The 260,188-nt window shown below is 47.1% G+C and overlaps 8 protein-coding genes and 1 long non-coding RNA gene across 12 annotated transcripts; 4 read left to right on the top strand and 5 right to left on the bottom strand.

Moving 5' to 3' along the window:
- Window positions 1–6,375: 6,375 nt before the first annotated feature.
- On the bottom strand, window positions 6,376–8,989 carry MAPK1IP1L (mitogen-activated protein kinase 1 interacting protein 1 like). Of its 2 annotated transcripts, XR_015914309.1 has the most exons (4): window positions 8,929–8,989; window positions 7,720–8,433; window positions 7,103–7,240; window positions 6,376–6,802 (listed from the first exon to the last, which is right to left on the bottom strand). XR_015914309.1 is itself a non-coding variant. In XM_088539053.1 (3 exons), exons 1-3 carry the CDS (start codon window positions 8,950–8,952, stop codon window positions 7,229–7,231), a joined length of 750 nt encoding a protein of 249 aa, XP_088395179.1. In that variant the 5' UTR covers window positions 8,953–8,989; the 3' UTR covers window positions 6,532–7,228. The 2 variants fall into 2 exon arrangements, 1 of the variants encoding a protein (XP_088395179.1); XM_088539053.1 differs by having other exon boundaries at window positions 6,532–7,240.
- Window positions 8,990–29,234: 20,245 nt separating this feature from the next.
- SOCS4 (suppressor of cytokine signaling 4) lies at window positions 29,235–31,087 on the bottom strand. The gene has a single exon (XM_010225754.2). It carries the CDS (start codon window positions 30,994–30,996, stop codon window positions 29,686–29,688), a length of 1,311 nt encoding a protein of 436 aa, XP_010224056.2. The 5' UTR covers window positions 30,997–31,087; the 3' UTR covers window positions 29,235–29,685.
- Window positions 31,088–37,699: 6,612 nt separating this feature from the next.
- WDHD1 (WD repeat and HMG-box DNA binding protein 1) lies at window positions 37,700–64,601 on the top strand. The gene is made up of 25 exons (XM_088539034.1): window positions 37,700–37,770; window positions 38,781–38,892; window positions 40,652–40,803; window positions 43,028–43,139; window positions 43,657–43,707; window positions 44,894–44,989; window positions 46,551–46,643; window positions 47,557–47,663; window positions 48,745–48,880; window positions 49,088–49,286; window positions 49,476–49,666; window positions 50,156–50,340; window positions 51,488–51,729; window positions 52,218–52,355; window positions 53,084–53,240; window positions 55,017–55,131; window positions 56,471–56,602; window positions 57,554–57,777; window positions 59,515–59,645; window positions 61,073–61,129; window positions 61,604–61,647; window positions 61,796–61,954; window positions 62,180–62,313; window positions 63,451–63,586; window positions 64,190–64,601. The coding sequence occupies exons 1-25, from the start codon at window positions 37,709–37,711 to the stop codon at window positions 64,385–64,387; spliced, it is 3,363 nt and encodes a 1,120-aa protein (XP_088395160.1). The 5' UTR covers window positions 37,700–37,708; the 3' UTR covers window positions 64,388–64,601.
- Window positions 64,602–67,131: 2,530 nt separating this feature from the next.
- GCH1 (GTP cyclohydrolase 1) lies at window positions 67,132–85,696 on the top strand. Its single transcript, XM_088538611.1, has 6 exons — window positions 67,132–67,441; window positions 78,689–78,798; window positions 81,056–81,111; window positions 83,927–83,958; window positions 85,133–85,217; window positions 85,415–85,696. Exons 1-6 carry the CDS (start codon window positions 67,132–67,134, stop codon window positions 85,539–85,541), a joined length of 720 nt encoding a protein of 239 aa, XP_088394737.1. The 3' UTR covers window positions 85,542–85,696.
- Window positions 85,697–93,937: 8,241 nt separating this feature from the next.
- Window positions 93,938–179,762, bottom strand: SAMD4A (sterile alpha motif domain containing 4A). Of its 3 annotated transcripts, XM_088539020.1 has the most exons (12): window positions 179,429–179,762; window positions 130,102–130,620; window positions 113,037–113,300; window positions 108,348–108,457; window positions 107,311–107,397; window positions 103,004–103,298; window positions 101,597–101,682; window positions 99,697–99,815; window positions 98,012–98,213; window positions 97,566–97,692; window positions 95,025–95,108; window positions 93,938–94,082 (listed from the first exon to the last, which is right to left on the bottom strand). In XM_088539020.1, exons 1-12 carry the CDS (start codon window positions 179,622–179,624, stop codon window positions 94,054–94,056), a joined length of 2,118 nt encoding a protein of 705 aa, XP_088395146.1. In that variant the 5' UTR covers window positions 179,625–179,762; the 3' UTR covers window positions 93,938–94,053. The 3 variants fall into 3 exon arrangements, with proteins under 3 accessions (XP_088395146.1, XP_088395151.1, XP_088395139.1); XM_088539025.1 differs by lacking the exon at window positions 113,037–113,300; XM_088539013.1 differs by lacking the exon at window positions 93,938–94,082 and having other exon boundaries at window positions 94,927–95,108.
- A 73-nt stretch (window positions 179,763–179,835) lies between these two features.
- LOC148595902 (uncharacterized) lies at window positions 179,836–181,029 on the bottom strand. Its single transcript, XR_015914254.1, has 2 exons — window positions 180,971–181,029; window positions 179,836–180,164 (listed from the first exon to the last, which is right to left on the bottom strand). It is a non-coding gene; the product is annotated as an uncharacterized LOC148595902 (long non-coding RNA).
- Window positions 181,030–186,164: 5,135 nt separating this feature from the next.
- CGRRF1 (cell growth regulator with ring finger domain 1) lies at window positions 186,165–197,907 on the bottom strand. Its single transcript, XM_010219480.2, has 6 exons — window positions 197,773–197,907; window positions 193,970–194,109; window positions 192,235–192,412; window positions 191,891–192,038; window positions 188,707–188,814; window positions 186,165–187,336 (listed from the first exon to the last, which is right to left on the bottom strand). Exons 1-6 carry the CDS (start codon window positions 197,874–197,876, stop codon window positions 186,986–186,988), a joined length of 1,029 nt encoding a protein of 342 aa, XP_010217782.2. The 5' UTR covers window positions 197,877–197,907; the 3' UTR covers window positions 186,165–186,985.
- A 1,001-nt stretch (window positions 197,908–198,908) lies between these two features.
- On the top strand, window positions 198,909–207,118 carry GMFB (glia maturation factor beta). The gene is made up of 7 exons (XM_088538983.1): window positions 198,909–198,936; window positions 200,306–200,402; window positions 201,018–201,067; window positions 202,009–202,060; window positions 203,091–203,171; window positions 204,711–204,784; window positions 207,029–207,118. The coding sequence occupies exons 1-7, from the start codon at window positions 198,934–198,936 to the stop codon at window positions 207,098–207,100; spliced, it is 429 nt and encodes a 142-aa protein (XP_088395109.1). The 5' UTR covers window positions 198,909–198,933; the 3' UTR covers window positions 207,101–207,118.
- Window positions 207,119–215,265: 8,147 nt separating this feature from the next.
- Window positions 215,266–222,340, top strand: CNIH1 (cornichon family member 1). The gene is made up of 5 exons (XM_088538930.1): window positions 215,266–215,386; window positions 215,781–215,849; window positions 219,018–219,130; window positions 220,448–220,591; window positions 221,482–222,340. The coding sequence occupies exons 1-5, from the start codon at window positions 215,306–215,308 to the stop codon at window positions 221,507–221,509; spliced, it is 435 nt and encodes a 144-aa protein (XP_088395056.1). The 5' UTR covers window positions 215,266–215,305; the 3' UTR covers window positions 221,510–222,340.
- Window positions 222,341–260,188: the final 37,848 nt, after the last annotated feature.

Here is a 260,188-nt window from a genome sequence, read left to right as displayed (position 1 = left end):
GGGCCGCGTTGGGGCCGCCGGCACCGACCAACCCGCCCGCAGGGGCGGCCGCCCCGGCGGGAACGTCCCGGCCGCCCCGCGCGCCCCGCTCACCCCGCGCTCCGCTCCGCTCCGGGGCCGGGGCCGCTGCGGGGCCGGGGCGGCTCCTGTCCCCGCCCGGCCCGGCCCGGCCCGGCCCGGCCCGGCCCGGCCCGGCCCGGCCCCCGGCGCCGCCCCCAGAGGAGCCTCCGCGGCCTCCCCGGGCGCGTCCTGGGCCCCGGTTACAACCCGCTTCGTTTGCCCATTTTCCCTCCCCTCGTTGATATTGATCCCCACTTATAAAAGCGACTCGAGGTGCCAGAGCGCGCGGGGGAGCAGGAGTTTTCCAGCCTCTCCGCTCGCTCCCGCTCCCCGCGGCCACGCGCGGGGTCCCCGGGTCAGCGACGGCCCCTGCGAGCGGTGGTGCCTCCGGGTGCCTTTAGCTCTGGTAAAACAGGGCAAGTCTTAATGCTGAAGCTGGAGCCTGCTGCGGGGCGCTCTTGATGGCAATAAAGCCCAGGGCTTGATTTATTTTATTTTGTTTTGTTTTGTTTTGTTTTATTCAGCTAAACTAGCTGGCTTAGCTGATATGGAAGATGATATCTCAGGAGGAAAAATAAAAAGCAAAAAGAGTGAAAAAGAGCAAAGAGGGGTGAAAACCGGTTGGCGGAGCCTGGCTGCGAAGGGCAGCGAATGAGGCCCTGGCCCAGCAGCTCCCTGAGACGCGGCAGGTCGGAGTTACCGGCCCTTCGGGGGGCCCTGGCACCCTCGGAGTCCCCGCTGGGGCTGCGTCACCCACTGGCCTCGCAGCCGGGGCGGCCACCGACTCCATTAGGGAAGGAAAGGAAAGGAAGGAAAGGAAGGAAAGTTGCCCTTCCAGTTCCCCAGGAGCGAGGGACGCTCAGGGCAAACTGTGTGAAGCGGCGGGGGAGGCAGCGCCGCCGGGGCCTTGGTTCGGGGCCTGGCTCGTGCGGGGTTGGCGGCTGCCACCGCTCGCAGCCTCCGCTCGCAGCAACGTCCCCGTCCGCCGAAGGGCCCCGCGGGCTGGGGAGGGGACGGTGCCGCGGCCACCCCCGTCCTCGGGTTTCCGTGGGAGCCGCTGCAGCCGGCGGCAGCGCTGGGGAGGGCGAGGAGGCCCCGAGGCGGTGCCTGTTGCGCAGCCGTCGGTCGCTGAACTGCAGCAATTAAGGGAAAAAGTCTCCTGACACAACCCTGACACAAGCAGGAGAGGACCCGAGTGATTAATTCTGCCCTTAATTAGTCACTGGGTGGGTGACACCCATCTGTGGTTCCCCTTACAGCTACTGCTTCCCCGGGGCTGCGGGATGCGGCGCCGTGCGGGACTGTCCCCCTTGGGCACTGCCCACGGCTCCCGCTGCCACTCCAGGAGAAAATCCATAAAAACCGGGAACGGATTTTGGGAAGAGCATCGCGGAGGCGGCTGCTGAACCCGCTGCGCGATCGCGGCTGCGCTCCTGCGGCGCCAGGTCTCTCCCGTGACGCACTCGGCTTTCCAAGGGCTAAAACGCGGAGAGGTTGGAAGGCCAAACACGAATGCAGGAAGCGGCGGCCGCTAAGGCTCAGGATGTCTCTGATTTAGAAGCTTTCGAGATAATCAGCTCTGAGAGCCTCCCCTCGCGGCCAGCCGGGGAACTTGTGTCGCACCTCGCAAGAATGAGCACTGGGGAGGTCAGTGCATTAAACAAAAAAATGGATATTCTAAACACAGGCTATTCTGCCACCTTCTCTGCGCTGGGAGGTATAGTCATACGGCTGGAGAAAATTCAGAGAAATTACCTATCGGAAAGCACATGGCTCAAAACTGCACCTGGACACACTGAATTTCTATTGCCCGAAGGGTTACATAAATCTTTGCAGGTTACACAAATCAGGGCCGTTCTTGGCAAAAGACACAGAAGCACAGAACGGCTGAGGTTGGAAGGGACCTCTAGGGATCATCCAGTCCAGCCCCTGCTCCAGCAGGGACACCCAGAGCAGGGGCACAGGGCGGCATCCAGGCGGGTTGGAAGATCTCCAGAGAAGGAGCCTCCACAGCCTCTCTGGGCAGCCTGTGCCAGGGCTCTGGCACCCTCACAGCAAAGAAGCTCTTCCTCACATGGAGGTGGGACCTCCTGGGTTTCAACTAGTGCCCGTTACCCCTGTCGCTGCCCACCCCCGAGAAGAGCCTGGCCCCATCCTCCTGCATTCCCCCGCTCAGGTATTTGTACATGTTGATCAGATCCCTCTCAGCCTTCCCTTCTCCAGGCTGAACAGGCCTGGCTCGCTCAGTCTTTCCTCATGCCATGGATGCTCCAGTCCCTTAGTCATCCTGGTCGCTCTGGACACAGCAATGGGGTGTTTCTTTCAGGATCTGCAGCCGCTCAGCAAAGCGGAGGCTCCTGCGGGTGCTCCTGCACCTCCATGTGCCACAATCGTGCCCACATCAGGCCATCAGGTTCACCAGCCAGGCTCCTCTGGGGAGCGTTTCTAGATGAGCTTCTCCCCCGATCAGGACAACCCAAGAGCTCCCGATCAAGCTCACGGTCCCATCTGCGTTTCCTGCTCTCCTCCCTCAGCCGGGCCCTGTGTCAGGCTACACTGAACTGTATCAGAGGACAGATCCGGCTGGAAAATAGCCAGGGAAGAGAGAGGGGGAGACCCTGAGCCAGCACTACCAATACAAGGAAAAGCCAGGGGCCGAGAGCGCAGCTTGACGCAGAGCCTAAGGATTAGGTGTTATTTGTGAAGCAAAACAAGAAACTCCCCTCATCCCTTCTAGAGGAAGATGCACTTGCAAGGGCAGGCAGGATTCTTCAAGGACAGCAGAATTCCTGCCTGACATTCAATCCAGGAGCATGTTAGAAAAGCGATGGAAACTCAGGTATTTCTCTTTTGCTTCTCCCAGGGCTCCTTTTACTAAAATGTAAACTTTTAAAAGGCAATACCACACAAGTGGCTGTGTTTTTATCACTACAGGCTGCCCTTTTTCACTTAACCTGGATATACTTTATGAGCCTTTTACACCCCATGGCCTCAGTACAGGCTTTAATAGGGTTTTGCTCTAACAGGCTGCAGCCAACGAAGGAGAAAAATCATAACCTGCTGTTGGCCAAACACGGAGGCTACTGAGGGGCAAGGGGGTGGCTTAAGCATTTTTAGATAAAATCAACTCAAGTTCAACTGAATTACAGTGGAAGAGGAAGAGTTATAGATGATTCCTCCTCTGCTACAGCTACCTTGGAAGAGTATTTTGGAAAAGTGGGTTCAAAACAGGCGGTTAAATGTCTCCTTTCGCATCCAGCCCTTACTCTTCAGCCCAAGAGCTTCAACAACACAAACTCATGACTTGTCCAGGCCCCAGAGCACCGGATACTCAGGGCGCTTGGCCTGGTGGCACCTGCAGCAGGGCCCTCCCAGCCCTGAGCCCCTGCATCCTGCTCCAGGTGTTGCAGCGCTAAGCATCAACCACCCTCATTTCTCATCTCCACGTTTAGCCTTGCAGGATGTGCTAACTGATCACAAGTGTGTGTTAAAAGTTGAAATTAGCACATCTTAATTCGCTGGATCACACTCGGCATGCTAAACAAGCGCTTGCCTGGGTAAAAAATATCTGTTTGACATCTAGAGATAACACGACCTGTGTCTACGGGCTGGCACCGTGCGTTTCATTTCGGAAAGCTGCGGTTATGAAGAGTTTTGTCCTCACTTGCCTGTGCAGAGGCTGTGCACAACCCTCCTACTAACCACCATCCACACCGAGCGCTGCTCGGGCAGTAAATGCAGACTTCAAACTGTGCTTGGGGGACATGCTCTAAAAACGTTTGTTTCTAAGTCTTCAAGTTGACCAGGTACCTTTTCTGCTTCCCAATACAGTCACTGCTGCAATTCCTACTTTCCCCCGAGCGGGAGGCTTGAACAGCGCCAGCCAGACAGTGTGGGCCCTTCTGCAAGAACCAGGAACACATGAATTTACAGGGGCTGCAGATAGAGCTTAGTGGTGCTCAAACTTCACAATTCAGGCCTGGTTTCAGCATCAAGCCTTGGTTCTCACAAACTATAATCCACCAAGCTTTTAACTGGAATAACCACATGAAAACACTGATTCGCAGGTCAGGCTAGCACGGGAGTTGCCTAGAGGCCAGGAGAAGGGGGGAACAAAACAAAACCAAACCCACCCCGCGTCCCATCTCCAAATCAGCCCCGCTCCTCCTTGACACACACGGGCAGACGTGATTTCCCTTGGCAAGGCCGGTGCGAGGCCGCTGTGCCGCCGGGCAGCACCGGTGCCGCATCCGCACGGAATCCGCCTGATGCAGAGGCTGCAGGAGTCACAAAAGGAAGAGGAGAAACACTCAGAGCAGTCAAATAATTCTGGTTTTATATTCAGGCTTTGCAAATCAAGGATGTCCCACTTTCACTATTCATTCAAGGCAAAAGGCTACACAGGCATGGCAAAAGCAGTAATTGAAAAACAGTAAACACAAGTCTTGAAAATACGTTTAATGTCTAGTCTTATACAAAAGTGACAGCATTTTCAAAAAAATATCAAATCCTGTATTTATAGCTTCTCACTATCATACAGCAATATTTGTTTCATCTAAAGAAAATACAGCAGCAGGTGATAATCTATACTTTAAAGATGTGATTGCTTATATTTCATATTGTAAACAAATGCAGTATGTCAATCTCAAAGCACAAGTCAAAACAAACTTCTCAGCAGTTTAACTCAAATGATGCATAGAAATGTACAAATTCCATTGCAAAAAGCGTCAGGCCAGAAGTTGCTCACACTCGACATAACATGTGATAAAGTTACTACACGGTATATAGTGACAACTGGAGTTTTTACACAATAGATTAACAGGAATACCCTTTTCACTGCTATGCAAAGAACTTGGCTCACAAAAACAAAGGGGTTATGAAACAGTTCTCATGACCTCAAGAAATACGAATATACATTGAAAAAACATCCCATATATATTGAATTTTAGCCTAACCGTTCCAGTAATAAATCCCGCCTATTTCAGGAAGAACCTAGAAGTCTAGTTACTTTTACAAACCCCTTTCCAAAATTCATTATTTGCTATGTCCACCCTACCCTTTTCTACCTCTTCCTATTCCCTGCAAAAACAATGACCAGTGCAATTTCGGCCTGGAGTGCTGCGACTACATGATCCCTTCGTTTGGAATAAAAGTTTTTCCATTACACTGATTTATCAACTAAGGCTGCAGGTATCCAAAAAAAAAAAAAAAAAAAAAAAAAAAAAAAAAAAAAAAAGCACTTGAGCAGATGTGGCCAGTGTCTATCACGTTGGTTTTTATCAGCCTTGCCAAGATCTAAGCCAAGCCTGTTCTTTGGGAGGAGGGGCCCTTGGTTGAGGTTCATGAAGATTCCTACATGTTTTCCATGTTCTGATTTCTAGGGGCACAAACACCAGGATTTAAGCTGAGGTGTTGCATTTTCTTTGTTCATCTCGGCTCTTGTCTTCCTAACACACACAAAAAGTACCTTTGCCATCAGTTTTCATGGCAACAGATTAAAACAGCCACAGCTAGGCTGAACTTTCTGCTGAAATATATATATATATTGCAGGACTTTGCCATGAAGGCCAAGAGAAGCATCGCCAGCAGGTCACCCCACTTGTTAAACAAGTCCCTAATATGCACGCAGGAAGCCGTGATAAGATGTGGGAAGAGAATTAACTTGCTTTTCACAGTTCCATGATACGAGATTCCCTAGCGAGCTACCACGTTAAGCAAAGTTGCTTTCTGATTCTACCCACAGAGGCCAAGTTGGGCTCTCCTCAGCTGAGGAGGAAATAAACTCTCCATGGTCGAAGGACAGGCTGTGAAGTACCACAGAGAACTCCAGAACTCCTCCCTGATACCCGGGTTTACGTGCTGGTGACGCAAAGCCAGCACTGCAGCAAGCCCCTGACGTGCTCTTTGCACAGATATGGCCAGAATATGCAAACGTAGCGCAGTGCCCGGGAGAAGAGGGCAGCTCCACGGCAGAGCTCGGGCCGACACGCTCGGGACCCCGCTCAGTTCAACTCGCTCAAGTTGCCCCACGCGCGACACGGAGCCGAGGACGAGGACGTCTCCTGCCACCGCGTCCGGCGGAGCCCCGGGCAGACTCGCTCCTTCCAGCCGCGGACGGAACGACGACGCAAAGGATCTTTGCAGCCCAGAGAACTAAATGCAAGTACCAATAGCTGCGGGGAAGGGAACTGACAGACTTATTTTCTTTTTTTTTTTTCTAAAAAAAAGATCTTTTTAAGCTCAAGTTCAGTTTCCAGGAACTCTGCAAGTTTGCCGAGTTTACCCAACCCAGCAGGAAAGTCCAATTTTCACTGACTAGAATCCAGGTTAGAAATAGGGAAGTACCTTCCTTAAGTGAGAATCGGTTTTTCTTTACACAGACCAAGCCAAACTTCCAACCACCACGGAATGAGAACTCGCAAAATGATGCCCTCATTTGCATGCATAAAACTCACGTTTGTTGATTCAAAGTTAACTGCACATCCAGGTATTTTATCTGCACATAAATGCCTGTTTGGGAATGCGAGCAGTGTGCAGACAAGTCAGACCAAGCATTTCACTGCGCATCTTCTCTGCTGTAGTCCCAGACTGAGCAATTGTTTTGAGTATATACAAAATGCTGAGAAAACCTTCAAGTTCACGTGTTCCGTCTCTTTAGTTTGAATTACTGTAGCATGTTCAAAAAATTACATTTCTTGACAAGAATCTTGAAATACACTTTTTATTGACATTTTCGAATAACCTGAAAATAGACAAAATATGACTATCCATCCATCCAGTGACCAGCACAAGTCTGGCAACAAAACTTAAAGCATTCATGGCAGTTTAAGAATTAACAACTTGTATGTCCTTGGGCCTGATTTTTTTTTTCTTTCTTAAACAATCCTTACTTGGCAATTCCCATTTTTTCAAAGGGGAATACTTGCCAATGTAAGAATCGCAGGTTTTAGTTGTATTTCTGCTCTTCATAATTCACTTTACTAAACAAACAATTATGCCAGCATATGAGCAAGTTAAAGTTATGCAAATTGCTCCTTCATACCTTAAATGCACATACAAGAGGCAAGTGTTCTTCATAGCCCCAAACATTACTGAAACAAAAATTGTAAAAATCTCTAAGTAGTGGATGAAGGTGGAAAGCTACAGTACTTTGTTGCCCAGAATGTATTCAACGGTAAGGCTGCAAGAGACAATAATTCACAGTCACTATTGCGTTTACACAAAGCAGTTAATTCACAGTTACAAGTATTCTTAATACAGCTAATTCATCCTTTCAATGCGTCATTCCCTTCCTATGCCCTGGAAGGGAACTCTACACTGCAGAGACGAGAATACTTGCTATTTTCTATTTCAGAAATTACTAGAAGCTCTTTTCACACAAACACACACTCACACATCCTTTTTTTGCAGTTCAGAGATGCCTTTCAAGCTAGTGGGAGGCTGCTACAGTGTGATGCTTGGACACACTAAAATTTGATATAACTTGATCATTCTGGCATATTTACGCATTTGGGTGGAAAATTTCCTACCCTACCACTGACTACACAAATAATAGATGTGCTGGAAGTCCTTACCTGCTTTAATAGGTCTTACACTACTGAACTCCCACACTTAAATGTCTAACATTTGAGGAAAACTCGAGGCAAATTAAATACTCACATGGGGACCACCAGGCATTGATGGAGCACCAGCAGGACCAGATGGCACTTGAAAAGGATTAGGGGGCGTAGGATATAGTCCTGGAGCTGGATAGGATCCTGTGGGCGGAGGAAACGGACCTGGTGGCGAAGGTCCCCATGATCCAGGCGGGACGGTACCCCATGGCACTGTCGGCGCAGCCCCTGGAGTCTGGGTAGGAGTGGAATATGGCCCTGGGGGTGGATATGGCATGCTGGGCGCAGGATACTGCCCTCCCATTGTTGGTCCCCATGCTCCAGAGGGCATGGATCCCCACGGCCCGACGGGAGCCGGAGGTGCAGCTGGCTCTGTTGGAGCACCGTAAGGTCGTGGAAGCTCTGGAAAGGGCATATTTGGCGGAGGATATTGCCCTGGTGGGACAGGGCCTGGCACAGCTGGGGGTGGATATGGACCACCAGGAGGAGGGCAGGAGGGTCCAGTAGGAGGAGGAGGAAATGGAGCAGGCGGTCCGGGGGGCATTGAAGGATACATTCCCGTTGGCGGCGGTCCGAAGGGCACGCTGGAAGCAGAGGTGCTTGGGGGCAGTCCGGAGGGCCCAGGAGGAGGAGCGCTCGGGTTATTCCAGGGATTTGAAGCTGGCCAGCCCTGGGGCGGCTGGCTAGGCTGCTGGCCAGGCTTCGTGCTGCTCACTTTGGAGGTTTTAGCAGGTGACTGATCGGGTAAAGCATCTGCCAGCTGGAAAACAGAGCAGCAGGGAAAGGTGAGCGGCCCCGGGGCTTGCCGGCTGCACATCCACCCACTGCATTTGTTACCGCTACCAAAAGGGGAGGAAAAACAACTCCTTGTTAAGGCACAGCAAGATGATCACGTTTGCTTTCGTGCAGCTTCTGCCATCGGAATAGAAGAGATTCTGACATGCTGCAGATAGCAAGCCAAAGATAAAAGGTGACCTACCACACAGCTGTGAAAATGTGTGTGCAGATCCAAAGAAAATATTTCTATATTAAAATATGACTCCTGTGCTCTGTTGACGTTGAAGTAGAAAAGAAGCCTCAGGGCTCGCAGCAGCTTCATAAATGCAGCCCATAGACTCTCACATCTACCCAAAAGTGGAACTCCAAAAGGGAACAGCTGGTCAACTTTAAACCCCATTCCTTGAAAAGGAGTGTCAACTTTTAGAACACAGTAACACAACCAGCTGATCTTCAGGAAAGCAAAATTACTACTTACCGAGAAATCATCAGCTCCAGACATTTTGCTGAAAAATAAGGTAAAATAAAGTGAAATTCACTGAAAAAAATATTTCGAGCAAGAACTCTGAAACAAATTCTATACTTGTTTCACCCAAGCCATAACAAATGCCTAGATGGCTGCACCTGCCAGCAGTTATCGTTTTAATGATTTGGGCCCATGCAGATGTGAGCTACCTGAATACCTTCCTTTTGATACAGGTCTTATCAAAAGACAAGACTTCAGCCTCTACCTGTCTCACCTTTTACACAGACTATAAACGGGTCACAAAGCAAAGACAAAAAAGAACAAAATAAACATACTTCAAATCCTCATACCAAGGAGGCAGCCTGCCCTGATGCCTCTGAAGTACCCAAGTTCTTCCCTAAACTGATACTGGGGAAAGTTAAGGCAAACTTCTTGCAGGCCAAGCTGCTGCACCTAAGAGAAAACATGTTCAAACCCTCATGCAGAGCTTCTTTCATAAGCAAAAGAGCCACAGTTTGGCAAAGCTTCATTCTCCAAGACACTGGAGAATGAAGTCAGGGGAGAGGATTAGTATGAACATAAGTTTAAAGATGCAGAAGATTCCTTTTAAAATTAACAGCGACTAATTGGGAGTAACAAGAACATGGCACCTAACATGCACTTGCCCCAATATTCAAGCCACTCAAAGCTCAGAGATTCCTAAGCTGCAGGCAGTTTCTCTGTATTTAATAACTCTCAATCGATTTCTTTCCCACAAACAGATCCCATTTTCCTCTTACACCCACATCCTTCAGTGAGGAACTCCACACTGCTGTTAATTGTTACACCAAAGCACCAGCTCTGGTTTTGCTCTGAGATCTTACTAGTTTCCTTTGGTGCTCCTTTATTCTTGCGCGTGAGGAAAACAGCCTATTCTTCTCCATCTGCCCATGCCACTGATTCAGCAGATATTTAACACATATCATTTCAGCTGCATCTTCTCCAGGCTGAGATCCCACTCACTTCACTGGCCACATCACTGACCATCCTCATGCTTCTCTTTGAGGCTCTTCCAACCCTACTAAATCTCTCAAGATGAACAGACAAGAGCTACACAGAAAATTCAGAAAGTGGGAGAACCACTGATTTATACCGTTCACAATTATGTTCTGGTTCGTCCTCTCTTCCCTTTCTAATATTACTTAACATTTGATCTGCTTTTTGATCACTACTGAACTGACTCTTGCGGAATTATTTCCTTCCTTAGTTTAAGGGTCAACCTATCCTTTCATATATGAAATTGTACATTTATCTATTCTGAGTTATACTGCATTTATCTACATTGAATTATGTCTTCTGTTTTATTACCTGTCTGTACTTTTCCTGAGTGGCTTCCTATCAGCAAGACATTGCACATCTACACTACCCAGTTATTTATGACCACCCTGAATAGCCCCAATCCCTGGGGAAATCCACTGAATTTCCCAATAGGTACTTAAAACTTGGATAAACCTTTCAAGAAACACGAATCTACTCCCAAAGGTCCAACAAAATCACTACCATGGCAGAGCTCAAGGCACGAAACCTCTGTTTTGTTAAGGCTCCCAAGTCAGCTGGTAACAGCAGCAGTTGCTTCTAATCAGCGCAGACCCCCGAGTCCTTGCACTACAGCAGATCAAGAGCCAGTTGTTTCAAGTTGAGAAAGCAATCAAACTAGAGAAAAAAAAAAGAAAAAAAAAAAGCCTGTTTTCTGCCCCTAGCACCAAGAGCTCTGCTGTTTGGGAGACATCTACCAGGCAGGAAATAGCCCAGTTTCCCCTCAGCAGATAACTACTTCTCTTAATGCAGATCATTAGTTTCTGAAATGAGCCATGCCCCACAGTGATCAGCAGCTGAGCCCCTGCTTTCTGGTGGCCTTGCAGCAGCAGAAAAGCTGTTTAAAATATACCACAAAATAGAGGAAGCATTAGTAGAGAGAGACAATTATAAAAATCTTTTTACATAAACATGCATGCAGATCTAGTCACAGGCAAAAAAAAATAAAGGTTAGCAAAATGCAATACCAAAATGGGCAAAGAGAGGCATCCTTTCTTTATGCAGTTGGAGATGAGAGAAGACCAACTGAAATAAAAAAACAAAAACCAAACAGATCTATAGGAGACAAAAACAAAAGCCCATAAAAGATGTTAACACATATGCAGCAAAGGAGAGAGAGAAGAAAGAGACAAACCTAAAAAGGAGCTGAAAATAAAACCCAATGATCTGTCACAGAAGCGAGAGGAGTAAATTCAGGTGAAAGGGATGGATAATACAGTTTAAACAGGCCTGCTTACAATGTATCAGCAAATATTCCTGAAATTTGTCAACAGATACATTCAAAATACTTCCTTGCCATGTAAATTATGGAAACAATTCTGTTGCATGACAATATTGGAGGAAAATGTGTAACTAAGCGTAGCCTGTAACAAGAATTCTTTTTCTTTTTTTTTTTTTTAATTTGGCAAGCAGTCTAGAGCAACATTTGGCATAACTGAGTGAATGCCAAACATGTCAAGGATCCTCTTGCAGACAGAATGGCCGTCTTTAGGGACATTTTTTAACATACATTTAACATTTATGTGCTGCCATTTTCATTTAATAAGAAAATTTAACGTACTGTTAGGCGCATTAAGGCACCAGAAGAACTAATTTGTGCTTAAATCTAAAGGCATATGCCACACGAGTTGCTAAGCACTGGTACAAAGAATTTCAACCAAAACCCTACAAAAATATCACACAGGAATCTTGACCAGGCATCTACATGCTCACAGAGACTCAGCGGGGATACTGTCAGATAAAAGACCTCCAAATAACTCTACTCTAAAGCTACCAGTCATGCAGGAACTCAAAGAAAAAAATATATAAATAAAAATCACAGAACAACTCAGCCATTTTTTAAGAAAAGGCAGACTTAATATAAATGGATTATTTCCTCTAAGTTTCCCTATACACTTTTCCTGAAGCTCACAAAAGCAGTGATACATGGTTGTGCTTTTCTCTGCACATAACTCATCTTTGCCCCCTTATATTGCTACATCCAAATTCTATTCCAAATTTTTCTTTCTTTGGGAATGGCAGTGGTAAAGAGAGGTGAGTGGTAAAAGGTTCAGGAGCTTTAACAACTCATCAGAGAACTGAAAGACTACAGAATGGGGCAGCATGAAAACTGAAGTCCCACTTCCATCCCCTTTGCTGCAAGATAAGATTTCCTTTGTGTTCTGAAGGCCACAGCCCCTGGAAACATCCTCTTTTCCTCCACTTTCCAGGAGCACGGAGCCTGCCAGCTCCAGGGTCAGCCACTTCTCAGTCACCTTTGAGAACACATGTGGCCAAAAAACGTCCATCTGAAGAGAGAAAGGTCAGTGCTTTCGAGAAATAGCATCTAAGAGCAAAATCTTCCTCCTCTGTTATCTTGAAGAGTGGTGAGAGGGCTAATACAGACTTCTCTTGCCCCTACCTAGAGCCACTGTAGAGCACAAACTTTGGACAAGGGCCCATCGACTCCTAGATACCTGGGAATTACTCCCGAGAATTAATTAATAACAGGCAGCTAAGATAAATAAGCCTGTTGGGATCTGCACTGCAGCAAGGCTGAAGCCCTACTCTACCGAACTGATAATCCCAGTTCCACCAGCAGCACCCACGACCAACTGGAACACACGGCCAATTCCAGAGACATCCATGAAAGGCCCATTTCTTCCAGGGTGGTGCAGCTGGCAAAATCCTTCAGTTGCCAGAACAAAACAGTTCAATGTCCTTTAAGGTATAAACCCTTCCCTGATCAGGTACACCCCAGCAAGAAATGATAGGTGTGGTAACATTTTTTCCATGCACATGCCCTCCTGCCATCAAGCTTTAGCAAGTACAGTTAGAATGAACTATATAGAAGATTTTTTTTATTATTTTTTCCTAAAGATACCCAAAACTAAGTATCTTTCTGAATTGCATGACATTTCTTTTTGAACACCTGATGTGCCAAATTTAGTTCCTGTCTACAAGATCATCTTTGAAATACAGAAAAATGCTTTCTAAATGCAGCCGCTCCACGGATATCAGCTGCATTCCCACTGGGTGGCTCCTCCTCTATCACAGGAAAAGGTTTTGTCACTGTAACATGACTAATTCCCTACCAGCACAACCTCAGCTACAACAAGATTCCTGCCCACATAAATATAGCTACCAACACAGCTATACAGATAACATGGAAAAGAGACCAAACCTTCGACAGCTTCTAAGTGTTTTCCAAAGTATGCAAATTTCTGCAGCTTGCATCTTCAGTCATTAAACACCAACATGTTTTAGCTGTCCCTCCCTATCCTCAACACCTTCTTGGGAGCCAGGTTCATGCATTTCTGCACTACAATAATTTTGTCTGTTATAGGCACAACTGATAGAAACAAAAAGCTGCCATTAGATCGTTAGCAGCTATTTAGATGTGAGGATCTTTTTGCCCCTTCCCTGAAAAGAAGGCAGGAGTAGGATTTAGTTTTCACATTATTTTCAAGACATCCTTAATTTAGAATGGCAGCAATGACATGTGTCAGTTTATTTGCTACAGATTATCAACTACAACAAGAATTAACTCTGCAAATCTTAACAGCACCAAAACTGCAGTCCAGATTCCAGCCCCAGCAGTGACAAACAAGAACAGGGACCTTTCTGCCCCTCTGCAGAGCCTCCCCACCAGGAGAGCTGCTCTCCAGGATCCCAGCCACGTCTATGGAGCGCGCCTGTACCTTTTCCATCGGGATTTGGCACTTTGTCTGAATTAACTTGATGCTCTCCAGGACTGGCCCGATGTTTACCACACATCTTGGCAGCACCTGCAGTTCTTGGGATTGGAGCTTTCTAGGCATTCTTTTTTTAAAGCTGCACCGAGCTCTGCTCTTCCGTTCTGACAATGCTAAACAGAATCAAATACTTTTTTTCCCACGGGACCCCCGGGAACAAGTAGCTCTCGGAGATGACATCTGGCAGGTAAAGCCCAGCCCTGGGGCCGGTTCATCGGCGCAGCACAGCGCTCCTTGCTCAGCAGGTGACCCACCCGAACAGCCTAAAACCACCGCGTTCCCCATAACACCAACGTGCCAGCAGCGACGGCAACGGGCCTGCCTCAGCCCTTCCTCAGCCAGGAGTGCTTCCTGAGTCGAGCAGCCCCCTGCGCCGCACACAGGCTGCGGGGGCCGCTACAGACCGGCCGCAAACGGGAACCAGCGCCGCGGGCGGCGCGGCCGCCACCGCCGTTACACGGAGGCACCGGGAGCCATTGCGGGGCCCGGCGGCCGCGGCAGCACCCCCCGCGCACGGGAATGGAGCCCCCGTCCCCCCCAGGGGCCCGCGCGGGGCCGCGGCCGCCACTACCTGCGCGGCGGAGCGAGGAGCGCGGCGGCGACGCAGGCCCGGAGCGCCGGCCCGGAAGCGGAAGTGCGTCACGCACCACACCGCCCAAACCACGTGCTGCCTGCCCGTCCCCTGCCGGAAGAGCACGTATGGCTTTAGCCCCGCCCCCCTCAGAGGCAGCCCTGCCCGCCCACCCGGCGGGGGTCACGTGATGAAGTACCGCTTTCCTCCCCCCCCCCCCCCGGCTACCAGCCGCGGTCACGTGGTGCCTTCCCGCGGCGACCCCTAGCGGGCGGGGCGCGTCAGCGCCGAGGGGAGCCCCGCCCCCACGGGAGCCCCGCCCCAACGGTCACCACGGCAACGGCCACCACCCCAACCGGAGCCCCGCCCCAACGGTCACCACGGCAACGACAGCCGCCCCAACGGGAGCTCCGCCCCAATGCTAACCCCGCCCCAATGCTAACCCCGCCCCAATGCTAACCCCGCCCCAATGCTAACCCCGCCCCAACAGCCACCGCCCCAAACGGAGCCCCGCCCCAACGGCCACCGCCCCAAACGGAGCCCCGCCCCAACGGCCACCACCCCAACAGGGGGGGCCAGGCCCAACGGGAGCACCGCCCCAACGGGAGCCCCGCCCCAACGGTCACCACGGCAACGACCGCCGCCCCAACAGGAGCCCCACCCCAACAGGAGCCCCGCCCTAACGGGAGCCCCGCCCAACGGCCACCGCCCGCTGAAGGGTGCTTTGTGCCCCCCAAACTTGGCAGAATTTCTGCTTTTTTTCCAATAAAAGATGCTGCCTCCCCCCTCTCCCTTCCCCTTTCCTCTCTCGCGGCCTCAGGCAGTGGTGCTAATTACGGCTCACTATACACCGTCATTTTCCAGCCCTGTCCCTCCACACTGCGATCCGGACGGGGAGAAACTGCGTGCAGGGGGCGGCTCTGGGTGTTACAGGTGCTGCAACAGGCAGGAAAACATGAGTATTTCTGCGGGTGCGGAATATCTGCATCAATCAGAGTGACTAAACACCTTGCTGCAGAGCCCGTCCTGCGATGGTGTGAAAACCCGGTTAGCTCCCTGCCTCCGGATACAAATAAATCCCCTGGAAAAGTCAGGCTGACTTCACAGCTCCTCGACGATCACCTTTTCATGCACCCGGTGCGTACGGCGGTCACCGAGGAGCCTTGCAGAAACATCGCTGCTGGCTTGGCCTCGTTTGGGCCGAAAGAGCAGATTTAGCAAATTTGGCACCGGCCTGCAGCTCTGGAGCAAGCCCGTGTGCAAGCAACCCGGCTCCTGGTTGGTAAGAGGCGTTATTTCCCATGGTCTTATTTAAATTATTCAGAAAGGCGGCTACATGTCATAATAAACAAGGCAGTTGTTTATCGCAAGTCCACACTGCAGGACATTGCAAGAATATGCGACTTTGTTTTTTCTTTAGAGTCATATAAATATTTGGGTTGGAAAGGACCTCTGGTCCAATCTCCTGCTCGGAACAGGGCTCGGTTTGAACCTCGTCCGGTTGAATTTTGAGTGTCTCCAAAGATGGAGATCGCTCAGTGTCTCTGGATGAGCCGCCCCGCACCTCAGTGCTGCCGCTGTGAAGCGTTTTATTCCCTGTATCCAGCCAGGCTTCCCTGCTGCAACCTGTGACTGCCTTTTGCTGTGTCCCTGGGAATCCAGGAGCATAGCTGCAATCTTCCCTGTTGGATTTCCACTTGCACATCATTGTATTTCAGTTCCTGGCTTCCCAACAAGTCAGATTTAGTGCTTTTCAGGGATAACAACAGAGATGAGGATAACATAGGAGTCAGGAAACTTTATCACACCCCAAGGGCTGGGCACACCAGGGAGCAACAACAACGTGGGGTTTGTACCTCCTGTTTTTACGTAGTTAAAAGGCGGTAAATCATAGCAGAGCCATCCCTTTTATAATTAACCATTCCAAAATAAAAATAAAATTAACAAGAATAGTTCTTTTTTTGAAACAAGGTTCAAGTTATGGAATGCAAAATCAGTTTTAGCTGAGGAGATGCCAGGCTTTGATGGTGGGCTAGACCAGTACGATACAAGATATTAAATTGCAGTTACAATGTTGTTTCTTACAGGGTTATGTCGCTCGGCTTTTATATTCATGCTTCACTGTGTGCTGTGAACATCATGCGCTCCGAAGAATGAGCTGAGCCACCCCAAAGCCAGATTTAAAGGATAGCAGATGGTAAGTTCAATGCATGTGGTAAGCTTTTATGGGCTTTTCCCCTATGGCCAATCACCGACTGATAATTTATTTCCAAACCCTCATAAAATAAATCACTTTGAAAATGACGCTGTCTCTAGTTAATAAGTGCTCTTTGTCAAGGCAGAGGCTTGTTGCCATGAAGATAAAATCATAAAACTGGTTCAAAGTGCATTGGGATGGCAAATGTGCCCTGCTGAGAAGATGAGATAACCTAGGTTTAGCTGGAGAGGAAGTGCTGCTATCTGCTCGTTGTGCAACTACGAGCAGGAGAACTGTCATTAAAGACATTTTGACAGTCACTTAGGTATCAACACAGAGGATTTTCTGTAACAAAGAGTGATTTTTTGGGGTACATTTTCTTTCCACAGTGGTGGGTACGCAGAGCCTTGATTAGGTGCCAAGCTACTCCATGAGTTTGCTCCTAATTGTGCTTCCTCCCGCTTTCTCCCAAAGTCCCAGAGAGAGACCCGCAGTTCCCCTGCCGTCCATAGGGATCCAAACCTTTATCAGTGCTTCCAGTCTTGTCCCTTCCTCTGCCTGCCCAGGCAATCCAGACTTTGGCTCCGGGTCTGGTGTGGCAACCGGAACAGCCTCTCAGCGAGTTCTGTGACATTTGCTGTTTGGCTTAAAGCCACAGCTCCTACAGCCAGAGGATAATGAGGAATTATGGCCCTTAATTCCCTAAGGAACCATGCTTTCAAGTGCTCACTGCTGTGGAAACAAGCTCGAAATTTCCTTTTTAGAAATAAAAATGCTCAAAAAAATGAAAGGAAAGCACGAGCTTCCCTCCTATTTTTTTTTTCTTCCAATCTTGCAATTATAAATGAAGCTCTTTTGGGGAAGGAGGAGGGAGAGGTAAGGAGTAACTGATTCTTAAAAGCTTGGCTCTAACACTAAGTATAGTGTCAACTTTTCCCTGGTTCTCTAGTGGATATAGATACACATGCTCATGCATATACATACACAAACACACATTTCTGGTGGAAGAGCCTAGAAGAGTCAGAGCAGGACACATCTGAGGCCCAGCTAGTTAGGGAGAACAGAAATGTTCTTTCCCCCATAGTCTCCCGATCTCTAGCAAGTGGCTGGGGTTTTCCTGGGCGCAACATGACATCTGTATCAGTGTCTTCAACAGCTAGAAACCGCTACAAGGCAAAGCCCGTCCTCTTTGAAGGTACCATATGTGCTACAGGATGTTTGCTGGTTATTTCAATGGTCACACACTCAGCTCAGTGCAGGAAGAATGTGCATGGGTTGTTAAATCTCCTTCAGTCACTTTTTTCATCGTTTCCCCATGGCTCCATTTGTGGCCATAGTTATATGTCTCATTTTATCTTCTTGTGCAATGTAGTTGTGATCTACTCGTTCATCCATAACACTGGAGTACAAAGAGCTTCTGCACTCCCACACTTCTCTGCCAGGCAAGATATATTTCCTCTGCAAACCCTCTGAGGGCCGTTGAGATCTCCGCTTTGCACAGCCATTGATGTATGCATTTTTACATGTGAAATTAATTGCTCGATACCAAGTTGCTCCTGTCTCTGCTTTAGATGTATATGGATGGTGCAGCCATACTGCTGAGGTCAATGATCCACTGATGGCTGCCAGAGAACACATTTGCAGTCAAATGGCTTGTAGTAATCCAAGGAACGATGAAAACGAGGGTCATTTGGGCTCGAGAAGGACCTGTAAGTTACTGCTATGACAAAGGTGCTGCTGAAAGGCGTGTAATGAATCGTTAAAATGAACATTCAGTATAAGGCTGTGTGGGAAGGGTTCCATCTCCCTCCAAAACCAACCACCTGACCCAGCGTCCTCCAAACCACGTTGGTGTTCGTCTCCATTTCAGCAGTTTTAGAAATCTCTCAGGGCTGGGTGCTCTCCCCAGCGTTCCTGCACTGAACCACGATGGACATTTATCCGCCGTGGCTCAGCCGAGGGCGCGTAGCCCCTTATCTCTCTCCGTTAGTCCTGCTCATGACAGCAGGGAAACGCTAGGCCCTCACCAGGGAAGCGGTCCCTACACCCTCACTGCATGGCTACCAAAAGGGCTATCCTGGTAAAAGACGTTTTGCCCTGATTTGGTGTTTCAGCTTTCTCGAACAGTAACCCACGAGTTAATTTTGGAAACATGTCCCTGATGCCAATGGACTAGAGAGAAATGAGTAAGAGAATCACCAGGAAAAATGCACTGGATGGACTTAGGCTGAAAAAAAAAGGTGTAGAAAAAGGACTAATGATTTGAATCCTACCTTTCCCTTCCTGCTTTAAGGCAGGAACTTGATGGTTACAATTGAATTGTCAGCTTTGAACTACCTAAAACACATCAAAACAGCACAAATCTCATTTCTGCAAATGCAATAAGGCAAAATCTTGTCACGTCGGCTTATATTCACGTAGTGTTTTGAGAAAAATCTATGGGAATAGCACCCATGCCATTCCTCCTCCTCTCCAGCTTCCAGCCCCTGACTCAGCAAATAGTTGCAGTGCCTTGTTGAATTGGTGTCTTTTAGTTGCTAATGCCATGAGAATAAAGCAGTTTTCATGACCACTATTAAGAATCCACTTCCTTCTTTGGGTCTTATTTTTCCATCAGCCTGCTGGAAGAGTACAGCCGGAAAAGAGATTAGCCTGGGAAAGAATTCTTAACTAACAAACCTACCGCAAATACACTTCTTCAGTGATATTTTAGGTCAAATGCATTTGCCAAAGCATTAAGCCCCAAAGTATGAATGATTCCTCTAAATAAGGTAGACTTAAATATTCGTAATGTTGACTCAAGCTCCTTTAAAGTGGTACAATTAACTGAAGTCAGGACCACTTCCAGTAAGGGTCGTTAAAAAGAGAAACACAAACACTGGAATGTTTTCATCTTTTTTTTTTTCTATTCTTTTTATCTAGTAATGATAATAAATTCCTTAGTAATGATAATAAATTCAGAAAATTCCATGGAAATCTCTCTTCTTTGGATCCTTGAGGCAATTAGTATAATGTTTAGTTCTTCTATTTTATAAAAAAATAGGAAGAAATGATGCTGATTAGTAGCTTTTGAATATAGAAAATCTCCCTGGGGAAAATTACAGGCATTTCCATGATAAATTGGAAGTGAGATAACAGAAGGTTTGGAGTAAGACTGATCCAAAGCTTCCTCATTGATTTCAGGGTTTTTTATGCTAGGTTTGAGATGAGAAGTGTCAGCCTCGTTGAGTCTGGGTGACGGGTTTGTCTTATAAATTATGCTGTCTAATTCTCACTGAAGCAGGAGCTCTGGGCAAAGTGGGATAACAAAAAATTGTTAATCCAGCACTGTATTTTCTTCTTGAAAAATCAGAGATCTGAACCACTAAATACACTCCTCACCTTAACGGATGAGCAGCCTGTACCACTTAATTCATTGCTGCATTAATCTTCACCCTTGTATCGATCTGCTTCTCCAAAGATGTAGAAATTCTGTGCAAGTTGCTCGGTGGGCGTTCAGCAAAGCCGGGTTTTCGCGGCCTCCCTAGTGGTCCAGGGGCGGATTTGGAAGCCCAGAGAAAGCGAGAGGCTCCCCTGGAGCTGCGACGCTCAGGGCAGACTTGAACGCAGAGCCCTGGGCCCGCACTGCTGTCCTGGCCGCGGTGATGGGGCCGCGGGCTGCGGCCGCGAGCGTTGCACACACTGAGTGTCTCACACCCCCTGCCTGCGCCAGCAGCTATTCCTCCCTCTACGTGTTTGTAGTATGGCTTGAAAAGGCAGATGTAGAATCCCCAGGGTGAGCTTTTTTCCCTGCCAAGGGGCGCATGCATCCTGATTAATTAGCAGAAATATTCCTAAAATACCGTCATTTTAGAAATAAAAGGAAGTGACTATTGTGATGAAGTGTGTTGCAAAACAGCCTGGGCTCCGCTTGAGCAATATCCCAGGAACCCAAGGACATAACCACCGTGTTACTTGGTGCTCCCCAGGGCCGTGCAGCAGAATGGGCACCAGAAATTGCCTCCAGCAAACTGGGCTCGTGGGCAGCTGCCTCCTCTCCCAGCCCCGCTGCCTTTGCTCGGCTTGGCAGCTCCGTCTCCTCCTTTGGGAAATTCCTGTCCTTTGACACCACATCCCAACATCGCCGCCCCAGACCTGGGCCATGGAAGTCCTGCACATTCCCCTTCCCCCTCTCGCTACATTAACACATTCTTTCCCGTTTTACACTTAAGACTTGAAGTTCTTCAGGACAAGGAGCATCTCCTTGTTTTAGTTCTGCGCGTCCCAAGCAACGAGGCAGCGGTGTCTGTTGCAATACAAATAAGGAATGTGAATAACAGCTCCTCGGTAATATCTCAGCCCAGAGCCGTGGAGTCTGGGCCGGTTGCTGACCTGAGAAAACCAGTCTCATTCGGGAACATGCCACACTCCCTTCCTCAGCTCTACTTCAGCTAAACACATTCTGAAAAAAAAAACCAACAAAATGTGCTGCCAAAATAGCAGAAAGAACCAACTCCCTAAACAGAAGGCCTTCCCCCAGCTCCGCTATTGGAAGCTCAGGTTTAATGAAAGGAGGTAGGAAAACAAGCCCAATGCTATTTAAACATATGAATAGCTCTGGATCACACAAATCATTTCAAAGAACAAGGAGGTAGTCGGGATTCCAGGGTCAGGCTCCAAAACCATTATGCCAAAGCGCAGTAAAATGAATGGGCTCTTTCCTTCCCAGCCAGAAAAGCAGTCGTGCCTGACACTGCTGGAAATTAGCCTTCTTTTAGACAAAATATGTTTTACATGCCTGCTAAAACGTATTTTCTTCAAATATTAATACTAAATGACAATGCACAAATTAAGTTTTTATTTGTAATGATCTCATCTTTCTTATTCACTGACTTGCAAGGTCAACACTTGCAGTAGATCTCTACTATGAGAAACTGAGAAATGCCGTCACGTTTGGACTGTCAAAATATCTGCATACAACCATGTAGCATGTAATTCAAAAAAAAAAAAAAAGAAAAAGCTGTATGAAGTTATCAGTATTAATAATATCCATTTTGATTTAGCAAACCGGTGCAGTGCGCACTGCTGAACAGGGCTGGCTGCTGGCTGAGCTTGCTCTTTCTGGAGCATTTGCTAGTGTGACCATACTGGTGTTCTGCTTTTTTGGATCAGAGAGGGTTACGTGAATTTATCTGGAATAATTTATACCCTGGCATGGCCAAACAGCAGTAAATGGGGCTCCAAAAATGTGCTTTCTAGAAGAGTATTCGGTTACAGAGTGTAGGAGTCAAAGAAATGCAGACCAGCGCTTGTGGGAGGAAGGACAGTGCGTTAAAGAGCGGGGCAGAACTGTTGGCTTGCAAACAGGGCCCCAGGTTCCCGGGTCTCCCTGCCTTCCTCTTGCTCCCCTTTAGGTCATCTCCATCCTTCTCTTTCCCTTCCCTGCGAAGACTTCGGGCTGCCTGGAATCAAAATAAAGCAGCACATGAGACCTCGCTAGGGATTATCCGCTTCCTGCTTTTGCTCTTAACTGAGGAATGATACCAAAGAATTAAACGCACCCCCCGTGGCTCGTGTAAAAGAAAGGATCCTTGTATTCCTTGGCTGGTCCTTTGTCCAGCCCCAAATCTGCCACCCGCTCGGATAATTTGTATCCTGCTCTTATATGTGCTGGTAGAAGATCCTGTCGGGAGGGAATACCCAGCAGAAGGGAAGCATTGCTCACGCATCAGAGGGATTTTTTGGTCTTGTTTGGAAGAAAGGACTAAGGAAGAGGCATTTGCTTGAAAGGAAATGGCTTTTTGGCTCGTGTTAATCAATGCATGTGTTCTTAGTAAATCCACAGAAGACTAGAGACACTTGTGCCGAGTCCCGGAGCAGCAGGGAAGCTGCCTTAGAAAGTGCTTGTGACAATCCCTCACCTAACAACGTAAACTCACCCTCTCCCACTCGGTGCCACCACTGCAAGGCCCTCGCCCACTAAAACACTCCCGTTTCCCCTTCACATTAGCCCTCTCTTTGGACTCAGGACCAAGATTACCTACATACAAGATACCGAAGCAGCAGCATCACACCAAGATATAGTTCGTCTCTCTGAGTATAAAAAGGAAGGAGCATAAAAACGACTGAAGAACGTCCCGCTCATCAGCCCTATGTTACCACGGTGGTGGCTGGAGCTCTGGCAGCCTCTAGTCTAACGCTGGCATTTTTGATGTAAAGACACGGAAAAGCAAAGCGCGCCCCTTGGCCTTCGCTTGCCAGCTTGGAAGTTTGCTGAGAGGTGAGGAATTTCTGGGAAGGCTGCACTTACAAGGCGATATTCCTTGCCAAGAACACGAGGGTGGAGATTTCCTGTCCTTTCTGGCGGGTGGTCACGCTCAGCCACACAGAGGAAGGTCCCTGTTGTGCCCTGCAACCGGATTCCTGCCCCTGCCCGGCTGCCCAAACCCCAGATCCTGCCTTGCTGCTGCAATTGCCTCTGTGGTTGTGCTTTGGGTTCCTGCACAGACACCTTTCCCTGCGGGCCGAAGCACCCAGCGCTGCTTGAAGTATCAGCTGCCTCTGGAATCAACGCTATATTCCCGAAAATATAAATAAATCAAGTTTTGGGGGGCTGATCATGTAAAGGTGCTAAAGTAATCAGAAAAAGTATATCCACAAACCTGAAAGTATCTAGATCTGCAATAGTGGAGGAAACCATTATATCGAATTTAGCGGAGCTATTCCCTCCTCTCCCTGCAGAGACATATTTTCCAGGGACTTCTTCTCCCCTAGGTTAGGGGCACGGAGTTCTGGATGGCTCTGAGCGCACTCTATAGTAGCACACCCACTGCTCACATTGATTTTTTTCCAGCTAAATTTGCTTGATCATTTTTTTTCAGGCTTTGGATATCAATTAAAGGAACACTACTCTTTTGTCTTGTGTGTTGCTCCCCTACAAAATAATGAACTGTTTAATACACTAGAGGCAATTTCAAATTATCGAGTTTAATGAGGAAGGTTGTCATGGAAGATTTATTGCCCTTTCTGATCTGCTAATGTATTTTCTCAACCATCCCAGCAGAACCAATCACTATTTTTATTATACACTCTATTTTCAGGGGTTCATTAGTTGTAGACTAAAAATACCACTGAAGGTCTCAGCCCAGGAGCTAATCCAATTTTTTTAATTGGAATCAAAATTTGATAACACAACTTTCTATTCATAACAGCATCAAGTGTCAAGGCCCTTACTGGGTGTTTTGTCCAAATTGTAACCTCACGTGACTACACATAATGACATGACCTAGAAACACAATCACATAGCTGCTACAAAGGACAAAATCCAGCCTCTTCCTTAGAAAATATCCCAGATTAGTGCAGGCAAGGGATTGCGGTGCATTCCATCCGACCCGCATGAAGAAAAGACCTGGCGATGAACCTTAGCTTTTCTTCACTAGAGACTGAAAATAAGACTTTAGTGACGAAGAATTCCAGTGCCCAAAAGGAATCAAAAAGAGAGAAAGGAAGGAAAACAAGATGGAACAGGTCCTGGATGGCCGTAGGGCCTCCTACCTCTAGGCGGGATTCAAACCTTTCTCCGTTTGCTGCTTTCCAGCAGCGCTTCCCGCTGGTGCGTTACAGCGGGAGGTTCGAGCCTGGAGTTCTTGCTGCAGCATCGTCTTGGCATAAACTAATGACACGAAGCTCACGAGGGAGACAAGCAGCCAGACATTTGCTGGTTTTAAAGGGATCCTCTTTGCAGGAGGCAGCAGTGCTGGGGGGAAAGCCACGATGCTGCTGCCAGTCTTGCTAGACGGCCCCTGTAGCCTCCGCGGAGAGGGATTCTTGCTCAGAAAGGCAATTCCCGGCACTTACATTTTAATATTTTAATTATACCACCAATATGTAATGACAACAACGCAACACAACGCTACGCTTCGATCCAGATGTCCCTCTGATTAGTGCCAAACACAGATCGCCCAGGAGATCCTCCCCAGCAGGAAAAATAATGTGAAAATCCACGCAAGGAAATTCCGGGGATCGCGGCACGAGGGTTGCCATAATGAGCAGCCTGTGGGGAGGTTGGCTCGAGGACGCGCTTCGGTCAGATCACGTCCCACATCCGCGTTCCCAGGGGGTTATTAAAACAGCTATAGGCAGTGGGGAAGTTAGTGCAACTTGCTTCATCCCCACACTATAGATTTTATATGTATAAATTATATATTTACGTCCAAAACTCTATTATTCATAAAGCTGAGTAAACAAGCATTGATTTTTACACTGTAGCATGGATGAGTATTTCTAATGATCCAGGGGCTCTTACGGCCTCGCTAGCTCTGACCTCATCCGCGCTTCCGGAGCGCAGGATTTCACATGGGCCATGGAGCTGCGGAACCAGGCGGCTGCCCCCGTTTCCAAGGGAAATCAATGAACGCTCCTTTCTGAATGGGCAGCTTTTCCACCGCTCCGCGTCACGCGCGTCCCGTCCTACCGCCGCAAATCCGGGTTTACGGATACGCGATACCATCGCAGGGCCCATAACAAACCATCCGGGAAAGCCCCTACCATTAATATGTGAGCTTATGTCAAAACTACTCTCTGCTAAACTCGATATTGCTGTGCACACATTTAGGGGTGGGAAAAACTCCCTTTTTTACTGGCATTTTCTAGTCCGACGTATTGGGGAGGTTAACAAAAATCGCCTACTTCATAGCTAACTTTGCTATATTGAAGCAATGTACAAGTTCCTTATTGGATTTTTATGACAGATAAAATTGACAGAGAAAATCACTAGGATATACTTAAAAATGGGAAGGAAATGTACATTTACAATAAAAAGGTCTCTGAAGGTCTTGTGTTTCATAGGAAGGAAGTTGTCTTTATATTGCATGAACTATAAAAAATGATTAAAACTGAAGAGAGACAGGAAGCTGATAATTTGATTTATCATCTTAATGGCTATGATTCATGAATAAATAATATAATGGTTTATGTCTTTCTTGTAAAAGAAGTAGAGAAGGGCAATTTGTCTAATAAATGACTTCAAAAATTACAGCTGAGTCTTGTTTGCCACATTTGTTCTATTTAAAAAGAATGAGTGAGTATCTTATTTCTTATTACTTACTAGGACATTTGTTGTATTATTTATAAGAGTCAAAAACCTTAACTAAAAGCCACTCATCTCTGACCACAGTCTCCCATTAGCTTTAAATTCAGGAAAGAGAATGGGATTGATCACTAGATCAATAAATCTAACCTTAGAGCTGACTAAAAGCTTCCTCTAACCTCCTTCCTACAGCATCCTTTTTCAAAATTAAAGTATCCCCCTTTTTAATTATTTAAGAGCATGTCAATTTTGCAGTAAGGCCCCGTATGACTGCATCATAGAGGGAATTCTCTTTTATACTGGAATCACAGCAACGTGAGGAAGGCCTTTAAGTCATCATTCTGATTTTTTCTCAAGTTAGATGTTACTAAAGATACACGAAGCCTGTTCAAAATGTGCCCTGGATTTCATTAAGATGACTGCTGAGCATAGGAAGATCAAGAAGAAATATGTACTCCCAGGTACTGGCCACTCTAACCACCCCAAATCCATCACGGATTCTGCGGGAGCTGCTCTGCACGGATGGCGTCAAGGCTGCGACTCGCCGTATTACAGAGCTGTGCAAAGGCTCTACAGGCTAAAGCGAACTGCCCAGAGCACAATTCGCGTAACGACAGCTTGAATTGCTTCCAAACTACCTGGTAGGAATAGGACGGGCTCCAGCTGCAGCCTAGGAGCCTGAGGAGAGCCGGGAGGAGAGTGGCAATGCAGACGCTGGGGCTGCTTTGTGCGGGCGCCGCACGGGCTCTGCTCCCAAAACCTCCGGCCCCGTCGCAGGCGGATTCCGACCCCTGCCCTTCCCGCTGCGCTACCCGGGGCAGCCGAGCTGCTCTCTCCTCCAGCCGGGACACGCAGACCCTTTCCCATTATCCTGAGAAAACCAAGGCAGGAGCAGGTCAAGCGGCCCGACCAGGGGGAACATCTGGATACGTCTCGGGAGAACTTGGATTAGAAGTTTGCAGCCTGTTTCCAAGGCTAATTTTCTACGAGGCTTCAGCACTTAATTTCAGGACACACTTCAGACAGCTAACGCAAGGTGTAACACTGCATTCATTGAACAGGACTGCAAAGACTGCCGATAACACGGAGAGGAAAACTCTCCATTCCTGGAATACGGAAAAGTTAGGCTGCAAGGTTATTTCAAAAAATAATACAAAAAATATAGAGTTCATGTATCAACTTAAAAATATGCTTTTAAGCAAATAAAGCATTTGAGTTCTTATGTTTCATGAGAAAGAGTTATACACAAAATGCACATATACAGAGTTCAGAGTGTCAGAAGGCACAAAAGAATTTAAAAAAGAAAAATCACACAAGTAGGAACTGGACAAATGAACCAGGCAAAAACAGGGTGAACTTTCACAAAATCCTGTTCATCAACTTTTTCCTATGATTCTATGATTTTTCTGTGATTTCTATGATTTCTCTGAACAAATGCCATTAATTGTCCCCCAGTCAAAAGGCACTATTTTTAGATGTGTAACACCTTCCTCCCCCAACTGCTATATTATGAAGGTCTCCTAAAATTGGAGTGCTCGGGCTTTTTTTTTGGTAAGTGCTGCACCCACAGATGTCAAAACAATGTAGGCTGCATTGAGAAAGACACTGAAATCACAGCACATTGGGGAACAGCCCCCAAAAAACGTTCTTCAATGGCCTTTCCTTCTCAAGGGATGAGATGTTTGCTGGGCTTGAAGTCATTGGGCTTTCCCTCTAAGTTCCTAAATAGATAAAACTTTTTCTTGGCTGAAATCTAGCTTTTGTGGTCTTGGCCTAGCTAAAAGTTTAAGAAAGTTTTAATCAAGGAGACTGCAAATGTCTCAAAAAATCATCTAAAAAGTCAGATTACCATTTTTTTTTTGGTATTGTGACAGTAAAAGCCACAGGGTCCCATTCTACCATGACAGACCCAGCAGAAAACACACGAAGATCATACCTGCTATTCGTCACCTGCATGTTTGGAAAACTGCAGTAGGAGCTAGAGGATTTCCTAATAGCAAGTTGTTCTTGACAAAATGCAATTTATGCAAAAAGTCAAGTTGGTTGAATGGAAGCACCAGAAGGAAGATATCAAAAAAAAAAAAAAAAAAAAAATCTTGTATGTAAAATGAGTCATACAATTATCCTCTGCACGTGGGGGAAGCAGGATCTCAGCTGGTCTAAACTGTTATAAGCGTATCAATAAAGCTGTGCTGATTTACAGCAGCTGAGAGTTTGTCCTGTAGTGTATTCACCCACATGCGATGTGACAGATTGATGTGCCAGCATTTTCTCCCTGGAGACTTTGCTTCTAACCTATTTAAAACAGGGGGAAAAACTGGCTGGTCTCTAAGCAGATGTCCCTGAAAATCTGTTTATATCGCAGTGCCACGATGGTGGACAGAGGTGGGACGGGACATCCCCAGGGAGCTGCGCAGCAAAAGCCGCTCTGCAACTCCCCAAACCCAACCTGCCGCATGGATTTGCTGTCCATGAACCCAGCGGATCCCTAGAAATGGAGATTAAAATACTCAAGAATTGCTTTAGCTCTCGCAGCACTCGGCCTTCACTCCGGGAGCAGGGATGTGTCGTGCTGGACTCCCTGGCTCCCGCACACGGAACTGCTGGATTTGATGGGATCTACTGCATGCGTAAAGCTAAGCGCATCCATAACTCTGCAGGGCCAGCAGGCTCCATTTCAAAGGAATTTCAAAAGGATACCACATCCCACTGGGATGAGAGGAGAAGGAACAAGATGGTTATTGCAATTACAACCCCTTCATTGTGTATAATCCTGAGGGACAAGTTCTGGAAGAGGAGACAAGTGAAGACACCCGGGTGAAGGCAATGGAACCGCAGGTCACTGCTGCGTCCTGCAGAGCTGTTCTCATGGAGCCGGTCTGGAAAGCACCACAGCTTCTTGCCTCATCCTAGGTGCATTCCCAGGGGGATTTTACCAATAATTCAGCAGATCTGACCCCCCATGTAACATACGTAATGCATTTTCCATGCATGGTTTTCTGCACATGGAATTTGAAAGCAGGCAACTCGAACACATGCTACCCAATGCAAGCCAAATCTGCAGACTTTTCTTCTTTGAACTGTAATTGTTAAGAAAAAATACTTACAAAGTAAGAAAATCATCCATCATTGCTCCAGAATCAACAGTGCAAGATCAAATGGTTTAATAAATACAAATGGTACTAGATTTTTAAGGAAATACCTTCTTTCTCACCTCCCTATTCCATCCTTTACTCTTTCAGATGCAGCCCTTACAATGAAAACCAAGTATTTCATGTAATGAAATAGTAACAAGCATAGAAAGGACATCCTGAAGTACCAAGGCCAAGACCCATCCATCACAAGCAACTATGCCACATTATCCCTTCCACACACTGATCAAATTCCAGTTTACAAGTAGTTCATTTTTTATTGCTGATACACAAAAAGCTGTTCCAGAACTTCACTGCTCTGGTGATCATGAGTTTCCCTCCTGCCAGCCAAAAAACACGACCAGTTTATGTAATGCTTGTTCTTGTGCTAAACGTGGTCCTTAACTTGAACTGCTCTTCCCCTCCCTGGTGTTTAGTCTCTCGATGTATTTATAGAAAGATCCTATCCTCTTTCAAGCTTCATTTTCCTAGGAAAAGTAAAATTAGAAATAGACTGATGAATTTACTGTGTTTTAGACACACATACACACACACAGAGGCTTGAGTGCTCATTTTAAAAGAAATGCAGAAAATACAGATGAGTCAGTCTTTAGTTGAGTGCATTATTTCAAACATGTAAGCAACATATGCAAATTACAATATAAAAGACAGATCGAGTTCAAAACTGATTTTTAAGGTTTTCAGATCTAAAGACTATCCATCTATAGAAATACAGAAAGCCTACCTGAAATTCCATAAAACTCTAGATTGGGATCAGTACCAAAAGCCCACAAAGATCATTTCTTAAAAAGAGAGGTGGGAAGACTCAAAGTACATTTGGATAAAAATGCCTTAGGCAGAGGCTAGTTTGAGTTATAAATAATCTGCAAGAGAAGAAAATCAAACTGCCATTAAAAAAAACCTAAAAGGAAGGCGAGACTGGACACGCTATTCCTCTGCTTAGAGACAATTTCATTCTTTCATAAAAATATTTTCTAGCTTTGCTGCTCTGGTACATCGATTCGGAGTACTCTGACTTTCGATTTATAATGATATTCCTTCAGATAGAGCTTCACTGAGGGAGGAATAGGAAGTGCATCGATACCATCGTAAGTTGTGCAGTTGCAAATAACTGTTCTACATATATGTTGGAGGGAGAAAGGAAAAGTCCTGTTCAAGGGGGTGGATAAAAGCGGTTCGAAGAACATACAGGAGCTGGGATCTTTATAGTGCTCTAAGAGTCCCGTGATGTCGGGGGAGTGGAAGACACAGGGGTCGTGGGCATCGAAGCTGAAGTTGTGGTTCCACTGCTCTATCCGCGCGTGCAGAGAACGGCTGTAGCGCCTGAAGCTCACAGAAAATAAATAGTCTTCTTGGGCAGAATCTCGTAGTAAGAACGTTCCCTCTGGCTTGCCCTCCAGCAGGGCCTCGGCTGCGTATTTATCCATGACTCCCCAGTAGCAGGGGTTGTTATTGATCTGAAGGAGGTCCGGGACCAGGCAGTGGACGTAATCGATCTGCGTGTGGTATTTAGGAGGCGTCTCCATCCGCAGCAGCTCATCATCTGTCTCCCATTTGGGCTTGTTTCTTTTCCTAGAACTCGTGCACAGGGTTACGACGTCCTCGTCGGAGTCCATATCGCTCTCGTCCTTCCCGCTCCGTCCTGCTTTGCCTGGGACCAGCTCGGCCCTGGAATCGGCCCTGGAAGAACTGCTGTCCGTCAGGTCACAGGACGAGGAAGGAGAGTCCGTTCCCGCTCCCGCAATCTCATCGTCCCTCAGCTGATCCTCCTTCTCCTCACTCTGGGACAAATCTGCAATTATCCACTCCTCTGCTTTCTGACTTATAGGGGCCGTATGTCTTTTAATCAGGTGCCACCGAAAGGCTAGCTCCGAGCGCGGCGGGAAGGGACACTTATCTAGCATTAACTCACTGATATGGATTTTCCTTTTCGACGGGAGCCCGGAGCCGTGCCGGCTGCTACAGTTCTTTATGGGAAAGCACTGGCCCACGGCATCTTGCAACTTCTGTTTGAGAGAGCGGCCTAAAAACCTGTGTCCACAGGAGCGATCGAGATCCAGCTCGATGGAGGAGCAGCTGAACTTCCTCTCCTGGCTTCTCAAAGCGGCCCCTGGCCTTCCTGCAGCGCTTGCTGCCTCGGCGTCGGGGCAGTGCTCACTCTTCTTTGACCAGGAGAGCTTCTTTCCACTCCAGACATAACCATCCTTCCTGTCTGCGCTTCTGCTCCGGCTGCTTTTGGGCCTCACGTCTGCATTTTTAATATGACTGTCCTTGTTTTCTGCCATTGTAATAGTTTGGCTTCACAGGTTTCCAAAAAGTGCTCTGTGTTTTTCTCGTAGGGTTTCCTATAGCAAGAAGCTTCTTTGAGACTCTGTCCAGAAGTCCCTAAATAAAAAGAAAACACGACCAAGTGAACAGCTTTGCACACCCACAACATGAGACCCATGCAGGTGCATACAGGATAATGATATATATACATAATGACAACGATTGATTGCTGCTAACCACATAAAAATAAAAAGATGGAGGCAAATTCTTTAGGGGCACAATTCACAGATACTGGCCTGATCCCGACCAAGGCTCTCTGGACCCTTCCTTATGAGAGTACCCTGCAGAAGGGATTCTGAGCACACAGCAGGGCAGAGAGAGGCTGGCAATCACCTTCAGCAAGGGGCCACTGTAAAACGAGGCACTTTGCATAGTGGGTGATGCTGCTTCGGTTCCTTAGTGAGCAAATTCTGCATCTATTTCAAATAACCCTTCAAGAAGGAACAAGCCAGAAGAGAAACAAGTAGGTCAGAGTACAAAGAGCTACTGTACCTGCATGATATGCCTGTTTGTTGCTAATCCACAAAGGGGGATGCCAGAGAGCTTATTCTTAACTGACACTTTTGGGTCGCTTTCTGGTTATATATATGTGTGTGTGTGTGCATATATATATATATATATGTGTGTGTGTGTGTGTATATAAATTATCAGTCACAGACTCCGACAATTTTTGAAAGCTGTTTTCATTTGCTTTTTAAAATGAAGCTAGAAAATACTGAGCCCCTAAGGGATTGAAATAGCTAGGGCTTTACATACTGAAAAGGATTAAAACAAATCCAGATCTCTTACTAAAAGCAATTTAAAAAGGCCATGAAAGATGGAACTGCTTATTACTCATTAGAGAAGAAAGTTTACATTATTAAAATCAGCGCTGCTCTGAGACCTACGGGCACTTATTTCCTTTGCTTTTGTTTCCAGAAGGGCATTGAATTCTCCAGCAGATGAAACCTTTCCTTTTGAATGCTGACTTTCTAAAAAGAAAAAAGAAAAAAAAATCCTCTTTGAGCACTCAGATGAAAGCACAGCAGACATTTTTCAAGGCACCTAGCAAGATGCTCCGTATGCTGCACTGCCCCGAGGCAAAGCAGAAGGCAGAAAGACTTTCCATCATCAGGGGTTTCTGCAGCAAAATGAGATACGGTTCCTCTCTCCGCTTTTATTTTAATTATTGAGATGGGAAATAGTAAGCAGGGGAAGAAAACGGCATCCACTTCCTCTCTCCATTCAATCCATTGTCATCGTTGGGATTAGCCGCCATCCCCGAGGCGCTGGGGGAAAGGAGGAGCGGGAGCCAAGCGGCTCCCGGCGCCCCGGGCTCCCCACGTGCAACTTGCGCTCACGCAGTTTGGACGTTAAATTCATCATGTGGAACCCATGAACCTGGGAGCTGCCGACGGAGGGAAGAGCAAGGGAAAGGGAGGAGATACGGGAACGCGGAATGAGGGAAGAGAGAGGCAAAATATTACAAATATGCGGGGAAAAAAAACGCACTGGGAGAACCTAGCTGAACAATACCTTGCTGGTCCCAAGTGGAAGCAAAGAGTGGAACCATATTTCAGCAACTATAGATTATCTAATATAAATAACATTTTTCTCCTCTCTCAAGGTTTGGCACATCAATTCTGAGTGAAAACATTGTAGGAAACAATATAGACTGGAGAAGGACAATATAGAAAACTTTATTTAGACCAAGATTCATTGACTGCTCTTGTAAGTCATATTTTTCGTTCAGGAACAACTATAGTGGAGCACCAAATTACTTCACGGTGATTAAAAAGAGAGAAAAAGCAATCTCATTTACCCTGGGTATCTTTATCTGGAGTAACTGCTGAAGAAAAAAAGCTATTCTAGATTCATCCTGTGGTAAATGACATTAACTATATATATGGGAGTTCTAATTGGAAAGAGAGATATCATTTAGGTTGCAAGTCAAGTACTTAAAAATTAGGATATGACAGTTTGTAATTGCTTTTGAAACCTTCAATTATCTCACTCTGCACATCCAGCCCATATAAGGAATAGGAATATGCAGAACACGGGCTGGTAATTAAAAACTGTAAAACGTACAAAACCCCGAAGTGCTGAAAACAGTTTTGTTCCTAAGTCTGCTCTCTCCTACTTCAGGCAGCTCGGCCTTGCAACTAAAACAATTCCAACCCTGGGTGTCGTTCCCAGGTTTTGCTGCTGCATTCCATGGCGAAGCCATGCTCGGCCGCGTCCCTTTTCCGCACATGACGCGGGGGGACACGCACCATTAGGCAGCGCCACAGCAGGCCGTGTCCCCGGGGTTTGCTGGAACGGAGGCACCAAAGCTGCTGGGTCAGAGGAGTAATTGTTAATCAGATTTAGCATCTGCGAAAAGAGTGCAGAATAAATGAAGCCTATTAGAGCCAGCGCTGAGGGCGAGTTTGCAAAGAGAGGATGGGGGGCAAAGGCTCGGTTTCCAATCCTGCTACGGACCTTGTTTGCAATCCAAGGCAAGCTGCGTTTGGGAATGCAGCTTCCCTGCATTTGGGCACTCGGAAAGAAACAGGGACCAAAAATCCTTTGGGTTTTGGAAAGAAAAGACACTAAGGACATGGAAGCATTCAGAAAATACAGTGCCATATGACCGCTTTCAGGCCATCTAAACCATGTGCTCCTTAACTGAAAACTTTTAAAGAAAATATGGCACATTGTGCGCCCATTAATGACAACTGAAAGAGCAGGGGAGGACTAGAAAGAAAGGGAAATAAAGGAACGTTGCCGCTGCAGGGCAATGGTAAATGCAGAAGCCATTTGCTGTACAACTTATGCACGTCAGCTCCAGGAACTCTCCTTTTGCAAAAAGCAAAGGGAAAGGCCTCTGGTAGAAAAGGACACAGATTAAGCCTGGAGTCCTCTGCCTACAAAAGCTTTCTTGTAAGCATGGATACTTTGGGCATTTCTGAAGCAGATTTGACAATTACGCTCAAAACTCTTCTGCCTAAACAAAGAGAAGACAAATGTGCAGGAATAAAGCGAGTTCACTTCAGGCCAGGGGATCCGGCTGCAGTTCCAGGTTATCTACCCCAACACAGCCACATCCCCGAGGACAAGCCAAGCGCTGGGTCCCTCGCCGCTGCTGTTGTTTTTAGGGAGCTCCGCGCTCCCTGAGCAGGGATGGCCTCACAGGGATGGATGGGTCTCCTGCAGGGCTCCGAGCGGCACGAGATGTTTTCCCTGTCAAACCTGCTGCCTTGAGGCTCAGGTATGTGCAAGACCTGGCGGCTGCTCCGAGGTGTTAGCAGTGTTAGCTCCTCACCAGGGGCTGGCTGCAAGGAGCAGCCAGAAGGCACTTCCAGCCGCATCCCAGGTCTATCTGAATCACAAAGCATCCAGCAGCTCCAACAGCAGCAAATCTGAATCTCAAGCCCGGTACCTCCAATTCCTTTCCATTAAGCTCCTTCAGCTTCTGTACAATGAAAAGAAAGGGAAAACCACAGGGACACTGAAGTGCTGTTGGAAGGGAGCGCAAGAGGTCTGCTTGGAGCAGGACTAGCCCAGGGGAGCCGCGGCTTTGCCTAGAAAAGCCTTGAAAAGTCCTGGAAACCTCCAAGAATTACACCTCTGGCTAAACACGGGAGGCATACAAAGACCACTGAGTTAATTGGGGAATTGTATCAGAACTTAATATTCTTTCTAGAAACTGATAGCACATGGAGAGAGAACAGCAAGGGGCAATGAACTGCAGAGCTTCCTCTCTGAATAGTCTGCATTTTTCCACTCACTTTTCATTAGGGTATTTAGTTATTTGTCTTTCATCTTACACAAAATAGTCATTAAAAAAAATCTCACCGATCACATGCTGTTTTCATTAATTTCACCCAATTACATTTTGGCCACAAGACCACATTTTAAAGCCTGACCTTCCATTGGAGTTGAGCTATTATTGACTTATTTTGGAAAAAAGCCCAGCCTATTAAGGGTAACATTAAACCTTCCTTCCTTTTATCTCAACATATTTTTCTCAGTTTTGACTATGTTTATTTTGATTTATGACACCGAGTCCAAGAAAACGCCTAAGCTCGACTCCCGAGGTCCCTGCAGCACCTTAAGGAAATAATCACACACAAAATGAGACAAGTACTGCTTGCAGACAGAAATAACAACTCACGGCGCTTCCCACCGGCACGGCGGGAGGAGAGGGCGCGCGGCCATGCCCGGCACGGGGGCCCAGTTATCCACATCCAGGATGCGGGAATGACGGGGAAGCAGGTTCAAGGTACCTCTGGCTTGAAGGAAACTCCGTTTAAACGCTATAGGAGCTCTCAGCATAGCGCTCAGCAGACGGCAGCAGCCTCCGGAGGAGCGGGGACGTGGAGGATTTACAGCCGGTGACCGGGATGTGACGCTCCACCCCGAAACCTAATAGGTGAGTGGGATGGACAAGGGCTCCCGCCCTGCGCTGCCCTCTCCGTAAGCTACACCTATTAATAAAGGAAACCACCACATCCCGCGGAAGCTCTTGTGCACGGCTGGACAAATTAAATCTTGCAGGAGACAAAGATGGAGCATGTCCTCACCCTAGTCCCATGGGACTGCCCCGAGCTCCCGCCAGCTTTCCTAGGAATCACTGCCAGGAGTTATTCCAGCAGGTGGATTCACGGTAACACCTCCGGGCTCCGAATCCGCTCGTATCACAGCACGGATCTTATTACAGCTTTCGCATTGCAAAGTAATTCAGGAATGGGTTGCGCCAGAGAACCTGCATGTTAAAAGAAGGAATTTGCAAGGAATACCAGCTTGCCTCGGAGCTCGGAGCTGGCAGTAAGGCAGGGAGCACTCCGGTGCCCTCACCGGGATTCGCAATTTACTGAGACGTGTCAGGATGCATCCCTGGAAAACGTCCCTCATGTCCCTCACGCAGCTTCCATGGGATTTAGTAATGAAACCGCTCACGTTAAGAAAAAAGAAGGGAAGGAGGGAGGTAAGAAGGTGCCTACTCCGTGATCCCGTCACTTACTCATGGAAGGACGGGCAGTGACTCCTATCAAGGACCCGACTGCGTTTCCAACACAAACAAATCACCCTGCTCAGCCCAGCCGCTGATAACTCCCCCGCAGACCAGAGTGAAAATCAAAGCGATTTTCCTGGAAGCAGATCTTCTTGGAAGCAGGAACAAATGGGGACGGGTCATCAGAGTGCCATAAAGAAGGCGCAGAACTCCCCTTTTTCCCCTCTTATTTCAGACACGCCAAGCTCAAACCCTATTTGTCCTCCAAGAAGCCCTGCATGATGCTTTCCTCCTACTTCTCAGCATGTTAAAAAAAATAAAATAAAATAAACATCATTTGATGGTAACAAGGATCCAGATTCACCAAGGACCTGTCCCTGACTCGGAGTTTTTCTGCAATTCTCATACCCTATAGGGACCAACACTAAAATATAGCCCTCTTTCTATGTTGATGCATGTATGTGGAGATACATATTTATACAAAACATAAAGTACATACACAGACACATACAAACGCAGAACACATAATTTAGACCTACACAGTTTGCATACTGCATACCGCACTTTATATTCTGAGGGCTACACATGCAAGCAATGCATGCACACTTTTTCACCGGGGAAAGAAAAAAGAAAGAAAAAAAAGTGACGATTCATTCATGCAATCGGGCCAGAAAAGAGCATCGCGATTTAAACCGGCACCGAAGGCGGCGCGGGGGGCGCCGGGGGCCGCGTCCCTCCGCGCCCGGCCCGGCCGCTCCGCGGCTCCCCGCGGCCCTTACCTGGCTCCCGGCGCTGGAGGAGGCGGAGGCGGCGCGGGGGCCGCAAGGGCAGCGCCGGGGCCGCCGTCTCCTACTGCCGCTGCCGCCGCCGAGCCGCCGCCATCCTGCCTCTGCCGGCCGCGGCCGGCCCCGCCGCACCGCGCCGCCCCTTCCCTCCTCCCCGCCGCCCCCGGCCCGGCCCCCAGGGCGGGCCGAGGAGGGGAAGGCGACAGCGCCGAGCGCGGGAAGGCTCGAAACGGGCGGCGGGGCCGGTGCGAGCGGCGCGCGGCGGGGATAGGGGTGCGAAATGGCGCTGCCGCGGCGGGCAGGGGGGCGCAAAATGGCGCGGGGGGACGGGGAGCGGGTGAAATGGCGCGGGGCTGCTGCGGTCTCCTCAGCTGCCGCCGCCTCGGGCGGCTCGGCCTAGCGGGGCTGAGGCCTGCAGCGGGCTCCCGGGTGCCCCCAGGCCCCTGCTTTGGGTTTATTTCCCTCGGTTTCGGGCAGCCCCCTGCGGTCGGGGGGCGCTAGGGGCTCGTGTGGGTGCTCTAGTCTGCTGGGGAAGGGGCTTGGGTCTGCGGGTTCCCTGACTGCACTGACCCTTCCTGGTCTCTCTGAGGGTTTTTTTTTCCCCCTTTATGTGTTTATTCATTTATTTATATACTTAAATAATCACATTCCTTTATTTATTTTAACTGTTTGTTTCTGCCTTCCTCTGGTAAAAAATCACATTATTTATTTTTAATTGTTTGTTTCTGCTTTCCTCTGGCAAGTAGGTGAGGTCTTTCTGGGGCTTTCTCTTTTATTTGTTTATTTATTTATTTATTTTCTCCTTATTTATTTTTTTTCTCCTTTTATTTTTTTCCTCCTTATTTATTTATTTATTTTATCTCCTTATTTATTTTTTTCTCCTTCCCAGGTAACTTGGTGACGGGGAAGATGCCGATGCGCTATGGGCACACGGAGGGTCACACTGACGTCTGCTTTGACGACTCGGGGAGGTAAGTGCCTGAGTAGTGTCTGTTTTCAGTCATGCAATTCCTGACAGAAATGCCATTCATGGGGCAGAAATGGCCTTAAATAAATGAAAATAAATATGGTCAGAGGTGAAATGAAACAGGATCTTTCTGTGAGGGGTAGTGGTGGTGGGCAGCTGTAATAGGATGCAGTTTAAGAAAAGACTTGAATGGAGAAGGTAAGTCTGGGCTTTTTTTTCTTTCCATTAACAGCAGGGTCAGAAGGAGGGTCGGATATGAGTGTCTTCAGTGTTACTGTCAATGAACAGCCCTCAACGGGCTGAGGCTGCAGAGCAGCATTCAGCATCACCTCTGACTTTGTAATGCCTCAGAACTTCATTATAATTCTTTGTGGGACTGTAAACTGGTAAACTTGCATTAGTTTAAACTAGTAAAATGCTGAAAAGTAAGACATTCAAAACCATGGGGGGAAAAAACCCTATTTACTTTGTGGTTTCAGGTTATAGTTTATAGCATTAGAATTGTGAAACTTGCCACCAGTGGACTGGACAGATGAATTTGGATGGAGATCTGGAATACGTTAGTCTTTTTAAACTTTGATTTCACCAAGAACAGAGCATTTAATTGCTTTTTAGGTCTTTGAAAATTTACCTTAAGGCTAATTACAAAGTTGAGAGCAAAGTAAGAGGCTTAAAGCATATTCAACCAATGTTAATTAAGTCCTTTGAAAATTTCCTTCTAGAGCCTGGAGGAGAGAGAAGAAAGAAAAATAATGGTCATCTTAGATCAGTGTCAGTTACTGTATTAGGCTACTTTTTCTTTTATATTACTTTTTGAAATATTTTTTCCCCATATTTTACAGTATTTTTTATTGTTGGCACGATAAATGTAGTTATTCAGCAAATTATATAGCACGTATTGTGTTATAGTTTTAAAAAGAATAAGATTTTTAGTAACATTTTCATTTGGAAACTGGAAATCTGTGGTTGTGCTTTCCATAGCTGTATGCTAACAAATTCTGTATCTTTGAACAGCTGCATCGTAACCTGTGGCAGTGATGGAGACGTCAGGATTTGGGAAAACCTGGATGATGATGATCCAAAGTCCATTAATGTGGGAGAAAAGGCCTATTCGTGTGCTCTAAAGGTAACATAGTTAACAGAATTCCTGTAAACTGTGTCCTGATGATGTTGATACATACCATCATTGTGCAAATACTTTTCAAATTTATTTTGAAACTTAGAGTGCTGGTCGTGTGAATAAACATATATTGGGGTTATTTACAGAATAATATTGTGCATAGCACATCTTAGCGTCTGGTATTCCTTTGATATGTAGCTCTTTGTCTTCATCTTAATATATGAAAAAATCTTGCATGCTGCTTAAAGCAACAGGTATTTAAATTTGAGCACACGAATGCTTTCTGTCTTTGTCTCAGTGAAACTGTTAAAACAGTATTGAAACCAAATAACTCTAAAATACTGAACTATTTGATTGAATGAATATGCTAATATACATTTTAAATACTTTATATAGCAATAAAGCGCTTAATTTAAAAAAATCTGAAATCAAAGGTAAGAGACAATTTATTTTACCCATCCAAGACTGTACAGAAATTATTCCTTAAACCAAGCTTGTTTCTGACTTTGATCTCCTTTTTGAGAAACAAATTCAGCAGATTAAGCTAATTATCCAGTGAACTTTATAGGCTCCTGTGTTTTCTCACAGTGTGAGTTGCAAAAAGTTTCCCAGGGTGAGATGTGATCAAATATTAAGAAAAAAGAAGTTTTTCTTAGGGTAGCTCAGCCATTTAGTGGTGAGGGGATTAATATTTTTATTTGCAGCCTGTGACTGTAGCTCATTCCTACTATTTTGCTTCCCCTGGCCCAGAGGCTCTGAATTGTTGACTTGGAGAGGAAGGTTATGTGGAAATACACGAGCCAAGAGGTGGTTTTATGCTGCTTTCTATTCATTAAAAGTTACATTCACAAAGTCTGTGTCTAATAGTGTTTTGTAATACTTAAGCCAACCAGTTGATATTTAGTGTCAAAATTAGTGTTCAGCCCAAAAATGCTTATGACTTCTCTCCAACAGCATTACAAGACAATATATTTTTTGTTAAATAGTAAGTTGTCATTATTTTAAGGATGCTTCTGTAGCCTGACTGACTTGTTTTGGCATTAGAAATAAAACAGGACCTTTCCCTTTAATGTTAAGGCTGCTCCTTTTTATTACTTAAAGAATTGATTATTTGGGAATAACAAGACCAATGAGAGTTACGTATATGAACTTGTATAATAGAATATACTCTGAACTGGGAAATTTGGTCCAAGGGTGCCCTCTCCTGATGATGCAGCATATTAATCTAAATAACATGTGAAATTTTTCCCTTTTTGAGAGCTCACTTGCCTTTGCGAAGGGATTGAATGTTTCTATTAAGACAAAAATCCCAATTAGATCAATCTCTTTGGAAATTCATTAGTGACTTTTCTGAGTATTTGCCATTTTAGTAAAGATGCAAGTTCGGAAGGTCTTGATATGGTAAATAGAGATATGGTTAACTTTAGGACTCCTATGTCTGTTGAAACTGGAGTTGCTTATAGTAATAAGTCTATCAACGTGTTTAGTTTTGCAGGACTGAAACTGAGATTATCTATTAGTTTTTAACACTTTATTTTAAAAGATAAATTGTTAAAAGCTTTTGTGCTTGTCTGTTTTTCCTTTTTTGGGGTGGTGTGGTGAATATATTTTAAAGAATATCGCTCAGCTACTTTTATTATTAGATTTCTTCTGGTGTTACTAAAGTGCATCTGCTCAAATATTGGGAATGTAGAAGTATTTGGGGGGTTCTTTAGACATAAACGTGTTTTAACTAACCAATGGTGTGATGGGTTTTGTTTTTTAGAATGGAAGACTGATCACAGCAGTATCTAACAACACTGTTCAGATTCATACTTTTCCTGAGGGAACTCCAGATGGCATCCTGACTCGTTTCACCATGAATGCCAACCACGTCGTCTTTAATAGCGACGGTACCAAAATTGCTGCTGGTTCTAGGTAAGCTGTCCACAATGAGAAAAAGCTTTGGCAGCCTTCAGACTCGAGCAAATTCCTTAACTGCTGATTTTTTTTTTTCAGGGATGTCATTAATCCATATACTGATCAGGGTTTTAAAGTATTGCAAAATGCTTTCACAGAATCACAGAATGTCTGAGGTTGGAAGGGACCTCTAGAGACAGCTAGTCCAACCCCCCTGCTCAAGCAGGGACCCCCAGGGCATGTGGCACAGGGTCGTTCCTTACCTGGAGAGGAGGAAAGGAATGAAAAGGATCGTTAGGAAGCAATTCTCAGAGAGAGATGAGCCACAAAATAATTAAAAATAGATATCTGGCGTTGTGAAATAATGTATTTTTGTTAGACTTTTCAGTGCTCGTTCCTATAGTGCCTAAGTGTTCACCCATATGGATCTTGTGGCAGCAGCAAGGGTTTTGTTACTGTGTGCTAATGTCCCAGCTGTTCCAGATCATGGTGCTGCAGATGCATCTATGCATGCAAAAGTTGGATGGCTTCTGATTTGTGTGAGAGCTCTGAGTCATTTTCTGGCATAAGCATCTCTGTTGTTCTGCCACATGATAACAGATGACACTTGCGAGAGTCCCCTGAGGGGGATAAACGCATAGTTTAGCTGATTTCTTAGGGCAGCATGTTTGCTTTTGCATAAGATACACTAGTCATTTAACAGACATGGTGAAGTGGCAGGCAGACAATGTTCTTGCTTGTTTATTTAAGGCTCAGGTGAATCTTGGTGGGATTTAGTAAATTCTTTGGGCATTGTAGCTGTCTTGAACTATGTGCCTGCCTCTCTACTTTTGCCCTCTGCCCCACAGCAGAGATGGTTTCTGGCTTCTCTAAGTGTGAACTGAAGGAGAAAGCAGTTTGGATGAATATAATGGGCTGCTGACTCTGGCAGCTGTGGAGCAGAAACACCAGCTCCACCAAAACGAGGAGGCTGGAGGCAATAACCATCCTAATCTCCAAATCTGTCAGGGTTGGTGAGTTTGGGCCTTTGCCAGTGCTTGTTTCTGAGGGAACAGCTCTGCCCCAGGATCTGGCTTTGATTAGAAAGATCAAGCAGACTGATCTAAAACTGTGTACAAAAATCCAGTACTTCTATACAGCCTGGCCAGGGCTGCCACGTAAGGGAAAAATAACTCGTGGGACTGAAGCAACCTCTCAATGAAGTCTACTATAATGTACTGAGGAGGAAGGGACAGCCCTGAAATGAAGGAATGCAGCTAATAAGGGTTGCTTCTAATTGTCACAAATAACTCGATCTTTTCATGAAGACTGTAAATTTCATATACAGGAGGCTTACCATCCAATCAGCCACTAAAATTCACAGGAACTCTTTGAAAAATAGTTGTGGCTTCTTAAATAGAAAAAAAGTGCTATTGCTGTTTTTTTGTTTTTTGCTTTGAAGTTGCTTTGCATTGTAGAAGGCAGCTAAATAATTTTAGTTGTCTCGCAATATAACTTGCACCCTTGTTTTTGACTGGTTTTGGTTAGCATTAGATATTTGGCAAAATTGTGTTTGTCATTCTGAACACAGTTCCTTATAGATGTAGGGGCTAAAGTCAGATTTCTTTCTGAAGGCAAATAAGTATGAGAGAGTGATACTGAAAGATTGTCCTATGAGCTCTTTGACTAAAAGTTAGCATTGTTATTTTGAGTTAAAATGAGGCAATGTCTGTTTTTTTTGGGGGGGTGATGGGTTAAAGTTTAAAAAAACAATTAGTTATGATGTCTGACACACTGAATGGTCTTAAAAGTTGCTTAAAAACTTTACAGAATAAGTTTTTTTTTTTTTCCCAACCAAATATATAATTATGGTAGTGAATATTGGTATAGCTTAGAAGATAAATGTCAGAGAGCTGACTTAAAGAGGATCTAAACACAGGTTTTCTTTAGATCATCTAGAATATAATATAAAACTGATATATACTGTCTGTGTGTACATAATATCCACCTAAAAGAACTGCCATATTTATGAACTTTGCTTTGAAGAAACAAATAGATTATCTTCTGATAAGATAATTGGCCTTGTTTCTATCATAGGGAGCTTCAATATTATAATTTCACTAAGATCCTTGCAGTGCTGGGAGCCATAGCTTCCCTAAAACTTATGTAGTGCCCAATTGCACTTTTATTGCTGTAAACAAACAGTCTGTTTCTGCTAATACAAAAATTAATTCCTTTATGTCTGTACTGTTGTGATCTGCAGTGATTTCATGGTCAAAATTGTAGAGGTGACTGATAGCAGCAAGCAGAAAACATTTCGAGGACACGATGCTCCTGTTTTAAGCCTTGCTTTTGATCCCAAGGATGATTTCCTGGTAAAAGCACTTGTTTACTGTCTTTTATTTCCTTTTCTCTTAAATTGTGTTTCTGAGGGAAAAAAATAGCGACCAAGTACATAAGGTGATTTAATTTCAGCTTGGAATGTATGACAATTTGTTGCCTCCTGGGAGAACTTGGTCTCTGTCTTACACTCAATTATGCTCTCTCTTCAATTACTCTCTATTGTGGCGGGGGGAAGTTTATTCACTGAAATAATTTAACAATAATGTTGAGCATTTTTGGTGAATGAGCATCCCACTTAAATATGAAAATTTGTTACAGTAGAGTGGAATCAAATGGAACTATCAAAAGCTTTTACTTTGATACTTTGGAACTAATTATGTTTGATAGTGTTAGAAAATTCTAAGCATAAATCTGACTTATACTGGGAAACTTTCTTTCTAAAACTACTTGTATATGTCTAGCAATGGTTATAGGAATCTCTTATTTTTTGTAGCATTAATTTCACAGCATTTTTAATTGTCCCTTTGTTTACAACAATCTCTTGCATAGGCATCGGCAAGCTGTGACGGGTCTGTCAGAGTATGGAAAATCGCAGATCAGGTAAAGGGGACCACCTTTCAGGGTTAATGTTCCCTAAGAAATAGGGGATTTCTCCAAGAGCAAGAACAGTCTACAGCTGGATTGGAATAACCGCATTGGAATAAATGCCCTTTTTTTTGGTCATCAGTAGTGGCTGCTTTTTTATATATATATATAAATTATATATATATACGCACACATATTTATGTCTAAAATTCCTGTACAGGTAAGAGTAGTTATGTACTGAAACATCTGATGAGAAAAGAAAACTTTGTTTTTAGCTTGTTCTGGGACAAATTCCAAAACTTAAGATTGAACAGTTGCTTTGATAGCTGTGGACTGTTTGTGGAATCCTTAATATCTTTGGTTCATCTTTCTTCATGGCCCAGCATTGTCTGCCTTGTCCTCAGCATATTTGAAAGTAATGCTTTTGTGTGAAGATAGCAATTAACACTAACTTCCTTATTGTAGAATTTCAACGAGTTGCTTTCAGGGTAAAGGAAGTATTTTCATCTTAACATAGAGGTATCTATATATATTTTAGTTTAATTTTACCAAACTTCATGTGAAATGCTGGAGGAGGCTGACAATTAGTGAGGATGAAAAAATGGTGCAGAGCATCATCTTTTTCAGTGGTCTAGTTGCTCTTGATCACATAAGTAAGATTACCTCAATTGGGAAAAGATTTTTTTCCCACAATCAGATTAAGGCCCCTAAAGACTTCAAACCTCTGCAGTTTCCCTGTCCAGTGACATGCACGTATCTATTTTTATCAAAGACTCAGAATCCTGGTTGGTGCATTCCAACTTTTGATTTATAGAGGTGAGGCTTAAACTCACTATAGTGTTTCACCCTGCTAAGGTTGGACTGGGTTTTACAAGTGCAATTTGGCTGGAATTTTTCTCTTTTTAATCTAAAGATATATGAACTCATTTGCCTTGTACTTGATTGGAAGCACTTGCTCCATGATCTTCTTTCTGTTTCAAATAGTTGTATTGTAATTAAAGTCTTTTTCTTGTCTAAGCTGACTCTTATTTGTTCTTGGAGGTATGTACCATCTTATTTGGATGAGATATATTATTTCAGTTCCAAAACTGATAGTGTTTTTTCCTCTCAGATTTTCCCCACACTTTTCCCTTAAAGATTTTTACAATATAGAAGATTTTCACAAAGCTAGAAAACTCATTTTTGAATGTTTTGTTTTCAGGCTTGTGTGACAAGCTGGCAGCTGCTGCAGAAATGTAACGATGTGATAAATGCTAGATCAATATGTAGGCTTGGCTGGCAACCTGGAAGTGGGAAAGTAAGTGACATATTGTTTTATTAATCCTCCATTTCTCTTTGGAAGTACAACATAGAATTTAATCCAGGCAAGTGCCAAAGAATAAGAAAAATATTTGGGGTAAAATTCCTATTGACGCAAAATAAAAACCTGGAAATTGTTACTAGTTTCTAGGTGCCAACTGATGTTGGCAGTGGGCCAGCTGTCAGCACAGTACAGTGTTAAACAGTCTTGTGTTGCTGAATAGGAAGGAACATTGTGCATGGGGGAAATAACCTAATTGCTCACAACAGAGCACCAAAGCAATAGAGTCTTTCTGTAATTTAAATAAAATTTGTTCCATTAGTGATCTCGCTTGGTAAATGTCTTCTATATAGTAGGTTGCTCCATTCCTTTTCATCTGAAGCATAAATTTGATTCTGCTGATTAAAGGTGTTGTTGATAGTAGTACATGCTATACATCTACTGCATTGTATATGTACTGAGGCTATAGGACTATATGTAATACATCATTAAACAAAATGGGTTGGGAGGCTGAAATTTGTATAATGACACAGAAGGCTGGCTCTGTTTCTGCAACCTAGGGTGCCCCTGTGGTATCTGGTAATAAAAAGCAGGAGAGAGCAGATGTTTCAGAAAAGGTTTGAAATTAAGATATGCCTTGAAGTTAAGGGCAGGGAATCGAGCAAACTTGGCCATTTGGAAAAATTACTTTGTGGCTTCTGTTCTTGTCTGTGACCTGGGAGAGTGCTTTGGCAAAATCTATTCATCCTGCATTGGTGTTCCACTATATTAAATCTAAAGACTATTTTTCCAGTGTTACCTCCCAAAGCTTACCTGAATAACTCCTCCTCCTGATTTAGCCTTTGCAAGGTCTCTTTGCCCACGTTCACTCTTCCAAATACCTGGTATTAGGCACAGCTTTTCTGTGGAAGAGAGACCATCACCTTCAGTACAAACTAGTTCATACGCATATTGCATTAGAACAGATACTCTTTTGATATTTTTTTAGGCTAGCTGTTTATACTAATATATTTCAAAATATAAGCAGTATAAATATAAAGCACAATGTCAAAAGTCCTTAAAAAAGACAAAATAATGAATTGTAAGAATTAAACAGTAACTTTTATAGTTTGGTAAAAGATAAAATGGTCAACTTCAGGAATCGCCTATTCAAATAAGGGTTATAAGGAAAAAACCTGATCAAGAGATTTGGGGAAGGAGAGGAGAACATAAGCCTTATTCTCAGAACTTTGAAAACTATTTATGCATGTTTGATAGCTGTTTCATAAATAAGAATTTCTAACCTTATGTTGCAGCTGTCAATATCTTCGGTTCTCTGCCAGAAAGAAATGGAGATTAAAATAAGAACAGCCATGCTTCAGTATGTTGCATATGGAAAGACATAGAGTCTCTTAATTCAAGATGACTTTCTCAGTTGGTATTGCTAGGATGTTAAGAGATCTGTTAAGTACTGAGAAAGAACAAAGGAGCTGTTTTATGAAATAGATTTGCTATTTCTTTGAATGTTTTGACTGAAAAATAACTTCTCAATTGTCTGATTTTTGTTCCCTTTGAACAGTTCTTGGCAGTTCCTGTAGATAAAGCTGTTAAGCTATACAGAAGAGAAACCTGGGATAACAAACTGGATCTATCGGATACTTTCATCACACAGGTCAGTCCATAAACAAGGTATCTCCTAAATTTTGTGTAATTTAACCCTTACTCTGCTAGAAATACATATTTTGAAACAGGGTTTGTGGGTGCATGGGAGGGTCTATTCTTTACCCTTGGTCATGACTGCTCAGATTATTTTTGTTTTTCATTTCTGATCCAATGCTTTCTGTTGTGAACTATGGTAGTTTATAAAGGCAAGAGATATTAGATGAGGGCTGGGCATTTCCTTGCATGATAGTGGCTCTTCATCTTCCTTTACGTTAACAAGCCAGTTCTGTAAAGTTTACCACTGAGTGCAGCTGAATATCTGTTTTCACAATTTGTTCTACATATGTAGCATATTAGGGAAAATATTGGGAGTATTTTTTCCTTGCACAGTGGAGATATCATTTGTCTACTATTTTATTAAACTGAAATTTAGCTATTTTGTAATGCATGAACTGCGTCATCTTCCTGCTTTCAATGTGATATACTTGGAAACCTCTGGGGAAAGAGGACTACTTCCTTAGTGATGTTGTTAGGTATCTGTTTATAGACACTGTTAATGCTTCTCATGGAGTTCACAACTGTGCTGTAACTGGGATGCTATAAAGATACAGAGCACTTCCCTTGATTTACTTTGCAAATCTGTATTAATTATGTTAAAAAGCAACAATGTTTAGCGCAGAGTTTACAGAATGTACTTCACTTCTGTTCATGCATATAGAATCAGTTTTTTTTTTTTTGACCTCATTGTAACTTTTAGTAGCAGAAAATTGGATATTCTAAAGAAAGTGTGCTGTTTTTAGAGTCATCCTTCTAGAAGGCTGGTTAAAGCTCTAGTATATTTTTATATATTTTTTTTTTCTACAACGTACCTATTTTACGTACTGACTATGCTTTATCATTCTCTAATTTTCCTTTCTCACTAGCCCTTGAATGTTGTGGTCTGGTCTCCTTGTGGGCAATACCTGGCAGCTGGAAGTGTGGATGGGAGTATAGTGGTATGGAAGGTAGCAACCCAGGAGTGCATAGAGAGGTATCCAGTGTTTTTCCATGAATTCTTAAATACTTTTTTTTTCCCCTCTAAAAGTAGAATTTTGTTATATATTTAAGACTTATTTGTGTAAATATTAGAACTCTGCCTCCTGAAAAGCCTTTGTAAGATCTACAGGGTTAAAAAAAAATACTCTATGAGTTTTTACCCTGTAAATTTCATGGGGTAAATCTAGAAGTTTGCTCCAATATTCACAGAAATGTGATCGTATTCACATGACACATTGCTCTCCTTTCTGTGTAGCCTGAAGGATCTGGAAAAAAAGAGCAAGAAAAAGACATGAATGTGGCCCTTTGTTCAAATTCCATAGCCTAGTTTCGTGTGTGGAATGACTTGTTGTTTTTTTTAGAAATGACTTATTATTTTTAAGTTGAGTTATCTTTACTTCTACATTTAGTGGTTCTAGCTGATTAAAGGGTAATATTGATGAAAATAATGTTTACCCTAGATTCAAAAAGCAAGATCACTGGAAGGATAATAGTTTTCTAAAGGGTGGAAAAATAGATACAAATTTCATTTTCTCTTGCTTATTTAAAAGTACCCTTTTTCATATTAAAAAAAAAATGAAGAAATGAGTAAGGGAAGGAGGGATTTATCTGTCTGTGTATCTTGTGTTTATAATCTTGTAATTATTATTACTGTAAAGCATATGTCAAGAATTAAAGATCCAGGTGCAAATGATTCATGATAGGGCTGTTTTGTGAGAATAAAATAAAACGGGAAAAGACAGAGGGCTAAGTTGTCAATTTGATACAAGAGAAACTGCTGAATGTGCTTTTTATAACTGATCAGTTCTGGAATACATATCTGTTGAGAATTACTTTATTTTCTATGTGTGGCAGCAAGCTATTTTATGAATATGATTTTGACTTTAAAGGTTAAATTACTGATTTCATAGAAAGGAAGACTTTCTTTTTAAATAGTATATTTTTCTGCTGATGACAGTCTTTTAATTATTTTGGTTTTTCATTTTCTGTTTCTAGTGTTTACTTTTTACACTAGCGCTGAGGCAGATTCCTGCCCTGAGAAGCTTACCAAAACATTATTTTTATTTTCTTTTTAGGATGAAACATGAGAAAAAATACACAATTTGTGGGCTGGCATGGCACCCGAAATGTGGGCAGATTGCTTATACAGATACTGAAGGAAATCTGGGGTTGCTGGAAAATGTTGGTGATGGAAAGAAACCAAATGCTAAGGTGATCAGCACATATACCAAATATTTCATAAATTAGCAAGGTTATTTAGGGTATCAAACTATACTGCACATGGTTTTGTGTTTTGAAAGTTCCCTGTTGTGTGCGTTGTTTTTTTGTTGTTTTTTTTTCAGCTGTTAATGATAAAGTCAGTCCTCCAACTCAAAATGTGCAAAAGAAGGTTCATGATAATTCTTAACTTGGTTTTAGGTCACTGGTGCAGTGACGAAAGACTATGATGATCTATTTGATGGAGAGGATGATGACTACTTAAATGGAGATATGATTGAACCACAGTCTTCCCCAAAGGCTGTAGCTAATGAAGATGATGGTGGTGATGATGATGATCTTGCGCCTACTTCAGGCCGTCCAAGACGGACAATAATTGATGACGATGATAATTCGCTAGGTATGAATTGAATTAATTTTCTATAATTTTCTTCAGTGCTTTACTGGGACCATCTCACAAGTGCATCCCCTACTCCAACATATTCTGCTGTATTATTCCAAGCAAATCTTCATTATTTTACAAATTTTCCCCTATTTTCTGCCATGTTAATTCTTAGAAAATATAAACTTTGTTTGTTTTAACTTTTAGATATTGGGTTGATAAAAGCTAGTTCTAGTCTCCTTGAAAAGGAGAATGAAGATGAGGACCAGGCTGCTGGCTTTCCAGATTTACCAACATTGTCTACTCAACGGCCTTTATATGATGGGCCAATGCCAACGCCCAGGCAAAAGCCTTTCCAGTCTGGCTCTACCCCTGTACATCTCATGCATCGCTTCATGGTAAATCTCACTGCTGGATGGTTACCTTAATCTATTTGGATGCCTTCATTAATGTTGTCCTGCTCTTGCTGCATCTTCATCTCATCTTTCCCAAGATTTTAGATTTTTAGTACTTCACAGTTGCAAGCTAAATGGTGAAAAATAACCCTCTATTAATACAAAGGCTGCATAATGGTATACCTTTTTATTTAGCTTGCTTTTGAAGTAGAAATAAATATTTGGCTTTAAGACAAAAGCAAACTATACAGCTTATACCCACGCTGTTGAATTGCAACTAAAATCTACTTGAAAATCCTTTTTAAATAGAATTTGTGGTTTTGTGCTTTAAAGACTTATGTTAGTTGCCTGTTTTTCTAAATGCAAGTTCTTCTGCCTCATTTTCTGAAGCAGAGGATGCTTAAGCAATGAGTACGAAACGGAGCTTCTGCTAATTTGGCTGTTTATAGTAGGTTATTCTGGAAATTTAATATCCTTGACTCTTTTTGAAAGGTATGGAATTCTGTTGGTATCATACGCTGTTACAATGATGAGCAAGACAATGCTATAGATATAGAATTCCATGATACCTCCATACATCACGCGACTCACCTGCCAAATTCTCTGAATCACACGATGGCTGACCTTTCTACTGAAGCTATTTTATTAGCCTGCGAGAGTACAGAGGAACTGGCAAGGTAAGTCATGGTCTTCCTCTGTGGAAGCCACAGTATAAAATTGCACTTAGCATGTTCCTGATATTTCTGCTTTTAGTGCTTTTTGAGTTTTTGACTTTTTTGATTTTATTTTTATTTATGGGACTCCTTTCAGGGGGGATTTTTCACATCAACCTGACTGTAGACTTTGGGAATATTGAAAAAATGTATTTATGTATTTTTACTTCCTGAAGACTCTTTTATTATTTATTTTTAATACAAACACACACACAAACTTCTTGCATTTTTAGCTCAAAGGCAACTGTAAACATGAGTAGCTTTACAATCTGCTCAAGTCAAAATCATAATGGCTCTATAGTTCCTTTTCATGTTGTTGTTAAGGAGATATTTTTGGAGATATCTAGCTAATTCCTGAATAAACAATGAATAATGTAAGTTTCTAAAAATCATGGTAGAAAGTTTTAAACAGCTGGGCACTGAGGCCCTTTTATTAAAGAACAGTCGCAACAATGTTTTATTGCCATCTTCTGTGGAACTATCTCGAAGAAAGATATTTCTTCGATATCTGCTTATTTTTGCACATAAAGCATTATGTTAAGCTGAGAAGACCTTTTAAAGTGTTTTTTGTATCTATCCATTATCTGATTTTAAAAACTTTTTAAAACTTATTTTTTAATGAAGGTGAGCATGCAGGTAAACTATCAAGAGCTGTGTGTGATTTGGTTACACATAATTCTCAGTTATTAAGCTTGCAGGACTGATTTTTTGACTTCAGCTTTTTTTCCTTTCCTGAAAGATAGTCTAATGTGATAAACTTGCAAAGAGGACTGATATGCAGGAGTCCTGATCACCTTCAGTTCTTGTTAATGTTAATTAAGCAGGACACTTCTCCATTCCCATCTAAAAATCTCCCTGCAGGCCTCTAAGCTGTCTCTGCTTTGTGATTTAGAGGCTCTGGGTCCGCAGTGCTGGAGGTTGACCTGGTTCATCAGCTCCTGAATAGTAACAGCCTTGCAAACAACTGCTGCTGATCTGCAGGATAGCGTAGTTCTGTTGTATGACACTCACTAACATATTGGTGGGATTTAAGTGCACGGTGTTTTTTTGAGTGCTATATATATACTTTTTATTGAGGTGCTCATCTCTTGTTGTTCTTTCTCTCATTTAGCAAGCTCCACTGCATTCATTTCAGCTCATGGGATGCGAACAAGGAGTGGACAGTGGATATGCCAGAGGATGAAGACATTGAGGCCATCTGTCTGGGCCATGGCTGGGCTGCTTGTGCCACTAGTGCCCTGCTAGTTCGTGTCTTCACTGTTGGAGGGGTTCAGAAAGAGATCTTCAGTCTTCCAGGAGCAGTGGTGTCTATGGCAGGACATGGAGAGCAATTGATGATTATTTATCACAGAGGTAGCTTTCTCCTTTCTGTCTGTTTTCAGATGGGGCTGTATTTTCAATCCTCCCCTGTTAGTAGCTCCAAATACTGCCTAGCTGGTACCTAATGGGCAGAAGGATTTTGGTTGGTTGATTTTTTTTTCTCCCTTCCTAATGATGCTTTTACTGTATCAAACTAAGTCTTTGGAATCTGACAGCCAAATCTATATTTCATATTTGAGTGCTTAGATCAACCTATGCGAAAAGAGAGAGTTTTGTATCAGTGAGACAAATAGATTAAACCTGTATTTCCATAATGTCACAATACATATTACAAAGGAATTTTGGAAGTAGTTATTATATGTACTTTGTGTATCCAAAATGACAAATGGTCACTTTTTTAATACTATTCATGAATAGCAATGCATTACAATTAGTTTTTGGTTTAAACCTTGCTTACATTGGGCTGAGAGGCAAGATAAATCTTTTGTTCTCAACACAGTCATTGAAAAACATCTTCCTAGGTACTGGGTTTGATGGGGACCAATGTCTTGGAGTGCAGCTGCTGGAATTAGGAAAAAAGAAAAAACAGGTTTTGCATGGAGACCCTCTTTCTCTTGCAAAGAAATCCTACTTGACGTGGATTGGATTCTCAGCAGAAGGTATGATATGTCTGCATGCGTGACGTTGAGAAATCTTGACAATATTGGGGGAATTCTGGAGGAGAGTTTGGATAACTGATGGCCTTTTAGTTAAGGTGATCCTGGGACTTGAATTTAAATAAAAATAAAATATTTGTTAATGTTAAACAAAATTCTAGTTCCCCCCCCCCAAATATATTTATTAAAGTGTTTAATATATTTTTTCAATATGAAAAGAATAACATTCTAGTGTATCAGGACTTCTTTTCCCAATTGATTGTCCTTCTTAGTACAAAGAAATAAATTGCATTAATGTACTATAATAGATACATTCAATATAGCTATGTCAGCAAAAGCCTGTGAAGAGTAATTGGTAGCTTGGGAAGAGATTTTTATGATGGTTAGAAGAAGTCATGGTAAAATAGCTAATTTTATTTTTTATTTTTATTTTTAAAAAAAGAAAAGAAATCTACCCCCATAGTAGGAATGTGAGTTCTAAATAAAATGCTTCCAAGCTTTGAATTTTGAACGTGAATCCCTTAGCAAGCTGCAGTGTTGGCTGTCAGAAGGTGGCGCAGCTTTCCAAGGAAACAAGTGTTCCCAGCTGGGTGGTGCAGTTTGGGGTTAGGGCACTACCTTTGAGCAAGGTTAAGTGTTATTTCCCAGTGGCATAAACCTGTTCAAACTTATCCACACTGTAGTTATGGATAGAGCTGCCTATCCGAATACTTTTCCCTTTTAACCAACAGGTACCCCCTGTTACGTGGATTCTGAGGGGATCGTGCGGATGTTGAACCGCGGATTTGGGAATACCTGGATTCCAGTGTGCAACATGAGGGAGCATTGCAAAGGAAAATCTGATCATTACTGGGTAGTTGGCATCCATGAAAATCCCCAGCAGCTCAGGTCAGACATTTCATGGAGGAAATGCTTTGTCTTACACTTAATTTACAGAACACTTTGCTGAAATAGAAACTGAAAACGATGTAACTAAAACAGCTCCCTGTTTTGGTTTTATGCACAGTAAATAATTTAGTCCATAACTGTAATTCTCTGTAATTCTACAGTTGCTTTTCTTAACTGAATTGGGTTTGAGTGAACTCACTGAAGTTTTATAGTGTGTAACTAATGGAGATTAGGTTTTTGCCTTGGCTGACTGGCCTGCACACTCTAAGATCACCCATCTCTGATGCAGCCACATTCATCAAAGTGCACATTGCTGCAGAAGGCTATCAAAGCTTATTGTTGCTGTTAGGATTCTGCTTTTGCAATTGATGTATTTAATTTTTTATTCTTAGCTATGCTTTCCCTCTTGCTCCCTTGAGAAGAATCCACTCCTTTAAGTGTTGCTATTAGGCACAAAGAAGTCAGAACTGGCTGTTATCGTATCCGTATTTAAACTGGCCATGAAGAGCAGTATGTTCAAATAAATATTTAGCTGAGGAGGAGCCCTTAGTTTGTAAGACACGATAGTGATATGTTATAAAAAAAAAAAAAAAATCTTGGACCTTTACTTCCTAAGCATGGTTTGCAGTCCTCTTTGTTCAATGATCTATATTTCCGTACGAGCTTACACATTTTTATTGAAATACATCTTTCATTTTGCTAGTGATGCACAATTGTAGAGACTGGTGAGAGACTGCATTTTATTTAAACGCATGTGACGCTCTTCATAATCCTCCGTGTTTTTTTGTAATAGGAGGAATAAGGTGTCTATCACTGGAAAATGTCAATTCACTGTCTGTTTCTTCCTCCAGATCATTAAGTAACATTGGCCTCTAGGCAATTCATTAAAAATGTGCAGGACACATCAGCCTGGTGGGTTGGTCAGCTGCGCATCGGTCATCAGGAGTGTTATTTTTTTACTTCTCCAAGAAAGGCTGCTATTCTCTGAATTGCAAAGAACATCTTATTGAAAGCCACTAGCATATTAAAGATAAGAAAGGGGGAGGGTTTTTGTAGAAATACCATATGCTCTAATCAACACAGATAGGCAGAACACTAATGCTTCCTGTTCTTTTTATTTAGTGCTTAAACTCTGGCTTAAAGCTATAAGCAGACATTTTTGTCAATGCAGCAGTGCTGCTGCTAGAGAGACTATTCTTCCTCAATTGATGTTTTGCTCAAGTGATTGCTGCCAGGTTGGACTGGTTTGAATACAGTGGGGCAAAAAAGTTTAGTATAGGCTTATTTGTGACACCCCCCTGCCTTTTTCTTTCCCTATGTGCTGAAGCACAGCACTGTTCTCATAAAGTCCAAAACCCCCATCAGAATAAAGACGTGTCTGTTTTTTTTTTTTTTTCTTTTTCTTTTTCCAGTAGCCTTCATTTTTCAGTAGTTTTGGATTTTAATAAATTACATTACCACATTGTAATTATGTTGAGGTCATATATTATATGCCTTAGGATTCTGTGTCTGTCATGTGTCGTATTTACAGTTTTTGGTGTGAACAAATGCAGTGTGTGCTTTGCTGTTTTTAAAATCTCCTATTGGTTGTACTGTAAAAATAACCCCCTACGATCTTACACATTGCTCTATTTAAATCAGTATTTTAATTACTACTTTTTAAAGAGCAAATCCCCTTAAAGTATCTTGCTGCTTAGGAGATGTGATCCAGATGTGGAACAACTGGTGACTCTGAGGTGATGAGGATTGTACGTTGTTTTTGTTCCCCTTGTGCAGGTGTATTCCTTGTAAAGGAGCTCGATTCCCACCTACGCTCCCGCGTCCTGCTGTAGCAATATTATCTTTCAAACTTCCTTACTGTCAAGTTACGACAGAAAAAGGACAGATGGAGGTATGGAATGCTATTGAGTCTACAGTTGGTAGTCTTAGATACCTCCATAGTACAGATTATACAAGATTCCTAGAGGGATTTAATAATCTCTATTATGAAGAGGGCAATACAAACTCTCATTAAGACACTTGGCTGAGGAGGTTATTTGGGTTCAGTGGTTTGTATAGATTTCTTTGGTTTTGTTCACAATTCTTTCAAGAATGCAAAATAAAGCTGGCAATGTTGACAAAAGTGGCAGTGAATGTAATTAATACACTGGCCTTGGATGCGCCAAAATTTAGAATCCAGCTTGAGACTCTCTTAAAAGTGGTTGATTTCTAACATTTTCTAATATTTTAGGTTTAGTAATATCTGGAAGATGCTCTCAATCCTTATTCTCCAATGCACATAATCATTCTGAAAATGTAGGCCTTCAGCTTCCTTATCCTCTTGAGACAGAGGCTGGCTGAAGTATTACATGTATATAGAAGAAATCTAGGAAAAAACTGTAATTTACTGCTTTAGATATCTTGTGGAAGTCAGTCTTAACCTTGGAGACATTTTAATGCCACTTGAAATTCCTTCTCCTTGATATAAATACAAAGAAAAAGAGATAAATATGTAGAGAATAAGTGTGTGAGGGTTTTTCATCTCTTTTTTTAAATTTGGTTTCATTCAGTTCAAGTGCTCTCTGTTTCAGGCTCTTTTCTCACTGTCCTTGTTAAGTAATAGAAGGGAAACTTGAGGAAATGTTTATTTAGCTTGATATGTACTTCTGTACAGACACTGCTCATAAAGAAACAGATGGTGTATAATAGATCTAATGAAAACATACTGCTTTTGAGTAAGTTGATGTGTATTTTGCACAGATCTAGCCTGGGCTAGTGCCACACCAGTATTTCCCTAAACCATCTCAGTTCTATTTTCTGTTTCTGTCTCACAAGTGATGGTCATTACTGCTCACAGATACTGAAATACCCTAGAATAGATGTAGTTTGCTCTGGCACAGCAATAATAAGATCAAATAATCAAGTTATTGTAGAATTGTCCATGCTGGTAGTAAGTTGGTGAGCATATAAGTCTGAAGCCCTGCTGAACGCATATGATATATGGAATAAATGGAATTTGACACAAGGGAGACTCTTTGGGTCAGTTTGTGTATGGACGTTGTTAGTGTAATGCATTTTTGGTAGGCATTGACATTAAGGGCAATTGTTTACTGCCCAGTCCTGTTACAAAACAAAAAGAATGTTTAAGAATAGATTGTTTAAAAAATTCTTGGCAACTTGTTAGGCACTGAGCTGTGGATTCTTTTTTTTTTTCCCCTCTGACCTCTGGCCTGGTTATCTCCCTTGTTCAGGAACAATACTGGCGTTCTGTTGTATTTCAAAACCATATGGATTACTTATCAAAAAATGGCTATGAACTTAATGAAATGGCTAAAAATCAGTCAGCAAAAGAACAACAAGAACTTCTAATGAAACTCTTTGCCGTAAGTACAAATGAATAAATAATGGAAAGAATCCCTTAGACTTTATTTTGTGCAGATGGCATTTGATGCCAGTTCTAATGTGATTTCTCTTGTTAGCAGCTAGTGCGTCAAGTGCAGGGAGAGGTGACTGCAGTTAATGTTGTTAGTGCTTCTCAGGATGAGGGTGGGAAGAGGAAGGCTCCCCAACTTGCCTTTTTGCCATACAGTTCATGATGGTTGTTGTCTTTTAGTCATTCGGTCTGTCAAGACCATAATATTCTGCTCCAGGAGCCTGGGTGAGCTGGGTGCAAAAGTACAAATTTGCAGGATTAGTAAATTGTGTTTATAGGGCACTTACTGGAGGCAAGACAGTTATCACCAGAGCAGGCTGCAGTCTATACTGCATTATAAAGTTCCACAGGAACTTAAGGAAAAAATTTTTAACAATGAGGGTGCCAGAGCTCTGGAACAGGCTGCCCAGAGAGGTTGTGGAGTCTCCTTCTCTGGAGATCTTCCAAACCCGCTTGGACGCAGTCCTGTGCCACGTGCTCTAGGTGACCCTGCATGTGCAGGGGGTTGGACTAGATGACCTCCAGAGGTCCCTACCAACCTTCAGCATTCTATGATTCTATGATTTAACCTAATTTGGGGAATTATCGTGAGACTGATGGGCTTTGTACCTGTTAGACTTTCTCATGGAGGCTTTAATTATTGCTGAAAAGAACTGGATGTCAACACATGTTCCCTCTTGAAGATCTGTCAGACTCTTCTTATTAGTTAAATTGGGCAAGTGCTCTGTACTTAGATCAAGAATGACCTGGCACTCTGTGAATGGATGTCTAAAGCTGTGCTGCTTGTGCCATGGGGATTTGTTCCTCTTTCTAGTCACTGGTTGTGCTGTTCTGGGTTATTCTAAGAGATGTAACTGTGAAGCGTGTGACTCTTGAAGCTTATTTTTTTTTCTTCTTTCAGCTCGCTTGTAAACTGGAGCGTGAATTTCGCTGCGTGGAACTTGCTGACCTCATGACACACAACGTTGTGAACCTGGCTATCAAGTATGCCTCTCGCTCCCGGAGGCTGAATCTAGCCCAGCGCCTTAGCGAGATGGCTGTGGAGAAAGCAAGTGAACTAGCCACAGCGGAGCAGGAGGAGGAGGAGGAGGAGGAAGAGGATTTCCGAAGGCATTCAAGTGCTGGGTAATGCCAGTTGCTGTATTGTTAAAAAAAACTTGGGAATATTTTTTACAGATTTGTTAACATTTTGGTCCAGTTGATGTGTTTTTGCTGTTCTGAAACATGACATAAAATGAATTTTGTTGCCAACGGGCAGTTTGTGCAGCTCCATTTGTAAATGGTATGTATATATAGAGAATAGTATGCCTTTGTGCATGTCTTGTTGAGCATCTTGAGTGGGTAGCACCAGGGTACCAAAACAAACTGGAATATTCACCCTCCTTGCTTGCAGTAGGTCTGTCCAACAGCTTCAGGAGCAGAGAGGACTTGATACCAAGTTGTTCTGCTTTTCTCCAGCTTACTTAGTTCCAGCCTATTTTCTCTCCCCCTCAGTCTTTTTATCTCATGTCATCCCATAATTGTTGTAAAACCCATCTCCTGTTCTCCATCCCTTCCCTTTTCTAGTATCCCATCTCAGTTTATCCTGTTTAGAGATATTCCTTCTCTTCCAGCTCTCTAGAACTCCAGAACTATAACAGTTTTCCATACATCCTTAATCCTATGTCTCTGCCATCTGCCTGTCTTCTCCTCCCTGCATCTGCTTTGTCTGTTTTGCTCATAAAGCAAGAGGAGGCCAGAGGTGGTTGGTGTGTTTTTAGCTGTAGGTCATAGAGAAGAGCTGTGTTCTTGCTTGGCCTCTGCATATTACACCTATAAGGAGAATAGCTACAAGCAACTGGTCTGATGATCTATGGAAAAAGCGTCATGATTTTGTATGAGAAGCATTATTTTCCTATAGCAATTTAATGTATACGATTTGAAATCTACTTTAAAAAGAGGAAGCAATAAGTTAAGGGGCTTATCTGTGTCTGCTGCTTTATTCTTGGTGAAATGACACATTAAAATTCCTTTCTAAATGGTCTGCCCTATTAATTTGGGTCATAAATGGACACTGTAATCCCACATCTGTGACTAGCCACTCAAAGTGCATGACAAACATTGTGTTGTTCTTATAGCCAGATTAATCTAATACTAATGTTCTAGTAGAAGGAAATGAAGCCTTTGTTTGCACATACACCCTTGAGTAATCATCAAAGATTAGGAGGAAAGAACAAGAAATATATGTACTGTTATTGGGAAATGAGGAAAATAATGACGAGACGCTCAAACTTGCTGCCTAAACTTCAAACTGAAAATATGCATCTGAATTACCACTTGTGTATTTATTTGTGCATGCAGATATAACCTGGTTCTATTCATAGTGTTGGAAATAAGAATGCTTAAATTTAAAATTATTGAAGATATTTGCACATGTCTGCTTGAGAAAGTCTTCTGACAATGATGGCAATTCTGTTCATACTGAAAGGGCTAGCAAAAACATGCTATTTCTGTTTCAGCCTTTGCTCTGGCATGCAGAAATGTTTAAAGCCAATGGCTATACTTGTAAATGAGTATAAATTCAAAGGAATTTCATAGCCATGTGTGGTCTTCCTTAAAACTACATGAGTATCACTTCATGGCTGCACTTGGTGTGCAGTTTTAGGGTGAACTGAAGTGGTTAATGAACCTAAACTCCTTCAGCAGTCAGCACTGCTCCATCAACAACGTAATGCAAATAAATGCCAAATGCTGCTATTCTTACTTCCTAAATTAGAAAAGGAAGCTAGACTTCTGGTGTTCAGTTAACGAAGCATCCCTTTTCCCTTTGAATGGGATGAAGTTCAAAGCACTGCTGTCTCCTGATCAATTACTTCCATTTAGTTACAGCACTTCTACCACAGAGTGGAGTCGGCTGCCTGTCAGAAATGTTCAGCAGGACCAAGAAATGGAAGATGAGGAGGAAGCTGATGCATGTGAGGAAGCAGAAGCAACACCAGAGGCACATAAACAGAGTAAGAAGAAAATGTGTATGTTCTCCACATAGGCTGGAGATTATCTAGAAGTGTCTGTCACAGACTTAAACTCTTGAATTTGGGTAACTTTGCAGCCTATGCAAACAGGGTTGATGTGATTTTTTTTTTTCTCCTTTTAGTTTAATTTTACAAAAAAAAAAAAAGACATAAAATTAAGTAAAACTAAGGCACATCACTTGTCAGGGGCCTACAAATGAAGCACAGGAAGTTTGTTTTAGAAGTGATTCTTGTGGGTAGAAAATAATTCCGTTTGTTTCCCGGAGTTTTGAGTCTGGCTTGCAGCTGTAACAGAGACTAGTATTTTTTGCTACTTAGAAAATGTCTGGTAGTTTGTGACCTGACTTGTTCACATGTTGATATAGAAAAAAAAACATGCAATGACAGCAACCAGCTGACCCCAGTAACTCCTGCCTGCGAGCTTCCCGCTACCTGCAAATCCCTCTGGGAAAGATGTGGTAACTGCACCCCAGGGAATGGATCCAGATTCCAGCCTGTGCTTCGGTTGCTGCAGAATAACAAGTTTTGTGTCTGTCATCTTCAGCAGCAGTTTTTGTGCAGTTTACTTAATAATTATTTAGGGACTGTTGGGGAGTTTTTTGCTATCTAATACGGTTTCTAATGGAGAAATTCACCTTGTGAAAATTACTCTTGGTTTCAGCTCAAATCCTGCAGGAGTTGAATTGCCAGGGAGTTTCCTGAGCACATCCCATGTCAGCAACCAGGCTCTTACCTCTTGGAGGAGAGTTGTTGGGCAGTCTGTACTGTTGCAATGTTTCCATCAGGATGCTGAAGCATTCCTTGCCTCCTTTTAAACTCCTTTGCTTCCTATCTTTATGTGTGTTTGTATGTACTGAGAAATATTCGTGTTTGCACTTTAAGTGGTGCTTTGGCAGAGAAAAGCAAAATGTGTTCAGTTATTATTCTTGGCAGACTGGGCTTGTGAAGGAGGTTCTTTTTAATCTCCTAATGAAAAAAAGCAAAGGTAGGTAACTTTATGTATAAAACAAAAATGGTGGTTTATATATTGCCATACTTATTTTTACATTGCCTTATTTATATTTCATAGAGTTTATTTCTTTTATAGTTAGACATTTGTCTAGACAAATTTTGTTAGACGTTTACTTAAGTCTTGCTTCTCACTTTCATATATAACTCTCTTATATAAAAGTTTATCCATTTAAAAATCAAATTTGGTAAGTAAGTATACAACTCCTAAAGTTAAGTCCAAGTAAAGATAACAAGCAATTTTGTCAAACTATGTACAATTTTAAAAGGAAAAATCATATGTGAAGGTGTGGTTTTGCTATGATTTGCTTATGTGTTTGGGTTCTTTGTCTTGCTTTTAGCAAGTTAATGCTATTACATTTTATTGCACTTAAATACGTACCACTTTCTTTGTTTTGAAGGGCCAAATCCTTTCTCCAAAGGTGTTGCCTCAAAAGAGGTGATTACTCCTAAGTCTGGTGAGTAAATCTCCATTTATTACAGGGGGAGAAGAGAGGTGGAAAAAGGAAGAAAAACTTTTGTGGTGCCTCAAAATCCTCACAGTCTGCTCCTGTTTATACTTTTATTGCCCCTAAAACTTAGCACATGATAGTGCTGTCAAGAGGTATCTTCTAATTGTTATTCTCCCAGTTTTGCCTTTTTAAGAGGTTTGCTACCCTTGATGTCTCCATTTGTTTAGGCAAAATTTCTCCCAAAACTAGGGAGAATTTCTTTTTGTGTGGAGAAGCTGATGTCTCTGATAGAGCTTAAAATGGCCAATAGGTCAGAGACTTAATCACACACAATGACTATGTAAGAATTGTTTTTTGGAATTGAGGCTAAAATTGTTTCATTTGCTCATGCAAAACATACACACTGTTTCTTTTTTTTATATATAAAAATATATATTCATGCATTTATGTATGTACTCTTTTCTGTTTTTTGTTAAATAGCTGTAATTTCATCAAGCAGCCAAGGACGAGTGAATCCCTTTAAGGTAGGAATTTTGCAGCTGGTTTGATTGCGGTGTTCCAAAAATCACAGCGCATCAGTATATCTAAAGTTATAATTTAACTATGACAGAAATCTATGTGGGGGAAGGGAATGTGACTGAAAAGAAAAACTATAATGGTTTGTTTTGTTAGGTGTCATCTAACAAAAAGGACCCAGTGGTTCCCTTGGCTAATGTTCTAGACTCCATGAGCAAATACTCAAAGAAAACTCCTTCGTCCAGCAGTCGGGTTGTGAACAAGGAGAAGTCTCAGGTTATAAAACCTCTGATTCCCAAACCAAAGTCCAAGCAGGTAATGTCTCCAGTCTTTTTTTTATGTTGTTTCAGTGAGCAAAGAGCAGTAAATTGAATTTTACCAGCTTTTATCAAGTATAAAATCCTGCTGATTGAGTAAAGCATCTTAAGATGACAAAGTTCATTCAAGCATACTGCAGAAATTTATAGACCTGCGTAAAAAAAAATTACATTTTGCACTGAATTATTCTTACTAGTGTTTTAATCTCAATTATTTCTATAGGTTTCAGCAGCCTCCTTTTTTCAGCCTCGTACACCAAATTCTAATGAAAAAATAGTGGAAGAAAGAGAAGAAAAAGCAGAAAATGAGTGTCCTGTTGACAAAGTTGCTGTGCAAGAGAACACTGAAAACAAAAGGTGAATGGAGAGTTGCTGCTCAATGCCATATTTCGATTCTGATGGGATAGTCGGTCTGAAAACATGTGCCTTCAGAAACAAAGGGATTTTACTGGTCAGAGTAGCATAACATCAAGATAATAAGTGGTAGTTAGCAAGTTGTCATGCTTGTGAATTCATTTCAGAGGTTTAGCCAGCTGCTATTTATATTATACATATTATCAAATAATTTGTCATAAAAGAGGCCAGTGAGATTTCTAAATACCCACATTCTCATCTTTATGAAGGGGGGGAAAGGAAAAACTGTCTGTTAAATCTTGTCCAGTAAAACTGGTGGTGTTATTCGAAGTAGAGTGTCAGTGAATAATAAGTGAACAATGCAAAATGTAATTTTAAGCTCTGACCATTTCTTTTTGCTTTGGTAGTGCTCATGCATCTTACAGTGACCTTTGAGAAGCGAAAGCATGCCCCTATGCCAGTTCCATTTATATGAAACATTTAAGACTTAGATATATCTATCAGTCTCTCAGGAGATATGAAAGCTAGGTGGTTTAAATGAAAAGTTTAAGTTCTGCTATAAGGCTTTTAGTGCTTAAACAGCACAAACAACAACAAATCACCACACACAGCCAAACAAAATACTCATATCGCTTAAGTAGCATGTCTTTTCCAGACACTCTATAATGTATTGTTCCTCTGGAGCACATACATTTCCTAATAATCCCATCTATTCTAATAATGAGGAGGGTTAAGGTAATTATTATTCATTTGGATTAGCATTCTTTTCATTAACCTTCATAGGTGAGGTTCCAAAATGAGTGTCAAGAAAAATGATGGAGGGGAAAAATATATATTTAAGCAATCTGTCTTTAGGTTCCCATCAACCTGATGAGACCAACTATACTTTGTCATTCCAGTTCTGAAATTCCACTGAAATTTCCACCTGTATCCCAGTTTTAACAGCAGTATTTCACTTTAGTCTTTCCTTGTCAGCATGTTCTTTACGCATACTGCGATAGGAGAAAGGGAACCGTCTAGTATGTCTCTTCTTTAAAGGCAAAAATCCAGTCAAGTGTTTAAAAATGTTATTGGGAGGGAAGCAGTATGATTTTCCTGTAACATTCAAGAACTCACAGTTCTCTTTTTTGCTTGTTTTAGACCAAGAACAGGATTCCAGTTATGGCTAGAAGAGAACAGAGCAAACATTTTAACAGATAATCCTGATCTGAATGAAGCAGAAGTAATAAAAGAAGGCATGAATCGGTTTAGAATGCTGTCGGCAGAAGAACGAATGGTAAGACAGCACTCGCTGTTCTGTTTTTTCAGAATTCTTTTTCCCCCCCAAGTTCAGTGATTACTTCCAGCTAGGAGTTTTCTTTAAATGCCACTGTTCTTGGTCTCCAGGTACTTATGTTTTGATTTGAGCTATAATCCAGGTCATATTCTATGAAAATATAAAGTATATTGATTTCTGAATAATAATTAAGACTTGAAAGTAGCTTTTGCAAACTGGGACATCAGAGAAAAACATCAATAACAACTTGAATGAAAAACGAGAGAGGAGGGTAGGCGTTATTGGATAAAAAATGTATAGTCAAGATTCATTCACTGGGGCTTATTTTTTTAACACCTTTTAGGTTTCTTTATTAAGAAGACAATTAAAGCTTTGAATTTCATATGTAGGAAGCATAATTTTGAAGAACGCATTTGCAACACAAGGAAGTTAAGAAGTTGCCCCTAACTTAATCGGCAATCTCTATCAGTTCTTAACAGGCATAATTTTAGAATAATATACTTTTATAATCAGAGAAGGAAGATATATAAAGTAAAGCGGCAAGTTTTGTGGCCTGTTTCATAGGGGATGTGTGGTTTTTTTAATGATGGGCTTTCTTTAAAGGTATGGACTGAGAAAGCAAAAGGAGGCACAGCTAATGATTTACCCGAAGCTAAAAAGCGAAAGCGTCCTGCAGCTGGTGAAGATGAGGAGAAAAAGCAGGAGGAAAAATCAGAGGACTCAAATTCATCCAAAAAAATAAAACCTTTAGATCAATCTACAAATGTCAGACTGTCAGCTTTTGCATTCAAGCAAAGTTGAACAATGTGATAGCTTCTCAGCATGTTTTCTCAAAACGTGAGGTTGCTCTATATTGACAAATTTTCTACTGTGCTCAAAGAGCATTAGCAAAAAGAGTGCCTTGCCCTGTTCTTTTCGAAATATTTTTATTGTCAGCTCTTTCAGGAAATGTTGAATCCACACCCAAGATCACTGCAAGTTCGTTTATTAACTAGGATACAGCTTGATAGCAAAATGGAAACTAGGGGACTAGCTCTCTAGAAGCCCTGTTGCACAGGGACCGTGTCCCTTGGTGCTTGAGAGATTTGGTGCTAAACACAGATGAATCATTCTGGGGTGGATAAACCGAGTACAAAAACCCTCCTCGAGTAAGAGAGCCAAAGGAATGGCTTCCTTATGGAGACCAGCATCCATCGGCCTGGCACGGGCAGTGAGCAACCTGCCCAGGGCAGAAGCTGAACTGGGAATGTCAGTGTACAAAAAATGAGCTGTTCCACATTGTGGAAATGTATTTTCACAGTGAGTGCTTCAGCAGTGTCCCGGATCTGGTCCAGAAAGTGCCCAGAACTTGAAAATATGTGTATTTTATGTAATATTTGTTTTTAAAATAAAACTTCCAAGTTTTAGGTGGTAGTTTCCTTTTTTTTTTTTTTTTTAATACATCCTTTTCCTCTTTTTATTCATTCTTCATTTCTCTTCGTATCATGGCTGAAAAGGCAAAAATGACTTTCCCTTAGAATATGCTTAAGCATGGAAATGTGTAGACTGAAACTTCAATGACATTTTCATAAAAGCCGGGTACATTTTAGAATACAGGTATGTGTTTTGCTGTGCTTTTTAGTAGTAGTTATAGCTCACTTTTGGAAAACACAATTTTTGCCCTTTGTAGAAAAGGGAGTTTGAGATGCCAGCTAGGGATGGTAGATACAAAAGGATCTGAAGCCTCATCCCTCTGAGTGCATTTGTCATCAAGTTCTTCCCTCTATATTGTCATACATGTTATTTGTTTAAAGCTGATGATAGACTAGAAGTGATAATTAACGTAAGCTTGTACTTAGCAAGGGAGATTGTATTGACAGCACAACAGAGGGAGGAGAACAGCAGCATATTCTAGTGTCTATAGATGGAAATAAATGATTGTATCAGCTGCTGTCTGGAATTTCTTTTAGGCAATAAAGTCCACTCTCGCATTTGGATGTTTTAGAGAGGAAAAAAAAAAAAAAAAGTTGGCATTGATGAGAAAAACACTCTGATAAAATCATTGAGGCTTGAGGAATTGTATAGTGTTTTCTTCCTCCTCAGTCAGGGTGTGCTGACCTTGAGCATCATCAATATGGTGCTGGGAAAGGGATGGATTTTCTTCAATCCGTATATATAATTGTTATTCAACTTGATACACCTTATGCAGGGCAAATATAAGAAGAAAATAAGATCCTTTCAGGGCTAAACAAGCTGTTTGAATGATTCCTCAGGACTCCCATATAAAGGCTGCAGCAAAAAAAACACTTAATGTCCTGAGCTGAAGGGATAACTTGAAATCAATGGTGCTCCTGCAGGACCCCAAGGAAAGGAATAGAAAAATTAAGGAAGTCTGGAGCTGAATGGAAAATATATTCTGCTTGTCCCAAATTGAGGTGAAAAAAATCCATTGAAATCTCTTTTTGGAAAGTAAGATACTCAGATGGGACGGCCTTGGGCTGACGTGGGTATGTAGCTGCAACAAGCTGTCCCTTTGGCCCTCGTAGGAGGGAGGAAATGTCCAAAGTCACCGTCCCCAGGAGCCCTCTGGCTGGTTTTCAGCTGGTTGGCTGAGATAACCGTGACCCAACGTGGCTCCCAACGCCTGTGGGGAGGCTCCTGAGCTTGGCCGCTGGCTTCAGGGACAGTGACGCGAGTCCCCAGCCCGTGTTTGCTCTTCTCCTGACTCTGTTTTTCCCTGCGTAATCCTCTGCTGTGGGTTTCATCAGACCCAACAGCCGCAGCCCCCAGGGCACAGCCAGGATCCTGCTGGCATCTCCGGGGCTGGTGTCTGTGTTGAACCGTGGTGACGGGGACAGCCAGGTCCCGGGAGCAGCGGGATGGCTGCGTCAGGGCCAAGCTGCCCCTTCCAGCCCCGTTACCCATCCCTAAAATACCCGGCGGGTATTTTAGGTATTTTTGGAGCCTGCAATCAGCTCGGCCTGTTCTTCCGGGCAATTGAATTAAATTGCTGCTGATTCATCGGGCTGCTAAGGGGTGGATAAATTCCAGGCTGTGTTTGCAGGGCCCTGGGTGGGGGGATGTGGCACCCATCACCCAGCTGGTGACAAAGCCCTAACCTAGCGACAGGAGCACCAGCAAACCTTGTCGCCATCCATCGGAGCCACGCGGGCTATGGCAGCACCCAGAGCCGGATTAGCAACGGGAATGCTGCTGAGAGGTGACACTCGCCTGCTTCGCGCCTCCAAGAAATGTCCCCAAGCGGGTTTTATGGTGCAGCTGGAATGACAGCCACCACAGGGAAGGCTGCTGCATCCCCGCGGGCACTGTAAGGAGGGCGCGATGCAGAACGAGCCGGGACGCGACCCCCGCGGCGCCGCCGCGCTGAGACCGGCCGGCTCGTGACACCCGCGGCGCCCCCGCCGGGCGCGGGCGGCGCGTGACGTAGCGGCGGCGCCGGCCAATGGCAGCGGCGCGGGCGCTATAAAGCGGGCGGCTGAGGGGCCGCGCGGGCTGAGGCGACGCGCGGCGGCTCCGAGGGGACCGCGCGGGCTCCGCCGGGCCCCATGGAGGCGGCGCGGAGCTGTAACGGGTACGCGCGGGAGGAGCGGCCGCCGCCGCCCTCCTCCTCCTCGAGCTGCGCGGAGAAGCCGCGTGTCGCCGCGGGCGGCGGCGGCGGCGTGGGCGGCTGGCGGGGCGAGCGGCCCCGCAGCGAGGAGGACAACGAGCTGAGCCTGCCCGGCCTGGCGGCCGCCTACACCACCATCCTGCGCGCGCTCGGCGAGGACCCGCAGCGCCAGGGGCTGCTCAAGACGCCCTGGCGGGCGGCCACCGCCATGCAGTTCTTCACCAAGGGCTACCAGGAGACCATCGCGGGTAGGGGCCGCGTCCTCGGGCGAGGGGAGCCCGCGCCTCGCTTGCCCGGCCCCCGGGGGTGGGGGGAGGCTCCTGCCCGCTTGCCGGGCTCCCCGTGCCCGGCCTGGGGGAGCAGCCCGGATTATGCGCATAAAACGTACACATTTTTAACTTCTTCCTGCTAAAGTTCACGTTTTCTTTTAAGCCTGCGGGTGTATAAAGGGAGCCCTTCTGTTTCCTTTCTCCTGGTGCAAACTTTCAAGCTGTGGAGTCGGGACTTTGGCCAAAAGAGATGTTGTGAAGTGGAAAGGGATGCCTATTTTATTTCTTTTTTATTTTTATTTATCTTAGCACTTATAGATTCTCTGTACATTCTCAGAAGGGGCCCTGATGTGTTAACGGATTTTATCGTGTGAGGAGTTTTCCATGGTGGGATTGAGAGGTGAAGTGAGGTGAGGAGGTTGGGGCGATCCCTGTCCCAGCTCGGATCTGAGGGCGGCTGTGAAGCGATTCCTGGGTTCCCATCGTTGCCCCCTTGAAGGTTTTCACAGACTGGGGTCCCTGTCTTGTCCCTGAGGCTATTTGGGGAAGAAGCCCATGGGTTTGGGGCTCCTCATCACCAGAAGCTCAGAATTTACCTCTTGGCCTCAGTGCTCACTGAAGGTTTGCTTTCACATGGAGTGAAACTTTTCCTCTTCCCAGCCTTTCCGCGAAGAACCGCACTCCTTACAAGTAATACGGGCTTGGGATGCTGGGGAATTCCCCGTGCCGCTCCCTGGCAGGAGGAAAGGCCAGTTCCTGTCAGAGGATGCAGATACCAACGCCGGCAGCGCGGAGCCTTCCCGAGGCGCGTCAGGAGGCAGCGTGTGCTCCGGGCGGGCGCTGCTGTACGGAGCCGCCCCGGCGCCGCGGGGCTTCTTGGAAAACCCAAACTGGGCCCAGGGCTGGAAAACACCCCCAGGTCCAGCTTCCTGCTACCCACCAGTGTCTTTCAGAAATGCAGCGTGCTCCGACTTCTAAGCTCTCCTGTTTGTTTTTCTCACTTTTCAAAGCTGTTGCCCCTTCCGAAAACTCTAACTTATCACCAGTTTATGCTTGTGCCAGTGTTGATGCTTTGCTTTTCTTTGCTTATGATAGTATTTCTCCTCTGACCCTTGCTTTGCCTTGCTGACCAAATCAGGTTTTCAGGTTCTCGAATGTAGGCTCTGGGCTGCACTGATCAGCCTTTTTCTCCTCAGAACTCCCTGTTTTAGTCCTGCTCTGTATTATTTGGGAAGAGGTTTCATCAGAAAGATCCCTCATCTACTGAGAATCCCCTGTTATATTTGGGGTTGCGCTTGTCTCTTCATTGCCGTGTAACACGGGAGGTTTCACAGTCATCCTGCCAGTGGAAGGGTGTTTTTAGCATTAGTCTCTGAGCCTGAATTTTCATGTTGAACTTGGGTGAGGTAAGCCTTTGGTTGCCTTGCTGCCAGTCTTCTGTGTGGGGCCAGTTAAGCCAGACTGATTCTCTTTAGCTTTTCAATAGTTTCCTTCTGCTCTCGTGGGGCTTCACAGGGATGCTGATTTCCAGGAGCAGAGCAGTTCTGAACAGCCCCTTTCCCCTCAGTATATGCGGTGGGGAGAGCTGTTTTATATCCAGGAGCAGCTGTCCTCAGTGCCAGGGGCAGTGCTCTTGCACTGCTTTCTTGCAAAGGTAATATGAAGCAGGGATATTAATACCTGTTTCTGTGTCAGATAGGGAATCTTTTGAATATATATAGTTATATATATATTTACTTTCCAGCTGCTGCTTTCTCAATGCAGTGCTGTGCTTCCAGTTTGTCCATTTTTACCATTCTTATAGCTGTAACGGAAGACAGATCCTTAGCATCTAGCAAAATGACTTGTGGTTGAGGAGCTGCCTGTGAGAGCCCATGTGGAAGGAGCTTATACTTGGGAGATCCTTAAATGCTTTGTGAATCCTATGGAGCCTTTGGGAGCAATGCTGGCTGTGGAAATGCAGCTCTGGCAGCTTGTCAGTGCTGCTGCATCTTGCTGTCCTAACTTGGTTGTGTTGGTACAACCAGCTGTGAACTACACCAGGAGCTGGCTTGTGAAAGAAGACACCCCCCAATATCTCTATATACGCTCTGGTTTTTATTTCCACCTCACTCAGTTCCTTAATCTGGAACTACCTGCGTTTGCAAGGGTTAATGCTGAGGTTTGTGGCAGGTGAGCTATGAGTTGAAGTCAAACCCCTCGCTAGGCAGAAGGTAACAGTATGTGAAATGAGAATTCCCAAAACTTCTGTAATTCCCAAGAGGCCCATCAAGTGCAAGCTCTGTCATGACTGTATAAACACGAGGCCAGAGTCAGGATGTTGCAACAGGTGCCCGATTTTGGGTGGCCCTAGCTGAGCTCACACCCCGTACTGCTGTGTGACGATGCTGTTGCCTGATGGCACAGCTAGAGAAGAGCGAGGAAGTCAAACCGGGGGGAGTAAATGTTAATTGTAGCTGCAGGCTTTATGATCAGCCTCCTGCGTCTGGGTGGGGTATCTGTTTTGTGTAAACAAAGGAAAATAATGCTTATTTCTGATAGCATTTTAATTTAAAGCTTTGTAGAAGCTATACTCCAACCTTCAGCAGATTTAATTATTTGGGAATTATTGAAAATGTGCTGTAGGTCTGCAGCATTTAAAATACTTGATTCAAACTTCGCTCTGAGAACATAAAGATTTTGTTTTTGGTTACAAAACTATCTGCCTTGAGTGCTGCCCACTGCTCTTGGAGGTTAGTTGAGTGGGGTTTTAACTCTTGCTTATGCCCGAGTGTCCTTGGGTGCAGCCAGGTTGCTGGAAGCCTTGGGGCATGGGGAGGGATGGTGGCCTGGCCTGCCCTGCAGTGATCTGCCTTCCGTGGTGGTGGAAAGAAGAACGCGAAGTCAAAGCGAGTGAAGTCCCGTTTAACCCTGTAGCACCTGCTGAAGCTGCTGGTCTAACAGAGTTTGCATCACGTCAGCAGATGAGTACTTTTTTCCCAAGTTTTACTTGATAATATACCCTAAGAATATATATTTTTCTTATTCTGGTGGGTGAGAGTGTATCCAAGAATACTAATATATCTGGGGCATGCTTCAATATGCTGAGTAACTGATCTTCCAAGGTGTCTGTATTTTGCTTTCATGACACCTGATCATATGTGTATTTTTCCATAGTTTCTATATCTAACTTGGTGTGATCTGGGGATGATCATACCTAAATTATTTATTTATTTATTTTCGTCTCTCCATTCAAATTTCCTTGAGTAGCAAAGAAGATTCTGCTGTTTCCAGTCTCCACTGTGTGCATTCTGCAGCTTGTTTCTGGCAGTACAGACCAAGTGTTCCTGCTTTTTCTCCTCTCTGCTAGCTGGATTCTACATCTCCTCAGGATAGTGTATTTCAGTGAGGTCAGGAGTTTGCTTACTAGATGTCTAAATCTTGTAATTCTCTTCCTAGACATATGCATGCAGACTAATGGCCATTACAATGGAAATCTCAGCTTCATGTCTTGGCAAGGGTGGTAGAGTAGACAGGATAGCAGAAGTCTGGCTTTTCAGCTTTGTGCTTCTGTCTTTTCTTGTTTGTTTTCTTTTCCCTCCTTGGGTGAGGGTTTGATTAATCAGCTTCATTTTCCTGGGTGAAAATTGCATGCAACAGGATACTAATATGTGCTTTTAGTATAAATAAAGGCAACCCTCACTTCTAGTAGTTGGTTGCCTTTAATTCTGTGCAGTCTATTCAGGAATTGATTGCTACACAAAGACTAAACCTCGAGAGATCTAGCCTTCCTTTAATAAAGGCTTAATGTCACTCTCAAAGGTGGTGCCTGAGACTGTATAAACACTGCCAAGGACAAGTGTGTGCAGTAAATGAGTAAATACATGGAAATACAAGGTTGCAGGCAGTGCTAAATTGGAACTAAAGCTGAAGTCAAGCTTTGAAGTCAATCTTGGTAAACAGAACTAAATGGGGAGTTCCAGAAGAGGCGAATGTCAATGATGCTTCCAGAGACACGAGTAAAGGAGCTGGCTTTGGTTGTGCAACACTGTAGGAAACATCAGAGATGGGGCTCAGTAAATGCCCTGCAACAGCAGTAGGAAGCTAACTTATTTTGACCATACATAAACACTTTAAGCAAAACAGCATGTTCATTAAATGGTGTAGTTGTTGGTAATGAATAAAAATGGCAAGGCTTCTCTGGTCAGTGTTATGCTGGCAGATTCAGCTGTCCTTTCAGCGTGTTTAACAGGAAAATGAAAATCAGAAATACTGAAGAGAACTTTGCTTTCTCAACCTTTGCTTTGAAGAGCTGCGTGTACATTTAATTGCCCTTGGAGTCAGCTACTAACTGACTTAATTGTGTGGATTTTATTTTAAAGCAAGTAATACCTAGTTCTGTCTAATACTAATAGACTAACAGCTGAATACTCTGCATTTTGTGTTTCCCCTTGTTATCTATCTACTTTCCTGTGGAGAAGAGTGAATAAGTACAGGCTTAATACTTTTGTTTTCATCTTTGTCTCTGTGGATTTGGTATTTTGACAGATGACAGCACTGGAGTAAGCTCATATGTTTTCAAAGTCCACGCAGGTTGCTCTGGAGGAGAGCAGTGTAAAAATAGGCAGTGCCTTAAACAAGCAAGGCTGTTTGCTCAGCAACACTGGCCTTTGCTAAGAGCTGGTGACTTGCTTCCTCCTTCCCTCTTACTGGAAATGAGATGCTGCTTGTTCTCTTGGTGCTCAAACACAGGACAATCTAAAATACTGTTACTTTAAATTATGGCATTATTGGTGGTACAGCCATGCCTCCTTTCTCCTATACCGAAAGGTAGGAGAGACAAAATTCCTCAGAGTAAGGTTCTCTCTTCTTTTTTTTTTTTCTTTTTTTTTTTCCCCCCCGTCAATGTTGCATGGGTAAAGCTTACTATGCTAAAGCAGGTATTTAATTGATTTCTACTGGAAACTAGGACTATAGGACCTCCCAGTGTTTCCCCCTCATTAATACTTAAAGTAATACTAGATTAACTAAGCTTGCTTGGTGTTTTGTCAAGAATCTATTAAATCTTTTAACCTCTATTTGCCCTAGGACCTTTCCTACCAAAGATTCTCTAGCTTTTCATGTGGCTCTTTCCAAAGCATTGTTTCAGCTTTTACTTTTCCTTTCAATTTTGGTGTGATGTGTGTGGATAGGGACTTTGGCACCTTCTATGATGTGAGGCATTATGAAGCATTTATTAAAAACTTGATACATTTTAATGAGTGTGCTCATAACCCTGCTTTCCCTCATATTAATAAATATGTCAGCTTAGGACCATTGTCAAACCTAGTCTTTGTTCTGTCTGAGAATATGTAATAACTGATCATTTATACAATAACTATTCTAGACAATACTCTGTAATACCTGATTTCTTAACTTAAATCTCTCACTGTTGCATGGAAAATGTTTTCTAGGAAGGTAGATGAATTCATATTGAGTTTGCTCAGAATTAGTTGAATAACAATATTGCTTCTCCACCATCTCTGTTTTCTACAAAATATGCCTTTAATGACACATCTGGTTCAGCTGTTTCTAGTAACTGAAGAGTTCAGCTTTGCTTTGAGTGCAAGTGCCCATGTCTGAAGTCGAGCTTCATTTGCAGTCCTCTGGCATGGCAGTGATGACTAATATTCCACAAAGTGGTAAATTCTTCTTATTCTGAGGCTTATTTTTCTTCCTGTTAGGAAGGTACATCGCACCAAGGAAGTTACATGGTACTAAAGCCTATTTAATCCTCCGCAGCTTTTGAGCTCTGCAGCCTTTTTAAACAGCGATGTTACACATTGGGCTGCTTCTTTTTCTGGAGCCCTTCAAGACTGCTTGAAGCAAATAGCAATTTTGCTGTGAAGTTGGCATAACCAGAGTATTCCTGCTCCTAGATACCTGAAGACATGAACTTTCTGCAGCAGTCTGCACATCTGAGTGCTGTTGTAGTGTATGTCTCTACTTGGTTTATGGAATTTATTATGCATACAAAGTGTCTTTTAATTCTGAAAGGCTGCAATATTTTTTGTGTGTGTGTTGCTTGTCTGGAATACTTTGTTTAAATATAACTGTTCTGCAGTCTGACTGGTAAATAAATCTCAATTTTGACACTACACCTGGCTATTACCCAGCAACACCTGAAAGTTTTATGGCAATTTCCTTCAACATCATTTAACTGGATGCTGTAGTCCATTGGTTTTCCCAGCATACAGTTAGCTTCAAGAAGATCCATGCTTCCTGCTTATGTTGTGTTCAGATTTTTCTTAAGGTTAAAAGGATTTAAAAAAAAAAAAAAAAAAAAACTTGGGCAAGGCAGTCAAAGGTACCTGCCAACATCTATCATCTCATTCTACTATAATGAACAGTTAGCTTTTGGTCTCTGACTTTATCATATTGCTGTTCAGGAGCATCTTCCAAATCATTGCCTGTGCCTTTCTTACATGCAAGGTCCTGATTTCTGTGCAAGTCAGTTTTTTGCTCCTGGCAGAGCAGAACCCACCCTTGGTCTGTGCTGAAGTCTGCTCAGACTGATGAGACTTGGCATCGTGCACCCTCCTGGTGCCCCTCGTAGCAGGTCTGACACACAGGGCCTGGACCTCTTCGAGAGGGTCTCTGCTTACTGCAATCTGGGGGGCTCGTGATAGCCAGAATGTGGTGATAGGTGGTACCGGTCTGATCCCCAGGGCAATGGGGCATCAGCCCTTCTGGTGCTCGGGGCCCTTTGACTCCTGCTCTGTTCTGCAACAAGTGAACTACTGAAATTTGAAGAGGTCTGAGCCACAGCTCCACTGCCACTTCACTTAGTGAGAAGCAGTGCAGGTTAAGTGACCGTCAAGCAGTGGGGCTCAAACTCAAAGCTTTAGCAAAGCAACTCAAGCCAGGGAGAGAACAATCTACAAACACTCTGTTCTGCTGTTTTACAGGCGTAGTCAAAAGCTTCTGCAGGCCTGTGGAGCTGCTGCAGTGCTGCCCTGCACTGTGATCCTTCCTTCCCTCTACCTCAGGAGCCAGCTGCGGGGTGGGCAGTTCATCTGCTTCGCTTGCCAGAGGTGCTTTTGCTTTCCTGTGTCACATTAAAGCCATGCAAATAGTTTCTATAGCAACAGGTCTTCTTGCTTAGCTCTGACGCAAAATCCCGAAAGGTCTTTCTTGTTCTGTGTCTTCATCCATTTTGGATTTATTTTCTTTTATCAACTTTGTCTTTCAAGTTAAATAAGAGAAAAAAAATGAGGAGTTACCTTACAAGAGAGGCCACTTTAGTTTTTAATAACCCTCTGAAGTTTCTACAGCAGGACCTGAACTCTGAGGCAAAGGAAAGATCAGCTGGAGTAATCAAGAGATTTCCCCCTGTACCTCTAGTGTTTGTTCTTGTTGCCTTACTCTAAGCCATGTATTTTTATTGAAATCTTAGCTTTTTATTGACATGATGTGTTCAGGCTCGTTTAAGCAGTAAATTCCCTTAGGTTTTCTGAGGTGGTGGAGAGCACACACAGTACTTGCAGCCTCCTTTGGCTTGTAGCTAGGACTTGGTGGCAGCACTTGAACACAGTTGCAGTTACAACTAGTAAAATCTTGGAGTGAGGGCAGATTTCACTCTGGGAGGCCGGGGGACCAGCTAAGAACATGTCTATCTTGCTCACAAAACAGATGCGACTCATCCTCTTAACTGACATGGAGGATTACATAGATGATACTCTGAGGGAATAAAAGGGTCACTTCACTGGAGAGGAAGATGTTTGTGTTGCTTAAGTAGCCTGTTGAGGAGAAGCACGTCTGACCTGTAGGTGTCTTGCTTTGTTAGGAAGCCAAATCAGGAGAATTTACTTCTGGCCCTTCCTTCCTCTGAAAGTCCTGCGGGCTTCTTCATTTTTGCTGTGAAGAATCTGTTGTCCCAGGAGGAAAGAAGAGAAAAGGTGCAGTCAGATTAGGCAGGTAAGTATTTTAGAGCTGACAGGTACAACAAAGTATAAAACTGTCATCTTGCACTGTGTGAACTGGGAAAGGCCTGGGGAGGAAGGCAGCATTTATATCCCATCCTTGGGGGCAGAAAAACTACTCTGGAGTTGAGGCAGACATTTTGGGGCCTTCAAATGTAGAAATTCAGAGGACATTCATCAAGCTAGTGAAGATGCAGCCTAGTGTATGGAACATAAGAACAAGGTAAGAGATGAATCTCTTACTAATCTGGGGCCCTGTTTCCCTTTCTGTCCTTTCATCTCTCTCAATCTCTCTGGAACATGTGCTACAGATTGTTGGGATTCTGTTAGTAGTTGATGCTATTGGCAAATTGAATGACTACAAAAATAAAAGGCAGGCAAAATTATATAAAACACTATTGCCTCTCTGCACGAGGGGCTTTGGCAAATAAAGTCTGTCCAGGGTGGTTCCTGAAGTGGAATGTAGCACAGCATCTATCACAGCTAGTTTTGCTCAGTGCTCTGTCGTTGTCAACAAGAAGACTCAGATTTCAAGGGGAGGGAGGTGCATGGACATGCACAGACTTTGGACTGTGCTTGTTTTCAGGGGAACAGACTTGTACGGCGTGTGCAGGAAGGGCCCCAGTGGGATCTGGAGGACTCTAGGACTCTATTCCAGCACACGGCGCTCAGGCGGGGAATCCTGCATCCCACCCCATCTTCTATTTTGCCTTTGCTCCCCTGTATCATCTGGCAGTTGAGAAGGGATTATTGGATGGGTTAATGGTGAGCTTGTTTCTTGATGGATCTTGGTGCTTCTTTCTCAAGGAAGAACTATTGCTAACTATAAAATCTAAAAATCAAATGGAAATCGTTGCAGGCACAACTGCAGAAGTTATGTAGCTGGTCAGGTGCCATCTGTGGCTGCAGTTTACTGCTGATATTTGACAAATCCAACATCTATATAAATGAAAAGGGCAAAGCACCCTGCAGCTCCCTGACTGTGTTATTGACATATATTCCATGATTATGTTATTGACATATATTCCTTGTTTACCTTCCTCCAAAACTCCCCGTGCGTTACACAAACTGCTGTGGCTTTGGGTTGTAGCCTAAGGAGGAGGTTATGCAAGGATAGGATGACCTTTGTGTTCCTGTGCAGTTACTTTACCCATGGGAAGGATGTGTTTTGTCCCGCAAGTGGCCTGTGTGACACTTCGTAGGTCACTTGACCTTCCTTTCTTTCCCAGCCTTAAAATAGGGCTAAAAGCTCTCTCCATAATACAACACAGTCCTTCAGCGCAGCAACAGATTCCTCGGGTAAAATCTGTAGAAATCCATCCTCTATATTTAAAAACTGTATGTTTGACAACTTTGGAGTTGCAGATCCTTCTGTTGAGCTGGACGGGGCCTCACGCTGTCTTGCACATTACTGTGACTTGTAAAGAGAGCGGGGCCCTCCCCGACTGTTCCGAACCGTCTGCTCTGCGCGCGTGCTGACGTAAATCCATATCTACCATCAGGCTCTGATGCGCTCCCAGCCATGCTGCTCTGAGCCAGGCTGGGGGTCTAATAACATCAGCAGTCACTCCGGAGATGCTTCTTGCATCTGCTTGGCTTTTGTGCTCATAACGCCGTGCATAGGAGCAGGTTTCATAAAACCACTGTTTGCCTTTCTGCTGTGGAAATGGCAGGTTTGCAGAGCGCCCTGTCAGGGAGGGATGAACTAGGTTGCTGCTCTCACTCCTTTTCTCTGTTTTAGGTTTCTGCTCTGCTTCAGATTGTGGCTATTCCTGGCTGAACGTGTTGTCGTGCAAGTTCACGGTGCTTCCCATATACACACAGAAAAATATTTCCCCTCTCCTTCAGTGCTCAGTGTAAACTACACTCTAATGTTTGATGAATGGCAACAAATCTTGTTCCTACATAAAGTTGTTCCCTGGCATCTTTCATGCCCTCTATTCCCTACCCTCTGACCAGATCGAAAGCCTTCTGGGGTTCAGCCTTGCTGTTTTCTAGGTTGTCAGCACTTCTCAGGAAGGAACGTGAGTCGCAGGCAGAACATCGCGCACGCAGTTTCCAGGGTTACCTGTGTAGCGCTGATAGCCAGCAGGAAATTAAAATGCTCCACGATGATAATACGTTATCGGCAACAGATGGTAGCCATTAGGTGTACGTGCATGTCAGGGGAGGGTGTAAAGGCAAACAGAGCAGATGCAGCTATAGATGTCTGTAATCATCACTGGAGGTGTCAAGCTCCGCTTTGGATGAAGCCGGGCAGTCCCTGAGCCCCTGGTTGCACCTTCTGGCCATGCTGTGAGTGACACTGACAGCTCCTGGGAGCAATTCCAGGTAGTCAGTGTGGTCTCAGGTTATCTGTTTGCAGAGTTTTTCTCCTGAACAGCTCTTCTATGCACTAGTGCTGATTCTCTCCTAAGAAGCCTCTGTCTCTTACCTGGGGGCTCTTGCTCTACTTTATAACCTCTCCAAACATGGTCCAGCTCCCTGCAGCCTTTGTGGAGACAGTGCTGATCTGCTGTGGCCTGTGTCCTGGATGTGTCAGGGGAATGTTACATCTGGGAAATTTGAGGGTTTTGTTTGCTGACCTTTTAGACTAGCAAAGCCCTGAGCACTTTTATTGCCAGAAGATCTGTTTCTTCCTTCCTCTACCTCTGTTTCTTTTTGTTTTTTTTTCATAGTCTTTGGTAACTCCAAAACATAGAGCTATGCTGGAGTATGCATCCACATCCTGCTTGCGGTGCAGGACACTGCACAGTTCTCCCTGATGTGCCTCTTCTAGACATTTGTCTGAGTGCAGAGGCACTGGCTGGTGTGTGTTAGGATGAAACAGGGTGCAAAGTGTCCTCGAAGAGAGTGACACGGGTGTTCAGACCTGGAGAAATGAGTGTGATGGCTCAGCTTTTCTCTAAACTCTTGCTTGGCTTTGCTTGTGAGATGTGGAGGCACGTGGAAGGCTACTTCTAGATGTGCTCTCCTCTTCAGCCCTGGATTTATAAAGTGTAGTTTCAATTAACCTTGAAATGCCTGAAGTTGCATGAAGGCTAGGCTTTTTCAAACCTAGCACAAGCTGAAACTTTTAATAAAGCCCCATAAACTTTCTTTCAGCATAGCACACGGGGGTCTGACATAGCATTGTGCCAGTTCTGTGATCTCAAGCAAACCAAGTGCCCTAAAATCTGTCGTTTTGAGATAAGTCAGCACAAATGTGTAGCTTTCTTGGTTATTGGCTGGCAGAACTTTCCGTGCTTGTACGTGTAACATTTTTAATACAAGTGTTTGCTTTCAGATGTTCTGAATGACGCCATCTTTGATGAAGATCATGATGAGATGGTAATTGTGAAGGACATAGACATGTTCTCGTTGTGTGAGCATCACCTCGTTCCATTTGTTGGAAAGGTAACTCTTCCTCCCCAAATAAATACTGGCATACAGGATAGAAGACCTGAAGTACATGCAAAAGACTTTGTAGCTGCTTTTTTAACTTTTTTTTTTTTAACAATAATTATTTACCACTTAGACTATGATTTGAGCAGTTAATATTTAGAATAGAAGCTTAGAATACACAATTTAGAATACTGATGAGGAGGATCTTCCCAAAGTGAGTTGTATTTCTGTTTAAGCCCATAAAACATAACGCTCAACCCTTTCTAGTCTAAATAATCTAATGTTTTCTGACATTTCGTATCAAAGCTCTTCATTGTGAAGCAGCAGCAAGCCTTGGGGCAGGCATCTCGATATTAAACCTGCTCACCCTGCATGCTGGCTCTGCTCTGTCATGGATTACGCTGCTGGCTCGGAGCTATCTAGTGCATATTTGTCTCAGGAACCCCTGCAAATGGCACAAACTTCTGATTAGCAGCACTGTCTTAAATAAGCAAGCACAGTCAGAAAGGCTGTACTCAGAAATGACTAGCAGGAGGCCGCTGCAGCTGGGATTCCCTTGAATGGGGGGCTTGTGTAACAGATGATGTTGAAGTTGGAGTGTCAACAACCTTAAAAAATCTTCTCGAGTTAGGCACTGTAAACGTGGTGAGGTGTTTGGAGTTGGAAATCACATCTGCAGATCTCAGCCTCTTCACTCCCACCTTAACACAGAACGATGGAGCTTATTTTAATCCATCTGTTTTACCATGAAGTACTTGGGCTGGCGAGTGCAAGTGCTCATCTTCTGTAAAGCTTGATCAGTGCCATGTATGGTCCAAGTATACCATCTCCCCAAAACAAAGCGTGTGAAGACAAACCACTTAATTTACCTAGCGGAGTCACCTCTGTTTTGTCTCCTTTCTTTCCTTGCTGCTAGTATTTTATAGTAGAAAACAAAGTAACTTCTTTTTCTCTGCAAGCTTTCCATTTCGTCTGTTTTTCTTGGTTACATGTACTGTGTATATTCTATTCTATTCTATTACATCTAGCTGTTTAGCCTGGGTGGTTTGAGAAATGTCCTCGCAAACACTGAGTCAGTCCTGCTAATATAACGATCTGCTAAATGACTTGGTGTGTCTCTAAATATTCTCAGACTAACCCTTCTCCTGTTGGGTACATCAAACAGCCTGCAAATGCTGGTCAGTGGGTCCTGTATTTGCAGCTCTATCTTAAAAATAGACATTCACAAGGATACTTGGATGGGGAACAGGATTCAACGCTGATTTCTGAGTTATGTCTTTTACTTGATCTGAAATGTTTCATGTCTTTCAGGTGTCAGTGGGTTGATTACCCAACAGAAGTGATAGGAATGAGCAAGTTAGCCAGGTAATTAGGTGCACTGTGGTACCTCTATTGCAGGTACAGCAAAGCAGGATGCTGAGATGGGGCCTCTAGGCAAAGCCCTAAGAGAGAATCCATCTATGATACTCCCCTACTGTATCTTGGCTAATTTTTCAAGTCTCTGGTACAGTGATATAAATGCTGGTTTACAGACTGCTTCAACTGTAAACCGTGTGAATTCAGTACCCTGTGTTGCTTTTTAAAACAAGCAAATAAATGCCTTTTCCCCCTTCCTCCTCATCCAAACATTTGTTTATGTAAAAACTTATTTCAGAATAGTGCAGTATTAATGTTCAGTAAATTTGCATTCAACTGCTGGAAGCTGACTTAATCATACAGTAATCTTTGGCACTACCAGTAACATATCAGTTGGCCTTAAAAAAGTCAGCAAGCGCAGCCTGATTTTGGTGGTAAAGCACTTGCCATCAGAACTTTCTCTGGGCACAGAAAGCATAATCTCTCTCTCCTTCTTCCTAAGCCTATTTTAGGCTTTGAAAGAAAAGCATGTTTATTTTAGATGAGCGGTGCTGTGCTGAGTAATAAGGACTGCTTTTTGTACCCAAATGTAGTACTTCATGGCATTCCTGAGACTTGGAACATAAGCCTTGGCTCTTGAAAAGCTGTGGTATTTCTCCCACTCAGAAAACTCACGTATTCTTCACCAGGACAGTGACCTCACCAGGCATTTACAGTCTTTGGTAGCTCCGTAATCTTCCAGGCTTGCATGGTGGCATGTCCTTCCTACATGCTGGAACTGTATGAATCCCACTTCTGGATTGTTCCAGAATTAGTTCTGGGGTGGATGCAGATCTCATTCTCTCTGCATGAGTTTCACACGCATTTGGAAGTGAGCGTTTTGATTCTGTTAATGGTTTTCTCCTCTGTCTAGGTACATATTGGCTACCTTCCTAACAAACAAGTACTCGGGCTCAGCAAGCTTGCTAGGTAAGTGTTAATGTAGTGAAAGTGATGCTAATTTGTGAAAAGGATTCCAAGCTGTTCACACTGTGCTAATCTCTGTAATCCGGTATCCCTCTAAAGCTCAGCACACTTTGCGTCCTCAGTTTGGATTTAGACCAATCCTCAGCATTTATGTTTTTTCTTTGTGGGGAAGACAGATAAGTCTTGGAGCTCTGTGTTAATTCGCATCACAGTCAACTGTAGCAGAGCTGTTAACAATGTTGGACAATTTTTTTTCATGTTTTCATGTGTCTGCAGGGAACACAGGAACAAGAACAAGCAGGGAAACTTGTTCTTTCTAAAAAACAGCCAAAACCAGTGGAAATTTCTAGTTGTTTACTTCTGGCATGTGTATTGATCCATAAGAACTGATCTGCAGAACTTCTGAACTGTAAATGAATCCACTGTCTCTGGATTTTAACCAAACCTAGACCTTTCATATCTATTAGCTAACTCTTCAGATATAATTGACAATTTTCTTTTATTTGAGACCTGCTGAGAGAACTTGAGGGTAGATTTATAGATAAGACTGAGCCTAAGTAATTATGATATACTTGAGAAACATGGTTGTCATGTAAAATACCTTTTTCCTCTGGCAAGTGCCCCTGCATCAGTTGCTGCACTGAATCTGTTATAAAGTGACACTTTCTGGTTGTAGTGGGGAAGGGAATGGTAGATCCCATAAATAAGCAGATTATGGGGTAGCAGAGTGGAGGGTTCTCTTCTGCCAAACAAATCTGAGACAACTCAGCTGCTCAGAAAGACCACATAGGACTTGCTTATTCTTCCCTTGATGCATCTGCTAATCTTCTTGTAGTACCAGTAACACTAATGAGAATTAGCCTTGTAAATCTGCATGCCTGCTGGAGTTTCTTAGTGGGAAAGAAATGTGTAGGGTATGATGCTAAAGTGCTTCAAATTAATTCTGCTCTGTTCTGTGCTCCGTTTGCACAATGATGAATTAGGTTTTGAAGCAGAAAGTCCCTTGGAGGTCAAGCTGCTGCTAATGTAACCTCACTGTCCTGGAAACCATCTCCAGGAGTGGTTATAGCAGTGGGCTCTGGTCTAGTAGTGGACACTGATTAAAGTGGGCTCTGATTAAAAGGTTGAAACAAGCAGTTCAACACTGGACTTTCATATTTGTTTACCATGACTAGACCTACAATCCTCTGGAAGAGGTAATGCCTTTAGTTTTCTTTCTGAAGAGCATGAATTCAGAATTAAAGATGGCATTTGAAATAAGCATCAGTCGGTTTGTGTTTGCTCTGATCTTCAATTCTCTCTGAATTGCAGAGGTTGAAGGGGTTCAAAATTGTCTTGAGTGATCCTTACTGCAGGTGGCAACATCCCTCAGTACAGAGACACGCTTGGAAACGTGCAAGGCTTCCACCACTGTGCTTTAAAGGTTAAATCTTGCCTCTTTTTCAGGTTAGGGTGAAACTCCCTTACAATACTATAACAAAAAGATTAGATTCCTGTATAACAAAATGTTTGCAGTCCTCATTGCTTTTGAGTGCTCCCCACGAGAAGAGATTGTGAACCAAATCATTCTTCCCTCCCTTGTTGTGTATAATGCAGCCATGTTCAGATAGAGCTTTGTGAGGCTGTTGGTACTGTGGGAATAATCTTTCATAATAGGATTAGCTTAATGTGGGGAGTTCTGTAGCTGTGGATGACCTGCATTCAGTAAACAAACATCTTTCTTTGGATTTTAAGCTCAGGCTGGAAATGCTAATGCAAATAGGCCTCTCTGCATATGAGAAGCCCTGCCAGCATCAACTTTTTCCTATGCATATATTTAATCTAAATATTATCTTGCTTTGTTCAGAATAGCTGTAACACAACATTTCAGGAAGGGGGTTTCTGCATACAATTTTCTCCCCAAAACAGCAGGCAAATCTTAATGTCACAACCTCTTTTTGTGACCAATGCCTCTGGCTGCCAGCACATATCTGTTTCTTATCCACTCCGGCCAGATGGGCACTGAAGTTGTCTTTCTACAGCAACTTCTTTACCTGGCCACTTGACATGTAATTAAGCGTTTGAGATTTGCAGGAATAACCACTCTGTAACTCAGTGGGTCCTCAGAGTTTTTGCTTAAGAATGTTGTTTGTAGGACTGTGGTGATGAATTATCGTGATATCGTTTGCATTGCCCCACAAATGGGTTAAATTTGAATTCACATTAGAGAGCAGCACTGAGGTGATCCCTGCAGCTGAATGTGAATGATGGTGTGATACACTGGGGAGAGTGTCTGTTTTAAATAATAATAGTAAAAAAAGATATTTCTCATTGTTCTCAGCTAAGTTTGTGGTTAAATGCAAGAATTCAAAACATCTCTTGCTCAGCATCTCTCTGGAAATGCAAATATCTGAACTGTCCTTAAAACAGTGCTCAGGTTACACCGAGGCAGGAGGTTGTAGGCTGTCTTAAATTCCAGGCTTCGCTTTCAGGAAGTCTTTGGGCATGGATCCCCTTGTAAACGTGTGCTCCAGATGGGTGTAGCTACAAGCGCTTCAAAAATAACAGCCGCACAAGAGCAGCCCTGAGGAGCAGTGACAGGGTCGGTCCTGGTGGGATGCGGTGCGCGGGGACGGCCTCACGCCGAGCAGCAGGATGGTGTCACCTGGGTTTCCAGGAAGGGAACAGCAGCAGAACCATGTCCCTTGCCTTTTCCAGAAGGGAATCGGCGGTCGTGCTTGGGAGTGCAGAGCTAGCTGTGAAGATCAGACAGTGCCACGACAGGAATAACTCTCATGAATTGTCTGTTTCCTCTTTTTTTCTCTCTCTCTCTCTTTAGGATCGTGGAAATATACAGTAGAAGACTACAAGGTAAATGGCTGATTTCCTTCCTAGCATGTGCAGTCCTTTGCTAGCCAGCTCAGGGTAATTACATATGTGTAGATGCAGTCCTCCTATACACAAGAGTGTTGAGAAAAACAGTGTTCCTGACACAGGCCTTTCGTATCTGAGGCAGTGTGGAAGGGCTGGTTATTTTGTCTCCCTGCTCGTTGCCATTTCCCCTTTTCCCCTCTGGATAGACCCCTTGTGATGTACCTTTTTTTTTTTTTTTTTCTGAATTTTGACATTAGAAAACCACTCTTCAAGGAAGAGCAACTGTTTTTGGAGCTGAGAACAGCTCCAGGGTGGGATTTGGGTCAGGCTTGGCCTGGTTTCATTGTCCTGTACTTCTGTTTGGCCTGTTCGTGGCGACAGAAGTCTGAGGTGTCAGACTGGTAAATAGAGGGTGCTAGAGCTGTAGGAAATGAAGGTTTGCAGGAGCACAGACTTCCTAATTTGCTTGGTTTTGTCTATTTGTTGTTTCCTTCAAATGAGAAAAAAGTGTGCAAGGAGTGAATAAGGTAGCTCTAAATTCAGTGAAAAACCATGTGAAAAAGAAAGAAAATACAAAAGTAAGAAAATCTAACAGCATAATCACAGAACCACAGAATGGCTGAGGTTGGCAGGGACCTCTAGGGCTCATCCAGTCCAGCCCCTGCTCCAGCAGGGACACCCAGAGCAGGGGCACAGGGCGGCATCCAGGCGGGTTGGAAGATCTGCAGAGAAGGAGCCTCCACAGCCTCTCTGGGCAGCCTGTGCCAGGGCTCTGGCACCCTCACAGCAAAGAAGCTCTTCCTCACATGGAGATGGAACTGCCTGGGTTTTAATTTATATAAACTAAATGATATAATGGGAGATACAAGACCTGTTTTACCAAATCAGGGTACTGTACATTCCTGCAAACATGTGAAATGCAAAATGATTCCCCAAATCACCAAGAATAAAAGGCCTGTTCCAGCAAACCAAAATACAGGATGGGATCTGGTTCTGCCGCTCCTCACACAACTGATGCCAGCAGAGCAGACGTAGCAGAGGTGGGATCAGGTCCCCTTGGAAGGGAGAAAGCAGCATCCTGATGTTGCTCTCCTGTGTGTCACGTGCAGATGCTGCTGGTGCCTTAATGCTAGGGAGGTGCGAGCTGCTTGTGACCTTGTTGTCCTTTCAGTCCAGGAGCGCCTCACCAAGCAGATCGCCATCGCCATCACGGAGGCCTTGCAGCCCGCGGGGGTCGGCGTGGTCATCGAAGCCACGTAAGTGACACGGGCAGCAGTGCTCTTAGTGCCCAGCACCGTGTCCCTTCTGAACGTGCAGCTTCCCTGGCTTCCTTGGGATTCAGCTGGGCCCTGCAAGAAGCACGTGCTGCTCTTTTTCTCGCAGGGTTCGTGCGTGTCTTTATGTTGTAAATCAGCCTGCCTGGTTTATTGACGCTCGCTCTCATTTCTTCTAGGCATATGTGCATGGTAATGCGTGGGGTGCAGAAAATGAACAGTAAAACAGTAACCAGCACAATGTTGGGGGTATTCCGGGAAGATCCAAAGACCCGTGAAGAATTCCTGACTCTCATCAGGAGCTGAAACTGTGCCATTCTCCAAATGGAGGCCGTTCTGTCCGGTGTCACTGTCCGTTCTTCTCTGTTTTTACATCTCACTTTTAAACTAAATCGTCGTGAATTGTTGTCATAGTCTCTGTGCAGTGAAAGACTTCTGATGGCAAATGAGAAATGTAACGATGAGGTAGGTGTGTGTTGTCCACGTCACAGAATTACACAGCTGTGAACAGGGCTTTGCAAAGGCTTTGACATCGGGAGCACAAAATATGCTGCCATTGGGAGCAAAATGGTGTTCGGGAGCAAATTGGGTATTTATGGAATAGTTGTGTCCAGTAGGATAAATGCAGTGCAGCATAGGAAGCAATGAAAGGCTGCGGATCCTGCAGATAACTGCAGCACTGCCTGCAAAGCCCCGTCCTGTATTATCCCTGACTATATTTTATTATAAATCCTTTGGTGGCTGTTTCAGTGTTTGGATACGTATGCTATACCTCCTTGAGATGTTACCTCTGGTGGTGTTTTATATTCTTGCTAGTATTAATCCCTCCCCTCCCTTTTTTTCTTTTTTTTTCTTTGAGAATTAAAAATGCATTTTTCCTAGCCTGTTAACATTCAGGGAATTAATTGCTAAATAATTTGGGGCACAGCCTTATCTCAATGTAAAGGGTTTTAGGTTTTATGCACCTTCTTCTCTGTGCCTCAGACCATTTTAGCTATCAGTTTCTGACTATTTTTTTAAGCAAACTTTAACAGTTAAAAAAAAAAAAGAAAACCTCAGAGTCTATGTCTGCAAAGAAATTAAGCTAAAGAGGTTTAATGTTTTTTTTTAATGATTTTTATATGTCATTCTCCTCAGATTTCCATGGGTTTTTTAGACTGAGTAGCTAAAACTAGTCTACTATTTTGAAAACAAGGATTTCTCTTCAAACATTTCAAGATTTGCATCTCTTAAACATTGGATCAAAGGTGGGCGCTGAAATCTTGAACACGAAATGTTGTCAGGTCATTCCAGGGCAAGGTAATCTGAGATGACAACAACTTATTTCATAAGAACAATTGAGGAAAATATTTCCAGGGCCATCAAAATGAATTAGGCCACATTTTTGTGTGTATGTGGCAACCTCTGTATGTGGCAGTGTTGGTACAGAAAGCTTCAGTCCACTGGACTTGGCTCAACTTCTTATAATTTATTACGATTTTAATGAGTGTTTTGTAACTCTTAATTGGGAAAATATGATCCACAAATGAAAACCACCCTTCTCAAACTTAGTACTAAGTACTCAAACTAACTTAAAAAATGAAATGTCATCCAGCGTGTCAGATGGCCGCAGAGCCTGTTCCTGTGCACGTATCTGCACTGATGGATTTGCTGACTATGAATCCAAGATGTTTTTCTATTCTAACCTAAAAGGCAACTCCTAATCTTACACATTCAGGCTTCTTTTTTCTTTTTTTTTCCTTCTTTTTGCTGGAAACAAAGCAAGCATTATGCCAAGCTAAATTTTAATCAAGCCTAAAGAGCTTTAAACAGTACAAATTTCAAGAAAGGCTTAAAAAAACCCCATCTCTATTTATTCTTGTATCTACCCACTCTTCTTTTTGCCAATAACCTCATGTATTTCATGATACCAACCTTACTTTGAAGACCATCACAGTATTATTAGGAAAAAAAAAAATCCTTTGCAATATCCTGTATCCTTGATTCTGTATTTGCAAGGTGCTGTAAAACCATTTCTCTGCTGGCACAACCAAGCTGCAGTGTTGCACGTTTATAAAATACACCAACTCTCTGGATTTTGTTTTCTTTAAGCAATTGAAGGCAGATATTGCCCGTTTTGTGTTCCGTATCTGTTTCAAATGTCCAGCTAAAAAGCCTTAAAATCACCCTTGTCTGAAGTTCAGAGTAAAACTTTCTCTCTTTTTAGCTCAAGAGTTGGAAGGAGAACTTGAGGACCAAAGAGGCACCCACTGATGTTTGTTTGTCTGCTGCTTTAGTCATTTGAAACTGTTAATTCTCCATAAAATGCTGTCTTGCTCCGGAGGTAACGAAAAGGTTGCATTTTAACCACTTATCTTCATTCAGGATAAAGTTCACATTGCACCACCACCAGTTTTTATTTCTGTGACCTGTACTCCTTAAAACATACCTCTCTCTACTTGTGGCCTTGGATTTTGTTCACATTTTTTGCTGTTGCTGTTTGGTGCATATTTTTTTTTTGGAACTTCAGTATTGATCAAAGCCATGAGCTTTGTCTGCAGCCGGTGTGTGTGTGTGTGTAGCACCTGCAGCTGCCCCGTGGCGCGTGGAGTCGCTGTCTGTGACACATTAAAGGCAGTGTTACCCCTCGGAGTGGCAGCGTCCTTGTCGGCTCGCGTGGCCCTGTTGTGGCCAATGCCCCTGTGCTCAGGGTTGTCCCTGGGCCAGGGGCTGCTTGGCCCTGTGCTGAGGCGTCCTCTCGGGCTCCTGGTGTCAGCGTTGTCCCCAGGTGGGTCTCCATTTATCGCAAAAAAACCCCAAAGTGTCCTCCATCCAGCAGGATTTTTTATTGCCGGAGGAGCCTTCAGAAAACGTATCTGGACACAAGGAAGATGGAAGCAGTGGCTGGTTCGGAGCATCTGTGAATCTCCCTCTTCTCAGCTGCCAGCATCAAGGGAGAGGGATTTGGGAGTCCTGGTTGACAACAAGGTACCCGTGAGGCAGCAACGTGCCCTCGTGGCCAAGGAGGCCAATGGGCTCCTGGCTGCATCAGGAGCGTTGCCAGCAGGGCCAGGGAGGGGATCCTGCCCCTCTGCTCAGCTCTGGGGAGGCACCTGGAGCACTGGGGGCAGTTCTGGGTCCCCAGGACAAGAGGGAGCTGCTAGAGAGGGGCCAGCGCAGGACCACAAAGATGATGAAGGGACTGGAGCATCTATCGTATGCGGAAGGACTGAGTGAGCAGGGCCTGTTCAGCCTGGAGAGGAGAAGATTGAGAGGAACAGTGACAGGACAAGGGGTAACGGGGGCAAGTTGAAACCCAGGAGGTTCCATCTCCATGTGAGGAAGAGCTTCTTTGCTGTGAGGGTGCCAGAGCCCTGGCACAGGCTGCCCAGAGAGGCTGTGGAGGCTCCTTCTCTGGAGATCTTCCAACCCGCCTGGATGCCGCCCTGTGCCCCTGCTCTGGGTGTCCCTGCTGGAGCAGGGGCTGGACTGGGTGATCCCTAGAGGTCCCTGCCAACCTCAGCCATCCTGTGGTTCTGTGATGAAGGCTGGTGGTCCCCTTGTGCACAGGGAGCCTTCCTGGCTCCCGTCACGCTTTGTGCTGCAGGGGAGATGCTGCTCCCGCTGCTGCCAGGTCCCTCTGTCAAGCAGGACAGAGGTGCGAGGCGGGAGGCGCCGCTGCTCCCGTGGGATGCAGGTAGCTGGGGTGGGAAAAGGCACCCGGAGCCGGTCGGGAAGGCAGGCGAGGCCGGGGCAGCCGCTGCCCTGCGTTTTTGTGCGTGACCTCTGGTAGTCAGACACGGAGCGAGGAACAAAAGCTCCCTCCAGCCCTGCATGTTCTTCCCAGCCCTGTTTGGAAAGAATCTCGTGGGAACCCCCGGAAGGATTTTTTTTCCCTTGTCATGAAGCTGCTTCTGTTTCTCATGGTTGTATATTAAAGTGGTGACCGGGGTGGGAAACGGCCTCTCTGTCTAAACAGGCATTTCTGCAAGAAACTGGCTATTCCCGGCGGTTTTTCTAGGTGTGGGATTTTAGAGGAGCCTCCCTGGATCTGTGATCACGTGGAGATCTCTGCAAACACTGTGGAAAAATCCTCAGCTCTCCCGCCTGTCATGGAGCTGGAGAGCGTTTGCAGCTTAAAAAGCGGAGGGCAGAGCCGAGACCCCAGCCCTGTGTGAGAACCAAAGCGGGTCATGGACCCGGCGAGTCCGGGTCTCTGAAGCGTCACCCGGATGCGGCCTCTGCTGTGGTGGCCCCTGGGCCTCGTACAGGTGATTCCTGGCGCAGCCTCTGCTGCTTCCGTCACATTTTGGCTCTGGGTTGTGGCAGGGGAGCCGGTCCCTGTGCTCCGGCACGGCCGCCTCGTGCCCCTGCTCCTCCTGGCAGGATGAGCGTCATGGCCCTGCTCGTGTCATGGCCCGGGGGTCCCTCCGGGATAAATTCCCTTCCGCAGCCTCCTTTCCCCAGGGAAAGCCACCCGAAAGGAGCGGGATGCAGAGGGAGCAGGTGTTGGAGACAGGGAATTGCTCCGCGCGCGGGTGCCTGTCCCACTGCTCCCGTTCGGAGAGGCTGGTCCCTGCGTGCGCCCATGGAGCTGCAGGCTCCGTCCTGCGCGTCCCAGCCCGGACCCGGGGCCTCCCCCTCGCACCCCGTCCCCAGCAGGGAAACACCACGGCCCGGCACATCCCAGATCCGCAGCAGAGCCAGCGTGGAGGGTCCTGTGGAAACACAGAGGCTTTTGGGGACCAAATTCCTGGTTTCTTTGCCTTTTAACTCAAATCCCGGTAGGTGCCAAGCAGGGTAGGCCTAGCGCATCCATCCCTGCGTCACCCACTCCTGCGCACGCTGCGAGTGGCCGTGGTCACCTCTGGTTCGCGAGGAACCGCTGGATCACCGGGACCCGCGAGGACGTAAAGGGGAGGGACTGCACAGGCTGGTTTCTTCCTGGGGATCATTAGGAAACGTTCCCAGCGCGGCGGGACGAAGGCCTCGACGCTGCTCCCGGCTCCGCCGCCGGCCGGGGCCGCGCGGTCTGTGGCTCCCTCTGCCGTGCCCGGCCCGGCTCTCGCTCCATAGCCGGGAGCTCCTGGGATCAGCAGGGGATCCGCTCTCCCTCCCAACACGTGTGCGTGTCTGCACACACACGCACACACACACATATTACATATATATATACACATTTATCTATGTAAAAGCAAAGGCAGCAAACGGTGGGAAATCCCTCAGCACAGGCTGGGCGGCCGCCTGAGCTCCCTGGCTCATCCCGAGGGCAGGGACTTTCACCTCTCACCCATCTCTTTATTTAACCCTTTCCCCTTAGCCCGTCTAGCTCCCATTTTCCACTCTGGGATATTCCCTACCCCCCCCCCCTTCCAAGGATCCGCTCCAAAGCCAGTGGGAAAAGCCAGGGCAAGGCGGCCGGTGGCCTTGGTGGATGAGGAGCAGCTCGGGGACACGTGAGCAAAGGGCACGGACAGAAGCCCAAGGCCCGAAAGTAGGGAGAAAAGTAGGGAAAAGCCTGGCACGGAGCCGGCTTGGGCTGGAAATCTGCCTTTTTACCCCAGGTTCAGCCCTTCTTCCCCCATTAAAACCCAAGCAGGGGAGCTCGGCGGGCCGGGTCGGGCCCCGGTTTGGAGCGCTCCGGCCCCGGGCTCCGCTGAAGGGAGCCCCCCTCTCCTGCAATCCCTGCTGCTCCCTCTGCCCCCTATTCTTTATTTGTCCATTTACCTCTTTTTAAGTGACCGGCTGCCAGAGAGAGGGAAAGAAAAAGGCAACACACCCCAGTGTTACAAAACCTTGTATTAATCATCTCCCTTCACTTTCAATATAACGTTGATATGAAATATAGCCATGACTCGTAGTTACATGGGAGGAAATGAGTAATAAATACAGTGTAGCAAGTTTAAATCACGAGGGTGTTTCACTGGTAACAACATTTGAAAACTGTACACTTGCAAAGACCGGCATCTCCAAACATTAGTGTGTCTTTATATCGGGGAAGCTTTTACATGTAACAAACATGCTATTTCCATATATGACAAATTTAAAAAATAGGCATTGCTCGGCAACATTAACTAGGCAAAAATATTTCTTTGTGCACTAACTTTGTACAGAGGAAAATAAAAGGAAGAAAAAAACCCAAAAAAACAGGACTAGAGGCATGCATGTACAATAAAAGTCTGCCCGGAAACGGCATGCAACAGAAGAGAATTCAAAGCTCTTTAAAGTAAGCTTACAATATGCATAAATACATCAGGGTTATATATTAATAAGGGAGGAAGTATTCTGTTTAACATTATTAACATTCCTGTTTGTTTTTTTTGTGTGTGTGTGTGTTTTTTATTTTTTTCTTATTTTTTTTTCGTCCTATTCCTCCCAGAGGAATACACATTCACCTTTAAGTAAAGATAAAGGAATACAAAAAATAAAACTCACTTTGCAAACTCTGATGACTTGTATAAAATCAACTTTAGTGTTCTCCTAGCTGTGTGCAAATTAGACTTCTGCAGGATCGACTTTTCCTCAGGCACATTCAGGAAGCCTCAACCCGGGCCGGGAATCGCTCCCGCCGCCGCCCCGGCCGCGCGGCGCCGCTCGGGGACGGACATCACAGTTTTGGCTCTTCCTTGGGGCCGGGTGCGCGCGCGGGCCCCGCCGCGACGCCTCAAAGGAAACGCGGGGGCTTCCTCAGCGTCGCGAGCGCCGCGCGGGACGGGCCGAGCGCGGGGGAGTCGGGCCAAGCCGGGCCGGGACGCGCTGGGTTGAGTCAACTGAGCTGGGCTGAGCTGGGACAAACGGGGCTGAGCTGGGCTGGACCGAGCCGAGCCGGGTGGAGCTGAGCCGAGCTGAACTCGGCCACGCCAGGCCCAGCTGAACCAAGTCAGGCTGAGCTGGTTGAGCCGGGTTGAGCCAAGCTGAGCTGGGGTGAGCTGAGCTGAGCCGAACCAGGACACATTGAGTCGAGTCAACTGAGCCAAGCTGGGCTGAGCTGAGCTGAGCTGAACCAGGACACGTTGAGTCGAGTCAACTGAGCCAAGCTGGGCTGAGCTGAGCTGAGCTGAGCTGAGCTGAACCAGGACATGTTGAGTCGAGTCAACTGAGCCAAGCTGAGCTGGGCTGAGCTGAGCCGAACCAGGACGTGTTGAGTGGAGTCAACTGACCCAAGCTGAGCTGGGCTGGGCTGAGCCAGGACATGTTGAGTTGAGTCAACTGAGCCAAGCTGAGCCAGGTCAAGCCAAGCTGAGCCAGGTCAAGCCAGGCTGGGCTGAGCTGAGCCGAATCAGGATGCATTGAGTCAACCAGGCCAAGCTGAGCCGGGCTGGGCTGGGCTCGCCACGCCAAGACACACAGAGTCAAGCCCAGCTAGGCTGAGCTGAGACAAACAGAGCCGAGCTGGGCCGAGCTGAGCCGGGCTAAGTGAGGCCAAACCGAGCGGCGAGGCCACCGTGAGCCGCCCCCACTCGGCACCGGGACTGGCCACAGCCAAGATCCAACGCGGCCGGCGCGGGCGCAGCCAAGGACACTTGTGTAGCCGCCGCCGCCGGGGCCGGGTAACAACAGCACCAGTGAAACCTCCCGCGCGAGGGCAGCGAGCGACGTCCCTGGAGGAGCTCGCGGCGCCGCCGGGCGCGAGGGCGGGAGCAGAACAGAACAGAAAGGGCCGGGCAGGGCAGGGAGCGACGCGGCCGTGCCGGGACGTCACCCCCGGCGGCACCGGCGCTGCCCAACTTCAGGGAAATGGGTAAATACAAAAATGAAAGGCACTGCCGCTTTATTACTAAATACTCGACTTTACAGCCTCATTCATGCAACTGCTTTTTTCCTTTTATATATATATATATAAATATTTTTTGTTCTATTTTAGGGTTCAATTTTTTTTCCTTTTTTTCCTTTTTCTTTCCGTTTTGGCGGAGCTCTGCGACCTGCCCGCAGCACAGGCCGGGGCAGAGCCAGGGGCCTTCCCGAATGTGACCGCAGCCTCTTCCTCCCTTCAGAACAAGGAACAGCAAACGCAACCAAGCCGTGATGAACCGAGACGCCGTCGATGGGAAAGAAGCTTCGAGGAAAGAAAAGAACTCAAAAAAGAGAAGAAAGAAGCGTTTGGGTGGTGAAGAACGGACACCAGCACGGAGCCCAGCCGCAGCAACCGAGTGTGTCCCGCATCCCAGACTGCGGCGCTAGCGCTCGGACGACCCGTTTCTCTGTCCAGCAAAGGAATAAGTGGGACCTGCCGCTCCGCGTCCCGCCGCAGCTCCCGTCGCGCTCCCGCCTCGCTCCCCGCATCCCCTCCGGCTCCTCCCGCCGCCGCCCGAGGGAGCCGCGGGCCCCGCAGCCCCCGCGGCCGCGCTCGGCGCTCCGGCACCTCCTCCGCGACCCGGCACCTGCTCCGACCTGCTCTCCGGCACCGCCACGTCCAACCCGCCCTCGCTGCCCCACCAAGGGCTTTCGCTTGGCTTTTTCTGGCCCTTTCTTGACACCGCTACGAGCGCCGCGAAATACGGAGATTTTTTTAGGCACACCGAAAAGGCGTTTTCCTCTGTTTCTGGCAAACGCCGAGGCCGGACCCGGCGCCCCGCGGTCACAAACAGCGTTTGCCCGCAGCGCATCCGCCAGCGCTTCCGCTGCCCTCCCCGCGCTTTTTGTTTTTGTATTTTTTTTTTTTTTTTGCCCCCCTCCCACCCCGCGCCCCAGCCAGCATGGATGTGAGAAATGACAACACAAACTCCAAGTCTAATGATATGTTCACAAGGACAAACGAACGGACACGTTGCCAGCGCGCGGCCGCCCCGGCGGAGCCCGCGCCGCAGTCGCTCCCCGGCCGCGCTGCTGCCGTCGCCTCCTAGATCGTGGACGTTCGGTCGACGCCATCTGCAAAGGGGAGGGTGGTGGGGAGGGAACGCACAGTTAGGAGGCGCCGGGAGCGGCGCAGGCGCCCGGCCCCGAGCTCCGGAACCCCCGTTCCGGGAACGTGGGGGATCCGCGGGGCCACGCGGGAGCCGCATCCCGAGCTCGGAGCCCTGCAGACTGGGGACGTTTCCCTCCTCCGGGCTCCTGCAGCGGTGGGAAACCCTCCTCCTGCTCTGGACGGAGGCAGAACCGAGCGCGGCGGCTCCAGGGGGGTCCCTCCCTGCCCGGCCCCAGGCTGGTGCAGGCAGCTCCCTGCCCTCCCGGCACCGGGACGTCTTCCCGGAGCGGCTCCCAACACCATTTCGGCTCCCAACACCATTTCGGCATCGCCGGAGCCGCCCGAAGGCGCCGGGAGCAGAGGCCGAAGGCGGCGCTGCCCTCACGGCCCTGCCCCGCGCGCCCCTCGCCTCGGCCTCCCGAGACTGAAAACAGACAGGGCGGTTACGCTCGGTTGTGGGTTGCTGTTTTGCAGGTTTATTTCTCGTCTCTCTGGAGCTATTTTGAGCATGACCGGTTTGGAGAGGCTCTTGGGGGCCATGGCCCCGGGGATGACGTGGACCTCGCCGAGCGCCCCGGTGCCGCCGGGAGCAGCGTCCCCGGGAGCAGCGTCCCCGCGCCGGCTGTGCCCGGCGCCGCTCCCGGCTCCCTCGCCGGGTTATCCCGGGGCGCCGCACGCAGAAGGGTCAATACATGACGTGGAGCCCCCGGGGGCGGCCGGGGTGACTATGAGGAGACTCGTGGGCTGCCCCGAGCAGGGAGCCGCTGCCGAAGCAGCGGGGCCGGTGCCGGCGCGGGGGCCGTGGGCTCAGAGCCACAGGCCGTCCCAGGGCTTGGGGGCCGCGGAGCAGGGGGGCTCGGCCGCGCGGACGTGCTGGAAGAGCCCGAGGAGGAGGGAGTGCTCACCGCTGAGCGCGTGCTCCGTCATGCTCAGGCACAGGGACTCCAGCCTGTTGTTGATGTCGGGCTCCGTCACCGGCACCGGGAACTCTGCAGGGGAGAGACGCGTGGGTCAGCGGCGCCGCCTGCTCGGCCCTTCCCGCTCCCCGGAGACTCGGCCCTTTGGCACGGCCCAAAGGGCAGGGGCAGCCTCACGTGTGAAGCCAAAACGGGCTGGACGGCCCAGGCCGGCCCCACGGCCCTGCTGAGCCCACCCCGTGCCCTGGTGGGCGCCTCGGGCAGGAGAGGGTTGGGAAAACCCCGCGGGGCTCCTGCTGGAGCAGCTCCCAGCGACACGGGGCGGACGGGGGCAGCGCGGACGGAGCGGCAGGTTCTGACACCGCGTCCCGGGGAAGGGCTGACCCCGGCAGCGCGCGCGGGCGGCAGCGCAGGGCAGGCAGAGTCCCCTCTGCGGAGCCCGGCGGCCGGGTGACCGGGAGGAGGGTCACGGTCCCTGCCCAGAGACGCTCCCTTTCCCTGCAGGAAGATGCTCCCTTTCCCTGCTTGGAGATGTTCCCGATGTTCCCTGCTCGGAGATGCTCCTTTTCCCTGCTGGGAGATGCTCCCTTTCCCTGCTTGAAGATGCTCCTTTTCCCTGCAGGAAGATGCTCCTTTTCTCTGCTCAGAGATGCTCCCTTTCCCTGCTCGGAGATGCTCCCTTTCCCTGCTGGGAGATGCTCCCTTTCCCGGCTCGGAGATGTTCCCGATGTTCCCTGCTAGGAGATGCTCCTTTTCCCTGCAGGAAGATGCTCTCTTTCCCTGCTGGGAGACGCTCCCTTTCCCTGCTCGGAGACGTTCCCGATGTTCCCTGCTCCGCATGTTTCCCTGCCGGAGCCGCCGTTCCTGCAGGCGGCTGCAGTGCGGGCGCCGCCGCCGCGCTGCGCCGTGCGAGGGCAGCACAGACCGCGCTCGGCCGCTGCGGCGCAACCCGGCCCCGCCGCCTCTTCCCAACGCTGCCTCTTCCCAACGCTGCCTCTTCCCAAGGCACAAGGGAGGTTGCAGGGGGAGGCAGCCCCTTCCCGCAGCCCCTCCGTGCTCCGGGACGCGGCTGCAGGAAGGGCCCCCACGCGCTCTGCTCCGCTCCTCCCGCTCTCCCAATCGGCATTTGAATGTGGGCTCAATCCGTGCGGAACCAAAAAGCCCCCCAGCATTTCCTTAAATACCTCCGGCGTGGTAACCGATCCGCATCCCTGCTCCAGGTGATATTTCAGCCCCTGGGACAACCCGTTTTGGTCCTGGTTTTAAATAGCCCACACGTGTGGAGCCAAAGCGCACACGTCCCCGGGCAGGCAGGAAGCTGCTGCTGCGCGCGGTGCCATGAACGGATTCTCCCTCGCTCCCTGCGCTGGATTTTGGATTTCGGCAGAGCCATTAAGGCTTCCTCTTTGGGGATTAGGCAGGGTTTAGGGTTTCCTCTTTAGGCTTTAGGCAGGGATTGCTTGCAGAAGTGCCAAAGAGCACGAAAGCTCCCCCGGGGATTTCATACTTTGGGGTCCACGTCTTGCTCCACCCTCAAGGGAGACCACCCTGAGATAGGAAGGTCAAGGTGCCACGTCCCCGAGGAGCTTTTGGGGACAAGGCCAAGGCCCCAAGGCTCCCAGACTGTAGTTAATACTTGCACTAGTGATTTAGTGGATGGGCATCTAAAATATACCCTAAAGAGAGCAGGACGGGGGAAAGGAGCTCCTGCAGCAACTGCAGAATCGTGTCCCTGCGATGCTGTTTAGCCAACAAAAGTTGACTTTTCTTGGCTTTCAGTCAATAAAAGGTATTTGCCACCTAAATTTGCCAGGTAAAACGCTGCAGACAGGACACACAGAGCAAAGGGAACGGCCAAGCTGAAGCCCTGGTGGTGGCTTACGAATGAGATGTTGTTTATTGGCTCCCTGTCCTCCAGTGCAAGGTGTTGCAATAAGCACCAGGTAAGAAGAGCCACGTGCAAGAGGCTAATGAAGAGCTGTGCAGAGCAAACAAGCACAAACACCCCCGAGGGGAGCAAGGTCACTCTGCAGGGTCCAGGCGCAGCCAGAAACTCCCCCAGATCACGGGATGCTCCAATGCCCGGGAGCGTTTTGGAGGTGTTTGGCCCAGCAGCAGGAAGCACCAAAACGGCAGGATTTGCCTCCGAACGCGCTGCAAACAGAATTTCCCTCCAGCCTATGAAGTCACTTCCTCCCCACCGGCTCTTCCAGCCCATGCACAAACAAAAAAGGTGATCGAAGAGCTGCAGCGCTCCCCGGGTAACATAAAGCCTCCCAGAAGGAAGCTATGTAAGGCACTAGCACAGTCGGGATGTTATATATAGGGTCAAAATCCTTCCAGCGATGTCTCCAGCTGAATCAACCCAGTAATCTGACTAGCGTCAAAAAATATCCCGCCTGGATTGCGACAGCCCGAGCGCGCGGGGCCTGGCCGGGCGCCAGCGCAGCCCGCGGGCGCCGCCAGCGCCGCCGATCGCAGAGCGGGGCCCGCGCGAGGAGCCCAAGGCCGGGGCGGGCGCCCTCCTACCTGGCTGCTGGAACATGAGCATGGTCTGCGGGGAGGTGTGCACGGGCAGCGAGCGCGTCCTCTGCACCGAGCTGTGGCTCCGGCTGGGCATGCTGTTGCTGCCGCCGGGGTTGGCGAACCAGAGGTTCTGCAAAGGGAAGGAGCACGCGGCGCTGGGACGAGCGGCGGCCGCGCCGGGCCCTCGCCTCGCCCCCCTCGTCCCAAGCCCTCCGGCACCGCGCGCCCTCCTTCCTCCCCGCTCCCTTTTCCGTACCCCTCTGCAGCGCAAACAGGAAATGCCTGCAAACTGCTCTCACTGCTTTGGCTTAGCAAAATAAATAAGCGAGCGGCTCCAGGCGAGCTCGGCCCGCCGGGGAAAGCGGAGCAAACGGCTCCGAGCCGATGGCAGCGACGGGGGGCGATTCCCTCCCTCCCCGCCGTCCCCGTCCCCGCGGCCGCGCACTGACCTGTCTGCCCTGCTTGAGGATGGCGGGGCCGGCGGCGGCGCCGCGCTGCGCCGGGCCCAGCAGCCCGCCGGGCCCCAGCAGCCCCAGGCGGGCGGTGGGGAGGTTGCGCGAGGGGATCTGGAATTGCCGGGGGTTCCGCCTGCCCATTCCCGCGCCCGCAGAGCCAGCTGTCGGCAGGGAGTTCGACTGGCCGAAGCCTCGGCTGCGGAGAGGGGAGAGACACGGGCTGGGGGCGGATGGAAAAAGCTCCGGTCGTGACAGCGGCCACCTCGCGAGCAGGGCCGGAGTTTTCCCCCCACGCAGCCCCCAGCCATGGGAAGGGGCTGGCAGGACCCCGGCTCGACGCTGGTTTTACCCCTGCCCTCCTGCCCCACTGAGGACGGTCCTTCATACACCACGAAAGGGCAGGCAGAGGTCTGGGCATCCCTCTTCTTCCCATCTATGAGTTATAGCATCGCCTTAAAGCATCTCTCTCCCCTTCTAAAAGAGTCGTTTGCACCCAATTTCTACGCACATAGCCCTCTCCTGTATACCTCAGCTTCTGTTAGATCTGGTTCAAGTGAGTTATTTAGCAAGTCCAAAATCAGCAATTTTTGGCATAAGGGGCTGAGTGAAAGGCACCTGTGTGCACGTGCACAGAATGGCCACATAAACCTCTCTTTCTTACAAAATGAGCCAAAAAAGAAAAGGAAAACCCAAGCAGGAGCTGAACGAGACAGGGTTCTGCTGGGGTGAGCTGTGGCCTTTACCTCTTCCCTCTCCCTCTGCGTTCCCGCTGTGTAAGAGGCTGTTGCATTTGCAAGCGAGCGGAGGAAGGGCCCAGAGCTGCCCATGTGCTCTCCTCCGCCCGCAGCTTCCCAGGAAGCGGAAGCTCCGGCTCCGGTTTCCTTGGGGAAACACGGAGCAGCCCCGTGTGCCCCGGCGCTGCCTTCGGACGCTGCTCCCGCTCGCAGCCCCGCGGCAGGAGCTGGGCCTGGGGGCAGCTGCTCAACCCACTGCCCGGCCACGGGGATCACTCCTGCCGAAAGCAGCTATGGAAAAACAAGCGCATCCCCTGGGTGCTCCACCTCGAATCCGGAGCCGGCACCGGCTTCGGAGCAACCCAAGCGAATGGCTCCGTGGGAAACCCTTTGCTCTCGACTCTCTCCCTTCGGAGAACTCGGTCCGGATCTTCATCTCCAAACTAATTAAATTTCGCTGGGGAAAATTCCAGCTCTGCACTCGTGGTTTTTACATTCCTTTTGAATTTAATTCCTTGCTTTCCCAATACTCCCAGACATTTCCAGAGTACTTTTTGAGGAAAAAAAATGGAAGAGAAAAAAAGAACCTGCACCAGATTGCAACGAAATATACTAACTGCAATGAAAAAAACAGCCCAAGTTACTGTTCAAGCTGATTATGGAATATCTGCTCTGGAAATAACCCGAACTTTTCCCAGGATCATTTGAAATTTGGCATTATCTTGGAGGCGAGTAAACGGGGTGTTCGTATGAACCCCCACCAAGGGTTTCTGACTGTGGTCCCCAAGTCTCTGCACTTTGTGTAGGCTTCAACCCTGGGCTCTGCCGCCGTCGTTCCGGTGACACTCGGCACAGTGACAACCTGAGCGGGAGCCGAGCACGGGGACAGCTCCCATGTCACCGGGCACCGCGGGTGACAAACGCACCCCTCCGCGCGGCACCTACCTCCTCTGCTGCCGATAGCCTGACAGCTCCAGGAGGGATTTCCGAGGGAAAGACCGGAAGAGTTTTTGCACCTGCTGTTTCCATGACAACAGCCTTTTCTTCTGTATCTCTGTAAACGCCTGCGGAAAAGAGAGAAAACCAGAAAATGTGAATATTTTCTCAGGCCAGCAGGTACGGACGCGCACAGGGGCCTGCGTGCAACCGGCCAGCAGGGCACCTGTGCGCAGAGCAGGGGGATTTTTAACCCCTCGTGTTTTTTAAAGATTTCTGGGTGGTGCTGAGGGCTCCCAGGCAGCGGCGCTGAGCCCGGCACAGCCTCGCTCCAAGGTGCCTCCGGAAAAACCTGCCTCTGCCCTGCGCTGCCGATGGGCTTCTCGCCTGCAGGCAGCTCTGGAAAATATCGCCAGGGTTGGAAAACGTCGTGATTCGGGATGCAGAGCAGCCTCTTTGTCCCATGCCACCGGCACCCGGGGCCGGGAGAGCTCGGCTCTATTCCTGGCTCTGACACGCGGCGCCGGAGGTGGCGGCAGGGGAGCGGGGAAGGTCACTCGGCGCAGGGGACACGTGTCCCGCGTGGCGCGGGATCCGCTGGGGCCATCCAGGCCACCACCACGTGCCCACAGCCGCTAACTTGAGACACCCGGCTCCCCGCTGGAGGACAGAACTAGAGGAAATGGCCACAAACTGAAGCACCAAAAGTTCCACAGGAACTTAAGGAAAAATTTCTTAATAGTGAGGGTGCCAGAGCACTGGAACAGGCTGCCCAGAGAGGTTGTGGAGTCTCCTTCTCTGGAGATCTTCCAAACCCGCTTGGACGCAGTCCTGTGCCACGTGCTCTAGGTGACCCTGTGTGTGCAGGGGGTTGGACTAGGTGACCTCTAGAGGTCCCTTCCAACCTTGAGCACTCTGTGATTCTATGATGACATTTCAGGGGACGATTGTCCCCTGCTCCCTTCGGCCCCCCGAGGGACCGAGCTCTCCTTGTGTTGATTACGAAGGAACCGATGCAGACGGCAACGTGCTGGGGTGAAAACCCAGTGTCCAACTGCTTCACTTTAATCCCAGCCGACCTGCAAGCATGTGCCTGACCCCGCATCGACGTGCTGAGCTCTGCACACCCTGCAAAGAGCAACTGGCTTCACCTGCAGGCCAAGGGTGCTGGGATCTGCCTCCCTCCTCTGCCTCTGGCATCCCACACAGTTCGGATGCCACCAAATTGCTCCAGGTCCTCTCGAGAGGAGATTTTTTTCATGCTTTAACAGCATGGTTTTTTTAATAAACAAATAACTGTGGGCATTTAAAGGCTGCAGCCCCGGTGAGCCGTTCTGCGAGCCTCCCCTGGCCCCGGACACACGGCCGGGCCGCGTGAAGCAGCTCACGGTGCAACCGCTGCGGGACACGGCGGACGGCGCCGGCCCTCGCGGGCAGAGGGGACCTGCCCCACGGCCCGGGGCTCCGTCACCTCCCCGGCAACTCGCTGAGTGCAGTTATCGGAAACAGATGTGCCAAAAAGAAAAAAAAAGAGGCGAGTTGCAAAATCACAGAACACGTGCTGCGAAACGGAGCCTAGGAATGCCGGGCGATCGTTTGGTCTGTCTGATAGAAACCGCATGCACATTCGTCCCGGGATTTTCTTTCATCCAGCTGCTCATCAGCCTGTCACGAGCAAGATGCATTTCCCCGCTCCACGTCGTTGCAATTAAGCAAGCACAGGGGGAGCGGCGTTTCTGTGCACCAGATTGGATTCACAGCCCGCTCCGGCCCTGTTCTGTGAGAATTACTATTAATACCCCCCCAAATATTTGTGTTAGAAACACAAATGTTTACATAAACAGACACTTTGGAAACAGTCTCTAAGTGACGAGAGAACAACAGTTTTACAAGATCTGTCACGACTCACCTCATGAATTAGACACTTGTCTATGAGCTGTAAGTAGGAACTTATATTCTCTTCATCAGGTCTGGAAACTAAAAGTTGTGTGCAGACTGGAAAGAAAGGAAAAGAAGAGGAGAAAAAATAAACAGGAATGTGGATACTGAGCTGGGATCAGGGCTTTGGGGTTTTTGAAGAATGTTTCGGACATCCTATTTCACTTATCTGAGAGATGTTCTCATCAATGGGTCATTTGTCTAGGAAAAACACCCTGCCCCAATTCCTGCCGTGCCTTTCTATTTTTAGGGACAGCTTTTCTTCTCTGTTACGCTGGTGTAAATCCAGAGTAACACCATTTAAGTCATCAAAATTAGACACGAGCAAATGAGGAGCGCAGGTCCTGGCCCCCCTTTCCCTTTTCCCGTCGAAACGTGCAAATGGCGCTGTCAGCAGAAGACCGGCCTCTAAGATCTACGGCTCCCGTGGCCAAAATTTGCCCCCGCCGAAAATGGATTCCCGCAGCTATCGATGACAGCAGGGCTTTAGCCTCTTTTTGAACCGATGCCATAAAAGCAAGTGCAAATGGATTCGCAGGGGACGGCCGCGAGTCCCTCCTGTTCCCGCAGCGCTGCCGGGAGCTGCAGGAAGTTCCTCTCCCCGCGGGGCAGCGTCGCCTTTCCCGGGTGAGCTGAGCGGACACGGCTCCCCGGCACGGAAATGTTACTCTGAATCTGTATATAGGAAACATCTTTTTTCATACAGTTTTATATGGAAAAATGACTCTTTATATATGGTTTGCGGCAGGGTCTGAAATGGGGGCAGGACTGACATTTTTTTCACGGCAAACTGACAGGTCTCCATCCAGTCTGCGGATTACAAGCCTCCCCTCCTCTCTTCACCAAGGAGATCTCCCTCCATGCAGGAAGCATCTATCCCTCAGATCCCACCTAGCAGTTAGGACTAGCTTTAGTCCCTGACACTAAAGCTAGTGCTTAAACTAGCCCAAAATTGCCAGCACTGCCCTGTACATGGCATGTGAAGACAGCCCGTACCTCCTGTTTACCTCCTGGAGGGACACACGACAGTGTGACAGTGGCTTCAGCCCAATGCAAAGCATTGCAACAGCTCCCTACGACAGGCCAGGGACAGCAGCAGGACATTCTGGATGTCCCGTGTCTAAAATGGGACTTAAAGAGACCTTGGACCTATCTCTTTTGACTGTCATCCAAAGCAAGTCGAGCTCTGTTAGAGGTCTGCAGCCCCTCACTGCTGCAAGGCAAAGCAGAGCCACTAAAACGCAGAGCAGCCTCTGAGCAGCATTTAACACCCTGCTCCATCCCTGCCTCCGGGGTTATTCACTTGGAACCCTTGGAACCCAACGCGCCCTGCTCCGGAGCGCTCGTCCCTCGCGCGGACGCCAGCCCCGGCGCTCACCTTTCCCCATGACTCTGGTGAACTGCCCGGGCAGGTCTCCCTCGGGCAACGGGGCCCCTCCGGACTCGCCCTCGCACCCCGGCAAGTGGTGCTGCTGCAGCCCCCCCGCAGCAGAGTCCTTGCACTCGGGGCCTTGGCTGTCCGAGCCCAGGAGGGAAGGGGGGTGACGCGCGTCCGCGTCCCGGCCGTGCTCGTCCGCGCTGGCGCTCTGGGAGCTGTAGGCTTTGATGGGCGTGAGGATCATTTGGTGGAGCTCCTGCAGCGGGACGCGCAAGTTGCCACCTTCCAGGATGTCCTGCGGATTCAATCGAGAGAAGAGAGTTTGCAGTGAAACCTCTGCAGCTGCGAACCGGGCCGGCACCCTCAGCCCTTGGGAATCCTCGATCTCCAGCGAGGCCTCGCTCCTGCCCCAGGCCTCTGCTGTTGTCCGTATGCAATAACCCTGTTTAACTCACCGAGCCTTTTGCTTAGACCACGGGGTGAAAGCTGCAGCCTCAGGGGTGAAGCCCCTGCAGCCACCACACGTGACTGTCAGTGGATGTGTTCAGACTCCAGTTCCTGCAGATGCAGTGGATCCAGTAGCAATGGATCCAGTGAGATTTCAAAGCCCTAACCAGCCATCTCTTGCTCCTTCCACTGCGATGCCCCACCAGTTCATGACATTTGAGCCCTTTCTAACCTGAGCTACTCTTTCTAACATAGATTTCCAGCATTGTCTTCAAGCTTGACCCTGCAAAACTGCTTTGCCCCAAAGTGCCTCCAAAAATCTGTGTGCTGGGATCACCACTGCAGAGCCCCAGGACATGCTAGTACAAGGCAAGGTCTTCAAAGGAGACACAAGAGTGTGGACAGCATTCACCAACGCTGAAAAATAAAGGTTTGTCTGTAGCAGGCTTTGCAAATTCATTCTGTCAAAGTGCAAACAGTAGTAGATGGAAACAGGTGACACTGATACCAGCAGCTCCTTCAAATGTTGGGATCCCAGAGAAGGCTGGCTGAAGCCAGAAAAGGTCCCATGTTTTTGGCCATTTGGACAATATCTGAGAAGAAAAGGGGGGTCAGGAAGACTCTGCATCCCTGAGAGGATGACCAAGAAAGAGCAGATGAAATTGTGCATAGAAAGGTGAAGGTCTGAGCAGGAAAATGGTCTGAAGAGGTGACTGCAAACCATCTGGGTTGAAGGCTGCAGGCAGAGGTAGGAGAAGTCCCTGGCACTGGGACTCCTGCTTTGAACTAACTTCTGCTTTGAACTAACCCCCATGGCTAGGACCTGAGAGTCTCTGGAAGATTTGCCCTGGTTTTCTTTCAGTTTTGAACAACAGAATTAGATTTGTGTCTCTGCTGAGCACGGAACGTGCCTGGAGGGCCTGTCCTAAACACACATCAGTGGTGTGAGCACAGGAGGAACAGATAAAAGACCTCAATATTCGTCACTGGGTGAACCCTCGGGTCCTTGGCTCCATGTCATGATTTTTCAGCACCTGATGCAGCTTTCAGGCATTGCTGGAAATGTTGGAGGGAGCAGCAGAGTAATCCAGGCTATAAAAGATAGAGGGGCCATGGGAGGCTTGTTTGGCTGGAGGGAGGCTGGTTATGGGGAAGGATGAGGAATCTCCATCACTGTCCAGTACCTTTACGTGGAGCTGATCCTGTCTCCGAGGACAAGGGTGGGTGGCCCTCCTCGGGTCCATCTCCTGCTCTGCTATTTGAGCAGACAGCAACCATTTCTTTCTGTGCTTAGGAACCAGCCTGGCCCTCCTGCCTCAGGGAAAGCTGATAAGACTCACATCAAGATTTTACTGCAGCGTGGTGAAGAGCTGCTCCGCAGGCTGCACGGTCTGGCTCAAACTGCTCGTGAGGCACCACTTGGTCAGAGGCAGCTTTTTGGGGATGAGCTCAGAGGGCACCGAAGGAAGAGACCCAAAGTGGACACAGGGGCTGTGCACAGGGCAGCGAAATCGTGGCTCACCCTAATTCCTTCTGCACCCCCAGCTCGCTCTCAGATGTCTTAAATCCTCTTGTGACACGGCGTCAGTCGCCGGGGACTATCACACTTTGGGGATAAATCCTGCTTTGCTAACTGGTGGGAAGGGTGGGGCAGCTCTTTCCAAGAAAGAAGGAATCTTTAGCTGCTAGGCTTTGCCCAAAAAAATCAAGTCACACATATGCTCTTGTTTAGCTTCAAAAAAAGGGGGGGGGGCGTGAGAGGGGAGAAATTGGATGAAAAACTTGGGAAAACAGAGGCGTAACCTCCCAAGAAAAGCAGCCCACAGGCAGCTCTGAGCCCCATGGTCTTCTCATTACATGTCCACAGCTCCATACCCAAACCTGCCCCACCGAGCTGCTGGGAGTCAAAAGCAGATCCTGTCACTTATCTCCTCTTATTTTACTGTGCACGTGGCTCATTGAGTCAGCTGGATTTGGCTTACATGCCTGCGCTGAGACAGTCAATCAATACCATATTTCAAAATCTACGCAGAGAAGCCGGAGAGGCTGTGAAACTGCCTGGAAAACACATCAGCGGAGAATGCTCAATCCAGTGGGCTGTCTCTTGCATTTAATAGTTATTATTAATATACAGAGGTAAATATGGCTTTATTAGCTCCTGCCATACCCTGAGTACAATCCCATATTATAAATAAATAGCGAAGCAGTGAGCTAACGAAAACACCAATAAATAGCATCACACCACATAAGTATTTAAAAGCCCCTAGTGGGAGGCTGTGCAAGTTGCTGTTTGAAGAAAGTTCAATTAAATATAATATAATATTGCAATAACAAATAGCGAGAGGTTGGGTGAGCCGCTCCCAGCAGGTTTGTGCTGCTGGTGCTTCAATGACAGCCACTTTGGCAGAGTTTAAGCTCTTTTTGCTTTTTTTTTTTATGGGACAAGAAGGTTCTATTTGTTGTCTTTGGGAAGACAGGCTGCCCATGGAGCTCTCCCAGGGTTGAAGCGCTGTGATGGAACAGCACCTAGATGCCCCCTACAACAGGCTGTGCAAATGAAGCTCTGCACCGGGGTGAAAATTTGCATCCCGAGGAGTTCAAGTGCTGTCTCGCTCGCCTCCAGGAGGTCCTGACACTGTCACGGTTTGGAGCTCATTTTGCTGCCAATCAGTTTTAGCAGAGGAACCTCTGAGGTTCATAAATAAACATAAATAGCTCAGAGAGGGTGTAGGGCAAGCGGCATCTTTGCTCTGTGATACCCTCCAAATAGGATCAAGTCTTACGAGCAGCAGGGATGGGTTTTATGAGCCCGTCTGGCTCAGAAGGACGGACAGGATTTCCCTTGCAAGGGTAGGCACACCACCCATGCCTGGGAATTAACCAGCTGCTGCCCAAGGGCTGGCCTGTGGCAACTGTGCAGGGACCTGGCTCTTGGCCAGGGGATACTTTGGCTCAGGGCATGTGCAGGGAGGATGGATGTCACCTTAGATAAGGTGACTTACCCAAACCATCTCGCCTGGCACACGCTGCAGGCGTGGGCTCCGTCACAGGCAGCTGCCGCGGTGATCCCACCGACGGCCCTTCGATCCCCACGATTAACACGACGTCAGCCCTGCAAACACTCACCTGGGCACTCCTGCCCTACCTGTGCCAGCCCAGAGGGGCCACAGCGGCTCCCACACCATGGCTGAGAGGCTGGGGGACAGCACTGCCACCAGCCTGGCTCACAGCCAGAACTTCAGGTGTTTTCTATGGAAAACGGGAAGTGAAAACAGCCCAGCACCAGCGCCCAGGCAGGAAACACTGTGCAGTTGTTGGGTTATGCTCTGCTTTGGGGCTTTCTTTTTTATTTGCAGACTTCTTTGACTTTAAGGAATCGGTATTTGCAAACAATATTGAGCCTGGATCCAAAATAAAGCCACCTTTTCCTTTCAAATGCAGCTCTAGCAAATGCCCAACCCAAGTGCCGGGTGGTTCACTCCCTGCACTGGCCTTTCCTGGAGCTGGGAGCACTCTGGAGGCCCTGCTGCCCATTTCCTCCCAAAAAAAACACGTGAAAAGGCAGAAAAAGCAGGATGCAGGCTGGAAATCTCAGCTGCTGGGCTGCAGCAGGACTTGTATGTGGTGCTGCTCTGCAGCACTTTGGACTAGACTCACTCATTAGGGCTCACAGCCCCAAATAAAAACTGTGTCTGGCACAGAGCTGTTTCCAGACCCCACTCAGATGTGGCCGACCCAACAGATTCCCATGCAGAAAGTACCCAGGAAAACGTGTAATAAGAGTGTTCTACCTCGAGATTAATTCTTGGCTATTGTTGCAATTGAAAAAGGAGAAATGTAGAAGTGTTGTAAGAACTTACCCTTTCTAAAGATTTGAGAAGGTTTTGTCTCTCTTTTAGCTTTTGGATACTGATGACTATTTTGTGTCTTGCGCCTTTGGTAACATTCTGCAAAAACAGCATATAACCTGGCATTAACATTTCCACAGGACACTGGGATGAATCAAAACCCTTTCTCTCCTCAATGAAAAGAGCTGCTGTAAATTAATCAAACTCTCAATGCAGGGATTAGCGGAGGACATAGAAAATCACTTAGAAACATTGCTGAGATACAGATTTGCTGCCAATCTGTCCCTCCCCTGGAGCATCTATCTTTATAAGCACTCAAAAGGGGAAAGTGCCTTCCCAGCTACTTCGGGGAATGGTTTTAAAATCTGGTGGGGGATTTTAAATCTGAGAAGAACTGTGCCAGCACCTGTGTTTTAGGGGCATGTTTCAAACAACGCTTTTCAGCGTGGCTCTGCCCCAGTACAAACCCATCGGACCCAACACACAGGCCTGGGGTTAATTCCCTGGAGATGGGGAAACTAAGACCTCTTAGGAGAGACCCTTCAGCTTTTAAGGCAGATTTAGCAACTTGGTCTCTTTCTGGCTAGATGCCGGTGCCTGGGGAAGCCTCTGAACTCCACGAGAGACTTGAATAAATGAAAAGCTCTGTGATAACTGGGAAACGGTGTGAGCAGCGAGAGGAATCCTGCAGGCAGGTGGCCTGCAAGCCTCCCCTCCTGCAGCAAGGCTGCTCCAGCCACTTACACAGCTCAGGATTTGGGGAACTACCAGCAGATACAAATACAGACTTTGAAAAAGCTGGGAATTTCCTTCAATAAGAAGCCAGGGACAAGGTCTCTTTCAGGTACAACGCGTTTTTTCCACTCTCCCTAGACTCAGTTTTCCTCTTCCTGTTTGTTTTTCAACCCTCTGCAAGCGAAACCACGTGAAGCCAGAAGGGGAGGTTTTCAGCGCGTCCACCAACTGAACAAACAGCGAGTTCTTAGGAGGGACAAGGGCAGCCGAGGAGGAAACGGGGCTAAGGGCTTTCCGAGCGGCTCCAGACGTACTTGTGCCTCGAGCTGGCATTCGGTGAGTGCCATCATCTCCTCGTACGTCATCTGAGAGAAGAGCGCCGCGTACTTGTGCAGACGGAGACTCTTCAGCCAGGCTGGAACATCTGCAGCACAAAGGCAGAGAGACAAGAACGCCCTTTTATTTTATGACACTGTTTAACGACACCCGATAAGATCAACAACAGCACGAGGGGTTTATCAGGCAGCGGCCTCCTCGTCCCGCTGCTGCTCCCGGCACCCGCTAGACTTTAAGGGACCGCTCGGAGGACGTGAGCTCATCTGTGGATCAGTCCATTGGTTTTTGAAGTCTCTTTATTCAAGCACTATTAGTTAAATCAGTGCTACGCCCAAGATAAATGGTAGAGAAAAATTGTAGGGATTTGTTCCAGGGATTGTTGCAGCCTGGATAGAGTGGTGGATATAGGCTCGCTGGTATATACTGAGCCTGGTTTAGAGAAGGCCACAACAAAACTACTTCAGAGTCGTTCTGGGCTTAGAATAGAGCTTAGTCGTTCTGGGCTTAGAATAAAGAAAATGTCCTTGCTAGGAGAAAATGAAGACGACTAAGAGCAAGGATTATATATGTGCACCCTGCACTAGCTGCAACAGGACAGTGCGTGATCCACCACGATTGCTAAGATTTATGTTAGAGCGGCTCAACAGCAGCTTGAAAACTGGGTTGGTCCCCCAGTTTTGGGGACACCAGCTTGTGGACGGCCCTGGTTGGAGATGCCCCACGGAGAAGGAGCCTTATGTCTGCAAACTGCCACGGCCCCGGCGAGCTTTTAACTGCCCTCATCTCTAGGAGGTGGAAATTGCAGAAACTGGTGACTGGGATGAGCTTAACGTGAAAAAAAGGCTGTTTTGCAGACAACACATACTGCTTTTAGACACGACGGAAGGTGATATGGACTCAAAATTTAAACACCTGCTTGAAGGGAAATAAAGTGATTCTCATTTTACTTTAGATGTGGAAAAAATGGCATAAAAGATGGTTCTACAACCCAGGACCACCGAACGCACTGAGGCAACTTCCTTCCCTGTTGCTGTCTGCAATGCTGGAGGGATGCTCCTTATATACCTGTTTTCTCCAGACATCAGTGTGGTTTCACCACATCCTTCCTCTGCAACAAGAAAAACTTCACATGAGGGGGAGTGCAGGGGAAGGAAAAACGGTGCTGAAAATTATCTACCCTTTCAGCTACATCTCAGAGCAGTTTGTGCCAACAGGTGTTGTGCCTCTTTGTACATCCTTATGTGCAACCGACAGTAACCAAAATCCTCCTGTTTCCAGCGCAGGTAGAGAGTTGAATCTCAACCGCATTTTGACAAAAACCTGTCATTTCAGTGATGCCACCCGAGGAGCAGTGCCTGATCTGGCGTCCCCCAGGAACATCTGGTTTTGGTGCTTCTATCTGTTGAAAGGAGCATCTGCAGAGACACTTTCCACACAGAGCTGGGACCTCACGCATGCAATAAGCCCTGCAGAAAAGCCAAATGCCTGGGCCCAAGCCCCCAATTTTTGGGGAGCCCTATGAGACAGCTAGGGCAGAGGGAGGCACCTTGATGCACAGCCACCCCAGGGCTCTTTTCCTCTTCCGCAAGGAACAGGGAGGCGCGAGGCCTTTTTAAGGTGATTTCACAGTCCTTGGAAAGCCAACCTGCCGGACGCAGTCATTACTTCCTAATGATCCCTGCAGAGCAACCAGCTACTCTGTTCACATATGGAGCTCCTCGTTAATCACCCGTTCCCGGGACCTAATTGCCAAACCATGGCATAACTGTCAGCAGCACCGCGTCCAACGCGAGGACTCCCGCGCTGCTCGTGCGCCTCTCAAACACACTCCGTGCCCGAGCTTTGCCAGCGTGCAGATATTTGCTGGCACGGGAAGGAACGGCTCCTCCTGCAGCCACCCCGGACGCGGGATGTCCCCGGGAGCGCCCGGACGGCGCGGCGCATCCCAGCCCGCTCCCAACGCGCTGCCAAGAAACAGATTCCAGAAACAGGGATCGAAAAGAAATCTACTCTCTAAACTCACTCGTCTCCAACAGCCCTTTGGAGCAGGGACTTGCTCTAGTGCTGTCGTGTGCTGCATCACAACAAGCCCATCCCGAAACACCGGGACGGGCAACAACGTGATGGATTTGTCACAGGCTGCCTCCTGCCATGGCCACAGTTCGGAGCTGCAGAGCTTTGATGCTCCGGGACACACAAAAGCTCCCGGGAAGCGACACGAGGGGAGATAAACGGCAAAACGGGCAGAATTTGTTCGGTAATGCTCCGTACGAGACTACGGTGGGTCCGGTTTTAGCCACTGTTTTCATGGATAGCCTGGAGGATGGGAAAGAGAGCAAGCTTATTTAAAGTGCAGATGACAGCAAGCGGCTGTGCCTGCAGGCACTTTGGAAGACATGCCCGGAATTCAGAAGGATCTTGGCAAATGGAGAGAAGAGTCTTGATAAAATTAGAGGCACTCCAATGAAAATGCACCAAGTTGCGCATTTCTGGAGGAACCTGCCCAAACGAAGCGCAGGGAATAGGCAGTGCTTCCTGCAGGAGAGATCCGGGGACACAGCGGATCGCGCAGAACTAGTGCCATGGGGTCACCTGCAAACCATGAGCAACGTATTGATGTGCTACGAGCAGAGCCTCTCTGTATGGCACGGGAAGCCGGTCTTCCCGGATCAGCTCCGGTGAAGTTGGACTCCTGAATCCACCTTTGGAAAACCCGCCTTCAGAAAGGCACGGACCTTCAGGCTAAAGCCCGGAACAGAAGAGCAAGGGCAAAGCCAAAGTCTAGAAAATATGATCTGTGAAGAAAGAACGGATGAACTGGACTGGTTCAGGGTGAAGAAGATGCAGCCGTGGGGAGAGGCCACAACAGCCTTCAGACATGAGGCTGTAGATGGGAACGGTCACTTCTGCCTGTTCCCTGGGACACTGGTAAAAGCAGCAACACGGGAAGTTCAGGTGAGGTGCTGGTAAACCTTACCAGGGAGCAGGGCAGCGAGGCACGGAGCAAGGAGCCCACGAAGGGCAGCAATCGCCCTGCAGGGAGGTGAGAAGAGGGGGCCGGGCGCAGGCAGGGGCCGAACCTGCCTCGGGCAGGGCCAGGGGGTCTCTCAAGGCCCCTTCCAGCCCCCGGGGCTCCGAGGTGCCGCACGGAGGCAGAAGGGGCTTTGCAGGAGAGCCCACAGCAGGAGCTGGGCTCGGGCAGGCAGTTAATTCCTGCCCGTGGGCACCAGCCCTGCGGCCGTCGGGACAGTCGGGGACAGTTGTTCCCGTTTCCAGGAGCAGGGGAGCAGCCTGCTCGTGATTCCTGTTGGAGCAGGATTCCCTCAGCACAGGCAGTTTGCGGTACTCAAAAATAAGCTGGGAAATAGAGGCAGTGGCATCTAGCAAGAGCCTCCCCTGCGATGCACCAGCACTCTGGGCGAACGGCCCGAGCCCCAGAAATTATCCGGGGAAAACTATCCACAGAGTTACCATCCGTATCCCAGAGCTGCAGCTTTTAATCCCGGGGAGCCGAGGCCCTGCAGCCTCTTCCCCAGCTCCCTCAGCAGAAACCCGGCGCGATGCTACGCAAGGCAGACCCCTCTGTGCCACCTGCCCATGGAAAGGGTCTCAGGGGCTTGCAGGGTCAAGCCCTGGATGCAGAAAGTCAGGCTTCCCCTTCACCCTCCTCCACAATTTCACCGACTCCTTCCCAAGTTCGTGCCCTGACAAGGCCTAGCCCGGAGGATGCGGGCGGGATGCACGAGCCTTGCAGCAGCTTCTTCCCATTGGGGCTGAGGACGGTGGGATGTGGGTCCTGCGGGATGCGGGTCCACCAGAAGGTCCCTAGCTCTGGAGATCTCTACACAGCCTCAACCCTGCGGAGCAGAGAACGCCGTCGCACGCCCACATTCCCATCGGGAAGCTGCAGCAGGAACCCCAAAACGCAGCATCTTGGAAGACACAAACACGCTGCCTGTCACGTCCCTGCACGCTGGAGACCAAACACCCCGAGGACCGTTCGTTAGCGAAGGCGCTGCAGGAGGGAGTGCTCATTAAGTGTTTAATTTCTGCCTTACGTACCAACAGGACAAGGTCTCTTATTGCTAGAAGTCTCTGCGAAATGCAGGCACCATGGAAAAAAAAACAACTGAAGAACGCAGGATAAATTCAGTCTCTTAAGCCAAAAACTTCTCCAAGCGCTTGGTGGGTTTCTTGTCACAGCAGACACCGCAGTGATAGATTACACAGGGCTCACTAAACTTGCACTAAGCTATTTTCATCATAATAGAAAAAAGAAAAAAAGAAAAAAGAGAGCTCAGCTAGAGGCACACACCGTGGAGGAAATCTGGCAGTTTGCAGCATATCGGGAAAAAACAGACTGCGCAACGGGAACCGCTCGGGTTCAGGAGCGCGTGCTCAGCCTGGCACACGTGCCAAAACGGGCAGGTTCACGCAGCCCTGGAGTGGTCGTGGCACTAAACGTGCTGTATGTGTACCTAGAGCTCAGGGTTCTCGAAGAGAAAACAAAATAATCGCAAAAAATCAAAGCAAAAAATCGCACGCGAGGGAAAGGGCTCTCCGCTGCCCTCTCTGTGCCCGGCCCAGCACGGGGACGAGGAGCTGGGCCGAGGCCTCCCCCGATGGCCGGGGTTGGGGTACAGGGGAGGTGTCTCGTTGTCACTCACCTTTCATCCCACTCCCTTCCTCCTGGAATGTGTTACGAGCGGAAGGCTGATCTTCTAAATGTTCACTCCCACCACTTCCCGAAGAGGCTACACTGCTTTGTGGAGACAGGGGGGCATGATCGGAAGGGATGCACTGGGGTCCTCTAGCTCGTAAGTCCTCATGAGACATCCATCCATGTCCTAGAGGCTGGTTTGGCACATTCATGGGTGGGGTAAGGGACACAGAGCGTTTCAAAGGGCTGTGGTGTGTCTGGCCTGAGAGAACTGAAAAAAAATAAAATCAAACAGGTTATTCCCCCCTCGCGTGCCGGGATGTAGCAGAGCCGCCCGAAAGCCGTGTTTGCGGTTCCTCGGGGCGCCTCGGAGCGCCGGGCCGGCCGGGACCACCCGAGCCCTACGCTGACCTCCTCCTTTGGCCTGCTAGGGGCAGCGGGGCAGGAGCACCTCCACGGGAAGGAAGTGCCCGGATTCGGTTCCTAGCAGGAGCTGGGCGGCTGTTGAGGCTCTCCCGCTTCCGTGCCGGCCCCGCCGGAGCTGCGGGATTCCTGCTGTTTGCACCTGCCCTCAGGTCCTCGCGTGTCTCACCCAAAGCACACGCTGCCACTAGCGCAGCAACCTGCCCCACTCGAGTCACCTAGACCTGCATCCCGTCCCTGAGAGTATCCACAGCCTAACGCTCCCAGGAAAGACATGGGAATTCCCAAAGGGATACAGCTCCAGCACACAGCCCACGGGAAGCTTCTCTCTCCCCGCGTGGGCCAGGACGTGGCTCGTGCCCTCGAGCACAAGCAGTTACCCCCTGCCTAACCTAACCACGGAGGTACCTGCTCTCCAGATTAACGTCTAACCTTTTCCAGCTCCTGCTAAACTCTTGGATTCAACCAGCCTATCGCTGGCCATAAGAGCACCGGGTTGACACGGTGACACGGCCACGTTCCACTTGTTTTTAACAAGTAACACCAGCAAAGCTGGACAGGCTCCGGCAAGAACTCCTGTGATCTGGAGTTAATTCTTGAGAGCTACCTTTACACGAAGGGGCATTTACTTGCCTTTCAGTGGCAAAGAGGAGAATTTCTTATGTTTGCAGAGTATTAAAAAAAAAGAAAATCTTATTCTTTTGACAGTTTTGATAGGAATGCTTAATCTTGATTGTATCTTTAAATACAGATCCCATGGAGTGGCCTGAGCTTCATTTCTCAGCCTGCTCCTTTTTTCAGCCTTCTTCTAATATCTTATCTCATTAATTTTAGGTATTTCCTCAAAGATTCAGATATCTTTGGTTTGTTTGTCAATAGGGAGAAATATATGGCATATGGAGGAGAAGACAGATACTGAAGAACTGTCTTTTCTGCCTGTAAAAATACAGCAAAAAGTCGGTCTCTTGGCTTAACCAAACTCAATTTCTGTTGGTCATAGAAGTCATTAAACTGCCATATGACAGTTAAACATAAAGACATTTAACATACTATAACCCATTTAATATACTATAACCTAAGGCTTTCAGGTATAAAATACTTATTTCCACGTTTTATTGCAGAGCACCAAAGGAAAATAGTTGGACTTAATCCCAGGGACTGTTCTCCTATGACCGCGTCCCCAAAACGCCTCCGGAGGCGCCTGGGTAGAGACTTGTGGCACCGTGACAGGTAACCAAATCTGCCCAAAAGCTCAGGGAAATCCATCATTCCTGTTGATTTTCCTCCCAAAGCACAAATGGGAAGTTCCTTAAATGCTGCTTTCTAGTATTGCCCATGGCCAAGCACTTCAAGGCCCTGACAACTGGAGGGCTCAGGGAGGCCAAGGGCAGGGCTTGTGCTAAAAAATTCCCCCCTTTCCCACTAAGCAGCAGTAGAAACATCCTCCAGAAGTCTCTTGACAGAAGAGGATGTCAGTGAGAACAGGAATTGTTTTCAGAGCAGCGCTAAATTTCCTAAAGTCGTGGCGTTTCCTGACAGGAAAATAGATGTATTTACGGAGGTCTTCTCGGAGAAGCTATGTGGGCTCTGACAGCGCGGCGGGAAGGGAAACTCCGCCGCGCTTGGCTTCGGAACGGCGCTCCAGGAGGAGCGCTGCAGCCTGGCTCCGGAGGCGCCGCGTCCTCGGCACCGCAACACCCTGCGGCTCTTCCTGCAGCCACCGCTGCCGGCTTCCCAGGTCACCGCCCCGCACAAAGAAGTGGGTGACATTAAAAAAAAAAGGGGGGAACTGCAGGTCAAGAGGTGCCGGTGAGCCATGGAGGTGTCCATCAGTTGACTGGCTGGTTCCAAGTGGCGAACGTGGAGCGTCACGGCCGCGCCGGAGCCGGGATCCCCAGCGTCCGAAGGGGAGAGGCCTCCCGGTACTTGTCCTCCTGGAAAAGCTCCGGATGGAAACAAGCCTCCTGCCGTAGGAAATACGTGTGTCCTTCGCGTGACTCGCGGGACGTCATTAACCACGTCCGTCAGCGTGAGGAAAGGCAGATCCCCAGGGACGGCCGCGCTTGGGATAGCTCCTCCGAAAGGGATGAACCCAAGAAGTCGCTTGGTGCTGTTAACAGCCGAGACGGAGATTTTATCATCGTGCCTCCCAGCCGTGCTGGGATAACCTGGAACTTGCTGCAAAGGCTTGAAATAAATCCCTGCCTCCTCTGAACCAGAGCAGGACGCCGGCGTCGCTGCTCCGACCCGAGGCGGGCGGCTCCGAGCGCGTTGAATGCTCCTGGCGGGGAAGCGGGCGAGCGCCGCGCTGGGAAACGCTGGAAGAGGATCCCGATGGGACCCGGGCTCCCTCCCGGCCCGCTCCAAAGCTCTCCAGCTCCAGCGCGGGGCTCAAAAGCTCTCAGCGCTGCCCTGGCTTCGCTCTATGTGACCATAAAGGGCACAGGGAAACGAGAGCTTCTTGAAACCCCTCTCATCACTTCCCACGAGCTCTTGGGCCACCAGTGCTGTGGCTCCGGGATGGGATCTGTCCCTCTCAGGGACCCTTTCCTCTTTATAACCATGCAGCATGACATTAAGAAAGACATTGCTGGGTCGGGATCCTCTGCGGAAGGAGAGGATGCAGATCATGACCCTGAAAGGGCCAGTGCCGCTTGGTCCCGTCCCTCCTCGACACCCTTGGAGCCTGCGGAGAAACAGGAGCTCCCCTAGGGAAATGAACAGGCTGCACGTGCTGAGCTCTGGAAGAAAAAGGAGCACGAGTTTACAACGTTAAGCTCCCATCTTGCCTCTTTGTGTTTTTTTTTTTAAGCAAATATTCGGCTTTAATGTGAAAAGGAAGTCAATATAGTTTTCTATGGGAAGATAAAACTTCCATAATGCAGTCAGGGAACTTCTGCCCCGCCGGCGCTCGGAGCAGGGATGACAAAGGGAGGAAACGGCCTCCGAAGGGAGCCGGTGATCCCAGCCGAGCCGGGACACGGCGGGAACGCTGGAACTCCCAAGCGTGTGCGAGTGCCGGGCGGCAAGAGCTTCCCCGCTGCTGCAACGTGCACTGCAAAACTCAAAGGGCCGACAAGGACACGCAAGCAGATTTAGACCGACAGTGGAAAATTAGCTTTCCGGATCATTTTCCGTTTTTCTGCGCTTTCTCACCCACTAGCCTATTTAATTTACCTACTGCATCACTCACGTTGGTTTTGTAATTCTGCCTTTTGCGCATCAACGAGCTCGCTGGGAGCTTTTAGGTAAGTAGAACCTGGAGCACTGGGAAACGCAGTTTTGCCTCCTGTTTTCAATCAAGCTAAGGCTTCCTATTTCCAAAGAAAGAAAAAATTTAAAGAAATAGCAGCGAGGACCCAACCGCTTCCACGTGCTGCTGTTTGGGGCGCGGGACGACTCCGCGCAGGATGCGGACTCGGAACACACTGCCGCAAAGCCCAAGCAAAGCACAGCTCCTTGCGGGGCCGGGATGACGGGATGCAGGGAAAAGGGACATCAGTCCCCGACCCGCGGGCCACAGCGGCGGCCGAGGGAGCAGTTCCCAGCACAGCTCCGTCCCCAGCGGAGCCGATGTCACATGGGACCTGCCTGGATGAACCCAGCTTTATCGCACACCCAACGCCGTCTGCATGGGGAGACGCTGCAATCGAGGTGCCCCTTGGGACATCGAGCTGCTGGCACCACCGTTTTGGGTCCTCAGCAGCTCCCTGGAGCTCCGAGGGTGTTCAAACCAGCTCAGCACCCTCCTGCCGTGCGTGGGCCAGCCGGGGGACTGCCCAGCACAATATTCTCCCACCTGGAGGAAGCAGAAGCGCTGCGAGGCGCCCGTCGAACCCTTCCGGAGCGCACGTGGAGTTTCTCTTTCTTTTCTTGGCCACCAACCTCGCTACAGGCTCCAAGAGAGTCCAATCACACCCCATTCCTGTCCCGCTCTGCAAATCTGCGGCTCAGCTCTACCAAGCCGTGAGAAAAGACATGCGAAGCAGCGGTTTGATCCCAAGGATCCGCTCTGCGGAGCGCGGATCCTGCGCTCGCTCCGCGAGGCTGCACGGCCGGATGCGGTGCGGGAACCCCGAGCATCCCGCCGGGAACCCCAGCGGGATGTTCCTGCTCCTCAACCAGGAGGCATCGCCCGCTCCGGGAAGACGATCCCGGCAGGCCATGCCTTTCCCATCCATGGCCTCTCCGACTTCTTTTGCCGGGTCTCTACAAAAGCAGTGCCAGGGAATCGCGCTGCCCGCCTGGCTCTTGGCCTCCTTCCCAAAGCGTGGCCAAGCGGGACGGAACATTTTTCGGCACAATGTCCCCTAACCCTGGGAGTCTTTTCTCAGTGTTTTTCTCCCCCCCCCCCCGATTTTGAGGCTGTGACTTCAGCTGCGTTTGTGCGGTGCCGGATGAGCCGTGTCCCAGGCTCTGAATCACAGGCGAACACGAGCCGCAGCGGGGGGAAAAAACCCAACAGTCCTAAATAAAAGCGACCACCGGGAAGCTGTGCGTGTTAGCAGGGAAAAAAGAGCCATGAGCCGAGCGCTGCCCTGACCGGAGACCTCGGGAAGGAGCACGGACTGCAGCAAGAGCCTCTCCAACAAACTGGGAATAAAACCGGCATTTTAACACGCGGTTCCCATTCAAGGCAAGGACCGGACGGGGCAACAATAACCCACTTGTTCCTGCTGCTGCTGCTCTCTGTGAGCGGGGGACGCTGCAGGGCCGCCCAGAGCCCCGCGCTGCCTCTGGCCGCGGCTCAGGACCCCGGGACGACAACGGTTTCTATCTACCCCTTCGTGTGGCAGCAGGGCCGGAGCCCCAGGGCGCTGCTGGGGGCATCTAAGGCCACGTAAACACGGCTGGTTCGTGGCTTTAGTCACCCAGAGGGACTGAGGACTTCCCGTTCCTGGAAGGAGGCCCAGCGAGCTCCAGGGAAGAGCAGAAAGCCAGGAACTTCTCCGGAGCTTCGCGCTGGGGTTCTCCTCAGCCCACGGGGTTGCCTGGCCCTGGCGGGACCGTGCTGGATGGGCTGGAAGTTCAGACAGGGATTGAACAGGAAAGACGAATGCAAGCGGCTCCCGTGGCTGCTGGAGATGGGGAGCAGCACCCAGGATGGAGGGGAAGGAGCGTTGTGGGGAGGCTCTACCCTGACCTGCACTGGCCCTGCTCGCCGGGGAGCGCAGCGCCCTCATCTCCGGGCCAGTAAATGTGGTTTCTCTCATACATTTATGCACAAACCACAGAAGAACAGCTCTCGGCCCTGGGGAATCCCAGTCCGTTAATAACGAGGCTGCAGCACCAGGCCAAGCCTCACTAGTTACCCCAGAGTTTCCCCAGTTTTTGCTTTCGGTTCCAGGGGGAAAATCCTCCCTTGCTCGTGCCGGAGCCACGATGCGACGACACTGCCTCTTTGCAGGGTCCCTCTGCCAAGAGGAGAGGCCCAGGACCCCGCAGGGGTGCACGTTGTCTGCAAACCCTCAGCCAACGGGGCCCGGCCGGACCGCAGCTCGGACATCCCGTCCCAACGACTCCACCGGCCCCTTCCTTTCCTGGACTCTGCTCAATTCCTCTCCTCTGTCTTTTTCTTCAAAGGAGGCTCTTTAGAGAGTTAAAATCTCCCCAGCTCCAGAAGAGGAGAGAAGCCTGTTGGGTCCCCAGCACCAGAAGATGCAAGGGGGATGCAGCCCTTACTGAGCAGCACCCCGCAGCATCTCGTGACTCCATCTGCCACCCAAAACACTGACACAAACAGCGGTGGAAAACAGGGCGGCCAGGGCTCCTACCCGTCCCCGTTATTGCCCCAAACCACCTCAGCACAGCCCATTCCCTCCTCTACCAAGTGAAACCCTGCCCTCAGCATCCTCGAAACAGTCCCTCCCTTGTGCTTGAGCAAAAACCCAGCGCTCTGCACTCATAAAAGTCTGGATTGCTCAGCAAAGGCAGGGCCTGGAGCCGCACGAGCACGGCCAGCGCAGAGCCGCTCGCCCTTCGCAGAACCGCGGAACGAACGGGAGCAACAAACCGGGAGAGAGGGGGAAAAAACGGTTCAGCTTCAAGGCTGCCAAAAATGAGCCATTGATCACAGTGCATTTGATCCATTTGCATTCAGAGAGCTCTGCTTTGGAGCCGAGTTGGAAACAGAGTCTTAATATAGCTGGAGAGAAAATATCCTGCTTGCACTCTCCTAACTGCACTTTGATAGGAAGCAGCAGCAGAGCAGATGGTGCCTATATATAATCACTAGACCTATTATCCCAGCCTCTTTTAGTAATTTGAAGGATGTGATAACCACAAGGAGAACGGCAAACATTCCCCCTCCTCCCATCCCTTCCCCCTGCGAAGAAAAATATCCTCCAAAAGAGCAGGAAGCTATAATTATGGTAACGATTAAAAGCATTTTCAATGAAGTAAATAACTATTTTGCGCACTGCTCCTTTAAACCAGAAGTCAAAAGTTAATTAAATATCAGCATGTTACTGAGCCAGGGTAACGCAGCAAGTCCTGGTGCAATGCTGCAGTCGGGAGAGAGGCTGGATTCACTTTGGGAAGAATCTGAAGCAGAGCAATCCTGCCCTTCTCCAGCTTCGGAAAAGCAGCTCGTGGGTTGAACGCCGCTGCGCTCGGCAAGTCGTCTGCAGCTCTTACGTGGTGGCGGTGGCAGCCAGCGCGCGTCGTGTCCTATTTCTCCACCAGATCTAGCAGGTTCACAGCACTCAAAATGTGCGTGACGGAGAGGTGGCTCTCTCGGGGGTTCCTCAGCACACCGAGACGCTCAGGAGGAGACACGAGGAAACCCGGTCTCGTGGCGTCGGGAGGAAAGGCTGGGAGAACGCGGTGCCCGGAGGCTGCAAGGAGCGGAAAGGGTCTGGGGAGCGTTCGTGCCTTTGCCAGCGCGTGCCCCATCTCACTCGATGCTGCTGAGCACCCACAAGTGTCTCGGTGGAAGCAGCAAGGAGCCAAGTCAGGGCAAGGCACGGGCTGGTAGGGGACATTCCTTGGGACATTACTCGGGACGTGCTTCACGGACACACGGCACGAGACGCGTCCCAAGCTGTCCCCAAGCAGGGCCCACACGTCCCGCTCCTGCTCGGAGCCGCTCGCCAGCCGACGGCTCCCGCGGCTGCAGCGCGGAACACGGACGGGGACGCGGGAGCGTCGCCGGGCCAGGAGCAAAGCAAAGCTTCCCCTGGGGAGAGGAACAGGCTCACGTGCAATGAGGATGCGCAGATCACCGGCACCCGCGCGGCCGCGTGACAGGGACCGGAGCGGCTGCTAAAACACCCCGGGCTGGGATCCATCCATCAGGCCTGCGCGGCGGCTCCAATCCTCCCTCCTCGGCAGCCAGGAGGGGAGCTGTGCCGGAGGGGAGCTCTCCTGAGCCCTGCACGGAGCAGGCTCCCGGGCGGCGGAGCGGTGCCCGAGGAGCGAGCCGGGAGGCCTCGCGCGCGCCGAGCCGTGGCCTGCAGCGAGGCAACGAAACACCCGGGAGAGAGGCAAGGTCGGTGGATTACGGGGATGCCCGAGCCCACTCCATGGCCAGGACCCCACCAGGCCCTTGCTCAACGCCCTGCCTAGAGCAGGATCTTCACACAGCCAAAAAGCAGCTGGTGGAGGCTGCGCATCTGCCCCTGTCTTCTGCTGCGTAAAAGCCGAGCGGGGCAACGTGATGGGGACCTCACCCCCGTTTCCTTGCGCTTGGAAACCCGAACTAACAAAGCTCCGCTTTGCTGCCTGCATCACTCAAACCCAACTGCTGCAGGCCAGAAAATGGGTCGTCCCTCTCCAGGGATGCGCAGCTGGGGATCCCCTGCAAGAAGAGGCCACCAAATGCCATCTGTGCAGACACCGGAGGCCTCAGCCAAGCAGGACTGGGAGAGCCACTCTCCCAAACGCTGGCCTGGATGCTGTGCCTGAAGCAAAACACTCTGCGCAGGTCAACGGGTTGGTTATGCTGTGTCATGGTTTTGTGGATCTCAGACATTGATTCCTAAAGCAAGGGGAGGGTTTGTGGCCACCTGGACACTGGTGGAGCAAGCCACAAAGTCTGGAGGAGAGACGAGCTGGTAACGCAGCAGGACCCACCGCGTTACCCACTTCAACGTTCGCTGTGAATAGTCAGCCTGACCTTTAGACTGCCCAAACATAGCTAGAAATAGAAGGAGAGACAGTCGGAGCAGTTTGATTCCATAGTGGAAAAGTGGATCTGGAGTTTAGACATGGGAATCCTTTTTTCCCCTCAGTGTAGAGGGTCGTCTTCAAGGGGGGCAGCCCAGGTTCCTGCATCCTCACATGTGACCTTGCAAACACGTCCACCCCGGCAGCCTCCTTCTCTTCCCCTCAGACGAATCCCTTCCATTTGACAAACACATTTTCCTAGCCCAGGGCTGGCTGCTGTGCTCCAGGGTCCCCTGGAGCCCAGGGCACAGTCCCGTGTGCGTTCACCTCCTCGCCTGCTCAAGCGACAGGGCGCAGAGCCCTTCACGGATTGTGGAGAACAACTTTAGTCACAATTATCTTCTTGTATGAATTTTCCCCTGTTTTTAAATCCAGAATTTGCAAGAAATTGTATTTGAGGATGCCTAGAAAACTCCTAGAAGTGTTATCCAGCGGTACAGGTAACACTAGAGGGCATGAGCAAGACAACAGATGTCCCAGTCTACTACAGTTGAAAGCCTCACATACAATATAGGCAGAAAACCCTCCAATTTTACTCCTCCAGTAGAAGAAAAACAAACAGACGAACAAAGGTCTTGCAGCCTCCACCTTCCCCTGGATTCCCAGTCTCCCACGGGGTAACTAATAGGGAATACTGTGAGTTCAAGGGCGCTGTCCCATGAAAGCAACTCCTGAAAATGCCAACTTGGCCAACGCCGGGCTCGTTGCTACATGCACCACCCGAGTCCTCCTCTTTATTTCTACACCAGCCACACCTGGTAGGGGAGTAGCCACGTGCTAAGCCAACTCACGGCCAACTGAGAAGAAGGGGAATTTTCTAAAGAAAATTCCTGACTACAAAGCTAAACCCCCAGTAGTAAGAACAGTACATTTGTTTTGCTTTACTCTCAAGACTTTTGCACACACACATTTTTTAGAGCAAAACAGCTTGCTGTTTAACTGCTAACTCTGCATGGGAAGAAGAATGTCCCCCTGTAGAAGCTAAATGTACGCTGAGAACACACAGTCACCTTCACGTGGCAGCAAATCCGCCCAGAGGAGGTGGTTGTACTTCAAGCTGTCCACAACCCAGCTGCTCCCTCGGGCTAACACATGCAATTCCCACCCAGACACTAGGATCAGCCGGGTCCCGGCTACAATAACAGGTCACTCTACAGCAGCAGACAACAGTGGATTGCACGGCGGTGCAGGACACGCTCTGCCCACGGCAAGTGCTTTCTAGGTGCTGCTTTTGCCCCTGGGCTCTCAGCGGGGCTCTGCCCCAGATCTGCAGTCTCGCGCGTCAGCAGCCTCAGCGAGAAGCGGGGCACACGCAGGCGCCGTCCCGCAGCGGCGTCACCCGGCCCAGGCTGACGCACGGGTGCTGGCTCCGGAGCTGGCTGCGCAGCAGCACCTGGGGTGGGTTCTCTTCTGCGTACGAGGACATGGCAGGAGCCCCTCTAGAGGAGGGTGGCACAGGGCTGGCTCCGGAAGAGGGGACACAGGGTGGCCCTTCTCTCTGCAGGGTGCCCTCCTGCTACCTGCATCCCTGAAGTTCCCTGAGGCTCCAGGGAGTCTGGGGACCAGCGCTTCTTCCTGCCCACACTGGAGCATCGCTCTGAAAGGGGAACGTTTCTCAAGAGCTGGCAGGTGCAGCGGAGAGCCAGGAATCCTGGCATGAATCTGGGAAGTGCGCTGATTTAACCATCTCTTCAGACTCGGGACAAGATAAAGGGTTTTTCTTTTGCTGGACAAGTAGGTTAAAGAGGTATTTCTCCTACCTCGCACTGCTCTCTCTGCTCTTGGACAAACCACTGCAACCCTGCTAGCAAAGACCTCCCTGGGAAGCGTGTTGGAGGGGTCGGAGCGCATCACGGCTCTCCTTCGTGCACAAAAGCAGCTCGTCTGGTCCAAGGATCACCCTGCTCACAGGTCAGGGACCTGGGCAGCACAGCGACACTAAAACACCAAAGAGCTTGTACCAGCTCCCTGCATAAACACTGTCCCCGTGTCCAGGAGCTCTGCTTTAGGGGATGTTCAATCCTGAGGTCTGCCCTGTTCTCCTACCATGTGGAAGAACCTCCTGCTCTCTTTGGAAGCACAGGCAGGAGAAAGACCCTTGGTCAACACACAAGACTCCTGGAAGGCATCTACTGTGAGCAGCACCTACCTTCTCTGTGGCCATCCCACGGCACAGACCCTGGTGTGCTACTGCTCTGTGCTGGCCCAAACACTGGCTGGGCTGTGCTACCATCCCACGAGCAAGGTCACAACTGCAGAATCTCATCCTTGTTGAAGCACTGTCTGCATTTGACACTGAGACACCTTCTGCTCAGGTATTTGCACAAGAAGGTCTTCGTTTATCTGTGAGAAACACCTGCAACATTTGGCTCTTAAATTAAGATGTTTTGGGCAACTTACTGCTGCTCCTGCAGTAGAATCAGGATATTTTCGCCCTTTTGCAGGAGGACTGACAGCTCGTGTCCCCAGGAACCTGAACTCCCAGGGGAGTTTAAATGCGTTGGCTCTACCCCAAAGATGACGCCAAGGAAAGTCTCACCACGAGCTGCTGAAAGAAGTAACGCTGTGATTGCCACGCTACATTTTGGGAGTAGGTGACCCAAAGACCCGTCCAGCAGACACATGGCAGGGCTAGGAACTGAAGCCTGACCTCTGCAGCTGCAGCTGATATTGCCCAAAGGAGCACCTAGCACTCCTTCCATGCACCATCCTTTTTTTCTTGCTCTCTGTCCTCATGGTTCGGTTTCAATCAGTGCATTGATGGTGACAAGTACACCCCAGTTTCTCAATATTTAACCAGAGACCCTCCTTTTTCTCCACACTCACTCCCTTCCAAGCAGGCAGGGAACAGAGGGTTAAGTGAGGCTGTGCTTTCCCTTGCCAAATGAGCCCCCCTGTGCAATCAGATCATACTCAGGTGGAACCAATTACACAGGGGAAAGAAAGGAGTCAGAGCTCAAGCACAAGAAACTGCTGGGCTGTAACTTTCATTTCTTACCCCTTTGTCACGGAGCCTCCGAGCAGAGCCAAGGGCTGTGCTGCTCTTATTAAAATTAAACAGAAGTTTGGATGACGGCTCCTCTCTTTGCCAGCTGCAGAGCAGAGTATTTAAGGATTAATAATGTTAAGGGGAGAGGTGTTTGCGCAGGTAGACAGGCAGAATGAGGTGCTCTGAGCATTTTGTCTCTGCAAAAGCTCCCCTGCTAAGCCTCGTGCCCTGGAAAAGCACTTCTTCAGTCCTGCTGCCCCTGTGCGACGGAGAAAAAGGGCTGAATTTATTTTTCTGTTGTTTCACTTTGGATATTTAAAGGCCCATCTACCCTGCAAATGTGTTTTGCAACGCAGGCATTTTGTAATTGCCGTCTGAGTCAGCTGCAGAGCTGAGGGCTCTGCTTGATCCCTTCCCACTCGGCCTGGGGTAGTTTTGGCCTCCTGCCCGCCTGTGTTCACGAGCCCGCAAGGAGGCCACCTTCATTCCCAGCATACTCCAAGTCTGCTTTAAAGCTGTAGCTCGAGCTGCACGGGACAGGCTATGAGCATGCAGGGAGGCAGTTGTCTGAAACAGTGGGTGGGTGGCAATATGTTGATTTTCATCACTCTCCATGGATCTACACCCTTGAGGTTGCTCCAGCTCCAAACCAGTCACTTATGACACTGGGTCACTCTCAGATCATGGGTGCAAACCCAGAGCGACGTCCTTGCAGCACTTGCCCTGGAAATGCTGGAGAGCAGAGATCTCTCCTTGCCCTCTTGTAGTAGTTCCTCAAATCTTTGCTAACGTCAGCCAGCACCATTGGAGAGAAGTAGAAATTAAGGATAAAGCTGCGTGACGTTTCCAAGCCCTCCGTAAACCCAACCAGCCTGCAGACAAAGCCAGGTCTGTTCTCGCAGCATTGCTCTGGGTCTAGGTCGAGTCAAAGAGAAGCAGAGGAGAAAAGCACGGAGCAAATTCTCATGTGAACCTCAACCATCCATATTTAAACCCTAAACCATAACAGTGTTGCATCTAATTATGCCACAACGCAAGATGAAAGCACTTGGGGCGAGATCACCACGTTATTCCTCTGGGAGAGGCTCTGCCCCGTTTCAGCAGCAGGGACAAGCAGGGTCTTTGTGGAGCTGGGCCTGGGAAGTCTGGAAGATGCTGCTGGATTAACCCCTACTGGTGTAAACCCCCCCAAGTAACGGGAGAAATCAAAACCAGCAATAATAAAACTCAAACTGTTTCAGTTTGAGGGATTTGCCTGGAAGTTAAAGCTTAATGGACATATTGATTGGCTGGAGGGGTTGGGACACAGGCTGACCGGCCACGTTTATCCTTTAGCATCTGTTTGTGGACTCCCCATGTTCGCGTCCGAGCAAACACCGCGTTACGAAGCTTGTGAGCTGCCGTATGAGGAGCGGTGAGGCTGAGGTGTGCTGCCATCAAAATACGTGAGCAGGAGCGTTACAACCCAAAGGAGGCTTCAAAAGCAACAACTCCCCGTGCTGCAAGGCTCAGCCTCCAGCAGGACCGTGATGCTGGGGAAGGCTGTCCCGGAGAGGTGGCTGCTGCTTAAACCTCTCGCAGATCCCTGTGCAAAATGCTCGGCTAGTGGGACACATGCTCCTATCCATGCATGGGAATAAACGTGGGCTGGAACTAACCTGATGCTTTATCGGCGTCCTGCTGAACCACAGGGCTGCTCATGCAAACGACAGCTGGACACCTAAGACTAGATTTGGCTGAAGATGCATTCAGAAGCTTCTACAAACCTCCTCAGTTATAGAAATATGTGTTTACCTCAGTGCTAAGCTCAGGAAAAAGGATCCCTGCATAAGGGCGCTATAAATCTTGATGCTGAATCAGGCTGTGACACGAAGAACAGTCACGGGGACGTGCCAGGAAGCGCCACGACAGGGCTCTTTGGGCAGGGGTCATGCGAGGCAAGGCCAGCGCGAGGCACACGGGGACAGGGCCGAGGGGGAGGCTCGGAGCAGGAACGGGACCATCCTGCGAAGGATCCCCCGGCACCGCGCGGTACCCGAGCCAGGAGGACGCGGAGGAGGGAGCTGGGCTCACACGGCCACCGGCGCCGGGCTTGAGGCTGGTGTGTGGTTGACAACAAGGTACCCGTGAGGCAGCAACGTGCCCTCATGGCCAAGGAGGCCGATGGGCTCCTGCCTGCACCAGGAGGAGCGTTGCCAGCAGGACCGGGGGGGGATCCTGCCCCTCTGCTCAGCTCTGGGGAGGCACCTGGAGCATTGGGGGCAGTTCTGGGCTCCCCAGGACAAGAGGGACCTGGAGCTTCGAGAGAGGGGCCAACGAAGGGTCATGAAGATGATGAAGGGACTGGAGCATCTATCCTATGAGGAAGGACTGAGCGAGCGGGGCCTGTTCAGCCTGGAGAAGAGAAGATTGAGAGGGATCTGATCAACATGTGCAAGTACCTGAGGGGAGAGTGTAGGGAGGATGGGGCCAAACTCTTCTTGGTGGTGGCCAGCGACAAGACAAGGGGTAACGGGGACAAATTGAAACCCAGGAGGTTCCATCTCCATGTGAGGAAGAGCTTCTTTGCTGTGAGGGTGCCAGAGCCCTGGCACAGGCTGCCTAGAGAGGCTGTGGAGGCTCCTTCTCTGGAGATCTTCCAACCCGCCTGGTTGCCACCCTGTGCCCCGTGCCCTGGGTGTCCCTGCTGGAGCAGGGGCTGGACTGGATGATCCCTAGAGGTCCCTGCCAACCTCAACCATCCTGTGCTTCTGCGTGTCCAGCTGGGCCAGAGGAAGGTCCTGATCCCAGGACTTCCTCTACCTCCTCTGCTCAGGTCCCACTGAGAAAGGTGCCACCTTGAGGGGCTTCTGCAACCCCACGACATCTGCCATGTTCCGAGGTGCTGTTTTTGCTCTGGGAGAACTGAGGATAAAGCCCTCAGCACCGTAGCACCTTGGGAGCAGTTCAGGCTTTTCTCAGGTTTCTGTGCCTTTCGCTCACACGTGGGGCCCATGGGGCGAGCGGCTGCTCTCCGCTCCCCTGAACAGACAAGTCTGTGTGTAAAAAGGCTCCAAGAAGCCAACACACAAGGGGATTTTGGAAAAATGCCCTTGAAAATGTAACGCTTCTTGCAGAACTTCAGCCACCACCAGTGACTAACGTGCTACAGAATGCCAGAGCCGTTTAACCAGGAGCTATTTTTGCAAGCCTGCTCTGGCATTACCAAAGCCGATCTGGAGCATCCCAATCTTCACGTGTCCTGGGTCTCCTCAGCGAGTGTCCCTGGAACCGCCTTTCAGGGAGGTGATATCGGGGCCTCCAGCCTCTCAGCTCCTCACCTGAAGCTCTGAAAGTCTCTTCATCCACAGGTTCAACTTATTCCCGCTGTCGGACCTCTCCACATTTAGTTCAGAACATGAGGAACCAAATCCCTTCTGAATCCCCCCCATTGGGATCTCTCCCCAGTGTGAGAAACCTCCGAACCCCCGGGCACCAAAACAGCAAGGAGGGCCAAGGAACCCCCGGGCATCAAAACAACAAGGAGGGCCAAGGAGAACCTCATGGGAGAGAGGCAGCAGAGTGGGGACGCGTTGCCTCCTCGGGAATCCTTTCCCACGCGGAAGCGCTCGGAGCCCCGCGGCCGCGGAGCCCGGCAGGGCTCGGAGGCGGCTGCCAAGGGTTGCGTCAGGGCCGTCCCCGGCGCCATCTGACTCGCGTCCAAAGCTGCACGCGCGGGCCGCGCCGTCGGAGGCACCGCGAGTGGGCGCGGGGGAGCAGCCCACGGCGCCGTCTCCGCCGCGGGACGGGGTGCCCGGCGCTTCCTCCCTCTGCTCCGCGCGCTCCGGGCGCCCGCGGCCGCCGCCGACACCTCCGGGCAGGAGCAGCAGGGCCTGCAAGGGCGCCCGCCGGGGACGAGCTGTGCGAGCGCTACGGCTATAAAGCAAGAGCAGCCTCTCCTGTCACTGTCCCTTTGGAATGCCACCTGAGCGGGGCACTGATGACAGGAGGGGAAGAAAGCCAGAAGCCGTCAGTGACCGTTTGGAAGCTTTCAGCTCTTTAACCGTGGCTTTCCACGCGCTGGCAGGAAAACCCAGGGCCCCGGCCTCCCAGACGCCGTCTCCGCATGCTTCCTAGTGAGGGAGATGCCAGGAGGCTGGGAGAATCCCCCCAGCTGAAGGGGAAGGAGGAGAGCAAGGCTTGCAGGCGGCATGGGAGCAGCAGCACGAGGTGAGCACAGGGCTGCAGAGATGGGGAAGGCTGGGGACAGGGAGCCAAAACTCAGAACAGCTCTGGGCAGGAACATGCATCTATTGCTATTAATCACCTGCCAGGACAACCCCAACAGCACGGGCAAAACTACAGCACAGTAACCGAGACAGGGCACAGGTGAGTCCTGCAACCAGCGTCAGGTAGAGGGCTGGGAAGGAGGGGACTGTCAGCGCGAGGAACAAGACGGTCACGAGGACGAACCGTGAACCAAGCACAGAAAGGGCAGTGTGAGAGGGCAGGAAGAGTGAGAAGACCGTACCAAAATAGGGAGAAAACATGAGTTTCAGAAGAACTTGCTGGCTTCCTTCACAGAGCCCTGCATGCCCTGTCTGGAATGATCCGCCGCCGTGTAACACGAGCTGCGGAAGGTCTCGGAGCACAGACTGCGTTTCATTAGGAGCAAAGACAACAGCAATCACGACAGCCCTCGGCTCCGAGTGAGCGCACAGAAAAGGTTCCAAGACACTTGCAGAAAACGCCGTGCTTGTTCTCCCCCGGAGACGGCGAGCAGGCGTAAACGGCGGCTTTAAAAGAGTGAGAGCGGCACTAAACATCCACGCAAAACTGGAGCTCAATCTCCAGCCACGCTGCCTTGCAGCACCTCCAGCTGCCCGGTGCTTGGGCTCCGGTTTGCAACATGTGTCATTCCCATCAAAGCTTGGGAAGGGCCTCTGCGGGGGAAAAGCTCCACCAGGTGAAATGAAAAACACTGAGGGCTGCCTGTCTACAACCCACTGGTTGCAACTAGCCTGGCCTCCCTGTGCCCCACAAATACAGGGGGACGTTTTCAGACGTGCCCTCAAGATGATGGGTCCCTGGCTCTAGAAATGACACCTGCACTTTGGCGACCAGGCTGCAACAAGGCTCTGCCTCGAGGCCCTCAGTCACGTTTGGCAATGAAACCTCAGCTCCTGCATCACTTTAGGAACTTTTGAATAGTGACCTCCAAATCTAGATTTAGTTATATGAAAAGGGGCTGCCTTAGACATTGCGCATTTTTGTTCTTACAGCTTCTTGGCTGTTTTACTCTCTTCTCCAGCTGCTAGATTTTTGAAATCCTACAGGAATAGGGGGAAAAATAGGCAGGAAATAAAAAGCAGGTAGGAAAGGAGGAGTTTTCTTTGGCCCAACTGAAACCAGCTCCTCTACTAAGTACCGCAAAGAAGTATTTTCTAGCAGGGGGGTCTATGCTGTGGAAAACGGCCCTGCGCGGCCCTCCCCGGCGTTTCACGCTGGTACTTACTCGTGCTTGTGCTAGTTCCAATCGTATTGATAGTTGTGGGGACAGAGGAGGAGGAGTAGAGGGGCAGATGGCCGTTCTCACACGCCAGGTTTTTGTCCTGCCAGCTGGAAGCGCTGACACTTATGCCCGAGTCTCGAGAGTTTTGCCATCCGTTGAGTTTGTCATCGGAGTTCTGTCTTTGGTGATAGTAGTGCGTCTGCCCGTAATCCACAGAGTCGGAGCGGCCTCTGTTTTGGCTGCCAAAGCTCCCCGACGTGCGATCCTCTAGGTGGTTGAGCCACATGGCGAGCGCGCTCCGGTCTTCCAGCGAGGTGGCCGGGTGGATCAGCGCGTAGGACAGCAGCTGCCGGCTCTCCTCGATGTGCTGGTTGTGTTCAATCGAGTGCGCCAGGATTTTAGGCAAGAGTTTCATGTATTCGACTTTCGCCTCGATGTTGCCTGGTTTCAGTAAGGGCAGGTGGGTTAGCAGGAGGGAAATCACTTTATCCTTGGATTCTTGTTGCCATTGGTTAATGATTCCTGTTGGAGGGAAGGGGGGGGAAAAAAAAGGAAAAAGAAAAGGAATTGAGAAATCAGCAAACAGATGTAATGAATAAATAAATAGACATTGGCAAGGTCAATACAACGTGACAAAGGGATTCCTGCATGTGTGATGCCACGCATGATGTCTCCCAGGCACCACGAAACACTGGGATCGCCACTGCCTCAAAACTGAGGTCATAGCAACGGGTGCCAAATTTGACACCAAAAGTTACTCGACATTCCTGAGAATCCCTCAAAGGGTCGGATTATACCCACCTCGGCAGCCGTGTGGCTCCATGGCTGCTAACAGGAGCTTGTGCTGATGGTAACCGCGGTCGTGGCCAGGCCCACGTTTTCAGCAGCATTGCAGGTTATAGAGAACACTCAAAACCTTTCCCTCAATAACCTTAACCCTCCAAAAGGGCTGCTGAGTGAACAGAAAGGTCGGGAATCAAGCGAAACAGCAAAGCCAGAACCACAGGGGGACAGAGAAGGCCTCCCGCCAAGGCACCAGGACAGGGCATTGTCCATTCCTCAGCCTGGCGGGATACGCTGCTCCAAAGGCATCCGGGAGAGGCTCAGCTGAAGCAATTCCTGAGCGATTATTCCTGTGTTACCTGGAGGCAGGCAGGAGAGGCTTGCAAAGGAAAAGCGCATGCCGCAGCCGGCTTTGCAAACAGGCGGAGGGAGAAGCCGGGGAATTACGAACCGGTCGCTTAACTCGAACTCCTGGAAAACTGATGGAACAAGTCATGAAGCAACCTATTTGTAAGCACTTAGACGATAACAAGATGATAAGGGAGTCCCGTCGCAGATTTGTCAGGAACAATCTAATTTCCCTCGATGACAGCGGAACCGGCCTGGCGAAGGGCTGCGGCGGCAGCAGCGAGTGCCGTGTATCTTGATATGCATTAGGGCTATCCCGCCTGGCTTCCTTGCAAGGCAACGAGGGAAACACGTTCAGACTCAGCTCCTGTTGTGTGGGTGCACATTACAGCTCAGCGGCGGGCGTAGGAAAGAGGAGCTACTTACACAAGGTCGTGGTCAGGAGCTGAGCAAGGAGCCCTGCTCTTTGCATCGGTATTTCGTTAGTCACAAATGTGCAACGTGCAGATATTGCACCAGGAAACACTGAAAACGCTCCAGAAACCTGCAGTGGAAGTCAAACAACCTCGGGTCCGGAAGCAAAGCCAGAAGAATCCCCAGCTGCACTGAGTACGGATGCAAACTTGTCCGTGCAGGTGGGAGTGAAACGTTCTGCAGGACGGGATGGGGCCCGAGCGGCCACGCAGCTCCGGGAAGAGCCCGGGGTGGTGGAGCGGCACGGAGCGAGCGCCGCTCAAAACGCTGCAGAGCGTCCGGAGCGGCGCACGGAGGATGCGTCGGGCAGTGTCGGACAACACGGGCGCCAACCACACAACCTCGCTGGTTTATACCACAGAACCTGGGGCCAGGCTGTGGCTCCATCAAGGCTGGCACCTACCTCCAGTCTCCCTCTCCACTGCAGACTCTGCCTCTTTGCTGCATCCTCGTCCCAACCTGCGCGGAAGCTGCTCCAAACCCGTGTCTGTCCTTGCATCACCGCGGCTTTGTGAAAGAGGGCGGCCGATGCCACCCACAGCCGATGAAGGCCACGAGGACACGTAAGAAGGTCCATCACGTTCCTTCTTTGGAAGAGACAAGCTGCAGGGCATTAGATAACCTCACCCCGCTTAATATCTAATTCCTCCGTGACCCAGAAAGAGGGCACGGTGCCGCGTTCTGCCCTCGCGACATCGCGGCGGGGCCGAGCTCCGCATGCCGCTCCGTACGCCGCTCCGTGCGCGGCGACGCCGGCACCGGCATGCGGAACCGTTCCTGCCACTCCAGCTTCCCTCTTCCTGGCGTGAACCGTGCGAATCCGAAACCACTAGGTGGCTTCCCGGAAACTCCGACGGCTCCCGCTGGAACTTTCTGCAGCAGGATTTGCTTCGCTGGAGACGCAGCGCTGTCCCAAAGTGCCCCGGTGCCTCCATAGCCGACCATCAGCGTGTCCTCCCGCCCTCACTCTGGGGAACCGCGGGATTCGCTAGGATTTCTCTGAAACACAACTGCGATTTTCAGGAGCCTGGATGGGTTCCCGTGTGTAGACAACGAGCCCCAGGAGCCTGAGTAGGACCTAACGTTAACGCGCTCAGACAGCCTCCCAAATCCAGCTCTCCTTGTGAGGGTCCCGGGCTGACACGTGAGGTTGTTTAGGTGCTAGAAAATGAGATTTGGAAAAGCAACACCGGACTGCAATGAATCTGTAAAACAATGCAGAGGTGTGGAGGAAATTAAGCCACAGCACGGGGTATTGTGGATGGAAGAGCTCCCAAAACACGTCGGAGAAGCTGTCACTTTGCAGAGAGTGATTACACACCACATTTGATTTGATTCTAGGCCTAGGCAAAGCCCGGGGTTAGCGCCCATGCCTTGCTTTGCTGAAGCTCCCAAAAAGTCACAGTCCTGGTCCTGCTTGAAGCTCCACTGCACGGCCCCAGCATCCACGACGCTGGCCATGCCCAACAGGGACCCACCGAGTGCGGCATGGTCCTCGTTCCAAGGCTGGATAGATCCCACGTGGGGAGAGCAGCCCAAGGGCTGCCTTGTTCCTACCCCTTCTCCGTCGGAGATGTGTCCCAGAGGGTAAAAGGAGAGGCCAAGAGCAGCACATCCCACGTCAGCCCTCCCTGGAAGCAGCGATTCCTGGCTTGAGCCAGAGGGGATGCTTTTCCCCATGCTAAGTGCTCACTGGATTTCTCTTTCACAAAGTGGTTTTACCCACGCCTGGAACCGTGCAAACTGCTAACACCCTCCACGTCCCGCGGGGCCGCAGTCCGGATGCATCGGGCAGAGCGGCCACGGGCAGCCACTGCAGGAGTGCCCAAAACCCAGGGCAGAGGGGGCCACGCTGGGGCCAGGTGGGAAACTGGGAAGCGGCAGCCAGCAAAGCCTGGTTTTACATTTGATTTTTGCAAATAGACCTGCGGCTCCCACCTCCGAGTCACTGGCCCGGCGCACGCACACGGATTGGACACACTGGATGAAACGTCTCGGAGGAGCCATGGAAATACATGATATCTCTCAAGTGCTTAAAAAGGAAAAAAGGAAAAGCCCCAACTGAGATAAAGCCTTTCATTTTGAATGCAGAACCGAGCGCTCTGCGGCAGAAATTAGGTTATCCTCCTATTGCCATAAATGACTTATCAGATTGCATGAGCCCAGCAGACAAACGTGTCAGCTGGGGCTTTGACGAGGAGGTCGAGATGAACAACGTGCAATTTATGAACTAGACAACAGCTTAGAATGGGCAACAAGGACACGACTGGAGCCTGCAAGCCTTTAAAAGCTGCCCAAGGACTTTCAGAGTGACCAAGAGGTTGTTTGAATACCAGGCTCCGTATTATCGCTCCACAATGGTACGTCAAGTGCATTTTTTCCAGTTGTCAGTATATTATTCTTAAATCACTGTTTTATTATACCCTTGCTTGCAGTTTAGCAACATTTACCATAAAAAGTTCTCAGAAGCACATTGAGATAAAAGGTTCCAGCAAGGAACGGCTCGGACGGTCCGTGTCGGCGGGGCGCGGGCTGGGATCCGCTCACGGACAAAAACCGGAGTTGGGACCAAAAATTACCTCCAATCGCTGGGGTCAGGCACGACTGGGTTGGGGCAGCCAGTTTTTCAAAAGAGGCATAAAAATTAGCACTCGGAGTCCTCCTGCTTCATAAAGATCTACCAACACAGTATTATCTGCAGGTGGTCCTTGATGGAGCGAAGTCACTGAGATCTGCAGTCCCTGGAGCTGTCATCAGAGCCACCCCCTCGTGTCTAAACCCAGGCACAGATCCTCAGTTTGGGAGTAAATGGGATCAGGAAATCTAACCTTGTAGATTAACAGAGCCCAGAAAGTCACTTCCCAGAGAAGTGCCCTGGCTGCACAGGATGACCCAAGGAGACAAAGACTCCCCTTGTGCTACTGCCCATTGGATCTGATGCCTCCTGAACACTTTGGGTCTCTTTTATTTCCACTTTGAGTGCGCCTGGCTTCAGCTCTGGGATAAATCCTCTGCATTGAGGATGCCTCTAAATGAAAGAGCTACTTGATGCTCTGCATTTGTTGGGATCCTCGGGTGCGTTAAGAAGAGCGTCTCCAGCAGGTTGAGGGAGGGGCCCTGGTGAGGCTGCATCTGGAGTATTGTGTCCAGTTCTGGGCTCCACAGGACAAGAGGGATGTGGAGCTGCTGGAGAGAGTCCAGCGCAGGGCCACAAGGATGATCAGGGGCCTGGAACATCTGCCCTATGAGGAGAGGCTGAGGGAGCTGGGCCTGTTCAGCTGGAGAAGAGAAGGCTGAGAGGGGATCTAATCAGTGTCTATAAATACCTCAAGGGAGGGAGTGCAGAGGACGGGGATGGTCTCTTTTCAGTGGTGGCCACTGATAGGACTAGAGGAAATGGCCGGAAACTGAAACATCAAAAATTCCATAGGAACTTAAGGAAAAATTTCTTCCCAGTGAGGGTGCCAGAGCCCTGGAACAGGCTGCCCAGAGAGGTTGTGGAGTCTCCTTCTCTGGAGATCTTCAAACCCGCTTGGACGCAGTCCTGTGCCACGTGCTCTAGGTGACCCTGCGTGTGCAGGGGGTTGGACTAGATGATCTCTAGAGGTCCCTTCCAACCTTAGCATTCTATGATTCTATGATTTTCTCTGGAAGGTGCTCAGGACTCTGCACGCCGGGCTCCTTCCAGCCTGGTTTCCACCCGCTCAGCGCCGGCTCCCGAAGGCTCACGGCTCCGCGCTCACTAACGCCCACCCAATTCATATTGCGCTTTCCTGGCTCTTTGACTTCCAGCAGCTGCATTAACCAGGTATTATTGACTTAGTAACACGTCTCAGCAGCACAGAGACACCCTGCCCCATCCCACAGAGAGGTTTCTGGGGCAAAACTGATGTAGAATAGTAAAAATTGAACAGATTTCAATCAGGATCTGAGCACTTTTCTGCAACAGGCTGCTTCTTCCAGGTCCATTCCCGAGGCAGCATGGAAAAGTTTCAGGCCCAGGTTGCCTCTTTAAACAACAGCTGATTTCTTGTGCTCCGCTTCGGATGCGAGGCTGGACAGCAGTGCCATTCAGGGATGATCTTACCAGAAGTTAACAATTTAGCTCCTTAAGCCTCAAAAAAAACCCTCGGTTGGATCATTTCACCCCGCCACCCCATGCAGCCTGACGAGCCCTTGGCTGCTTCAGCAGACGCAAGAGCAGGGACGAGAGCAGAGCTCGGGGTCTTCATGTGGGTCCTGAGAGCTCCGACCACTCTGGTTAGAAGCAGCAGGAGCCGTGAGCTCCCGTAAGAAAGTGTTGCTGAGGACATGCAGACACATAAGGGCAGAAGAACCCACCTGTAGCGTACACTGCAGAGCAAATGGAAGGGGAAAAAAAAAAAAGGTCACGATTTTTTACACTATTTCCCACTACAACTCAGCCGCTTGCCAGGGCTCCGGCTGTTGGGAAGCCATTTGTACAAACCAGGAGCTCTGTATTTTTAGTGCTGGAGACTAGCATGACCCAACCATTACGTGTCCTTCTGGAGACAGCGGCAGGAGCAGCAGGATTTTTCTTTTTCTAAACTGGCTACGGCCACTCCGATGTTCAGCCCAAAGCAGGCTTCCAGGAAATTCAGGAGAGGGAGTCTTTTTCCATGACATATTTAATACCAAGCTGAAATACTGAATTTTCATACCATGCATCTGGCAGGGAGCTTCATGGGTTTGTTTTCTGGGCTGTATCTGCTGCATGCTTTTGCTGCAGAGCTCAATACCGAGCATTAAGATAAAACATCCTCACAGCCCAGCTTCTAATTTAGTGGAGGGTTTTGCAACGCCTCTCATCGACTCCAAGCAAAGAGGATGCCCTGGGTAACTCCATGGAAAGCCCCATGGTGCACGCACAGCAATGCTCACGCTCCGAAATGCAAAGAGGCTTGGGAATACCGTGGGGAAGATGGATTTGCTTCCCCGATTTCACACGCCGCCGTCCGGCAGACTCGCTCCGGTTCAGCAGCGGCTACAAGGGAAGCGGTGCCAACAGACATGAAGCAGCACTGAAAAACTAGCGGAGAAAATCCCACAGAGAAAATCCCACGGCTTCCCTCCCAGTGCTCCGGGCTGTGGATAAGCACCAAGGTAATCCGGGATGCTCTGGAGAGCACCGTGACGTCCAACGGCAGGGGGAAGGCATGGAAACGCTCTCCAAAAAAAGCTGGAGGAGGCAGGAGCAGGCGGGAAGGGAGCGGGACCATCCCCGCACTGCTCGGAGGAGGTCGGGGACAGCGGCCAGGACCAGGACACCGGCACAGCCAAGAGCAGCAGGGCAGAGCGCGACGTGCCGGGCATCCAGCAGCTCCCGGGACGCAGCGAGAGCCAGGAAGAGCCGACCCGCGGGACAGACCCCCCACGGGATCCCGCGTCCGGGGATCCCGCGTCCGGGGATCCCGCGCAGGGTCAGCCGAGCTCAACCAGCGGAGGGAGCTTGGACACCAGCAAGGAAATGCATCTGCAAGGACTCAACGCGTAATTAAACCGGGCATTTCGGATCGCTTCCGTACGCCCCGGCACTGCCTGGAGCTTGGGATCAGCAAAAACGGTGGCTGTTTGGCTCCTGGAGGCACCACGGCGCAGGTGGGCAGCAAGTTTGCTGCCTGCTTTCTCCTACGTGAAGGCTACGCTGTTTGCAGGCCTCTGCGCTCCCTCGGAACCAGATTTGCAGCGGAATTTCCTAGGACACAGGAATGCAAACAAATAAAAATAAAACACGGGATTTCTGCATCTCGGAGCTGCAAAGCCACCCGGCTCCTCTGTGCTGTCGCTGCAGGCACAAACGCAGGCACATGGCAAATACTCCTCTGACTTCTTCATTTCAATTGCAAAAAGCCTTTTAGCAAAAGCTCCACCAAAATGCAGATAAATTTCTTCAAAGGCTTTAGAAAAGAAAAAAACAACCCCTGAGCGTCATAGCTGCGTTGCCTAACATGGGTAAAGGATTTGGGAGGGGAAGAAATAATACTAAAAATAAGTTATGAAGGGTATGCAAGGTATTGATATACAGCACATGGTTTAAACTGTTAATCATTGAACGGATTCCAGTGTAAAAATAAAGAGCCCGAAGCTGCACAGGATGGAGGAGCTGCTCTATTTATAAACCCGTGCGCAAAGGGCAGGCGAGGGCCGGGGGCGAGGACGCGGCGAGCGCGGGGGCCGCACAGCCTCTCTTCCGAGGGAAAATCAACAGATTATTATTATTATTAATTAAAAAAAGCGTCGTCAACAAAATGAACGCGCGTTGTACAAGGGCCGGGGTGCTCCGCCCGCGTGCCCAGCGTTTGCAGCTCCTGCGTGTGACAGTTCTCCCGATTTAGCCAGTAACTGACTCCCTGTGACCTGCAATAACACCGCTCCCAAATTAGAGCCCTCAATTTGCCTTGGCCGCGGGCCTTCCCTCAGAGCAACATAAAGCATCCTTTTTTCCCCGCCCTTAACATTCGTAATCCCGTCCCTTTGCACTGCCAACTCAAACCCTGGCTCCGAGCACATTTAGCCCTTTCCTATATTTTTTTTTCTTTTTTTTTCCTTTTGCCGGGGGTAGCGGGGAGAGGAGGGAGAGGGCGCCGGGACCGCGGGGTGGCGAAAGAGCCGGGTGGAAAAACACCAAGAGACGAAAACAAAAACAAAATCGGACCAAAATTCCAGGTTGGTGACATTCAGCTGGAAAAGCTCAGTGACTCACATGCAAATAAAATCTGCCGAAATTCACTGCTGCATGACGCAGGCCGCTGGCTCCGACATGAAAAGGCCGGGATGAAATCATCCGCAATGAGAGCGGAGCTTGGAAGGCTGCGACAGCGGCCGCCTCGGCGGCTCCCCCGACTCACGGGAAGCACAAAAGGAGGAGGTTTGGCGGAGCGGGAACGTGCCCGTTTTCCCCTCCTTCCCGCCGGCACCTCCCGCCGTCGGGCATCCCCGGCTCGGCGCGGGCTGCCAGCTTCTCGCGGCCTTGCCTGGGAGCCCAATTAAAAATACCTATAATTAAGAGGTGGATACGGAGGACGGCAGCAGCTGGTCGCTGTAATAAGTGATGTTCCCAAGTCCGGCCCAAGGGATCCCGGGCCCGCCGCAGCTGGAGGCGGATGCAGGAGCAGCGTGTCCGCGGGTCCATAAAAGGGAAGGCGAAGGAGCCGCACGCCCGCGTTCCCTCCGCAGGAATCCGCAGTTTCCCCAGGAGGAACCGGAGCTCGTGGAGGTCTGCAGGGCTGGGCACGGCCGCAGGAGCCATGGGAGCAGGTCGGGGCCAGCTGGTCACCCACGCGGCGCGGCGACGCTGCCCTCGCTTCCCCACCAGATGCCAACTCCTTTCATCCCTCATCTCAAGTAATTTTAGGTCCGCGAACAGGACCATCTGCCTCGGAGATGCTCATTTATTTTTGTCCTAAGCCTTTCCTTTCACCGCTCCCTCCCTAAAGGAAGTCCAAATCGGGCGCTGCTGGAATGGGCGCTTCTTGCCCGGTCTCTAATCACCCCGTGTTAACGAGCTGCCCAGGGTGGGCCAGCACTGCAGCCTGTCATTATCTCCGAGGGTTTTGCAAACACTTCTGCTGTTCCTCCCCACTGCAGAGCCGTAATTCCCGAATTCTCCTGCTTGGTGGGCTTGGTCCAGCACCCTGGCCCTTGGCGCTCAGCAAAACCCAGCGCAGCCCCAGCACGGATGACACGGAACGGTCCCTATCTTGGGATCTACAGGCTGCTACTATCGCTTCCCGGTGTACAGTATGCACAGAAATATTAAAAGAATAATAATGCTGGAAGCACACTAGCTCATAATGCAGTTTCCATGTATTAAGAGGGAGAGCAAAGCCAGGAGAGGAGCTTTACGGAAAGTTTTACTTTGATATGTATGAACGTGCTAAAAGTGGAACCCGGCATCATCACCAGTCCCTGCTCCCTGCAAGATGCGGCACGAGAACATCGCGAACCTCCCGCCGCCCGCGCTCGCCTCCGGCCCACCAGCCCCAGCTAACATCTGCAGAGAGGACCAGGAGCTGGAAGGAAAAAAAACAGGTTTTATGGAAGCCTGGTTTATGGAACAGCAGCCTAATGCCGCCGGCACTGACGTTCCCAAACTCCACGGCTTGAATCTGGTGGGGACGCATCCCAAGCTGATGATGGCCAAGGGCTAGTCCAAGCCATGCCGACCCCACGGACACGCTCCGCATCCCCTCGGCCTCCAGCCCGGGGTCTCTCCGTGCAAGGGGCGGAATCGCAGCGCACACGGCTCCGTTCATGGCTCCGTTCACCATCTCCCCGTCTTCATTAAGGGTTTCACAAGCGCCTGGAGCTGGGTGGGAAGGGAGCTCCCGCCAGCAGGAGCTGGCAAACGTCTGGCAAACGGACCTCTCGCACAAAACCAGGTTGTAAAAAGATTGCCCAGCTCAAAGATCTTTTCCAAGATGGAAAAGGTTGCGGTTCAGGCTGAGCTTTGGCCTGATTCCCCATTTTTACAAGTCCACGGGCCGGGCCTGGAGGGCTGCAGGCCCTTGCGGGCTGGAAAGCAGCTGGAAGTGCTGGAAAGCGGCACCGCACATGAGCAACACGTGAGCCTGGGGAGCAGCCCCTGAGCACCTCTAGTGCTGCCAAACGCCCCGCAGCACCTCCAGAGACCTGCATTCCTTGGGGAAAACACACTCGGGCCCTCAAACCACCTCTGCGCACGGCTTGAGCTGCAAACTCAGCCTTGGCTACAAACTCAGCCTTGGCTACCGGCCAACGATGCCAACTTTGGGCCTGGGGCAAGGCTGCCCCATAGGAGCGGCTGGGCGAGGGACCGGACGTGGCAGATGGTCTGATCAGACCCTAGGGGACGAGATTCCGTCCCCGAATAAAACTTTGCTTTGGCTCTAAAGCGACGACGATGACGAGCAGAGAGCAGGGGGACCGAGAGCCATCTCCGCACCTCCTGCCGAGGAGCAGGGCCCAGCAGAGCCTGTCAAACCGAAGTAAGAGGCGGCCGGGCAGAACCGCAGCTCCAAACGCACCTCACCGGGGAACCTGCAGCACACACGAGGGTTGGGAAACACAGAAACCGCTGGGCTGCCTTCACCTCCCGCCCGTTCCACAGGCCGGGGCTCACGCACCCGAGCACGTCGCGGGCCCCGGCCTCCAAACAGAGAGGCACTTTGTTCCTGTGGAAGAAAACCGCTTTTCAGGCAATTTTGTATTTCTGTTGCACGAGAACACGAGGCTCTCGCTCGGTTTGGAGGAGGGAGAAGCCCCACGTGGTGGGTTCGAGCCGCCAGCGACACGGTGATTTTACCAAGTCTGACCGCTGGCTGCAGGACAGGGCAAAAGAGGAGTGAAAGTGAAGGAAGAGAATCCTGAGACACCTGGTAAAACAGCGCAAGGCTCCATCTGGACGACGTCCTCTGATCAGCAGCAGAACGGCCACTTCTGACTACGCTTTTGAGCCCCAGACGTGGAAAAACCAACTGCTTTCCCAGCCATGGAGGAGGAAGATCTCTACATTTAGCGCCTGAGACTTGAAAAGCTTTTGCCAGTTAGGAAGAATTTTTCTACAAAATGAAACCCAGGTATTTTTGCAAAGGGAGAGGGAGGAAAATATTTTCCTGTTCAGGAGAACAGCCTCCCATGTTTCCCGTTATTCTCCTCTGAACCACAGCAATACGATGCAACACCTACATGGAAAGACTCGATCGATGATGCTGCGTAAAAGAGAAAAAGACCAGAAGTGACAAGACGTGGGAAGAGCCCTGGCCCTTCCCTGCTCCTCCTGGCTATTGACTAGAGCCTCCAGAGGGATTTTGAAGAAGACTAGAAAACAGTTTTGGGGGAGAGAGAACAGATGCAACCAATTTCCAGCTTGATAAAGTAACCAAGAGGAGGTTTGGGCCTTATAATGGCCACTACTGCCTCCAGGAGGAAGTTATCTAAGGCTGAAGGCTGATGGGCACAAAGCCTGGGAAGAAGCTGTTGCTGCTCCTTTGGGATGTGGCCGCCTCTGAGCTTCAGGTGGGTCCCTGGCATCCCAAGCAGGCATCAGGTATCGAGTGCAAGGCGGGCATTGATTTTCTCCAGAAATCCCTGAGGATTCCTATTGCCTGCATCAGTTCCTAACTTCAGAGCTGCCACTGATGGAGAAGGCTTTTTGTCTGCTTCACTTGGGAGAGGGGACAGCTCCCAGCACGGCTCTGTGCCACGCGGTGCTGAAGCAGGTTTGCTCCGCAGGCTCCGTGGACACGTCCGCACACAGGGGAGCTCAGCTGGGGACACCCGGGTGCCAGGCGAGCGGAGCTCCCGGCACGCACAGCTGGGAAGTTGTGGAGGAGCCGGCAGAAACGGCGTGGACGCAACAGCCGGGCTGGCCTGCTCTTCTCCTGGAGGTTGGAGTGGCAGAACCACAGAACGGCTGAGGCTGGAAGGGACCTCTAGGGATCATCCAGTCCAGCCCCTGCTCCAGCAGGGACACCCAGAGCACGGGGCACAGGGCGGCATCCAGGTGGGTTGGAAGATCTCCAGAGAAGGAGCCTCCACAGCCTCTCTGGGCAGCCTGTGCCAGGGCTCTGGCACCCTCACAGCAAAGAAGCTCTTCCTCATGTGGAGATGGAACCTCCTGGGTTTCAGTTTGTGCCCGTTACCCCTTGTCCCATCACTGGCCACCACCGAGAAGAGTTTGGCCCCATCCTCCTGCATTCCCCCCTCAGGTACTTGCACATGTTGATCAGACCCCCCTCAGCCTTCTCTTCCCCAGGCTGAACAGGCCCCGCTCGCTCAGTCCTTCCTCAGAGGACAGACCTGCACGGACTGAGCTCGCGGCTCCGTCGGCGCTCGCTGCTCTGCTCCTGATCCACAGCCGGCGGGGCTGGCGTTCGCTGCGTGTCCTTCATCCTCACCCAGCCCTTCCTCCCCGTCAAGGAGCCAGTGCTTTGACATGAGATTCAAGCTTCCTACGCATTCGAGAGACGGCACAGGAGACGCGGCAGGACAAGCCATCCACAGCACACGAGCACCAAACCGGAGCTCATCAACCCCCGCCGCCCTCCTCAGCATCAGGGATTGGGATTTCCCACTGCTCTGTAGCTTCTGGAATAGTTTTCCCTGCACCAAATGAAGGCAGAATGCGCTGGAAAGGCCACCCCGCTGCCCCCTCTGCCCTGACTCTCTCCATTCATCTCTCATTCCGTGATGGCCCAGAAGGTGGAGGATCATCTCTCTGTGACCCAGATCTGCCCTTGGGCCCGTGATATCCCAGCGAGCCCGCGCACTGCCGGTGTTTTTCCAGGGCTCTCCATTGCAAAAGCAGCGGTTCTGGAAGGCCGTGCGGACTCGAGCGGCGGCGCGAGGCTCCCGCTGGGTTAACGCGGGGCGGCCAAGAGCTGCTCTTGCATCAACTTCCCATTCCAGCCGGTGACCTAAACCCGGCAGCCGCGCGCCAGAGAGCAGGAATTGTAAATGTGGCAAGGGGATGTGGGAGGTTTGGTTTCCGAGAGAGGAAAATAATGTTCAAATGCTAAAAAAAACCTCTGAGAAGACTTCAGCAATGAGAGAGCTTCTACCATTTTCTTCCGTTCGAGACATTTTCAGAGTAAAACCATGAAAACTGTCGAGAGCCGATAACGCTCACAGAGCTGCCCCGTCTCGCCCAAAGCTTCTGTTCACACAAGAAGTTCCCCTTTTCCCTCCTCCTGCGAGGAAAAGTCGGTTTCTCCAGCCTGGCTAAACAACCCGCAGGATTTCACCGCCCTGAAATGCAACTTGCAGCTCTCTGCGCTTCAGGGATTACTGGGTTACAACTACGTGGCCTGACCATACAAAAACAGTTTCCTGGATACTGGCACCAAGGCCTCCACATTCTATTGTGGTCTGCACTGTATGGGCGGCTGGTTTTAATATTTTCGGATGCTAAAAGCAAGGCGAACTTGCTGCAAGCCCCAGCAGTTTTCTTTAACCCTTTTTTTGAAGGTGCACGTTCCCTTCTGCTGCAGAAGGGACGCGAGCAAAGGGCACCACGGGCTATGGCAAAGGGAATGTCACCCGTTCCAGGGACTGTCTGAAGATACTGTTGCTTCTACTCCCTATTCCTGTAAGACCAAGCAAAGGTACTTTTCATTTGGTAAACGTCTATTATGAATATAGTTTATAGCCTATTATTAAAGGGGATTAATGAACCTTGCTTCTAAAGAAAAGCCATCTCTACTAATACTTCCTCTACAATACTGCTTATTCAGACTTTGTACATCATTCATCCGCACCATTACGGGATTCCTGGCATAGCTTTTCCTCAGCAGCACCCTCAGCAAACAGAGGGCTGCTCCGGGCTGGGAAGAGGGGCCCTGGACCCACCTTGCTCTCCTGCACAGCACAGTTTTTAACTCCTCTGGGATTCTCCATGGGGGAAACCTCTGCACCATTTCTCCCCAGAAGTCTCCCAGCCTCTCAGGCTGGGGGTCGCATTCCAGCCCCCATCCTGACAGATTCTGAGGCCAAAGCCCACCACAACGCGGAGCAGGGAGCCCCCGGTGCTACCTGTTCCTGACGGACACTGACGAGCTGGCGTGGGGACGGGATCTCCTTGGTAGGCCACTGTCATCTGGAATGTCCCAGAGACACAACGTGTCCTGGCCTTGCTGTCCAGCACCGGCTCTGCTCAGTCTCCCCAGCTCCTGCCGTGCCAGGCACTTGAATGCTGCTGTTCTCCCAAGCTCGTGCGAAGAGGGGGCTATAAACGGTAATTACCCGTCGATCCCTTAATTCCTGTTACGAGGATACGCAACACACAGCGCAGCAAAGACCTCTGCAGCAGCCTGACAGCCCCGTGCAGCCGTGGCCCCGGGACACTGCACAGCAAGGCCCACGGCCCTTATCAGGAGGAGGCCAGAGGGACTGCCAGGCCATTCCGCAGGCCGTGTCACCGCTGTCACCCCTGTGACGAGCTCGCGGGACAGCCCCGCGCTGCTCTGAAGCAGTGACTGGCAATGCGCAACAGGAGGAAACTCAGCACGACCGGGATAAGCCCAGCCAAGAAGCTGGTTTAATACACAGGCAAATCTGTATTATTTAAGCTTAGGCCAAATCTGTATTCCTAGGACTTCCCCAGGCCTCACCCTGCCCTATCACACTGGACAGAAGGACAAGGCTGGTCCCAAGGCAATGCACTTCAGGAGGAAGGAGACCCAGCAGGGAAGCACAGGCCGTACCGGCCGGGTTCGTCTGCCTACGCTCCGGGTTTTGCTGTTATTCTGCAAAAAAAGACAGTCTTGAGAAGGGATGTTGTGGCTTTGCAGGTACCTGAACAGCTCTTTGCAACCCTGAGGAACTGGAAAGGACGACATGTATCAGTTGGCATCTAAGGTAGCATCCACTGAAAGGCAAAATCCATCATCTGTCCCCTCCTTGCAGACACACCATGTCCATGAACACAGAGGTACCCAGGCTGGCTCTGCAAGGCCAGGCTTTGTCCATGCTGCTCCAAAGCTAGCAAAATTCAAACACTGTTACCACATTAACCAAGTTTTTCAGCATTGGGGTATCCCACATGACCGTTACTGATGATTTTCCACCTCTTTGAATCCCAAGTCCTAAAGGCCTTCCAGGAGAAGGAATCTCACTTGAAATTGTGCAGAGCTGCTTCTGATTTTGTTTTAGTTGCCTAACTGAAGCCCAGTAGCCCACAGAAGCTGGGTTGAAAACCTCTACCCTGGTTATCATTTAAATAATCACAAGGCCCTTTAGAAGTTTCCTGACTCATTTGCAACAAAAGCATCCTCACCAAGGCCTTAACACCCTATGCACAGAACAGGAACCATTCCCTGCTCCAAATTCCTCCAATTTCTTGTTTTCTGCAGGCAGGAACAGTGAGCAGGAGCTCAGCTGAGGATGCCCTCTGGGCACATGGGCAAGGAGAACATCATCATCTTTGCCCAGCAGGGCTACTGCAGCAGCCTGTGCCAGCCAGGAGGTCAACCAGAGCTTCGGGAACCTCCTCTGTGGTGACATCTCCAAGGGGACATCACCTACTTTGTAATGTGACTCCATGATCTTCAAATTCCCAAGCGATGAGGCGCAAGCGCCCGTCTTTTTGGGGTGGGATTCAGTGTGTCCAACCAGAGTATGGCACCCGTTTCTGGGGACTTCACAGGACACAAGCGCGGAGAGTGCAGGAGAGCAACAAGAACTAGAAAAGACTAGAAAAGACCTGTAAGGAAAGGTTGAAGGAACTGAATTTATTTAGACAAAGAAATGCCCGAAAAAGGACAGAGCAATTCTGCACTTGTTCTCCATGCCTCCGAGGAGGGGACTAAACAGCATCAGTGCAATGTGCTGCAAAGAGCATTGGTTGCTGCTTTAGTGAAAATTTGTCCGCAGTAAGAACCAAAAAGCCCTGGAACAAGGAGCTTGGAGAATACAGGCGGACTGTAAGAGCACAGAAATGTGTCCAGTATGGTCTGGACACGCTTAACACTCCCAGAGCAGAAAGTCAAATTACCACTCGAGGCTCTTTCCAGCAGTCTATAAGGGAGTCTATATATATAAAGTTACTTAAGGTAATATGTAGGATAAAAATCATGCATTCAGAGCATTGAAAATTAGCCAGTTTTCTGAAGGGCAGCTACTTGTCCTTCTTGATGATTCTGCACCCATGAACTGAATTCTACCACTCCTCTCCAAAAAAACCCAAGGGTTTATATATGTTCATGCACCTTTTGCAAAGGTGAAATTAAATTCCCTTCCCCGATTCGGAGCGCGACCGTCAGCACTGATGGTGCAACAGGAACCTGCTAGGACAGTTTTGCACCTCGGGCAGTTGCTTAGAATCAACAAGTCGCCCTTGGAGGTTCAGCGAAAGCCCCAGACAAAAGTGTTTTTAAAGATCCTTTGTCTGGAATGTGATGTAAAAAGAAAGAAATAAAACAGAAAGGGCTTTTCCGAGCTTCCCGAGACAGGCGGGTTTAAGCAGGATGTGTAGGGCTGGTAGGAGAGGGAAGTCTTGTTGATCAAATACAGTAGGTGATACGACTGAACATCTGAAAGGCTGGAAAAATAGCTTTAGAAAGCATTAGCTCCCACACTTTCATGTAATCAGATACAATGCTAGCCAACAAAATTCGGGTTTTAATGGCCAATCCAAGTTTTACTTGGCTGGCAGACAAGATTTGCTTTCTGTTTTTTAACTCCAGCATAAGTCGCTCTTGAGAAACAGATTTTGCCTGCATCATATTTTAAACAAGTCAATAAAAATGTAATTTAGAGGAGTTAGTATTAAAAGGTTGCGGTGAGGTTTTTCCATTTCTTATTCCTGAGCAAATGTTACCTCCCATCTATCTGTCTGGCACGCACCAAGGCTGTCTAGAGCTGCTCTTCTGGAGTATGTGTTATCCCCTAGTGATTTATGAATGATTTTCCATTACCCCAAGTGGATGTATTCTGTTTTACAGCTATCTTCCTGACATATTCTTTGCATTGTGTTGCTCTTTCCCTTAAAATCTTCATGTCTGGATAGGTAAGATAGAACTTGCAGGTAAGAATCCATAGGGAGAGAGGAATATACTGATATTCAGAGAGTAAGAAATTGGTTCCCCCGTAGTTCACATCTTTCTAATGAAGACACCTGCTTTCAGGACACGAGGCTGAAAGTGCTACCAAAACCTTGGCAATTTTATTTTTGTCTGAGAAACAGAGTCCTCAGGCAGGCAATTATCTAAAAATAGCCAGAATAAGTGGGGAAGACAACCATGATTAAGAGGTTAAACAAAAAAGCTTGAGATGTGCAGCAGCCTCAGAATTCCTTTATATAAATTTGGACAACTTTCCCATGGCAAGATAATGCTAAACATCTAAAAGGTAGCACTGGTTTAATTTAACATAAAAACAAACCAAATATAACAGGATGGATTGTTAGAAATGGGATTTTTTCTTTCTCAATGGGTCTTAAAAAATATGAGAGAAGTTCCTAGGATCTTTTTAATTTTTTTTTATAAACAGCAACCTGTGCAGGCAAAGGATCCCTAAGCATGGCGATCTGAAAGGGAAGACAGACTGCATCCCTGGGACGGAACGGAATGGGATGGGATGGGAAGGAGGAGCAGCAGCAGCTCAGATGCAGCCAGCACATGACTGCAGATCTAAAAATACAGAGCGGGTATCGCAGCCGGCCAGGAATAGCCCGGGGGCACGAGTCCACCGCGGGTGACGCCAGCAACACCGTGAGGGTTTCTTTGTTCTGTCTTCTCACACCTACCCAAGGCTGCAACTTGGAAAAACCAACCTTGGAAGACGAATGAGTGTAGAAGTTTGGCTCCAGCTCCATGCAGAGGTGAGAGGAAACATCCGGCCTCTGCACCGGGGCCACGCTGGGCAGAGGAGGATTAAGCAGCGTCAGCAGCATCAGGTGAACTTGCTGCTTCCCGGGACGGCGCCGATCCGTGGGATCCAGGAGTAGCTCAGGACACAGCTCTCGTGCACCGTGGCTTGGGCCTGTCCTGGCAGGTTTTGCAAGCAAGGTCAGAGCAGTGTCCGCAGCTGCAGGGCCAGAGCCGCCGCGTGGATCCCTGCGGAGGGACGGGCTCCTCCACAGAAACGGGAGCGTCTTCCCCAGTTGGGAGACTCAGAAACCCAATTTAAAGCAAAGAAATATTAATTCGTCATTCACAGCACTGGAGGAAAAAGGAAACACGGTCCCGTCCCGCTCATGATTGAACGCAATCTGAGGAATGATCCTGCCAGGCACTGCCAAGACCCAAGTGTCACCGGGAAGAACTTAGGAGGGACCAAAGCCACGGCGCTGCCGGGTTGTGTCTCCTCCGTGAAAAGGCATCAGGATTTTCAGGACATTCTGATACAAGACTGCAGCCTAGGCAATAAACATGTGGGGGCTGGGGAAAGACGCCTCCCACGCAGGCAAATAAACAAAAAAAAAGGTGTTAGACTATTCACAGATTAAAAGCCAGTAGCTGCGATTGCCAGGAAAGCCCATATTGTGGCTGCAGGAAAGCCCATATTGTGGTTGTTTACTCTGATTTGTTGAAATAACAAAGCAAAGGGAACGTCAGCCCCAGGAGCCCTGGCCTGTAACACCTACCGAGGCCGAGGCCGTCCCGCACTCATCAGGAAGCCCAACAGGGCCTCGATTTAAACGCTCTGCGGGGGGACAGAATGGATCAGATCCCTCCTAAGCCCTTCCAAAGCTTAACTACACTAAGGGCTAAAAATCCAACCCCCTGTCTCTAACCTGATCTTATCTCGTATCTACTCCCAACCCTTCTTTTGTGTTTCTTTGTACCAGTACAAAACCAGCCATCAGCAGCCCCCAGACTGCTCCTGTAGGCGCTTAGACACAGCAGGGGCAACTAGAGTCCTCCCCGGCAACCTAAATCGATTCGAGCTTCTTTAATCATTCCCTCTAACGCAGATTTCCATAGATATTCCTTCCAGGTGCACCGCACGCTGACATGGGATTAACACAGCGTTGCTTGTGGGGATTTATTTAGTTCCCTGTGGATGTCGTTACCTTTTGTTCAGTGCTTGTCCCTGGCCAAACAAACCTCCTGACCTCCTGTGTTGATGACGACGGGGTCCAACAGCTTCTCCAAAAGCCGCCTGGGTTAATGTGCAGGAGGGACCAGTCAGCTTTTCTTTGGGCTTCATTACCATTTAAATGAGGACGGGTCCCTCCGGCACAGCGCTGGGGACTCCCTAGGTCTAAGGACAAGAGATGTGGAGATGTGTAACAGCCATACTCGTCGTATTGATAACAACCATTCCGGTTGTATTGGGAACAGCCGTAACCGTCATATTGATAACATCCATAACCCTCGTATTGATAACAACCATACCTGTTGTATTGATAACAACCATACCTGTTGTATTGGTAACAACCGTATAGGTTATATCGATTACAGCCATTCCAGTTGTATTGATATCAGTCGTACCTGTCGTATTGATACCAACCATTCTGGTTGTATTGGTAACAACCATACCTGTCGTATTGATAACAACCATTCCGGTTGTATTGGTAACAACCATACAGGTTATATCGATTACAACCATTCCGGTTGCATTGATAACAGCCGTACCCGTCGTATTGATAACAAATCTCCCCGTCGTTATCGATCGCCACCGGAGCAGACTCGTCTCGGGAGACACCGGGTGAGCTCAGGAATCAGCATCTCTGTTTGCCTGCCCTTTCCTAGCCCGAACGCAGCAAGGGAGAGAGGCCAGACCTCCCGGCCCCCTCCACAGCCTCGCAGCACGTTCCCTCGTGCTTCTTCCTCCTCGCCAACGCGTCCCACGCGTCCCCTCGGCACCACGCTCTGCTCTGCATCCCTATCTCCCCTCCGTCACACTTTGCCTGCAGGAAGGACTGAGCTTTCCCCCTCTACGTGGGAGATGGGAGCACAGGGAGCTCCAGGAGGGATCAAGGGGCTGGTTTGTGGCACGTGTAGCACGCAGAGGATTAGGGGGAAGGATGGAGCAGCAGCTACGGACGAGGTGCTGCAAACCCTGCCTAGGAACCTGCGGCATGTCCACACTTCCCACCGGAGAGCCGAGCGCGGCAGCGGAGTGAGGAGGCGCACGTGAAACTGGCTGGTTCCTTCCCCTTCCCTGCTTCTTCTTTAAGGGATATAAAGTGCCTGAAAATAGAACATTTGGGGATGACAAAAAAAAAAAAAACTAGGTCAATCAGATAATAGGCGTGATTTAAGAGAAAAATCACAGCATTTGTAATGGGCTAAAAATGGCATCGATGCGTTGCCGAGAAGGAATATAATTAAGAGTATTTTTAAAGCAGCGTTTCCCCACCCCACTCATCGCAATCACAGCTCACACTACCAGTATTGCTTCCACCTCATAGTGCTGGAATGTGCTGGCACGCCGCAAGCTGGCCCGAAGAATGCGGAGTTTCCGTAGGACTCGCGAAGATCCCAAATGACAGCGGTTACTTGCATTCCTGCACTTTGAGATCACTGCTCTCCGTTTATAAGAGCGCAGCAGCGGAAATGGGCCGGGGGAATCTGACATTTTAGCTCTTTCGGCGTTTAACTAGAGAGCAGATAGCACTAAAAACGCAGGTGAATCCAAAGGATGAGACGAGAAAATATAGTAAATAATATTAATAATAATAATAGTAACACAGAGAATGGGGCATCTCTCATTCGAGGCTCTCCAAAAGCTTCCCCCACATGGCCTGGGAGGACCGGCGACTATTACTTATATAATAAACGCACCTTTCAACAGCGTTCATTGAAGAACAAGCTGCTTGGAATAAAGCTCTGCCCTAATTAGGTGCACATGGCCCCGTTCGCACGCGCAAGGGACATGACTCAGGAATTACCGAGTGGAATACGCCGGCCCCGCGTTATGCAAGAGGTCACGGCAGCCAAGCGCCGCGGCTCCTCGCGGACCAGGAGCAAACGGCCGCGTGGGGAGGGCCCTGCCGGGCTTTTCTGGGGCTCTATCAAGATCCAGCCACACATTGGTGTGAACCGGAGCCGTTCGGTGCCACTTGGCATCAGTCGGAGCTGAAGGGTGCTTGAGCTTGAGCACATCCCTACGTAGCCCCACTGGATGTCGGGATAATTCACATTAAACCTTTACCTCAGGCCTGAAGCTGCCGTGGGGCTCCAGGGGCACCTCGGGGGATGTTTCCACCCGTTTTTCTCACAGCTCGGCCAGAGAGGAGCCAAACAGCCCTCAGCTGGAGAACCGGGCTCCGAGAGTTCATTTCTCCAGCTGCTGCCCCTGGCTCTGCTCATCCTTTCGGGCACCTTTTGGGAGGGTTGAAGTGACCTTCCTCGCCCGTGTCTGCACCGGCTGGGATGAGCGGGGAGCGCCGCGCGGGAGCACATGCAAATCCGGGGGATTGGAGAGGGAACGTGTGGACGGGAGAGGCAGGGAGAACAGCTCGTAGGAAGCCCGAATTCCCCAGCTTGAGCAATTCCACCTCTCCCCGCACATCCCAGCCAGGATCAGGGGGCACGTGGAGCTCTGCAGCCCCCTTGGGAAGCCCTGGCCGGCGCTTCCCCTCGCTCTGTGCAAACCCTCCCTCTCGTGGGCACGGGGAGGGAAAAGCAAACGTGAGACTGCGAATGAACGTGAAAAGAATTAAACCTTACGGGCAACTATACATTTTATATGGAAAAACGAATGGTGACGCGGGATATACGCCGGGAAAGCTCCAAGTCTCCGAGCTTTCATTAGGAGCAAGGACAGCCCTGTGAGTGTGCCCCGTGGCTACGCAGACGTGCGGCGCGGAGGAACTCGGCAGGTTTGCCAACCCCTGCTCAAACAAACCACACAGGATTTAAAAAAAATATAAGAAAAAAATCAGTTTTTCTTCTCAAATTGCATGTTTGGGAAGACAGATGCTCAAGGTGGTACTGTATCCTGTGCCACACACTTTGGAGGATTTTATTTTATGTGGACTTTGTGATGGGTAGGAGAAAAGGGCCCTCTCCCCTAACCCAAAAAAGAAGAAAAAAGGGCAGGATTCCTCATGGCTCTGAGGAGTCTTTATGTTGTTCTGACAATGAAAAAGGACATGGGAAAAGCATCTAAAAGTAATCTGGTCATACTCCAAGGGTCCTTCACCCAGGCAAAATACAGCAATTTGGCTTAAATATAAAGGAAAAACCCTTATAACAAAAGCAACAAACAAATACACTTTGTTGCAATAGGATGCAGGGCACTTCAAACGGTTCTTGCTGGAAAATTCGTATCAGAGGTAACAAATTTGATTTGAACATTTCCATTCGGCCTCACGTACGGTGGCTGTAGCTGCACAGTGTTTCCAGCGCTTTGGAAAAATAGTTTCAGAGGCGGCAGAACCTATCTTGGCACCTAAAACAAGTTTCCATTAGTTACATGCTGAGGGATGATTTCACTTCAGAGCTGAAATGTGGAAACCAGCAAAATGAGTAAGATGCAGCTAAACATTCACTTGTGTTTTTCCTTTAGCCAGCAGTGAAAAACAGCCTTCTAACAGCTCTCGGGGTGGGGGGAAAACCTTATGCAGTGCAAACGGGGAGACACAGCTAAGGATTTTTGTGCTGTTGCCAGGGATCTTGGCGAGGCTCAGAGATGGTAGAAAGGCAGTGGGGAAGGGCCCTGCAGCGGTCAAGATGGCCCCTTCGTGACTCTGCATCTCCGCAAGGCTTGGAGACTTGCCCCTTTTGGATGCTCCTTCTCCGACAGTGTGACAGGGACCTTAGGGTCAACGAGCATCAAGGCACATCCTTAATAACAGGATCTCCAGCGACATCTCCAAGCTGTTCCCTTCTGCAGAGACGGGCAACAGGGCCAAAGCTGCAGACGTCCCCGGGGGCGTGGGACGCAGGGCGAGCAGCACCTCTCCAAAGATGCAACAGCAGCAGCCGTGGGTGCACCTGAGCGCTGCCCGAGATGCTGGTGCTGCTCCTCAAACCGCGTGTTCTGAGTCAGACCCATCTGTCTAGACGGAGGACATTCCTCACTGCAGCAGCCAGGGAAGCGGTTGGTACGAACCGCGTCCTCGCTCGTCAAGGGCAGGAGCCTTGGCAGGCTCCTCGCAGGAGGACACAGGAGCCACGTTCTTCCCAGAAAAGTCAACAGCTCGAGAAGCAAACCGAAGGGAAAGGGCAGGGAGGAAAGGCACAGGGAGGCTCGGTGGAGCTGGCTCGCGCAGACCAAGCTGCAGGTAAAGCATCGGCCTGGCCCTTTCCTCGGCTCCACCTTCCCCAAACAAGAGGTTTTCACGCACATTTTCCCTGGGTTTGCTAAGGGTGGGACAGGGAAACAGCTCGGGGATCATCTGCAGAAACGTGGTGCCTCATGAGACACCTTGGACATGAGTGTTAAGGGCAAGTCTAGGCTTCCAAGAAGCTGAGGAGACCCTTGCTGGATGCAAGTCAAGCTCCCACAGGCTCAGGATGGATTCTCTACAGTAACGAAGCCACTAACGAGGCCAGAGATGTTGTGCAGCTCATTGCACACGCTCTGGGGAAAAACAGGCAATTGCACCAGCAGGGTACCTGGTGCTTCAGAGGAAAACATGCAAGACCTTCCCCAGCAGCTTGGGGCCAGGCCTCTTCTCCCCAGGCAGGAGGAGGAAACAGACGCAAGTGAAGTTGCAAAGCAGAGCAAATGCAGTGCAAATATCTTTGCAGTGCAAATATCTTTGCACTTAAGGAAAAGAGGTCAACTAAGGCACTCGGATGGAGACCTAAATCAAATGCATCTCCTACTTTACAGCTATGCTGCAACTACAACTACTCACCGCTTCCTAAATCTCTTAGCATTTGAGTCCTGTTGACTTGCAACTGGTTTGAAAAAAATTAATTAGTATTTTCCTTACAGAGGAAAATAAAGGAAAAGACAGAGGTAGGACTCCAAGGGTTCGAGACAATCCAATTTCAGGCACCTAATTAAATTTCAATTAATTTTCAATTACGTTATTTTAAACTTATTTTGTATTTATGCCTCTTTGTTAGTTGCCTAAAGAAATGATTCTGTCCCTTCGATTACTTTTCAATTAAATACCATCTTGACACCAAAATTAGCACTTTTATCTGCTAGCTCTGGGGCTATTGAAAATCCATATGCATTTAAGTTAGGACTCGCAGAACTTAACATCCTCCCTGCCTCTTCAAGGAGGGGAATGATGAATCACTGCCTTCACTACATGCTTGTTGTGTTAAACTTCACTTACATGGAGACAGCAGAAGGACAAGGCAACTCTTCAGCACTGTAAAACAGACATGGGAAAAGCAAGTGCATCCAAAACTATTTCATTTGCACTTTAGAGAAATTGGGAGCTTGTTGGTTATTTCTTTTTTTCCCCCAGTGTTGCTTCAGCTCTATTTACTGCCTTTGCTTTGGCTAGACCAGTCAGACAACAAAACTGGTCAAATAAACAGAAAGGCAGAAAAAAAGAGCTAAATCCTGCAGATTTAGCACCTGAAAAACCTCTTTACACTTACTTAGCTGGTGACTCCTCACACCCAAGGGTCTGATTCTCTTTAAAATTCCCTGTAGCAAGCGAGCAGTGCTTGAATATTTCACATGATGCACCCCAATTCACCACGATTTGCCTTTATCTTAACAGACTGCATCATTTGAAGGTTAATTTTCAGCTGCTCTTTTCAAGAAGAAAAAAAGGATTCAGGAAAGAACTGAATTGTTTTTCCAAAGCAAGACTTTCTGTGGGGTCTGCCTCACGAGCAATCTCTTTGCATCCTGCATTTTGCATTACACAAAGGTAAGTGCAAGCCAAATACAGACCTGCTGCAGGGAAGAAGGGCTGACAGCCCAGTAACATCTGTAGGTTTTCGGCAGTCAGGAATGAATGATAATGGATACGACTAGAAGAAAAAGCTTCCAAAAATCTGGAGTCACCAGGGCCATCCCTGGAAGGATTCACGGGCTCTTCCGGATCCACTCACACACAGAAAGAATCCCACAGAACCTGTGTGTGCCTTAGGCCACCTTGTCTTTGCAAAACCAAAGGTCTGTTTCGAAACTAGCAAAACATCTTTCTGCAGAAAGGCCAGTTACAGACAGCAGCAGAGCAGCATTGCGCAGAAGGAGAATTACTCCCTGGGTGAACTAGGGCTTGCAGGGTTCCGGGTGGTAAATTAAAGCAAAGGACATGATGAGGGAGAGAGCTGCTCACTGTGCACCAGAAGCTTCAAAAGCCTCTGCAGCAGACAGATTCCTTGCATTTGGCTATGCAGAATCTTTATTTTTCCCCTTTTCTTTGCTGAGGGCATCATCGGCATATCGTGCATTTCTTCATTGCTTCTTTCAGAAATCAAGAGAGCTACAGAGCTCCTGTTTAAGCCGCAGAGCTGCTTTATCATCATCATGGATGGTCGTGGCCCGGTCACTCCTCGGAGGTCCCTGCTGCTCCCTTAGGGTGTTACAGTCACTGCTGTGCTCACTGCTCGCGCACATCCTTACGTTATCTTGCACTATCCTCAACACGACCCGTTTGAATCCTGATGCTCCAGCATATTTCTACCTTTTACCCTCCTTCCAGGCTATTTTTCCCCCTGCCAAGATATGTGGTAAAATGTAACACAAAGCCTGCAGCTTTGGGGGAAGGGTTGGGCTAGCAGCACTTATTATGCTTGGAAGTAGAGAGAGACCCAGAGACGTGGTTAACGCCTTGGATGTCTCGAGGTTCTAGCAGCGTCCTGTCATTTCCAAGCAAGTTTGAAACAGAAAATGCTGCTTGAAACATTGAATAAGCATATATATAATGAATATAGCACACATGCTACTATTTAAACTCTCAAGTAGAAAACCTGGGAGTTGAATAGCACCAAACCTTTACTTGGAGGGTCACACCTTCAAAACGAGTCTCCAGTGTCAAACGTTTTATCAACCCAAGCGTTTCCTGGCCTTGGGATTTGCCACTGAATTCGGATGCACCCTGGACCAAAGGAAGAGCAAGTCCAGGTGACATTCAGGGTCTGTGTTGTCCTAAGTGGGCGAAGGGCAACACACTTGCCCACCAACCATTACCAAAAACAGTCCTGCAGAGGTAGGTGCCTCCTCCTCCCGTGCCAGGAGCTGGGGCTTGATGTTCTGCCCATTGCAGTAAGGACAGGCTCAGAGTTTACTGTGTTCTGAGATGCACTAACTTGTGCCGAGGCTCCCACGGAGCTCAGCCCGGCTCGGCTCGAGCACCGGCTCTGCAGTTTGGTCCAGGTCAGGCCCGAGGGGATGGATGTTGGGGGTCTGCTGGTCCCCAGCCCTCCAAGGTGCTGCAGATGCACAGGGTGGTGGGTGCACCGGCCTCACATACATCGTTAGCCTCGTCCCAGCTCCTCCCTGCCTCCCTTGGGCCGAGGCCGGAGCAGAGGGATGCTCCGAGCAGCAGGGCTGGAAAGGGCCACGGCGCCAACACGAGCTATGCTGGAAAGCCAAAGCGAGAGAGAGCAGTCGCGGCACAGAGCGCCAAACACTGACTTACCCCAGAACAAGAAGTAAATCCTTAAGTCTGTTTTCCACTATAACAACAACAAAAAGGAGAGCAAGAGTCCCCAAAGAAGCCCAAATCGCTTCCTACTGCTCTGTTTACAGAGGTGGTTCCCAAACTTGCAGCTCGGCCCAGCTGGGCTGGATGGCACTTGAGGAAGCCTCCTGAAATGCTGATTTTTGGAAAACTGGACCACAGAGCAGGTGACTAAGCCCAAATTTTCACAGTCATGCTGCAACCTTGGGCGCTGGTCTCGTCCGCTAGAACTAAAGGAAAGTCTTGGGTTTGGGTCCACAGCTCAGTAAAAAGGATGTTTGTTCAGCAGCTCCAACAGGACACGAATCCAGACTTTGCTGAGTCTGCCCAAGCCCTTCTTTCCAACTTTGCAAAATAAATAAATAAGGACTTGTCTGGCTAAAAGGACAGCCCAACAGTCTGTGCTATGGCCGTGCATGTTGGTTGGCTGATGTCCCAGCCGGAGCAGGAGGGTAGGCTGCAAAAGCGCCCATGAAGCCAGTTTACATTTTGCAGAAGGTAACAGCATTTTGGGGACATTTCTCACAGAAAGGGGCTAGCTCGGCCCGGGAGACCACACGCTGCTCCGACAGGAACGCGGCTCCACCTTCTCACGGGGTGGGAAATCTCCTACCCGTCCGCAGATGTTCCTGCAGACACCTCTGCTAATTGAATTGACACATCCCTGTCCACTTTAACACAGGGCTGCAACCGCACCGACACTGCTGTTACTCTGAATTACCCCAGAAAGGTCTCCAAAGGGGTTTAAAGGACAGTTAGATTGCTGAGCCATCATCGGAGACACCTTCCAGGAAGAAAAGGAAGGAAAGAAAGAAAATAAAAAGGAAAAAGGAAAAGGTTTTCAGGTTTCTCCCACCCTGCACAGCTGTTGCTGCAGGACCTGCAAGACGCCCTGGCACAGTTTGGCTGCAGGCGGAACATGAGCCCACGTGCCCGTCGTAGGGATGCTCCCATTCCCATGGCTTCCAGAGGCGCTTCCATGGCCCGCTGGAAGAGGGCTCTGATCGCCAAAACCGCTCGCTTCAACCTATGGAGCCGCTATTCCCACCGTCTCTGCCTCCATCGGAGCTCACGCGGGCGGCACCAAGGACGACGGAGGGCCCTGGCGCCCCGCGGGAAGCAGGTGCCTCCGGAGCTCTCCGCGCGGCACTTGGAGGTGCTAAATCCCAGCAGGACAAAGGGCAGCGATGGGAATAGGCAAAGCGCTCGGCAGCGGGGCCGGGCTCCGGAGCGCGAGGGCTCCATATAAGGCCCTGCTCCGGAAGGGCGCGCGGGAAGGAGGCCGGAGCTGACACTGTTGCTAAAAGCAGCGCCGGGCCGGGCCGCGGCCCAGCGGGAGGGCTCCGCGAAGGCCACGGCAAAGCGCCGGGCTGCAGCGCTCCGCAGCTGCGGACAACGCGCCGGGCCCAGAAGGAAAAGGGGAAGGGGGGAAAAGGGGCGAAATGCAGGAGAGCAGGACTGGGAAGGAGGGAATCCAGTTAGGAGAGACGCAGGGCTGCTTTCCAGCGCTCCAGCGCTCGCGTTTTCTGGCCTTATTTATGAAACACAAATAACGCGGCCTCCTCCGTAAGCAGTGAGATCCGGTGGAATTACACGTCTGAGCGCTCCGTAAATAGCTGGGATATGCAGCTGAGAGCGGCCAGCACCAACAAGGGGCCTTTATCCCCCGCGCGGCTCTCCTGGGCACCGCGGGACGCGGCTGCGCGCTCCCACCCGCTGCAACGGGATCGCCCTTCGCTGCCCTTTCCGGGAGGAGGATGGCGAGCGAGGAAGGCTCCGGGGGAAGGAGCTGCCTCCCCTGCAGTGTTAAAGCCTGGGATAAGCGGTGCCTTCCTGACAGGGGGCACGTCCGAGCGGCGGGCAAAGGTTGGCAGAAAATGCCAAAAGGAAACCCGGCTCAGACAAAAGCCAGGAGCTACGGGAACGGTGGAGCACGCCGGGCTGGCCACGCTCCCCTGCTGGCTCCAGGATCTGAGCAACTCCAAGTATTTTCCAGAGCCAAAATGTTTACTTTTGAAGATCTTATGGCAAGTAGAGCCCTGCGCCAGCGGGGTGAAACTCCCACCTCCCATCTCAGCTGCACTAAGAGGTCTGAACCATGAATTAACTGAGCTTCCCGGCACCCTAGCTTTGCTCGGAGGGAGAGGCGAGAGCCCAGGAGCGAAGAGGGGCTGAAGACGGAGCAGCCGCCGCGGCAGGAGGCACCAGCCACGGCCCCGGCCCCCCGCACGAGCCCTGGACCTGCCCGGAGTCCTCAGCCGGACCAAAGATTCCACGGGGAACCCAGATTTCACATGAGAACAGGCTCCGATTTCACTGGAGATCAGGGCAGGGTCACTGCACAGCGCCGGGAATGACCATCACTATTCATGCCTTGTTCCAATCCTGACATTTTAGGAGGTTCAAAGGATAACAAGAAGCAGCTACGCAGAGCACTACAGAGAATACTGATCCCAGCAGGGAAGGTCTCACTTGCCTTTTGCACAAACCTTTACGTATTTTTAATTTACGCCCCCCTTCCCTGTGAAAAGCTGCAATTCCACTAGGGAACACCTAAAAGGTCAAGCAGACTGATAGATGTTGATACTCCGGGGGAAACGGATGCCTCCAGAGGCAGGAGGTGTGCGGCCTGTTAATGCTGACAGGGCTGTGGCCAGCATTTCATGTCGGGAAATGTTTTCTGTGCTACAGGATGATGCTTTGCAGAGCAGGACGCCGGCACGCAGCCGCGGAGCCGACCTCTAAACTCGGCAAAGGGCCGCTCTGCACTCACAGAGGTCTCTTCCAGCACCAAAAGCCCCTTTCCAACACCAAATTCTCCCGGGACAGAGCGATACCTGTCGGCTGGGCTGGGTGGCAGGAGCCAAGGCGCCGCAGGGGACACGGGAGGCGCCGGTGGCACCTGTCCCTGCGCCGCCCCGCGCCTCCTCCCGGCACGGGCGCTCCCAATAGCAGCCTGCGGATCCGTCTCCTAAATTTAAAGCAGCGGCTTTGAAACGGCAGCCAAACCTCAGAGCTATTTGCGCGCTAGGGGAGGGAGGGAGGCAGGGAAGACATCCCCACGCTTCCCTTCTGCTTCTCCTATGATCTTCATGGGGGAAAATGGAAAGTTGGGGAATGTGGGGCTATGGGCAGCTGGGCCATGAACGGCCCCGCTTTGGAAAAACAGAGTGAACTAGGGAAAACAGGGGCTGTGGGAGAAAGCCAGGCTTCCTCCTGCAGCGCTCGGAGCGATCCCTCCGGATCCAGATCAGAGCCTCCTGAATGGGCCTGCAGAGACCAGCTCTGCTGCCTTGCGGAACCCGTCCCGATCCAAACGTTCCCATTTACCTGCCGGAAGAAGCAGGGCCGTTGAAGGGCCTGGATTACTGAGTAAGGCTTTATTCACTGCAAGTCACTCGCAATCCTCTTTCTGTGCATCAGGGGACACGAATGCTCCAGACGCTCCTCTTGCATCAGGGGACACGAATGCTCCAGACGCTCCTCTTGCTCCCAGCCAGTTTCCACGGACAAGCCGTTTCCTAGCAAGCATGAATCCCCATCCATGCACCTCCCCGGGCTAGCCCTGGCATCGGGTATTATCTGCACTGGCTGCAAGAGGGTTCCCTAACCCACGTTTCCTCTGGAGAGTCTCCAGCGAGACAAGGACGAGCTGGAGGGGACCCCTTCCCTCAGGCCTGCGCACAGGCTTGGCCATCAGCACCCCACTGCCTCCGCTCAGGTCACAAGTCTCAATATTTCTCTCAATTCCCCAGAGATGCTCCTGAGCTCTTATTTCAGGCAGAAAAAGCTTCCATCATCGTAGCCACAAGATCCAAGCGCTCCTCCCTTCACGAGGTTGAAAACTTGACTTCTGAAATTCTTTCTAGATGGCTGCATTACCTCATTAAAAGCTTTTTTTTTTTTTTTAAGTTAGACCTTAAAACAAAAAAGACTAATATTTAGCGCCAAGGTCTCGGCTTGCTGAAGCCTCGTGGATGTTAACAGGGCTCGGGACGGAGCTGCCACAGGGAGCCCGTGGCCAGTGGGACGATGCCGGACACGGAGTCCGAGCCGCTCCATTACCCCAAAAGCAGAGCAAGGGCAGCAGCAGAAAGCTCCAAATCCAGCGAAACCCCCCCAAACGCAAGGCCAAATCTCAAAAGAGCGAAGGCAGCGGCCGAGCAGCTCCCACCTGGAAAAGCCACTGGAGGCGCTCCCAAGTTTTAAGAGCTTTTCCGCCTGTTTAAAAAAAGAAACTCTCAGCCCTGAAAAGCCCTTCGCAAATATAGCAAAACATGTCAACAATTTCTGTGCTATAACCCAGGCACGTGTGTTCTCCTCACTAAAAGGAGGTTCATTTTTAGAAGCCTCCTGTGGCAAAGCTGGGGGTGGCCCTTTTGTTATCCTTTCGCGTGCTAAGTACTCATGAGCATCCTGGAAACTGAAAAAAAGGCCATTTTTAGATTTAAATGTGCAAAGAATAGCAGGAGCCTGCATCACCATGCGTCTCAGCTAGATAATTCTCCCCAAACCGTAGGCTAAGATTGTTTTAACAAAGATGCTGCAACGATAAAGGGAAGTTTTATGCTCCAGCATCGGTTAGTTGGGAAAGATTAGAAGTGTGATTATTATGTAAAGGATTTAAAAGGCTAGGATTTCTCCTTAACACGAAAGCAGTGAACTCACGGCTTTTTTATATTGAATTACTCATTCAAACTTATGAGAATCAGAGGTACAAAGCTTGCCATGTTCTGCATCTTCAAGAACTAGGAGATCACATGCACAAGGGCTGAAGCACCAGATCCAAGACTGGAAATATATTTTGTGGGCTTTGCACTTAAATACTGCTCCTGTAAAGACCTACTTTGAGCACCCAAGCCGTCCTTCCCAACTCAAGGTCAAAGATCTACTGGCTGGTTACGACGGCACAGCCACAACAGCAGGGAGATGGACCACACATTTAAAAAAATGGGGAAAAATGAAAATAACGTGCATTTTTTGCAAGCAGGATGGCTTCAGGCTTGGCCAGGAGGCCTCCTGTGATCCTGCCCTTTCAGAAGACAGGGCAAAATACAAAGTAGTTGAAGAAGTAGCCAGGTCAAGATACAGAGTGGATTTCAAACTTCAACGCAACTCACGTAGGAGGTACCTGTACACACGAGCAGAGCCTCAAAGGCCAGCAAAGCTTAGCAGAGACCCCATATGCACCAAGGATTTGCACAAAACATCCTAGCCCACATTAAAGCGTTACTACGTTTTTGGTTTTCCAAGCGGAGGCTGTGAACTTGAGGAAAAAGTCCTGGGTTTATGTCAAAATTAGTGCTGATTATCAGCCACGGGGAAGGTGGAGACGTCCATCAGCACAGACTGCTCGATGCCGGCACGTCCCGACCAGGGGAGCTCACCCCTACATTAGGGGATTCTCAGGTCTTGGAGGCAGAGAGCATTAGGGAAACCACAGGAGTTGTTCCTAAATCGCTTCTAATCGAATATTTTCCCTTCCCTTTTCCTCTCTGCAAAAGTCAAGGTCTGGTGGACACTACGTGACAAGTCAAAAAAAAAGGGGGGGAACCAGGGAATTAATACAAACTTTCTCCGGAGTTAATATTCCACCAGCTGTAGTATCCCAGTGAAATACTACTACCTGGAGGATTAAAATATAAATAGGCTGAAAGGCCTCTGTAATTTCTACAATGTATTCCCCAGAAAGCGGGGGACTGAGGAATGTATGAGCACATCCCCGCAGAGCAAGGAATGGACTTTGGGGCCGAACAGCTGCACGCACTATAAAGCATTCCCCCCTTATCTACAGGATCAACGCTTGCTAGAATTTGTTAAATGTAAAGATAGGAAAGGGCTAACAACGTGCTTGACATTTACCATCCAACACCAAAAAAAAAATACACCTACTAAAACAAACCAAATTAAGCCAAGATGTATTTTTAGGGGCAGAAAGCGCTTGAAGCAAAACACAAGGTAGGCGCTTAAATATCCGAAATAAGCCACATTGCACGTAGCCAAAGTATTTCCAAGTGGTTTCTAAAGAGCATTCTGGTCGCGAACAGGCAGCCTGCAAGCAAATGGTGCAGATTAAGCACTAAGCAACATTTCAAAAACAGCTGTAAACACTAATGCCATGTGAAGTTGCTAAGTTAGACAGACAACTGACCTGGCTATCAAGGTTACCCTTGGGAGGGCCAAAGCACAACCGGCCCCTTCCACGTGCCCCAAGCTGCAGTCGCGAGACAGCACAGGGAGTTACCGATTGAGTGAATCGAGCAGTTTGTGCTCAAGTTGTGCCTCACCACTCGAAAAGCTGGGGTTGCAGGATCAGATACACCCAGGTCCAAAGCCGCGTTGTTATCTGCTTTAAACACAGGGTTACTTCAACACACGATGAATCCCAAAGCCCTCCGGACCTCACGAACGCATCGCAGCTCGGAAATAGGCCCAATTGCCCAAGATGCAAGCGCACGGCAGGAAAAGCAGTTGGTGGTACGAGGGAAGGAAAAAAAACCCCACACGATACACTTCCTTGTCAGGATTTATTTTTAAATGATGGTTGCTCAAGTCTGCTCGGGGAATTGGTATGGCAGGAGTAGCTCCAATGCAGGGGGATGAGCAGTGACTCAGCAGGTAAAAGCTGTCAAAAATACGTCCAAAATTGGAAGGACAAAAATCAGAAGGGGAAAAAGGCCAAAAAGCTATAAATACCTCAAATGAGGCTGCTTTATACGCTGGTTGGATGTCTGTCACTGCAGGAGATGCTCCGAGAGCGAGCAGGGAATCCCATCCCGCTGCCGGCACTTCCGAACACGCGCGGGAGGTCCCTCCGCGCCGGGATCTCCAGGTGACGACACAGCAGCCGTCCCCGCTCCCTGCCTTGGGAATCCAGGTCCACAGGCAGGAACCACGAGCGGCAACGGGAGCTTTGCCTCCGTTTTGAGGCAGGGGAACGGCCGCTCGCAGCAGGTGCCACCGCAGAACCCGCTCCCAAAACCTTCCTGCGAGTCCCCACGCGCCTCTGCTCTACCCCGGCCCGGGGGAACCGCGTGGGGGCTGCACGTGAACACTGGGTTGCAAGAGGGACCTTTCAAGACCCTTTTCTTTCAAAGGCATATTCACAAAAAAAAAAAAATATATATATATATATATATATTTTGTTTTCCCCTGCAATTATATTTTTATAAAAGCTCAAAAGCCAGCCAACACGAAGGCTGGATAAATATTCCTCCTTCCCCCAAAAGAAATTACAAAAATGCCTTTGAATTTGTTTTGGCAAGAAACAGTGTTTTTTTTATGAAAGAACTTCATTGAAAAGTCACGATTTGGAACATATTCAGCTTTTCTGCCTTTTTTTTTTTTAATTACCACCTTAGCAGTATTTTGACATAGTTTACAGTTTGCTAAGACTGCTTTGTGTGTTACAAATACCAAACACACCTTTTGGAAGCACCTTATTATTCTATTACCGCTAACTGTTGCGTTTGCGCTGCCGAGTCTTGTTTCGGCAATTTAAAAGCAATAAATTAATTCCATTTGGAGAAGGGCTGCCATTTATAAAAGAGCAATTAAGAACAGATTTAATCTGGGATATTGCAGCGTTCTTCAGCTTATTGGGTTACTCAGCAGGCTGACACCGGCGCTGCTCCGAAGCGCATCCAGCCCGGGCGCTCGCTCACCCTCGCGCTGGTGACGATGGGGACCAACGGTTGACACGTGGCTTCCGTCTCTCCCGGGAGCTGCAACGCACGGTGGTTATTGCGGAAAAGGGCGCGAGCAGCGGGTGCCCGCGGGGATCTCCATCCCGACTGGAACAGGCTGCCCAGAGAGGTTGTGGAGTCTCCTTCTCTGGAGATCTTCAAACCCGCTTGGACGCAGTCCTGTGCCACGTGCTCTAGGTGACCCTGCGTGTGCAGCGGGTTGGACTAGATGATCTCTAGAGGTCCCTTCCAACCCTAAGCATTCTGTGATTCTGTGACAAATCCGCTGCTAGAGCCAACACGGGAGGAGGTGCCCGAGTCACTGGGCATGGACACGGGGTGATGGCCATGCCTGTGAGTTAGGGCACGTGGGTGTTTTACGCGAGTGGAGGTGAAACCTGCCCGAAGTTTTATCCGTCTGCCCCGCAGCAGGTAGGGGATGGATGGGAAGCGCCTCCCGCTTGGCTGCGGCTCCGGAGGCGGCAAGGGCGATGCCCAGGCCGCGGGCCAGCTGGCACCGAGAGGGACGAGCGCGCCGGAGCCTCCCCGGCACCTCTGCCCGAGCAGTCACGAGGGGAAGGTCCACGGTAAACACCGGCCTTGACGTTTTCCCTGCATGGCCAACGCTGCGGCCGCTCCTGCCGCGGTTCCTGGCGAGGCGCGCTCAGAGCCACGGCGACCGAGGAGCAGAACGTTACGGAACCGCCCTCACGGGGCAAAGAAAGGCACCATGAACGAGTGAGAAGGCACAGAGCTCCCTCGGCCCGTCCCTTCCCAAGGCTCCTGCTTTCTGCTCCTGCTTTTTTAGGATGATCAGGGGCCTGGAACATCTGCCCTGTGAGGAGAGGCTGAGGGAGCTGGGCCTGTTCAGCTGGAGAAGAGAAGGCTGAGAGGGGACCTGAGCAGTGTCTAGAAGTACCTCAAGGGAGGCAGTGAGGAGGATGGGGCCGGCCTCTTTTCACTGGTGGCCACTGACAGAACTAGAGGAAACGGCCACAAACTGAAGCACTAAAAGTTCCACAGGAACTTAAGGAAAAATTTCTTCCCAGTGAGGGTGCCAGAGCCCTGGAACAGGCTGCCCAGAGAGGTTGTGGAGTCTCCTTCTCTGGAGATCTTCAAACCCGCTTGGACGCAGTCCTGTGCCACGTGCTCTAGGTGACCCTGCGTGTGCAGGGGGTTGGAGTAGGTGATCTCTAGAGGTCCCTTCCAACCTTGAGCATTCTGTGGTTCTATTCTATGATTCTGCCCCTGTGCCACAGCCATGAGGGACCACGGTGCACGGGAAGGAACGTGGCAGCAGCCCAGGCTCCGAGGACAGTTACTGCACACAACGCGGGCGAGCTCGGAAACGCTCCACAAACAGCAGCGCTCGCACCCTGGGTGCCACCTCCAGCGCCAAGGGAGCACAAGGCAGCGCCGGGCGCCACGAGAGCAGCCTGGCACAGACACTGCTCATGCCAAGCCCCAAGCTGTGGGGCTTTCTGCAGAAAGCAGCAAGGAAACCCTCAGCTTCTTGTTGCACAGGCGGCCAGAACACGTGCTGGCCCACAACAGAACACATGTAAAAGTGGTCAGGTTTCAGGACATTAGGACTAGAAGCCTCACATTAATCGCCGCAAGTCTTATTCTGGCAAATAGCAAAGGGGTTGGGGCTCAGAAACCCCAGCTCGTACAGCAAGGGCAAACTGCCCCGGCTGAAGCCCTCAATCCCAGGACAAGAATTCCCAGGGTCCTTGGGACAGTCTCAGGGATGAGGCTGGGCAAACAGAGCAAAGACCCCAAACGTGACCCTTCTCCAGCAAGGCTGAACTTCAGGTGAGGTTCCTGCTCCCCACGGGGAACAGCTACCACAGACTGGTGGCCTGGACCCTAGATCCCCGTTCCAGGTTGGTGCATGGCAAGACATGGAGCCACACGGAGCGTAGCTGGTGCCACCAGAAATAAAGCGCTGCTGCTTAGGGGATTCGAGGGACCAGGACGTTGCCACCTGGCCTTGCCCTTCGTTCTACGCCGGTCCTCACGGGGCGTCCAGGTGGCAATGAGGTTTCATCTATTCATTCAAGCCAGGTTTCAGTCCTTGCCAGTCACTGTCTCGACCTCTGACCACGAAGGACCTCATGAAGCTTCTCCAGGAGAGCTGGAGGGCTTCCCACGGGGCAGCATTCCCCTCTCCAGAAGTCTCAGGTGAAGAACATGCACACAAGCAAGCAAAACTTTCCACGTCAAATAAAAAAAAAACCCAGGTAGATGTTTTTATTTACAAATATTCCAGCAGTCTCATTTCCTCCTGCATTCCTCTCGAAGTCACGAGCAGCGCTGCACTAATTGCAAGGCTACGGGAAGCAGGCTACCCTCTGCTTTTGCACTGAAATTAGTTACACTTGGTCTGACTGTGTAGTATTTTAAAGCACCGCAACATCAAAAGAAAATTAGAGTGACTTGTTAAATCCTTTAAAAGGTAAAGCAACCCTATTACTTCCAGCTTCACATGCAAAAATTAAGCTCTTAACAAATCTAACTACTGCTTTAATGTGGTGAGATTAAGTCTTATATTCAAATTCAATGATTGCTAATTTACTTGGACAATCATGCTAGCTTTAACGAGCTCTCCTTATGAAACCTGCAACAAAGGATCAGATCTGCTTACGCTGCCCACCCCTGTGCACCTAAAAAGGGAACCTGAAAACACCGGTGCTTCTCGACAGCCACATCCCTAGGTTTTAAACCCTCCTGGCCAGAGGCATTTTTAATCTCTCTGCATAAAATAAAGCTAATTATGGCAATGGTATGGGTGATGCAAACCCAAATTTGCTCCTTAGATTAAAAACTACCTTGGTTCAGTTCTGCAGAGCTGGGGACTAACAGAACTGGCGGTTGGGTTGTGCTCTGGAGACCCCGGCAGAGGAAGGAGCGGATGCAGGATGAGGGAGGCCACGTGAGCTTCTCCATCCCCAGCTATCGCTCCCTGGCACTCGTGTGCCCTCCCGGTGCCGCACAGCTCCGTCACAGGGACACAGGTCCTTCACTTGCCACCAGGCACCAAAGAGCATTGACTGTCACAAAGAAGTTGCTCCATGGCAAGTTCAGCTCCTCCATCTCCAACTGGAAATCTCCCCTCTGCCTAGATTTACAGTGGTTTGGCCACCACCAGCCCCCGGGTCATGCATTCACATGGGTTCTCTGCTATCCACCATGAGGGGATTTTAGTCCCTTTTCCAGACATCGCCTTCCTTTCCTTAGGCAAGGTAGCCTTGCTCCCACCAAAAGGGCTCCTTCTCCCTGCAGGAGCCGGACCCCAAGGAGCCTGGGAACATCTGCAGGTGGCACAAGGGGACCTCTTGGATCCAAGGCCACTCAGGAGGGGACGTGGCTGCAGCTTATGGAGGAGGCAGCATGAGACGGGACTGCTGTGTGTGCTGGCCAGCAACTAGGGGATGCTGGGAGCCACCCCGAAACGCTGACTCTGTTCTAGAAAAAAAGAAGCTTTTTTTGCTATTAATGTATTTATTTGAATCTCACCAGAGAAGATACCTCGAGCCAAGTTCTGCTGAAACGCTCCCTGGAAACCTGAATGGTGAAACAGCTCTAGGTAGAAGGCATTGGAGAGAGAGGGGAGCCTTTGGATGCAGGCGATGGAACCAACGCCTGACAAGGGACAGTGGGTGGCCCAGAGAGCCCTCGGTGGTGACTTTGGGATGAAACTAACTGTGGAACAATCCCACCAAAATTCATGTGGCTTGCATGAACGGCTCTAAGGGAAATCGGAGCGAGTATCCTGGAGCAGCTCCGTGTCCCTGATGTGACAGGACCCCTGGTATTCCGCAGAGGACAAATCAATAAGAAACAGAACTATTTCTATTTTAAAAACACAAAAAAATGAACATCAATGTTAACCTCCAGTTTGGCTTTCAGAAGGATTTAAAGAACTCCGACTTCTTCATTCTTTAATCCTACATCCTATTGCCCATTACCAAGAAGTATCAACTTCTAACAGTGCACGAGCATCTGCCCACATTTTTGCCACTATTTTAGCCCCAGCAAAGAGCACCCTCCCCTTTCTGTAGGGTTAATCTAAAGAGCAGTTGCCAAAAGGCTGAGAACACAGTCGAACAATAGCTTCTCTGATGAAATTCCTGCACTCCATAGAGAAACCAGTATCCTCCAGCTGCTGCGGCTTGTCCGGCGAGATCTCCGAGCATGCACCCGCTCCCAGAAAAAGAGAGATGACAAACTGAAGGATTCGAGTGCAGCCTGCAGAAAAATTAACGCAGACTCTTGCGCTTCAGCCACACCACGAGCGTTTTATTAGCGCAACATTTGCTTTGGGTGAAACAAGTGGGAACATGGATGGAAGCGCGACGCGCTCGCAGCACACAGCCTCGCCACGCTCGTTGGCGCGGAGACCACTTTTAGCAGCTCCAGCACTTTAAATGCTCCTTCTTTGTGGCATCTCTGATCAGTGACTTGTAAAAGCCGGGGAGCTGAGCTGGATACCTGAATTACAGCAGCAGTAACCCATATATGCCCCAATACTGGGCACGCTTATCTATAAAGTCTCTCTGCCTGGCCAAGCTTGGATATGATCTACAGAAGCATCCAACCCACTGCTCCACACTGACACAAGGGGGAAGCTCCCTGGATGGGCAGCCCAAGGAAACAGCTTTATATAAAGCCAAGAGCTGAAGAGTCCTCAAAACAGCCCAAATTCCCCCAACTGATCAACTTTACATAGCTGATTTCCTGACAATACTAAGCCGCACTGCCTCTTCTGCTGGTGTATATTCAGAGGGAAGCTTCTTGTAGACCTAAATCTTAACATATATTTAATATACATGAAATCTAAGGGTGAGCAGGCCTAGCCCCCCTCCTTTGCGCTTTCTTGGCTGTTGCCTCCTGCCTGGTTGTGAGCAGTGAGCACGGACACGTGCTTTCCTCAACACCCAGGAATCAGGATAACACAGTGCACGGGGAATGTGGGAGAACAAAGACAGCAGGTGATGAGAGGGAGAGAAGAAAGAAAAAAATAAATAAATTGATTTTCAGTTGGCTTGAGCTGCAATAACCCCAGTGGCTACATAGGCAACACAGCACAACTAGGTTTGCTGGTGAAGCGTGAATTCTGCTTTAAATTGACAGCATCCCCAGGAGGGGCACGTGCAAACACACCAGGCACTGCTGTCTCATTAGGCACTAGATTTGTTATAGCAACCCAAAACAGGAATTGGCACCCAAATCTGGCTGCTTTTCTCAATTATTATTCTAAAGAGAATTCTTATCAGTTTAACATAATACTGCAAGCAAATAACAATTCTTATCTTAAAAGGTCACTCAGGTAGTTATAACTCAACATTTCATATTCCATCTACGTTCACTTTATCTGGCGGGAAACAGCCTGAGGGCTTTTTTAATAACCCACCTCTCTGGAATGCTAAGGTTTCTTTTTTTTAAAAAAAAAAAAAAAAAAGTATTCTTTTTTATGCCCAGAACCAGGTGATTTGAATACACAAGCAAAAACTTCTACAAACCTCCCAAAACAAGGGGAATATTCCAGCAGAAAAGCAAAGAAATGGGGAAATTTGCAAGTGTACCATTTTTGCCAGAGCCGCAGGGTGCCTTTTGCTGGCAAAAGTCAAATTAGCAAGTTTTCCCACGACAAACGGCGGAGGGGGGTTCCCTAGAATTGATCTAACAGCATTCAGTGTTTTTCTTTGAAAATGTAGAGATGAGAAGAAAACGCAGCAGAGGTTCTTTCCTCCTGCCAGGAGAGGTGAGCTAAGATTTTTCAAGCTAAACGAGGCCAAACCATGTTTTCAAACCATGTTTTCAACTACCCACTCAATTACCTCTTAGAGCAACAATAAAACACTTCCAAAGATAATACAGGCCTGCATCCTGTCAGACAACAACACTAGGTGCAGGCAAACAGGTCAAAATGAATGCAGCATTACAATTCACCCAAAATAGGTGTTAAAAGCAAAAGTGGAAGCATTACTTTGCAAAGAGCGGGAACAAAAGAGTTTTAAAGCAGCTGGACAGCAAAGCTGCCAAGGACTGTGGATGACACTTGCAGTATTAATATTTTGTCGAGTAAAACAACGTCTTCAAGTGCAACAGCTTGAGGCACTGGGCCACATCCAGGCCCTGCAAGTGTCAAAGGACGTTTCCACTGCGTGGGCGCTGAGGAGGCCGGAGCGACGTCCACCCGCAGCTCCCAGGGCACGTGGAGACCCGCGATGCTGAGGGGGTCCAGGCACACGGTCAGCTACGGAGCCACACAGGAGGGGAAAAATAGTCTCTTCCTGCCCATTGGATTATTTCCATACAATTCCAGAAGGTTTTCGTGCTCCAGCACTGCATATGGTGAGAAAACAGTGGCAGAAAGCGTCTGATCAGCGCCGAGGCCAACAGTGCTGCTCAGGGCCCGAACTAACAGCAGCAAAACACATAGTCACTGCCCAGGACCTGACTCTGCTCACCCAGACCTACAGATTAAGCCCATACGGAAAGGGCCAGCTCTTCACTTACACTAGGCAGGAGCCACAAGCCTCAGGTTTTGCACGAGTGGCTTCGTCGCTGGCCTGCAGCTATAGCTCTGCAAGCGCAGGGCCTCGCAGGAACGCTCCAATTCAGATACCTCTGCCAAAAATCTTGGATGCATCCGTACCATGAAACACAGTCGCCGCTTGCAAATAAACAAATAAAACTACAAGCTGTGAACCAGGCATCTGATGTGCGAATCTGTGCTGATAAAGCCTCCGCTTGCATCTGCTCTCTCCCCAGACGCAGATGCATTTGCCTCCTGCACGGGGAGGCCCCGAGCAGCCCATGCACCTGCCTCTAACAGCTACCTGGGAACCAGATTTTGGCCTCCGGAGGAATCACCCTTGCCTGGCTCGCACTCAGCACCGACCCCTGCAAATCTCTGGGTCTCCTTGGGACCAGAGCAACGCAAAAACCAACGCGGCATCTTTAAGAGAGCAGACGCCAGACCGCAGAACTTTGCAGCCCCTGCATCAGGGCTTGTGCCATCCTTTGGAAGGCTTCAGCAGCTTGGGGGAAACCAAGAGTTAACAAAGATAACGCTCTTGTTTGCTCACTGGAAATAGAAAGAGAAAGGACAAGGGGCACCGACATGGAGGCACATCTGCACACACACATGTGAGTCCATGAGAATTCACCTCGAGAGCAGCCGTGGCGCCAGGTCCCTCTGCACGAGGCTGCGGAAAGAGGAGGTGCAAAGCCCCAAGACTTGGGCTTGGCCATGGGCTTCATGCTCGGAGTCATGGAAAAAAGGGGCACAGGAGAAGGCAGGACGTCCAACCCCTCAGCAATGTCACAGGAGCACCCAGGGGCTGACACCCATGCAGGTGGGAGCCCCAAAATGCAGGACTGGCAACCACTGCAGTGCAACAGCTTTTCTGCCCTCTGATCAGTCCAATCCCGAGTTTTTTCAACCCCTCCAGGGAAAAAGAAGGAAAACCAGGAGATTTGGTCCCTAGTTTCAACACACCGGCGGTGCAAGTGGTGCCCTTTCTCCAAGCAGATCTCTGCAGTAACATTAGCCGCAACAAGCATGGAGCTCAAAAGCTAAAGTACTGACTAATACATCTTAAAATAAAGCAAGTGTTCACACTAATTACTATTTCAGTTACTCATACTGATTGCAAACATAACTCCCAGCTCGGGGAAAAAATAGCTTCCATGGGCCACAAATTAAATAAATAAAAATTTTTTTTTTTTTTTTCTTGATGGAAGATTAGAAGAGGAAGCAAGGCCAGGCATGAGAAATAGCAGGAACACGGGAACGCTCGCCATGATTCCTCTGGCACACAGAATCCTACACCAACTGCTCCAGGGAATAGCACACGAACTCCTGCAGAAGAAAACTGCAGACGGTCTGACCTGAGGAAAGGCTATTCCTGACCCTCTGATAGCCAGGGGTTAGAAATATTCTGGAACAGAAAAGGCCTGGTTCTCCTTGCACTACTGCTTGTTTCCTTTGCTTCCTACCTACAGAGGCTGAGGTTTCAAAACTGAGCCCTCCAGACAGAATATGGGTGAATTATTTGGGTAATTTGGCCCTGAACCCACTGCACAGCCAGCTGCAGTACCAACCCTTTTAAAAACAACTGTCACAAGGGTACAAAATATAAATGACCAAACTGGCACAGAGCTTCGTTGAGATGCTAATGGCCAATGTGCCCAACGTGGTGCTCGCACGGGAGCGCACAGCCCAGCAGCCACCGGCAGCAGCCAAGGCTCCCCCGTTCATCCGTTTAATCTCATTTGAAGATAAGTATTTGCAAATTAGATTGTTTTAATTTATGGCTCTACGGCCTGCCCTTATTTAGCTACCGATCTGAAGCTGCTCCTGACCTCTCCCTTCAATTCGTATCTCAACAAACGCAAGGCTGCCACAAAGCATCAGCAAATACCCTCCACAGTCCCTCTTCTTCATGCACGACTTCTTCTTGCCGTTCTTTACCCACTTTTAGGGGGAAAGAACTTGATCCTGACCACATCTCCAGGCACAAAAGCAAGGTATCTACCTAGAGTGCTGTATGCAGATGGGAATTGCGTGAGAACAAGCCAGTCCAGACAGAAAACCCCAGCTCTTGTCTGCCAGGATGCCTGAAACGCCGCTCTGCATCTTCCACAAGTGCTTAAGCAGAGGAGTTTTTCAGGACCGATCAATACTGCCCTCATCCCGCTCCCTCTGAAGTCAATCGAGGGATTAACCCTGGCATCAGGCCCCCTCGCGAGGTCCGAGGTACCTGATAAACATGATGAAAGCGCAGGCTCCGAGCGTGGAAAACCTCCTTGGGGATCTCCCTGCGCTAGCAACCCCTGGGGCCGGCCCCGTTACAGCGCCACGGCCCTGGCAGAGACTTCCCCCTCTTCGTGCAGTGAAGATGAACTTGCATCTGCACCAACAAGCCACTTTCACAGCTGATTTGCCTCTCCCCCCATTTTAAAAACGTTTTCCACCTCAGGAAAACTGCCCTAGGAAGTCGGTGACACCTGCGACACAGAGGTCCCAACCCCATCTGTTCTGCCCGGCAGCTCCCAGCAGAGGAGCCTTTGCTGTTCAAACTTCGGGTTCTTCAGGAATGAACCCCAAGGAGCTTCTCCCTCAATCTTCACCCCGAGAACTGCAATGGGAAGCATCTTTAAGCAAGTAAGAAGCAAACAGAGAAATATAGGTGAAATACGAGTGCAGAAGGGCCTCCTCTAGGTCTTATCAACTCAAACACAGAGAAAAGCAAGGGGAGAGCAAAGAGGAATCTTCCGTTGACACCTTGCAGCACACTCGCCTTCAGACACGGCTGGTATAAACCCTGCAACAACTGCAGGAAGCACTGCTGAGGGATACTCTGAAAAAATACCATTTTATTTTTAGCTTGAAACAGAAATCTGCAATTTGAGTCCCATTCTCAAAGCTCCTGCAACCAGAGAAACATAGTTTCTTACCTCTTTCCTCTGCTTCCCTCTTTTTATTCTCTTAGAGGATAGAGGGGAAAAAAAAAAATAAAGATAGCCTTTAGCCTTCAAGCGTGCAGGCAGCGGCACACAAATTAAAATAAGCCTGTGTTCCCAAGGCTTGACAAATCTCCTGGTTTAAGAGTTGCAGTTCATGATTTTTAATGACCAGAGCTGGCAGTTCTGCTCACATTCCCCTTCAGGCAGGGTCGAGCACGCGGAGGCAGCACCAATTCGCACAATGTTTAGTCTTTCATTTAGGGCTTCCCATCACCTCCCGTGAGGAGTGGGATTCCCTCCTCAGCCAGGCCCTGCTCCTTCCTCCAGGGCTTCCTCATCCTCCCCATGCCATGGGACATGCAGCGATGTCCTTGCCGCCACGGCACTTATAGGGTCTGTCTTAAGGTACCAAAAATAGAGTTCAGCATCACAACCCCAAGGTGAGCCAAGAAAAAAAAAATATATATATATATATAAATAAATAAAATATCCACTCAGAACTGCCTTCAAACCAAGCGCTTTGATGGTTTTCACTGATTGAGGCCACTGGGCAAGAGCAGCAACAGCAGAGGGGCAGCAACTTGCTCTGTTGAGCAGTCAGAGCAGCAGTACCGGGTGTAGGGCTGGAGCTGCAGCGATCTACAGAGGCAAAGGGCAACGTGCCAGGAGATGTAATGCCTTTTATTAGACTGGTTGGGGAAAATAAATATACAACACAAGCCCTCCTTTGAGCTGGCGCACCTTAATCCGTGTCCATTTTTTCCAGCTGCGCCACGTCGTCTAATGGAAGACATTCCTGCTCCTACAGCTCTTCCTCCAGACAGTGCCCCATAGAATGAGAGATCTAGGCTAGTTTGATGCACTCACTGCAGCACTTGAGGGTATTCTTAAATGAAATAAAGATTTTGCCCTTAACTTAGTAGTTAAGGTCCTGTGCACAGGGGAAAAGAAGCTTCTTGTTCTTTAGACCAAGAATTTAAAGCCGTGACACTGTTACAGTCAATCAAGATGGACGTTTGGGTTTTTGGAGGACTCACAGGAGCCTCCAGACACCTCCAACAGTCTCCAGAGCCAGCAGGAGCACAGAGCCTAGGTCAGGAAAGCACCAACCATGGGACTACTCTGAAAAACCCTGCAAACCTCCAGCCACGAGAGAGGAGATGTCCGAGCAGGCAGGAACGGACACACGCTACAGACTCAAAGCCAAAAGCGCCCAGGTTGTGTTTGATGACTACAACAGCCCCCACGTCCTAATCCAGTTTGCGTCCTGCAAAATCCAGGGAGACTGAAGTATCTCTGATGCAAACCCTGCACAGGAACTGCACTCCACATGGTCTCTCCTCCCCGAGCTCCAGCTGAGACATGCCCAGCTACTAAGAGAACCCATGCAAGCAGCCACCCTTAGTCCCCTTGTTGTCACAGCCCTGAATAAATCCTGCTCTACAAAGGGAGAAGGAGCCCCGGTCCCGCTCGTAGCATGGGGGTGAATTCAGCGTCCGTCTGACCTTTATTTGCGACTTGCAGGAGGTTAGAGAGTCCTGACAGCTCCAAGCAGCTGGGACTCAAGCTGCCCATGAAGCCACGACGCGAGGCCAAGTTGGAAGGAAGGAAGGAAGTTATAACAGACTTTTTAAATAGTGCTATATAATACCTGGACCATTATTTGTGTGTGCTGATAATATGGAAACCATATTATTATTATTATTATTCATACACAGCAGGTCAAGCCATTCTCATTCAAACTGAGTTAGCTGCAGCCAAGGTGGCGCACGGATTAAATCTCCACGAGGCTCCTAATTCCAACGGTGCAGTATAACCCCGGGTCATAGAATCATAGAATCATAGAATGCTTAGGGTTGGAAGGGACCTCTAGAGATCATCTAGTCCAACCCCCCTGCATCACACGACCCTATGGATTTCTTTGTGCCTCTGTCTCACTTCTATTCTGCCTCCGTGACCAAGTGACAAGTGATTTCAGGTGGTTTCACCACCATCCACGCAGCCTCCACGGCGCCCGCATCCCTTTGAGCTGCAGCATCTTCAGCACCCTCGGAGATGCTGGCGGAGCGTCCTGCCTGGAAAAGCCCTGCAGTGCCTGTCCCCTCCGAGGACAGCAGCACAGCCACATTCCTCCTCGCTTACACAGGTTATTTAGGGAGCCGCAAAATAGGAGGCTGCTTTGGCCTTCCCGAGAGCCGCAACGTGGCCGTGCTCAGCAGTCACACCTCTGCTTGTCATTATTAAAAATGCCCACGGAATTGAAGATGGAGCTTTTTCAAAACGGGTATATTTGCTTTACTGGTTAAATTAACTCATTAAAAATAATAATTTTGTTTCCTTGACTTTTGTCATGTCATTTCCAACACAGCAGGTTTTTCATTTGGGGTCTCTAAAACAACAACCTGGGCACCCTGGTTTAAGAGGAATTTTCCTGTGTATCTCAAGCCTCACGAGACCAGTCCCACATGAGCAGGACTCTTGCACTCTCCTGTCTCCTTGGGCTCCCTCCTGACCTCTGTCCTTGCCAACAATATTCACAAGGAAGGGGCCCATCCAGTGCAAGCCAATGGAGCAAGACTGCGCTCTCCCACTAAGTATGAAATTATCAGCAACTTTCAAGTTTCCCTCCTCATCTTCCCCAGCAGGGTTGGAGCACGGGACAGGTTCTGCACACACCAAATAACTCACTTTTCCCCTGAATCCACCTTTCCAGCCGCTTCACACGCTCCTTCCAGCGCGTTACAGCAGCCTGTGGCATTCGGAGCAGCAAGGCTCAAGTCACGGCGACAACCCCTCACCGGGCTCAGCATTCCCGCGGCGCTTCACTTCGGATCGCTGCACGGAGCGTTGCAGCCAGCCCCTGCACCCCAATTCAAGCCGCACACATGCACCCTGCATCCCGCTGTCCCTCACGTAACACCACAACCACGTCCCCAGCGTCAAAGGGGACAACGGGAGGGCACCTACAAGCAGGCAGCTGTGCCCTCCAAGCTGGGAAACACTGGGAAAGGCTCCAGTAACTTATTGGGACACAGCTCGGACCTCCTAGAGAGGTCCAGTTGACCCAAGAACAACCTCTTCAACCTCCAGGCTGGGAAGAAATTAAGCCCAAATTAGTTATGCAAATTGTGGGATTCAAATAGTAAGAGTAAAATGAGGTTAAATGATGATGATGTTGCTTTTGAAAAGAACTTGGTGTGATTCCATTTCTAGTCAAGTGATGAATGCCAGACTATGAAGCACCCAGTGAATATGAACCATTTAAAAACACAGGTGGTTTTACGAAGAAGGCAGTGTTAATGCTAGCAACTAAAAGCTATTTCCTAGCTGTCCTTGCTTGCAAAGCACAGCCACCATTCCCTGCACGGCGACGCCAGGATTACCTACTTGGCAAGCACACGTCCTGCTCCTCGGACGCACGGCGGTGCTCGCCTCGTGCACGAAAACCCATAAAGAGAGGTGTCTGCTGCTAAAAAAAAAACCCTTAACAAAGGTCTCAGGTTTTCCTGTCGGTGTTACAAGTGCCCTAAAGGAACAGCTCATTTTTGGAATGAGTACCAGAGAAAGCACAGCCGGCTTAACAGACGTACTAAGCAGCAAGCGAGAGGCTAAACGCCAAGCTTTACTCACAGGAGAGACCCTCGCAGCAGGCGACGCTGACGGGATGAGGTGGACGTGGAGGAAGGGCTCACGCTGTGGGGCAGCCCATGGGCAGCCCTCGCTGCCAGATGCAGCTTCACCCCGGCGAAGCTCCCTCGCAAGGTTTTCTTCCTCAATTAGGACGCACGTCGTCTCTCTGCAGGTCAATCACTTGCTGCCCGGGTTGTCTGCTAATTAGCGACACGGCTACGACTGAAAATGTGCTCCGAGCTACAGGTCTTGGCGCCGACGGGGATCGTTTGCCTCGCGCAGGGAAGCTGTGAGGAAAGGCAGCGCCAGGGCAGGCCCGGGAGGCTGCGCGTTCTGCTGGAGAGGATCAGCGAGAGGCGAACGCTCCCTCGCCGAGGTCTCCGTCAGCCCTCCCCACCCAAACGGAGGAGGTTTCAGCTGTTTATAAAAACGCACTATTGCCCCGAAACACCCGCTGCAACATTCTTCCCTCTCATTCCTGCGAGCTATATAAGGACATGGCCCATTCCAGCGCTTTCCCCGCCGCGCTCGCGGCTCCCTCCGCGCTGGGCTGGTCTCCTCAAGGCCTGCTTAAATATACCCGGGGCCTAGCAGCAGTGCGCCGGGCGCTGTCATCAAATGGCAGCGCAGACAGCTGCCAAATCCTGCAGGCTCAGCGCGCTAATATGGAACAGCTGGAGAAGGACCCTGCATTCTTCGCTCGCCGTAAACACTGGGGGCTCTGTTCAGGCTCCGGCGGCCAGGCCGGGCGGATTCCGGCCGGATTCCACCTCGCGCAAAACGCGGCGGGCGGCGCACGGGCCCTGAATTCAGAGCCCAAGACGCCAAGCAAGAGTGGGATTTTAGACGAGGGATGCTGCGTAACGGGGGCTCGGGGAAGCAGCGCGATGCAGCCAGAGGGCAGGTTTAGCCTTCCCTCCTAAAGGAACAGACCCTGTTTCAGGAAATCCATCTAAAACAACTCGCAGCTCTGCCTATACGAGCATATATTTGAACATACTCACACACATATATATAAGCATTCAGATGTTTGTACATGCATGCAAGCATCAACCCAAATACATCAACATACAGCGCAATTCTCACATCGCTTATATAATTTTTTACACTGTTCTAACTCCGTTTACTTCTGTGAAGTTGAGTAACTTGTAACAGTTTGTAAGCAAGACCAACGAACACGAGGGAAAAACGTACACAGCCTCGAAAGTAACACGTCGTATGCGTTAAACTATGTGCAGCCCCATAAAACAGTCTACTAATATTTTCTCAGAGCTCTGCTGAAACACAAGGGGGTATTCAGAGCTGCAGAAAAAATGCGTCCAAACAGGATCTGAATGATGAAATAGAAATTGCCACATTAAAAAAAAAAAAGGAGAAAGAAAGGAAAAAAAAAGAAAAAGAGAGAAAAGATAACCCAGCTGGCCAGCCCCTCAGAAAATAACAGTTCATATAAAGTATTGATGGGCTTCTTCTGCATGTTGCAGAAAGCAAAGCAAGCCACGTTGCCCAAAAGAAGCCTAGAAAATCCAGACTCTACGTGACCTGACTAACTTATTTCACAGGAAACTGCATGGAAGGAGGAAGGCGGGGGGGGAGAGAGGGGGGAGGGAGGGAAAAAAAAAGAAAGAAAAAAAAAAGAAAAAAGAAGCAATCATTCATGCTAGCGTAGTTGCACCACGCAATAGACTGAAGTAGTTTGCTGTGAAAAAAAGAATCAAACCGAAAAAAGCCACCACCAGTTTGAAAAAATAAAACATGAAAAGGGAAGCCGTTAACGCAATCCAGCCGCTGGGAGCCCTGGCTCCCCAACCGCCCTCCCTTTACTCCCCTGCTTTTTTTTTGGCCATCGTTAGGGCATCAATCAGAGAACAATGTAACGTTCAAAACGGATCGGTTGCACCAAATAAAATAAAATAAAATAAAATGAACTCACCGGGGTTGTTGGCCTCCCCTTCGAGGATGTGCAGCTCGGTGCAGTCTGCCAGGGAATGCTCGAGGCAGAGCTGGAGGAAGCGCGCCTGGGTCCGGCTCACGCGCTTCAGCAGGGAGAGCAGAGCAACAGTCTGCTCGCACTCGTTCCAGCCCTTGAACCAGCCGGCCAGCACGCCGACCTGGTCGCGAAACATCATGGTGAGGTGGCGGCCGGCAGCAGGGCGCAGGAGGACGAGCCTCCGCGGGGGGAAACAAATCGCCAGGAAATCCTTGTCCCCCTCCGAGACGAGGTTATTTTCTCCCCCGCGTCTTGCCTCCCGATTTAAAAATAACAGTAATTATATATATATATATATATATATATATATATATAAATCTTTCTTTTGCGATAAATGCTTTTTGTTGTCGTTTGGTTTCGGATGCAGCTTTCTGCCTAGACGCGGGTTTGGTTTCTGCGCTCCTTCTTCAGTGCGGTGCTCCAGCGGCTCGGTGTTAGATTCCCTGAAGGCAACACAAAGTGGCACAGAGCAAAGAGGGCAGGGAGGGAAGAAATAAAAACAAAAATACCCCTCCGTGCGTGCTCGAATGCAGACGTGTACCTAGCTCTACCTATCTACGCGTATAAATCTCAACAAGGCACAGGAGGACGTTCAAGAGCTGCCTCTTCCTCTCGGCTCCCCCGGGGGGTTCGGTGGGGTGTTTCGGGGGACCGCGGGCACCCGGGCCGGCCTTCACACCTGGAGAAGAAGAGAGGGGGACGCGCTGTGACGGTGCCCGGCGGGCTGTGATTCAGCACCGCGCCGGGGCCGCCGCGCGTGCCGGAGGGATGCGGGATGCGCCGCGCTGACGAAGCCTTCCTCCCGCACAGGAGAAGGGGGAGGAAGAGGAGGGAGCTCCGCGCGTGCCGCAGGGAAGGCTCCCGCTCCGCCAGCCCGCGCGGCCCCGGCGCCTTCCTCCTCCTCCTCCTCCTCCTCCTCGCCCGGCCGCAGCGGCTCCGCGCCGGGAAGGGCCCCCGGGGCCGCGGGGGGGGGGAACCGAGCACCCGCTCCCAGAGCCGCCTTCCCGGTACAGCCGGTACGGGGGGGTAGCAGAGCACCCCCTTCCCGCTACACCCGGGATCCTCTTCCCGGTGTAGCCCGGACCCTGTGGGAGGAGGGCGGCTGAGGACCCCTACTCAGGGCAACAAGTAGCCCCTTTCCCGGTGCCCCGGGGGGGGGGGGGGGCGGAAAGGCGAGCACCCCCCCGCCCCAGGGGGACCAGTAACCGCTCCCGTTACACCGGCACCCGTTCCCGTGCAGCCAGGGCCCCTCTCCCGGCGCTCCCCACCGCAGGTTGGGGGGGCACAGGGCACCCCCTCCCAATGTACGCAACACCCGTGGGGGGGAGGGGTGCGCCACGCAACACCCCCCCACGGTGCCCACGGGACCCCCCCCTTCCCGCCGGGGCTCCCGGCACCCCTGGGTGCGGAGCCCGCCCCCACGCAGGGCGCCGCGGGGACGCCGAGGCCTCGCGCGCGGCCGTGGCTCGGCGGGCGGGCGCTCACCTGCCTCATGGCGGCGCCGGGGCCGGGCGCGGGCGCCTCAGCGGCGCGGCGGGGGGGGCCGCGCCATGGCGCGGGGCCGGGGGCGCGAGCGGCGGGGCCGGGGCGCGGCGCGCGACTGGGGCGGGCGGCGCGCGCGGCGCCCGCTCCCCACATGCCGCTCATTAGCATAGCCATGACGTCATGGCGCCGCGCGCCGCGCCCCCCCCGCCGGGCGGAGCATGCGCCGGGGCGGCGCGCGGGAACGCGCGTGCGTGCGCGCGCCCGCGGGCGTCTGCGGCGCGGGTTCCCCCGGGATCCCCCCCCCCCCCAAAACGGCGGCGCGGGCGGATAAACGCTTAAATAACGTTTATAAACGCGTCCATAAACACGGCTCGCTGCGAGCCCACGGCCGCCCGCGCGCGGGGCCTCGGGGCAGCCCGGCCGGGAGCCCCGCGCCACGCGCAGCCCCGGGCGCTCCCCGCGTGTCCCCGGCCGCGGCCCCGCCGCTCGCGCTGGGGGAAGCCGCCATCTAGCGGCCCTGGCTGCCGCCGCCAGGAAATCCCGGCTCCAGGAAATCCAGCTCCGGCGGGTGCCGCCCCCAGGAAATCCCCGCTCCAGCGAATCCAGCCCCAGTGGATCCCACCTGCGGTGGATCCCACCGCTGGGAACTCCTGCCTCCGGGAAACACCATCTCCAGCAAATCTCACCTCCAGCAAGTCCCGCCTCCAGGAAAATCTACCTCCAGTGGATCCCAGCTCCGAGGGCTCCTACCTCCAGGAAATCCCAACTCCAGCCAATCCATCTCCATTAATCCCACATCTGGGGACCCTTACCTCCAAGAAACACCGTCTCCGGAGACTCTTACCTTCAATGAGTCCCATTTCCAGGAAATCCTACCTCCAGTGGATCCCACCTCTAGGAAATCCCACCTTTGGCTCATCCCACCTCCAATGGATTCCCCCCCCCCCCCCCAACAAATCCCATTTCCAGTAGCCTACATCTCCGAGGAATCCCAGCTCCACCGCGTCCCACCTCCACCGCTGACAGGTCCCACCTCTGGCAAATCCCACCTGTGGCAAATCCCACTGCCCATAGATCCCACGTCCAGGAGTCCAATGGATCCCAGGCTGAGGGAGCTTGTCACAAAGCGCCGTTCCCAACAGCTCCAACCCACCAAATGTACATAGACACGCGCCAGCTCGTTAGGTCAGACTGATTCCCGTAGCCTCCCCAATGTCCCTCTCCAAATCCTGTTGTGAAGAATTATCTTGCCCCGAGTGCGAGATGCACAGGAAGCTGCAAAAGCTGCACCTTAGTGCAGGTCTTGTGCTTCCCGGAGTACATCTGGAGAAAGAAAGTTCCTGATGGTAAATCAGGGGATTTGTGTCTGGGGTTGTATTGTCCTCGTATGGATTCACGCTGCACTCTGCAGCATGGACAACTACGCAGCTAAAATAACAGGAGCGTGGATTGTATCCCAGCTGCGGTTCAAAATAGTCCTGCTGGAGCAAAGCTTTACAAACCACCCAGTTCTGCCTCCACATTCAGAGCCTTCAGCCACCTCTCTGTCCCCACCAGCTCTTCCGGCAGCCATCTAATTCCATGGGATGATGGAATCGCTGACAGTGTTGGAGCCAACCAGTTTCATTCCTCCATCATGCTTTATTCCCATTATTCGCTCTTTTGCCATTGCCAGGCTGGACCTGCGGGAAGGAGGCCCAACAGCTAGAGCCCATGCAGCCCTGGAGCACCATGGCACGAGCGGATAAATCCCAACAAAGCAGGGGCAGGAGGCCTGTATATTATCACATCCCTTTTGCAGGACAGCAAATGGCTCATTAGTGACTGATGGCCTCAATGGAGGCTCTTTAGAGTTTGTTAAGAAGTTGGGGCCAAAAGGGAAGGCTGCAGCTGGCAGACGTCTTTATGCATTTTCATGTCTCTGGTAAGATACTTAAAGACTGGAAAAGCTATAGCTGTTCTTAAACTTGAATCCACCAGCTCTTGGCACATACCCTTCTTTGGTCCTAGACGAAACGTAAGGGTAGCAGCTTCTCATGTGCTTTAATCTGGCCTTGGAGCAAGTTGTCCCTGCGGAGGAGGATTTGGACAAGGCTACGGCCGGCCTCAAGCACTGGCCACCCAGGAGGAAGGCGGCATTTAAAAGGCAGCAGCATCTGGGTTGTCCATCTTCTCGCTGAGGATGGCAGCGTCTGGTGCAGCGCTGGGCTTTTCAAGCTGTTGTGTGCAATAAATCGCTGCCTGGCGCTTGCTTTGATCAAGGAAACGTGCTGCGTGGAAAGGGGTCTGTCAACGTCGGCCACTGGAGGAAGAGCAGCGTAAAAGACTAGAGGGCTGGTGCTTTTTTCAATAGCCCAATTTAGAGCAGGAACCCACCAAGCCCCGTTGCTGGAGGCTTTATTCGGCTTTGTAGGGTTTGCAGTAGAAGGCAATGTCATTTTAGCCCCTAAAGAGTAGGGGTCAAGGCTCACATTCTGATAACTAACTAATGTCAGTTATTCCTTACGGGAATTCCCTGTAGGGGAGGACCCATTTCAAGATGGGTCGACCATAATTGTCTCCCCCCTCCTCTTTCCCTTCTACTTGCACAGGCAGGAAGATCCTAATAGAACAACTTTGTCTATAGAAGAAAAATACCCACATCGGGGTCCACCCCTTGCTATTCAGAAGGCACCCTTAATGATATCCCTTATTTTGGTCAATTCATTTCAAAGTCTAGAGTCTGAGCAGAGCTAAGAAATTACACCAAGGAGTGAGGGTTGCCTCTTGTCTCTCCCTTGAAACAAAAATCATTACAAGTTTGAAAACAAACTAGCCTTGTTGCCAGAAGTTTGCATATGTTCCTTGACATCACCAGCTCCATAAACATCATCTATCACGAGTAAATGAGGAATATTATATTACCTCTCTTACAACAGGGTGACAGAACAGCACAGCCTCTATCAATATACTGGGGTTTTGTGTATCACAGGGAAGGTTTTGTTTCTCTGTTAGTGTCTTGAATTCCTCTTTTAAGGGAACCAAGGGACACCCAAGGCAGCTTAGATGATCTCCTTTTACTCCTCACCTGGTCTTTACTGTGGTTTATTACACTTGGCCATCTAGAAAGACAGGCAAGTGTAATAAATCAGCTGCTGTACCCTTTATAATTCTCAGATCTTTGGACCAGAAAATAAGTTGGTTAGATCTGATAAAGCTACCAGCCTCTCTGGAAAATGCTACTGAGAGAAGAACATGAAACAAAAGAAAAGCTGGGACAGACCTAACAGCAAATAGATGGCTCAGGAGGTCAGCCCAGCTACATCCTGCTGGCCATTATTATTTAATACTGGCATCGATTGGTTAAAGATAAGACAGACCAGGCAATTCTCTGGGCAGTTTGATCAAGCACCATTTTACTTGGAGAGTAAAGAAGCCCACAAGCTTGGATCATGCTGAGCAAGGGGGAAGTTTGGATGAATTGATGCTGCCAGCGACTACTGTGGTCACACAGTGACACCTCTTTCTCTCATCATCTATATGGACAAAAATAATTATGTTAGCCTTGGAGCAGTACCTGACCCCAGATGAGAACCAGGGTAGCAGCAACCCCTGCAGTAATGATTTGTGTCATCACTATCCCATATCTGGAAAGTAACAGTACCTTAGTTTTCCTGGGAGCCCATGGAGCCATAGAGTCATATATCAGCCTTCCATTTCACAGCAGCTACATGTGGGCACGAAGGGAAGTCTTGAGAACAGTTAGTTCCACATCCTCACTAATGCTCCTCCTAAACACGAAGGGAAGTCTTGAGAACAGTTAGTTCCACATCCTCCTAAATGCTCCCATTTAGTGGTAGAACAGAGTTAGCAACACAGAGAGGCTGAAGTCAGCAACTACCTCCATCAGTGCTGCCTGCCTTCAGCAGCTCCTCTGGCAACGATGGATTAGAGCGCAAGGATCAGCAAACGGCAAGGCAAATCCACCAAGGATGGATGCTAAACGATGGCTGTCGATGATGTGTAGTAAATAAGGTAGCAAAATTCACTGCAAGGCCATATGGAGGACATATATATTTTGATTTTAAAGAATGATGTTACTCATTCGTTCTTTCATACTCAGTTTTGCACCCTCAAAGTCTCTATGCTCTCTAAACACGGGCAGCTCTGGGTGTGCTGGAGTTGCATCACGCCGTTGTTGCTCCCCATCATCGTTGTGGTCTTACGGTCCTGCTGCAGTCAGCCCTCGCTCCTGCATGTGTCCTCTCAGTTATCACATTCTTCTGGAATTGCCTCTCGCTGGTCTCCGTCTCCTGAGTTGCTGCATATCCACCGTTCTTTGCCATGATGATTTCCATACGGAACCTTGTGGCACCAGAAGTTCTCTGCAACTGCCAGTCAGTCCCCACAGACACGTATTTAATTAGGGACTGACACATAGTGCAAGTGAAGGGCTGATTTGGCCAGCAGTTTATTCCCCAGTTGTCCCTTGAGAGGAAGGTGACCCCACATAAAGTAGATGAATTGTCTTGCAAATAGCCTGTGGATCCCTGCATGGAAACATGGCCACATGCATCGATTCCCAACCTCCCTGTGTCTACAACTGCACATTACTCTGTGCATGTCCTCCTTGCCTACCTAAATCTCTTCTTCAGAAGTCACTGCCAGGACTTTGGAAGCAGAGTCAAGGCAAAATAAGGATAGGAAGAGGGAGAGATTAAGATAAAATACCTCTGTGCAGGGGAAGGTTCCTTCCTTGCTCTGGAGGTGCACGCAGAAGCCAGCACCAACAAGGGAGCTGCTGGAGAGGTGGGAGAGCAGCCTGGAGCTCGGCTTCCTTCCCTGGCACCAAGCTGGATCCGGATGTGCTGGAGCTGGATGTGGAGCAAAGCTACAAGGGAACAAGAGGAGGACAGAGAGCAACTACACCCCATTCCTGCGGGTTCTGACGAGTGTTTGTATTTTGGTGCCTCGTACCAGCAAGATGTGAAACTTTGGCCCGTCTTACTTGAGGAGAATTTGTCTCTCTTAAGAAGCCAAACAACAATTTCTCTTCTCAACAAGCCATTTTTATTACTTTTGACAATACAGCATTGGAAACAACTATTTTCTTCTGTTATTTAGTTTCTTTCTTTATAAGAATAAAGAAGTTTCATGGAACTACTGATAAGGACGAAAAAGCAAACAGTTAACTTGTTCTCATCCAATGTGACACTGCAAATATAAAAGTTGGAAATTTGCAAAAGCAGACTAGTCATGTAACAATAACGCAGCAATACTGCCCAAATTACCACTCTACAAAGTAATTAGCTAACATTTACACAAACAGCAAGTTCTTGTAGCCCATTGCTAACAAGACCGAAGGCCTCAGGCCTGAAAGTGTCAGTGAAGTTCAGTTCAAGTCAACAATAATCAACAAGAAACTCTCCACTGATTCCAATGGGCTTTGGCTCAGGTCTCTCACGCTCACACACACGCACACACATCCCTTTGAAAACAGCAGAAACATTTAGTGTCCTGAAGGCCTTCAACTCCTGCCACAGCCCAGCCTTCATCTGCAAAACAAATACATGGATTTGACAATGAAAATTTACTGTCCTTCATTTGTCACGTTCTGTAAAGTGCTAGGTTTCTAAGTTATGTGAATTAAAATGATATATTGCTCTGGTATTTTAAATATAATAAATATAGAAAGAGCTGTGTGCACTTAAATGCCACTTGTAGATTTTATTCTTTTTTAGTAGATAAACCAAAATTAGTAAACAAAATAGCCTCCAATAATACTCCGTGAAAAGCTAGTAAGAAGTTATAAAAATAATCACATCCTTCAAGGTATCCTACGCACTTCTTCTGTCCACACTGCAGAGATAAATGTACTGTTCCTGTGTGCATATGGAGCAAAAAATGAATAAAGAGCTGAAAATTACTTTACACTTAAAAGCAAACCCTAAAAGTTAATGCTACGTATCCTCCCATAAACAGTCTCTTTTCTACATTTGATCTTGTAGCACACAATTCTTCTGTTTTTTTCCTCCATTAAAATACTCTTCCGGGGAGAACATCTTGCAAGATATGGGTTGATTCGTCTTCATCTTGCTCCTTCTTACTGCAAAGTGGGAAAGACTCTTGAACAAACTGCCTACACATTGGACACTGCTGGAAATACTTAACGCAGCCGTCGCACAAGCACGTGTGCCTGCATGGGAGGAGCACCCAGTTCACCGTGCCGTTCTGGCAGACAACACAGTCTTTGCTGTTTTCTTCATGCAATTCTGATTCATCTTCAGCCAGCCCGACCTTTTCCAGCAAGCTTCGGTCAGTGCTGGCCTCATCAGGGGGAGTATCGCTCAAAGATGGTGCAGTACTGTTTGCAGACATGAAGAGCTGCTAAAATACACATAAACAGACAAATATATATATATATAAGTAGAAATCAACACACTCTTCCCCCCGCACCTGAACATGCCAAGCAGGTTGCACTAGGTCAGACCCATCAGGTTCCTCTGGGTGAAATAGTGACAGACTCACTTTGCGTGGGTCAGTTTCTCAGGCTTCAGTGATATATAATAATATATAATCCAGATGCATTCAATGATACAAAGCACTGGGAAAATATTAAGGCTAAGATGTCAAATCTTAGGTGAATGAATCAGTGTACATGCATGAAGGGGAATGGCACAGGTTATGAACACTAGGGCTTTCTGCATATCAGCCCTGTGCCTGGAGGGAAGTTTCCATCCCCTTCTACCAAACAGGAACCCACCACATGCTCAAATCTCCTCAATTCAACCCGTTCTGCTTCACCTTATGCTACAACCCCATTTCCTTTTAGTCTTATTTTACACAAAGTGCAAAATCTTCTGGCCGTGATCTGTTACTAAAGCCACTAAGCTAATAAGGAGACAAGGATGCCCAAGCATGTGCTAAACAACTACGTTTCAAAACTGCACAGTTGTCTCTGTCCAGAGTTTCAGCAGTATTTTTATAATGGTAACAATATGTGAGAATAAAACATAAGGGAAAGAGCCTACCTGGAACGAACATTTGCCCTGGTCAGGGCAAACATTTCTTGGGATTTGTCCCAAGAATTAGAATGAATTCTAATCAAGTCAATAGAATTAATCTGTCCTAATTTGTTAACTGATCAATATTATATGCCATTTTCATTATCACGGTAATACAGAAATGTTTAGAATCACATCATCAACTACCAAACAGGAACAGGTCAAAGATCATCCCAAAATATGTAGAGATATGGAAAACTGAACAGAAATTATAAGAATGTTGATTGATCTAACAGTGCTCTGTGCTATGCAGAATCCTAATCTTTGTGCACATGTTGCAGCAAAGGAGATTTTAAGGGAAAATTAAAAAGTACTGAAACTTCTGAGATTTTGTTGAGATGCCCATCCCAATCAGTAGGGCAAAACAGGAGAAAGGACTTACTTGAGAGACTAGCAAACAGGTTTACAAATGTCTTATAAGGATAAAGCATTCAAGTTATTTAAGTTATTACTATTTTTATAAGCAGATGGGGACTCCTAGGCTAGAAACAAATCTAGATACTCTAGTATTTTCATATAAAATGTTTTTGCACAGTAGCTTTGGTGGAATTACTTAACTAGTAACATAATTTTAGCTACCAGCAGTTTTTTACCAGACAACAAAAGATTTACCCTAACTGAAAACCTACACAAACTGACTCAACACTGTAGCCTAAGTTAAACAAGACTCAGCTTGTGCTCAGTTCAGCTTACCTTAAGATCATGGTATTGACCTTGGGCTAGAAGTAGATACTGATACAATATTCTGCAGGAAAGTCTGTAGCTCTCGTCAGGAATATGAATTACAGCCACCATTGATATCTACCAAAAAAAAAAAAAAGTTTTACTTAACATTTTTCTTTATCACATATATGATTTTTTGATTTGTACAGAACACGGGGTTTGTACGCTTGAAAGCTTATTTATTTTGTTGTAACTTCTGACCTGCTTAATTCCTTACACAATCAAGGCTGCAACAATATTGACTTTAAGTATGGAGGAAAAAATGCTGGACAAGATAAGAACAGTGTGTGGCACAGGACAGGTTTTGGGGGAGTTTCCACTTTCTGAACTGGTTTTCCAGGAGTTCTGCTCTGGAGAGCTGACAGGGGAGTCACTCTGACGGCTCTTCCTGCTGGAGGGAGGCCCCAACCCCAAAACAACGACCACAAATCCTCCTGAAATTCCACCCTTCTGCAGCTAGGTAGGACTTACATCAGCCATGTGTGTGCCTCAGAGCAGTTACCTGCGTAATAATTTCATGCAGGAGGAACACTCCACTGAGCACAGAGGTTTTCTGATGAGCTTTTCCTAGATTGAAGTGGATAAAATCCAAGGATTTGCCTACAGCAACCTAGCCCTGAGCAAGAGCAATTGCAAATCTCTCCTGCAGCGGCGATCCAGGCTGCCTCCAACACAAGAAATAACATTTCCCACTGAATTCTGAGTGCAGATTTATAGGGGAATGTATAAAAGGTAAAATCTCCTTCACTCTCCCTCTCAAACACACAGACTACATTTTTTAGACTCCAAAATGCATTTGGAAGTGTCACTGACAGGCTTGCAAACTGAGTAAGCTCAAGACAAAATTCACTGAAAAGGATTATTAGAGGACCCCATGGGTTGTCTTTTCACTTTACCTAATTTTTCACTTCACTTTTCTGAGAATAAAAGCACTCAATGCTTGCATGCTGTGTTTAATACCCTTTCCCTGCCCAAATTACATAATAGCCTGAGAAGGAAGAAAAGAAAGAGGGTGAAATTCAATATTATTGTAGCTCCCAGAGACTGTTGTAAGAGAAGTGAAGCCTGCAAGACAGCTTTATTTTTGTTTTTTTAAATGAGCCAATCATTGTTCATTGCAATCAGATTTGCACTTGGAAAGCAACTATATAACTAATTAAGAGATGTGTGCATACACATACATATGTATTTATACTAAATTCATTTACTACTCTTTGGCAACAAGGTCTTTCTTAAAATCACAATAGATCATATAGTTCCATGAAGATCTGTTCATTTAGTTTTACAACCCCGAAGTTATTAATGGTCCATTAAAATTCAAGCATCTCCAAGGAAGGAGACTCCACAACCCCGGAGCAGCCCATCCTGGTGCTGTGTGTGTTGCTCTCAGAGCACCAGGGTATTTGTACATGGTCTTCCCACCATAGCACAAGTACCTTCTCAGCCTACATGTCCTCAGCTAATAATTTGCTCAGAAATTTTAGCCAATTTTTGAACTGTGAGTAGGACTAATGCAAGAGTTTCAAGCTTCAAGCTGTTGTCTCCTTATAATGCTATCCTATCATACAGGAATATACACTCCCATACTATAATCTAGCAGAAATGCTATGCTGTATTTGATTACAGAACCCCTTTTCCATGAGCACTAGCTATTTTGCTCTCTATGTAAATATCTGTACACCATAATTAAGCTATTTACCAATCTTCTGCTTCATATATGAGGCTGGAGACCTAAATCTTTCATTTCTGCCCTTGCAGTCTTCAAATCATTTCTGCACCTACCTTCCATGCTTACTCATTCTGATTCCCTGGGGCTAGAGGAGAGGTCTGTATAAAAGCAAGTAGGTGTGATATAGCCAGAAATACATTCAGGACAGTTTCTAACTCCCAGAAGTGAGATTCTGGAAGACCATCTGCAGTGACCCTTTCGCTACCATGCTTGCATTTCACCAGTATGTTTCAGTATTAGCTGGTTTGCAAGGAGTTCAGGCACAGTGACTTCTTTGACCATATTAGCAGATTCCAACCATGTTCCTTTCCTCCAAAGGAAGTGGAAAAAAAAAGCATCTCCCTCCCTTTCCTTCCATCCTTTTCTTCTGTGTTAGGGAATGAAGAAGCGGTGCTACAAATTTATCTCCATTCCAATATCAAGCACGTTCAAACTCAATTTTACAGTTTCTTTATAACAGGATAGGCCAAGCTCTAAACTTACATAGATGTGCTGAAAAATAGCTGGAAAGGGAAATCTTGAAGGGGGTGGTTGGTGGCAAGGCAGCCCTAAGGTTGAGGGACAAGAAGCCATGGACAGGCATCAGGTGGAAAGGGAACACCGGAGTTCCCACAAGCACTGCTGCCATCACAGGCAGTTTCCAAGGGAGTGGATGGAAGGAGGTTCAATGGATTTGGGCATCTCGCTTCTGGGTTTGCATGTACTAGTGTTCATGCGGTCAGAGCTATCAGTTAATCAACCAAATAACAGAGAAAAAGATCAACGACAAATACGTTGCAAACTGCTTAAGAAAAAAACAACTTTTAGAAAGAACCAGAATTTAGATGAGGTATTAAAGTGCATGAGACAAGGCTGAAGCTACTCAGCCTCTAAGAGATTAGGAGACCTTCCTGCAGCCGAGTATCTCCTACCGCTGCTGCAGGCTGTTCCTACCTTCCTGGGAATGCCCCAGGGCTGCTACTGAGAGACACAACGTACCACACAGGCTCCTGCCTCTTACAGAAAGGCAATTTCTGTGTTCCTCATGTTTAAGCCAGAAATCAATACAAATACCTGAGTAAACATTAAAAAAAAATCCTATTTTTTTGCCATCAGCCATCTAAAACATTGCATCATCTCAAGAGTTCCACCAAAGGTTTATGTGATCCAAACTGAGTAGTAGCTTAGTAACCCCCCACAGCCCCAGAAAAGACCTTTGCAGGTAGGAGCTCTGTGGAAATCAAAAGCACCTTCTGAATGTCATACCTACATATTTATACAATAATTATTTTTGCTCCCCAACACGAAGACATCAGAGACAAAGCTTGCAACTAAACTCTAAAGACAAAGGAAAAGAAGTAATTTTTCATTCTGCACTAGCTTTGCCTCCTGAAGCATTCAGGACATAAATAAAGCAGACCTATATTATATTTTTATATTACTTACAATATCATATATATCTCTATCGTCTTCATCAGCTAAAGTCAACAAAGCTATCAATGGATAGCGAGATCTAGGCACTGGGCCAAAATCAACAACTTGAGCATCTTCTGGTAACTGACAATATTTTTCTTCCTTGTCATGTTTTTTTATGCTTTATTTGTGTCAAGGAAAACAATCGGTGTCACTGAAATTGAAGACAAATGTGACATTTGCACAAAGACTATTTTTTTTAAATCATATGCATTCATAAATATCTTGTGCCAAAAGCTGCCGAATGCTCATGAGTCTCAGCAATCCCTGTGCCAATAAATTAGCATAGTTTGTCAAAACAGTTTTGAAAAGGATACAAGTACTGTTGTCGATGGAGGTATTCGCTGTAGAGAGCATCCTCTAATGCCTGCGGAGTCTTTATTCTGAAGCAGTAGACATGTTTTTGCAACGCTTCATGGAGTTTCTGAACACTGCAGCCCCAGTAGCAGGTAAGAACACAGTCTTCCAGACAATCAGGTGTCAGAGCTATACCCTCTTGCAGAGAGAAGATAAGGACTTCATTAACTTCGTTAAATCACCGAGGTGCAAGATTTCTGGAATTGCTAATTGTGGGTTCTTAAAAAAGGCAACAGGCAAAACACAACTTCACTGTCATGGATTTGTATTATTCAAATTTAATCTTTTGAAGTTGAGGCTAGGCTTAGTGCTTATGGAAGTCAACAGAGGTGAGGACATAGGTGCAAGGAGGTAAAATGGCTGATCAAGCTATCAAAAACACGTGCCCCTAATGTGGGGGAAGCTGTAGCTGCTGGAATCATTTTACACCAGAGCAACACCAAAAGTTCCACAGGAACTTAAGGAAAAATTTCTTGACAATGAGGGTGCCAGAGCACTGAAACAGGCTGCCCAGAGAGGTTGTGGAGTCTCCTTCTCTGGAGATCTTCCAAACCCGCTTGGATGCAGTCCTGTGCCACGTGCTCTAGGTGACCCTGAGTGTGCAGGGGGTTGGACTAGATGACCTCGAGAGGTCCCTTCCAACCTTGAGCATTCTGTGATTCTATGAAATCCCCTGCCCAAAGGCTATTCCCTCCTTCGCTAACAGGATGACCCGCATCCCCGGCCTTCGAGATGCTCTGTTGTTTCAGAAAGCAAGGGGTTCTCCTCGTTAAGCAGGGGGAGGAAGGAGAGTGCCTAGGAGCTCTATTTCTTTTCTCACACCTTAGTGCAATAAATGCCAGGCACTGAGCTGTTAGAGCTGGAGGTTTCAGTGCCCAGCGGTGCAGGTTTGCAGGAGTTTTTACTTCCTATTCTAGGAAGCCAAGAGAGAAACATCTCAAGAGCTGAGCACCCAGAGTACAGAAACATTTGCTGCACAAATAGAAGCAAAACTCTTGAAGAGCTTTATCAAATTTAAGTGCTCAAGCCTTGTAAAAACTCAGCTTACCAGAAAACTAAGATTTGTGTGTGTGTGTGTGTGTGTGTGTGTGTGTGTGTGTGTGTGTGTGTGTGAAGAGTCTGCATTGACTGCTCCAGCATTTTCCTTATTCATAGGAAGCCTTCATGTCTCTGTTGGTGGAAGATGCTCAGTCTTCCTTACGACTCCTCAGCAATGCAGAAGGGCAAGAATTTCACATTCTATGTGGGTAGTTTCAAGGGTGCTAGCGACTACGTCAGCTCTGATCCACAAAGATTCACAAAAACACAGTTTCCACTGAAACACAGAGATATCTACACTTCTTAAAGCGGTTAACTGGATATCTGGGTCTTGGATTTTTAACTGGCTGGCATATACTTCGTAATATATGAAGTTTATAAAAACACCCACAATAGCTGGTGATCAGCAAGTGTTCTTTTAATTAAAAAATCCATTATGGTGTATTTCATTAATAATGAATGGTACATAAATATGCAAATATTTCACATTGGAAAAACACCGCGTCTGTGAGGTGGGTTAAAATAGTTATTTATGTTGTGATGATGGATGAAGGATGTTTCTAAGGAACACTGATAGAGGAAGAGAGAAGGACTAGAACAAGAAATGAAGGGAAAGCTCTGACTAACAAAAGTTAAGCATATCAGAACTCTACTGACTTGTTACTGAAGCTCTAGAAGGATGAGGAATTTCTAACCCAAAAGGATTCTTCACTTGTCTCATCTGCCTTTTCAGTACTCTGGTGCTGGATTCTGTCTCTTCGGAGTTTCTCAGGATAACAGGAACACCCAACCCAAACCTAAGAGACATGAAACAAGAGCAAGTGGACTATGTTAGTGGTAGCTTGTTTGAATTGTTCTTCAGCTCCAAATAACAAGTGGAACAACACACAGAACTAGCTTGGCTTTGCTAGGATGCACGGGTAATGTAACTGCCAATCTGACTAAAGCGTAAAAGATGGGAGTTTTAACACTGCCAAATAAAATATTTAAAGGCAGAATATTTTATTCCTGGAACATTTCAAGGAAAAGAGTGAAATTAATGAGGATGGTCAATGCCCTCTAGTGGTAAAGGTTAGCCAAAGCTCCCAAATGAACTGCACTCATAGCTCCAAAGTTACTGTTTTAAGACATGGAACAGAATTAACAAAGTAGGTGCTTTGGAAGGACGCTATAAATGGATTTTCCAGCCATAAAATATGCGCAGCTCTAGCTACAGACAGACAGAGAATTTTAAGGGAGAAAGAGATCCTGGTTTCCCATGTTAATGTTGATTATAAAAACACGTTGATACTCAGTCAGGTGCCTTAAAGCCTCCGGTTTAAGCCAGACCCCAAATGCAAAGTAGTCAAGACTGAATCAAAGCCGAGACTCTAATACCTCTTCACAGGTGAAACCAGAACATGAGCCCAGCTGATATTTTGAGTCTAAAGGGACAACGAAGCAACTGCTTAAAAACTTAGAGATCGTATGAACCAAAAGAAAATCAAAGAAACCAAGGTGGGATACTTTGGGACCATTTCTAATATCAGTAAAATACCCATAATTTTCACGTTGCCTCAAGCTCTTAAAGGAATCATTACAGAAAATCATAACCTACAAAAATTTGTTTTACAATAGACTGGCTTTTATGTTTTGCTAAAATAATTATTTTTTAAGGTGACAACAACTACTCTGAGTAACCTAAATTGATTAGAGAAAGGCTATTTTGGAGACTGAAGGGTTTTTCCTCGTTCCATTAATCCAGTCCTCTGTAGTAAGGCATCGGGGAGAGCCTGTGGGGGGCTTTTGTTAACACATTGCATAAAAGTTATTAATTGGCCCAGGCTGTAGTTTGATTAATTTGTGCTCCTGCCCGTGCCAGTTGTACTGGTTAAGTTGAGGCTTTGAATTGTGGTTTTTGCAGCCACCAGCATCCTGCTCGTTTGGAATTTTGGTTTATGCGGCCACCAGCATCCTGAAACGCACTGGTTCTTTGTGGCAAAGTAGGAATGACATCAAGCTCAGGCTCTTCCCTGCATCAATAGCTCCCATTTAACATACTGAAAGAGTAGCTGTCACAGGGAGACGGATCTCCCAAGAATAACTTGAGAGGAAAAGGGAACTGCCAACTCAGATGGACTCGCTTTGGAAATTGCTAAAGAAATTCCAGGTACAACACAGCTCTGAGCAAATGGAGCATTTTGTGGCTTTGCGGCTGCTTCCACCTGTTTTTCTAATCTTTTCCATCTCCTGAAAGACAGAGCTGTTAAACCAAGAAAAGCAGAGCTTTTACAGACATTGGGCTCCTAAAAAACTGCCTGTTAATTCACGTTGGAGGGATGCCATCTGTGAGACTACCAGGCAAAAACATCAGCCAAAAATGATTTTCAAGCTGGGGAAACTACTTCAGAGAAAAATCCCCCAAGCCAGCATCCTCAGGAGCAACAACCTGCTCCTGGCACCTAGCAAATGGGTTCCCTGACCAGTTACTGCCTTGCCTGCAGATACCCTAGAATGGAAAAAGAGCTTGGGGCATCTATAGGTATTGCTATCTTTGCAGAAGAAAACAAGAAAAAAATATTTCATGGAAACATTTGTGTTCCTTATGGAGCACAGAGCACTCGACCACATTTAGTTTGTGCATAGGGAGGGTCAAACCTCTGCCTGCTGTAAGTGGACAGGGCTCTGCGGGTTTCACTGCGATGAAGTCTGGCAGTTCAACATCTCCTAAGGAAACCGGGTGCAGCAGCTGCTCCGCTTATTCCGTATCCAGGATTCAGCGGAGTTAATCCCTGCAGCAGCACATAGAGAAGCCTCCTGTCTTGTGCTATCTGGCTGCTTCCAGAGTAAAATACCCTGTTCTTCAAAAAGTTTCTTCACTGGTCATAAGCAACAGAATAATTAGCACGAGAAGCAGCCATGGGGAAAAAAGATTAAAAAAAAAGGCTCTAGTAGAGTTTTAGCAACAGCGGGTGCCAAAAGCCCCTTTCTGTACAACAAGAAGTTGCAGGGCTTTACACATTTTAATGTGGTATTCAGGGCATGAAGGATAGAAAAGAGGGTTCTGCAAAATACTCAGCAGCCTAAATCTCTCCTCATTCCTAAGCCCAGAGCACCTGACGGGCTGGCTCTAGAAACCCTCCTGTTCAGCAATACCCTGTGTCGACCCCCCCTACACGCGTCTAGGGCTGGCCATAAAAACAGGCATCCCTCAAATCAGTGTGGGATTTGGGAAATTAAAACAAAAATGCGTTCATAAGGAGTTGCTCCTTTTCAGGCTGACTTACAGCATCCTGAATGCATCCATAAAACACACTAAATGTCCTCACAGCAATGTGCTGAGCATTACATGTTCATATAGCACCAATTGTTGTCACGAGCTAGGAAGTCCCAGAGTATTTCAGCATGGCTGCAACTGCAGAGACACCAGGAGATCTTGCTCCTACACCACAGTATGGCAGAGTTCAAAGGGAGCTGCAAATTCTTCTGAAAATCCAGTCAAATACTCAGACGTGAACTTCATACCGCTGCATTTTCCCAATTAACAGCTCCTGAGCAAACTTGTTTAAACCCAACTTGAGTATATGCAAGCTGGAATATTGAGTGTAAATATATCTAGAAGCTCCGAGGGAAATAAAAAACACATCTGGGCAGTCCTAGGCCCACCCTATAGCCCTGGAAGCATCACCAGATGTATGCAAAAAGTAAGGTTTGCTTTTGCATCCTGCGTGCAGCTTAATTCAGGTGCTTTGCTGCAGCGGATGGCAAAGCGTTATACAAAAGCAGAAAAAAGCCAGCGCTAGTGGAAGCGATGTAAAATGAGAATAAAACTTTGCACCAAGCTCACCTGAAAGATCTAACGGCCAACAAATCAGTATGAACTACGGGGAGGCCAGACTAAAGGAAAAGCCGAGCAAAGGATTTATAAGCTGCCAAGAGAACAAACAACTACGGCTAAAATGTCTGCACTTCGAGGAGAGGAACTCGGAGGTGCTGCATTTGGATACAGCGGGATAAGCCAGCGGGAGGAAACGCAGCACCTCCTTTCCGATGTCCCCAGGAGCGGCTCATCCACAGACCCCACGGCAGATGCTCCCGTTGCCCCCGGTGCTCTCCCCGGGACGAACGTCTGCATTTGTGTTCACAGACAAGCGGGAACAGGCAGGGAGGCAGCAGGGCAGGGCTGCGAGCGACACCGGGGGCTGCTGCTGGGAGAGGGGACCCACTGCCAGCCCCTCCATGTCCCCATAGGAGGGACACCCCCACTGCCAGCCCCCCTGCATCTCCATAGCAGGGACACCCCCCCTTTCTGTGCCAGTCCCTGTGTCCCCTCACCAGGTGTCCCCCCACCAGCGCCACCTCACCCCAGGGCTCGCTCCCCACGGGAGGCCATCTCCCCCACCTCACGCAGTGTCCCCTCACGGCAGCACCAGACCCTACGAGGGGAGCCCCAGGCCACCATCGCCCCCCTCCGCACTCACCAGCCCAGCACCAGGCCGCTGGTGACGAGGAAGCACACGAACACGACGGTGATGTAGAAGAGCGGCGAGTACTCGTAGAGCGTCACGAGGAACACGGCGGCCATGGGCGCGCGCGGCCCCCGCGGGCAGCGCCACCACCGCCGCCGCGCGCCCCCTCCCCGCGCCTGCGCCGCGCGCCTGCGCAGTGCGGCCGCGACGCCGCTGCCCGCGCCCTCAGGTGGGCGGGGCCGCGTTGCTTAGCGACGGGGCGGCCCCGCCCCTAACGGAAAGCGGCGTCATGGCGGGTGCGGGGCCGATCCCCGTGCTGCTCCCGCGCGCTTCCACGGGAGCGCTGGGAGAAGGGGCTTGGAGAGTCCCTTAGCCACTGGCCCTTGCTCCGATCCCGCTTGAAAAGTGCGGTTTCGCCTCAGGGATGCGGCACCTGCGGCCGCGCTTGATGCGTGGATCTCCACATAAGTGTTCGCTCTTGCTTAGTCCTTTTGTATTCCGCAGTGGCATTCCGCGAGGCATTTCCTTCCCTCGCGTACACACAAAAAAGGGCAGTTATTTTACGGTGCACCAAGGCGGACCTCTCCCTGCGGCCTATTACGGGAGAGAAGTGGTCCTGGCACTCGCGGCTGCTGTTCCAGATGCTGATTTACGTCCAGGATTACGCGTGTAGCCCCCCACTGCCACATTCCCTTCTTTCACCCTCGCAAACGTAGCAGTTAATGTCAGACTTGGAGTGTAACTTGGGGAAAATTGGATGCCGCCCTCCCAATACCGAAGTAAGTTAACATGCGCGTTATTTTTTCGTATTCACGGGCATCAACCCCCGAGCAACGAAATCGCTGTTTTATTGATTTGTGCGTTTGCCGCTAGGGCCCGCACCGCAGAGCACGACGGCTGGCTGGGGTTTTCTCGTGTTACATCGGCTACTCGGGCAGGTGTTTCCCAGCGGCGCAGAACCCCTGTCGCGACAGCGCCCTCCGCGCCTATCGCGACAGCGCGGCGGCGCCCGCCCCGCCCCGCCCCGCCGGTGCTTGGCCCTCCGCGCTGCCCGTAGGCGGGTGACGCTCCCGCGGCGGGCGCGGCGCGGGGAGGGGCGCGGCGCAGGCGCAGTGCGGCGCGGCTCGGCGGGGCCGTTGGTGGCGCGCGGGAGCGGGCGGTCGCGCGCGCAAGATGGTGAGTGGCGCCCGCTGAGGTGGGACGGGACGGGACGGGACGGGACGGGACGGGACGGGACCGGACCGGACCGGGGCTTCGCCCCTCGCGCCGGGGAGCGCCGCGGTGCCCGCTGGTGCCGCTGTCGCCGCGCCGAGGAGCGCGGCGCCGCCGTCCCCTTGCTGCGCTTGGCGGGTGCCCGGCTTAGCGCGGCTCGCTGCCCGCTAGAGCGGGGCCCGAGGGCTGGGAAATGCCTCGTTGTGGGGGAAAAACAACCGCCACCCCTGAGAAAGAGCCTTTTATGCAGAATCTCATCCATAAAACACAGCCCCCGGGCTCTTCAGGAGGCCTCTGCCTCAGTGAGTAACGCGATGGGCTGTTAACGGCGATTGTGCGTCTGAGGAAGGCAGGGGAAGTCTTTGAAATTTACAGCATCTCTTTATTTTTAATTTTTATTAATATTTTGACTTTAAGGCTGTCTTGAAATATAGCAGCTTTGGCGAGAACGCCGTGATGCCTTAGAGATACGTACCATATTGCCCGTGTACGGTGGCGCTGGGCGTTTGGAGGTGCTGAACGAGCCGCTCTCCCTTGGCTCGCGGCTCCCGGTGCCGGTAGAGGTTGGCGAACGCAGAAAACGCTGCTCCGGAAGTGGCAGCGGTTGCTCTGGTGCAGTTACGAGTTGCTCGTTCAATGGCAGATAACCTGCAGGGCTGCTTGTGAAATAATCATTTCCTTCCCCATCTGCAGGGCGATGAGTAATTTGTTACTCGGGTGTTCTGAAAGCTTCAAGTTAGTGCCTTAAAAGCATGAGGGGAAAATATGCAAAGTTTTTGATTAAAATGTTTAAAGGCTTCCTACCCATGTGCAAATCTCAAAGGCTCAGTTAATAATTCTCTGGGTATAAAATATGGTGCCCTTTGGTTAGAATCTCTGTTCTTCTGCAATACTGATAATAGCTTTTATGAATCTAAATCTTTAAATTATTTTAACCACTCTACTGCAACCTTAAGGGACTCTAATTTGGGGATTGACCTTGACAAATCTACTGTAAATTTGTTTATCTTTAAGAAGTGTGTTGCAGAAATAAGAATCCTTCATAAGATAAATATTTTGGAATAATTTGGCCTTGGGAATAGTTAATAAAGCTATATGGCTTTGAAAAAGAATAATAGAACAGATAAATGTTCTCTTCTTGTGTCCTTAAAATCTGCTTTCATTTTTGTTCTTCTGGGTTATGTGTGTTTTTGAGCTTTCAACAGGCAGCAGTTCTACTTCAGTAGAGTTTGCCCAATGCACATACCCGTGATATCTTTTTTTTTTTTTTTTCCTATTTTATTCAAAAGATTTCCCTTATCTTTCCCTCTCTTCTGCTATTTCCCTTTTATAGAGTGAATCCCTGGTGGTTTGTGATGTTGCTGAAGACCTGGTGGAGAAACTGAGAAAATTCCGGTTTCGTAAAGAAACCAACAATGCTGCCATTATAAGTAAGTTAAAAACATTACTAGCAAAAGTTACAAGGTCTTGCAGAAAATCCTATCTCCTCTCTCCCTCCCATGTAATTTTGCTGCTGTAGCAGACAAATGTGATCCAAGAAGACTCCTTCTGGTGTAAGCTTCAGTACCTCTCATCCCTTCTGTGATTTTAATAATAATGTAATGATCTCGTGCTACAAGACTTGACTTTGTTTGCTCTTACCAGAGTATTAATACTTATGTGTGGCTTAAGGACTGCCACTATTTGTAAAACGATGGCAAAATACAAACAAGTCAAAGTATGCTCATTTTGAGTTTGTGAAATCTGTAGCTGTGAAGTAACAGATTTTGACCTTTCTGCCTTTGAAATTTGGAGGAAGAGAGATAAAAACAGGAAAAAAAATGCAGTGCACAGCCCTAGATTGTTCACTTATCTTGACTGCAAAGATTTTATGAGGTCATGGGATAAGGATGGAAGCACAGAAGGGAAACACATGGACTATGCTGCTGGGGGAGATTAAAAAGCTTCACCCATACCTTGTATAAAGTGGCTGGACTACAGTTTAAATGTGGGTGGATGTAAGCATCTTTATATAAAAAGTTGATTTATTTTATTTTGATTTATAGTGAAAATCGACAAGGATAAACAGCTGGTGGTACTGGATGAGGAGCATGAGGTTTGTTAAATGAATTGTAAATAAGAGTATCTTCAGCCTGCAATGTATTGTTGTCTCTAAGGTACTGCCTTAGTTTCAAATCGTTATCAAACTCTTAATCTAATTTGGGTCATGAGCTTATTTAAATGCATGGTCACTCTGCATGTAAAACACGGCACTATTAATAGTGGAACTTTTCAGAGGCAATTGAATTGACTAATTAATTGCACAAGGCTTAATTTAAAGCTGTTACAACGTTATATTTTATGTAGAAAGCACCTCTTGGCACCTGCTAGCTTTTTGAAGAGATTTCTGCTGCATTTCCATGTCGATCTGCATATTTGACTCTGAACTGATTTGCCATCAATTAAGAGCATTGCTAATCCTTTGCAGACTCTAAATATGATAGGTGGCATAATAAGGTCAGGCCAGTGTGTAGTGTTTCGTGGTGGTGCATAGGGCAAAATTAAATCCTTTGCAGGGATTTGGGTATTAAAGCTCTTATTCCCTGAATGTGGGAGATAATGTAACATCTGAAGAGAATAGGGACTTGGTTTGCTTAAGAAGGAAGCACTGAATTTCCAAAAGCACCATTTATGTAGTTGACTTCAGCAGATCCTCTTTTGGATGTGCTTACTTTTGTTTAGTAGTAAAGTTAGAAAAGCAGAGTAGCTGCCAGCATATGCAACTAGAGCCAAAAATGTTTTCTAAAGCTGTTATGTCTAAAATAGGGATGATTATTCATGCTCACATTAATTCTATTTAGTCATAGGAATCTATGGCAAGTTTTCCTAAACTGCTCTAGTAATTTGTGCGAGAGATCATTATCAGTTAAACTGTGTAAACTTAAAGTGTGTATTTAACTTGCAGCTGTTTCACTCTGCTGTTGCTCTGTTTCAGCCTTTGTTGCATACAGCTGCAAATTAATTTGTTCAAATATTGCTTGTGTTTAATATTACCAGGGTATCTCTCCTGATGAGCTAAAAGATGAGCTGCCCGAGAGACAACCTCGATATCCTTCTTATGTTGCTGACATCTGGTCTTGCTCATTCCTGGAGACTGCTCAGAATGTTCCAAGTTGGATTTTGTATTTTTATGCCGATACTTGGCCATAGTGCAACTCTACTGATGTTGTAATTGTGAAATAACGCAGGGATCAGCTCTGGTGAGGCGCTGAGCAGTTGTGTCCCACTTTGTAAAGACTAAGTCACACAATGGCTGCTAACACTTGGGCCTTTCCTGAGGTTTGACTTCGCCCAGATATTACAGAATATAGTTTAAAAGGAAACAAGCTGAAGCTGCACTATTACTAATATCAAGAAATGAGTAAAGTATACTAATTTTGTATGTGGTTCCTTCTAAGTATAGAAAACTGCCTGTGTAGCTTAGGGCATGTGTTGATAATTTCTCAGCAAGGGCCCATGCTATTTTGCTGTGTTAACTGCTTTTGGGAGGAGTGTAGGAGTATGGATTAGGGAAGAGTTTGTTTTCTTCAGAGGCAGGCCGGGTGGCGTTATTCTGGGTGCCACTCTAAATCTGATTCATGAATGTGGCTTGGTAGGAGGCTATAAAGGAAGAATTTTGGCTAAATTTTAGGTTCAAGTTCAGCAAAACACCTGAAACAAAGTACTGCTTAGTTTTCAAGGAAAGAATTCGGCTTTCATGAGGTCAGAAACTTACTGGTAGGTGTGGGAAGTCTTTTTTAGAAAGCTAAACGAAGGACAACTGCGTGCAATGAAAAGGGTGATTTTTAGCCTTCTGACGTGAAGTGAAATAGCAATATAGAAGCACCCCTTGCCCCCTGACGTGGGAGGGGTTGGTAGAGAAAAGTGGAGTCAAAAACTTCTGGAAGTCACGTGTGGATTTGAAATAGTAGATGAAAGTGAAGATAGAAGAACAGTGAGATTAATTATCAAAGTCAACGCATCTTCTAGAATGCAAAACTGAGGAAGAACTTCTTTGTGCTTACATTTGGCTTTGATAACTGAGGCTTGTAGCCTAATAAAATCGTTGATTTTTACTTTCTTTAACCTCAGAAAAACATTCATTGTGTATAGTTACAAGTATCAGCACGATGATGGAAGAGTTTCTTACCCGTTGTGCTTTATCTTCTCCAGTCCAGTTGGTGAGTAAATATTGTGAATGATATCTTCTATGGCAAAGAACATTCAGTGTTTACAGTACATAGTAGCTGAAATGAATGCTTCATGCTCAAACAGTGATTCAGGTGCTGAAGGATAAACTTGCTTATGCCAGAACTGAAATCCAGGCACTGAGAAGCTGCAGCATTAGCTGGAGAGCTTTGGTAAAGAGGAATCTCTGCAGTAAGAGCTCTGTCCTCGCTGTCCGATTGTTGCAAGTGTCGTTATGTACATCCGTTGAAATCTCCTGAGTTGTTAGGGGTTCTCGTTGCATTTGGGGCTGGCAGTGGTCAGGGAGAGAGAAACTGGAACCTTAGGTTGTCCTGAGTTTATTGACTTCCACTTCCCTTACAGCAACCCTCAGTATAGACTAGGCTGCACTGGGAACTGTAATTTTAGTAGAAGTCAAATAACATGTGACTTCATTTGAATTTTACAGGGCTGAATTGCCCCCGACTGCCCTGTGTGTTTGGTGTTGTAGTAGGGCAGCTTTGTGGTATAGCTGGATTATCCTCGTTATCCTCTAGAAGATGATAAATTGATTACATTATTTTATCCTTGGAGCTAGGATAACCAGGCAGGTAGAAGTTTAGCAACTTGTGCGCATATTTGTTGGGGCTTACCAGAGCATCTCTGTATGAGTGTTACGGGTGTTACTCCTCTTCAGGAGGATATCCTGAGATTGGAACAGCAGTAAGAATCTTCCTGAAACAGCTAAAGCAGGGGAACTTCATACTTCATAGGAACAGACAGTTTATCTCATGCTCTTCAAGCTCTGTAGGATTTAAAACTATGCCCATACCTGGAAACATATAAACAAGAAAAAATATTAAAGAAGAGGTGTCAAGATCTCTTTCTTGATCTTTCTGTTTCCAAAAATATTCTGCACACGAAAGTTAGTGGTCAGGCTGAGTCATGAGCAATAAACCAACAGTTGGAAGTCTAACTGCCTACTTAACGTGCAGCGTGACGGAAGCTGCTCTGGTTTGTGTTCAATAAGGAAAAAAAAAAAAAAAGAGCTACAAGTTCAGCTGGAGGGTTTCGGGGAGACTGGAGGAGAGAACAGAGGTTCCCACCAGCGTGATTTGTTTTTTTCGTTTGATTCCGATTCAGATGCACTTTCTATTCTGAGCTGTATAAATGTAACTAGCAAAGACATGGAAATCTAGAAATAGCAGAAGGGTGAAGAATTGAATGTGGTGTAATTGACTGCTGCAGTGGCAGGAGGCAGTAGTTTGTGGTGCTTTGGTGGCTGTTTGTTATGAATGGCAATTAAAGCTTGATTACTGTGATGTTTGTCAGCTCTAAGCAGAAATGCAGATGTAAGCTGAGAGCACTACATGACTATAACCAGCAAGTGCTTTTCAAGTATGCAAGTCAAGAGCAAGGATGATACTGTATGTGAAGAATTAGGTCACTCTTCTGCAGGGAGAATCAGCTTTTGATTTGGATTTTTAAAAATCTTCTTTGAAGTATTGCAGTCAAAATATCTAAACCCTATTTTTCTTTTCCCACAACTGCAGGATGCAAGCCTGAGCAGCAGATGATGTATGCTGGGAGCAAGAATAAGCTTGTGCAGACAGCTGAACTCACTAAGGTATAAATGACTTTGAAAAAAGTGTCTTCCCCTTAAGTGCAAGTTTGGCAGTTCGATTTTCTCTCTTTGAGAGCCTAGTACAGATACAGTACAAATAAGAGTGAACAGATTCTGCTTTAGGGAGACAGAAGAAAGGAGCACACATAGGAATTTGGGGAGTTTAAGGGACAGGAAAAAGAAAAATCTTCTCTAAGGCCATAATGTGTTTCGTTGGGGTGGTATCTTCACTTTGGAGAAATTATTTTTGAGAAGGATAGACTGAAGTCTAGTGATGTATGTTCTTGTTCTGCTGCAAGCTGTGTGGTTTATGGGATTCTACTTAACAGAACTTGGCATTCAGGATCTAAGTCTAAAATGGAAGCAAAGGGAAAGGCAATTGCAAGAATTTACTGTTTGACTCTGTGTTAGTACATGCCTGTGTTGGCTACCTATGGAGCAAAGCCATCAGTGCATGAAAGAACCTTTGCTTGGTTGGTAAAAAATTAAGTAGATAGTAGAATAGAGTTTAGACTGTTTTAAGTATTTGTAAATACTAGGTGCCAGTTACTGAACAACTCCAAACCTTCCTCTGCCTGCTTTCTCCACCCTGGGACTAAAAAAATCACTACTTTCAAGACATAGGTGTATTAAAAGAGGGGAAAAAATCCCTAATTGTCATTTTTGAGGTCTTTGAAATTTCTGTTTAATTAGCACCTGCATTTTTCAAGGTTTTAGTTTCAACTAGGAAAGGTAAATAGATTCAATGGTCACTTCAGTTTTTCATGCAATATAGGATGATTTCACCACTATTGTCTATTTTATGCTGACCAAGTTCTTTAAGATCCTGGTAAAAATGAATTTTGGGGGCAGAGGAATATTGTCAACTTCTTCCTCTTCTAGAGGCCCTTTGTAAGAAAGGAACCTTCAGCCAGAAGGAAGAACCCATGAAAAAAAGGCCAAAGCCCGGGAACAGCTACGCTGTAGCTGTTACCACCTGTCAAGAGGGAGCAATTCTGTCTGAAAGGCTTTTGGGTGAAAGCCCAGATTAGAGGCACACGATTATCTTCCTCCTGGGGCTGATCCTGCCCCGCATGCAGCCCGGGTTGTTTACTTGCTCCTCACACGTGCTCCACACTTCCCCTCCCAGCCCTGGTTCGTTCTAGCTCACGCTGTGACTTCCTCCTGGCCTGATTGCTGCCGTGATTCAGCTCAGCCTTCTTGTTTTTCAGTGGCTTGCCTATCAGCTTGGCTTCTGTTAAGCTATCATACTTAATGCTTTAATACTGAATTTGTTTTCTTTATTCCATATTTTACTTAATAAGTCAATATTTCAGTTGGCAGTAATGAATCACTGTCTGAATACAAGAACCAATGTCCAGAGACTATTCCAGCAGGGGTGGGGAATGAGAAATGATAGAAAATCTAAATTGTTTCCTAAAGAAGATTGAATTGGTAAAATGGATAAGGACAAAATGGCAAGTTTGCTGATTCTTCTGAAACTCTGCTCTTTCTGCCAGCCTTAGCATGCTTTCTGCAGAGATGTACGTTGTGCTCTTGAAAAGACAGATAACTGATGCAGTGCTGGAAACAGTTTTATTTTGAATGTGGTCTGAATAGTAACAGCAGTCTCGAAATATTTTTCTTGCTTTCATTGCCTAGCAAAACACTTCCCAAGGTCTGTGGATTTGCAAAACTTACTTACCTGCCTCTTCTGAAAAAGATGATCCACCCAAATGGTCCATTTAATAATACATAATTGACTTAAAACTCTCTTGGAGGTATCAAAATAGTCACTTTTTAGTATGGAATGTAAAAAATATGTTTGTGGCTTAATGTCATTTTCTGACTCAAGATGACATTAATGCTTTTATTTTTTGGGACCTAGGCTTTTTTGTGTGTGTGCCCATCTTCATCCAGATTTTTTTTCTTTTGGGGGAGGCAGAATGTGCTTCTATGGTATGGACTTATTTCATTTGAAAGAAAATAATTGCATCTTAAGTTCCAGGAACTTAAAGCTTTTCATGCACAGACTTATGGTCTTGTGTATTTTCCACTTGCTGTTGCTCTAAAATATTAACTGGTGAAACTGATGAAAGTGGATGAAAACTCTAGTTTGGCTACTGGATTATTACAGCTGTTTTAAAGTCTGGTGATAACTTATGTGGAAAGTATTGATGTACATTTATTGATGTATTGATTGCATTGTATGCTTATCCCCTTTGAGTACAAGCACCTCAGTTATTTATACATTGCCATTTCGTTTAGGTATTTGAAATAAGAAATACAGAAGACCTAACTGAAGAATGGCTGCGTGAGAAACTGGGCTTCTTCCATTAAGAAAACCTCTGTAATAAGTATTTATGTACCATCCTGATAATACTGGAACCAGGCATGAATACTTACATCTAAAATGCACTGTATTTACATGTCTCCTGCAGTACATCTCTTGTGCAAGTTTGTGCAAAGAATAGCCAGTCTGTCTCCTTGAAGTAACAAATCTTTGCAGGCGTTTCCTTATATGTACCTTTTAAAGGGAATACTCCTCTGCAGGGACTCCTTTTGCACTCTTGTGATTAATATTTCTATAATTAGAATAGTTCAGTTCTGAATTTATAACTATCTACAAACATAATTTGGAAGCTGACGCTAACTTTTTCTGAGCTACAAATGCATCCTTATGGCGTATATGCAAAAAACGTGTAGTCACTGACCTGTCAAACTTTTTGACTTAACCTCTTCCGAATTTTGCAGACTAGTCCCTGGAAGTTTTTAGTACTAAAAAGACAAAATCCTTGTACCACAAACCCATCCATCTGTCCTTCCACTGAGTCCCTCTGAACTTCTCCAAATTCCAGGAACAACCATTTCTGTCATTCCAGTGATTTCTCAGTTGACTGAGTCAATCTTCAACTAAATTTCAGGGCAAAGCTTTGACTGTCCAGTTCTCATGCTAATATAGTCTTATAGGAACTAAATGATAACTAAGGGCTGAATTACAACTCTGGTTACTCGCACACCAGATGTCTTGCATTTGTAACTTACTACACTGTTAAGAAGTTTACCTCTCTGCTCTTTTCCTTTCTATGAACACCTGGTAATACTGTGTGCCTTTAATTTGTTAGCTTTAAAACAACCTAACGATTTTACACTGCCACTTATTACAAATTTGGTTAAAAAAAAAAAGTTGTTGAAGAATTCAAGTAATACTTTTTCTTAGTGCCTAGTGCTGCAGTTGACATCTGTTAAAAGATAGCCTAATTTTCTTTAAAATTCCAGTCATCTACTCCATTTGTAGGAGTCCAGGAACTTAAAGCTTTTCATGATACTGAATGATTTGTATCTTCTTCCTCTTTTTTCCTATCAAAGTTGGCCACGTGTAGCTATGAAGTATGTTCATGACAGTCTTTTAACTTTCTTACCTGCTTGTTGGCCAAGACTACATTCCACTTTTGCATAAGTGATCATTTGATCTTCATTTATTTACGGTTCATCTCTTTGAAACAGCAATGTGAAAATAGTATTTAACTTTTATAAATGACCAGTCTTTTTACAGGTCTGTTTTATACCGAGTAGACTAGTTGTCCGATCTGCGCCATCGTGTCCAGCGCGTGCAGTGGCCGCGGGAGGGCTCGTCTCCCCGTGCAGCTCGTGAGTGTTTGTCGTGCTACTGAGCTGTGTGTGGAGGAGCAGCTTCCTGTTGATAACAACACACCTTCCAGCACAGCTGCTCAACAGATCTGTTTGCAAAAAGAATGCAGTGTTAAATGAAGAGGCCAGTATTTCATGCTGTGAAACCTGTGCTGAAGGAAAGTGTGTGAAAGATGTTAGTGTTAAGGCACTCGTTTGCCTAGTACCATGTGCAATTCATGTGCAGAGGTCCTCAGTGTTGGTAAATCTCTTCTTGGCTTGATGTTCCTGCTCGGGCACTTGTATACAAATCTGACCTGGCAGAAGCTCTTCAAAATGCAGATGTTCAGATCTGATTGAACTGATCTTTCAGTGCAGGAAATAACTGCTTGTAAGTAAAGGAAATACGATTTCTGTGTTAACATAATGAACTGGAACACTGGTTTCCCTGGACAGAAAATATTAATCATGCAACTGTTACTCGATCGTTCTGTACTACAGATCAATAAAAACAAAGCCGCCTTTTGTGATGAACTTGTATAAATGAGACTTTGGTTTAAGGAACGGTGTCACTCTGAGCATCAGTCTTGCAGCAGCAAGTCTCGTTGTGCTGATCCTGTGCTAAGGGGAGGACGTGTCAGAGCAGTGCGTGGGGATGCTGTAACGGTCCCTGGGTTTGCGGCGGTCCCTGGATTTCCGTGTTCAGGATGCTCTGATCCTTCCCCGCTCCGTGGCAGCGGCTGCAAGGAGCTGGGGGGCGCCTGCACAGGAGGTTTCGTTGAGACCCCACTGCAGTTTCCCTATATTTAATGCAGTGTTTTGACACAACTGTCTACTGCTATCTAACTGTCCTAGGCTTGAGAGGTTTTAGGTAGTAGTGTTAAATAACAAGGCCAGTAATGCTAAATTCATTAAACAAAGGCATTAATGATATCCAAATCTGTCCTGCGCAAATCATGTGTTTTCATAACACGCTTTTCCCTCCTGCTCCTCAAGCTGCCCTTTCCTCGCCCCGCTCCCCTTGCACGAGGGCTGCAGGATGATCCTGCGCGGTTGCCTGTCTCTGACCACACATTTGTCTGGATTTTTGGATCTGTAACGAGCACTCAAACTAAAGGGCAATGCAAGTTACCTAATGCCACCTATGGGAGCCTCTGTAGCTAAAGGTCTGAGGGTCAGGATTTTCCATTGTGAGCTCCTGTTTTTTAGGAGTTTAGCAAGTCGGCCATAAAATTCTTGGCCTAAGTTAAGCTTGGAGGCCTCTGAGAGAGAGGCTTCTGCCACGATTAATCTGGTTTGCGTTTCAATATTGACCAGGTGGCTGGGATACAGCTCTTGTAATCCTATTAATTGGTGGTGAGGTGAATCAAAGCATGAGTTTGCATGTTAGGCCATAAAATGGACTTGTAACATTTGATTATTTTTCACAAAAAAAAGTTTGAATGCTGATATTTCGTTTAAAAGTCTTTCTAGTACCATGAATGTTGTTTTGATCTCTCAAAGGAGGCAATAACACAGGTGTTGACACCTTTCTGCTTCTCCAAAGGAGCTTTTTATGTGTTTGTACCAAGATTCCATTTTTATATCTTAAACTGTAAAACAGCGGGTCCAGAAACAAGATGAAACTGCTATCAAGGTAAAAGCAAGGCTGCCGATTCCATTCCTCACCTCAGCGTGCTGAGAAGAGAAGTTTTGAGCAGGATTTTGTCGATGGAGGTTTCGGTAACTGCGGATTCCTTCGGGAGGAAGGCAGGGAATCCCGTGCGGGACTCGGGGCAGGTTCTCGTGTGCCGGGACGCGCCGGGAGGCACCAGGCCCTGCAAGGAGCGAGAGGGGTCGTGGCCAGTCTTGATGCTTAGGCAATTCCATGAAATTATCCGGAACCAGTACGACTTCCATCTGCTGTTTAGTCTCCGCTAGTTCATGTTGCATGTTTACTTTAAACCAAATCTTTTTTGCTAAGCATGGTGCTTGTATTGGTTTAAATAAAATGTTTAAACGGCTCTGTCCCTGTGTCAATTGCAAAGCAGCCCCTTTAGAGTGAGCGGGAAGGCCATGAATACCAGGTGCGATTTCTTTCCTTTGAGCTGCCCAGGGTTTGCTGTGGACGGGCGGGCGTTGAGTCTCCAAGGGGCTGCTGAAATTGCTGTGGGGCCCATCCAGGGCTCCTGCCTCAGCTGCCAGCTCTGCTCCTCCTGCCAGGGCTGCAGAACCGTGTTATGGAGCACGGAGTAAACATGATCAATGCTGCTCTCTCTTTCAGGTGACAATAACCTTTTGCAAATCTGACAGCTCTTGGGTGGACCTGATGTTCAGCACATCTGGCACATGAGTGACTTCTTGGTCAACTGTGTTACTGCACTTGCCAAAAGCTCTGGAAAAGTAGCTAAGCCGCAGTGGAAGAAGAGGAGCAGCTGCTTAAAGGTGTGTGTGGGAGGAAGGCCAGGACCGAAGAGCCCTCCTGGCAAAGAGGGCCCCTGTGGAGTCCTGGGGCACCCGGCCGTTTGCTGAACGTGTCCCTTGCAGTAGGGCAGCTGGTTGCTGCTGCTGCTAGTTCCTGAGGGAGGAAAAGCCCGAGCTGACTGAAAGGCTCCGTGGGTTTCAGCGCAGGGGCCGCCGAACTGCTGCGTGCCGGGAGCTGCGTATGAACACGTTTGTAACTCGGGTCTCTCCTTGCCCCAGGGGATCGGGTTCTCCAGGCTCTTTTGCAACAGTCCCTTCTTCCAGGGGCTGCGGAGCTGCCCCCAGGTAATGTGGCTGCCCCGTGGGGCGTCCCGTGGGGACCGTGGTGGGGCTTGGGGGCTGGGGGGCTGGGGACAGGCAGGGCAGCAGCTGCGGGCAGGGAGACGGGAGCAGCGGGAAGGCGGCAGGACCCTCCCCGCGGAGCTGCTGCTCCCCACGGAGCTGCGCCGCTTCCCTCCCCGCTCTGTGGGACTCGGCCCCGAGTGCTGCGTAACGCGCGCCTGCCGCGTCTGTCATTGTCACCGCTTTGGGCACCAAACTGGGAGAGGGGCGCGGGGCGGAGGATGCCCTGTTGAAGGAACAGGGTGTCGGCGTCCTGTGCCTGGGGCCGAGCTCTGGAAGGCAGAAACGCAGCAGAAATCCAGGGATCGCTGCCCCAGCTGAGCAGGGAGCGCGAGACCGAGCGTGTCTTTAGGTAACGTCCCGTTCTAAATGTCACTCATTGGAAAACGCTGCCGGATAACCGGGAGGCGGACGTGCCGCCTCGCTCCCTGCTGCGGTCTGCCCGGCCATCTGCTCGGCCAGCAGCAAATCCGGGGCTGATTTGTGAACGTGATTAATTCAGCGAGGCTGCCGGATCAAGGGATCAGCCAGAGACAATGTTTGTGCCCTGCCTCCAGCTGTGAGCGTGCAATCGTTTGCTTCCGAAGCACAAAGCAAACTGTACGGCAGCATTACTGGGAGAATGGGAAAAGTGATCCGCTCCAGAGCCCCGTTTCCCTTCCGTGGCCCCATTCCAGCGTCCGTCCGTACAGTCTCCCACACGGCTGCTGGCCGCGTCGCGGGCAGAGCTGTTCCCCTTTCGCAGGCAGCTTCTGCGTGTCCCGGTGCCGCGGCTGCTTCCCGCTTCCCTGCTGGACTTAGGTCATGAGACCTGAGAGCTCCTGCCTTAACGCAGCCCTGTCACCCTCCCCGCTGCTCCCGGAGCGGCCCTGATGCCGCCACATCCAGCCATGCCCGTGTTTCTGCTACGGCAATTAGCAGTGGGAGTAATGAACACAGGAGGCTTCTTTAGAGTCATCATTGGGTACCAGAAGCGCTGCCACCTCGCAGCATTAGCGCTGGGGTTTCAGCTTCTCCCTTCACTCAGGCTGTCATCACTGTGCTGGTTTCTATTCGCATGAGAATTTAAAGTTACTCTCTGAAGAGCCAAGCCTAAGGATGGGGTTTTCACAGACCCGCTGATGCAGTTAGGCTAATGCAGAATGTTTCTGAAAATCTCTCAACTTGTTAAGGAGAGGTCAAAACCTGGAACCCAACTGTAAAACAGGTTTTGGAGAAACAGTTTTCGGCCCTTTGCCTCTCCGCAAGGTGGTGCTGAGCCCTAGGCCCTCGACTGCAAGGATATCCATTAACGGGAGCTCCGCGAGGCAGGAGGAAAACAAACCCTCTTGCTTTAAAGATAGGCTGAGCATTTAGCCCGTACCGAGGAAAACCGTTGCCATCTGACAGTAGATATTGGGGAAGGATTGAGGCCACGAGTGGATTCCACAGCCAGACATGGTGAGACGCCGGGCAGTGTCTGCGCATTGAGATCGCCTCTTAAGTGCGGCCCTTGGTTCTCTTGGGATTTGCCTTCGCCTGCAAAGGGGTTTCTGACTCCGGTTTGTGCATGGGGCCGTGGACATCACAGCGGAGGCTGCGCGGGGAGGCTAGAGATGGGCCAGTGAGCCCGTGGACGAGGGGTGTCTGCCCGTTCGGAAAGAAGCTCTGGGGATCTACTGAAGTCCATAATACTCGCTGCTGCCCTGGTATCTTTAACTGAAATCCCTGATTTTCAGGGATGTTGTTTTTGATGGTGAAGGAAGCGGTTCTCCCGCATTTCCCCCCGGTAATTCCGAGAATTGCCCTCGGTGCCCCCGCAGCTCCCTGCGCGGCGCCGCTCCTCGCCGGCAGCCCGAGTGCCGATACCGCCGCTTCCCGAGAGGACAAGCGATGAACTGAACAGCTGCCAGCAGCTTCCCCCGGGATTCAAATCAGGATTAAACTCGGGGAGTCCAAAAAAAAGGGAAGTGCATTAAAAGCTCTCAGCCATCTCCAGATCTCCACTGTCTCTTCCTTACACAGATCTTTTAAAGCTGTTTGGGGATTTTTTGCTTGGAGGTTTTTTTGCAAAGAGGAAGGGGAGGCTCCTGGCAGGCAGTTGTGTGCTTAGATCCCAAAGAAACTAATGAAAGGAGGATTGATTAGTTCCTTTGCTACAGACTTTAATTTCTGCCTGTGCTATCTTGGAAGGGCAGTCTATAATATAAGAGATCCTTCAATGAGCAGCTCTTAGTGGTGCAAAATTACGGCCCTCTCCCGTGTTTCCTGACAGGATGCGTGTGGCTCCAGCATCCCCTTTTTTTGCTTTTCCGAGGTAAACGAGGCCTTAGGAGAAGTCCGAGTAACCATGGAGTGCAAATAGCCAATGCTGGGTCTTCCAGCAAAGCCCTGCAGCCTCAGCAGCAAGAAGGGCCCAGAAAGGGCCCCAGAAAGTGGGTTTTAGACCTGAAGCTCAGCTTGGCTCCTCTGGGAAACAACAGACTTCCAAAGGGCAGCAAGTTCACTACGGTGTTTCCTCGTGTTGGGGTGGAGGAAATAAAACTTCCCGCTGTTAGTGTGAGAGCAGACGAATTGCGTGTGAAGCTTTCTGGCAAATGTCACTGCCCAAACGCGACGTATTTGTCCGCTGTTAGTTCTGTGGAAATCGTCCCTTGTGAGGCCTGTCCGGGAGAAGCAGCTGCGGAGGCGCTACCCGACTCTCTTGCAGGTTTTACTGCTTTCACAGAGAATGACTTTTATGTAATACCATTGAAAACAACTATGTGATGTTCTCCTCGTACTATTTGTTTTCTCCTGTTGCTGTTTCCTTTCAGGCAGACCCAAATCATATTGATTTGGGATCGCGGGAACTCGTTTTCCTCCGGGGCAGGCGCAGCTCTCCGTGCTCAGATGTTTCCTCCCCGTGCACATTCGCCGTCTCTCTCTTTTTTTCCAGACATTCTTCACACTTTGTCGTATCAAATCATCTGCTCCAAAGCGGTATCATATTTATTGCTATCGCACATCTGTCCGCCACATTTCAACCTGAAGAATATAAATTCTTTTCATCAGCTCTGGGGCAAATTTTGTTTTCAAGCCACTTTTTGTTACTGTTTTCTTGTTTCTTGGGTTTGCAGATGCGTGTGAGTCAAACATTAGACCAAATCCATATATGTCGTATTAATAGAATACAATAATGTTAGGGGAAGTTCGTATCAGCTGTATTGATATAACACGATATTAATGTTAGGCCTAGTTCAATATATGGCGTATTAATAGAATACAACATCAATATGCTAGGAAAAGCCCATATATCCCATATTGACGAAATACAATATTATATGTTAGAAAAAGCCATAACAACACATTAATATGTTAGGCCAAATATAGCACAGAATCATAGAATTGTTATGGTTGGAAAAGACCTTCAAGATCATCGAGTCCAACCGTAAACCCATCCCCACCGTGTCCCTAAGGGCCTCATCCACCCGTGTCCCGGACACGGCTGGGGACGGTGACTCCGCCACCTCCCTGGGCAGCCGGTGCTGCCCCATTGCTCCCCCACGCCGTGTTGGTGGAATAGGGTATCCATGTGTTGGGCCAAGTGTGTATATGTCCTGTCAATGTAAAATAATCCCATAAAAATATAAAAAACTATAAAATAGTAATATAAAAACTGGCTTTCTCTGACATTAACATCATTAGTATTTTAGGGCAAGTCTGCAGATGTTGTATTAATAGAATATGATACTGATGTCCCTGCTCGAGCAGGAGGGTTGGACTAGATGATCCCTGGAGGTCCCTTCCGACCACAACCTTTCTGTGACTCTGTGCTGTGTTGGAAAACGTCCGTGTACGTTGTATGACTGTAGCATCCACTAAGGTGTTGGGCCAGTCCGTGTGTGTCGGATTGACAGAAGAAGGTGTTGGCGCCAGGACACGTCTGTGCAGATCCTGGTGATGCAGCGCGGTATCAACCCGGGAGGGAAGCCGATACGGGCCCCATCAGGGCCATGGCCTCCCCCGCCGCCGGTTCTGCCGGGCGCGGGGCTCGAACGCGGGTCCCGGAGCGGGGCGGCCGGCAGGGGCCGCTGCGGCGCGGGGCGGCGGCGCTCCCGGCGAGCCCCGCGCCGCGCGCCCGGCGCCGCCATGGCCTTCACGTTCGCCGCGTTCTGCTACATGCTGGCGCTGCTGCTCACGGCCGCGCTCATCTTCTTCGCCATCTGGCACGTGAGTGCGGCCGCGCCGCCGCTACCGCCGTCGCTGCCGTTACCGCCGTCACGTCGGCGGCAGCCGCGCGCGGCGCTGCGGGTGGGGGTGTCGCCGGTGTGCGGGTCCCGGCCGGGCCGGCTCGCGGCTCCGGCCGCCGCGGCAGCGCGGTCCAAAGGCGCCCGCTTTGAACGCGAGCCCGGGCCCCGCGCGTCCCCGCGTCGTGATCCCCGTCCCCACGAGCGCTGCTCCCGCGGCTGCTCCCGCGTCCCGGCGAGCCGAGCCGCGCGCCGACGCTTGCAGCGTTGGGGCCCTGAAGACGCAGCCGCGGCCCCGTACCCATAGGTTATTTCTCGTGGATGGTGTATTTGCTTCTTCTGCGTTGCAGAATCGTAACCGTTTGTTTTTATTCCAGATTATAGCATTTGACGAGCTGAAGACTGATTACAAGAATCCCATAGACCAATGTAACACGCTCAATCCTGTAAGTTGGCGATGAACGATTTCCTCCGTGCGTTTAGGCCCAGGGCTCGTTCTCGCTCAGTTCCACCCTGACAGGCAGCAGAAATGCATTGGGTGGATGAAACGTAGCCGTTTGACAGAGCTCCTAGGGAGGCTTCTTTATCTGACTGTTGCCTCCCTTCAGGCGTGAATATTCTGACTGTTATTAATCTGTTGGTGATCTTGTCAGCTGTCGTACTAACGTTCTTTCAATCTGCTTTCTGCATTTTCGGCACAAAGACAGTTGAAAAGGTCAAAAAGATTAAAAGAGTCAAAATTGCACTAAAGGTGTGTACTGCTCTTTAGTTGAATGTTTTTAACGCCACTTCATTTTGTTAGGAACATTTGTACTACTCCTAAGATGTTTTGTTTATTGTGCTTGTTCATCTGCTTGTTATTCGTCTGTTGAGGTTAACGGCGACTTCATGAACTCCCATGATTTTTGCCAAACAACTTTGCTTGCTTACCAGGTGAAGTGGGGAAAACTGTTACATGCCCGTTTCCTACATCCCAGCAATTGGCCCGAGATAGAAATAGATGGTATTTTTCACACAGTATTTATTAAACCCTAAGGTTGTAGGAGACTAGTTGTTTTTAAACATTGACTGCATAAGTTCTAGCTTGGTGTGAGGATTTTGGTGGGTATACCAATGCAGGCCTTATTTTCAGTGTTTGTGTCCCAGGACTGGGCATGTCTCTTGGCGTCCTTTTTGGGATGCAAATCTGACAACCATCAATTTGCATAAAGGGTTCGAGCAAACTATTCCCTTGCAAAAAGGGTCTGAGCCAGCTATTTGGTGGTGTCTCTGACAGGCCACTAATATTTATTAGTATTATATATCACATACCCTGGTGAAGTGGCACCTCCTGCTTGAGGTTCTGGTATTGCCGGAGCTGCAACTTCCAGTAGCGCTTTGAAGAGTGAATTGTACAAAGTGACAAATGAATTTGCTGGGAGGGAGCTTAGTTGAACAGGCACCTCGTGACTCGGCGAGGAGCAGAGGAGAGGAGAGGAGAGGAGAGGAGAGGAGAGGAGAGGGCTCCTCCTGGGGAGCCGGCTCTGCCGCCCGCATCGATGCGCATCTAACAGTTTCCCCTGCTTGCTCTGTTCTACAGCCATTTCTGCCAGGCTACGGGGGAGGGCAAACTCTCATTGCATTTATGCATTATGATCTTATCACAGCCAATTAAGTTTTATAATGCGCATGTTGGAGGCAAATATTAACCTTCTGTTAACCCCCATGCATGGAGTGTTTACTTATATGATAGCTTTGTGAAAGGAAAATATTTAATAACTTGATATTTTCAGGTCTTCTCAAAGTTGATTAGATGTTAAGAGTAAAGTTAAGTTCCGAACTCTTAAGAAAATATAGTAGACAAATGGACAGATTCTGGGCAAATGCACAGAAGTGTTGTTTTTCTGTAAAAAAATTAAATCACTCTGATAATGAGAATTGATAGCAAGATCAGCCCCAAACAGTAACTGCTCGGTACACCACTGATGCCTTCTCTTTTTCCAGTCCTATTAGAGGAGTATCTCAGTGCAGCAAGGTCTCTTCATCATAACTATCAGGATAGAGTATGAGTTGTTTTCATGGTTATTTTCCTAGAAAAGTGGAAGGACTAAGGAAGGAACACAAGATCTGGTGGTGATAAGATTTGTAAGAGGCAGGTATTCTGGTGTGTGTGCAGGGTATAAAACCCAGGATATAAAGAAAAATGTGTTTTGAGATGTGTAATTAATAGATTTTACATATTTCAAACCCGCTAAACCCGTTTCAGTGGGCTGCCAAGCGCACTGTGTTTTGGGTAGCTAGCTTCCACCCCCCTTTTTCTTAAAATTGCCAAGTTGTCAATGGTAAGTACACCAAGAACCACCTGGAAAAAAAAACACTAAAAAACAAACAAATGAAAAAAAAAACAGACCTTGAATCTGCATTTCCTGATGACAGCTCATCTCTGTTGATGCTGATGCAGTTTTTTGTTTGGTGCTTTGTTGAAAGACACAGAATGTAGCAGCAGAGTAGAGCGTGAGGATGTCAGTCTGCTGCTGCTTGGAGATTTCTAGGAAGGTATTTTTGGTGTTTAAAGGAAGCATCTGCATAGACAGAATGAAGGAAAAATTGCAAAACACTGAATCTTTCATGTACTCATCCTACCAAAGAGTGTTATGTATATATGCACATGTCTATATGCATATGTGTGTGTGTGTGTATATATATATATATACACGCGCACACAAATTTTAATCCTTGATTTAGAAATGGAAGTTTCTTTCTTGAGAGCTTTTAGTGATCCTGATTTGAGCAGTCCAAATGTTAGAATTGCTTCTTTCTGAATTGTCCCGCCAAAGGAAGTAAAGGTGCCATTTTTGGGTCAAACGGCTTTAGGTAATTTTACTCCTGTGCTGGGTACGAGGTTCCGCTAGCTCTTGGCTTGCATTTAATCTACGTCTCTCTCCATGTTACTCCATCTAATACCACCGGTGCTACCTGGCATGTCACACTTCCCGTGACTTACAGTAACGCACAGTAGCTCTGTGCACTTCTGGGGCGCACGGTGCCGCCAGGCTGCATGTCAGGGACCCGAGCAGGTGCCCGGCCCGTGGGCCGCAAGGAGAGCGTGCCCAGGGCTGCTGCTCCTGCTGCCTCCCTGCGAGGGTGCCGGACGCCGCTCAGCGCACAGCGACGCCGCTGCTCCTGTTGCTTGATAAAGCTTTGCCTAGGATGTTCGTTTGGTAACAGCCTGAAAGCTCACGGATGGATTAGAACAAAGCTTGCAAATAGTGAAATACAGAAGACCTGCTGCAGGGAGCGCGTTTCCCATCGATATTTCTGTGTTGCATGAGGAGAAATATCTCGATGCCCTCCTCTGTTATGAGGACTGTGTATCAAGTGTAGAAGCTGGGAACAGTGCACTTAGGTAATCAAAGTGATAGATATTTCTGCATCTTTCACCTTATACAATTTTATTTTTGGTTAATTAGTATTACGTGAAAACAGCAACACATATATTGCCAGTTGTTGTTTTCACTTTCCACAATTGTCTTGTTCCTATTAGTGTTTTTAATAATACTTTTAAACAGTAACTTCAGAATAAATTTCTTAAGTTTGAATAAACAGAAGTTGTGACTCATGTTTTTCTTTTGCAGCTTGTACTTCCAGAGTACCTCATCCATGCATTCTTCTGTGTTATGTTTCTGTGTGCAGCAGAGTGGCTTACACTGGGTCTCAATATGCCTTTGTTGGCTTATCATATTTGGAGGTAATTTTGGCGAGTCCGGTGTGTCCGTGCTCGTTGTATCTCGTTCTCCTCTTGCAGTGCTTCCTGTCAAGTGTTCTGCTGCTTGGCAGCATTTGGAAAGCTTGTTATCATGGTTAAATACGAATCATTGCATTGCCTTCTCGGTAACATCTTTATCTTGTCCTGCTGTGCAAGAACCGAGCGCTGATGTGTGTGCATTCCGCGTAGCAGGGACAGGGCTGCAGTGTCACAGGTATTTGAGCAGTGGGGACCGTTGGTAACGGTGTCAGCCCTGCTGTCCTCGTGTCCCTGAGCCCCAGGTGCCCCAGTGTCTGGCCGGCACTCGTTTTAGTGGTGATTAGAGGCGATAGGGTTATGTCCCCAGGCACCAGTACAGATTAGGGGTTGACTTGCTGGAAAGCAGCTCCGTGGAGATGGATTTGGGAGTCCTGGTTGACAACCACCATTGCTACCTGTGAGGCAGCAATGTGCTCTTGTGGCCAAGGAGGCCAATGGGCTCTTGGCTGCAGCAGGAAGAGTGTCACCAGCAGGGCCAGGGAGGGGATTCTGCCCCTCTTCTCAGCTCTGGGGAGGCACTTCGAGCACTGAGGGCAGTTCTGGGCTCCCCAGGACAAGAGGGACCTGGAGCTTCTAGAGAGGGGCCAGCGTAGGGCCACAAAGATGATGAAGGGACTGGAGCATCTATCCTATGAGGAAAGAGTGAATGAGCAGGGCCTGTTGAGCCTGGAGAGGAAGAGCTTCTTTGCTGTGAGGGTGCCAGGGCCCTGGCACAGGCTGCCCAGAGAGGCTGTGGAGGCTCCTTCTCTGGAGATCTTCCAACTCGCCTGGATGCCGCCCTGTGCCCCTGCTCTGGGTGTCCCTGCTGGAGCAGGGGCTTGGACTAGATGATCCCTAGAGGTCCCTGCCAACCCCAGCCGTTCTGTGGCTCTGTGTGCTGCTCTCTTCTCTGTCTCCTCCAACCTGTTTTTGAGCAGTACCATTTATCATTGAATCAAAACACCATTTTCTTTTAAAATGAGATATAAACCTGCAAACTTGTCTGATACCCTGCCGGTGTACGGCAGAGTTTGGCATGACTCACGGCGCAGCAGCTCCCGTGTCACTGGGTGTAGAAGCTCCTGAAAAGCCTTCAAACTTCAGCTGGGAGCTCTGTGCTGCCACTGCAGCTCATGGCTCCTTTATGGAGTTGCTGTGATGGATGCAATTCCTTGTCTCAATTTGGTATGAAATGGTGGGTGTGCGGATAGGGTGCACAAAACAATGTTTTCTTCTCCCTGCAAAAAAAAAAATCTGTTGTTAATTGTGTATCGCTTCCAGGTACATGAGCAGACCTGTGATGAGCGGCCCTGGTCTGTATGACCCTACAACCATCATGAATGCAGATATTTTAGCCTATTGCCAGAAAGAAGGATGGTGCAAATTAGCATTCTACCTTCTATCATTTTTTTACTATCTATACGGGTAAGTTCTTCTTCTTTCTTCTCCCATTTAATTTAAGTCAGAGACTTTCTGATAGGGCTTAGTGTAGAAGAGAAATTGTACATGAAAACATATATAGCATCAGCATTCTCGAATATGGTAACTGTGGATTCTTTTTCTGTTTTAAAACACAAGTTGTAACTTGGTTTTAATTACTGATTTGAACCTTTTTATATCAAAATTGCTTCAGAAAACCTGACTGGCAACTTGAAAGCTCCAAGCGTTTCTTCCTTTAAGGCCAGTTTAATAAATCCCCAGTATTTCCATCAAGAAGCTGGAATAGTAATTTTCTAGTGTAAGTGGTTACTTTGGTGTAGGTATGACTTGTGTTAAAGGCAGAAGAGTCACTCCAGAAGGGGAAGGTGTAGGAACCACAAAAGCCAGGGCAACCTCCAGGTTTCCTTCCTCCCCCTGCTCTCAAGCCAGCAGCCACCCCTGGTGCTGCGTGTTTGTGTGTCACACACTGCACAACAAGGGGAACCGCCGTGCGGTCCCCCTTTCTCTTGGTGTGCTGCAGTTCCTACAATGTAACTAGAACAGTCCAAGGCTTTTACCATGTCTTAATTGACTTTATACAGGACTCCCCATCTTAATGTTTGTTGATCTAGTGACAGCTGAGCTTGTTGCATCCATGTCATATTTTATAATGCCATTATTTTAGTTTTTTAAAAAGTCATGAAATGGGGTGTGCTGGTTTTCTAAAAACTTCAGTATGGTTGCAATCCATGTGTCTCATAGCAATTTATTTCTTAGAAGAATACATGTAAACTCTATAATGTTTAACATTATATATATATGGGGGGGGAGAGAGAGAGAGAGAGATGTTTAAAAGTAATCAAAATGTTGTTATCTTAATATCTTTTATTTTCCAGCATGATTTATGTTTTGGTGAGCTCTTAAGAAGACTTTCAGTGAGCTTTGTTCCAGTTAAGTGCATGCAAAAGCCACAAAACATGGATTCTTTCCAACAAGAACCTGTTATCAAGACTAAATATGGAATCTGATGATTGCATTTGCTTTAGAAAAAATGACTCCCCTCTTTTTAAAATATTTCCACATTTTATACCTGTGGAAAGACTGTTTTCTTATATTTTACTGGGACAATGAAATTAAAGAAAATTAAATGTAAATTAATACAAAAATTGGTTTCAAATGGTCAAAATGTTTTGACTTTGCACTCCATAAGGAACAGCCATAATCTTCAAGTAGCTATTCATTACGTAGTGTACTAGGACTTTTTTAACTGGGCTTTATAGTGGTTCATTTGGACTTGCAAATCCCCCTCTACCTAGAAATGAGCTGTAGCTGTGAAGCGCTTGAGAAGGACTGAGAGCTTTGCTTGTTTACCTGTAGGGGACTTCAGTCTCAGAGGTGAATACATGGGCACAATTGCAAAAATAGTAGTTCTGTTTTTTATTTTGCTTTTTTTTCAATTTCTATATGGTTAAAGTTTTCCTGTATATGCATGACTGAGACATTTCCTGTATGTTCATCAAATATTAGCATTGTTTTAATTTCAAGCATATGTCATTGTGATAGAGAAGACAAATTGTCCATGAAGGAATGAATTTAAGTGATTTTTTTTTAATGTCTGTGCAGTCTTAATAACAAATTGACAAAGTCCAATGGTAAAAGTACTCCTGAATTTGATTAATGCTACAGACCTTTTGAAAGCAGAAACTGAAATTGTGAAACTGCCCTCCTGTTCCTTAGTGCAATAAACAATAAAAATCCAATTCAGAGATGCTTATTTTTACCTGGTGCCTTGTTTTGTTTTTAAATTGAACAGATACTTTCTGTATTTATCTGCTTATTTTATGATGTAAAATTGTATTGCCTTTAAAAATAGAGTTCAGGTTTGAATTGTGTCTGGAAAAGGAATACTTTAATTTCTATTTTTTTTTTTAGAAGAGGGGGAGGGAAAAACCTTGATATAAAGTGGTACTATTGCACTGTAAATTGTTACTTGTGCAGCTGCTTAATCTAGGAATAATAATTGGGAATTTTTTCCACTTACCTAGACTAGAGAATAATGAAATAGCTTTCCAGTCTTGCTTTTGTATAGACTTTATTTGTTCACTTTGGTATTCTCTGCTGTGAGATGCAATAAAGATTTTAAGAGCAGCTGTACTGGGCTAGACTAGAAATCCATGTAACCCAATACTGACGTTTTGGATACTGGTCAATAGCAAGCAGTTGAGGAAAACAGCAGGAAACAGGGTTGGTATAGAAGGTTTTTTTTTTTTTTTTTTTTTCTATTCCACTGAATAGTGGCCAAATATATTTGAAACTTACATATTTCAGATTTTGTGAGCCAGAGGTTATACATCCTTAACAGCCTTTGAACAGCGTTTATTTTTCAGTAATTTAGTTGTTCTTTTATAGCATCGGGTGAAAGATATATCCTGGAGCAATGAGTTCTGCAGCTGAATTACTCAGTATGTAAAAAACACTAGTTGGAAACTTGCATGAGTTCATTTGGTACCTATAAACCCCTGTTCTTGAGCCGTATTGGAGATTTCACCCTTTTCACCTTTTCTATGATGGGCATGATTGAATAGATCTTCATCATCTTTTTTTCAGTGCTGAGAAGTCTGTTTAATGTCTTCTGGAATAGAAGTCATTGCATAGCCTTGAATAACCAATTTCCTTCTTTAAGATGGAGGAGACCAGAACTGATCTCATTATGTAAGACTTAGATACACAGTGGATTTAGAGTGGTGCAGTTTTTGCTCTCTGCCTCAGATTTTTTAATATACTGTTGTATCAATACTTACAGAAAATCAGCTATGATAACTTCAAGTTTTCTTTCCTTAAATATAACTCACGGCTTACTCTGACGTATTATTTTTCTCATATGTGTTTCTTCTTTGCATTTATTGACACTTAATCTCACTCTACTGCTTGGGTATTCAGCAGTATGAAATCTTTCAAAGTTATTTTAGACTCTTCCAAGCAGTTTTGCAGCAGTTCCAGGCTTTATCTAACTAACCACATTATCTCTGAAAACTGTGAGGAACCCTCAGATTTTTTTTTCCTTATTGTTTAATCCATTTTTACCAGTTGTTAATTGTCAAGAGAATTTTATCCCTCATTCAGTTAGTGTGGAGCTCTTAACAAAATATTTATTGAAAGGCATTTTGTAAACTCCCGAATATTTTTCGTACCACATCATCTTTATTTTCCTGCTGTTTGCCTTCTTCAGAGACCTCTCAGTTATGCCTTCAGGCTGCATAAGTAAAACTAATCAACTCTTTCTGGTGTTTGTGTAGTTATTGATTTGTTATGGAAATGAGATTTACTGGCTTATAGCCTTAACGTCTCTAAGTTTCTAAAAGCCCTCTCATTCCTTTGCTGCTTCAGGCTTATTTAAACCAAGTTATATACCAGACTAACTGTGATAGTAATTTAAAGTTCATCTGTTCTTCTGCAGCTTTTATGATGATGGCATTTGGCCTTCAAAGTCTTTTTTTGGTAATGGTTTACTTTTAAAGTGTGTAATATTTCAGTTTGAAGGAATTCCTGACTATTCTGCTAGGGAAGAATTCTATATTGGAAGTTTGAGCACATTTGTGGTGGTTAGTGTAGTTGAGAATTACATTTTTGCTATTTGTGTAAACTCTTTATGTGAAAGGTTGTCATCTTCTACATCTTGCTGCAAGAACAAAGATACAGTTTATGTTGCTGTTCCTTTGTTCTGCCTGGCTAGTGAGCTGAAATTTAGGACTTTTGATTGGTCAGTTTAGCTGATGAAAAACACAATCTTTTCAGCTATCCTAAGACTTGATTTGTTGTGCGGGAAGCCTAGAAAAGGGGATCAAGATGATGTGAAAAAGAAACAGAAAACTTTAAATCTGCATAGACGGATTAGCTAGGAAAGCTGCCTTCAAATGACAGATTCAGTGGCTGTGTAGTCTAAAGAACAGATAGCTTTAAGGTAGGCCTATTCTTGTTTTCCTGTGAATATTTCCAGCTGTGGTCCTGACACTACTTCAATCTGTAACTTGTAATTCTCAGAACTGTCTGACAGTAGAGCTTTATTAACTTTCAGTGGGTCAGGTGCGCTTTAAAAAAAGGATTTTTTTCAGGGTAGTTTAATGTTAGTTTAATAGTTTAATGATAGCTTAACAACAAACTTTGTCACTTAAGATAGTACCTTTCATAGTCTTAGATGGAATCTGATAGCATTTAACTTCTTCTGCAGACCACATCCAGATATGAAATAACCTTTTCCAAGGAGACCTAGTGAAGTGTTTGCAACACTTGCATTGTCCTGTGAATTAGCAAATTCAGGCCCTCACACTGCATCAGTGAGGCACCTTTACTTGAAAATTACCACTTTGGGAAAGCATCGTCTCTGCCCGGTCCACCCATCTGCTTAGGAAAATCTTACAGAATGTGGAGGGAAGGAGGGAGAAAACACAGCCAGGCTTTACACATCTAATTTGAAAGAGGATCCCATGAGTGCCTGCATATGAATATTCCTGAACAGTGGTTCTGAACAGAGCAAGCCCACTTGCTGGTATAGTTCTACTATTGGACTTGAACTCAAAGCCAACCCTAGAGCCAAAATAGTTCCGTAGAGTCTGTTCTGCCTGCTGAGGATGATTTAATACATGAGAACTCAAGAACTCAGAAGATCTCTAAACTGTCCAAACATTGTGGAGAAAGGTCAGAAGCAAAAATTAAAACTTAACATTCTGGGAAAACTGAGTTGTGATAACTGCCAAAGAAGTTGTTGAGAATGGTTGGTTGGGAAGGGAAGGAGCTTTTAGTGCTGCTCTTCTCAAAATGTTAGCTCTGACCAGTAGAACCTCCATGTATTGGTTCCTGTGCTAACCACCATCTGGGTACAGGGATTTGACCCTTGGACCTGGCTTCCTGCTCAGCCACCTTTGAAAGTCATCTGCTCTATAACTGGTATCTAAATTCCTTCAATTGCAAGGATTAAGCCCTGAATAGGGGACAGCCATATATATTTTTTTGTTTTTCTGATTTAAGTGGTAGAAGCATCAGGGAAAAGAACAACACACAGATTGATTGAAGTAGTCTAGGTAAATAATCCCATGCTGTGTTAAACTGGAAAACTGTTACTGTCTGCTTTAGCAGTGGAAAAAGAGAACAACATTTAGGCAACAATTAAACTAATCTAAATTAGATTTCTTCTGATAATATTTAACATTCATTTGAGTGTTTCTGTCCAAATAAAGTATTAAAAGGCTATAAAAAAATCTTGTAAAGCCAGCAAAGCAGAGTTCAACTCAAAACTGCAAGTGCTGTAGTAGTGAGAACATCTCACAGCTTAAAGTTATTAAAACTTTATCAGATAGACTTGGATGCTGTCAGGAACAAGTGATGTTAACTATGAAGACAGACATGTAATAGTTACTGAAGACAAGCTCATATGCCTTGTAAGGCACCAGCAGGAAAATCATTTTAAGGCATTGAGCATTAGAGACTGCCAAAGAGCAGATGAAGATGCTGTAAAGCTTGGAGGATTCCTCTCTCCTTCTCCATCTTATCCAGGCTGGTTTGCCTGCTGTATAGTTTTAGACAATACCCATTTCCAAAGTTATTTAATCCTTCAGAATGAAAAATATAACCTCCAGTCTGTTTGTTTTCTTTGGACTTATTTCAAACCTTGGGGTATTTTTCACCATCAGACACAGGTTAGATGGATCTTGGCTAGGATCCTATGATTTCTCATAAAAGGTGCACAAACTCAAGGGGCAGTTGGGAGGCAATTCCTAAAGTCTCCCAGGAATGAACACCCAGTTAATTCCTCTTGCATCTTCTGGCTGCATTTGTTTTTTTTTGGCAGGATCACCACCTCTTCCTTCTCGAGCTGTGCAGTGCTTGATGCCCCCTAAAAGAAAGGCATTAAACTGCGAGGCTGAGCAACAGGTTCATCTTCTGTTTCTTGAGAGAATGTCCCGGGAAGAAGGCAGAGGACAATCTCACCCAGTACTAAACAGCCTGAAGGCTACTGTGAAAGTGGAAGAGCCAGAGAAACAGTGTGGAATAACTTCCTGTCCCTGAAAGCTTGTCCCTCCACCTTCTCAGCTATATCCTTAGAGCTATACCATGACATACCTATGTCACTCACAACAGCCTCTACAGAGGCAGAGAACTGGACAGAGTTACTGTCATTTGATTGCATCATTCTCAGAAATGGGCTCAAAACAGTATAAACTAATCTGCTACCTGTGTCTCCATTGTAACCACACTTAAGGTTCAACAAGAGTTTGGCTCCTTCAGACAGTGCTGTCTTATGAGAAGGGGTTTGTAGAACAGCTAAGTTCATCAGCTTTTGCCTTCCTCTTCTCAGTGCTTGCAGAGACATGGCCATCCAAAGCCACCGTTAACAGCTGATTTGTTTTTAAACAGGCTCTGTACAGCCATGCTTTACACCTCGATATGAAAACACAAGGATACAGTTCTTGTCTGAATGTAATCAAAAGGAACAGTGATACAAGAAAGTTAGCCCTGTACTTATTGCTATAGAATTAATATTCTATCTCCCTTTTACTTTTCAGGCCCTCATTAACTAGCGTCTTTTAAGATAAACTGCAGTGTAAATCCCTGTTCCTGTATGAAGATACATCTAGAAGTACAAGAGGATAGAAAAGAGCCTGATGAAGGACAGATCTTGTTATTCTTTAAATCTTACTCTAGATTAAGGCTTCAATAACAGATGTGAGCTAGTGATTGCTGCAAGCTTCTGCATCAGCAGGAAGGCTCAAGATTTCAGTGGAGGTCTGTGTAGGAGCTGTCAGCAGGAACATTCAAAGACCACAGATCAGAGAGAGCTCTTTACCATGAGCTCAACTATAATGATGTCTACAGAAAAGGCTTTAGAACAATTTAAGAGTGAAATCTGCACTGCTAGAACCCACTGAGGTCCAGAGATACATTATCCTCCCACAACATCTGCTTTAGCTTACAGCTCATGTCATATATGAGATCATCCAACTTAGCAGCAAGGACTCGTGTGGTGCCATTCAACACACAGTAAGAGCTTGCTGGACAGAGGAAAAAACAATATATAATAATAATAAAAGGCAGCTTTCCCAGCTTGAATTAGTTGTAAAGCACCTGATTGTTATTTGACATGATACCAGTGCAACTGGTCCTGCTTTTGGGGAGAAGTTTGTATTTTACATGAAGAAAGGGAGGCAAAGCCTAGTTTATTACTGTTTTCTGGTTGCTTTCCAGGCAGCTTCTGAGCGTTTCCAGAGTTCTGCAGTGCTTGGCAATATCAGGAGCATCTCCATCATGAATAGGATAGTGGTGCACAAAGACATCATACTGCTGTAGACAGCTCTAAGGTTTGGAACTTAGTACTTGAAGAGCAGATATATTCTGTGGCCCACAGCTCCTCAATTCCCCTGCCAACAGATTAAGACACTTACAAATACACAAAGGCCTATCAACCTTAAGGATAAACAGAGCTATGATTAACCAAGCTACTTGGTACTGATTCTCCTCTTTAATCTTTAGGCTGGGACTGTAGGAGTCAACAATTTTCCCTCTGAGCAGCATTAACTTCTGCAGAACTGCCCCTGGCATTTGCCTTCAGGTAACCATGAGAGGAGTTTTCTCACGGGAAAAAGGAGATTAAAGGTTTGTGACTCTTCTTGATCCTAGCTACTTTGAAAATGCCCTCTCCTGCACACAGCTTAGCAAGGCTCCTAGTTACTGCAAGACACACAGATGCCTATACAGGGCCAGCCAGTATCAACTATGCAGTTAGGATTTTGTATGATCTAGTAGCTTGTAGATAATCCACATAGAAAGTGGTATGGCACACTTGCAAGAGGCATTCAGCACTTTAACAACAATTTAACAGGATGTTTGCTCTATCTAAGCACAGTGTTATTAAAGCTTGGAGAGACGCAGCTGACAGACATCACCCCAGGAAATCTTTACAAAAACTGCTCTGCATTTTAACAACACTGCATGTTCAGAGAGTATCTAAAACAAGACAAACAAAACCAAAACCACACACCCTACTATGAAAGGGTTAATTTGATCAGAACAGCATCACTTTGAGAAGTCGAGCCCTATTTTAGATACTTTACGTCTGTACCTTTAGACCCAAATTAGACAAAGAGAGCAGTCTGGAAGTAATAACCAATGCTTTCAATTTACCTGTGTATTTTTCTTATCCATTGCCTGGAACTCAGAGGCAGTTATACACTGGCTAGACATGTTACTCATCTATGCCCTTCTGAAGATTTCTCCTAACACCCTTAAATTTGCAAAAAAATTACAAGTGAAGTTTACTCTTCTAGGTAAGTGACACTTAAGGAATGACTACTGCAAATAGTGGGATGGATCGGAAGCAGCGTTAAGAAAAAAATCCCAAGCAAGCTTCACTATACATACCCACAGACGCTGATAGTCTTATCTGCAAATACACTACTAGTGCAAAGCACTGTCTAAACACCATTATCTACTTAAGACTATTATGCGATAGAATTAAAAGAAAATCCCCAGGTCTTTAACCTGTTACGCGTTTTCCAAATGCCAAGTTGGGTTTTTATAACTGAGTTATCATTACAGAGTAATAAAAAGACTGCCTAGACAGCACCTTGAGCTGGATAGCTGACTGGTAGAAAGGCAGATTCCTGTTTGGAATCTGCAGCACCAGCCACACTCAGAAGTCCTCCTCACTATCCAGTTATCAGCAAATCACAACTTCATTTCTTCTTGCCTTCAACACTCCCAGGGCATTCTACAACTCCTACGGAACACTACACTGCTGAGTAAACAGAACAAGAACTTTGGGGCTACAAAGGTATTACCCATCTTCCGCTTCAGACACACCTGCAAGATTCAGCAACCGCTTCTTATTTTGAGGGGAATATCGTTCAGGAACTTAAGAAGCAAGCAGGAGTCCAAGATAACCTAGCAGAACACAGAACAAAACACCAGAATGAATGATTTTAATAGTCTGAATAGAAGTAGGTACTAAACAGTCATTTTCAAGGAAAAATGAGAAGCTAATCCAATTTTAACAAACAAGCTCCTGCCACAAAATGTTCTAGTATTATTTCTACCAAAAAAAAAAAAAAGTATCCAATGCAAGTAGCATGCTTCATCACTATACTTTCCCTCCAACCGTTGATCTGGGGATAACAAATCCCTACACTTGTGCCAAAACACGAAGGCTAGGACCTGCCTTCAGAATTCCAGTAGTTCCACCCAGGGCAAGGCCACCTCCACACAGCATCAGAAACGCTCACTCTGACCACCACTTCCCACTCCTTCTGGAACGTTCCCCAGCCCCTTCCTCACCCTGCTCCCGCCCACTGGCTGCACCTCATTGGCTGGTGGCTGGTAATCTTCATGCTCATTGGCTGGGAGCTCTGTGGCGGGAAGGGGCTGTGTCGTATGGAAGGTGCTGAAGGGATGGAATGGTGGCTCAGTGAAGCACTGAGTCGGTTGCTGTCCAGTGAGTTATTTGTGTACTGTGTTTTTACAGTATTTCTGACTGAAAAGTGGGTACAATTAGCTCTTCCACCACCACTGTCCACCACCTGCTGAATTGCTTCTAAATCCCCTCTGCACTTTTTGCCTGGGAAGTTGTTCCAGAGACGAATGGGGCTAATGAGCAGGAGGTGTGCTCAAAGTGCTCCCTAGAGGCCCTGTGCTCCAGGGGGATTTTCTTTTCAGTGGTACAAGGACAGACTTCTTGCTGTGGTTGTTGGCTTAATGCAGATGGGAGGGAAGGAAGCATCTGAGGTAAAGGGGGACCTCAGCTCCTGAGAAGACCCTTGTAAGAAATGAGCTGCATCCACAATGCTGGTGTCCAGGACTTGGAGACAGAGGTGAGCTTTTAGCTGTGGCGCGTGGGAAAGGAGGGATATTTGTAAATTGAGTAGGGTTTGGTGGTTTGGTTGATCATGAGTGCTTGCTCTTTTAATGTATGTAACACCAAATATTCCTCTATCAGCAGGGCGCTGAGCTTCTGAGACTCTGAAACCTATGTAGATGTTTTATAATAGCCTTGCTGCTCGTGCTGCTGCACGCATGGTTGATTCCCAACTCCACCAGCATTTGGACAGAAAGCTGGAGATGCTCCTACTAAGTGCTCCTTCTGTGGTAATTCCTGCTGGGATGTGCCTCCATCCAGTCCTGCCATGTGCTTTGCCTTCAACGTTCCTTAAAGATATATATATATATATATATATATATATATATATATATATATATATTCCAGTAAGAAATCCGCTCCTGGAAATATTAAAAAAAAAATTACAAAAAGACAGGTCCAACAAACAAGATTTTCCCAAGAGCCCCATATCCCAGGCTCTAAATGCAGGAATATAGAACGAATTTGGGGCCTGGCAGCGCAGCATCTATACAAAATTTGTAATGTAAGAAAGTAGTAAATGAAAATCTGGACAGATCTGGTGGGCTAGCTAAGAACTTTTACATAAACTAACTGTGAGTGGGGTGAAAGCAATCACATACAAAATAATGTGGGTTTCAGGTCATTTCTATTCTTCGTTTTCTAGCAAGCAGTCAAGCTCCTTAGGGCCAGCTAGCTTTCAAATGTTACTCCATTTTAAACAGATCCATGGTACTAAAGTCTGTGTGCACCGAATCAAAGACAAAGTGAAGGTATTCGTACCCTTAATTTATACCCTGCATATAGGTATGAATAAGGTTAAGCCTAACCTGTTTTTACTGTCCCTGGGATGAGCCCTTGTCTCTGGGGACAGTGGTGTGCTTCACATGTGCAGTATTTTCTGTCTTCTCTTCTGCACTTAGGTTTCCAGACAAATTAAATAATTGATTTACTTCAGATAAAAGCCCATGAGTGAGCTAAAATATATGCAGTGGAGACAGGCAGAAACAAAAGTGGAGGAGGAAAAAAAAAAGAATTTTATGGTATAAAGCTACCACAATTATCTCATTTACAGATAAACCTTTATTGAGCAAACTGTATTATTTTCTGCAAGGAGCTGAAATAAGATAAGGTGTATTCAAAGCACCATGATCATTTTCATTGGTAAAATCACTGGTAATTGATTATTCCAAGCAAAATGTGTATAATGCTGAAGACTTGATAGTATCTCAGTACATATCTCAGTTTCTGGAAGTTGCTTTTTAGTAAAACTAATTAATATATCTAGTGTTCCAAGAGATGTACTGTAATGTCTTTGGGCACATGTCACTGGTGATACCATCAGAAGATGCCCTGGGAATATCGTTGTTTTTGGAGAAAAAAAAAAACATAGATGGAAAAAAATTTCAGAACTTTCAGTCATGACTTTTTTTTTCCCCTAATAGTTATGCTCACCCACTTCTTTCTCATGTCAATGTAGTGTCTGGTTTCCATGTATTGTGGCACAGGAATGGTTTCCTCCAACACAAAATGCATATTCAAGAACAGCAGCTGACAACTAATTAAAAATGCCTGACTTTCTATTGTGTATTTGCAGAAAAGCCAAACGCCAGTACCTTATAAGGCTTGCAGTGTGCCTCACAACAATGGAAAATTCTTACTACATGAGATAGAATTGTGCCAGGTTTGGGGAGACAGTTCTAACTTGAGGCACAGAGGAAAAATTAGAATTGCAAGCACAATTTTAGGAGGTTCCACATTATTACTCAGTTCTTGAAATACATTTGAGTGTGCTTTGGTTAGATTTTTGTTACAAAACTCTGCCAATAAATCTTTGAGAACTAGAATTATATTCGAATGGCAATTATCTTCATCAAGGCAAAATGTTTGCTGAAGGTAGGTTCTTTACAAGATGAATTATTTCAAAAAAATCAAGCAACTACCTTCCACAGTCATATTTTTTGAGGGATTTTTTTTTCTTTGTGTGCACTCATCTTTTCACTGCTTTCCATCACAACCCAAATGGATTCATGGCAGACAGCAGGCTGGAAACACAAAACTCATTGGTCATCTGTCTTTTCTGTCAATAGAGCTTCAAAAACAAAATTTCTCTGTAGCTCTGAATAAAAACACCCTGCCTGCTGAGAACAGTTGCTGGCTTGTGAAGTGACTTAGTTGTGAGTATAGTGTTATATGATGCTGCTGCCACAGAACTGAATTTATAGATTGCTTTGCCAGGATAGTAGCATGGAGTTAAGAGTTGAAAGTAAAGCAGAGGGGGTTAAGCTCTGTCTAGCCCTATAAATCCTACTTGTCTATTGAATTAAAACCAGAACTGAGATTTGGCCCCAAAGCTGATGATGAAAAACAGTGTTGTAGAACACCGACTGAGGACACAGGTAGATAAATTAGAGGTCCATGTGACTCTGAATTGCTAGAAAAGCTGGTTTTCTAGGAATGGGTGCATTACTGCTTTTATCGAGACTGATTACATGTGTGTCACTGAATAAATGTACTTGCTGTCCTCAGGGCAAATCCCATTGTATTCTGGATTTAAAAGTGAAGTCTCTAGAGCTACAGTGAAGGCCTAGTGATAGTGGAATAAAAAAATGTGTTGTCCTGTGTAGTTGACCTGAAATTATGCACATTCCTTGTTCTGTATTTCTGTGGAAGAGTGAATTTTCTGCTTTTTATCACAGTTCTTGCATATTTCTTCTGTTTAAGTTAAATACAGAGAAGTTAGGCTTATTGTGGTAAAGAAAGTCTCTGTAATGGTGTTTTGTTTTCCTCTCTCACGACTTCTTTCTACAATTTTCTTTCTCCATTCCTGAAGAATACATTATAATAGTAAAGGTAATTTAAAAGTGGCTTTTTTGTTTAGCATAGGAATTGCCTGTTAATGGAGTAAAAGTTGTTAATTTATAGCTTTTAGCGTGGTGGGGTTTGATTGTAATTTAATTGCACAAGCATTCTGAGATTGTGAATAATGATAGCAGTTGATGGCAGCAATATGGAAGATGAGACTATAGCAAATTGGCTATTTCTGCTCCAAAGCAAGATGTTTGTGGAAATCTACAATGCGTTGTGCATGCAGTAACATATTGCGTGTGCAATTGTTTGATTATATAATACAAAATACAATATCTGGAAGAATTGCTGAGCATCAGCATTTGTCAGTGGCATCACCAATATCAGTATTGTTTATTCTAAGTTATAGTCTGTTGTCATATAGATTTTTTTCATCATAGAGACCTACTTATTCTTTCTTACTTTTCAAATATTCCTTAGTAAAGAAGATGAAAGAAAAAGCTTTGTACATCAATGATGCTGTTCTTCTGTCACTTCCCAAAGTGCTCCTGGCCAAGCTAAGGTAGTCAGCCTGAGGCTAGAGCTCTTGTGTGTTTCTGATTTGCTATTCCAAACTTTTTTTTTTCTGTGATATTAAATTTTTGGTCTATGATAGTATAGGTTTTGCAGTGGAGATGATATCAAATCCCAAGCAGACAGACAAGTTATTACCTCATTCATTGTGAAACCAGCAGGAGGTGAAGTTTGGTTTAAGTACTTGTGAAATAATTAAAAAACTGTAATAAAGGTAAAGGAACTAAACCAAATTTTTTAAAAAATGAGCCTGTGTTCAGGTTATATTTAGAGCTTGGCATCCAGAAAAAATTTTGAATGCTCTGGCATACTAAACATTTAATTAAAAAAAAAAAGCTATAGTATGAAGTGTTAACAGAGCATAGGATTGAATGAATTTACGTATTCTCTTACTCTTATATAGCTTTTCGTTTTTTTTCTTTTCAGATCGTTTTAGCAAAATTAGGTGTAGTCTTGTCAAACGGGATTACTTATGAGATTTTTCAGTTCTGGGTTGCATTTTTAATTATGATACTAAGAATGATCACCTCTTGCAAATCACAAAAAATGTTTTCAGGGGGCTCGCTTTGGGAGGTCAGAGAAAAGAAGGGAGGATGTTGAAGTTACCACCATCAGTACAGTGGATTTGGTGACCGAACTGTATTGTGCTCTGTTGTTGCTTGTGTCTGGGATATGCACGGTAACCATAAAAGGCACTGGTTAAAGCATTAGATACAAAGTCAGAGAATTCTTTTCTTAGATCTGTAGCCATTCCTCTTAACCTGTTCCCTTAAGCAGTATACTTCAAATAAAGATTTGCCCTGAGGATGTTACATGTTAGTGGATATAAATTATTGGCATGGTTCCAAAAATAAAAACATAAAAACAAATTAGACATTTTATTTTAAAGATTTGAAATGCATCTGTGTGTATGTCTGTCTTTTATATTTCAGATTTTTATATTTCACATTCTAAGAGCAACAGAGTTATCAAATATTCTCATTGAATCACTTGCATTACACAAGTAAATAATTTTTACCTAGTCATGTGCATAGTATGTCCCAAAACTGTAAACAGACAAGAGGACTGTAGTCATCAGAAGATTAAGCTGGGTGGTAATGGCAAAGAGATCCAAGTGACACACATGTCTGTAGGCTGTGCAACGCAAGAAAAATGACCAGATGAATTATACCTACATGCTGCCAGCAGGTATGTCATTTATTTTGCTGGGTGTCTACTTAGTTCAGAGAAAATCATCCTGGCTCAAAATCTGATGATCAAAACATCTGTAAGTAAAATGCGTCACTTGTGCCCTTCAACCCAGCCCATCTAAAGCCCCATCTCCAGCTGAGGCCGATGCTTTAGGAAAGCTCAATAGTAGACTTCTGGGGAGACTTGAGATGTTGCAGTCCTTTAGTTACATTTTTCAATTCCAAATCCTGCATATAGTAATCCGTAATTCATGATGGATGTATTTAGTCCTTCCTCTCAGTATGAGGGTTTGGTTTCAGTCCAGCTCACATTTTTAAATTGTTTTAGGCTAGACCAGCATGTAGATAGAACATATTGTAGGCAAAATTTATTTGAATAAAATCTGCCCGCAGAGAATTATAGATGGATCTTGCAATATGGTAAGATGGTAGAAGAATTTCAGAATTGATTAACATAGAAAAATGCATACACAGAAAACAACTCTTAGCTGTATGCAATCATTTTTTATTTATTAGTTACTAGTATTTAGGAGGAAGATCCTGAAGTCGCCAGGGACAGTGCTCTCCACTTTAGTTATGCTCAGGAAATGTGAGAAAGGCAAATGGAAAGTGGGAGCATTCTTAAAAGCAGAAGAGAGACCAAAATACAGAAAATAAATTATACCCCTGTATAAATCTGTGTTTTGTAGTAGGGCTTTGAACAGTTTTAAAATCCAAACTAGCACTATTGGTTCTACTCTGATGACGGAGCTGACAACTAAGATCATTTTTCAGTGTGCCCGGATGATTTATATTTGTTGCTCAGTTTCTTTGGTGTTGGGGAAATGCTGATTTCTGCAGGGTAGTGGGACATATTTATTGTGGGGAGCTCTTTGGTGCATTTCTGTTGATTATAAGAGTGATTTTCGACCTGCTCCCATTGCTGTTAAGTGTGTTTTCTCATCCTGGTCTGTGGTTTTGGATTTATAGGCTTATCAGTTGCAAGCAAGTTTCAGAACCTTTAGGGTGAAACTGCTTCATAATGCACACTAATACTTGTTTAAGGATGTTATCTTATCAAGCAATCTGTATCTTTCCATCTGAGCCTTCAAGGCTCTGAATACCGACTTTGAAAAGAGAGGCGGGGGGGGGGGGGGGGGGACAGCCTGTGTGCAGCAAACCAACACAACCTTCGTACACTCGATATTCTGTACCCGATTGAGGGAGAAGAGTGAATAATTTTTGTCAGGCCCGACTTACAGTCCTGTGCCTATGGACAGTGTAGAGCCCGGAGAGCTCGCACCGAGCTTTGCTTGTGAAAGAGGAAGCAACTCCCTGGTGTGAAGCTACAACGATCTGAAAAGCATCTCTGGGCAGGAGCCGTAGTAGCTTTTCACTTAAGTGAAGCCTCCAAAAGGCTTTGCAAAGGTGTGGATGATCCTACCCGGGTTTACTGTCCCGTGACAGTAGAGGGCGGTGTTGTCTTAAAAATTCAGACCTTGCACCCATCAATGCCTTTCTTGTATAAATTGCTGCAGAAAGAATGAAGGTTTTTATCTTTAGAAACATATAGGATCAAATGTCTGTATTATTCTTTGTAAATGTTATCTTTGTTAAAGATACTTGTGGTAACTATCAGGTTTTACACCACACAGAAACATTTATCTATATTTAGTGAGAATTACTGAAGTAGAATCATAGAATCATAGAATGCTTAGGGTTGGAGTAAAACCACCGTACTACTGTTGAAGCAAATAATAAGATCAATAGTGTAAGAACACTAAAAAGTCTCCTGTAGTTAGGTCTGAAATTAATGTTTTCAAGACTTAGAGAAAAAAAAATAATTCATGAACTGGTAATTACTATTTGGTCTGTTACATGAATATTAGTAAATATATTCTAAAAGCGTTTTGTAAAAATTTGCATGTTAAAGTTATCTAGCCTTCATCTGTATACATGGAGATGGTTGACTGCCAATTGAGGCACTAATCCAGCATTTAGTATTCAGGTGGTTAGTTCTGTTTACACAGACTATTCTTATGGATATGGACAGTTTGCATGAGTAAAAGCTAAACCATTAATGCTTAAGTTATACCCCCCTACACACACACACACACACACACACACACCCCCATGCACGTGCAAAAAAAAAAAAAAAAAGACTGAGTAAACATTATGGTTGTATTTGTGAATATTTTTGATTTGTGTTTTTTTTTTTTAATTTATTTTTTATTATGTCTTTAACACATTCCTTTTATTTTGCATATCACTTTGTATTCCTGACATGTCAGCTAGTGACTAGTGCACTGAAACATTTGGCCACTATGAAGGAGAATGACTGAACTATTGCAGATGGCCTGCCTTGATAAACTTCTCCATGAATTAATTTGTTGCAAATGCCTTTAGTCTCCCAATTGTGTTTTCCTCTCACAGTCCTGTGATAGTTCCCTATGGCTCCGGGATGGAACAATCCTGGGCAGTAAAGAGATTGAGATAATGACAGTCCATGGTGACAGCAGGGCTGGCAGAGCCAGCCTGGGGGAAGAAAGACACATACTTGCCAATAGAAATACCTCCATCCTTTGGGAATTGTAGCTTGGGAATCAAAGCTGACCTCATAGACAAGAATGATGGAGAACAAGCTTTTGATTTATGACTAGATGAAGCTCAAAGTCTGCCCTTCTGATCCTTCTTTACAACACACCTTTTGTATTTTATATGAGCTCTTTCACTTTATTCTCGGAATGTTATCTTCTGGGGTATCATCTTCAGGTCTTTCAGTTTCATAATAGTTCAGTCATCTCCTTCCTAACATTTTTTTTTAAATGAAACTAAAATCCCTTTCTAGTATCACAAATAAACTAGCCATTTATATTTTACATGACTGAGTAGCTGCTTTGCTTTTTGTTTGCTTTCTGTGTTCTCCTGAAAGCTAATTTCCCCTCATCTAGGGAGTCCCATTCGCACTTGCTGGTCCTCGTTGCCTCAAGTGCTTATTTGCACTTGAATATGAAACTGTGGCATTTTTGTGTCTGGTGACAATACTGACATTTATGGGCCAGATCCTTAGTAAGATGTTGAGATCAGCTGAGTTCAGTGAAGCCATGCTGCATTTCACCACTCATCTCCAATTAACACAGCTACGATAATGATTAGATTAGTACATCCTGTTGTTAGGAAGTATATTGTCTATTATGTGTCACTGTTTTGTGGATCTTAACCAAAATCTTGAACTCTCTGAAATCATTCAAAATATAAAGCTGGATCTGAATCTTCTTAGGTTGTTCTTGTCTGAGTTATCCACTGTTCATTTTTTTGTTAATCTTTGGTCTGTCCTCTGTGAGAAACAATAGAAAGGACATAAAAAGTATTTACAGTGGTGTCAGTTATAAATGGGAAAAACTATGACAGCAGAAGATCAAGCACAGGTTTCTAAAAAGGAATGTTTCCGTGCATCAGCACTGTTGTATCTGTGTTTAGGGTGCTTGTATTTCCATATGTCTGTCAGTCTGTCTGTCATCTGCCTGCCTGTCTTCCTGACTTACATTACTGTAGATAAATATGCTCCATTGGTGATTAAAAGGAAGTGACCTCATAAGTTTGTCTTTTCAACCACAAAGGTTTGGTTGTAACGTGACATTCCATCCGATTACTCTGGTTTACACCAAATTCAACAGCTTGTGGCCTGCAGATACTCAGTATAAAGAGCAGAAAGAGACTGACCTTGACAACCTCATTTCTCATTCCTTTCTTGTTATAGGTAATATAGCTGAAAATGTGGTTTTAATTATGGTACTAATGAAAACTGAAAATCCAGACAGACACTTGACAAACTCTGGTACGCTTTATATTACATTTGTGCTAACTACAAAGTATCCAGCTGGGTGTAACATTATATCTCTTTTCCTTGAGCATCCGCCTGACTTAAGCTGTATAATTAATGTGTACTTTGGCTGGAGGTCAGCTTACAGTTGGTTTTTTAGAATTTTTACATTTTTTAAGATGTTGTAATGAAACGAATATGTTTATTACCTCTGTGCCTTCATTCTCCAGGGGGACTTAATACCTGTGGAGGAGCATTGCCTGGAAGAGCTCGGAATGAAATGCCACAGCCAGCTGAATCTGAAGCATCAGAAGTCTGTTTTCAAAAGTAAGTGTAAGAAATAGAATCAAAGAATGTAATCTCCACAGATGTGTTTAACTTTGATACACCTCCTTCATATGGTTTGTTGATTTTAAGTTATGGCACTGATACATGATTTCCTAGACTAGAGATTGTGAAGGAATTTCTATTATTTCTTTTTTTTTTTTCTCTTTGGGAAGGACTTTGTTTTCAGAACTAATCAATGAGAAACTGATGTTCTCAACTAGAGCCAAAAGCACTAAAAGCAGGTTCCCTGAGAAGCCCCACCAGTGCACCTTCATCCTGACCTGTCTTAACTGTGGTATTCCAGCTGGGCATCCCCCTAGCATGTGCGTGTAATAGTGTTAAATTAAATAGTGGTTTTCATGATATGGACAAATGCTCTCTTGGGACTAGATTGAAATTAGCTTTGATGCAATTTTACTGTGACATAAGGCAAAGTTGAAAGCAAATGATAAAAATCCAAAGACTTGCATTACATTACTGTTCACAGGGACCTGCTCTGGAATCTGATTTTTTTCTTAACAAAAATATTTATTTGATTCTTATGCCAAACATCTAAAAAACATTTCTGACATGAAAGGAAATGCCTGCAGTACGACCACATTCACAGTGGGGGCCTCAAGGTGTTACTCTTAGAAACAAATACGTAATGATTTTCAAATGACCTTTTCTGGCGTGTTCATATGGCTGTTAATGTAGTTTGATAAATTGTGCAAATGTCCAAGGAGTCTAGCTACACAAGCAATCTACAGCTGCCTTAAAATTTGCTTGTCGATACAGATTTCTGAGGAGAATTGGATTTTTCTGTAGCAGCATTAAGCTTTCTGCCTCTTACTTTGTGATCATAAAGCCAAACGGATGCAAAAACCCGTTTCTTCTGAAAAAAAATAAGGAACAGTTCTGTTAACGTTTAACTCACTTTTGAAAAAGAAACTGATTGCATCTTTTCAGAAGTTCACCCCAAAATAGTGGTTCTAACAGTTGATGGATTTTAAGTATTTCCTTTCTAAAAATGTCTGGTAGGTACAGCTCATTAAGCACTCTGTATTGCTCTGGAAAATATTTTGGAATATATGATGGCAATGGCCATATTGTGATATGGTGATATTTTTTCCTTGTGTTCAAAGCACAAGGAGAGATTTTGGAAGTAACCTATGTATTTATTTGTGTTTTGGTAAGATTTAAAAGCCTTGCCCACATTCAGGCCTTGTAGGACCAAATGCTCTGCTGATGTGTGCAGTAAGAGCTCATCTTTGTTTCAGGGGCCTGTAATGAAACAGATAGGGCAGACAAATCCCAGCCCCCATTTCTACTGTCACGTCTTAACTGGTTTTCATAGCGTCTCATGAGTGTCCATTGGGCATGAGGAAGATGCAGCAGCATCAATTAAAGGCATTTCCGATCTCAAGGAGGAATTAACACCTAGTCTCCAGTTAGTAAACAGTTCAAAAAATGAATTAAACCAGGTGTTGCTGAGCTCTTGATATTGACATACATGGAAGTACAACCTTTAAAGTGTCCCTCCTGCGGCCCTTCTAGTTGTATTAAGATCTTATTTCCATCCTATAAACATTTAGCAGAGTGATTAAGTAGAAGTACCCAATTCATATCACATGTCATACAGAGAAATGTTCTTAATTGCACTGTTGCTTGTGTGAAAGTGTGCTGAGTGTGTAATTAACATATGTATATATATTAATGCCATTAATATTTACTAAGGAGACTTACAGGTCATAAGTGCCTGAAAGGTGCTTGAACTTCATGTTCAAGTTATTACTGTTTAGTTGCTCAATAATTTAGACTGAATTTTTTATTCAACATGTCTATTCAATTGAATAGTCCTACTACCTTAGTAGAGCTACTGTAGCTGTTATCTACCTCTGATTTTATCCTCATTTTCTTATATTTTCAGCTCATGATTTGGAATCCAGAGATTAATGCTGAATCACTAATTCTCCATTTGGCATCAAATACTAAGCACAGGCATGAAAGTAAATTCTTAGACAATACAGAACAAGTTCATTGTGAATTTCCTCAAGGATTTTTTTTTAAGGGTATTTTTGCCAAAAGACCTCTTTTCATAACAAAGTAAAAGAAGACTTTTTTTTTTTGGTGTGTTTGTGTTTGTATGGGGTTATTTCTATTCCCGAGGGAAGACAAAAGCAGAGAGATGGGTTATGCACTTTTGACTGAGGGTGGTGAGACAGAAGCCTAATAAGGAGTTAACAGGTCAAGACTGGGTCCAGTTGTGTTTGGATTGGGGCAAAAGACTGCCTGGGGTCTGTGCTCTTGTGTACAACCCCAGAATACTCTCTGTTTTGGGATAGCACTAGGGAAATGATGGAGTTACCACTTTCTTAGCATCTCCTCCAGGAAGTTTGGGCATGTAAGTGATAAATTGTCAGCAGTGTGGGTGATACTGTGTGGTCCTGGTGTGTTGGTCATGTAATTAAACGTAAGAACAGCTAAGCTGTGGAACTACTTACCATGAGATGTAATGGGTTATTTAAATCAAGACTGAATATCTGGGTTGTATATTGTCAGGCAAACTTAAGCTAATGAGCTTGATGCTATCTGAGTTTCAGAGACACAGCCTCTGTGCTAGAATTGAGAGCATCTACCTGCCCAGTTGTAAATAATAGGAAAAATATTTCTTATTGTCATAGCTAGTTCGCTTTCCTGTGCTGAGTCTGGGGGACTCTAACGTTAAATCTGTGCGTTTTGTGCCAGCTGTGGGGCTGCCTTCTGTAGCAACAGGTAATGAGATTTTGCTGGTAGCTGTTTGAGCTCTCTCTCTCATCTTCATCTCCTTTTGGGAGCAACATGGAAATGGACATAGAGTTTCCACAGAATTTCTTGGAATAAAATTAAAATAGTTTATTCCAGTGCAAGGGATTAATCATTGCTCAATGATCAAAAGTGATCTGCGTTTGGCCTTCTCTGTGTCGGCATTATATGGTAAGAGTATTCTGGAAACATGGATAAAGGTGTTTACATTTTTTGTTTTGTTCATACATAGCCGTATCATAGTGTTACACTTGTGATGTGCTCTGTATGTTTTGTTCCTATAAATTGTTTCCCACAAAAACCTCCAAATACAAGAAGAAGGTTGTTGAGAGTCACCATAAGAGCACCTTGCACAGTATCTTTCATTATAAGCTTTGGATTGTTGATGTTCCTGCTCTTGATTTAGGTTGTGCGGCAAATTTACAGGTGTAGGTTTCTCAGACAGAGTGATGGTTTTATCATATAACATTTAAGAGGAATGGATGGAGGGAAATAGAGAGTTTGCTTTAATGCACCTGGAACAATTTTTTGAAAAAAAAAAGTTAGATCTGTCCAGAATAAAAACATGTATCTTATTTTACTCTATTGGAGCTGTTGTTCTCTAGAAAATGAGTTCTATCCATGTGCGTTTCTGAATATTTTGTATGTAAACTTCTGATTTACGAGTCTACGTGTGTGTATATATACATATAAATGCTTGTCGGTTCATTATTCAAGGTTTGTTTTGTCCTTAAGGGGTGCATGCATTTACCAATAGTTTGTCTACATGTATAAGCGCTCAGTTGAAGTGCTGTAGATAGTCAGGTTTCTGACTGGCAGATGCAGTCAGGTGCTTTCCTCAGTAACTGACAGTAGTTTCATTCTCAAATAACACTCCCTGCAAAACTTAAGCTGCAGATATTATCAGCTGCTCAAGAATGGACTCTAAGAGCAAAGGCTGGCTGCCGTTCTGGTTAAATCGGCATGTAGCGTCTCATGCAGCCCCCAGCTCTCTTGTCCATGTGGCCGAAGAGGTTAAAAAATTCCAGTTATCCCCCTAATTATTAGCACTGGATACACGCTCCATGATACAGGGAGGGAAACATCAGTGCTTACACTGAGGAGTTCATAGTTTAAATTGCAAGGAACATCTGATAGTCTTAATATTTTTACTATATTCCATTTCAACTTGAAAACAGAATTTTTTCTTGATCCAATTTTAACAGATGCATACATGTCCTGTATAAATTCATGTAATTTGTAGTCACACACTACTTGGGAAAGGAGCGCTTGAGCAGGAAAGAGACTAAACACATTTATTTCTTCAGCTTTAACTTTGGAGGACAGAAGCATAATGTTTCCTAAATATGTCCTTGTTGAAGAATATATATATAAAATTTGATATTTCCTGAATTGGCCCTTTTGAGGTGTGGAGCTGGACAACCTTATCATTCTCAGCACACTAATCTTGGAGTACAGTCATTAGCAGTAGATTTGTGGGTAGGATTTGACACTGAACACTAACCATAGTTTTAATGGTTTTATAATATGCTATAGAACTAATTAGACCTCAGAATTAGGACAAAGCAATACGTGATTGTGATTAAGGCAGTGCTCTGGAAAATCTAAATCATATAAAATTTCTCAGATCTGTCTTTTCAGCTGTGAAATGTAGGGAAAAATATTTCTTCCATCATTTGCTCGTAAGCTTTCCTTCAGACTACAAACATTTGGGTAACTCCTGCTGTCTACTGTGTGTTTGCATTGTGCCCAGTTTCCTCCTAGAAACCAGTAATACTGCACACAGATTCCAGGCATTTATGAAGCAAATACATTGCTGCCTTTGCTATAGTACAATAAGCAATTTGCTTTTGAAAGCAAACAATTTATAATTTTACTAAGCAGTAGTTCCAGTAGTAATAGCAGACAGTTCAGCAGCAATCCTGGGCAGTATGTGTTCTGCACAGTGACGATGTACCTTCTGATACTTTGAATTATGATACACATGGTGGCCTCCGAGTTACGTGTGGAATGAGTGTGGTGCTGGCTGATGGGCCATTTTGTACCTTGGATGCAGAGCTTTTATGATGGCCAATACTCTGAAACTCGTTCAGGCAATAAATTTACTTGCCTTTGAGTTTACAAGGCAATAAACAGTTGAGGCCTTTGACCTCAACATTTACCAAATACATTTGCAGCAGTTGTGTTTATTGACAACTATTTATAGGGAAGTATTTTATACGGAATTTCGCATGTGAAAGAAAGAATGGTTTAATTTTGCAGCTCTTACTCTTCTTTCCAATTTCCATCTCTGCTTCTTGTCTCTTTGATTTATTTTAATATTTAAGAAGTTGCAGGATAATGCTGCAAAACACTCTGTTATTGACCAGAATAAGTAATTTAAAGCTTTGTGTGAGACTTTTAGAACTTCCCCCATCTCTGTTTAGATGGCTGAGATAGAAGCATACCCATGGCACACTTTGCAAGACATCATGTAAGGATTCGTTAAAAATTCTCTTGCTGATCTTAACGGGAGTTTTGTCACTTGAAAACATTTCCTTTATTAGAATAGGAAGCACACAAAACTGCAATAGTAAAAGTTTAAGTTCCTTTCCCTTTGTTTTAGGTAGTTGGGGTTCTAAGTACTTTCTAATGGGTGATCTAACATCACGGAGATCAAGGCTCCTCTTGCATCCAGAATATCTAACAAGTGGCTTGTATTTTCTGTGCAAAAGACCAAGGAGAGTCTCGCTCTCCACAGAAAATCTGTGCTGCTGAGGAAGGATCTCTCGCAGTCAGGCTGTGTAGAAGGGAGGCAGGCACTTGCTGTGCCAGGCTTGCTTGTAACAGTAAGTGTCAGACCAGCTGGGATTTTATCCAGCACAAACTCAAGTGGTCCTGAATCTGCTTTAATTTATTCCCTGGGAGAGACTGTTAGGTCTTAAGATTGCTGGAAAGCAGAGAGGTATTGGGGTTTTCATACCTTCTTGCAACTGTCTGCTGAGCTCGTATTAGGTACACCTGAGTAACTGTTCCCAAAACAATCCTTGCTTTTGGAGTTGACGCTTTTAAAATTGCATTGGCCCTGATCCAGCAAAATACTTGAGTTAATGTTTAATTTCAGGCATGAAGCATGGGGCTTCAGTGTGACTGCTCGTAAGCTTAAAGATAAGCACATGCTCAAGTTCCTTATTGGAAAATGGCCAGCATAGTTTTTATCTTGCAGCATCAAGCCTGTAAGATACTCATTTCAATCTGTTGAACTCTTATTGCTTGAGTTCTTTTAGAAAAATAATTTCAGCTGGCTGTGGCATTAAGGTCATGGGTTTCTAAATTGCTCGCCAGATTCTTACCCCATGGAAGTTTCTTCATGCCAATTTGCAGCAGTAGAGGATACGCTGCAGAGTTTTGGTCAGGAAATCTTTACGTCTTTTTGTGATCAGCTTTCTTTTCCTCTTTTACTGTGGTATTTATCATTAGTATCTACAGGCCGAGAGCAGCAATGAATTACATTACCAAATCTATTAGACAATTCATGTTCAGCCTGGTGGTTAGACTCTCAGGTGGGTTGGTTGCACCAAATAAGCTTGGAAAGTGCTTTCCTGTGCTTGAATAAATCTGTGTGTTCGGCTCCTCAGTACAATGTCAGACAGTGCTGCTCTGGTGACATTTAGAAAATGGGCCTCTTGTGTAGAGTGGGTCTATCTATATGGGATGGAGTGTATACACAAGATGTCTTATGTATTTGGTGCTCTGAATATTTACATCAGTAAGGAAATGCTTTATCAGTGCAGCTTCAGCTTGCTTTGTGAATTATATTTACAGCCTTTGTCCCAGATTCACACACTAGAGATCTGTGGAAGTACTACGAAAGGGCTGGTTCACATTGAAATGGTGACAAACTGGAGTTCCGGGCGGGCCGCATCACTTTCTTGACACCTCCCTTGTCTGTTTAATGAGGTGACAGTGACACTGGGCTGGAGTTAAGGTCCTCTGATACGAAAGTGTGGGGGAAAGCCCATTGCGTTGCTGGGACGGGTTTTGGATGGGTACCAGAACCCTCTTAAGGAAATCCCTTATAGTGATGCCTTGAAAGCTGCCTCAGTATGGACATCTGGCTGAGCTTGTTGCAAAATGCAGGGAGGGGATAGGCCCATCAGTCCGCAGGGCTGAATGCCTGCAGCTTCAGTAGAGCTAAACATGAGTCAAAGAAGAAAAACGACATGGAGGAGGACCAGTGGGGAGGGACATCGCGTTAGCGGCCTGACCGTGTGACACTTCAGAAGGCAGCTCCAGATCTGTCAGCACAACTGTATGCAGAGCATGCCAAGAAGCCAGATGCTGCTCCTGCTGCTGAAAGACTATTTTCCACAGTTCACTGTTGGGGCCTTGTGATGTAAATCCCTGCCCCATGTGTGGCCATGGGTGTGGGACCTTATTGCTGGATAAAACAGCCAAGGCGGAAGAAAGGGAGGAATCTTGAACTTACTCAAGTTGATTTATAAGCTAAAAACAAATTAATTGGATTGCAGAGTCAATTTAAAAGAGAAAAAAACAAAATGAAAAGTCACATTGTAAAATTTAGTGATTTATATGTTTGGGTAACAGCCTCTGCCTTCACTATCAGTGTGTTTCTCAGCTGTAGTTCTCCCCACAAAGGCTCGTTACTAACAGAGCATGCAAAATTTATTTTCAAAAAGGATTATTGAGTTAATGAGAAGCACACTTAAAGCCACTGCTTTATCTGCTTTTTTGTCTTCCTTTGCACTTAGAATAGTCTTTATATTTTCCTTTGCGTGCATCTATCCTAAAGCATTAAGGTTTCCCATGGCATACATCCTGGGTAGAGGAGTCACACTCAGCATTATCCCTCATAAGCCAGTGGACAGAAATTCCACTAATAAAACCACAGAGTCCTAGGGAATTATCACAACCTTTGATGTGAAGCAACCTTCACATGTCCTCCTGGCCCAGCGCCTGCCTGCAGGATCCCTCTGCCTTGCTGGGGCAGGAGGTGCTGTGGAGCTGCTCTTTGTGGCTTGCGAGGGCTTATTCCAAAAAGGACGCTGAGGACACTGAAAAGGCTGTACCCAAATGTAGGCTTTAAATTGAAGGTGGTTATGAATTTGCTGTTGAATCTTATTTGATGAAACTTACTTTTTTTTATTATTTTTGTATGTGGTAAATATGTACTTTAATGGAAATTTTAAAGTAAATCTTCAAGTAGCTGCATTTTATGTTGAAATCCTTAGTATTATTCAGAGGTTTAATGATTGAAAGTCATTATTTTCTACTGGAAAATGATATCAATTACTGCATTTTTTTGACATTTCAGGGAAAGAGGAAAAAAAAAAAGCTATTTTGCCATCAGCTTTAATAAGTTTCTTGCATTTTCCTGGATTGTTCAATGCTTTTGGGCCTTTATATTTGCACTGCTGCCCAGAAAATCGGGAATGAAGACTGGAGTACTCAAAAATAGTTGGAAAAGGGCAGGAAAAGAGTTGTGGTGTGGTTTCCTTTGTGAAGTTTCCTAGTGAAATGAATCTAATACCTGCAGTCAGGAAGTGGTTGTCAAACCTCATTCACGCTCCACGGAAGTTTTACACCTGGAAGTGTAAAATGTCTGGCTGCACTAAGTACCTTTCCCCTTTTCCAGGCGGTGTCTGCATTTAATAAGACCATGCCAGCCTGTTGAGAACCTCTAATGTTATGGAAGGCAGAGCTGTGCATGGATATTCCCTTCTCTTTTCCTGGTCAGTTAGCCACCACTAGGGACTTCCGACCTCTAAGGAGCTGATAGAGCCCAGTTCTGTTAACTATATACTATAATCATACATTAAGCTAAACTTTTTTTTTTTTTTCCCAGAAATCCAAACTGTATCATATTTTTGTCATTTATTGCTTGATATCCATTTCTCATGTATGTAAATGATTCCTGCCAAAATGATCAGACGTGAGTTTACCTCTAGCAATGGTTTAATTAGTTTAGGGTGCTAAAATGGGAAGGGAAACTTATATGGGCCAAAAAATTAAACGTGAAATGAAACAATGAAAGCCCTTTGAAAGGCTTTGAGGTCTCTACTCAGTGCCCTGTGATTAGATTATTTTGCCTTCCTTAATTTTTAATAAAAGTTCTGCAAAGGCAAAAAGGCTGCAGGACTCTTGGTGAAACCCAGAGGAGACGCAACGTTGCCAATTCTTGCAACTGTATCACAAGTTGCATGTTACGTAATGTTGTTCTTAAAGCCTCCATTCCTGGAGTCATTGCAAGGTCTAATGATCTCCAGCCTGCTTGTCCATATTATTTACCCTTAAATTCAATAAACTTAACTCTTACATTTTTATTGATTTAACCTGAATTGATATCCTCATAGGAAAGCAAGTTCTCTAAATGTGTATTTCCACTGATATCTGTTCCAACTTCTTAACTGGTTTTAATTAGTAGAGCACCATTCACTTTGGTACAAATGTTCTCAGTTATCCAAAAAGTGACTCTGTGTAAAAATATACTATGGTTTGTCCAGTTGCCTGACAAAAGATGAGCTTTATAGCATGCAAGGGAGACTAACAAATGCAGATTCTGGTGGGCCAAAGTGAAAGGAAATGAATTAAAAAGCCAAGGACACCCATAAAGAATAGTCTGGTAGGTCCCTTCCTATTTATTTTGAGGAAAATTTAGCTCAAGCATAATGTGGTCATAACCTCAGTGAGTATAAACTGACATGGACTTTGTGGACTTAACTCCAATTGATCTCAGCTGAGGGTCTGGTCAAAGGCACTAATTTGAGAGGAAATATTTAGCATGGTATGTTTTCCAAGATTGTGCTCCAGATGAGGAAGATTGAAAGCCTTGGTTGTCTTTCCAGAATACCAATTTGATGCCAATGGAACTCTATTAACCTCAGAAGTGCCCACTGTTCTTTTGCTGCATGAATGCAGAGTTACTACTTAAAATAAGATGACATATCCAGCTGCCTCTGTTTCCCACTTTATGGGTCAGGAAGCTGTAGGGTTTGGTCCTTTTATCCTACAGGATCCCATATTGAAAGAGACTCTCCTCAAGGTAAAGCATAAATTCCCAGCTGCAGTGCAGTGCAGCTGCTTATTTTCTGCCACTTAACCTGATATTCCAGATCCATCAGCTGGCACATTGTGGGTTCTCCATGTAGCTCAGCTCTTGCATATTGGCCTTTTATGAAGTAATAAAAAAAAGTGCTGCCACTATGTTTCTTAATTCTGATATTGTTAAAAATACCTGCAAGGTGTCTATGTGTACTTGCCAGTGATTCTAGCTTTACATTACATTAATTACAGGTAAACCAAGTAACACTATATATGGTGTTATCTGAAAATTTACATTATAACACTGGATTACCAGTTGTTTATGTCTTTGTCACTCTCTAACTATTTGGAAGGAAATTTTCAGCAAAAACATTCACGCTGTTTCTGAATTTAGGGAAAAATACATTTTTGTTGTTGCTTGGGTTGAAAATATTTTAAAAATATGCTTTGGATGGGCACTTAGAATCTGACCTAGAAGTGGAAGTTGTTCTTAGAGATTTATCACTTGGCATCTCCATTAAAATAAACTGGCCAAACTTTAAGCCTCTCAAAAGATTTCAGTTCACATGTGTTTAGAAGAGACTTGTTAGAGTTTGGCAGCTAAATACTCTGAAGCTTGCATCCATAGTGAGCAAATTCCATTTTATCAAAATTCCTTTTCATTGCTGCTCATGCTCACTCTGAAGTACATAGGCAGGGCAAATAAGAGGAGGGAACACCTGATGTGAATTTAAATGGCTAAGAAATGGTGAGAGAAGAAGAAAGTGGAAGTTGCCAAGCATGGAACAGAATCTGAGTAGAAACTGCTAGTCCTAGTCTCACATATCTGTTTTGAAGAGAAACTTTTTTATATATGTGAAACACTCGGACACTAGGCCAGTAGGACTACAGAAATACCTATGAGGAAGTGAATTTGAATTTTGAATTAAATGCACAGTTTAAATGCCACAGGTCAGATAAAGCCTGGGGCTACATGTTGGATGGTAGGATAGAAAGAGGTGTTGAATACCTTCTTGTTTTCTGAATGAGAGAGGGTTTCTGCAGACAATTATGTCCCAGCTATGTCCATGAGGACCCTGGTTCATCCTGAGAGTTCTTCCTTAGCTCACAGTGAATAAGGCAGTGATTTACAGGGAAGAAGAAACATGCTTATGATCATGTAATGAAAACACATATCATGAAGTGTTCTCAGAAATGGGCTGGATGAAGTTCGTACAAGCAACCTTAATTCTGTCTTTTTCTAGCTTTTGCAGTCTTGGTATTGTGTTGCTAATGTTATTATAACATAATTCTTGGATGTCGTGAGTAGAAGTGATGCTTTTGAAGCCTGCATTTCATCCTTATTTCCAGTGAAGCATTCCTAACCTTTTTTTTTCTTCCCAAACGAACCTAAAGGGGCTGGTTTGTCAGACCCGGAATCACTGATAAATTGTTCACAGCAGCATTTTTGCAAAACCAACCATATGCCAGGTTTACCAGTGGTCTCCCAAGAATGCACATTTGCATTGTGCCCCTGTGGCTTTTTGCACAACCCTGCAGAAAAGAGCTTGGGAAGAAAGATGTGCCGTAACCTAACGGGGATGTCCTTGTGAATTTGGCTCTGTTCTGGAGACTGTGCTTGTATTAAATACTTGAAACGCTGCAAAACGACTCATCTGACTTCCCTGTAAATAAAGTGACCGGTCCTTTTGTCTGGTCAGTGGGAACACTGATGAGGGTCGCCATTCAAAGGAACTTGTCAGTCATTTGTAAAATAGTTAAGCATGTTCTTATCATTAAGGACATAATTAACTCCACTAAGTTCATGAAGAACATGCGTCTTTAAAAGTAATCACATATTTAAGTATTTTGTTGAAAAGGGATTGATTTAAACCCGATACAATTCTCCGATACAGTCCTCTTGTTGACTGAGCACCCATCCACACTCCTCGCTTAACCAAAGGGCTGGTTTAGACCTTTCAGGCCTTGCTTTGAGCTGCAATAATATGGAGCTGCCCTTTTTCTTACCGAATTTTTCTTACTGAATCATGGAAAAGTAGGCCTGAAAGGCACTTTGAGGGCCCTCAATTGGAAGGGTGCTCTGCCTCTGACCCCTGGGGCTGCATATTGCTCACCAGAAGTGCTCAGCCAGCCAGCAATCTGCTCCCTCTTTCCAGGCAGCAACTCAAGAGCGTGCAAGAGATGAACTGTTGCCATGAGGAATTGCTTGAGTGGTGCAATCTACAGGATCATGACCCCTGTTTTTCTTGTGGGGCTCCTGGACTTGCCTGCCCTGGTGCACGTGGTGCTAGCAGTGAACTCTGTGACTATGAGCTGAGCTTAGCCCCTGGAGCAGCCCGAGTGGCTTGCGGTGCCCTCTGAGCCTCCCTCTGGACAAAAGGCCCTGGAAGCAGAGCGATCCAACAGCACACACCCGAACTGCCTTTTCCTGGGGTGATTCTGGTGGGATGCCTGAGGGCTTCCCTGCTACCGCGGCACCCCATGTCCTGGCAAGTTGCTCAGGAGGGGCTGTGCTGTGAGCCCCTCACTTAGACAAAAATAAAGGATCCATCCATAGAGTGTCTGAACTCTACTCGCCCAGTTTCCTTCCTTAGCGAGATGGGACTGACTATACCTGCCTCTTTTCTGACAGTTGTTTTATGTGTTCATATAAGCTCTTTAATGTTATTTTTAAATTGTCATTGCATTATCTTTTGGGTTTTTTTCTTTTTTAATAAGTTCTTGGAACCAAAGTATGATGTTTTCCTGCCATTTTGAACATGTCACGGTGCATTGTGTCAAGGGCAGCAAACACAGTAAAGCTCTTTATGTTCTAAGTATCACAGTGCAGAGGCGCATATAGCCAACAGACTGAGTCCTTGTGGGAAATGGCACAGGGGTTCTCCAAACCTCAGGCTTAAATATTGAAAATAATTGTCTGGAAGGTAATAAATAGTCCCCCAGAATGGACTCGCAGCCTGTCAGGTTTCCTGTTTCCTTAAGTAAGTCACTTTTGAATTCATAAAATGTTCTGAAATGCTCCGATCCAGATTTCATTCTCAAAAAATTTTGGCTCATGGGATGAAATTTTTCACTCCAGGCTTTTACCTGAGGGCAGCTTCTGTTTGTCTCACTCACTGAGACAGCCCGGGTGAATTAGGTGAGCAGGCTTCAGCTTCAGGAGTCATATTTTATTTATTCCTCCAGCAGAAACGTGGTGAAAACCTTCTTAAGGGCACTGGTGGTATAAGTGTTCATCTGTTAAAATATAGATGTTGCAATGCTAAACTGGTTCAGTCCAGAAGAGTATTTCCCTGGCAAGGCTTAGCATATTTAATGCAAAGTGAACCCTCGTAGCAGGGCCTCTAATACTGTAGGTTTTGTACTTTAATGAGGTAGATATTTAATCAATTTTAGGGTGTACTGGTATCTGCATTTTGCATATGTTTCAAATAACAATGAAATTTATACGCAGATGAAGTAATTGAAGCATAGCCTGATTTCAGAAGGGCGCACAGTCCTTATTGGAGTGTAATTTGAAGAGATTGGGGATCAATCAAAGTGTTTTAAAATAAAGAGTTTTCTGCAGCTGGGACACTCCCAAGTTGAGATACTTTGGTTTCAGTTTATAGCTCGACTTTTTCCTCAAGTCAAATGTTTTATTGTACCCAAGATTTTTTAACTGTCACATCTGAAAATGAAAAGTGTCTTTAAAAACCTGATAGTCTGTAGAGATCTAAACCTGCATTGAGCTGTGACCCAAGCATACCTTGAACCTTAGTGCAAGAAGCTTAAAATTTAAATCCAGACCCACATTTCACATGAGTTCCTATCCTTGTATGTCAGAATTTGAATGTAAAATTCAGTTAAAATATCTGGGAATTTGCCTTTGCCTAGCTGCTCTCGCACCAGTTGAAGCTCTGGCAATTCTTTACTACCTCTTAGCATGATAACTAGCTATTGTTTCTCAAATAACCCTTACCCTGCTAGTGGTCTCTACCATAACATTTGGTTTGTATCTCTGTCTGAGGACTCCAGAGTATTTGAAATTCAAATATGAATTGTTGGATCCAGAATCATTACCAATTTTTTCATCATGTTGCTTTATAAATTCTCTAACTTTTGCAGGGAGCGTAATTTCAAACTTTTTCTGTACTTTTTCTCCAAGATCCAGTTGCTGATACATTTTCTCACAGTAAGTTGTGTTTTGTGAAGGGTTCCCTGTGGAATAGGAGCTGCTCATACTATGAATAAAAGAAGCAGACTTTGGCCATCAAGATATAATCCAATACCCAGTGACTACAGTGGAGGTCTCATTGCTTAGTAGGGCTTTGTATGTGAGTGAAGAATAGGGCGATAAATCCTCAGCATTGAGAACTGACACAAATTGTGTTTAACTAATTAAACAGTTTGATCAACTGTATTTCAGAGTGATGTTGATTACTTCTGTGCTGAATATGGAGCTTTATAGTTGACAGTTGACTGAGAAACTTTTGGACAAAGAGCCTTGGCTATCTGAATGACAAGTCTTAAAAGCATTGGTCTAGTATGTATGTTTCATGAAAAAAATCCAACAGTCCAATATATTCCAATGTTCCATTATTTTTGATCCATTTTATTGCTTTTATTAATGGTACACATAAGAATATATATGTATTGTGTATAGAAAAGACAGTAAAAGCAAATGCAAAGCAAAATAAAATGATGTGCAGGTGTAGAAGTGGATGTGGAAAAACATATTAAGTAATAAATTAGATTTGACCAATAGAACTTGTTGCAAGAACAGGCATAGGTTTTATAATGGGCATATGTGAATAAAATACACGGAAAAGGTTTCTTCAAACAGGAAGACATGACTTTATTTTAATGGTATTTTCATTAATTTGGAACAAAATGCTTAAAAATCAATTGAAACACTTAAAAAAAAGTTTTTACATGGCTTTCTGTTGCAATTTTCCTTCCCATTTAAAGTACGTTTTTAGCATCCTTCCTATTATTTCCAATTCTGATATTTAGCACTATTCCAGTTAAAAATTGTCAAATACATACATGTTTCCTGCAGAACTCAATGCTGAGCTGAGTCTTGTGTGATAATGGATGTGCTTTTTCAAAGTTTCTCTAAAATTAGTGTATTTGAGGGTAATGTATGCATTTCAGAAATACCTTCTGATATATTAAATCTTGATCGGAAGGGTCCTATAAGGGGATATAGCTACTGGCAGCTAGCAGTGGCACTCTGTGTTTATCACTGTATTTTTTTTCCCTTGGGTTATAATTTATTTATTTATTTTCTCCTTCACTTGCATCTTATGCAGATTTTCAGCTTGACTTAGCAGCATCCTATGCAGGTGCCCCAGCAGAGCGGGTTGAGTGGGCGAGCAGCTTTGTCCCACCTTTGTATCCTCTCCCTCCCCACTGCCTGGTGGATGGTGGATTCAGAGCAGTTCCAAGCTCTTCCCTTCCTGCAGTCTTCTTTGTGGACTGGAATGACAGAATTGTGTAACCACCTCTCCCCTGGGCTGTGGCCCACGCAGGAAGGTGATACATGAGTCTCCTTGTGATAATAAAAAAAATTAAAAAAAAAAATCAGAGATGCTCAGTTCCCTTTGAGCCTTTCTGTGCTGTTACAGTTACACAAAGGAACTAGATTAGGAGTAGAAGGTGGACTGCTGTGTTCAGTGAACGTTGGCTAAACCTCCCAGGGCCTCGCGCACCATTTGTGAGGGTTAGAAACATTTGCCAGGAGCAAAATTCTCTTTTAGAAAGTGTTTACAAGGGAAAGTTACGATGCAGTTAAGTAGGGAAAAACTCCAAACAAAACCACAAACAATTATTTAGCAAAATAAATATTTTGAAAAGTGATCTAAATTGTCTCTTTTTATGCAGCATTAACAGAGTTATATAGTGAACATGAAACCAAATTACAAAGTGCATTCAACCTGAAAAAGAGAAGAAGTTTGGCTCACATGAAGTATGTGACAGCAGCTACCTCTCACATGCACAAGGAAGACAGAGGTTAGGAATGCAGCGTGTTTTCGAACAGAAGATTCTCTGCATTTTGTCTTTTGTATCAATAAATGAAAATAGAATTTTGTGGTTAGAATATGGCTTTAAGTGCATAGATAAGGGCCCAAGTAAATACTAGCACTCCTCCATTCCTGAGGGAAGTTGGTGGCCTGCCCACATAATTTGCTGATAAAGTCCCATCTGTTAAAACAAAGTACTGCAGCAGTAGTAATAAATTTCAGGCAAAGACCATGAGAGGTATTTTTGCATGACAGTCTTTAGTGAGTTTTATTTTAAACCAGAAAAGTATTTGAAACTGAAATATAGATTATAATATTGGCTTTAGGTTAGCTTTACGCTTTTACAGGGCAAATGAGAAATCCTGCTTCACTTGATTTCCCTGGTAAACAGCATTGCATAATAAACTGTTATGAGAATAAAGTCATAAGGAAAACTCTGCTTCACAAGTGACATACGTAGAAAAACAGCAGATGTCTGATGAAGTAAAGAACCAGCTTATTGCCAAGTCTTTGGAAAACAAAATTAATTTCCTTTCGTCTTTGATAATGATGATGTAATGTAGTTAATAGGAAGAGCCTGCCATGCTCATGGAGTTATTAAAGAAGAAATGCTAGACATGCAGCAGGTCAGAAATATGGGTTTACTTACCAGTGCCATGTCCACGAGAGTATTTATGGATGTGGAAGAATAAGAAAGATGTTAGGGGGGTAAAACATTGCATTTTTTTCTTACTCTGAACCAGAGGAAATGTATGAAACAAAAATTGTGAGTGTCCTCTTAATGAGTTCAGAAATTGCCCAGTGTTGAGGGAAAAAAATGTTGTATTGACAGGTAAATTTTATGCTGAGATCTTATTTCAAGGATAATAAAATCTTTTTTAGAGTGAAATTCAAAAATAGGTAGATAAATAGTTTTGCCTTTTGTTTTTTCCCTTGTGAAGGTCAAGCCAAGTGAAAATACTGGATGAACAGACATGACATTGCTCTTTTAATGGGTAGAATCACAGAATCCCAGAACAGCTGAGGTTGGCAGGGACCTCTAGGGCTCATCCAGTCCAGCCCCTGCTCCAGCAGGGACACCCAGAGCAGGGGCACAGGGCGGCATCCAGGCGGGTTGAAAGATCTGCAGAGAAGGAGCCTCCACAGCCTCTCTGGGCAGCCTGTGCCAGGGCTCTGGCACCCTCACAGCAAAGAAGCTCTTCCTCACATGGAGATGGAACCTCCTGGGTTTCAACTTGTCCCCGTTACCCCTTGTCCTGTCATTGGCCACCACTGAGAAGAGTTTGGCCCCATCCTCTTTGCCTTCTCACCTGAGGTATTTGTACATATTGATCAAATCCTCTCTCAATCTTCTCTTCTCCAGCTCACTTAGTCTTTCCTCATACAATAGATAAGAATCTCAAGAGCAACAGAAAGTGTTTTTTTTTGTTTTCTTTGAATTATTATAAAGCACTCTATTTTTGCTCCTTTGATTTTAACAAAATGGTGTAATAAGACGCAACGATGTATTTATTTGCAATATCTTCTTTTGTCACTAGATGTCCCTGCACGTCCCTGCTGAGTTGCTGGCAGGGTGTGGTTCGTGGCAAACAAAAAACGTGGAGACTAAAGCTGCGTAGGTTCTTCCAGACTATGCAGGAAGCTGTTATAAGGATGTTTTGTGATCTCTGTGTGCACTAAAAAGGTGAGAAGAGGCAGTGCTGGAATTGAATGTGCTGTTTGTCTGCTATATTTTTCTGCCACAGAAAGAAAATTAGATATGTTCATGGAAATGTTTGAGAAGGTGCTTAGTGGAATGGTTAAGGGAGTTAAACATGATTTGGCAAACCACTGATGACTCTCTTTTCTGCTGCTGATAAATATTAGGCGTCTAAGGAGGTAGTGTTTAAACTTAGGGATTGATGGCTGAGGCATGAGGATATAAATAGATAAAAGTGATCCTACAGTCCTGCAACCATTGTGATTAGTGTTGGTTTTAACATTGGCCACTGGTTTTTATATTGGCAGGTTATATATTATGTGGTCAGGCTAGAAGTGGTATCTAATAAACCAGGAATCTTATGTTGACTTTTTGTGTAAAAAACTTACATGTACTTTTAAAACCCTTTGCACAAGAGCATGTTTAGAATCATCTGTATGGTGATTATACTCTGGTGCAAACAGACCCAGTGCTGTTGCCATCATGGCAGCCTCGTTCTTTTACAGGTTGTAGAATTTGGTTTATCTTTCTAATAACTCTGTTTGCTGTGTCCAGTACTCATTTTCTGCAAGGTCAGCCTTGAGCAGTGCTACGCTTAGGGACTTCACTTGTCAGGGCTCTCCTTGTGCTTTCTGAATAGCATTTTGTGCATTAGCCTTATTGGTGGCTTCCCCCCCTCCCCCTCCAGTAAAAATTTGACAGTTGAGTGCAGATCAGAAATACTGAAAGCAGAGCTAAACATTGCAGAAGTGATTGCAGTTTCCAACTAACAAGATTTTTGTCCCAGAATTTGGTGTAAAATACCAAACATACCTCTCGAGAAAAGGGCTGCATAAGAACATGGGCAGAAACAGTTCTCTTCAGCTGCAATATATGCATAGGGACTGCTAGCTTGCTTTTATTCTAACAATGATATTTTTGCATATATGGCTAAATTTTTATGGAAGGAAAACACATTATGGACATTTACTTTAGTATTAGATGTCCCTACTCCCTATCCGACATTTGACTTCTCTGAGATTGTTTTAAAAGTAAAATTATTTGGGGTTTTACTGAATGAATACAAAATTACTGTGGTTATTAAAACACACACAAGCTGACAAGCTACATGTTAACCTTCGATACTCAGCCCCTTAGAACTCGCCCACCAATGAATATTTTACATCAAAAGAATCATTTAAAGTTCAACAAATGATTTTGATAGCCTGTTTTTCAGGCAGAGGTGAGACCTGCTTGTATGCCATCAAATTGTTGAAAGCAGTCCTAGTTCTCTTCACTAAATTGGGTTTCAGGGAGGAATTATGTTGATATTGCAGACTCAAGTAAGTATCTCATCATGGAAAGTTGCCTTTCTGCCTATGGAATCCCTGAATTGAATAGGAAATACGTATCTGAAGATGCTCTGTCATTTATGTGATGAACCCAAGCCTCCTTCTCCTTCATCTCGACTCCCAGAAAAAAGATTATACTGTGGTTAAAAATCTCAAGCCCATCGTTTCTGTTTTTTTCAGTCTTTGTTTAGGTTAGGGAAGCCACGACTGTCCTGCTGGAGCAATGAAAGTCAGGCTGACCCTTTGAAATTCCTGTGTTTGGTTCTCATTTCAACTGGATAACTAATTATTTTTTATTGTGCTAATGGGCTGCTATGTGTATGTGGAAGCCATTTACTGCATGCCCTGGATGGAAACAGACCCATATCTCAGTTCAGAATATTTAACACTTAATAAGGTAGCCACCTGCTTTTAAGGTTATTCCAACATATTCAAATTGTTTTTACTGCTCATTGTGAGTATCAGGGTCATTTTTGATCTCCTGTAATGAACCAAAGAGCCAAACCAAATTAATCCCTAAATAAAGAAAAATATCTAGCCCTTTTATTTTTTTCTGAAATTGAAACAACTTTGTAATAAATCACTTAGAGGGAGTTCTGTAACTTTAAAAGCCGGGCCTGCATATAGTGAATGTTTGTTCTTCTCAACATGACGCAGAGAAACCACTGAGTGCCTAGCAGGGTGAAGGCAGGTGCTGAGCTCTGATCACCACCAAGTGCTGCCTGCTCTTGCCAGCCCTGACCTGGAGCATTCCCATCGAAACCTCAAACCAGGAGAAACTCCTCCGTGCATCTGTTCCACCTTGCCCCCAACTTTTGTCATGCCTCAGGAAGCTGCATCTGGGGAGCATGCAGAAATTGGCAAGGGGGTTTTGCAAACATGGCTCAAGACCAGGTGCTCACTCTTTGCTTTGGGACTGGTGGCTCAGAGCCTTAGAGCGCTTGAGAAGTCTTTCACTTCCCAGGGGCTGGCATTGCTGCGGGAGCAGAACGAACAGTGCGTAGCGGTTTGTGCAGGGGAAGCATTACCTTTCGTCAGCATTTCCACGTTATCTAGCTTTTGCGGTCGGATTTTGATGGTGAGCTTAGAGAAGAACCTGAGCGCAATCGTATTGTTTGTGGCAGAAGATACTAAAGTTTGTGGCAGGTCTGGTTACAGTGGAAGGTGCTAGGCAGCCTGGCACCTTTCTTTCCAGACCATAGTTCTCATTTTTGTGCTGGTTGTTGCAGTGCCCTTGGGAAGAGAAAACTCCAGAGTGGATAGTGGTGGTCTTTTCTCCTGAAGCCATTTGTTCTCTTGAAAATAAAGGTGAGGACTTACCAAAGGATCATATGGTTGGCCAGTGCATTAGCAAGGAAAGAAGCTGCCTGCAGTGATTGTGGGTAGCAAGGTGTGTGGCAGCCTTTAGTACCACCTGCAGCTGTCTGACACTCCAAGTCTATATGGATTTAGTGCCATATCCAGATGGGAAGATGTTTATCCCTGAGGCCAGGTCATCACATGGATATAAAGCAGACTTTTGGCTTGTCAGAGAAGGTAGCAAGCGTTTTGCACAGATGTTGCTGCTCGAGAGCAGCGGATCAATAAGGAATCAAAAGGAGCTTCCAAAGGTGGATTCTCTTGATAATCTGTGAGCATGCAATGCTCCATGGAGCTCTTCCCTCTTTCCACAAGCCTAACCTCTGTGCTGCTGAGTCCTCGCTTCAGCCAGCTCCTGCTCTTCCACGTGCTAATCTTGGCTAGATGCTGGGACAACTGAATGTCTGTAGTGTTGTGCTGGGCTGTAAACAACAGGCAGAGCTCTGTGTCATCTACAGGCCCTCTAATCCAAACAGTGGCGTGAGCGCCTGTGCACCGCTGGGAGCAGTTCTGTAGCGTCAGGCATGTGGAGGGGACAAAGGGTGGTCAGCATGCCAAATACTTTGAGCACAGACAAGGCTCAGGCACGTGCTTTGGACTACAGCAGAGCAGTAGAGGCAGAAGTACATAGTAAAGCAGCTTGAATGATTTCTGGCCACTACTAGTTTTCTTTCTTTCGATGCAGTTAAGAGGATGAGGTCTGGCAAGTGAATCGTCCTGCTTTGAGGGAGCTGGTCACTGTCGGAAGAGGCTGGAGGCACGAAACTGCTATCAGAGCTCCAACCATTGAAGGTGTTGGCAGGA

The sequence above is a fragment of the Tinamus guttatus genome, unplaced genomic scaffold, assembly GCF_059628265.1.
Source record: "Tinamus guttatus ecotype Peru unplaced genomic scaffold, ASM5962826v1 Tinamus_guttatus_pri_ptg000048l, whole genome shotgun sequence".
NCBI lineage: Eukaryota > Metazoa > Chordata > Aves > Tinamiformes > Tinamidae > Tinamus > Tinamus guttatus.
The sequence above is the reverse complement of the archived record's forward strand: the minus strand, read 5'-3'. Positions and strand labels throughout refer to the sequence as shown.

Coding starts and splice junctions, on each gene's coding strand:
- MAPK1IP1L (XM_088539053.1), bottom strand. CDS start 8,952: ATGTCTGGAGCTGATGATTTCTCG. Junction 8,434..8,928: donor CTGGAGCTGATGATTTCTCG/GTAAGTAGTAAT, acceptor TCTGTTTTCCAG/CTGGCAGATGCTTTACCCGA.
- SOCS4 (XM_010225754.2), bottom strand. CDS start 30,996: ATGGCAGAAAACAAGGACAGTCATATTAAAAATGCAGACGTGAGGCCC.
- GCH1 (XM_088538611.1), top strand. CDS start 67,132: ATGGAGGCGGCGCGGAGCTGTAACGGGTACGCGCGGGAGGAGCGGCCG. Junction 67,442..78,688: donor CTACCAGGAGACCATCGCGG/GTAGGGGCCGCG, acceptor GTTTGCTTTCAG/ATGTTCTGAATGACGCCATC. Junction 83,959..85,132: donor ATACAGTAGAAGACTACAAG/GTAAATGGCTGA, acceptor TTGTCCTTTCAG/TCCAGGAGCGCCTCACCAAG.
- CGRRF1 (XM_010219480.2), bottom strand. CDS start 197,876: ATGGCCGCCGTGTTCCTCGTGACGCTCTACGAGTACTCGCCGCTCTTC. Junction 192,413..193,969: donor TTCTAGAGCTTCAGTAACAA/GTCAGTAGAGTT, acceptor TCTCTCTGCAAG/AGGGTATAGCTCTGACACCT. Junction 192,039..192,234: donor CTCCATCGACAACAGTACTT/GTATCCTTTTCA, acceptor ACACAAATAAAG/CATAAAAAAACATGACAAGG.
- CNIH1 (XM_088538930.1), top strand. CDS start 215,306: ATGGCCTTCACGTTCGCCGCGTTCTGCTACATGCTGGCGCTGCTGCTC. Junction 215,387..215,780: donor TCTTCTTCGCCATCTGGCAC/GTGAGTGCGGCC, acceptor TTTTTATTCCAG/ATTATAGCATTTGACGAGCT. Junction 220,592..221,481: donor TTTTTTTACTATCTATACGG/GTAAGTTCTTCT, acceptor TTTATTTTCCAG/CATGATTTATGTTTTGGTGA.
- GMFB (XM_088538983.1), top strand. Junction 202,061..203,090: donor GCCCGAGAGACAACCTCGAT/ATCCTTCTTATG, acceptor TCAGAAAAACAT/TCATTGTGTATAGTTACAAG. Junction 203,172..204,710: donor TATCTTCTCCAGTCCAGTTG/GTGAGTAAATAT, acceptor CCACAACTGCAG/GATGCAAGCCTGAGCAGCAG.
- SAMD4A (XM_088539013.1), bottom strand. CDS start 179,624: ATGATGTTTCGCGACCAGGTCGGCGTGCTGGCCGGCTGGTTCAAGGGC. Junction 98,214..99,696: donor GGCTATCGGCAGCAGAGGAG/GTAGGTGCCGCG, acceptor CCCTCTCCGCAG/CCGAGGCTTCGGCCAGTCGA. Junction 95,109..97,565: donor GCTCATGTTCCAGCAGCCAG/GTAGGAGGGCGC, acceptor TCTCCCCTGCAG/AGTTCCCGGTGCCGGTGACG.
- WDHD1 (XM_088539034.1), top strand. CDS start 37,709: ATGCCGATGCGCTATGGGCACACGGAGGGTCACACTGACGTCTGCTTT. Junction 40,804..43,027: donor AAAATTGCTGCTGGTTCTAG/GTAAGCTGTCCA, acceptor TGTGATCTGCAG/TGATTTCATGGTCAAAATTG. Junction 43,708..44,893: donor TATGGAAAATCGCAGATCAG/GTAAAGGGGACC, acceptor TTTTGTTTTCAG/GCTTGTGTGACAAGCTGGCA.